This window comes from Hyperoodon ampullatus, assembly GCF_949752795.1.
Source record: "Hyperoodon ampullatus genome assembly, chromosome: 8".
NCBI classification, from domain to species: Eukaryota; Metazoa; Chordata; class Mammalia; order Artiodactyla; family Ziphiidae; genus Hyperoodon; species Hyperoodon ampullatus.
This window is the reverse complement of record NC_136921.1, coordinates 46,929,918-47,218,275: the sequence shown is the minus strand read 5'-3', so window position 1 is coordinate 47,218,275 and position 288,358 is coordinate 46,929,918. Positions and strand designations below refer to the sequence as shown.

Here is a 288,358-nt window from a genome sequence, read left to right as displayed (position 1 = left end):
GTCAGTGACTGCAGTGGCGAATGTCTTAATCCTTGTAGAACCAGATGGTGAGCAACATTCTACATGTCTCCTCTCCCTTGGCACAAAGATTTTTAGAGTTTGCACTGTCTCTTTTGGTCTTGGAGAGCAGGCAGCAACAGATTTCCTTGTTCTCCTTTTATCAGATCACCAGCAGGCTTCTGAGGATCAATAAATGGTTAAAGTTCCTATTGTTATTTTTGAAATTGTACCTTTTCACAGTTTGAGTCCAAGGGCATTTTTCTTTATCAGTCTGTATTTTGGGACATGTGACATCATGAATGATCTCTATGTTAGGAAGAAATTAAGTTGTGTTATCTTCAGCTTCCAACCCTGTATAAGAAAGCAGCTTCTGACAATGAATCAAGATTGATTATTCGATAGTGACGTTCTCTATTACTGAACCTATTTGGAGAAAGAACAGATAGCTATGGGTCAGGGCTGCTATAGAGAAGTATCCTGCAGCTTGTCTGTAGCTTGAGACATTAGGTGAGAAGATTTCTAAGATCCAACTGTGATAATAGTTGAAATTTAAATGGAGTCATCATCTCCTGGAAAATAAGGGAGAGCCAATAATTGTGTACTAAATGGATTAAAGCTACTGGGATTCTTACAGTTAATCATGTAGACCTTCATGATTATGTAGCAGCTACAGTGCTAGATACCTCCAAAGTATCCTAGTGTCGGAGAAGTGTGGACTCACAGGCTTAATCTGCCTGCTGCAAGTGCAATTTCTTTGAAGTCTGAAATTCATTTGAATCTGAACTTCTACTCTACAAACTTGGTTTTAAACTAAAACTAATGTATTTTAATTACAATGAGGCAATACCAGTCCTTCAGGATTATGGACTATTAATCCTGTGACTTCATTTACCCCTTGACTTGATGTTACATTTCCCTAATAATATATGTGTCTCTCTTAGAGTTCTATGGCTGTGAGCTGTGGTGAGTCCTTCAAGGTTTTCAGACAGAATAAGAGCAACGGAAAAGGAGGGAAGGAACTTGATAAACTTTGTATGTATGAAACCTTATGGCTTTGGGTGGGATGGGATAAAGAGATACGAGGATAAAAGTATGGAACTAAGTTAGGAAATGTTAAAATAGTCCAGGTGAGAGATGATAAGGCCTTGAATGTAGGAGCTATCATAATATTGGCAGAGAATGAATTGGAGTGATGTTTAATTTATAGAATTGTTGGCTGATTGAATGTGAGCATTTTAGGAAGAAGGAATAAAGTGGCTCAGTGCAGACTTGGACTGTTTGAGTAGACTGTGGTAGTACTATTCATCAAGACAAAGGAATACAGGATGAAGGACGTGATTGGAGGGAAAGACTAAAAATTCCACTTTGGATTTTTGAATTTGAGGTGTTTAGGAACCGTTACAGAGAGACGATGCCCTCTAGCAAGCTGGATATGCCATTTGGAAATAAGGAGAAATCCTGGGATGGAGATAGAGATTTGAAAGTTATCAACACTGGGTGATTATTAATACCATGAGGTCAGACCCTTGAGAGCATTGATAGTTAAGGGGAATCAGAAAATGAAAAGCCAGCAAAAAAGACAGAAGAACCCAAACATGAAACCGAAGTCTTTATTCCGCAGGGGAGTCTTACCCACCTGGGAGGTAGATTAATAGAGATCTAAACTAGAATCACCTTATAGGGGAGAGGAAAGAAAGGACTGACTTGCCAAATATTTTAAAAGAACTATTTTGTGCTGTTAAAGGTAAAGGCCAAATTGCACCTAACATAAGGCAGGTACTTCTAGAACTGGCCAGTTGAGCTGGCCAGGGCTTCATGTTCATTTTGGGGTTGTGGCTTTCTGTGTTCACACAGCTCCACTCCAGAAACTGAATACAGATTTCACAGATTTGGCAAAATGAACCTCAGTCCTTGGTCAAAACATGAAGTATTATAGGACTCCCTAGGTTACCCCTGACTCCCCAAATACTATCTCTACAACTCATTTCCACAAAGCTATTCTCAAAGGTAATGAAAATTGTACTGTGGAGTTATCTGTTCCTGTTTGTGACTCCACGTTGGGCTTTTCTGATTCCCACGCCATTTTGAATTTGGCCAATCGTTGAAGTAGGGGTACCTAGAAGTAAATATGAGTGGGTGTAACCAGTTTTGCCAAAGTAGATTTTCCTAGGTTATTGAAAACTATTTACTATAGGGTTATATTAATGTTAATGAGAAAAGTATTTCATTATTTTATGATTAACATTATAAACCTGAATCTATATGTCAAATATAGTTATATTAGCACACATATTTTTTATCTTAAATTACACTGTATTTTTATAAAATAATTCTGCTGGAAAAGAAAGAATTGAGAGAGATAGAGCATTGAAGTAGATTTTAAACCGTACTTTTATTCAGATCTTTTTAGACAGACCCTTCAGTATAATTCAAAAACAGCATACCTAGATTTGTTATTCTCTTTATGTCATAAGTTTTTCTTTAAAAACCAGGACTTAAGAAGATACCTTAATAAGATACCTTTAATTTTTCTTCTTCTTTTTAAAAATTTTTCATAGAAAGGAAAATGAAAAGATAAAAAATTCATATAAAGTAATCTTTATAAATTAACTTGGTAAGACACTGGTCTTGGATATAGTACAGAAATGGGTTCTTTTAGCACTTTCTCTAGAGTCATTTTTAGTGCCTTTTTAGTTGTGGGCTCTTGAATTTTCTATTGATTCTTGGTACAAACTGGGTAGCCTTCATCAGGTTACTTAGTCTCTCTCTATGAATTTAGGGGAGTGGATGAGAAATAATGTATTTAACTGTGAAACTACTTTTATGCTTGTATTTCTTGCTCACTGTAGTGGAAGCCCTACAAGAGCAGGGATTGCTGTGTGTTTGCTTATCTCTAGGGACCAGAACCTAAAAGAGTTCCTGGCACAGTAGGCATTCAAGTATTTGATGAACACATGCAGAAATAAGAAATTCAAGATCTAGTTTCCTTAAGATAAAGTGTGCCTCATCCAACATGCATATACTAAAATAATGTCTTGGTAAGAGCTGTTAGAAAGATGCAAATGTTTCAGGTGCAAATGATGAACTGGGGTAGGACACACCTGTACATTGACCCTTAGCCTATATATTACATGAGGACTATTGCTTGGGAGAGTCAGTTTTTATCTCAGGATATTAGCAGAAATCATTCAAACTCTGCACCATGAAGTACACAGCCCTGCAGAATCTTGCCTTGGCTATCTCACTGCTCCATTGCACTCCATGTGAAGGAATGACAGGATTTTTCAGGGCCCACTTTTTCTATGATTATTTAAGATTATACATATGATTTTACCTATGTGAGGACTTCAGTCCTAAAAACACGTTTCTTCTCAGATTGAATTGGAATAGTCTGAGGTTGAATGAAATAGAAATTATGTTTTTACAAAATATGCTGGATGCAAAATGTAGTTGACACTGTCTAGTCAATTGGTATTTCACTTGGTAATTGGGGGAGCAAATTCTAAGAAGTGGTGATAAATGAAGAGAAATATATTTAGCATAACTTAATAGTAACTTGGCTTGCATGTGCTTGTTGTAATAACACATGGATTTATTTTGATATCTTTTACTATTTTTTATTATTTCAAGTTTATTTCTCCATATCATGGTGCAGCCTGTCAAAATGGTTATGTGTTGAGAAATGTCACTTACTAATAAAGTATGAGAAATAAGGACTAAACATGTTTTGATTTATTAGCTGATGCCATATTGATGGGTAAATATCCTTGAAAAGTTGAGGAAGACACTGGTTTCATTTATAATATATAATAATATACCTAATCATATGAGTGTATGACTATAAGCATATGTTTTTATAAAGATGTATTTATAATATATTTAAAAATATACTTTTAAATATATTAGTAGACTTGTATTATTCTTTTTGAGATCGTAGTATCTATATCTACACATTGCAACGAAGGTGATATTAGATTGAACAGGAAATGTTTTTCTGAGAATGAAATTATAGTTCTGTAAAGAGATTGATTTTATAATCACAGCTTTTTCATTTCCAATTTTTCATTGTTCATTTCTTACACCTGGGCAAGCTAATCTTTAGCATCAGCCAAAATTTCACTTGGCTATTTACCCTAATTGATGAATGAGAAAACTTTATGATACCAGCTTAATTTTAGTTGGATGAAATAACTAATTTTCATCTGATTCATTTTTTGGTTCCTTAAAATGATATGTTAATAAATGAGAAAAATCAATCATAAAATAGCAAAGTGCAGTTATTTCTGCTCAGAATTAAATAAAGCAGAATGGAGAAATTCAAAATATTTCTTTAACTGTTCATCGACTATTGCTGTATATACTACTTCAGTGAATCAGAGTAGCCCTCATAAAAGTTGTAAAACATTTATGGAATCCATTTCAAAGATGGTATAAATTTTTTATAACTATTAGGAGAATTTCTAAGTTCTTAAAAATGTCTTAAATGCTCTAATGCTGTCAGCTGATTAATTTTCATACAGGAATCAAAGTGAAAGTGTCAGTAAATTCCCAGTAGTAACTGTGGTGTGCTGATGGTATTCGATTGTTCTTTTCTTTCAATAAAGTCCATATATGGAAACTTAGCTCAATATATCATTATTTTATGAGTGATATTTGTTTTCTAAAAAGCTTTTAAGTCTACAAAATAAATTCTGTAGGATTTCTTTAACTAGCAAATTCCTTTCTGGGAGTATGATTAAAGCTGTTACAACAACTTTTAAACAATATGTATGTCATATAAAGCAAGATATTTGTATTAAGTGTTTATGGACCATAGCAGAGTATTTGCATTTTGCTTTTGAGAAAACTCATTAAAAAAAGTTATTATACATGAATTCATTCTCATTATAGAAGATTCAAGTACTCCCAAGATCTAGCAAAATATGTTTACCTTTGTGCCCTCTCACACCCATGATCCTCAGGGTAAAAATTGTTAATAGTTTACTATGAATCATTCCAACACAAATTCTACCCATTTACAAATATACACCTTGATGTTAAAAAATAAAAAATGGGATCCTAATATATAGTCTTTTAATTTGGGTTGGAGGAGATCAAGATATTTTGGAGTTAAGGAGGTATGATTTGTACATGGCAAGGTCACTATTATTTGGAGCATCTACCCAAGTAGTTGTCACTGTTGCCCAGTGTGAGTCTCCCCAAGCTACTCTAACATTTTCTTGGCATAGCATCACTGAGGAATGGGAAATATGTCCATGAGAGAGTAAAATAATTGTATATAAGTCAGTTCCTTCATCAGCAAGCAGTAGCTTAAAAAAAATAGGTATCCTTTTTTCTTTTAAGAAAAGAAGTTTTTTGGGAGTTCCCTGGTGGTGCAGTGGTTAAGAATCTGCCTGCTAATGCAGGAGACACGGGTACGAGCCCTGGTCCAAGAAGATCTCACATGCCATGGAGCAACTAAGCCAGTGCACCACAACTACTGAGCCTGCACTCTAGAGCCCACGAGCTACAACTACTGAGCACGTGTGCCACAACTACTGAAGCCTGTGCGCCTAGAGCCCGTGCTTTGCAACAAGAGAGGCCACTGCAATGAGAAGCCCGTGCACTGCAACGCAGAGTAGGCCCTGCTCACCACAACTAGAGAAAGCCTGCACACAGCAACGAAGACCCAACGCAGCCAAAAATAAATTAAAACTAACTAAATAAATAAATAATAAATAAATAAATTTATTTTAAAAATTGTATAAATATAACACTGTTAAAACTTCACTCTTAGAAGTAGATAGGTGTTTGCTGTATAGTTAGATTAAAAATGTATATATGAAAATATTTGCTGAGGAAAAGGCTTCTGCAACTTGAAAGAAATCTCCTCACCTGTCTATATAGGTGAAATCTGAAACCTGAAATCAAACCTTCTTTCTTATGTCTTGACAAAAATTCATTGAGCACCTTAACTCTTAGGACTTTAAAAAAAAATACACGTTTGGCCTATTGCAATGCAACATATAAACATGTATTCTTACATCAAACCAAACTACCTTCCAGGATATATCAGGCATCATAGAGTCTAAATACGTATGGGTTTTTTCATACATAGCGCCTCAACATTTATCTTCAAATATGTAAATCTGTGTATATTCAATGTAAATGGAAATAGCATAAAGTAAAATTTTAATATTTTACCTAAAATTTGCAAAACTCAGTGACTGTTTTAATAATAAAAATCCTATCCTATAAACTATCTAGGAAATATTTTCAGACACAGTTATCTTTGAAACTTTTAAAAAACCGACTTTACAATAAAATTTAGACTACTTCAAACAGTGTTTCCTATACTTTTAGACTTAATGTTCTTATTTCCGCCCTTAGTATATATTCTTATTTAATTTCCTGTCGATTTTAAAAGAAATTTGTACTGTAGTTAATTTTAAAAGAGTTACTTCAAGCTTTCCCCAGTGTGTATTTAAATCACTTTCTTTACAGAAACAGCGCTTAACCTTTTTTGAAGTTAAAATTTGAGTGTTTTCAAAATCCAAGCATTATTTTTATTTTATTTATTTACTTTTTTTGTGGTACGCGGGCCTCTCACTGCTATGGCCTCTCCCGTTGAGGAGCACAGGCTCCACATGCGCAGGCTCAGCGGCCATGGCTCACGGGCCCAGCCGCTCCGCGGCAAGTGGGATCTTCCTGGACCGGGGCACAAACCCGTGTCCCCTGCATCGGCAGGCAGACTCTCAACCACTGCGCCACCAGGGAAGCACCTCCAAGCATTATTTTAATGTATCAAATTATTGTTTTCAACACTCCTGCCTTTAAATCTGTACTTTCTCCTTCTGTTTTTATAATTTCTCTTTTGAATTACCTAATCCAACTTAAAAGATTTGAAAATGGCAAATCTAATAGAAAGATGAAATATTTTATTTGTTTTCAAGCTAATATAAAACACATTCTAGGCATGAATATTACATTTAACACTAATATAAATTCTGACTAACGTAATAGAACTTATTCTTCATAAACCTGAGACCAAGTAAGAATTATTAAAAAGTAATATTCTGATAAAAATATGTATGCCACTGAGTTTAATGGATATTAACATCTATGTCCAGAGTGTCATGCTAAAGCTATTTTTCATATTTGTCTTTTTTTTTTAACATCTTTATTGGAGTATAATTGCTTTACAGTGTTGTGTTAGTTTCTGCTATATAACAAAGTGAATCAGCTATATGCATACGTATATCCCCATATCCCCTCCCTCTTACGTCTCCCTCCCACCCTCCCTATTCCACACCTCTAGGTGGTCACAAAGCACCGAGCTGATCTCCCTGTGTGATGCAGCTGCTTCCCACTAGCTATCTATTTTACATTTGGTAGTGTATATATGTCCATGCCACTCTTACTTTGTCCCAACTTACCCTTCCCCCTCCCTGTGTCCTCAAGTCCATTCTCTACATCTGTGTCTTTATCCCTGCCCTGCCCCTAGGTTCATTAGAACCATTTTCTTTTTTTAGATTCCATATATATGTGTTAGCATACAGTATTTGTTTTTCTCTTTCTGACTTACTTCACTCTGTATGACAAACTCTAGATCCCTCCACCACACTGCAAATGACTCAATTTCATTTCTTTTTATGGCTGAATAATATTCCATTGTATATATGTGCCACATCTTCTTTATCCACTCATCTGTCAATGGACACTTAGGTTGCTTCCATATTCTGGCTATAGTAAGTAGTGCTGCAATGAACATAGTGGTATATGTCTCTTTTTGAATTATGGTTTTCTCAGGGTATATGCTCAGTAGTGGGATTGTTGAGCCGTGTGATATTTCTATTTTTAGTTCTTTAAGGAACCTCCATACTGTCCTCCATAGTGGCTGTATCAACTTACATTCCCACCAACAGTGCAAGAGGGTTCCCTTTTCTCCACACCCTCTCCAGCATTTATTGTTTGTAGACTTTTTGATGATGGCCATTCTGACTGGTGGGAGGTGATACCTCATTGTAGTTTTGATTTGCGTTTCTCTAATGATTAGTGATGTTGAGCATCCTTTCATGTGTTTGTTGGCAATCTGTATATTTTCTTTGGAGAAATGTCTATTTAGGTCTTCCACCCATTTTTGGATTGGGTTGTTTGTTTTTTTTGATATTGAGCTACTTGTATATTTTGGAGATTAATCCTTTGTCAGTTGCTTCATTTGCAAATATTTTCTCCGATTCTTTTCATCTCATTTATGATTTCCTTTGCTGTGCAAAAGCTTTTAAGTTTCATTAGGTCCCATTTGTTTATTTTTGTTTTTATTTCCCTTCCTCTGGAGGTGGGTCAAAAAGGATCTTGCTTGACTTATGTCATAGAGTGTTCTGCCTGTGTTTTCCTCTAAGAGTTTTATAGTGTCTGGCTTTACATTGAGGTCTTTAATCCATTTTGAGTTTATTTTTGTGGGTGGTAGCTTTGTAGTATAGTCTGAAGTCAGGGAGCCTGATTCCTCCAGCTCTGTTTTTCTTTCTCAAGATTGTTTTGGCTATTCAGAGTCTTTTGTGTTTCCATACAAATTGTGCAATTTTTTGTTCTAGTTCTGTGAAAAATGCCATTGGTAGTTTGATAGGGATTGAATTGAATCTGCAGATTGCTTTGGGTAGTATAGTCATTTTCACAGTATTGATTCTTCCAATCCAAGAACATAGTATATCTCTTCATCTGTTGGTATCATCTTTAATTTCTTTCATCAGTGTCTTTATAGTTTTCTGCATACATGTCTTTTGTCTCCTTACGTAAGTTTATTCCTAGGTATTTTATTCTTTTTGTTGCAGTGGTAAATGGGAGTGTTTCCTTAACTTCTCTTTCAGATTTTTCATCATTAGTGTATAGGAATGCAACACATTTCTGTGCATTAATTTTGTATCCTGCTACTCTAGCAAATTCATTGATTAGCTCTAGTAGTTATCTGGTAGCATCTTAGGATTCTCTAAAGAATCATGTATCATGTCATCTGCAAATAGTGACAGTTTTACTTCTTCTTTTCTGATTTGGATTCCTTTTATTTCTTTTTCTTCTCTGATTGCTGCGGCTAAAACTTCCAAAGCTATGTTGAATAATAGTGGTGAGAGTGGGCAACCTTGTCCTGTTCCTGATATTAGTGGAAATGGTTTCAGTGTTTCACCATTGAAAATGATGTTGGCTGTGGGTTTGTCATATATGACCTTTATCATGTTGAGATAGGTTCCCTCTATGCCTACTTTCTGGAGAGTGTTTATCATAAATAGGTGTTGAAATTTGTCACAAGCTTTTTCTGCATCTATTGAGATGATCATATTTTTGATCAAGGTTTTTATCCTTCAGTTTGTTAATATGGTGTATCACATTGATTGATTTACATATATTGAAGAATCCTTGCATTCCTGGGATAAACCCCACTTGATCATGGTGTATCATCCTTTTAATGTGCTGTTGGATTCTGTTTGCTAGTATTTTGTTGAGGATTTTTTTTTTTTGCTTTATAACAAATTTAATCAGTTATACATATACATATGTTCCCATATCCCCGGCCTTTTGCGTCTCCCTCCCAACCTCCCTATCCCACCCCTCCAGGCGGTCACAAAGCACCGAGCTGATCTCCCTGTGCTATGCGGCTGCTTCCCACTAGCTATCTACCTTACGTTTGGTAGTGTATATATGTCCATGCCGCTCTTTCACTTTGTCACAGCTTACCCTTCCCCCTCCCCATATCCTCAAGTCCATTCTCTAGTAGGTCTGTGTCTTTATTCCTGTCTTACCCCTATGTTCTTCATGACATTTTTTTTTCTTAAATTCCATATATATGTGTCAGCATACAGTATTTGTCTTTCTCTTTCTGACTTACTTCACTCTGTATGACAGGCTCTAGGTCCATCCACCTCATTACAAATAGCTCAGTTTCGTTTCTTTCTATGGCTGAGTAATATTCCATTGTATATATGTGCCACATCTTCTTTACCCATTCATCCGATGATGGACACTTAGATTGTTTCCATCTCCGGGCTATTGTAAATAGGGCTGCTATGAACATTTTGGCACATGTCTCTTTTTGAATTATGGTTTTCTCAGGGTATATGCCCAGTAGTGGGATTGCTGGGTCATATGGTAGTTCTATTTGTAGTTTTTTAAGGAACCTCCATACCATTCTCCATAGTGGCTGTACCAATTCACATTCCCACCAGCAGTGCAAGAGTGTTCCCTTTTTTCCACACCCTCTCCAGCATTTATTGTTTCTAGATTTTTTGATGATGGCCATTCTGACTGGTGTGAGATGATATCTCATTGTAGTTTTGATTTGCATTTCTCTAATGAGTAAAGATGTTGAGCATCCTTTCATGTGTTTGTTGGCAGTCTGTATATCTTCTGTGGAGAAATGTCTATTTAGGTCTTCTGCCCATTTTTGGATTGGGTTGTTTGTTTTTTTGTTATTGAGCTGCATGAGCTGCGTATAAATTTTGGAGATTAATCCTTTGTCAGTTGCTTCATTTGCAAATATTTTCTCCCATTCTGAGGGTTGTCTTTTGGTCTTGTTTATGGTTTCCTTTGCTGTGCAAAAGCTTTTAAGTTTCATTAGGTCCCATGTGTTTATTTTTGTCTTTATTTCCATTTCTCTAGGAGGTGGGTCAAAAAGGATCTTGCTGTGATTTATGTCATAGAGTGTTCTGCCTATGTTTTCCTCTAAGAGTTTGATAGTGTCTGGCCTTACATTTAGGTCTTTAATCCATTTTGAGCTTATTTTTGTGTATGGTGTTAGGGAGTGATCTAATCTCATACCTTTACATGTCCCTGTCCAGTTTTCCCAGCAACACTTATTGAAGAGACTGTCCTTCCTCCACTGTACATTCCTGCCTCCTTTATCAAAGATAAGGTGACCATATGTCCGTGGCTTTATCTCTGGGCTTGCTATCCTGTTCCATTGATCTATCTTTCTGTTTTTGTGCCAGTACCACACTGTCTTGATTACTGTAGCTTTGTAGTATAGTCTGAAGTCAGGGAGCCTGATTCCTCCAGCTCCATTTTTCGTTCTCAAGATTGCTTTGGCTATTCGGGGTCTTTTGTGTTTCCATACAAATTGTGAAATTTTGTGTTCTAGTTCTGTGAAAAATGCCAGTGGTAGTTTGATAGGGATTGCATTGAATCTGTAGATTGCTTTGGGTAGTAGAGTCATTTTCACAATGTTGATTCTTCCGATCCAAGAACATGGTACATCTCTCCATCTATTTGTATCATCTTTAATTTCTTTCATCAGTGTCTTATAATTTTCTGCATACAGGTCTTTTGTCTCCTTAGGTAGGTTTATTCCTAGATATTTTATTCTTTTTGTTGCAATGGTAAATGGGAGTGTTTCCTTGATTTCACTTTCAGATTTTTCATCATTAGTATATAGGAATGCCAGAGATTTCTGTGCATTAATTTTGTATCCTGCAACTTTACCAAATTCATTGATTAGCTCTAGTAGTTTTCTGGTAGCATCTTTAGGATTCTCTATGTATAGTATCATGTCATCTGCAAACAGTGACAGCTTTACTTCTTCTTTTCCGATTTGGATTCCTTTTATTTCCTTTTCTTCTCTGATTGCTGTGGCTAAAACTTCCAAAACTAGGCTGAATAAGAGTGGTGAGAGTGGGCAACCTTGTCTTGTTCCTGATCTTAGTGGAAATGGTTTCAGTTTTTCACCATTGAGGACGATGTTGGCTGTGGGTTTGTCATATATGGCCTTTATTATGTTGAGGAAAGTTCCCTCTATGCCTACTTTCTGCAGGGTTTTTTTCATAAATGGGTGTTGAATTTTGTCAAAAGCTTTCTCTGCATCTATTGAGATGATCATATGGTTTTTCTCCTTCAATTTGTTAATATGGTGTATCACGTTGATTGATTTGCGTATATTGAAGAATCCTTGCATTCCTGGAATAAACCCCACTTGATCATGGTGTATGATCCTTTTAATGTGCTGTTGGATTCTGTTTGCTAGTATTTTGTTGAGGAGTTTTGCATCTATGTTCATCAGTGATATTGGCCTGTAGTTTTCTTTCTTTGTGACATCCTTGTCTGGTTTTGGTATCAAGGTGATGGTGGCCTCGTAGAATGAGTTTTGGAGTGTTCCTCCCTCTGCTATATTTTGGAAGAGTTTGAGAAGGATAGGTGTTAGCTCTTCTCTAAATGCTTGATAGAATTCACCTGTGAAGCCATCTGGTCCTGGGCTTTTGTTTGTTGGAAGATTTTTTAACACAGTTTCAATTTCAGTGCTTGTGATTGGTCTGTTCATATTTTCTATTTCTTCCTGATTCAGTCTTGGCAGGTTGTGCATTTCTAAGAATTTGTCCATTTCTTCCAGGTTGTCCATTTTATTGGCATAGAGTTGCTTATAGTAATCTCTCATGATCTTTTGTATTTCTGCAGTGTCAGTTGTTACTTCTCCTTTTTCATTTCTAATTCTATTGATTTGAGTCTTCTCCCTTTTTTTCTTGATGAGTCTGCCTAATGGTTTATCAATTTTGTTTATCTTCTCAAAGAACCAGCTTTTAGTTTTATTGATCTTTGCTATTGTTTCCTTCATTTCTTTTTCATTTATTTCTGATCTGATTTTTATGATTTCTTTCCTTCTGCTAACTTTGGGATGTTTTTGTTCTTCTTTCTCTAATTGCTTTAGGTGCAAGGTTAGGTTGTTTATTCGAGATGTTTCCTGTTTCTTAAGGTGGGATTGTATTGCTATAAACTTCCCTCTTAGAAGTGCTTTTGCTGCATCCCATAGGTTTTGGGTCGTCGTGTCTCCATTGTCATTTGTTTCTAGGTATTTTTAAATTTCCTCTTTGATTTCTTCAGTGATTACTTCGTTATTAAGTAGTGTATTGTTTAGCCTCCATGTGCTTGTATTTTTTACAGCTCTTTTCCTGTGATTGATATCTAGTCTCATAGCATTGTGGTCGGAAAAGATACTTGATACAATTTCAATTTTCTTAAATTTACCAAGGCTTGATTTGTGACCCAAGATATGATCTATCCTGGAGACGGTTCCATGAACACTTGAGAAAAATGTGTATTCTGTTGTTTTGGGATGGAATGTCCTATAAATATCAATTAAGTCCATCTTGTTTAATGTATCATTTAAAGCTTGTGTTTCCTTATTTATTTTCATTTTGGATGATCTGTCCATTGGTGAAAGTGGAGTGTTAAAGTCCCCTACTATGATTGTGTTACTGTCGATTTCTCCTTTTATGGCTGTTAGTATTTGCCTTATGTATTGAGGTGCTCCTATGTTGGGTGCATAAATATTTACAATTGTTATATCTTCTTCTTGGATCGATCCCTTGATCATTATGTAGTGTCCTTCTTTGTCTCTTCTAGTAGTCTTTATTTTAAAGTCTATTTTGTCTGATATGAGAATTGCTACTCCAGCTTTCTTTTGGTTTCCATTTGCATGGAATATCTTTTTCCATCCCCTTACTTTCAGTCTGTATGTGTCTCTAGGTCTGAAGTGGGTCTCTTGTAGACAGCATATATATGGGTCTTGTTTTTGTATCCATTCAGCCAATCTGTGTCTTTTGGTGGGAGCATTTAGTCCATTTACATTTAAGGTAGTTATCGATATGTATGTTCCTATTCCCATTTTCTTAATTGTTTTGGGTTCGTTATTGTAGGTCTTTTCCTTCTGTTGTGTTTCTTGCCTAGAGAAGTTCCTTTAACATTTGTTTTAAAGCTGGTTTGGTGGTGCTGAACTCTCTCAGCTTTTGCTTGTCTGTAAACGTTTTAATTTCTCCATCAAATCTGAATGAGATCCTTGCTGGGTAGAGTAATCTTGGTTGCAGGTTTTTCTCCTTCATCACTTTAATTATGTCCTGCCACTCCCTTCTGGCTTGTAGAGTTTCTGCTGAGAGATCAGCTGTTATCCTGATGGGGTTTCCCTTGTGTGTTATTTGTTGTTTTTCCCTTGCTGCTTTTAATATGATTTCTTTGTGTTTAATTTTTGACAGTTTGATTGATATGTGTCTTGGCGTATTTCTCCTTGGATTTATTCAGTATGGGACTCTCTGTGCCTCCTGGACTTGATTAACTATTTCCTTTCCCATATTAGGGAAGTTTTCAACTATAATCTCTTCAAATATTTTCTCAGTCCCTTTCTTTTTCTCTTCTTCTTCTGGAACCCCTATAATTCGAATGTTGGTGCGTTTAATGTTGTCCCAGAGGTCTCTGAGACTGTCCTCTGTTCTTTTCCTTCTTTTTTCTTTATTTTGCTCTGCAGCAGTTATTTCCACTATTTTATCTTCCACCTCACTTATCCGTTCTTCTGCCTCAGTTATTCTGCTATTGATCCCATCTAGAGTATTTTTTATTTCATTCATTGTGTTTTTAATTGATGCTTGATTCATCTTTAGTTCTTCTAGGTCCTTGTTAACTGTTTCTTGCATTTTGTCTATTCTATTTCCAAGATTTTGGATCTTGGAAATAGAATCTTGGATCATCTTTACCATCATTATTCTGAATTCTTTTTCAGGTAGAGTGCCTATTACCTCTTCATTTGTTAGGTCTGGTGGGTTTTTATCTTGCTCCTTCTCCTGCTGTGTGTTTTTCTGTCTTCTCATTTTGCTTATGTTACTGTGTTTGGGGTCTCCTTTTTGCAGGCTGCGGTTTCGTAGTTCCCGTTGTTTTTGGTGTCTGTCCCCAGTGGCTAAGGTTGGTTTAGTGGGTTGTGTAGGCTTCCTGGTGGAGGGGACTAGTGCTTGTGTTCTGGTGGATGAGGCTGGATCTTGTCTTTCCGGTGGGCAGGTCCACATCTGGTGGTGTGTTTTGGGGTGTCTGTGGACTTTTTATGATTTTAGGCCACCTCTCTGCTAATGGGTGGCGTTGTGTTCCTGTCTTGCTAGTTGTTTGGCATAGGGTGTCCAGCACTGTAGCTTGCTGGTCGTTGAGTGAAGCTGGGTGCTGGTGTTGAGGTGGAGATCTCTGGAAGATTTTCGCCCTTTGGCATTATGTGGAGCTGGGAGGTCTCTTGTGGACCAGTGTCCTGATGTTGGCTCTCCCACCTCAGAGGCACAGCACTGACTCCTGGCTCCTCAATTTGGGATGATTTGTTTTCTATTCATGTATTCCACAGATTCAGGGTACATCAAGTTGATTGTGGAGCTTTAATCTGCTGCTTCTGAGGCTGCTGGGAGAGGTTTCCCTTTCTCTTCTTTGTTCTCACAGCTCCCGGGTCTCAGCTTTGTATTTGGCCCCGCCTCTGCGTGTAGGTCGCCGGAGGGCGTCTGTTCTTCGCTCAGACAGGACAGGGTTAAAGGAGCAGCCTCTTCGGGGACTCTGGCTCACTCAGGCCAGGCAGGAGCGAGGGGCACGGAGTGCGGGGCGAACCTGCAGCGGCAGAGGTCGGCGTGACGTTGCACCAGCCCGAGGCGCGCCGTGCGTTCTCCCAGGGAAGCCGCCCCTGGATCCCGGGACCCCGGCAGTGGCGGGCTGCACAGGCTCCCGGAAGGACGGAGTGGACAGTGACCTGCGCTCGCACACAGGCTTCTTGGCGGCGGCAGCAGCAGCCCCAGCGTCCCACGCCCGTCTCTGGGCTCCGCGCTTTCAGCCGCGACTCGCGCCCGTCTGTGGAGCCCCTTTAAGCAGCGCTCTTAATCCCCTCTCCTCGCGCATCTGGAAACCAAGAGGGAAGAAAAAGTCTCTTGCCTCTTCGGCAGCTCCAGAGTTTTCCCGGACTCCCTCCCGGCTAGCTGTGGCACATTAGCCCCCTTCAGGCTGAGTTTTCGCCGCCAGCCCCAGTCCTCTCCCTGCGCTCTGACCGAAGCCCGAGCCTCAGCTTCCAGCGCCGCCCGCCCCGGCGGGCGAGCAGACAAGCCTCTCGGGCTGGTGAGTGCCGCTCGGCACCGCTCCTCTGTGCGGGAATCTCTCCGCTTTGCCCTACCCAGGTATGTGGGGAGTTTCTTGCCTTTTGGGAGGTCTGGGGTCTTCTGCCAGCGTTCAGTAGGTGTTCTGTAGGAGTTGTTCCATGTGTAGTTGTATTTCTGGTGTATCCGTGGGGAGGAAGGTGATCTCCGCGTCTTACTCTTCCGCCATCTTACCCGGAAGTCCATATTTAAGTCTTTATTGTGTCACTGGCAATATCTGTTTGTCACTTGTATAACTTTAGTATTTTTATTCAAATACCTGTCAAATATATTTAAAAGGGAAATATGTAATGGTCCGTATTTTTTTCAGTACACATTAAAATAAATAGAATGAAAAGGGCTATGGAAAATGTTACTCAGGAATCACTTGAAGTCATCTGTTACATCACCTGCCACATTTTGGGAAACACTGATTTGAGGGAAATAATCTGTACATTATAAAATGCCTTTGATTTGCAGAGGCTTGAGGTTATAGAAGTAAGAATTTTCCAGAACACGACCAAAAATTCTTCTGCTTCGTTATTTTGAAATTTTATACACAGTGATTTCTGTAAAGTACCAATTATTTTAGAATATAATTGAGTCTAACACATTTATGTCTTAGAACTCTTTTTTGGGAGGAGTCGGGCGGTTGGCGTTGGCTATTAGGAGGGGTTGTAAAGGGAGTAACAATAAGTAACAGGGCTTCTTTATTTTGTTCTGTTCTCATAACACGGACTTTAGTAATACCTTAGGGGAGAGAGTTGAAGCTGATTCCAGTTTGTTTAATTCTAGGTTTCCACAAGAATGACATTAAGAACAGTTTATAACATGTGGCTGGGTATAATATTCATGGTGGTTTATTATATTCCAAATTTGTAGCTGCTCTTTTACCAGGCACTTTAGCTGTTTTTCAGTCTTTCACAGCACTACGATTCTTCCCTACCTTTGTTATTTCAGCTGTGTCATGCAGGTTTATTTTGGAAATGTGTATTGACTAAAGTTTCTTATGCCACCCTCACTTAGCTCTGTGTAGTGAAGGTCACATTTAATTAGAATGTAGACTTTATGGCTGAGAGTTGCATTAGAACCAGCCAATTTCCATTCCCACTGCTTCTCTGACCTGAATTTGGCCTTCACTACCCCTTTCCTTGTAACTTGAAATTCTGTCTTAACTTTTCTCCAGCCTTTGGTATTTTCTCACTCTAGTTCATTGCAGCTCTGAATTTGTTTCATCCTGGTCAGAAGCCTTCAGAATCTCATCTTTGCAAAGACCTCTTTATCTCTGCTTTCTGTTCCCACCACTGTCTGCCCCAGTCCTCATATGTTCTTGTAATCTACACAAGCCACAGTCATTGAGCCTTTAGGAGATTATACCTGTGCTGTTACTGCCCTCTCTTCTCATTCACTTACTCTTCTTGAATACCAAAGTTATTCATTTGTCTGTTAATAGCTACACTTCTTTCCAGGCTCAGCTTACATTTTACATTTTACCCCTCACCTTAGGCTCCTTGGGTTCTCTTTTAACCCCACACAAACACGACGTACTATCTCTCTTCTCCCTGAATCACCATTGTACTTCTTTTTCTTATTGTTTAAAAAATACCGTGATTGTAATCTCAGTGTAAAGGAAAGGCTTTTTTTTTTTTTTTTTTTTTTTTTGCTGTACGCGGGTCTCGCACTCACTGTTGTGGCTTCTCCCGTTGCGGAGCACAGGCTCCGGATGCACAGGCTCAGCGGCCATGGCTCACGGGCCCAGCCACTCCGCGGCATGTGGGATCCCCCCGGACCAGGGCATGAACCCGTGTCCCCTGCATCGGCAGGCGGACTCTCAACCACTGCGCCACCAGGGAAGCCCAAGGCATGGGTTTTTGAGTCTGCTCAAAACCCTGTGTAACTGCTGTGAGCTGGGACTGTGTTGCGTCATATATAGATGGTCCCTTACTTTCAATGATTATGATTTTTTTGACTTTCCAATGGTGCAAAAGCGATACACATTCAGTAGGAACCATACTTTGAATTTTGATCTTTTCCTGGGCTTGCAATCTGCTGTAGGATACTTTCTGATGCTGGGCAGTGGTGGGGAGCTACAGCTACCAGTCAGCCACGTGATCATGATTGTAAATAACCAATATACTTACAACCATTCTGTACCCATACAACCATCCTGGTTTTCACTTTTAGTGCTGTATTCAATAAATTACATGAGATATTCAACACTTTATTATAAAATAGGCTTTGTGTTAGACGGTTTGCCCAACTACCGGCTAATGTAAATGTTCTGAGCACGTTTAAGATAGGCTAGGCTAAGCTACGATGTTAGGTTAGGTGTATTAAATGCATTTTCGACTCTAGGATATTTTCAATTTAGGATGAGTTTATTAGGGCATAAGCACATCCTAGGTTGAAGAAGATCTGTATGCTTTTACATTCTAGGGAGTCTATTTCTTGCACACAAAGCTGTAGTTGGCAATGAATGTGTTAGAAGGATGAAAAACCACTTATTTATGAAGGAATGTTATTTTAGTATTTATTCAAACAATATCCTGAAGAATCTCAATGTTTTTGCCACCCACAGGGAAATAATTTCCTTTCCAATAAAGTGTACAGTTAAGGAGTTTGTGAGCAGGAATTGAATGAAAATACACCACTGAGGAGATAGCTGAAGATTTTGTGTGTGTACAAAATTGGGGAAAGGGAAGGTTTCTTTCATCATCATTGCTTTCCTTTTTTTTTTTTTTTTTTTTTTAGTCTGTATGTATCTATTAAATGTATTCAGTCTCACTGCATTTTAGAGCCATCTGTGGTCACTTATGACTACTATGCTAATTTCCAATTTTTAAGAGGGAAATTGCAGAGGCATGGAATCTGGAGATTACAGGGCATCCCGATATCTCATTCTTCCACAATTTATTTACTTTCTGTGCAGCAAGTTACCAGCAGGAAAAAAAAGCTCGCATGTTTGCAAATAGAAAGAATATCAAATGATTTATTAATTTGATAATCTGTTAATTGTTATATGTTTAGGCTCCTGAATGTAATAATTTGCTTTTATACTTTCTTATATCTTCACTGAAACATTGTTATTGCAACATACATAACATAGCAAAATTTAGTACCAGGTATATTTGTCTTAAACTTAGACAAAAGTGCTAATGACAACAATAGGAAAGGGGATTTAATTATAAGATATATTAAATCTAAAGTCTGGACCTCATGCTGCTTATGCAGAGAGGTGTCTGTTATTACTCTGAGCACTTTTTAATATTTACTCAGGACTAAATGAGTAAATGACTGAATGTCAGCACTATTAATTAAATTTGTTGAAGAGTCTCTGATGCCCCTGAATCATTTTCCAGGGGACATTCTGAAACTAGACTTGTTAGCAATAATTGCTTAGTAAACATAGAAAATGCTTTGTCTTCAAGAAGAGTAATATTCAAAGGAGCCTCCTTTTAAGTTATACATGAGCATTTTTTCTCCCTCCTTAGAGGCCTGTTTATTTTAACTAGAATGTTAAGACTGAATATAGCAACTTAGGATCCGTTAAGTTTATACCTCAGCTTAATTTAACCAATTCAAAAACTGATTTCCTTTAGAAGCATCTTCTCATTCCTAATCTACTGAAGTCAATGGCCAGTATATTGGTGCTAAATGAAGCTATTGCATACTGAAACTTTGATTAATATATATATATATATTTCCAAAACTCAGTGCGGTAATATCTCTTTGTATATCCTTAATGTAGAATATATGGAATCGTGTCGATATTCCCTACTTTGTGAGAATCTGGGGCATTTGCCAGAAATATATGAGGCCATGACTATAGTTGGAGGACTCCTTAGAGGATGCAGTATAATTCTTGATTATATGTTAGACTGGCAGCTTTGAATACAATGGGGATAGTAAAAGGAAAAAAAATAAAAGATTTAAGTATGGCTGTTGTCACTTGATGCCTTGTTCAATCTCATGTTGTATCTGGCCAAACAGAATTATTTTAAGTTTGACTTTCTTTGTTGTTTCTGTCAGAGATTCATATTTATACGTAGGAGAATTATGCGTGGAAAAAAACCCTATAGTTTTCTGTCCTCAACCAGTATTCCTAACTGACTAACTTTTCTAAATTTTTGAGCGCTCCTTTAGAAAATGATTGTAATATTATTAATCTTTCTTGAATTTTAAGAGGCATATATAAATACCTTGAAATTTTATTTTATGTTTAAATATTTGTTGTTAGCTTTCTTTTTATAACTCTTTATTTGGAAATAATTTCAAACCTAGAATAAATTTGCAAGAATAGTTGAAGGGGTACACTCTACCTACAGTAATTGCTAATATTTCATTTATGTTATCATTCACGCTCTCTCTCTTGAGTGTGTATGTGTGTGTGTGTGTGTGTATAATATATATACATATTATAGACATGTGTGTATATACCTTTTTTCTAAACTATTTGAGGGTGATTTTTTTTTTTTTTTTTTTTTTTTTTTTTTTTTTCTGTACGCGGGCCTCTCACTGTTGTTGCCTCTCCCATTGCGGAGCACAGGCTCCGGACGCACAGGCTCAGTGGCCATGGCTCACGGGCCCAGCCGCTCCGCGGCATGTGGGATCCTCCCAGACCGGGGCACGAACTCGTGTCCCCTGCATTGGCAGGCGGACTCTCAACCACTGCGCCAACAGGGAAGCCCGAGGGTGATGTTTTTAAAACGTTTTTTTCTGGTAAGCTTTCTTATCTCCCTTGTTTTTTTTTTTTTTTGCGGTACGCGGGCCTCTCACTGCTGTGGCCTCTCCCGTTGCGGAGCACAGGCTCTGGACGCGCAGGCCCAGCGGCTCCACGGCATGTGGGATCTTCCCGGACCGGGGCACGAACCCGTGTCCCCTGCATCGGCAGGCGGACTCTCAACCACTGTGCCACCAGGGAAGCCCTCTCCCTTGTTTTTGAATATTCATGTTCATGATTTAAGCAAGACCTTTTGGTCTGATTTAGTTGGTGATAAACAGAATATTCTGGTAAATTTGATTTTCCATTATTAGTCATTTTTATCTTAGTTACAATTTTTTATGCTCAATTTATAAGACCATTATGAAAATTTGTTGAGCAGTGGAGCTAGTATATGCCCTTTCTTCTATCTACGTTTGAGGTATTTAGACTAATAGTTCCAGGGCAGGGGATAAAGAGAAGGGTGGTACACGGAGAGCATGGCATTAACTCTCCATAGGGTAATGTTGACTGTTTGAGATAAAACCACTAGCTAACCTTGTCACTTAGCACATAGTTATTACTTTCATGTTAAAGGTGGATTTTAGTCTGAAAATTACAAATGTTTCTCAGCTGTCACTCTTCATAGATCACTGATTTCCAAGTGTTTTGACTAATATTTTGTTTTGCTACTTATTTCAGTATTATTCTTTTATGCATTGCTCCAGATAACAGACTAATGAGATACCTGTATATGTTCTGTAATCTTAAAATACTGTTTCAGAAGGACTGTGTTATTACTTTCTTTGCAGTTTCTTGCTATACTTGAGAAGGCTTTTAATACATGCTGACTGATTTAAATGATGCTGTGCCCCATACAGCTGCTCTGCTTCGTCTTTTGTTAGCTTACTCCTCAAATCTGCGTTACCAGCAAGGCAGTGTCCTAGGTCACCTGATGAGATGCTTGAAGTTTTCTGTATGTTTGACGTGTTTGATCTATGGCTAATACTTCAGAATATACACAGTCAATATAAACTTTGAGTTTAATAATATTTTATTATTTCATACATCTGATATTGAATACTCAATACTTTGACTATATTATCTTTAGTTTTTACCGAAATCTTACAAATTAGTGAAAGTATCTTTGTTTTAAAGATGAGAAAAATGAAACTTAGAGGGTTAAAATAGTTTGCCTTGGGTTATTTGAGAATCAAGACACTATATGTCTGAAGCAGCCTGGCACATAGTAATCCCTCAATAAATAAAAGTTTTAATACTCGTTGTTGGTTGGTGTTATTACTCTTATCAATGCCAACTTATCAACCAGCGGCATAGCTGAGGTTCTGCCTTATCTGAATCTACAGTGTATGTTGATTATATTTGATATCTTGGAAATATAAATGGAGTGAACATGAGACAGGTTTTTTTTTGTCCACAAGAAATATACTTTATTTATTTATTTGTTTATTTTGAATTGTGCACTTTATTTTATTTTTTTTATACAGCAGGTTCTTATTAGTCATCAATTTTATACACGTCAGTGTATACATGTCATACAGTTTTATTTATTTTCCTTATGCAGCTGTGTTCTCAATTACTGCAATGAAGCCAGGTGTTAATGACCTTCTGGAATAAATTTTTATTATTGGCTTTAACTTGCACAGCAATCCTTTAATGGTCAGGGCTAACACCATGTTTCATGCTGAAGACAGTGTTCCTAGAAGCTCTGCAACAGATGGTGGCCATCGTGTAGACTCAGCACAGTTCTTCTAAGCAGTGCTGCCAACTCAGCATAATTCAGCAGATAAACAGTTTGCCTTTGTAAAGCATTGGTCTGTACTGAAGAGATTTATCTGTAAAAGCATGGGAGAAATAAAAAGAGTCTTACTAAAATGGGTTGAGGGCTCTAGCTGAACTTTGTTCTTTGTGTGGCATTTTGAGTTAGATTTGAAAAGCATATGGCCAAGACTTATTTCACCATAGGTCCAGTTAGCAAATAGCCTGGTGTCAGAGTCCACATAAACCACAGGTTTATGTCTTGCGTTGAGAACATTTTTGTCCGCGGGTGCTGTGTTTCACAAGTGCTCACATGAGGGCAGGATGCCTGGTGTACAGAACATGCAACTGATGACTGCCTTAGGGAATAATGATAGAGAGATGAGATTTCCGTGCTAACAAAGGACTCTTTGTTTCACAGAAATTTTCATCATTTTGGACAGGATTGTTTGAATCCGGTAATGGATGGATGAAGCCTGCTCTGCTTGTGCCTATAAATTGGAAATCATTTCTATGTGACATGTGGAAACTATTTCTTTGGGAGAAAGGAGAAGTGTTTACTTTTCCGATGTGCCTTGTAGATTTCCCTGGGACTGCTCAGTTGACAAAACTTTCATTGATTGGATTGGGACTACAGAGGTGATATACTGTGAAGTTAATGGACCTTAGGCTTCAGGGCCCCTTATTTTCCCAGGATTTTTCCAAGACCTTAGGCCTTATTCATATGATCGTATGTAAAATTTGCAATTAGGATGTTTTAAACATAATTAGGTAAGATTGTGATCTTTTTGCACACCTACTCCTCTCTGTCATATTTCCCCTAGCACAAATTGTGTTAGAGTGGCTATGGTCAATTTTGGAATCTGGCTAATGGGATGCTGAGTTGGAGATACCTTTATTTTGGGCTTAGTGGGATATATTAGTGTGAAACATATGAAATTGCCATTTTTGGAGGTTGAAGATGATGGAACATTGGCAATTTCATATGGTCACATGTGGTTGGAAGTTACTTCATTGTATAATTAAGTTATTTCTACTGTCCTGGTGAAGGACTGTTCTTCCAGAAATCTTCCTGCTGCTCACTGAGCCTGCATACCCAGTGTGATGAGTACATGGACAGAGGTCATTTTGTGATATGCACATGTCCTAGAGCATGTGGTGCAGAAAACATGTGGATAGAGGAGAAACAACAATAAAACTTTGATCGACCCTCATAGAGGAAACTTTGCATTATCTTTCTAGTCTTCCCATAGAAAGCGATATAAGATCCTTGAAATATGAAGAGGCACCCAAAGTGTATAAGCCAAAACAAAACAAAATGCCAAACGTCATTACTAGACCTGAAAGAAGCATGTCTAGTAATTACTTGAAAACGTGTGCAACTTTTCTGGATTTTGTGATTTTTGTGATAACTGTCAAATTATTTGTTTGTGGTATTTTGAAATTTATTTACTTAAAAGGCTCCCCTGCCTTCACTGTATAAGCTTCAAAGTTCACAATACTTGGATCTGCCCCTAAATGGGAAGCATATGGAATGGGGCCCCAGTAGCAAACAGATTTTTTCCAGGAACCTGAAGATCCTTTTCAGAGATTATTTTTATAACTTCTTAAATTGGAGATCAAGCATAGTAACATAACTGATTTTCTTTCAGAGGAAAGAGGTTTGTAACAGGATGAAAATAGATTGGAAGAGTGATACTAGAGTATATAAGGTGATGTTTCTATGGTTAGGATTAAATTTCAAAAACCATAGCAACTCAGTCTACTTCAGTCTGTCTCTATCTTCTCTCAACCTTGTTTATCACCATGTTCCCTTTCAGGAAAATAAAGACAGATAGGTATCATCAGTGAAAGAGATTCTTAATGAAACTTGGTGTGGGTGTGAAAGACCTTCTCAAAGGCTTCTTCTAGGACTTTCCATTCGGTCTCCTGATGATATGTTACCCTGATAGCTTTTTTTGTTTATTTTTTTCTTGGGGGTGGCCTGGGAGGTGCTACTAGAATTAGCAAATACATTATTTGTTAATAAATTCTCCATCAACACGAATTCCTCAGTTTTCACAAGTAAAACAGATGTTTGCTCTTCTGCCCCATTGTTTTATCTTTTCCTCTAATTGTACCAACTTTGGGGAATCTGGGAAGCTCTAACAAAAGAAGTAATGCTCTTCTTATTGCTGCATACAAGTCCCCAAGTGACACAAGTAATTTAGAAAACTAAGGAATCAGAAGTTCTACTACTGTTTATTCCTCAAAGAGCTTTTCTTTAATGAACCCTTGCCAGGGAGATGAAGGGTCTCACGAGAAGCCTTGCTTGATTTATTCATGGTGGATACAAGTATGTAGGATGGATATTTAAACATTTAATACTCCCTTACCCTTCAGAGTATGACATATGTGTGACTTTTTCCCCCCATTGTTTCTTTTATCAGAAACATCTATGTTATACATCAGATATCACCGATCAACTCATCACAAGTCACCTGCAAAGCATCTAGGTTGTGGGGAGACCCTCAGTGCAATGCCTACCCATGACCCCACCTCCTTTTTTTCATACTTCTCTGTCTTGGTGAATATGATAACCAACCTTAAGTTCTATACAGCAGAACGGGAGGCATGGAAGACACCTCATCACTTATTCACCATATTGAGCTCATGTAAGCCTCCTTAGTGTCTCCGTTGGATGACCTGTGTGACTCCCGACTCCTTCTGACCCCCGTCAGAGGAGTTCTTTTTAAGGAAACATAGCTTATATAGCATATTTAAAAGCTTTATTCAATGGACAATCACCAGTGAATAATACATTTTCATTCAACAAGTACTGCTTGAGTGCTAGGGAGAAATGGAGTGAAGTAGTGGGCTGGACATCTTCAGATGTCTCTTCCAGGTCCATTCTGTACCCTTCTCTATTCTGCTCTCTGCCCTGGGAGGCAAGTCAATATAAACCATATTAATAAGCCCCCGTCATTAAGGGGGAGGGGGCCGGGGAGGAGGGGCGGAGGGCTGGGCTGCGGTTACGGCGGCTGAAGGGAGACAATCTGAGCGGGTGGGGGGCGGGGAGAGAGAAGGCCGCGCGGAGCAGCCCTCGGACCGGCGCGGGCGGCGGGCAGGGGAGCTGTGGCCGAGGCACCGAGTGCAAAGAACTGTAGACCAAGGAGCCATGGATAGAAGTGTGGGTGAAACAGAAAATGGAGATGCCTTCCTTGACCTGAAGAAGCAACCGGCCTCCAAATCCCCGCATCGCTATACAAAAGAGGATCTCTTGGATATTAAAGAACGCCCTCATTCCAAACAAAGGCCTTCATGCCTCTCTGAGAAATACGACAGTGATGGTGTCTGGGACCCTGAGAAGTGGCATGCCTCCCTCTACCCAGCTTCAGGACGGAGTTCACCAATGGAAAGTCTGAAGAAAGAGTTAGATACAGATCGACCTTCCCTGGTGCGCAGGATAGTAGATCCTCGAGAGCGTGTGAAAGAAGATGACTTAGATGCTGTTCTCAGCCCACAGAGACGAAGCTTTGGAGGGGGCTGCCACGTGACAGCTGCTGTTAGCTCCCGGCGCTCAGGAAGCCCATTGGAGAAAGACAATGATGGGCTCCGCCTGCTTGGTGGACGAAGGATTGGCAGTGGGAGGATAATCTCTGCTCGGACCTTTGAGAAGGACCACCGTCTTAGCGATAAGGACCTGCGAGACTTGAGAGACAGAGACCGAGAGAGGGACTACAAGGACAAGCGTTTCAGGAGGGAGTTTGTGGATAGTAAGCGTGTCTTTGAGCGTAGAAGAAACGATTCCTGCACAGAAGAAGAACCAGAATGGTTCTCAGCTGGACCCACAAGTCAGTCTGAAACCATTGAGCTGACTGGCTTTGATGATAAGATACTGGAAGAAGACCATAAGGGGAGAGAGAGAACAAGGCGACGGACAGCCTCTGTGAAGGAAGGCATGGTCGAGTGCAATGCAGGAGTGGCCAAAGAGGTGGATGTCATCCTTGAACAGGAACCTGCTGCTGATCAGGAAGTGCCAAGGGATGCCATCTTGCCGGAGCAGTCCCCAGGAGAATTTGACTTTAATGAGTTCTTTAACCTTGATAAGGTGCCATGCTTGGCTTAGATGATAGAAGATGTTTTGGGAGAAGGGTCAGTCTCTGCCAGTCGATTCAGTAGGTGGTTCTCTAACCCGAGCCGATCAGGAAGCCGATCCAGCAGTCTTGGGTCAACACCGCATGAAGAGCTGGAGAGACTTGCAGGTCTGGAACAAGCCATCCTCTCTCCTGGACAGAACTCGGGGAATTATTTTGCTCCTATACCATTAGAAGACCATGCTGAAAATAAAGTGGATATTCTAGAAATGCTACAGAAAGCCAAAGTGGATTTAAAACCTCTCCTTTCCAGCCTTTCTGCAAATAAAGAAAAGCTTAAAGAGAGCTTGGAAGAGGTAGAAGCAGGGCTCAAGGGCTTGAAGGTGGACCAGCAGGTGAAGAATTCAACTCCCTTTATGGCAGAGCATTTAGAGGAGACCCTGAGTACTGTGACCAGCAATCAACAGCTCAGAAAAGATGGAGGTATGACTGCATTCAACAAGCTAGTGAGCACCATGAAGGCAAGTGGGACTTTGCCTTCTCAGCCCAAAGTCAGCCGAATGCTTGAAAGCCATTTGATGTCACCTGCTGAGATTCCAAGCCAGCCTGTCCCTAAGAACATCTTGCAGGAACTTCTGGGTCCACCTGTTCAGAGACCTGCTTCTTCCAATCTTCTGAGTGGCCTTATGGGGAGCTTGGAGCCTACGACATCTTTACTGGGCCAAAGAGCACCCTCTCCTCCCTTGTCACAGGTGTTTCAGACGAGAGCAGCCTCAGCAGACTACCTTCGTCCCAGAATACCATCACCAATTGGTTTCACACCAGGACCACAGCAGCTTCTCGGAGATCCATTCCAAGGCATGCGCAAGCCCATGAGCCCTGTCACAGCCCAGCAGATGAGCCAGCTAGAATTGCAACAGGCGGCTCTGGAGGGACTGACCCTGCCACATGACCTTGCAGTGCAGGCAGCAGACTTCTACCAGCCTGGTTTTGGCAAGCCGCAGGTGGACAGAACCAGAGATGGATTCAGAAACAGGCAACCGTGAGTGACCAAGTCACCAGCACTTGTGCACGGAGGGAATTCCTCTTCCCCTGCCCCAGCCGCCTCCATCACAAGCATGCTTTCTCCTTCCTTCACTCCTACCTCAGTGATTCGTAAGATGTACGAGAGCAAAGAGAAAAGCAAGGAGGAGACAGCATCTGGAAAAGCAGCTCTTGGTGACAGTAAAGAGGACACTCAGAAGCCCAGTGAAGAGAACCTCCTGTCATCCAGCTCTGTGCCCACTGCTGATCGAGACTCTTCTCCCACTACAAATCCCAAACTATCAACCCTACAGCGGTTTTCATGTTCCACCCCACTATCCCAGACCAATTGTTACACCAAAGAACAAGATTATCGACCTAAAGCAACTGGGAGAAAAACACCCACCTTGGCATCCCCAATTCCAGGAACACCTTTTCTCCGCTCTGTCCACCAAGTCCCCCTTGTCCCCCATGTCCCCATCGTTTGGCCTGCTCACCAGCTTCACCCAGGGTTGGTCCAAAGGATGCTGGCCCAGGGAGTACATCCACAGCATCTTCCAAGTTTGCTCCAAGCTGGTGTGCTTCCTCCTGGGATGGACCTGACTCATTTACAGGGACTATCTGGCCCAATCCTGGGTCAACCCTTTTACCCTTTACCTGCCACTAGTCACCCTCTCCTAAACCCTCGTCCTGGGACACCTCTGCATCTGGCAATGATGCAACAGCAGCTACAGCGCTCAGTTCTTCATCCTCCAGGGTCTGGTTCCCAGGCAGCTGCTGTCAGCGTTCAGACGACGCCTCAGAATGTGCCCAGCCGGTCAGGCCTGCCTCATGTGCACTCCCAGCTAGAGCACCACCCCAGCCAGAGGAGCAGCTCCCCCGTGGGCCTTGCCAAATGGTTTGGCTCAGATGTGCTACAGCAGCCCCTGCCCTCCATGCCCGCCAAAGTCATCAGTGTAGATGAACTAGAGTACCGACAGTGAGCAGGGCAGCAGGCTTGTCTAAGCCTGGACCTTTTGGTGGCACCCTAGTCAGGACTCTGCTTCCTCATCTCATGTTGGTTTATGGGCTTTTACTTTGTAGCACTCTGTGCAAAGCTGTTTAAGGGCACCCAGGCACCTGGTGTTGTCTGCATTATGATGGAAGGAACTTATTAACCAATTGAGTGGAGCCTACATGGTCTGGATACAGGATGCAGTGTTGTCAGTCCTGAATACAGGAAACAGTCTTTTTTTGTAAGATATGTGAATGAAGTGTTGGTGTCTTCACCAAAAGGTGGCACCTTAAGGGTTCTGAGGAAATAAATGTATAGACCCTTATGTACAGACCTGTGTATAAACAACTTTTGTACATACATATAGGATAGCTTTTTTGAACTTATACAGCTGTACATAAAAGTAGCTGATATTAGTTAAGCCTGTGTCAACAGTTTGGATTTTTTTTCACTTGTACATTTGAGGCTTTTTCTTTTGGTTGATTAAAGTTGCATATGCTAAAAAAAAAAAAAAAAAAAAAAAAAAAAATAAGCCCCCGGGAAGAGATATGAGGGAGAGAGAAGTGTGAGTTCACGTTGTTTATTCTCTTAGCTCTTTTCCTGCAGGTGGCCTTAACTTGATTGCTGCTCCCCTCCAATTATCACTTTTTCTCTCAAGTCTGCCCTCTCTGTTGGGCTATTTCTGGTTTTCAGTACCTTTCCTCTCTCGTGTCCCTTCAGGGCTGTGTGTAGCAGTAGCCCCCTGTTACTATCCCTGAGGTTCTGCATTATCCCTTTTTGATTTCCTACATCCTTCCCAAACTCTTGTAAATAGTCCTTTATTAAACTCTCCATCGATTATCTTAATTTTAGTGTGGTACTCATTTCCTTCTAGACACTGATACAGATGTTAGTCTAGGAATATGTCTGTGATGCTTTGATGTTATCAGTGATATATGAAGTAGGTGTGGAAAAAAATCATGTAGGGAAAGAACCTTCTACATGGAAAAACTCTTTTCCTGGAATATTGGAAGGACAGCAAGGTGGACTGGGTGGCTAGAATGAAGTAGGCAAATGGGAGAGTAGTAGGAAATTAAGTCAGAGTGGTAGTAGAATGAAGTGGGAAGACCACCGAGTGCCTTTTAGGGCTTATTTTCAATGTGAGATTGAAGTCATTGGAGGTGATGACTGGCTTATAATTTGTCCCTCTGACTACTGTTTGGATAATAGACTGGGGACAAAGGTAGAAGAAGGGAGGCCAGTTAGGAGGCTATTGAGAAAGACAATGATGATTCCAGCAACAAAGATAGAAATGGTGGGATTCTGCGTGTATTTTGGAATATGGGGACAGGATTTGCCAGTGGTTAAAAAATGAGTACAGAATCATGACAAGTTTAGCAGCTAGATGGATGGACCTGTCATTTCTGATATGAAGATGACTGTTGGAGGAAGAGTTTAAGGAGGAAGATTAAGAATTTGATTTTGGATCTGTTAAGTTTGAGATGCATTGAAGTAGATGTATTGAATGGGTGTGGTTCATAGGAATTGTCTAGGGTACCGATACAAGTTTAAGAGTCATCAACATATAGATGATATTTAAATTGAAATTACCTAGGCTTTTGATTCTCAAACTTCTTGTTTACATATTTATAAATATAATTTTCACTGTAGATATAAGGTGGTTGGGTCAGTCAGTCAGTGTCTAAGAACAATGTTATTAGAATTAGACATAATATTTTATTAAAAAAAAAGAACTTGTATATTCTGTAATTAATGTGTATACAACATAAGCACCTAAAAATGAGCATGTCTATTAAAATACTGACCTGTGCTTGTAAACTCAGGTAGACATATAAAGTGTGTATAACACAAGGACTATGTTTGAAAATATTATTTGCCTTTTTGGAAGGCATTTTTATTTAAATGTCAGAAAGTGAGAGTAATCACTGATTTTCCTGCCAAACAAGGGAATTGAATTATAACTCTGAGAAGAAGAACATGGGGAGCATTATTGCACAGCTATCCTTGAAATGTCAGTCCACTTTTAAAATACAATTATTTTAAGCCATTTGTTTACAATATGGCATCTTTATTTGTATACAATTTCAAACACTTAGCCCTTCTGTGCCTTATCTCTAACTTTTTAGGATTTGAAAAAAAGGCAATTTGCAATAATAAAGAAATCCTTACTACTCAAAACACTAGACTAGGAGTGAGAAATGTGGATTTCATGGGTAATTATTTTGTCACCAACTAGCTATGTGAATATATAACCCAACATCTCTAGGCTTCAGATTCTTTGTTTGAAAGTTAAAAGATTAAATTAGATTACTGGTATTTCCACAGTTCTACAGACTACCTCACCCCCTTCCTGGCTCAATCCCCAGACTAGTCACAATGGGCCAAGTATGCCAAAGATGGCTGGGTCCCTCACTCTTTCAACCTGAGCCTTCACGTTTTATTTGCTCTGTGTTAGTGCTACCAAGGAAGACATTTTTGAAATGTAGGATCACCAGTTTAAAAGTCTTAGAAAACCAGTTAATTGCTAATCTTTTCTAGAAAAAAAATTTTTCAATTAATTCTGTGTAAAGTTTTTATCAGCTTTGAGAGCTGCTTTACCACTAAACCACTGCCTATAAAACATACCCAGCTAGTTCCATTACTCTCTTCCCAGGTAACTATTCTTTTTTGCCTCTGAAGTATACTTTAGTCTTAATATTCTTTAATTATAGAGTCTTGGAATCTTACAGTTGAGACAGACCTTAGAAATGATCTCTTTCAACCTCTTTCCTGATACAGAATGACCATCACATCCTTGAGACTAGCTATTCAAAATCTGTTTGCAGAGTACCAGGGGCTCATCAACTGGGATGGTAACCCATTCCATTTTGTAATAGCTCTTATGCTTTCTTATGTGCAGCCAAAACAAATACCTTTGAAACCTTCACTTTTCTGTCATTTACCACAGGGATTTGAAAACACTATCTGTGGTTAGTGGCTCTCAAAATTTACTGTACATGGAATCACTTAGAGGGTTATGATGAATATTACAGGGCTCTCTATCTAAAGATTGTTTCAATAGATCAAGAGATGGAGTCCAGCAATCCACATTTTCAATAAACACATCATTGGATTATAATTGTAGATCATTATTATAATTCATAACAGAATATTGTGAAATGGAAAATTCATTTAAAAAATTGTTTGTATAGTATGATTCCATTTTTGTGTGTAATAGCATCCATTTATATCAAAAAGATCAATTTAAGAGGATGTCCTCCAAATGTTATCAATGGTTGGTTATTTCTGCCTGTTGAGATTATGGACAGCTTATACTTTCACTTATCTTTACATTCTAATATTTCTACAATGATTATATATTGCTTTTATCGTTAAAAATGGTAAATTTTAATTAGTGATTTACACCTCCAGTACTTGTCATAAAGATGATTTTATAGAAGCTGGAAACTGGCAAGGATAAAAGAACCCTAGCTAGTATGGTAGTATTATTGCTGCTGAGTCCTTTCAGGGCACATTAGAGTCAGGATCCTTGGATAAAAAATACTGACTCCTCTGATCTGCTCTAAAGGGAGTGTTACTGAGCAAGGGCTCTGTGTGCCTGCGGAACAAAAAGTCAAATTCTGACCGTGGGTGTTTGCAGCAAAGTAAGGGTTTATTTGCAGGGTGCCAAGCAAGGAGAATGGGCAGCTCATGCTCAAAAGACCCAAACTCCTTGATGTCTTTCAGGAAAGGGTTTTTAAAGACAGTGTTAGGGGAAAGAGTCATAGGATGTGTGATTGGCTCATGGACCTTCTTCTGATTGTTTGGTGGTGAGGTAACAGGGTGATGTCTTGGGAATCTCAACCTTCTGGTTCCAACCAGTCTGAGGTCTATGTGCTTGGGATCAGCATGTAGCCACCATCCTTCACTGGGGCGGGGGTCTTAGTTTCTATAGAACAACTCAGAGATATTCATCAGATTATTATCTGTATCCCTATAGGAGGAACTAAGAGGCTGTGACTCTTGTCCTAATCATTAACTGCTTGAGTCTGCTCTTTGGAACTCAGGGAGAGCCTAGAAGACTAAAGTCTTTTTCCCTATAAACAGGAAATGGGGTATGAAAGGGCTTTTGTACTGGAAAGACCCCACAGGGTCCTGCTTGCTTTCAACCCCCCTTTTCTTTGAATCTCTTCAATCCTGAGGTGAACAGGGGTGGGACAAGAAAGGGAATAAAGTTTTGGATAGAGAGATTAATCATAAACTCAGCAAGGGAACTTAGTTTTAGGGGGACTCGGTTTCAGGAGAATGATGGTCAGCATTGGTAGTTATCTCATTATTCAGCCCAAGGCCATTTTATGAGTCATCCGTTTGTTCTTTCAACAAACATTTATGTTCATAGGATATATGCCACTCACTAAGGCTAAAAGGGAACACAGGTGTACCAAATTCCTACCATAGCAGAGGAAGCAAAGGTGGCATAAAGAATAGAGGAGCTGTCTCTCCTTGGGAAGCTCTGAGTTGGTTTCACTTGAGTTGTTGTATAAAGTGAATCTTGAAAAGTGAGGATCAGTCTTATCTAAGCTGATGAGAAACTAGGGTGGAGATTTTTCCTTGACAAGGAAATATGCAAAGCCCATGGAAATGTAACCTCCTTTGTTATAAATGGGGAACTGTAAGTAATTTGATATGGCTGAAGGGCTGGTTGCCCTTGAGAGAATTGCAAGAGGCATTCTGAACAGGTAAGCAGGAGCCCGATCTTGGAGCATCTCATATGCAGTTTTAAAGAATTTGGGAGTTTAGGCGAGTAACTTGATTAGCTTTATATTGTGGCAGCAGTGTGGTAGATAGATTGGAGGGGTGGCTGGAGAGGGCAAGGCTATTCTGGTACTAAGAAAAAGTGTTAGAGGCAAGAGTTATTAAAGGGTTGGAATTAATAGAACTTCCTGACTGATTGGTTGTGGGGGGATAACTAAGAGGGAGGAGCCTGGCATGACTCCTAGTTTTTTGTAGGTTTCTAGGTGGATTGGATTCGAGCACCATTTTTGCAGGGCAGAAGATAGGAGGATATCAGACATAAAAGTTGTTTTCAGTTAAGAATATGAATCCTTTCCCATGGTATGGAATGAGAAAAAATTACATGGCAAATATAGAAGAAAATAAAATATCAGAATTCTCCATCTGGACATTGTTTTCCATGTGCCCATCTCTATATTTAATTTCAGCATTTCTATGTTTCAGAAGCTTATTGTGGCCTAGAAAGTTTTCATTATGTACAATTTTATACTTTTCATTTATGCGACTCCCTTTGTCTATGTGAATCTAGGGATAACTGCGAGAGAGATAATACCATTTAGAAAAGCCAGAAAGTTATACCAAGAGTGAACCGTTTGGGAAGGGGAGGGATGTCAGAAGGCAAAGATAAGTGTCATGAAATGTTGGATATTCGGTGATGGCAGATAATTTTAGTGTCTTGTCATCTGTTGCACTTAAATGACTAGAATCCATCCATATTTACCAGACAAGAACAGAATATGCATATGATCTCTGTGGGCCATTCTGCTGCTGAAAATTTGATTTAGATAATTTTACATAAAGGGTAAGACTAAAACTAAATGAACTTAGTGATTTTTTTCTGTGTGTTGGCGGTAGCTACTAATGCAGTGTATCTAGTCTATTGATTTGCAGAAGTAATTTTCTTATACCTAGACTAAGAAACAGAGACTGCTGACAGATGCCCTGTATCTCTAAAGCAAATTTATTGTACATTTCTGAAAGTAACATATGCTTTTTTAAAAAATTAATTAATTTATTTTTTATGAATTTATTTTATTTATTTATTTTTGGCTGCATTGGGTCTTTGTTGCTGTGCGCAGGTTTTCGCTAGTTGCGGCAAGCGGGGGCTACTCTTGGTTGCGGTGTGCAGGCTTCTCATTGCGGTGGCTTCTCTTTGTTTCAGAGCATGGGCTCTAGGCGCATGGGCTTCAGTAGTTGTGGCACGCAGGCTCAGTAGTTGTGGTGCACGGACTTAGTTGCTCCACGGCATGTGGGATATTCCTGGACCAGAGCTAGAACCCGTGTCCCCTGCACTCGCCGGTGGATTCTTAACCACTGTGCCACTAGGGAAGTCCCTCTTCTGCTACAATTTGATGAGTATCCTTCCATATTTATATGTGTCTCATTAACTGAAAAAACTGCACAACCTAAAAGTTGAGAATTATGTTTTATTCAGGGGGACTTGCTGAGGACTAAAGCCCGGGAGGCAGCCTCTCAGATAGCTCTGAGGGATTGCTCTGAAGAAGTAAGGGAGGAGGTTGGATATATAGGAGGTCAAACGAACAATTAAAAAACCAGATACTCCAACGTCAAAAGATTACTGCTAATTAAAGAAAACCAGACATGCCAAGTCAGTGAATTTAGTGCTTTTCTCAATATGTATGGGAAGATGCAAGAGTCTGGGCTCACTGAAATCATTTCTTCTATATGCACCTTAACTATCTAGGGCCAGTCTCCTGCTTTTCTCCATCCTGAATCCCCTCAGGGTACGCAGTCTGGGATGGCTGCAGTGGCTGATGGCTTGATGGCCGCAACATCCTTTGTTTACTGATATGGCAGGTGACAATTTTTTGCCCACAGTCTTTATAAATGCCCCCTCACTATTTATTAAAGTGTATTACTCAAATGATATAAGATGATAGAGATAAAACAACCATGGAAGATATCATGTGATTTATCTTGATAGTAGATTCCAGCTGTTTAAGCAGGTGACAATATTTTGGGCAAAAATGCTTATCTGTTACTTAAAAAATTAGTAATTGGTTTAGGTGAAGGCAGGATTAAAGGGATAGTAATTATGTGTGGCACCTCTTAATCTTTTAACTTTTCTAATCACCCCCAGAACCTAATAACCTCAGTTTAGTTTGATAAAAACATTTGATTGAGGAACTTAAAAAAAAAAAAAAGGTAACCCTTTAACCTTCAGGGTCTGCTGAAAGTAGAATTACTTTTATATTCCTTACAGTTGGAGAAGGGGGACTGTATATTAGAAGATGTAGAAGACTTGTAGTTTTTTTTTTTTTCACAAGTGCTAGTGTCCTTTGGCTTGAATTTTAATGACCATATATCACTCTTTGAATTTTATTGGGAGCTTTCCCCTCAAGTCTATGAACAGTGGTTTGAAACCAGAAGATTCTCTGAGATCTCTCCTCAAGACCAGCTGCAGTTCGGATGTGACCACTCATTGTCCTGGAATAAACAGCTTAGACCCATCTAGCCACCCTGTGGACTGTCCTCATACAAAGCTGTTTCTGTCCTGCATGGGCAGGGACTCCAGGCTCAGCTGTGAGGCCTGCTGAATTAATCAAAGGATACTTAGACCACATTCCCTAAAGACTAGCAGATTTCTATGGTGACTCCACCCTAACACCCTGAACTCCTGCTCTTTTACATGACAGCTGGAGATCAGAGAGCAGTCTAACTCTGGAAAGACAGTTTAGGAAGAATGTTCGCGAAGGTTTATTGGTGAGAAATGTGTATTTACATGTCCTTTTGCCTGTCAGAATTTGTAATTAACATTTTCAAGCACCTAGAATTTAATAAGCACTGAATTTGGTGCTGACTTTCGCTGTTTTGTCCAGTCTCAGTAATACCTTACCAGATACTTGTGTTTATTTCCGGTTTACAGAGAAGGAAACGGAGAGCCTGCTAAGATATAGGTGTCTCACAATTTAGGAGGACAAGTGGGTTTTGGCTCTGGCTGCACATTGGATTCACCTGAAAAGCTTTTTTGACATATGGATTCCTGGGTTTAGGGCAGATGAATTAGAATAGAATCTCTGCAGGTGGGTACCGCCCAGCAATGCCATTTTAAAAACAAACAAAACACATTCCCAGGTGATTCTAATTTGCAGCCAGGTTGTGGACCCTTGTCCCAATTTGTCTGACACTCATCCCTTATCAAATCGTGGTCCCTGCACCAGCCACATTTGCATGAGTTGAAAACTTGTTAGAAACACAGACTATCTGGACTTTCTTGGACCCGCTGTATCAAAATCTGAATTTTAAAAAGATCCCTAGGGAGTTATTTGTACTGCCTTTGCAACTTTTATGTAAATCTAAAGCTCTTCTAAAATTAAAAGTGTTTATTAGGAAAAAAAAAGACCATGTTTGGGATACAAAGACAAAACCTTCCCTCCAGAAGCTCAGTCTAGCAAGAAGGAAACTTATTAAAAGGCACTTTGCTGAGTGCTGTAATGGAAGTAATGTAGAAAGTGCTGTCACTTTATGGGAGGAAATGAAAGATGCTGCTTGGAGAAATTAAGAGAAAAATTGCCCAAGGAAGGTGACTTGAAGGTATTTGGGGCACAAAGACTCAAAGGACAATTCCTTTAAGAAAATTTGCTAATATGAAGGGAATTAAAAAAAGAAACATAAAATTGAGCTTCAGTGAAAATATAATGTTGAAAATACATGTATATATTTAAAAAATGGTAACTCCAAACTCCAAACTGAGGATTAATGCCAGACTGGAGAGGTACTCTAATAATTAAATGAAGAGTTTCTTTCTCTTTTTTGAGAAAAGCAAAGTAATTAAGGACAATTAATCATTTGTAGCTCTAGGGCTCTCGAAGGGGGTTGGGGACAGACCCTTTTTTGAAATTCTGTCTTTTGGAGACTCTTGTGACCCTACTCTCTTGAACTTTTTGGTTTCTTAGAGGTGCTGTGCTTAAATTTTTCTCGGGGCCTTTGCAGCTGCTGTTTTCTCTGCTGGGCAATTCTGACCCCTTCTTCTGTTCCTGGCTAAGTCCTCCTCTTCCTTCAGCCCAGATTCTGCCCAGAACCACTTCTTCCAACTTATACTCTGTGTTGGGTACCGTTCTTCTGGGTTCCTATAGCATCTTGTATATATCACATTATTGCTAATTTTCTTTTTGTCTGTTTCTCTCATGAAACAGTAAGTACCTTAAAGGCAGGGGTTATTTCCCAATAGCTTCTGTGTCTCCAGAACTTTGCACAGTGCTTGACTCAATAAATTATTTGAAGTAAATGAAAAGTGAAAATAATAGCCAGTTTTTGCCCTTAGTTTACAGCATCAAGATGATCTTTGGAGATGGCAATAATGGATTGAAATGCCCTCAGCATTGATAGCTGGAGAGAAATTTAGAGACTTCAACCTGTGCGTAACACATGCCTGGCGTATAGCAGATTCCCAGTAAATTTCAGTTGTGGGAAAGAATGAACATTCTCATTTTGTATGTGAAGACTCTGATGTAGATTATGTTACGATGTGTCTCTCTTAGCATATTATAAAGAGAACGTGAACTCAGACATGGATCATTACTCATAAATTAACATTTTTATGGCCTCCAATTTTTAAAATTTTTATTTGAAGTATAGTTGATTTACGATGTTGTGTTAGTTTCTGGTGAACAGCAAAGTGATTCAGTTATACGTGCATATATTCTGATATTCTTTCCCATTACGGTTTATTATAGGATATTGAATATAGTTCCCTGTGCTATACAGTAGGACCTTGTTGTTTATTTTATATATGGTAGAAAAATGTGGATTGCTTCATGAGTTTGCGTGTCATCCTTGTGCGGGGGCCATGCTAATCTTCTCTGTATTGTTCCAGTTTTAGTGTCTGTGCTGCCAAGGTGAGCACTGGCCTCCAGTTAAGTACCTGCATGTGTCAGGTGTTATAGAAATAACGTATATGTATAATATACATATATGGTCATATTTAATTCTCTGAAAAACCTGTGAGACTTATATTAGGTTTGGGGGCATGAATTTGAACTCAGAAGTGTATGATTATAGAACTCATGCTTTTTTCCTAATCAGTGTTCTTTCTGCTCTTCCCTACTGCCTCCCTTGCCTTAAGAAGCAGCTGAAGCTGCTTGCACCTTTCTCTTCCTGGAAGTTGCATGGTTAGGAATCAAGGACTCCCTTTGATTATTAATTTGCTATGTGTTCATATACGGAGTCTTTCTTCCTCTGCCTCCACATTTATAAGATGGACCTATTAAACTATAACAAAAAAATAAATAAATAAACTATAGCAGGGGTCCATTTATTATTCAACGAATATTTGAAAGGCTAATGTGAACCAGACACTGTTCTAGGTGCTAAAGATACAGCAGCAAAAAAAGGATAGACAGGACCCATAGACCCACAGAGCTTCCATTATGGCAATTATGGCAACTGAGGCTGAAAATAAACAAGTAAAACAAAATCAAATAGTGATCAGTGCCGTAAAGCAAATAGAATGGGGTGACAAGGAAGAATGTGGATGGAATAGGGTGAGGACATCCATGGATGGGGTGGTCTGGGAAGTCCCCCTCAGGAAGTGACATTTAAGTTGAGACCTGTGAGCAAAGCAGGAGTCAGTCATGAATACATTTGGAGACACAGAGCTCTAGGCAGAGGGATGCTTGGGGCAGAAATCCTAAAGCCAGAAGAGCTCTGCATGTTGGAGGACCACTAAAGACCAGTGTGGCTGGTGGGAAGAGAGTGGAAGGAGATGAGAGGAGAGGTTGGCAGGTCCAGATTATGGATTTTCAGTCAATGGTAGAGACTGTTTCTCAAATGCCAGCGTGCAGATCCTCCACGGAAATCCATGGTGATCTCACATCTTTGATACCTTTGACATCTTAGGTACTTCTTTCAATATCTTTGCCACTTTTCACCTGTTTGGGAAAATCGTTCCATATGAGTAATGTCCCAGAATAGAAGCCAGAACCTTGCTTCTTCAGCCTCTTGTGTATCAAGGACACATGCATATGACCTAGGCTCTATTGATCAGATGCACACAGGTAAGACTTCCAATCGGAAATTAATGACAAGAAACAGGCACCATGGAATCCATCTGGCAGTGATGGTGGCTGATACATTTCATCTACAGGGGCTGCCATGCAGAGTTTCTAATATGTTCAGTAGCATCTGGTGCACAGATCCTGGTTAGCAAAGTGGACTTTGGTGAGAATGTCTGGTGATGGCGGCAGCGCTGAGCACACAGGGCCAATTCAGTGCTCTTATTTCAGTACTGTTTCTATAGATGCATAGATTCTATAGATGCAGTACTGTTTCTAAGACTGCATAGCTTAGTTCTTTAGCCATCATGCAGTTTTTCTGTGAATCCCTTATATCCTTCCCCTAAATTTCTTTTTACTTAAATTTACTAGAGTGCATTTCTGTTTGCAGGTCAGAGCCCGGTGTCAGTGACCCCAACTTGAAAATAAGGGTCAGAGAGATTTACTACCTATATCTAAGTATTAGATCTATGAGATTAATTTCAACTTTACATTCTTGGGCTAATTAGTGGCCAGATATGACCTAGAGATGTGAACACTGCCTATTTCTAAACCCTATTTCCCATATTTTTATTTGCAAAACTACTATTTATTTATTTATTTATTTATTTATTTGCGGTATGCGGGCCTCTCACTGTTGTGGCCTCTCCCGTTGCGGAGCACAGGCTCCGGACGCGCAGGCTCAGTGGCCATGGCTCACGGGCCCAGCCGCTCCGCGGCATGTGGGATCTTCCTGGACCGGGGCACGAACCTGCGTCCCCTGCATCGGCAGGCGGACTCTCAACCACTGCGCCACCAGGGAAGCCCAAAACTACTATTTATAAACTTATTCCTGGTTTAGAAGCCTACTTTATTCTTTGCAGACTTTCATGGGTAGGCAGACTAATTATTCAATTATTTCTTCTGGAAACCTTTTTATTGACCTCCCTTAACTTAAGTATCAGGATGTAGTACAAAGATGCTACTTTCCCATTATACTTAAGATCTCTCCAGGCTCCCAGATACATCATTGATGAGGGATACATTGCCCTGGACAACTCACTAAGAGCTCTCCCTCCCCCTTGTAGGTAAAGCTAAATAAGTATTTAATTATTAACCACAATCTTAAATGTATATGCATTTTAAGAGAAGTTGTTGGTATCTGTTTAGTAGTCATTATTTCTATAATATATGTAACTAGCCTTTTATGAGGTCTACTGTGCTGCATCTGAGAAAGGGCTTCTAAAATTTAAGTGGCTCTTAATAGCTGTACAAAACTAATGTGAAAATATGTTTATAATTATCACCACCCCCATCTGTCCTGCACTTGTGCCAGGCTGTTCTCGGAGGGTTGTTAAAAATGTAGCTACTTCTCTAAAATGGCTTTCCATTTTCTGCATCTCTGGCTATCTCTCCACTCTGTTGAAGTTCTGAATCTTTACTAACTTATGCCAATTTTATTTCTTAGGATATATTCTTTTTTTTTTTTTAATTTATTTGGCTGTGCCAGGTCTTAGTTGCAGTAGGTGGGATCTTTGTTGCCTCCTGTGGAATCTTCTTTGAGGCATGCAGGATCTTTTTTTAGTTTCAGCATGTGAACTCTTAGTTGTGGCACATGGGATCTAGTTCCCTGACCAGGGATCGAACCCGGGCCCCCTTCATTGGGAGCGTGGAGTCTTAGCCACTGGACCACCAGGGAAGTCCCTTCTTAGAATACATTCTTTTATTTGTAGCTGAATTTGTTTTCTTTTTCATTGATATGTCCATTGGATGCAATGTTCCTCACGATGACTGTACTAGCGGAGAAAATTGCACTTCCAACACCTCTGTAGGTAAAAACGGTGATTGATTCCTGGAAATATTTCACATGTTGTTTACCTTAATGGGAATTGCTCATTGTTGCAAATAGGGAAAGAGGTATCCCATTTTTCTTGTTTAAAGGCCTTATCTCCCATGATACCAGTATACGCATTTAAGAGTACCTTACATTGAAAAGCAATTGAAAAGGAGATTTTTGATTCAGTGTCTTTATGTGAGATTTAATCACTAGGTTATACATATTTAGGTGTTGCCTTTGCCAGTGAATTTTCAGAAACTTCATGCTTAGTCCATGCTTTGTCGGTAAGTTTTTGGTGAATACATTTATGGTCCCTTGAACGTTATTACCTAAGGATATTCTTTGTCTTTATGGGTTTAGAGACAAAATGCTTAGGGTGGAAAATTTTCATTCTGGAATATGTCTTCTGGTTGTCTCTTCCTCCTTTTGTCTTAATACATGATGCACATTTTAAATTATGCATTACAGCTAGAGATGTGTGTTTGTAGGGAGATTTTAAGAAATTGAAAGTGAATCTTCTAAATAAACATAACGAGGTGATGGGTACATGATGGTTTATTATTTTATTATGTTACTTTATATATGTTTGATTTTTTTATAATAAAAAGAAAACTTTGTATATTAGACTAATATAACCCTGTGACCTAGGCAATTCACTAAGCTTCTCTGCGCTTCAGTGTCCTGAACAAAGAGAATACGTAAATAAAGAAATAAATGCTTCATTTATAGGATTAGGATTTTATGATGGAATGAATGCTCTAGTGTTCCAGTGTGGACTGTACTCTGAAATACTATTCACATGTTGAGTATTAATTATAGAAGGATTTTGTGCAAGTGTCATTTAATATTGATTAACCTAAAAAGAACTGGACAGAGATTTGCATAATTATTTTTTGTATTAGAATAATGTAGGGTCATAGAGGCCAGGAGAAGGCATGGGTTGCCTTTAGAAGGTGGCCACTTAAGAAATGGTGGAACACAATTAAGCATAACTTGGGGTGCGAAACTCTTCATTTTCTGTGTCAGTGAAGCAAATGGTGATCCTAGGTAAAAGTAGATGATGACTGTTTCTTAATTGGGAGATTTCTTAATGTTATCTTACTTAAATTAATATCAGTTTTGTGGTTGAGGTTCTTTAAAATTAGAGCAACTATCTCTAGAGAAAGGAGAACAGGCTACCTTCTCAGGGAGTCTCATGAGAATTTATATCTGCTCTAAATGATTGATTTTGAGATGATCCATTATGAACATTTAATTCCAGTTAATAACAGACAATACTTATTCAAAGTTTACTATATGCCTCAAAATGTGCAAAGTTGTTAACATAGATTATTGTATTTTTCTCACAACCGCATAAGAAAGAGTGCTGTTATCTTTTGTTATACAGGTGAGGTAGGTCATTGTGGCTCAGAGAGGTTAAATATCTTTCCCAAGTTCATATAAATGAAAAATGATAGAATTAAGAATAGAACTTGCCATTCTAACTCTAGAACCTATGGTCTTTACTATACCATATTAGTTCTTTATAGCAATTATTTTAGTCTAGGCTTTTTCCTAAACTTTTTTTTCTACCTCTTTCTGTGTGCTCCTCTATTCAGCTATATGAGCAGGTACATCCAATTTTTATTATAATGGTCCAGAAAGTCTATTTTTGAAGTGGAAAGGGTTTAAATGAAAACGTATAAATGCATATAGGTAATCATATTGTATTAATTTCCCTAGGACTACCATAGCAGATGTCACAAACTTGGTGGCTTAAAACAACGGAAATATATTTTCTCACAGTTCTGGAGGCCAAAAAAGTCCAAAATCAATGTGTTGGCAGGGTTGATTCATTCTGGAAGCTCTGAGAGAAAATCAGTTACTGGCGTGCCCCTAGCTTCTGGTAACAGCTGGCAATCCTTAGCATTCCTTGGCTTGTAGCTTTATAACTCCAGTCTCGGCCTCTATCTTCACATGACATTCTGTCTGTCTTTCTGCATCTCAAATTTCCCTCTGTTTTATAAGGACGCTGGTCATTGGCTGTAGAGCCCACCCCATATCCAAAATGATCTCATCTTAGATTTTTAACTGAATTAATTACCATCTGCCGAGACCCTATTAACAAATAAGGTTATATTCACAGGTACCAGAGGTTAGGATTTGGACATACTTTTTTGGAGGCCACTTTTTGACCCACTACTTACTTTGAACATTTGTATTAAGGAAGCAGGTAAAACAGTACAAGTACAATGCAAACTTTAGTTTCAGACCATCTCAGTTCACTGATTACTAAGTTTTAAGTGTATTTTAGTATGAGAATGTTATTTTATGTACAGTGTCTCAATACCAGAGATATTCCCCAAAGATTTTAGACTTAAATTTTGTTTTCTTTCTGCTGCTTCACTAGTAAAAATATGTGCAAACTGTCATTTTTCAGTTATTTCCTGAAACTTTGATATTGAAATTATTGTTAAGAGACTCTAAGTGGTAAAAATATACATTTCAGTGAGGTTTTCTGATTCTTATCCCAAAGCACTTATTAACATGACATGGAATATTAGCACTAGATTTAGTGAAGAGATATTGAATTCAAAAGATTGACCTGACAAAGAAGATGTGATAATACTTGATAATTGACCAACATTTGGGGCATCTAAAAGAGAAAAGCCAAACTGGACATCAAGAAATCTGGATTCCATTCTTAACATATTAGAAGTTCTCTACCTCTGCAGAGTGGAACAGATAAACAAACAAACAAAACCCAAAAAAACTTCTAGAGAACAAAATGAATGTGGAGATAATCTTAGCAAGCAGATTGCTAAGAGCCTTGGAGAGGGTGATTCATGAAGAAACGTGGAAATCAAATTTTGAGCAAACTTCTAGAGATAAAAAAAGGAAGGAACCAAGGATGATAGGTGATGACATGTTTAGAGCAATCAGTGTGTATTTTTGACACAAACTTAGAAATTTTTATTTTTTTTTAATCCATTAAGTGGCATATTAGGGAGGAGATGCTAAGTGAACAATAACCAGGAGTATTGCTGATAAGGTATCAGCAAAAGATGGTTAAAGTAGCATAATTATAAAAAAGATGCATGTCTACTTAAACTATCTTATTTTAATGTAAAGCTTACACAAATGTATTTATTTGTCAAATTTTTCAAGTAAGTTAAGGTCTTTCCTTTTTTTTTTTTCGGTACGCGGGCCTCTCACTGTTGTGGCCTCTCCCGTTGCGGAGCACAGGCTCCGGACGCGCAGGCTCAGCAGCCGTGGCTCACGGGCCCAGCCGCTCCGCGGCATGTGGGATCCTCCCGGTCCGGGGCACGAACCCGTGTCCCCTGCATCGGCAGGCAGACTCTCAACCACTGCGCCACCAGGGAAGCCCAAGGTCTTTCCTTTGAGTGTGAGTCTGCTGACTGGAGTTCTCGAAAGGCTTTCTTATGTAACGAATACCCATGACAGATCATCCCAATGATTACTTCATCGAATGGGAGGGAGAACTTAGGGGCACCTGTATACATGCACGTTCCTTCTAAACTGATAATTTCATCTTGATCTTTTTAAAGCTGTGTTGCCCACATCTAATGTGACAGGGGAGCAAATACCTGACTAAGTTGTGGTTTTATTAGGAAGGAGGAATGAGGAGTAGATGCTTGTTAGGCAGCCAACAGTTTTCATCACAGTAAGCATGTAGCAGAATTGGTGGGCACAGAACTGCTTAAATACACGTAGGGCAAAGTCTAGTAGCTCTAAGTGTCCACTTAGCCACGGGCAGCCGTTGGTGTGGTTTACACTTTCATGGAGAGTTTCAGTTAGTCTGGTGAGCGGTGAACTGGTTAAGTGGAACTCTGTTTTGAGAACCTCTACTCGTCTAATTGAGCTCTAAAAGTACTACAAAGGTTCACACAAGATTCAAGGGGAAAGGATTTGCAGACGAAATTAGATTTGAGCCAATTTCAACGGACAAGATAGTAGAAGGATTCATGATAAGGTAAGTGATTGCTTGTTTTGTGTGGTTGAGAAACTGTCAATTCCTGGCATTTGTTTCACAGGCTAGAGATATGGGGAGAGAAATTTCCAGCATTGATTTCAGGTCCTGGGAGAGCATTTCAGTGAGGACTGGGTCACCTACTTGTGTAACTGTGCTGTTCTTGGGTGGTCTTTTCCTGGGTGGCCATTGTCATCTCACTTGAACATGGTAAGTCAGACACAAATATAGATGTGATGGTCTTGGATAGTTTAAAGTTGTGCTTATTGCATGATATCATTTGTATACATATACACACATAAACACATTTAGTTTAATATCAGTTTATTTAAACAGATATGTCTTTGCAAAATAAGCTTTGATACCTTAAAAAAAAAAAGTACGACTTCATTATTATAAAAACAGTCAGGATCTGATTTTCATGAATAAAATTTTTTTGCCAAAACCCCGAGCAAGGCTGTAAATATCTGCATTCTTAAAAACCTCAGATTATGTACTTTAAGAAGCTCTGCCAAAAATATACTTTTTGCTTACTAAGTATGGTTTTGAAAACTTTTCTTTTTGTTTTCATGGCCTGTTTGGAGTGCTAGTTGTGAAGCAGATGTACCTCCTTCCCTCTATTCAGTTATGCAAGACTATTTTCCTAAATCATTAGCATCCCACCACTCTGCTAAGCAATTTGCAGTACCTGCGAGTTGCCCCTGCTGTGTCACAACAGCACGCTGTAAAATGGTTTTCAAGATCCATTTTTACTTTGCCCATTTTTTCACATCCCTCTAAGAAACTTCACTACACCTCAACTAACTTGTTTGATCCCATGGAGACAGTGAGAGGGAACTTATCTCAGGGGACAAGAAGCAGGGTAGAATAGTGAAGGAACACGGAATTGCTGTGGTTTCAGTGGTATGTGGGACATGAGAAAATACAAATATTGTGTGTAGACCACTCTTTCAAAAAGGTTAGCTGTGAATGGAAAGGGATAGAGTGGAGGTAGGATTTTATTTAAGATGAAATAGATGTGACGGTATTTATAAAGAAGCCAGTAAAAGAGAGTAGACATTAGAAGAGGAGAGGAAATTGATATATTATGATCCTATTCACTCTTCCTGAAACAGTGTTCCCCCTCATCCTTTCACACCCTTGTGAATAGCAATAACCTTAATATTATTTGAATATATTGAATGTGTCACTCTGTCAGATGTTATATGAAAAGAACTATGAGGTTCTTATTCCTGCTCTTTGGAATTTACAAGCTAAAGCCATAGCACATGATGTGATTAAGGATCATTCCTGCTTTGAGGGTGTTCTTTATTAGGGTTTTAATGTGGCCTTTTTTTTTTTTTTCAGAGTCATGATTTAATACACCTATCTGAATCACATGGAGTGGAAATTCTTTTTAACCTTGACACCTAAAATAGAAATAACCCCTGTTTTATAGGCCCTAGTCCTAGTAGTGGTTTATCAGACTTCTATTGTTCAAGATGATAACATTGTTTAAGATGGCTTGATCTGAGATCGAGGTAAATCCATGTGATGATCAGTTGTGTTATAATGGGATGGTAACATTGTTTAAGATGGCTTGATCTGAGATCGAGGTAAATCCATGTGATGATCAGTTGTGTTATAATGGGATGGTTGGCTTGAGCCCAAAAAGAATTTTCAAAGGCAATGCAAAAATCTTCAGGTCAGTGGGACTTCTGAGGAGTTAATTAATGCCTCCAAATGTTTATCAAAGTAGTTATTTAGTGGCTGCTAGACTCAAGTGTACACAAAATTCTAATGAAGACTAATAACAGAGTCTTAAAAAAATAAAAACAAACGAGATGAGGCTTGTAGGTTTTTTGGGACAGCCCTCATAATCCATAGTGAGTATTTGATAAATCATAGTATTAAAGAATGTTTTACATTTGTGGAGTGCTTGTTCTTTATAAAACACTATAATCAGCATTATTGCTTTTGATTCACAACACTGGTGACCCATAGGCAGAGGAGGCATTGCTATTGTATTATCCCAGATTAGGAAATTGAGGCTCATAAATGTTAGTAATAAAAGCTGACATGTTGAGGGCCTGTTATGCACCAGGCATGGAGTTCAGAAATTTACAGGTAGTTTATCTTCACCACTATCCCATGCTATAGCTATTATTACTCGGATTTTGTGGTTGATAATATTGGGAAGTGGTTAAGTAACTTATCCAAGTGTACATGACTGGTAAGTGAGTCATGACTCAAACCAAGGTGAACTGACCCAAGGACAGTTGGAGCCTCTGTGTAATGTTGTACTGCTTCTTTAGGCTCTTTACACATGAGTTTTCTTTATTCTCTGTGGCTCTTATAACTTTGCATTACAGTAAACTATCAGAAACAGTGTATTACATAATACAGTTATCTAAATACCCTCAAAAAAGTCAGTGGACTAAATATATTCATGCTTTTAATTGGCACATGGGTAATTTTAGTGTTCAATCAGTGACCGGTTCTTCTCACAGGGTTTTTGTTTGTTTGTTTTTTATATTGGAGAATTAAAACAGATAGTATCTATTGAAGTGAATCTTGGAACTTGTTATCAATTGGAGTCAGTATATGTTTTTCCTTTGGAAATATTCTAGATGTAATAGATACCAAAGGAAATAAAATTCACTATAGAAGTGATTCATCATGAAATGTTTGAGAAACACATGATCAATTTGTACAGCACTTGACAAACTTGTTCTTTTTTTTAAATTTATTTATTTTTGGCTGCGTTGGGTCTTCGTTGCTGTACGCGGGCTTTCTCTAGTTGTGGCGAACGGGGGCTACTCTTCGTTGCGGTGCGCAGGCTTCTCATTGCAGTGGCTTCTCGTTGTGGAGCACAGGCTTCAGTAGTTGTGGCACACGGGCTTCAGCAGTTGTGGCTCGCGGGCTGTAGAGCGCAGGCTCTGTAGCTGTGGCACACGGTCTTAATTACTCCGCGGCATGTGGGAACTTCCCGGACCAGGGCTCAAACCTGTGTCCCCTGCGTTGGCAGGTGGATTCTTAACCACTGAGCCACCAGGGAAGCCCCAACAAACTTGTTCTTAAGGATACTTATTTTAATGAAACCGTTAAAAGATATATTATGGGATATATCAATATTATATAACTATTTCTCTGATATTATTTTTAAATATATCTAAGAAAAATGCTGAACACATTGTTGTGCAATAATCTGCTTTTAATAGTTAATGGGTCATACCCACCATGACAGGAAGTTATCTGGTCAAATGTGTAACTATTGACTGGGACATTAGCTCATGTGCTGCTTTTACCAACTAACAGCTTCCGCTGGAACATGTAGTCCATTCAGTGATTGCTGGAGTATGCTATGAATCTTGCCTCATGATTTGCATGTAGTATCATGCTGATGTTACTCAGTGGTTAATGTAGGGTAAACATTCATTTGTGTAAACAGCAATTCTTGTTCTGTAGAGGTGGGAGAAGAAGGAGGTTTTAGATAAAAGCTTAGTCTTGAATTGGTTTTCCAGTCATATCTGAAACAACATCATCAGAATACTTGAAAATGAGGAGATATGATTTTTTTTAAAAAAATTTATTTTGGAAATAATTATGGTGTTAGAAGAGTTGCGAAACTAGTAAGAATTTCCATGTCCCCAACACCCAGCTTCCCCTCTGGTAACATCTTGTATGACTGTACATTATTGTATATTAATAAATAATCACAAGCAATAGTTGCTTGAGTATCAACCAGTTTTGCAAATATTGAAATTTAATACCTGTTTCTCAATAATAGATGCAAATTACTGAAACTTTCTGATACACCAAAGAGGCAAATATTAAAGTCTATCTCAAAAAGAAAACTTGTTTACATTTTATCTTAAAAAAATAAATTAATGCAGAATGCATTCAAAGTTTTGTTGTTTTTTTTGAAACTTCCACTTTCCAAAGAAACAGTCTCTACAAATGTATCATTCTAATGTGCCATAATCTGTTTATGCATTTTTCTATTGACAAGCATTTAGGTTTTTTCTATTTTTTGTTTATTTTGAATAATGCTGCTGAGAACATTTGTGTATAATTATTTTCTGTGGACATATGTTTTCAATCCTCTTGGATATATACCTCAGAGTAAAATTACTGGATCATATGGTAACTCTGTGTTTAGTATTTTGAGGACCTGCCAAACTGTTTCCCAAAGTGACCATTCCATTTTATAATCACACCAGCCATGTTTGAGGTTTCTAATTTCACCTTATTGTTGCCAACAAATCTTAATGTCTATCTTGTTTATTTTAGTTACATTAAAGGGCATGGAGTAATATCTCTTTGTGGCTTTAATTTGCACTTCTCTGTTGACTAATGATATTGAACGTCTTTTCAAGTGTTTATTGGTCATCTGTATATCTTCTTTGGCAAAATGTCAATTCAGATCTTTTGCTCAGCTTATAATTGAGCTGTTCTCTTATCAGATGTATGATTTGCAAATATTTTCTGCCATCTTATGGGTTTCTTGATGTTGACCTTTGAAGCACAAAATTTTTAAATTTTGATGAAAACCAATGTATATATTTCTCTTTTGTTGCTTTTGCCTTTGGTGTCATATCTGAGAAACCATTGCATAGATCAAGGTCATGAAAATTTACTCCTAAGTTTTCTTTTAAGAGTTTTATAGTTTTAGCTGTTACATTATGGTCTATAATCCTTTTTTTTAATTTAAAAAACATTTTTTTTAAAGCTATTACATTTTTTATTTATTTATTTATTTATTTATTTATTTATTTATGGTTGCGTTGGGTCCTCGTTGCTGCACACGGGCCCCCTCTAGTTGTGGAGAGCAGGGGCCACTCCTTGCTGTGGTGCGTGGGCCTCTCACTGCGGTGGCCTCTCCCGTTGCAGAGCACAGGCTCCAGGCACATGGGCCTTAGTAGTTGTGGCATGCGGGCTCAGCAGCCATGGCCCGCGGGCTCCAGAGCACATATTCAGTAGTTGCAGCGCACGGGCCTAGCCGCTCCATGGCATGTGGGCTCCTCCCGGACCAGGGATCGAACCCGTGTCCCCTGCATTAGCAGGCGGATTCCTAACCACTGCACCACCAGGAAGCCCCTATAATCCATTTTGAATGGCATTTTGTATATAGTATAATGTAGGGGTCCAGTTTCATTCTTTTGCCATTTGTACTAGCACCATTTGTTGAAAATACTATTCTTTATTATTTGGCTTGACACCGTTGCAGAAAAGCAATTTACTATAAATGAAGGGTTTATTTTTGAACTCTCAATTCTACTCCATTGATCTATATGTCAGAGTTATGTCAGCACCACACTGTTTTAGTTACTATAGCTTTGTAGTAAATTTTAAAATTGGGGAACCTGAGTCATATAACTTTTTTTTTTTCTTTTTCAAGATTGTTTTGGCTATTCTGGGTTCTTTGTACTTCTATATGAATTTTGGCATCAGCTTGTCAATTTAGCAAAAAAAAAAAATGGCAGCTGGAATTTTGAGAGGGATTGCATTAAATCTGTAGATTAATTTAGAGGAATTGCCATTCAAACTTTATTAAATCTTCCAATCCATGAGCATGGAACATCTTTCTATTAGTCAGAGATTCTTTAATTTCTTTCAGTAATGTATTGTAGTTTTTGGTGTACACATCTTGTACTTCTTTTGTTAAATTTATCCTATACTAATCTTTTTGCTATTATTAAAAATAGAATTTTTTCCTTAATTTCATTTTCAAATTGTTCACTGCTAATGTATAGAAATACAATTGATTTTAGTATATGTATCTTTCTGAACTCATTTATTAGTTCTCAAAAGTTTTTGGTTGTTTCTGTTGGATTTTCTATATATAATATTTTGTCTTCTGCAAATAGAGGTAGTTATGGCTCTTCCTTTCTGTATTATTCTGCTCAGGCCACTGTATCAAAATACCATATGGCTTAAACAACAGACATTTATTTTTCACAATTCTAGAGGCTTGGAAGTCCAAGATCAAGGTGCTGCAGCTTTGATGTCTGGAGAGGGCCCTCTTCCTAGCTTGCATATGGCTGCCTTCTTACTGGATATTCACATGGTGGAGAGAGATCTGGTGTCTTCTTATAAAGATGCTAGTCTCTTCGTGGGGCACCACCCTCATGACATTTTCTAAAACCTAATTACCTCCTAAAGGCCACACTTCCTAATACTATCACATTGGGGAGGTTAGGGTTTCAACATACAAATTTTGTGGGGGATGGAGGGACAAAACATTCAGCCTATAACACTTTCCAATCTGGAAGCCTTTTAGTTCTTTTTCTTAACTAATCTTGAAAATCTGATTTTTATAGTATAATATATATAATAATATGTAATTGTAACAGGTTTTAAAAACTACAGTTATATTCATTTGGACATCTGTTTCAGCCCATATTTTCAGTACAATAGTGGATGAACCTGGAGAGCAAATTGTCTTCATTTTGCCAATACAGTTGTCAGCAAAAATTTTGAATGCAACATTATTTCCAGGAATTTGTAGGCATTGTGGAAGTTAAAAAAAAAAAAAAATGAGGTCTGTCCACAAACTTAATTGTATAGAGAAGCCAAGTTCAACATGCTTGAAATACCTCCAAAGGAAATGTAATACCAAATACAAACTCAATGGATATTAGGAAAATTAACTGTTGCTGAGGTAAATAACAAAATTATGGAAATGGCAGAATACAACCTCATTCTTTTAAAGAATGGACGGGATTTGGCAATGAAGGTGAATAAAGCAGAAATTATTCAACATAAAAACTGGCATGAATAAGGTCAGAGTGTAGGGAAGTTTTTTAAAAAGTTCTATTCAACTCTAAAGAAAACAAATCATGCAGAGGATAGAATATAGTTTGAGGAAGACTGAAGTCAGAGTGTAGGGAATTTTTTTTTAAAAGTTCTATTCAACTCTAAAAGAAACAAATCATGCAGAGGATAGAATATAGTTTGAGGAAGACTGAAAAAAAAAAGAAGACTGATAATATATATTTTGTAGTAAGACAGATATAAAGAGGGTAATTTAATAAAAATTAGAAACAAGGGTGAGAACTTCGGGGGGACAGAAGAACAACTCTTGATGAAAGATTGATCATGTCAGAATGAAGTGGAGGGAATGGCAAAAATTACTGATATTGCTAGCTAATAATATGAGAAGAGGTCTTATGAATTGTTCAAAGTTCCAAAGCTGTGAATAGCATAGCTAGGATTTAAAACAAACCTTCTGACCCCAACCCTGCTGCATTTCAGGAGCAACTATGGAGGTTGTGGACTTTATTACACTCCCCAAATCTCCAATAGCATATTATTTGTCCAACCCATGTTTCTCAATAGAGTGTTTTACATTTTTTTACTGAAGTGTACCTCATAATAGAGCAGTGTGATTTCTTTGCAAATTCTAGAGGTTATAGCAGAAGATGCTCATGAAAAGTAGGAAAAAAGAAAAGATTGAGCATTTATACTAAAAATTTACATGAATGTGTTATAACGCATAATATGCAACTGCTGTTTTTGTTAGCATCATGTGACCCTATCATACCAATTTGGATTCTCATGGCTAATCATACAGCAGGAACAAAGTGTAACTGATACATTGTACTCCCTTTCTGTCATTTAATGTTAGAATTCCTGTACATACTTTATGTATTCATTTCTTCACTTACTCAGCAATTATTTTCGTACATGACACTGTATGTCATGTCTACTACATCCCAAGCTCCATGAAGAGAAATTAAGGCTTTGGGAAAAGAAAAAGGCAGCTTGCTTCTACTAGCTAAATTTTTCTTAACTATCCCCAGCCTTTCAGTTGGGGTAACATTGCATCCCTGCTGGCCAGGGATAATCTGACTTTGTACCAGTTGCCCTGGTACCCTGTCTAATTAGCTTTCTTCTCACTTTCAAAAGTGTCCCAATTTGGGTGGTCAATTATATGGTTACCCTACATGTAATACATACAAATGCATATTTCAGTAAAATTTCAGTTTGAATGCATATCTCCAATCTTCAGCATCGCTGTTAAGCTGAAATGGAAAATGTTAAGTATATGAATGACACAATTCTACAGTAATTATAGATTGAACTCCAAGAAAACAATCCACACTAGAGGTGGGGATGTTCAGTAATTCACAGAATAGGACAACACTGATTTAATACTTATGGCATATAGTATATTCTACTTTAAATAAAACCAGTTAAATAAAACCTTTTTATCCCCCTTTCAGTCGATTGCTAAGGTTTTAGCAGAAACGTGAGATGAGTTGCTTTTGTGGGCAAAGACTGGTGATAAGCTGTTAACCTGGCAAAATCCATGAGGTGATAAAAAAGAGTAAGGATACAGCTTTTAATTAACATTCTTTGTTTACAGGGTAGAAAATCCTTTACTAGGCTTTTTACATGAATTGTTTTAGGAAAAGATTTGGTAGAGACAGGGAAAACTGCGATTAGTAATAGGAAATGCTAAATAAAAAAATGAATGCTAACGTTCACCAAGCATTCACTATATGCCAGGCCCAATTTTAAGTGCTTTACTTGTACTAACTCATTTATCCACACAAGCCATTGATGGTATTATTTTAACCCCATAAATGAAGAGAATGAGGCACAGATTAGTTAACTTGCAGGACCGCTCAATTGGCATTTAAACCAGACATTCTGGATCCATAGGCCACACTTTTAAATATTGCCTGACAGTTCTCATATGTTTGTAGGTGCCTATTTACACGTAATAATCATGATACTATCTTACATTTTTAGAACACTTTGTAGTTAATAAGTCCTTGTCTGAATATTCTGTCATATTCTCTCTCTCTCTCACCCCCTGCCAGTCTCACTCACACACACATACACAGACACATGCACACACAGGTGTAGGCACAGATCCTGTGAAGCAGAGCACATTAAGATATCCCGTTTTACAGATGAGATATATTTATGTGGTTTGTCCAAAGTTGTTCAGTTAAGAAGCAGTGGTGTTATGAGATGACCTAGAGGGGTGGGATAGGGAGGGTGGGAGGGAGGCTCAAGAGGGAGGGGATATGGGGACATGTGTATGCTTATGGCTGATTCGCTTTGTTGTGCAACAGAAACTAACATGGTATTGTGCAGCAATTATACTCCAATAAAGTTCCATTAAAAAAAAAAGCAGTGGAACAGAGGTTGGCTCAAGCTTAGTTCTTCATAGTCTACGAACTTGTCATTCTACAATGTAGGGATCACAAGTGCACATGCTGAAATCTTTGTCACATTGGACCCTGGGAAGAATCCTTCTTGGCAACAGAAAAATGGGAAGAGCATGTTCATCAGCCTTTTATCTTTGGATATTTTCCCATACCAAAGTGACTTTATAAACTTTCATGCTGATACAATGAACCGTACAAGAAGAGGCTGATAGTTCACTTCAATTTCCCATCTGTGAAATAGTGGTAATGTTAGTACTTACCTGTATACTTGTTGTCAGAAATAAAATAACTAACACATTTGTAGAGTATACAAAACAGTGTCTGGCACTCTTGCTATCTCATGTTATTAATAAGGACTGAGTTTTAAAAGCTGTGGGCAGGTTGTGAGAAATCATCCTCACTACTGGAAATAACTCCCAATGCTCAGGCGCCTCTGATGTCCGGAAAACAACATAATGTTTTTGTGCTAATTACGAAGAGATACTGTCAATGACCAACATGTATTTGAGGAAAGACCTCTGTGCATTGAATAGTTTGAAGAAGTACAAAATGTATTTTAGGAAGTTCATGTCCTCAGTGAGTTCATACTTTTCCATCAATTAAAAATACATTATTTTCATCAGGGCCTGCGAAGGGTAGGGGGGCTGGCAATGGAGAATTAATGTTTAATGGAGTATAGAGTTTCAGTTTTGCAAGATGAAATGAATTCCGGAGATGGTTCCACAACAGTGTGAATGTACTTACTACTGAACTGTGTACTTAACAATGGTTAAGATGGTAAATTGTATGTTATGTATATTTTACGGGAATTAAAAACTTAAAAACAGAAAAAAATATATTTGTTTAGTCTTAATCTTACTTTCACATTTCATTCAAGCACAAATTTGTGGAAGTTAAAAAAGACACACAGGGGGCCTCCCTGGTGGCGCAGTGGTTGAGAGTCCGCCTGCCGATGCAGGGGATACGGGTTCGTGCCCCGGTCTGGGAGGATCCCATATGCCGCGGAGCGGCTGGGCCCGTGAGCCATGGCTGCTGAGCCTGCGCGTCCGGAGCCTGTGCTCCGCAACGGGAGAGGCCACAACAGTGAGAGGCCCGCATACCACAAAAAAAAAAAAAAAAAAAAAAAAAAAAAAAAAAAAGACACACAGGAATAAGCATCACATGAATCAGGAAGTTATCAAATAACAAAATTATGTCTGTAATAAAGGAGGCTTGAGAGAGAACCCTTCCCACCATCTCCCACCCCAAAAGACTGAATAGAAAACTGATGTAAAAGGCTGATGAGGAGAAATAGGATAGGCAAGTATGTCATCAAAGGAAAAAAATGTACAAATAGAACACAGTTTAAAAATTCAATAGTGAAAAATCCATTCTGTAAACCTGAGAAAATGCCGAACTTGGGTCTTATTAGGTCTTATTGATATTTTTATATTTTACTTACATGGATGAAAAAATATTGTTTCTTTTCCTCCCGTTTTCTTTCTTTTCCTTTCCCTTTACTCCCTCCCTCCATTTCTTCTTTGTCAAACTACCCAGTCAAACTTGATTTTGCAAAAGGTGCTTTATGCTTTGTTTTTTATTTGGTTCTCTCAAGCTAGTCAACTAAGCAATGAGATGTTTGTTGTGACACAAAAAAAGTAAGAACAACTCTCAGTCTTTGAGCAAATGTATTTGTAAAGCATTGACATGGCCATTTTCACAGCAGGGCAAATAAGCAAATTAGGGTATTCCCTAAGGTATTCTTGTCTGTGACTCTTGTATTTTAGTATTGTTATCACTGTACTTGACAATTTATTTGCATGTATTTATTTACCTATGTTAAATTAGAAACTAAGTGAAATATTTCTAAAGTTTTTTAACCCATGTTACTAATCTGTGTGTGTGTGTGTGTGTGTCTTTGTGTGTTTATTTACACCACTCACAAATTCACATCAGCTTGTGCACTGAAGAAGGAATAAATGCTACGTGGCAATTCTTAACATATTGGGATCATAGGCCCTTTTGAGAATATATTCATAATACCTATGAAAACACCTAATATTGCATGCAATTTTAGGTCATCTAGGAACTTTTTGGAACACGTTCATGTAGCCTGTGAAACATATATTTGATGAATCATGGTCTCTTTAGTTTTGTATATTTATACCATTAACTTACATTCATGTATATAAACATGAATCCCTGATACACTGTATGATTTGAATAAAATTTTTCACTTTTAACCATGTTTAGTTCATTGGCAGTATGGTTCTGAAGATGGAGAAAATCCTTTTTCATTTTATCAAAATTCAAAACCTCCTTTGTAACCTTGTATCTTTATAAATTTTATTCATCAGGATCTGCGTATTGGTAAGCAGGTGAAGTCTACCCAGTAAGATCAGCCAAGAAGATGTTATATGTCCTAGATTAGAAATATACATTTCATCAATGTGTATACTGGGATCTATTTGGGGGATCTACCACCACCATAAAGTGGTGGTAGATCACACTTTTGGGTTGTGTTTTAGGTAGGCTAGTGCTTTGAAGTACCGAACAAAAGGACAAACCAACTTTGCACCAAGAAGTATTATATCTGTATATGTTTTCCTTTTGTAAGATGTGGCTTAGGACAAATATTTCTTGATAACATTATGCAAATTGTGGTAAAAGGAAAGAAAAGGAAATAGAAATATCTGAAGGAAAACAGTTATGTTATTAAAGCAAGTGATAAACTGAAAAAAATATTTAGTATTAATAATCTAGATTAAGAAATATTGGGGAAAGTATTGAATAGATTCTTGCTACTATAGTTCTAAAAAGGTTGCTTCTTACAGAAGGAAGATGACAAATAAAATCAGGAGTTAATACATGGAGTTGAAAACTAAACCACTAAGTTTACCTGATTGCCTAATAAATTATTTTCTATTGAATATTAAATTTAGGGTAAATGAATAATAGTTAATATTTTTTGAGGTGATTGGAAAAAGGATAGAAAGGATATGTTTATTTTTAATAATAATCATAAGATCCTAAAAACAAAGTTATAGGAGAAAAGCTATAAAATCACAAACAAATAAAAGGATGTATCTTTTGGACGTCCATTTCTAATCAGAAAACATTGAGTGATTGATACGTTTTAAAAATAAGTGATCAGGGGCTTCCCTGGTGGCGCAGTGGTTGAGAGTCCGCCTGCCGATGCAGGGGACACGGGTTCATGCCCCGGTCTGGGGGGATCCCACATGCCGCGGAGTGGCTGGGCCCGTGAGCCATGGCCGCTGAGCTTGTGCGTCCGGAGCCTGTGCTCCGCAACGGGAGAGGCCACAACGGTGAGAGGCCCGCGTACCGGAAAAAAAAAAAAAAAAAAAAAGTGATAAGTCTAGCATTTTAGCTATATAGTGGATAATGGACTCAACTATATTCTTTTGGCTTTTAGGTCTTTTTATTTTGAGAAGAGAACCACAAATTCTTTTTGATTTTTAAAAAAATGCCAACACAGTTACAGGACAGTTACAAAGATGTATTGGAAGGCTTATCAATGATAATTTTCTTTATGGATAAATTTAACACTTTAAATTGGATTTGGATGCCAAAGAAATACATAAACATTTCAAGTACCTATTACCCTGCTCTCACTTCCTTATATATATATATTAATATATATATATATATATATATATATATATATATATTTTTTTTTTTTTGCGGTACGTGGGCCTCTCACTGTTGTGGCCTCTCCCGTTGCAGAGCACAGGCTCCGGACGCACAGGCTCAGCGGCCATGGCTCACGGGCCCAGCCACTCCGCAGCATGTGGGATCCTCCCGGGCCGGGGCACGAACCTGTGTCCCCCGCATTGGCAGGCGGACTCTCAACCACTGCGCCAACAGGGAAGCCCCCTTATATATTTTTAAACATTAATTTTTTCTTTCAACAGGTACGTGTTGAGTTACAATTATGTGGCAGGCATTGTACCAAATGTTGGAGATAGAGCAGTGAGCAAAACAGATGTAGTCACTGATAATTAGGCTCCAGCGTGAGCCTAATACAAGCTATGGAGGAGAAATAAATGGTGCTGTGATTATGTTTAACAGTCCTTAAAATGAGTGAAAACACTGATATAAGCTATTATCTACTAACTCAAATTATCTACCCATCTAATCCAAATTTTTAGAACGTTTTTCTCCTCTAGCAGGTTAATAAATAAATTTTCTGTTATGGTTTTTTCATGATTCTACAACCTGAAAAATCGAAACCTTTAATTGGGTTGTGATCAAATTTGTCTCATGGAAAATGTTGTCATTTTTTTAAGAATAAATTTATTTATTTATTTATTTTTATTTATTTTGGCTGCATTGGGTTTTTGCTGCTGCGTGTGTGCTTTCTATAGTTTCGGCAAGCAGGAGCTATGCTTCCTTGTGGTGCACGTGCTTCTCATTGCGTTGGCTTCTTGTTGCAGAGCGTGGGCTCTAGGCGTGCGGGCTCCAGTAGTTGTGGCTCTCGGGCTTAGTTGCTCCGTGGCATGTGGGATTTTCCCAGACCAGGCCCCTGCATTGGCAGGCGGAGTCGTAACCACTGTGCCACCAGGGACGTCCCTGTCATGTTGTTTTAAATAAAAGTAGTGGTGAATAAAAATGGCTTAATAATTATGGATATACGAGCCAGGTGAATTAAAAAATGATGCCCATTTATTATTAATTTTAATTTTCCTGAAGAGAGGTGACAGGCCTAAAATAGTTGATTGCTCTTTTTCCTTATAATTTTAGAAGGAAAATACTTTGTTTTTTTATATGACATTAACAGTACTATAGGACTTGTATTTGCAAATGATAGGACCAACAATGGATTAATTTCCAAAATATACAAACAGATCATACAACTCAATATCAAAAAAACAAACACCCCAATCAAAAAATGGGCAGAAGATCTAAACAGACATTTCTCCAAAGAAGACATACAAATGGACAACAGGCACATGAAAAGATGCTCACAATCTCTAATTATCAGAGAAATGCAAATCAAAACTACAAGAGGTGTCACCTCATTCCACTCCAAATGGCCATCATCAAAGAGTCTACAGATAATAAATGCTGGAGAGGGTGTGGAGAAAAAGGAAACCCCCTACACTGTTGGTGGGAATGTATTGGATTGGCCAAAACATTTGTTCGGGTTTTTCCATAAGATGTTTCGGGAAAACCTGAACCAACTTTTTGACCAACCCAATACATTGGTGCAGTCACTATGGACAACAGTATGGAGGTTCCCTAAAAAACTAAAAATAGAGTTACCGTATGATCCTGCAATCCCACTCCTGGGCATATATCCAGAGAAAACTATAATTCGAAAACATACATGCACCCCAGTGTTCACTGCAGCACTATTTACAATAGCCAAGACATGGAAGCAACCCAAATGTCCATCGACAGATGAGTGGATAAAGAAGTGGTATATACCGTGATCACAAAGGTGGTTTTCCCAGGGTGAGGCTCATCCATTGCACTGCGGGTGTGCTGACCCCTGTGATTTCCCCAAATGTGGGAAACTCGACTGCATAGTTTGTGGTAGTGGGGGACTGTGTTCACGCTCTCCCCTGAAAACAAAAGTGGTATATATATGCAGTGGAATATTTCTCAGCCATAAAAAAGAGTGAAAAAATGCCATTTGCAGCAACACAGATGGATCTAGAGATTATCATACTAAGTGAAATAAGCCAAAGACAAATATCATATGATATCACTTTTATGTGGAATCAAAAAAAAAAAGGTACAAATGAACTTATTTACAAAGCAGAAAGAGACTCACAGGCATAGAAAACACACTTTTGGTTACCAAAGGGGAAGGGTGTGGGGAGGGATAAATTAGGAGTTTGGGATTAACATACACACACTACTATATATAAAATAGATAACCAACAAGGACCTACTGTATAGCACAGGGAACTATACTCAATATTTTGTAATAAACTATAAGGGAAAAGAATCTTTAAAAAAAATGTGTGTGTAACTGAATCACTTTGCTGTACACCTGAAACTAGCACAACATTATAAATCAACTATACTTCAATAAGAAGAAAAAAAAGTGAACTCAATTTGAGATGTTGCTTATACATTGGTAAGCTTTAGGAATTGTGCAAGGTGATGTGTCAGAATCCTTATCACAGAAAGGAAAGAATAGGTAAGTAAATAGAGAAGGAAAAATGTTGGGGGTTAGCTAAATGTAGAGGCTTTCAGTGTTTATTTTGTGATTGTTCCATATTTTATGACATAGTTGCTTTAAAAATATCTTGATTATCAAGATTTGTTAACATTTTTGTAACGAGGTGTGAACTCTTCAATGTCGGAGAATTTTGTTTCCCCCTTGGAAATACACTCCGCTGCCTCTTGATCTTCAATTCTCTTTGACTGACATCCTGTAGTTAGTGCCTCACAGGTTTACGCTGATGATTTTACCTAGTTCATTCTCAGATTTTCTGGTTATGATCTTATAAAGTATCCCTCATGACTAAAAAGAATGTATTCTGTCCAAAACAGGCTTCACTTCTACTCTGAACTGCTAATAAATTTCAAACAGAAAGCTCTTCAATCCCAACCCCAAAAGTCTATACTTAGCATAGCTTTTAAAGAATCCTGATTGAGCACTGTAAACAACTCTACGTTTTTTTTTTTTTAACACTGATTTTTCAAGCAGTGAGAATTTCCTCTGCTAGAAACACTCCAAGGTTTTCATCACCTTTTCTGGCACCAAATCTTGGATGTGTCAAATTGTGGAAAGCCCTTTGGCTGTAAGATCTGCTTCCACCTGTGAAGCCTTTATTCTGATTTCTGAACCGGAAGATTGATTTAATTGTTAATGTTGACTAAGTCAGTGGTGAGCCACTTGGTCTTTGGTTGGGTAGGGTGTGCACAGTGTTTTATCTCTGTACACTTGGCAGTGCTCTTGTCTGATGGATGCTGGAGGAAGAGACTGAGTGGAAACTATTTGGCTGCTGTTTTTGGAAAGTAAGGAAGATGTAATCTGCTTATTTTGAGGCGGGGCAATAAGACCCAAACTGCCTTCTAGAAATTTTATTGTGGAAGTTGATATTTAATTTTATTAAATTAAACCGTCCACTGTTTTGTTTTGTTTATAAACATGTGCAGGTGAGTAAGGCATCATCAATTATACCACCTGCAGAAATAAGTCAGTTACATATGCAGAACAATGCTTTTCCTCTTTATATTATAAACCCTAAAAGGTCTTAAAATGTACAAATGCCTGGGCACTATGCATTCCTAACTTAAATAGTATGAAATAAGGCTTAGGTATGTGTTTATATTATAGACAGCTATATCTTCCACCTGTCTTTAAAATCCATTTTTTTTTTTAATTAGACAGAACCCACCTCCTATTAAGCAACAGTTTCTTTTTCTGTACCTACTCTATTCCTTGAACTGGTTGGAAGTAAGTGGTGATAATTCTCCAGATGCTTCAATTGTCACATATTTGATAGAAAAATCCACTGTGCACACCAAAGGAATCAAAGAATGTTCTACTCTCTTGGCCAGTATTACCTAGCAATCTTCTAAATCAAGTTATAAAAACTGAAAGGTAAGTAGCCCAATGAACAGTCTTGGTTTTAATATATCATGAGTTACCACACACTTGAAGGCTGTTGTCATTCCATGCAATCACGGAAAGATCCCCTCTTACATGGAGACATAAACCTGGAAACTTAATTATTTTCCCCAACAAATTAGCAATTTGAGGCTCTTTGCCTTTCTAAACTGTTTGTACTATGTAATATTGAGCAGATGACAATTACAGATATCTTGGCCAGTAGATATTGTGTTAAATATTGTATGCAGCATTCAAAACATGATCTGCTCTGTAAACGTATTTGATAGAAAGTAGGTGTCTTCATTTATGTCAATCACTCCTCCATTTATTCACTTATTATTTTATGCCACAGACACCTTCCTCTCCAGTCATTTTCAAGAAACACATACCTAAGCCTTATTTCATACTATTTAAGTTAGAAATGCATAGCGCCCAGTCATTTGTACATTTTAAGACCTTTTAGGGTTTATAATATAAAGAGGAAAAGCATTGTTCTGCATATGTAACTGACTTATTTCTGCAGGTGGTATAATTGATGATGCCTTACTCACCTGCACATGTTTATAAACAAAACAAAACAGTGGACGGTTTATGATTCTTTTTGACGCTGAACAGATGTGAATTTTATTCCCTTATTAAGTGCCTGAGGGACTTACAAGTACGCCTGTTAATTTGTTGCTTGTTCTTCTAAAGTCTTAAATTTACATTCATCGATGACTCCAGGCCTTTCACAGAAAGAGTAGCTACAGTCCTCCTAGCCATATATCTTAATATGCCAAGATATTAAATGATTGTCTTTCTTTCACTAGCCTCTGAACATTGCAGAGTGTGAATTCTTTCTCTCTATTTCTTTCTCTATTATCTGATTTAGAAGGTTGCTAGGTAATACTGGCCAAGAGAGTAGAACATTCTTTGATTCCTTTGGTGTGCACAGTGGATTTTTCTATCAAATATGTGACAATTGAAGCATCTGGAGAATTATCACCACTTACTTCCAACCAGTTAAAGGAATAGAGTAGGTACAGAAAAAGAAACTGATGCTTAATAGGAGGTGGGTTCTGTCTAATTAAAAAAAAAAATGGATTTTAAAGACAGGTGGAAGATATAGCTGTCTAAGTGACTGGAAAGCCCTTTCCACTCTTCATTTCCCAGGAACAATGGAAATACTAAATTTTGAAAAAAAATTATCTCCTTCCCAATTCTTAATATCTTTTCTATTAACATCATTGCCTATTTTTTTCTTCTGGAAAATATTATTTTTGTCACTTGTACTTGTGAGAATTCAGAGTTGTAACATCTGTTTTCCTTTGGTACTATCAAGGGTTCATTTTTACACCTTTGAACAAATTATAGTATGTCTTCGTGTGTGACATTTTTAGTTTATACAAGATATTTGGTGCACCTGTGGATTTGAAGATGCTTTGCAATAACTGTGGTCACTCAGGGAATTGAATCCATTGAACAGGAACTATTGAAAGCAATGGATATGCATCAAGTAATGGTTGCCGAGAGTTGGGTTTAGCAGTGTTTGCAGGGACCAAATTACGGAGGAGTGTAAAATTTACCCTGCAGATTCCAAGGATGCACTGAAGGATGGTTAATCGGTGGGTGGCAGAATCAAGATTTGCATTTCCAAGCTACTGCTGCCAGGAGGTAGAGTAAGATCTGGGGGAAACGTATAGGTAAGGAGAGTTAGTCCGATTCAAGACAGAGTGTTATTAGTGTCTGGCAGAGGGAATGGAGAAGATGCAATAGATTCTAGAGCTCTTTTGAAAGTTAAATGGACAAGACATAGTGACAGGCTATAGGGAGTTGAGTAAAGGGGAGAAATATGATGTAACTTGAAGAGCTGGCAACATTTTCCTAGCTGAAAAATGTGGGAGCAGAGAAGCTTTGACAATCATGAAGATAAGGGCTTATTTAGACTTATCTAATTTGTGACGCCTTTGGGAGCCGACCAGTGGCAATGACCTTGCTAGTTATACTTCATATGCTTGTGTAATATTGCTTATACTAGATTGTGTTTGCAGTTTTTCAAAAGGTATATTAAAAATCTTCAATTTACATGCAGTGGTTTTAATGTATGCTATGGCTACTTTATCATCTCTCTTATTTAGAACTGGCCTACCTCCCTCTGTGTTGCTCAAAAGAATCATTTGCTATAGTTAAATAAATAAATAAGTCCTTGTTGTTTCCTATCCGATCATCCTGCCGATGGTGCTCAAGTAATCAGAAGCCCTTTCGCAATGCTGTGCTGGCAAATACCAGAGAAATTCCTGTTGGCTTTCTTCGTAGGAGTTTGCAGTCCTGTTACATGGACGGGAAGTGCCCACTGAGAAAACTTTCAGATTCCCAGGATTACCTGGGTAACTTATTGGTACAGAGATGCCTGTGGAGAGAATTCACAGTGGAAAGTGAAGATTTTACATCCCAAGCAGCATGTTCGGAGTACCAGGTTCATGGTACTAGCCCCTCAGCATCTACATCCATGTTCCAATGAAGCCCAACTCATTTGGAGTGGTCTGTCTCCAAGAAGAGAGCTCACATATTTTTATTTGTTGTAGTAAAAAACAGACAATGATTTTACCTTTGTATGTTGTTAGATTTTAGTTTACATATGCAGATAAATAGAACATAAGTTGCTTGAGGGCAGAGAATCTGTCTTGTTCCTCATTATATATCTACCATCTGGACATATCCCTAACACTCAATAAGTATTGGTTAAATGAATGAATTTTAGTTACTGGAGCAATGATTCCAGTTTTTCTCTTATCTCAGCATTTGTCTGTCTCTGTGTGAACTGACGGAAGGGCTAAAGGAGAGGGCACAGGCTGGGGAAGTTGCCTTAGCCATAGGGCAGACAGTTGAGTTCCAGTGGGTGGACAGAACCATTGTGTCCAAGGTTACCTTAGACTACCTCCAGGCACTTCTGAGAAAATAGATTAGTTCCAGGAGTTCAGGATGAAGCAACAGGGAACATGGACTTATGGGTCTGACACAGCCATGGAGAATCAGATGGCATTTAATACATATATATCCTGGGCTTTCACAGGTGTTTTTTTTTTTGAGTTCTAGGTCAGCCCATGTCATCGAGTAGGATTTATTTATCAAGTTTTAGTTCTGGAGGTGTGACAGAAGTACTGTATTATCCTAGAAGCTCAGACAGGTACCAAGTTAGTAACAGTTATATACTGAGGCCCACAGAAGGGATACACAATTAGGAACGTGGCTGTCTATATCCTCTTACCAGAGTGGGTGGCTTCAGGAGAGAGGAGGCTGTGAGTCAGAACAATCAGCATGTCCTTCAGCCAGTAAGATGAGTGACCAACATCAATGAATGAGAAATGGAAAAGCCTGTTTGCTCTCTTCCCTACTGTGCTTTGGCTCTAGAGTGGGTGGGTGGGGACCTGCAGTGAAGCCTGGGAGTAAGGATGTGGTGCTGCTCCATGGCACACTGTAAGCATTCGTCCTTTGCCTCCCATCTCCTCCCCCCGTTGCATCCTTTCATTTCTCCTTTACATCCTTTCTACATCCTATCCTCTCTTCTTCTCCCTTTTGGCCCTCTTTTTCCCTTTTTTTCATCCTCCTTCCTTCTTCCCCCCTGCAGGATATCTTTTTTAAGTACGGTAAAAATTCTGTACCTAATATTTTATAATATAGGAAAATAAAATCTAATATATAAATAAGGATAATCTAGGAAAAAAAATGTATGGACTACCTGGTGTTGGGAGGTCCGTAAAATTGAAAAGAATGTGTTATATTTTTTGCTATATTGATATAGTCTAAGCCTTGAGTTAAAAAAAATGTTTTACACATAGCAAAGAAAATACAGAAGCCGTAGATAAATTGTGTTTGCTTTATTGTTCTTATAAAGAATGAGAAAAATCAGCACAGATTTGTTTGTTTTTGCTTTTGAATTAGCTGTAGGAGAACAGATGTCTACAAGATGTAGAGCATATTTTCTTTTTTGGAGAGTACACTTTTTTCAGTGATTTGAGCTGTATAAATTTGTGTGGCTTTTTTTCCTTTTCATTGGATTACTATAATTCTCTGAGAATGTATTAATTTGATACCTTTTTTTCTATTATTTTTACAATGTTATATATGGCGAAGTTTTGTTCATTTGTGGTTTTAAGACTGATTCCTTAGGTGACTGTTGAGCCCAGACAGAAGAGATGATGTTAGTTTCTTTTGATGCGAGGAAAAGGGCTCACTCAGGTTACTTCAGTAAGGTTATGTTTAGGAATGAAAAAGACAGGTGTCCCAGACATGTATGTGTCTAGCCTTTAAGGGAACCCAGGGAAAATGGACTGAGATTCAGAAATGGGAAGTAACCAGTACAGCTCTGAGCTGATTGCCTCTCTGCCCCCTAGTGACAGAGTTGATTCTCTGCCACTGGAATGATGTAGCTCCCTTCCGTCTGCTTTTCCTGCTGCTACCAGCATCCTCTCTCTTTATATTTCTGTTTCTTCTGACTCAGTTTCTGATCACTCACAGTAGTTATTCTTCATGATTTCTACTGCCTCAGAACATCTGTTAAGCATTTTCTCCCTGCTTCTTATTTTTCTGCCCCCAATATTCTGATTCTCTTCCATGTCAGAGTTCAGAATCTAGAACATGTCCTTGGTTCAGGGAACACACTGTTACTTTGTTTAGGTGGAGCTTTTGCACGAGGTCCCCGCTTAAGCCTTAGATGATGTAGTCTTAGCTCAGGTGCTCACTCTGGTCTCCTCAGAGGCGAAGGGTTATGCCAAGTGCTTCCTGGCAGGTTAATCTCTTAGCAAGAGGATGAGGGCAGGACCCTTATAGATGGGATTTATTGGCACCGCAGGCATTTTGGGAGAAACAGGTGGCCAGTTTGCATATAGTGAGAAATTATTTTGGCACAAGGAGTGCAGTGGTTAGAGAACCCAAAACACTAGCCCAGTGACCTGCTCATCCATGGCCCTCCATGTATTTTGGCTTTGATGAAACAATCAATAGATGAGAAATAGTCGTTCCTCACTTAGTTTTAGAGGCCTTCCTTGACTCACATTGCATATTTTATTTATCACCCACATTTAATTCACAAATTTTTCTTTCCAACTTAATTTTCATTTACTACTTTATGGGTTATTTCAACTGATAGGTGGGGCTTAAAAATATATAAACAGCTTCTAAAGGGAGTTAAACTTATTTGATAATGGAGACATCTGTAAGTAGATAAGGCTCTTTCAGTTTTAAAAAGTGATAAAGATTGCATCTCAGAGTGTTGTCTCTATCTTTGATAAAGTCCCTGAGCAGATACTCAAATAGTACACAGGTAACACTGGCAAAAAGCAGAGTCACTACAGTTAACTCAATTTCGTTTCTTTTTATGGCCGAGTAATATTCCACTGAGTGGCATGTACATATATAAACTACCAAATGTAAAACCGATAGCTAGTGGGAAGCAGCCACATAGCACAGGGGAGATCAGCTCCGTGCTTTGTGACCACCTATAGGGGTGGGATAGGGAGGGTGGGAGGGAGGGAGATACAAGAGGGAAGAAGTATGGGGATATACGTATATGTAAAGCTGATTCACTTTGTTATAAAGCGGAAACTAACACACCATTGTAAAGCAATTATACTCCAATAAAGATGTTTAAAAAAAAAAAGAAAAGCAGAGTCAGAATTTTTAAAATGTGAGAGGAGGCTGTCTTTAAATGCTTTTAAATGTATGTATTGCTTCTGTTTGTGTGTGTGTGTGTGTGTGTGTGTGTGTGTGTGTGTGCGTATGTGTATGGTTTTATTATTGTTAGTTTTTTTATTTGTTTGATTTTTGGCAAGGTGGAACTTGATAACCTATTCATAAGACTTTTCTCTCTTCTATCAGTCTTTTGGCTGTTTCTCCCCCAAATCTTTCCCATATATCTATTGAGCATGTACCAAGCACAAAGAAAGTGATGCAGTTTTGTTTTTTATTTTTTTGCGGTATGCGGGCCTCTCACTGTTGTGGCCTCTCCCGTTGCGGAGCACAGGCTCCGGACGCGCAGGGCCAGCGGCCATGGCTCACGGGCCCAGCCGTTCCGCGGCATGTGGGATCCTCCCCGACCAGGGCACGAACCCGTGTCCCCTGCATCGGCAGGCGGACTCTCAACCACTGAGCCACCAGGGAAGCCCAGTGATGCAGTTTTTATCTAATTTAGATAGACAGTAAGCCTGTGATTGCTGTACTTATAATCCAGCTGGCAAGATGTAAATAGGTTGAAAAGTATGGTTTCCTTGATTAGGCAGCAATTTTCATTGTGTACAAGCACCTGGTATATTCTTTCAGACTTCACACTGTGTCTTGTTTTCTTCTGTAAAAGGTCTTCTTGTCAGGTTCTAATAGACAAAAAATAAATTTCATCATTATTTCATTGATAATAAGCAATTCATAGTTTAGAATAATTTTCTCACAAAAGCATGCTTTAGCTACAATGGGTGAGGGATTTTTTTCCCCAGTATTATCAATAAAAATTTAGAGTTCACCAAAAATGTGTGAAATAAAATGACAATTAGTACACAGGATTTTAGCTTGCAAACTAGATGTGTTATCCTCTAGTTGTGAATAGAAAGTAGAATTACTGTGTTGCGGTGTCTTGGTTCTGATGCTTGTAATTCATCGCTCAATATTGACTGAATTGATTTTCTTTTTGGAAAAATAAGGAAACACAGCCCTACATATGATCGGGGTTATTTTGAAAATAAAATGTTGTTATACCAGTGAAAACATTTTGAAAAGTTAGAAGAACCTAAAAGATTAATCATCATCAGTGGCTCACCTAGTTTAAATAGATTACTATTTAGAAATTAAGAATTAAGTTAGATGCAAGCTCCTAATAAGATGACATCTATTTTTGCTTTTATAATAACAAGTTATAATATGCTTACATGTCTGATTCCTCTACTAGATTCGAAGCTCCATTTCCTCATCTGTATCCCGAGTGCAGAACACTGAGCAGGTATTTAATAAATGTTCATTGGATGAATAAAACTGGGGAGGACATGAGGAAAGAACATCTTTATAACATCATAGTCTGATTATTATAAATTAGAGAACTAGCTTTCAGTCATATTTTGGAGGCAGGTAAATCTTTTAAACAGGTACCTTGCTCATTGTTTCCTCTTTGCCTCAATCTAAATTGGAAGTTTTTTGTTTCTGTAATTTCACCTCTTTTGCTGTTGAGTCATTACCGTAAAACATTAGGAGGATGTGCTCTTGGTAATATCTTTGTCGATATTAAATGAAGTCTTCATTGCCTAAAAGAATGTACTGTACTGATTTGATTTTAAATGCTTTCATGCATAGCAAAGAGATGACTGGTTTGCCCAGTTTTATCTAGTCATGAGTGCTCCAGAGGAGTGACCTGCTATGGCTAATACTATTACTTTCCTCACAATAATAGATTCAGAACATTATAGACTGCTCTTTAATCATTTACTTTTTAAAAATAAAGTGGGTTGTTTTATTAAATTAAATTAATTAATTAACTAATTAATTAATTAATTTTGGCTGCGTAGGGTCTTCGTTGCTGCGTGCGGGCTTTTCCCTGTTTGCTGTGAGTCGGGGCTACTCTTCATTGTGGGGCGTGAGCTTCTCATTGCGGTGGCTTCTCTTGTTGCGGAGCATAGGCTCTAGGCATGCGGGCTTCAGTAGTTGTGGCACGTGGACTCAGTAGTTGTGGCTCATGGGCTCTAGAGCGCAGGCTCAGTAGTTGTGGCACACGGGCTTAGTTGCTCCGCAGCATGTGGGATCTTCCTGGACCAGGGCTCGAACCCGTGTCTCCTTCATTGGCAGGCAGATTCTTAACCACTGCACCACCAGGGAAGCCCTACTTCTTTTAACTACTCACAGTTTGGAAATTAGGCATAGTTGGTATTACATGTTTTTCTGTTTTCTGTGGCTCAGTGTTGAATTCTAATGACATGTCTTTGCGAAAGTTTACATGCATGTGTGGACTCTGATATCACTTGTTAGAAAAGGGAAATTTGGCTGTAAATTTTACCTTTTCAGCACAAGTCATAAATGCTCATGGAATACATCTTTTTTTTAAAACATCTTTATTGGAGTATAATTGCTTTACAATGGTGTGTTAGTTTCTGCTGTATAACAAAGTGAATCAGCTATATGTATACATATATCCCATATCCCCTCCCTCTTGCATCTGCCTCCCACCCTCTCTATCCCACCCCTCTAGGTGGACACAAAGCACCGAGCTGATCTCCTTGTGCTATACAGCTGCTTCCCACTAGCTATCGGTTTTACATTTGGTAGTGTATATATGTCCATGCCACTCTCTCACTTCTTCCCAGCTTACCCTTCCTCCTCCCTGTTTCCTCAAGTCCATCCTCTATGTCTGTGTCTTTATTCCTGTCCTGCCCCTAGGTTGTTCAGAACCGTTTTTTTTTTTTTTTTTAGATTCCATATATACGTGTTAGCATATGGTATTTGTTTTCCTCTTTCTGACTTACTTCACTCTGTATGACAGACTCTAGGTCCATCCACCTCACTACAAATAACTCAATTTCATTTCTTTTTATGGCTGAGTAATATTCCATTGTATATATGTGCCACATCTTCTTTATCCATTCATCTGTCTATGGACGCTTAGGTTTGGAATGCATCTTTTTTGGCTTAGTAATATGATCTGCTCTTTGTATAGTCCTTTACAGTTTTGAAAGTGCTTTCATACATAACTCCTTTGCAAATACCCCAGGAGAGAGGGAGGATAAGTGCTATAGGCATCTTGTTACAACTGCTCTGTAGGTTACTTTGACCTAACTTACCTATAAAATATTTAATTGTCAAATAAAATTAGACTTGACCTAATTATGTTGACATTTCCACACCTCTTACTATTCCCATAAATCTGTGAACCAAGAAAACGCTTGCTGTATCTATGCTAAATTATATCATTGGGTTTTGAGACCTTGTGCCTCAGGAGATTAGGCTCAGATGAGATGATTGCAATCTTCTTTGCTCACAGATAGGAAGCTATCTTCATTTATCACAGAGTAACTGAAGAATAACTGAAAGAGTTTGAGATATTTTTTGTCTTTTGTCAAGTCAAGATAGAAATGTCTCTCTTCTGGTGAGGAAAATGTGTAACAGAGAAGGCTGAAGAGAAAGATGTTTATAGCTTGGGTAAATGTAATGCTTTTTTATCGTAAGTGTTTTATATATTTATTTTATAACACATTCTCTATCCTGAGAGGTCAGGGGAAAGAATGATTCAAATATATATTTGTAATCTATGACTTCTTTCTTTGGTGATTATAGTTTGTTGAATTCTGTTTGAGATGGGACTTAGGTCTAAAAAGAGGGGGTAAAATGGAGAGAAGATTCTAGAAAAGAATCAGGTGCCTTTGGGTAGCAATGCATATTTAGATAGTATATTTAAACCTGTTTAAGAAAAAAGGAAAATGGCCGTAATTTTTTTTTTCTTAACAAAGGAACAATGAAGAAAAATGAACTTCAGTAAGTGAAACTTTTATTTCTTTATAGCTAATATTTGGGGAGAACTTTTTGGTCCCTTATATCTTGTACACCCAGTCTTAAAAATGAAATTGTGAAATTGTAGACCCAGGTATCTTATATATCCTTAGGTCTTTTATAAAATAAAGTTTATTTTTCCAGTTCTATAAGCACTGATAGTTCAAGTCTTTTTTTTTTTATATAGGTCATTCAGATACCACACAGTTGATATCAAATCCTTATCAGACAGTGAAAGTCTATAAAAGGTCCAGGTGTCAAAGCAGATAGTTGCTTTAGGAACTTCTAGACCAGTTAGTAAGGCACAAAAGATTTACTTAGCTAGTGTCTTTCTGAAAAGCTTCAAAGAAATAAGAAAGTACCTTATTAGAGTATAATCAGGTTGGAATAATTCTCTTCAGTTGCCAATCAGGTTTTTATTTTCTTTTACATAAACCATAATATTAATTCTTCAGGAAGGAAGAGATATTATTCATCTTGTGTAATTTTTTAATTAGTAAAGCTCCACATTTCTTATTGCATATCAGATTTATTAAGTTGTTCACATCTATCCCGAATCTGTTTATTTATAATTGTTTAAACCAATCACATTTATACTGTCTTCAACAGAAGTGAAGATGTGATTAATGTCCTACTCCAAACTAAATTTAATGAAAGGCTATACTGTATGATTTTATAAGAAAACACAAACTTTTTTTTTTGTTTTTTTTTTGCAGTACGCAGGCCTCTCACTGCTTGCGGTCTCTCCCATTGCGGAGCACAGGCTCCGGACGCGCAGGCTCAGCGGCCATGGCTCACGGGCCCAGCTGCTCCGAGGCATGCGGGATCCCCCCGGACCAGGGCACGAACCCGTGTCCCCCGCATTGGCAGGTGGACTCTCAACAACTGTGCCACCAGGGAAGCCCACAAACATTTTAAAGTATATGTTTTGCCCTCCTAATTCTGAAAAATTTACTGCAGGCACATCATGTCCCTTTTCAGCTTCCAACAACAACAGATACCTTCAAAACACCAAAAGAGTTGCTGAATAACAATTTTATAGAAATTTTTTATTATTTTTAATATATCAATCATTCTGGCCCATTATTATTTTATACTGTGAGCTCAATTTAGCAAAAGTCACATACAAATTCAACAAAATGTGTATTACACATTAGTAAATAACATATTTGAGAGTGATTATTTGGTTGTACTTGACAGAAAACCAATTAAAACTCAGTTAAGCAAAACAGAATATGTATTGGTTATCATAATTGAAAGTTCTATAGTGATGCTTCAGACATGGCTGAATCCAGGCACTCACTCTCATAGCTTTGTTTTCCACTGAGTTGGATTCATTTTAGGGCAGGAATCCTGAAGACAAAATAGCCACTAGACTTTCAATTCCCTAGTTAGTCAACTCAAGTGAATAGGGATTGTTTCTTTCTAAATAGTTTTTGAAAAGGGTTGATTTGATTTTCTTTCTTTTAACTTAGTCCAACTTTCCATTCCTGAAACGAATAATTATGTCTAGGGTTATGGTGTGTTTATTGGCCAGTCCTGGACCTAGAATCACCCTCAGGCAAACATAACTACCAGGACGGAGGAAAGAAGTGCAGGTCTGCAAGGGAAACCCAGGGTGCTATCATGAGAATGTATTTTGTTTTGCCATTGTTTTTGTTTTGGTGAGAGGTGGTGGTGACAGCAAAGCACAGTGTATGTATATATTAAATTAAATTAAGAGTGAAATGTGCACCATTATATATAAGTCCCATTGAGCAAAAGAGCAGTAGTTTAAATTGGTATACTAATATTTTGTGATAGAGTAACATAAAGAATGATTGCAAAACCTCGATGTTGAAAATGTTTGATTGCTGAAGAAAGGCCTTGGAACATAACCAATCATACCAATCAAGTGATCATAGCGTTTCTGAGACTTTCTCATCTGTAAAATAATAATTATTTGGTTAACAGTAGATACTTTTATACACCTTTTTTTGTGCTGAATTATATTGCTGTAGGAGGTATTGCAGATTTTATCAAATAATGTTTGTATAATTTAAGTTAATTATATCCAATTATGGATGATATTGCACTCAATTTAGAATAGAGACAAGGATTAGTAAAACTCTTCTCCCCACCTTTCCTTAACTGTGGGAAACTGGAACACTGAATTACAGCTCGCTGAAATTTGCCTTTAAATACATTACTCATTTCATGGATATTAACATGAATAAAATTAAACTCCACAGGACTGGAAAAATTAAACTAATGACTTTTTATGTAATCCAAGTTAATGAGTGCTTTCTGGTCTAATTTTTCATTGAGGAATCAACCACAGTTTCTTGATTCCCTTCATTTGAATAGCTTCTATTATGGGACTATTTACAAAAATGCTTAATAAGAGCCTGTATTGAATAGGTGCTCTATTTCCATACACACTGAAATATATTTACACATTTTTACAGTTTTTGGTAGCAATATAAGGTCTTTTAAAAATTAAGTGTGGCATTTAGAGTAGGTGTTTTATAAATTTTTCTTTAATTACCTTAATATGTTTTTTTTTCCAAATTTATCTAATTACTTGATTTATTTTTGGCTGCCTTGGGTCTTCGTTTCTGCGCACGGGCTTTGTCTAGTTGCGGTGAGCAGGGGCTTCTCTTCGTTGTGGTGTGAGGGCTTTTCACTGCGGTGGCTTCTCTTGTTGCGGAGCACAGGCTCTAGGTGCACGGGCTCAGTAGCTGTGGCTCGTGGGCTCTAGAGCACAGGCTCAGTAGTTGTGGTGCACAGGCTTAGTTGCTCCGTGGCATGTGGGATCTTCCCGGACCAGGGATCGAGCCCATGTCCCCGGCATTGGCAGGCGGATTCTTAAGCATTGCGCCACCAGGGAAGTCCCCTGAATATGTTTTTTTTTTTTTTTAATTTTTAAAAATAAATTTATTTATTTATTTTTGGCTGTGTTGGGTCTTCGTTTCTGTGCGAGGGCTTTCTCTAGTTGCGGCGAGAGTGGGCCACTCTTTATCGCGGTGCGCTGGCCTCTCACTATTGTGGCCGCTCTTGTTGCAGAGCACCGGCTCCAGACGCGCAGGCTCAGTAGCTGTGGCTCGTGGGCTCTAGAGCGCAGGCTCAGTAGTTGTGATGCACGGGCCCAGTTGCTCTGTGGCATGTGGGATCCCAGACCAGGGCTCAAACCCATGTCCCCTGCATTGGCAGGCAGATTCTCAACCACTGCACCACCAGGGAAGCCCCCCTGAATATGTTTTTAATGTATTAAAATACTATACTAAAGAATAGTGGTTCATAATTTTCATCTTCTGAGATGAAGAAAGGAAGGAAAGAAGAGTGGAAAGAAAGAAGGCAGGAAGGAGGGGAGATGTAATGAAAGAAGGAGAGAAGGTATCTAAAAAATGGGGAATACTTGGGAAAAATTCTGTTCCTAAATAACTTGGTGCTGAAATTTGTATTTGCAGTGTTTTAGAAGTAGTCTTAGTGTTAGAAGATAAAATATGACTAATTCAAAAAATTGAACCTAATTAAATCTAAAATGTATTAGACAAATAAAATTTTAACAATTAACTAAATAAAAATTTTGACACTTTTGATAATGACTTAGTTGCTTTAAAACCTTTGTGTCAATTCATAGCTAAGTTCTTAATTTAAGGATTAGCAACTTACATGATTTTGTGTTTAAAATATGTAACTGACATTAAGGGAAACTCTAAAATAAAAACCAGTCTTTCCTAATTCAGTGGAGGAGTTGAGGAAATGAATATAGTTATCTGAGAGAAGAGCAATGAAGGCAGGCTGAAGGAATAAAATGTTCAAAGGTCCTGAGACTTAATGTTTGAATCAAAGTCTCAAAAAACCTCATTAAAACATAAAAATAAAAAGCACACCAAAAGGAAAGTAAAAATTATAAATTATTTAATAAATTAAACACAGAAAAGTTGTACTTCACTTGCAGTTAAAGAAGTGCACATTTCAGAAAAAGACAATTTTTTGACAATTAAATTATCAAAAGATGAGAAAAAAGATCATTGCTGGAAAGGGTGATTTGAAATTAACATTATCTCTGCCATTGGTGGGAAGTCTATTTTGGTATATCTTTCTAGAAAGCGTCTTGGTGGTATGTAAGAAAATACTTCAAAGATCAAGTACTGGGCTTCCCTGGTGGCACAGTTGTTGAGGGTCCACCTGCCGATGCAGCGGACGCGGGTTCGTGCCCCGGTCTGGGAAGATCCCACATGCTGCAGAGCGGCTGGGCCCGTGATCCATGGCCACTGAGCCTGCGCGTCCAGAGCCTGTGCTCCGCAATGGGAGAGGCCACAACAATGAGAGGCCCACGTACTGCAAAAAAAAAAAAAAAAAAAAAAGATCAAGTACTTTTTCACCTAGTAATTTAACTTCTAGGAAGCCATAATAAAGGAATAATGAGATGAGCACAAATATTTATGTATGAAGATATGTATTACAGTTCTAGTTATAGTATGAAGGTGTGGAACTTTTGAACAATTCATCATAAGTAAAAATAATTGTCTTGAATTACTAAGTCCTTTTTTTTTAATGTGCTGGGCACTATCTGTGGATTATCTCATTTAATTCTTTCTACATGTATGTAATGTATAGTTAGTGCTTATTTGTTAATTTCCCTACCACTGTGTTTATAATAGACCAGCTTTTCCTTGGTGGAACTCGTCTTTCATCATGTGTAGTAGCCATGTGGCTAAGGAGAACTGACCTTATTGGTATCTTGAATGGCCTAAGCCCTACATTGATTCTATACCCCTAGTGATTGATTGACTCAATAAGAGTAAATCCCAGGACTCTTGATTACTGATTGAAGGAGAAATGCTCTTTCTCCTTTAGCTCTCACTCTTGTTTTTGCTCTGGCTTTCTTGCTCTTTCTTTTTCTTTTCCCTCCTCTTTCCTCCAGACATTGCTGAGATTTCCGTTCTTTTCCCTGGTCAGCTTTATTTTCCTCTTCAAATTCCCATTGCATTAAAAAGTTACTACACCCTGGTATGAATTTCACTCTGCCATACGTCATTCATTAACTCAAGTAAATTTTTAGTCTGTGGCCAGTTGTCACTACTTCGAATCCATCTTAGTGCCTATGCTGTGTTTTACATAAAAAGCTATAAATATTTGAGAGGTCAGAGTTTGTGAAGAGTTAATGTTAAAAAGAACAAAGACTTTACCTTAACCTATTTATACTGAAAAATATAATAACCAAAAGTTTCACAGAAAGTTGCTTGGGTTTTCCATTGATTGCAGCAGAAAGAGTGAATGACTTGATAATTGTTCTCCTACTTCTTCTAATTAGGAAAATTTCCTGCTGGTGACAGCCTCAAAGCACTGCTAAAAGTTTCATGTCAAATGTAGAAGAATGAACTAGATTTAATTTGTTTTCAAATTGGTGAATTTAAAATTGATATTAATTCTGAAATAGTTTGTCATGTCTCATCCTCTGTCACTTTTCTCTTCACCATTCTGAGAGTGGAGAACTTAAAATGCACATGGAACGAAAAAGGAATGATGTCAATTCTTGGTTCAGACTGACATCTCTGAGAATAGGAAAGGCCTGGATCAGGGTTGTCTTGGTCTTACTCTCTTCTTACCTAAATTAAATCCCAAGAACCATTCCCCTTTTACATCTTACAAATATGAATGCCTTGAGTCTATTTCTATTTTGCATTGCCAATTAACAAATATACACAAATTTCTAAGAAACAATTTACTTGTCTCACCTTCTCCCTTTCATGGTCTCTTCAGAGCCACATTTACCACATGGTCGACCTAAAATACATTTTCTTGCACCACTTCCCTGTTTTATCATACTCATGTCACCTTTAGGATAAAATCCAAATTTTAGCATGGCATTCAGGAGGCTTCTTGATATGGCCTTACCTTACTGCAAAAATTTCTTATAAAATAGTTTCATAAGCATTCTATTTTCAAATCATATGTACCTGACCACTTGCCTGTCCTTAAAGGTGGCATGTTCTTTCTTGTTACTATACCTTTGCTTATGATGTTCCCTCTGCCAACCAATTTCTTCATTGGACAACTTCTAAACTGATGGTTCACAGGTTCCATCTTCTTAAGGAAGAAGACAAGTAAAAATACCTTTAAACCTGGCTTCTTTGTTTAGGTTGGTTTTGTTGGGTGTGGAATATTTAAAGATACAAGTGTTGCATTAACAAATAGAGGCATCTAGTCATATTGCAATGTTCATAATGGTTTTCTTAAACTGATACTGTTGGAAAAAATGAAGGTTTTGGTAAAGAAATGGTTGGCTTCATTTAATTTCATGTACCTCTTCAAATTTCATAATATGTAATAAATGGTGGCAAAACAGTATAAAATTGAGTGTGTTATGTTCATACTAAAATTTTAAGAATCATTCACATTGGAAATCAATATTTTATATTTTAAAATAAAAATATGTTCAAAAGAGCAGCTCATAAGCATTTCTAATTTTTTGCAGGAATATTTAAAGTGCTCTTTAAATGACCAAATCTAATCATATCAGACAGTGGAATAATACATCCACTTCAGAGTATATGTCACTTTCCTGCAAGAAGAAAGATAGAAGTAGGCACAAGTTCATGTTTTTTGATATGGGTATTTTTGTACTCTTCTTTATGCTGTCACATTGCATAAAATATTCTAGGTTGAAAAGTATTTTCCACAGTAAGAATGGATTTCAGTCAATCTGAGATAGAAATGAAAGCTGTGGGGATAAGTTGAGTCAACCATTTAAGGAAAATATTTACTTTGCTATACTGTTTGGAATGGGATTTTTTTTTTAACGGTTTTTTTTTAAGCAAAGTTACTTATGTTATCTTGGGTGATTTCTTTCTTATTTCATACCATTAGACCAACATTTGCACAAAATAAATAAGGAAATAACCATTACACTAAAAAAGAACTAATTTTGTCTCCTTTTTCTCCCCATTCCCCAAGCAGACAAAAGAGAAAAAAATGATCTGGTTAATCACTTTGGAAATCATGGCACAGTTTCATGACTACCTTTTAGCTGTGCCATGTTTGAAATTTCCAGTCCAGGATGAACAGATCTATTTCTAAAGCTGGAAGTAGGTGATAATGCAGCCTTTACATTTTGAGGAAAAATAAGATGAATTGTATCATTTATATATACCCTAGGAGTCAATGCTAAGAGAATACCATGGGCTTCCCTGGTGGCGCAGTGGTTGAGAGTCCGCCTGCCGATGCAGGGGATGCGGGTTCGTGCCCTGGTCCGGGAAGATCCCACATGCCGCGGAGCGGCTGGGCCTGTGAGCCATGGCCGCTGAGCCTGTGCGTTCGGAGCCTGTGCTCTGCAACGGGAGAGGCCACAACAGTGAGAGGCCCATGTACCACACACACACAAAAAAAGAGAGAATACCATGCCTATGATTTAATAAATAACAGCATCATTGGGTAGCTAAACATTTTTTTCACTAACATTATAAAATATCTATAAATGGCCTTAAAATATACCCTGCTCATATTTTAATTCAGATTTTACAATCATTGCTTTCTCTGCTAGATGCTTTTGAAGATCTCCCTATAATCCCATTCCCTTAGCATCTCCCAAATAAGCTTTTTTTACTTGAATTATGTGCCTCTGGGGCCTCCTAAACTAAGATCCCTTCTTTCTTTATCTCTAAAGTTATGATAGAAAATGAAAAAGAATATGGTGAACAAATAGATAAGCAGGCTTCTAAAGAAAATTGTGGCTAAGTTAGAAAAAGATAGTTTCAGAATATTCAGATGGGTTAGATACAAACAAAGAGTCAGAAATAAAGATCTGTCTTTAGTCTATAATTTGAGAAAGTCAAAAATACAGGTCTGGGGCTTCCCTGGTGGCACAGTTGTTGAGAGTCCGCCTGCCCATGCAGGGGACACGGGTTCGTGCCCCGGTCTGGGAAGATGCCACATGCCGCGGAGCGGCTGGGCCCGTGAGCCATGGCCACTGAGCCTGTGCGTCTGGAGGCTGTGCTCCACAATGGGAGAGGCCACAACAGTGAGAGGCCCACGTAAAAAAAAATAAAAAAATAAAAAAATAAAGAATACAGGTCTGGCTTTACCAATGGTCTGTATCAGAGTTATGGAGGGAGACACAACAAAAGAGTTAAATGTTTTTGTACTTGTGCTCCTCCTCCCCCTCAAAAAAAAAAAAAAAGCATATTTTTGCTGTTTTGGCAAGAAGAAATACTATACTATGAATTTTTTTTGCTGCTTTTGAATTTATGTTCAGAGGTCCATTTGAAATGATGGAATTAAGGGAAGGCATAATTTGTGCTGTTGCATCTGGAAGGACTTTTTCCTTTTGTGGGTTGGAATAAAAATATAAGAATCTTAACTAGCCGCTGTGTCTGTTCTAGTTATAGCATGGGAATAAATAGAAGGATGAGCTACCTAAATGTTTCTCCATAGCAGTTGAAGTGGAATGAAAGTTAAAATAGATCATTGCTTTCTAAAATTCTGTTCACCTTCTTAATCCAGGACAGAGTATGTGCTTGGTTAGTCTAATTAGCTAATAAGTGAAGGAGACAGCTGGGCCTAGTTGTCGTACATCCTGAGGGAGAAAGGGGGTATATGGTCAACCAACCATCACTGTTCTTTTTTTTTTTTTTTTCGCAGTACGCGGGCCTCTCACCGCTGTGGCCCCTCCCGTTGTGGGGCACAGGCTCCGGACGCACAGGCCCAGCGGCCATGGCTCACGGGCCCAGCCGCTCTGCGGCATGTGGGATCTTCCCGGACTGGGGCACGAACCCGTGTCCCCTGCATTGACAGGCGGACTCTCAACCACTGCGCCACCAGGGAAGCCCCATCACGGTTCTTTAATAGTAACGTATCCATGAGTTAAAATATTTAACTCATTATCTAGTAATCCTACTATTTGCCCTTATCTAACAATCTGTTACTCTACCTTTTCAAAAAAATTACATGCTTTACCATTGTTTTCCGTTACTGGGTAACTTTCTTGAACTTTCACAAGAAACGTAATTGGAATTTTAGAATATGCATTGTAATAACTAAATTAAAATACACATAAATATAATTATTGATTAATTCTACTGAGTCCAATTTTAATTTTATTTTTAGTTATGTGTAATTTCATCTGATATACACAAGAGAGAAAGTAATTGAAGGCAAATTCAGATGGGAACTGTATGATTGAAAGTCAAGTGTCTGCATATTCCTTCAACTATATTTGAACATACCTACCCAGGTAAGAATAAGTGATTGCTTGTTTATATACTTAATACCATTTGGAAAAAAGATTTGAGGATATAAAAAAAGTTTTTACTTTGTACTGATTATTTAAAAAGATAGTTTTATTATATGAAATGGTAAAATACATAAAAGCAAAATAAAATTGAAATCGTGAATGAGGCTATTTTCTAAAAACAACTTCTGTTACCTGTTTGTTTAATAGCATTTGATTTTTGTTTTGTTGTTTTTTTTCCTTTAAACAACATTGGGCTAATATACGTTTTCTTTGTTGAATTTATTATTTTTATAACAAATCTATTTTGTTCTATTTGAGAATATGAATTAATGCTTCATATTTTTCATTGTTATCTGTTAATATAAACATAAATGATTAAAAAATTTTTATATTGGGTTTATTACTCAGAGAATATCCTTATGGATAAATTTATATATTTATATATACATACATATATATAGTGCTCATTTTGCATGCTGAATGTTACTAAAATTAGCATCACTGGCTCAATGGCTATAATATTTTAAAGGCTTTTTATTCTTATTGCTGAATTTACCTCCAGAAGGTGATAATGAGTTATAGACCCATTGACTTATATTTTTTCATTCAAAAATTTTCCCTAACAAAACCAAGTTTCCCTAACAAACCTAGACACTTTGGCAGGTGAACATTTAAATGGACAGCCAATTGGAGTAAAGATACAGAGCTGAGAAAGCCAGGGGATATTCGGGAAATTGGAAGCATATGGTAGATATAACAGTAGTGGCAAATAGGTTCTTGTGATTTGGATTCCTATACTATAGCGTTTATATTTCATCATTATATGATGAGGGACAGTTGCAGGGGAATAAGATGATCCATGTTTTATTCTAAGCAGCTTAATCTGGAAGTGATTTGTGTGACAGACTAATGAAGAGAGAGCAAACCCAAAGGGAGGGAGAATAATTTCTAGGCTTTTCTGTTTTATTTTTATCAATAGCTGTTTAAACACTTGCTATGTGCCAGGCACTATGGTAGGCACTGTAGGAAAAAAGATGAAGAAGACATAATCCTCACTCTTGAGGCTCTTATAGTATAGTGGGTGAGACATACGTGGCAATCAAAGGAATATAATACACCATGACAGTGTAACAATTGAAACATATTCAAGGTAAGATTAATTGGTAACTAGTTACATTGAGATGCAGGTACTGGATTATCAACTGAGGTGATTTTCCCAAGGACATTAAGTCTGATCAAGGTTATACTAGAAGCAATGTTTCTAAACTTTGCAAGAATTCAAACAGGAATCAATGAAACTTTAGGGTGAAAGTAGTGTAAATGAAAAACAAAGCAGTGGGGGCTTCCCTGGTGGCGCAGTGGTTGAGAGTCCGCCTGCCGATGCAGGGGTCACGGGTTTGTGCCCCGGTCTGGGAAGATCCCACATGCCGCGGAGCGGCTGGGCCCGTGAGCCATGGCTGCTGAGCCTGCGCGTCCAGAGCCTGTGCTCCGCAACGGGAGAGGCCACAACAGTGAGAGGCCCGCGTACTGCAAAAAAAAAAAACCAAAACAAAACAAAGCAGTGGTAGAAGTGGTGGGAGGTTGAGGAGAGGGTCTTTTATCTTAGGCAAGAGAGGCATGTTGGTGGCATTAGAGGTATGGGGGGAAAAAAGCAAAAGTAGGATTTTTGTCATGGTAAAATAATAGGTTTAGTTTTGCTTTGCTCTCTCGCTGCTTTTTGCTCATACCTTTGCTGGAGCACTCATAGCATTTTAAAATTTCATTGCAATTCCTTATGTAATTGAGAATCCATTTATTTACTATGAAAAGTGGTATGAGTTTCCTTAAAAGTACTAATATGATGAGTAAAAATAAGTTACATCAAACAAAACATATGAAATAAAGACCTGATTTTATTCATAACCACTGTATATATAATTTAGCTTTAGCCTTTCCAGCAATCACAAAAGTGGATATATGTTCTTGCCCTAAGAGCTTAAATAAATTTATTATAGACGTCTTAGTGTAATGGACAGGAAAATTGTCCTTACCACTTAGAGGTGCCTTAAATTTTGCATTGTTGGAAGGAAAGGGAACTTTGTTAACACATAGTTATAAGTAGGTATGTTTGTGGAAGTTAAGAACTCAACTTCTCCAGAAAGTCTTTCCCAATTTTTGGAACCGGGACCAGATCTTTCTCCCTTATATTATGTACCTTAATACCATTTACATTCCTTGGTCATATCATGCATTGTGGTTTTGTCTATCATTTCCTGAGACTGTGATTCTTGAAGATTGGGTCGTCATTTATCATTACAGATATAATTGAAATCTAAATAAAACTCACCACAATGTTGGTTTCATAGATACTCCACAAATACTTCTTAAATGCAAAATTTAATCCATTTCCATGGCTTGTCTCTTAATCATTGCTGTCCTAGTCTAGACGTTTTTGTGAGCTCCATATTAGTTTTCTATTGCTGTATGATAAATCACTTCAAAACTTAGCCACTTAAAACAGTGCTTATATATTATCTCACAGTTTTCTCTGGGCTACAAATCTGGGTGCAGCTTAGCTGATGCCTCTGGCTGTAGGTCCCTTGTGATGTTGCAGTCAAGCTGTCCACTGCAGCTGCAGTCCTTTCAGAGCTCAACTAGGGCTGAAGGGTCCACTTCCAGACTCAGCCATGGAGGACCTCTCTCTATAGGGCTGCCTCACCCATTATGGAAACCACATTCCTTTATAATCAAATCTAGGCAGTGTCATCCCATTTGTGGTGAGTTGAACGATGGCCTCCAAATAGATATGTTCAAGTCCTAACCTGTGTTTCTTGTGAATGTGACATTATTTGGGAAAAGAGTAAAGACTTACAAAGGAAGATGTAATTAAATTAAGGATCTTGAGTGTGAACATCCTGGATTAACTAGAGGAGCCTTAAATCCAGTAACATGTGTCCTTATGAGGCATACACAAAGGAGAAGTTCCTGTGAGGACAGGGTCAAGGACTGGTGTGATGCGACCACAAGTCAAGCATCACCTGGCTCCACCAGGCCCTGAAAAGGCAGGAATAAAATCTCCCTTAGAGCCTTCAGAGGAAGTGTAGTCTTTCTGACACCTTGATTTCAAACTTCCGGCCTCCAAAAGTATGAGAGAATAAAATTCTGTTGTTTTAAGTCACCCAGTTTGTGGTAGTTTGTTATGGAACCCACAAGAAACTAATATACCACCCCTTCTGCAGTCTTCTATATTTTAGAATGAGTCCTAGGTCCAGCCAACATCTAAGAGGAGGGGGTCACAAAAGGGTATGAATATCAGGAGGCAGAGATCTTTGGAAGCCATCTGAGAGTCTATCTATTCTGTCAGATTTCTGAATGCCTCCATTTGCTTGATCTTTGTTTGACACATCTGTGTAGATGGACCAAACTCTACAGGCCAGACATTAGACTCATTATCTCACATTCTTAAAAATCATGATCTTTCTCTGTATTTCCCACCTCTTTGATTAGAATTACTGCTAATTTTGGATAGTCAAATTGGGAAACTTAGAGTTAATTTGAATTTCTACTTTTTTCTTAATATTCATAGCCCTTAATTGATTAACCAGTCTTTTTCATTCTGTTTCTTAAATTTTTATCATCTATCTCTTTCTTTTCAATCTCTCTCCTACCGCTTGTGGGCTTCTATTATGTCTTTCTAGAATTAGCAGTATAACCCCTAAATCGTCTATCTGTTTCTGAGCTTTTTTTCCTTCAAACCTTTCCCTGCAAAGTGGCTTTTGAAAACTCAAATGGAGTTATGTAATTCCCATTATTATTAACATACTCAAGAAAAAGTTCTAGTTTGTGATCTACCTCTTGACTTCCTAAAATCCAAATTGTATCTTTAATCATTCCTTAATATAGATCTATAAAATTGTATAAAATTCCCAGATATATTATGTTCTTTATTTTTGCTTGCCTTTGTCTGGGATTCTCTTTTTCCAGGAGTCAGATAGGTGTTTGTTTTTATATCCAAAGCACCCAGCAGAATGTCTAATATAATGGCCAACACAGAATAGGTTTTCTTCTGTCATAAACTAAAGTTAAAGATGAAAGAGATGAAGGATGAAGAGAGGAGAAGAGGCCTGAAACATCAGTAAAAGGACTAAACGTACAGACTCATCTAAGATGGAAACACATGAAAGAGAAAGGAAAACTATGAACTACTAATGGAGCAAGACTAGACAGTTTAAGTGTAGGATAAAGGCAAAGATATGTTCAGAAGTAGAAAAAGAAGAAGAAGAAGTAGACGGTCAAGAAAGTATGACAAAAAGAGAAAGTTCTAAGTGGAGTGTAGATTTGAATGAGTCTATGATGTGTTTTTAAGCTTTTAGGAGTGTTAGAAGGTACATCTCTTCACAGACATTACAATATATTAGGCGGGAAGTGTATAGAATGATGCAGTTAGTTGTTCAAGATAATGAGAAGTAGAATAAATAGATAACAAAAATGTGATGCAGTGTTAAGAAAGTAGCAGAAAGGAAATAGAAGTATCATTTCTTTTGCCCCCTTTGGTTGTAATAAGTAAGACTAATGGCACTCTTGTCTGAAGAGAGCCTCTAGGGAAATCCCTCAGTGGAGAGCAAATTCAAATCCTTTTCAGGAAATGTATTCTGCTTGATCAGCATTTAAATACCAAAGGAAATAACCTTTAAGCCATTCGAAGAGATTGAAGAAAGACATTTTGCTTTCCCTGACCTTTGGTTGTACATTAAAAATTTACATTCAGTACATCTGTATGTGTAAACCAAACTTCTAATAATTAATGATATTCAAATTAATCTTTATCTGTATAATGTTAACATTAATTTTCATTTAATGAAGAGATTTAAAGGGAAAAATGTTTTGAATATTTATGCAATATGTAATTATAATGAATGGTTTATTCATAAATTAATTGCTATTTGAATGAAATTGTGAAAACTGGGAAAGTAGTTTTTTATCAAGTATGTTAGTCTGTATGTTGCAAAGTGGTAAACTATGGGCTTTTTAGTGTAAACTAATTATTCATGCTATGAGCGTATTATATATTATATCAAAGCCTTCAATTATTTAGAGGTAACATTCTGGGTTTTTTTGTTTTTGTTTTTTTTCACCTCCAAAGGTTTCCTAAGAGGTAACATTCTTTATAAAATGATTTACTTTGTTTTTAGAGCATGATTTACATTGAGAAAATTTAGTTTAGTGAAAAATAAAAAAATCTTTCAAAAAGATATTTTTTACACATGAAGACAGAAATAAATGAGGGAAAAAGAATAGGATTTACATAATTATGTGCACTGAATGAAGAGAGAAGGAAATTGGTAAATCGTGAGTTTTTTTTGTTTTTTTTTTTTCCGGTACGCTGGCCTCTCACCGCTGTGGCCCCTCCCGCTGCGGAGCACAGGCTCCGGATGCGCAGGCTCAGCAGCCATGGCTCACGGGCCCAGCCGCTCTGTGGCATGTGGGATCTTCCCGGACCGGGGAACGAACCTGCGTCCCCTGCATCGGCAGGTGGACTCCCAACCACTGCGCCACCAGGGAAGCCGTGAGGGTCTTTTTTTTTTTTTTGGTGTTGTTGTTGTTGTTTTGTGGTACGCGGGCCTCTCACTGTTGTGGCCTCTCCCGTTGCGGAGCACAGGCCCCGGACGCGCAAGCTCAGTGGCCATGGCTCACGGGCCTAGCCGCTCCGCGGCATGTGGGATCTTCCCAGACCGGGGCACGAACCCGTGTCCCCTGCATCGGCAGGCGGACTCAACCACTGCGCCACCAGGGAAGCCCCAAATCGTGAGTTTTGAATTGCATAGTTCATCAGCTCAGCGGCCTGACAATCTAAACTGGAAACTTTTTGATCAAGTGACTATCTGTGATGGTCAAAACCTATTTATACACGCAATGTTATGTAGTAATCACATCTACATTTGAAGAGTCTCTATCAATTACAGTTCTTAGTTTGCAAGTAACAGAAACTAGTTCTTAGTACTTTAAGCAAAAAAAAGCATTTTGTTGAAAGTATATGAGGTAGCTCATAGAATTAGAGGGTAATCAGAAAAAAAAAGTTCTCAAGAAAAACAGCAGCCAGAGCATTTCCGGGGATCCAGAAAGCAGCAAGTGGAGAGAGACTGTGAAGAGTACTGCCATGGAGCTAAATCTGGACCAATACTGTGATTTAATGCTGTTTCTCACACATTCACAAAGCCAGTGTGCATGGCTGGGTCTCAATCATTTGCTCTCAGCCAGGAACCATGGCACTTGATTAACAATTCTCCTGAGACTGCCAGCATGTGGAGAAGGTAGGTTCCCCAAAAGAATTTCAACGTTTTGGGACCAGGTTGGGAAGTCTATGTAGGGTAAGTAAAAACAGTAGATGTTTCTAAAACCTTTCTTTGGAACTGTCATTTGAAAGCCATCAAACTCTAGTGGCAAAAAGCTCAAATAATAAAGATTTTACCAGTAAAATTAACATAGATTAAATAATAGCATTGCTCAGGTTTCAAAAATTTATTTTTTCTTTTTTTTATACATATGTTTATTGTCTGTCATGTGCCAAGTGCTGTCCTAAGCAGTGAAAATAAAACTATAAACAATAGAATTAGTCGTGGCTTTGCACAGAGCTTTTGTCTAGTGAGAATTGAAGTATGTGCAACAATTAATATATTGCAGGAAGTCTAGAATGGGAGCTGTATTAGTTTCCTAGGGCTACAGTAACAAAGAGTCACAAACTGGGTGGCCTTAAACAACAAAAATTCTAGAGGCTAGAAGTCTGAAACCTAAGTGTCAGCAGGGTCACGTGTCCTCCAAAGACTCTAGGGGAGGATCCTGCTTCGTTTCTTTCAGCTTCTGGTGGTGATGGTCTTTCTTGGCGGGTGGCAGCCTAACTCCAATCTCTGGCTCCATCTTCACGTGGCCTTCTTCCCTGTGTGTCTCTGGGTGTGTCCTCTCTTCTTCTTCTAAAAATACCAGTCATTGGATTTAGGGCCTATCCTAAATCTGGAATGATTTTACCTCAAGATCCGGAACTAATTACATCTATAAAGACCCTATTTCCAAATAAGGTCACACGCGGAGGTTCTGAGGGAACATGAATTTTGGGGAGATGGTGTTTAACTTACTCTAGGGAGGGTACATGATACCCTTGGTATTCCTAGCAGGGTCCCTGGGCCTGTACGCGGGGTATGTTAGAGAACCCTACCTGAAGGAAATGTCTAGCTGAGGGTGGATGCTCAGCAGAAGGAAAGGGATGTATAATGGACCCTCCCAGCATTTGTGAGGAAGCATAGTTCATTGGAAGAACTGAAAGTATCAATAGTTCAGTTCAGCTGGAGCAAAGAGTAGACGGGGCTGGCAAGAGGTGGAGAGGGGAAAGGATGGTGAAGAGTTTCAATGGGACAGATGATAAGGGAACGTGTAAGGAGTTGGATATTATCCTGAATGTAGTGGGGTGCCACTGAGGGAGTAACCATTATGAAATGCAAAAAGAAAGAAAGTGAAGAGAGTGAAACTGGGACACACAACTGTCTCTACAGTAGATCTCAACACTGTGTATACCTGGCAACCTTTAATATTAAACACTAAAAGTAAATGCATCTAAATGTTAGCAGTGGTTATTCCTCGGTGACTTTAATTTTATTCTTTCTAACATTTTTTAAAATATAGTGGGTCCAGGGCTTCCCTGGTGGCGCAGTGGTTGAGAGTCCGCCTGCCGATGCAGGGGATGCGGGTTCGTGCCCCGGTCTGGGAGGATCCCACATGCCGCGGAGCGGCTGGGCCCGTGAGCCATGGCCGCTGGGCCTGTGCGTCCGGAGCCTGTGCTCCGCAGCGGGAGAGGCCGCAGCAGTGAGAGGCCCGCGTACTGAAAAAAATAAATAAATAAAATATAGTGGGTCCAATGAGCATATACTACTTTTATAGAGAGGGGGAAAAAAGCATTTTTTGGTAAATTTTAGCACATAAAATATACCTGAAATAAGATTTTTCATAGCACAATGTTTTTAAAAATAAGTAATTGATTAAGTCTTTTGACTTAGGAGGAAAAAAGACTTGTGAGTGAATAAAGAATTATACCACCTGAGCCAGGTATTTTATAAAATATCTTGAAATATGTATGGGGATATGGATTGCACATCCTCAGTTGGGTTAAGTAGCCATTGGATAAATCAGGGGAAAAACTTCTACTTTTGGACATAAAATAGGAAATACATTTGGATTGAAAGCATTTTTCACTTGATTTTGAAAACCATGTCAGTGAATGAGCAATTTAAAGAACATAGAAATTGATCCTTTTATGTAAGTTATCATCAGTAATGCCAGGTCGCCTTATGTAAGGTGATTAAACATAACATTCCTGCGAAGATTTTACTAATTTTGTAGGACTGAAGTGGTATTTATGTTTCTGGAATGCAAAATTAGAGCTTTACTCTTAAATCTACTTTACATATCAAGGGTCATGCTGTGAGAACAGAACATATTTGCATGTTCTTCTGTTTTTTTCCACCCAATTTCAGAATATTAAACAACAAGTCCATTAACACTTACTGGATGATGTGACGGGGCAATTAAAACTCTCACGTCATCTTTAAGCTATTTTCTTTTTTTGTGATTATCAAGAGATAACACAGCTTAATTAAAGTCTCATAATAAAATTTATAAAAGGCCGAATGCTGGCTAGTACTTTCAATTAGGAAAATCATTTGATACTTCTGTGGGAGTTTTTTTTTTTTTTTTCAAAATTTTGTTAGTTGCTTAAATAGCATTGTTTACTTTGATTCATTGATAAAATTATTTGCTAATCCTGACCTGGTATGATGAATAAATATTTTGTTGTTTAAGGATAGTTCAGAGTTCAAACATTTTACTTGCTAATGACTATAAAATAAGCAGACCTTCTTTCTTTAAAAATCATTTCAAATAAACTCTAATAATAGATATAGTAGAAATACATTTGTTGGTTAATTATTTTAAAAGAAAATAGATAACAATAATTGTAATAAAAAAGTGCACTTACATTTCAGTGGAGAGTGACTTTTTAAAAGCAAGTTTATATCCCTTATATCATTTAATTAGCCTATCCCAAAAATATTTTAGGTGACTTGTCCTATGTAAAATTTAACTTAATTAGGACTATGAACCTGAAATTCTACTGGAGAATCTACTTGCTTGAGTTTATATGCTTCTCCCCTCTATCTTCCCATTCTTGAGTAGAGTTTTCTAAACTCCTGAGAATTAAAAATCTGCCATGGCAGTCCTACCAACTTTAATAATATGAATTATTATGGTTAACACTTACATGTTGTTTAGTGTCAGGCACCGTTTTAAGCTGTCCTTACAAATGAACATATCTAATCCTCACAGGGATATTTTGAGGTAGGAAACTCAGTTTACAGATGAGAAAGCTTAGGCAGAAAGTAGTAAAGTAAACTTGCCCAAGATCAAATGATAGAGAGGGGATTAGAACCCAGGTAGAATCTTTATTTTATCCATTACACTCTACTGCATGAAGAAAATCTAGATTAACATGAGAGAAAGTATTTTAATCCAAAAATATCAAGCACTTCGTCAGTATTCCCTTGTCTTCTAGTGGGAAGATCTGACATACAGCTGTCTGCTATACACGTTACACGTTTCATCTTCTCCCACATTTTTGTACCTCTCATTCTCCTCATATTTCATTTATTTCAGATCCCTTAACTCTTCTCTTACCTCATATTCTGTTTATAGTTTTATTTACATGTTTCCTAGTATAAAGAGATTCAAAGATAAATCTCTTATTTATTTAACTAGAAAGGATGAAAACGTCATTTTGAGAAAGTAAAACATTAGTTCCTTGTTCTAAGATAACACTGATACAAACAGCAATAGTAAGTTTTCAGGGTAATGAGAATATTAAAAGAGTTTTTGATATACCCTTTGATAATTTAAGCTTATACTTGATATTAAATTTTATTTCGATAAGAAAATTACAAATTTTCTATTCTTTATGATAAACCAAGCACACACAGTAATAGCCCACTGAATAATATCTATCCCTGGATAGAACAGAAAATAAATATATATAATTCATTATAGAACTGTGTTACAAAATAAATCAGAGAACCTTCAATAGACCAAAAAATATGAGAACTTCAAAAAAGGATGCAGTGTCAGATCTGAGAAGGAAGCCACAACTCAAGATATGCCCTGGGGAGGACCCTTACCAAAGGTGGGTGTGGCACTCAGAGTGTGCCATTCTCAGAAATGGTAGGTTCCAGATTCCTGGAGAAGCCTTGAGTTCAGGGATGAGTAACTAGTTGCTTAGTTGTGATACAGCAGAGGAGCTTAGTCAAGTATTCAAACCTGCAGAAGCCCCGTTTATCTTTTGTGGTCTGGACACGGAGGATGTGAGTTCGGAATTGAGGAAAACAGTGAAGTGTTCAGCTATCAGCAACTATGAGGAGAATCAGGGAACCCTGCTACCAACGTTACCCTTTCTTCCCTCACACTCTTTGAAGACAGATTACAGGACTGATAGAACAAGAGTTAATAAAGTAAGCACAGTACAATTAACATATAATAACGAGGGATGGGAGAGATATTTCTTGAATAGAAGAGAGTAAAGCAGAAATCAAGTGAATTAAAAACTGGATCATATTCCTTTAACATTTCAACTAGGCCAAAGCATAGATGAGAAATAGTTCAACCTAAAATTCCACTGTATCTTTGACATGTTAGAAATAGTGTTAAAAATCAGGAATGAAGATGGAGGATAAAGGTCATTACATCACTCCAAAACAGAACAAATTATGTTTTGAGAATGCTGCCTTCTTTGGTTTCTTTTTGAATAATTCTTTTCAAAATTACTGTATGATGTATAATTTTTACGTTATAACATCGTCAAATATTTCAACACTAAAACCATAGAAAACATTTCAGTCCCAAAGATTATCATAATCAGAGTTTCAGTAAGTTATTTTCTGATAAGTGTAGCTTAACAACAGGGAGAAAACTTTTTTGACTGTAGAGTTTGAGACGTTTATTCTCTGTGTAGAGTTTGAGCTGTTTTTTTCTCACTGTTTATTCTCACTTCTCAGGGACAATATAAACAATGTTGAAGAAAATAAACTCTGATAAAAAATAAAGTATTGGAATGCAAAAAAGTAAAGAGTGCACCTTTTCTCCATCCCAACCCTCATTTAGGAAATAAATTGAACCCACTTTAAAAAGTAGCAGAGGGCACTCTATTTTGTCAGTCTTTTATAATGACTGGATATTTATTCTAGAAATAGAGAGCATTGTGCCTGGGTCTATCTGTGTGGTAAGGCATAAAGAATGTTTTTTCTGTCTTCTGAGCTTTGGAAGTTTCCAAATAGTAACAAAAATATTTTCATTGTTTTTATTCCAAGGTTACACTGTAGATTTTTAGCGTTTTAGCACTGGTTTGTTTCTTTCCATTGCCAAACCTAGATATAATGTGATTTAACTTGATTATTCCCAAGCCTAACAGATTTCCAGTCATATTCTTAATATTTCATTGCAAACAAACCCTTTAAGTTAGTGTTGAAAAGGTGTTGAACATTTTTTTCCTCTACCCCTGATACCCGTAAGTATAATGCTGAGGAAACATGGAATCTTTTGGAGTCCTTTGTTTTTTCCAACTTTCAAAATTGCTGGGTCATCAATGTGTTCAGTAGTACAGAATCAAGCTATTTCAGTAACTAGTCAGTATGATTTGGTATGATGCATGAATATAGACAATAGTATGTATTATTTAACATATATATATATTGTGTGTGTGTGTGTGTGTGTGTGTGTGTGCACGGGCCTCTCACTGTTGTGGCTTCTCCCGTTGCAGAGCACAGGCTCCGGACACACAGGCTCAGTGGCCATGGCTCACGGGCCCAGCCACTCCGTGGCATGTGGGATCTTCCCGGACTGGGGCATGAACCCATGTCCCCTGCATCGGCAGGTGGACTCTCAACCACTGCGCCACCGGGGAAGTCCTTATTTAACATATATTTTTAAAAGTCCACTTCTATATAGGCCTTCCCCTCTTCCCTCTCTCCATTCGTAACCATTAGTTTGTTCTCTCTATCTGTGAGTCTGCTTCTTTTTTATTATATTCACTAGTTTGTTGTATTTTTTAGATTCCACATATAAGTGATATCATACAGTATTTGTCTTTCTGTGTCTGACTTAATTCATTTAGCATAATGCCCTCCAGGTCCATCCATGTTGCTGCAAATAGCAAAATTTCATTCTTTTATGGCTGAGTAGTATTCCAATGTATATACATATATACCATATCTTCTTTATCCATTTATTTGTTGATGGACACTTAGATTGCTTCCATATCTTGGCAATTGTGAATAATGCTTCTATGAACTTTGGGGTGCATGTATCTTTTCGAATTAGTGCGTTTTTTTTCGGATATGTACCCAGGAGTGGAATTGCTGGGTGATACGGTAGTTCTATTTTTAGTTTTTTGAGAAATTTTCATACCGTTTTCCACAGTGGCTGCACCAGTTTACATTCTCACTAACAGTGTATGAGGGTTCCCTTTTTTCCACATCCTTGCCAACGTTTGTTATTTGTGTTCTTGTTTGAAGATAGCCATTCTGAAAGATGTGAGGTGATATCTCATTGTGGTTCTGATTTACATTTCCTTGATGATTAGCAATGTTGAGCATCTCACAGTACTTCTTAATAAGTGTTATTAAAGGTGCATATTGCTGATATTTTCAGAAATAATATCAGATGCGTACGAGTGCAGTGTAAGATCTGGCTACTTCTTGTACTTTGGCTCGATTCTCCCTGCCTCAAGCCTATAAGGGTGAGAATGTAGATATGGGCATTTGAGGACATTATTCCAGCTTTCCTAGGCAGGTACTTTAAGTTGCTGGAATTGGTGGTCTCAGTGTGGACCTGTGCTACTTAGTCATGATCTGAGATTATATTCATTCATTCATTCCCTCTTCCATTCTGCAAATATTTAGGGAACAACCACCAGGTACCTGGCACTGTTCTAGGCACTGTGGCTTCAGTAGGAAACAAAATAGACAAAACCCCTGCCCTTCTGGGCTTACATTCCAGTGCAAGAACATTACTGCAGCCTCTTCCGTCTCAATTTCCATGGCCTTGAATTGAGGAAGTTCTTTAAAAATAGAACCTGCCTTTTCAGTTTTTTGCTTATTTTTTTAAAATAAAATAATAATGGAAAATGTAATGAAGTCATTAAATAACTGCAAACTAATGTCTTACAGATAAATCTAACCAATATGTAGAAGTTGTTAGGCTTCAGACAGTGCCAACATTTTATAGTTTGAAATTCCCATTCAGGTACAAAAGAATATATTCATAATAAGAAAGACCCCATAGAGGTGTCCATGAACAATATACAGAAGCATGGACTGTGTGAAGGTTAAATTCCACCTCGCTTCCATCGATAGACAAGGACAACCCCATCCCTTACTTCAGATTGTTGGTTATCTTCCTATGCTCCTCAAAATTTCACACATGTCTATTCCTGTTCATTGTGGATTGGTCTGTCTCTTCATGTTGCTGGAACACTTCTATTAAGGATACAATTTGGGCTCTCTTTGAGAGGTTACTCATAGATCAGTATCTTAAGCATAATCTTTCTGTATCTACAAGTTTTACTGATTACATATTGAACTGTTTCTGTTATTTTTATAGAATTAGCCAGGTGTATTCACATGTTGGCAGCACCCAAGATAGGGCTACGTCACTGCTTATAGTCACTGGTAATGTTTTTGGCTAATAAGTCTGCACCTATGTATTAGAGCATTTTCTATGAATTTTCTGTGACAACTCAGGTCAGAAGATTGCGGACTTGAATTGCTGCTGGGTTTGAGACAGAACATCAATTTATGTGCAGGATGTTTATTTTCATGATTCAGTGATTCTCATCCAATACTCCAATACTAAGAAGCATTTTCCTCCTGAGGTATTTTGTTGATTTTTGGTCTCAGGATAATATGTACTCTCTCCTTAACCACCTAATAGATACAAGCTGTAGTTCAGAGATGCCTGATGCTATGATTTTAAATATTTCATACTTGCAAATTGCTACAACAAAATTTTCAGTCAGCCTTGTAAGCAAATTATGCTCATTTTTTTTTTTTTTTTTTTTTTTTTTTTTTTTTTTGCGTTACGCGGGCCTCTCACCGCTGTGGCCTCTCCCCTTGCGGAGCGCAGGCTCCGGACGCACAGGCCCAGCGGCCATGGCCCACGGGCCCAGCCGCTCCGCGGCATGTGGGATCCTCCCGGACCGGGGCACGAACCCGCGTCCCCTGCATATGCAGGCGGACTCCCAACCACTGCGCCACCAGGGAAGCCCTATGCTCATTTTTTTTTATCTGCTTTTTGGTGCTTCTTAGAGTTCACCTTGATTATCATTTATCTTTCCTCTGCAGTAATTCCATGTTGCTGGATCAGGATTTATGTCCCCAATTTTATAAGAAAATGATGGCAATTTGACAAAGCCCAATTAAATATTATGTTGTTTGTTTCCATCTTTAATAAATACTTTATAACAGTTCCTTGTTTTTATTGATGATAAATCCAATGTACATTTAAATGCAAAAGCATCATGCTTTCACCCTTCACTCTGAGGTCTTTGTATAGGTTTCCAATCATCTTTCAGTTTTCATGAAGGGCTTAATCTTCTTGAACAGCAAATTTGATTAAACAGTTAATCTAAAACTGTACCAAGTCAGGTAAGGTAGCTTTTCTTTGACTGGAAGACCTGTATCTGTTTCCTAGAAGTAGTCCACTCTTCCAGATCTACTGGGGCTTCACACTGCTGCTAAAGCCTTAATTCTGTGGTTACTTTGTCTGTCTTCCACATCCCCTTACTTTCAGACACTAAATCTTGTCTTTCAAACTTTTTAAATATAAGGCATTCACTTGCTTCCAATCTCAGAGACAATCTTGTTTCTCTACCATCATCTTTTGCCTGAGCTACAAGCAACAGCTTTTTAACTCTTCTGGTATTTACTTCAGCAGTATGCATATATTAATATGTAAATTTACATGCAGATTTAATATCTCCCAGCCAACTTCAGTTGCTTTCTATTACAAGGCTTAATGTGCCCAACAGGTTTCTTCCTGGTCTCATCTCTTCAGTTCTGTCTGTGTAACCATTAGACAAATCAGTTTTATGACTTATTAGTATGATTCTAGCCAGTAGGCAGGTATTCTAAATCATAACACTTCAGTAATCTTCAATGCAAAAAAAGTAATTTGTGTATTTTTTAGAGCTTAATTTAGCAAGAACTAAGTGAAGGATTTGACAGATAAGATGCTTCCCTCCCAGAGTGTTCAAAAGAATGCTGAAGCTGGAAAGGCTTAATATGTTATTACCTTGGCAATTCCTCTTAGAACTCAATGCTATAATCATTAAAAGGAGTTTTTGTAATATGTCAGGGGCTTGTAATTTTGTTCTATTCTAAAATAATATTTGTGACCTGAAAATGATTTCAATTTATGTATTTGAATCTGTGTAAATTTTAAATCACACAATGACAGAAATAGTTCTGATCTCTTCAAAAAACAAACTTTATATAATTAGACTAATTTATAATTTCTTAAGTGGAATTAATTTGCATGACTGTTTTATTAGTATAAAATAGGATTCTAACAGAGTGAATAGGTGGTGTTATAACTCCTTTGTAATAAATTATAATTCTTGATTTTATGGTGTAGTATTACATCAGGAGTATATATGTTATCATGTGGGATAAGTCTTAAGATGTTCAAATGCAGTGTTTAAAAATGACTTTAGCAGTATTTAAGAACGTAAAATTCACTTGTTTCATTTTGACAGTCTCAGATTGCTTTGGAAATAACCAAGATTCCTTGCTATAGATTAATATGATCTAGAGAATTTTCTTCATATAGTTCATTGGAGCCTCTGATAGAATGAGGAGTAAATCTAAGGAAATTGTGTATTTTGCAGACAAGAGCAAAGGGCACATTTGGGGGACTTTTTTTTAAAGACTATAGCATGAAGGCTACTATGGTTTCTATATCTCAAGGCCAGCTAACATGATCTCAGATAAAATCTATTTGATCTAAGTAATAAGGCAACTTTATCTCAGAAGACTGCAGGACTCTGTATATCCATCTGTGAAATGTAGTCCAGATACTGAAAAGTTTAATGATAATTCCTGGGAGTTGGCTTTTTGAAGAGTCCCATGATAATTTGGGGAATGTGACATTTATTCTTCTAACCTAGCAAATTTCAGAGAAAAGTATGTTTAGATGAAATGTTAATGTCTGTCTAAATCCTTTGTCAGTATAGAACAAATCAGAGAAAAAAGTTGTTTGCAATTGGAGAAGAAAGAATAGAAAAACCTGGAACATGACCTTAGAAAAGAAAGAATAGTTGAATAGGGGTGAATTAAAGCTGCAGCTGATTCCAGTCTTCTGATTGCCAGTCCATCTCTTCCATCAGGAGACTAAAAAGCACAAGATTGTTAAGACCTTGAAAGGACTTTCCAATTGAGTCCTGAAAATGAGTGTTACAGTAAGAATTAAAGGAAAATGTTACCTAACTCGGCTTTGACTGCTCATTGCTCAAGAATACAATACTGAGAGACAAGTGGTAGGCAAAAGGAAAGATAGCTTTGTTGAGGAAGCCAGTAATCCTGGGATGAAGGTGGACTTATGTCCCAAAGAACCAACTCCCAATTACCCAGTTTTGGCTGAGAGATTACATAGGGAAAAGAAAGGGCTACAAGCTGGAGAGGGGGCAATCTTGTATTTTCAGAGGTGATGTCTTGGTCACATGATTCCAGGTAGCCATCAAGTCTTACTTGCAGCCGGAACATTATCTAAGTCAGAAATCTCTGGCTAGCTAGTCCTGAAAAGCAAGAAATAAGGGACAAAGACAAAGGTGAAGCAGATAGAACTAATCTTCAGTCTTGATAGGCGTCATCAGGTTTTTCCATTAGCAGCAAGTTAAGCTAAGTTAGTGGTGGTCTAGGGTAGAAGTCAGGTATGGTAAGCATAAAGTCACAGCCATATCATAAGTAAGAAATAGAGTTGGAATAATGCTGAGAAGATGAGAGTCTCTAGTTACAGTCTCACTGCCTCAGTTACAAAAATACCTTCATTATTTCAAAATTCCTCGAGGTAACATGGAATGAGTGCAACCACTCTCAGTTAAAAGTGAATTTCTCGGTTTGCAAAGTGATACAACTAAATCGAGATGCCCCAGTGCTCTATTTTAGAACACAAAGCCCTATTCCAGGAATCTTTTGCCCATCCTGTGACTAGTTAATAATTAATAATATTAATTATGAAAAAAGAAGGAAAGATATAAGCATCTAGAATAAAATGAGAAATATACTTTTAAAATTTTATTGAATTTATATTTCCAATGTTTTTTTAATTTTTATTTTTTGTAAGCATTATTTTCACTCTTAAATGAAATTCTTTCTATGTAGCTTTTCTCTTCTCATCCTTACTTACTTCTCTCTCTCTCTTCCTCTTTTTCCCTTTCTTTCTTCTGTTCTTCCTTTGAGAGATCTTTTTGAGGTGATGAAAATGTTCTGCATAAATTTAATTAGATTGTGGTGATGGTTGCACAACTTGGTAAATATTCTAAAAACCACTGAATTGTGTATTTTAAATGAGTGAGCTCTATGGCATGTAAATTATATACATATACATTTCACTTTTTTACAAAGGGAAATGCCAACCAGAGGTTAACTAAGGCAACTGGACTGGAGTAAGTAAAGTACAAGGACACTGGGTCTTTTCTCAGATTGATTACAACAAATCACAAGGCTAGACATTGAGTTTTAGGACTCAATTGGTAAGTCCTTTCAGGTCATAACAATCTTGCTTTTTTTAGTCTTGAGATGGAAGAGATGGACTGACAATCAGAAAATTGGCATCAGTCGCAGCTTTCATTCACCTGTATCAATTTGTGGACTTTGTGTCCTACATCCTGGGAAGGGAGACTGTCAGTGATAATTCAGAAACAGGATTTGCCATTTATGAAGACAAGCCATGGTATAGCAAGCTCTTGAATATATTCAATTGAAAGATGAATAGAAAGCATACAAAACATGCAAGACATTTACTGCATTTAATCATATATAGTTGAATATATATATATATATATATATATATTTAAATTTATTTATTTATTTATTTATTTTTGGCTGCATTGGGTCTTCGTTGCTTTGTGCTGGCTTTCTCTAGTTGTGGCGAGTGAGGGCTACTCTTCGTTGCAGTGCGCAGGCTTCTCATTGTGGTGGCTTCTGTTGTGGCAGAGCCCGGGTTCTAGGCATGTGGGCTTCAGTAGTCGTGGCACATGAGCTCAGTAGTTGTGGCTTGCAGGCTCTAGAGCTCAGGCTCAGTAGTTGTGGCACACAGGCTTAGTTGCTCTGCAGCATGTGGGATCTTCCCAGACCAGGGCTCAAACCCATGTCCCCTGCATTGGCAGGTGGATTCTTACCACTGCGCCACTGGGGAAGTCCTGGGTAAATATATTTGAACACTTGTTTCTAAAGTCTGGTAAGCTTTATTCATTTTCAGGTAAATGCCAGATCACAATGGTGAAGATTGAGTTTTTGAAATAGTATTATAATTTCTGTTTTTGAAAAAGTTTTGCGTGCCCAGAAAATATTTTTTGCCTACATCAGGAAATTTTTCAAAATACTTAACAGTTAAACTCCATTTTAAAACTGGGACAGCGACAATCCAGCAAATTCAAATATGTGTGAAATAATACAAATACAAGGTTGTTTTCTTTTCATTGTTCTGTAAAGCAGAGTCAATTTGGTTGTTTTTGTTGCCTCATCTCACTCATGACAGGAAATTCCTTTTCCCATTATCTCTCTTTTTTTGAAAAATTCTTTCATAGTTACATGTTTTATTAATCACGTCTGAGAAAAGTCATTGATTTTCATTTTGTACAGCATTATCTTGTAAGTACAAAATACAGTGAAACTTCCAAGCTTTTTGCATATCAGAGCTGAAACTGAAAGTATCTCCATAATTGAATTTTCACTTCTTATTTGTAATAAGTTTATCCTTAGGAGGATACTTCATAGTGTTTGATCACAGATGAGTTTGAGCATTGCTATCACTCAATAATGTTAAGCATCTGTCAGGTTCTCTCCTATACTATATATTAATTTTTTCTCTGTTAAGCAAATATTTATTGGCGGCCTGTGGGAATAAGATACACTTAGGTCCTCTTTCCTTGGTATATTCACAAAAGCCTCTGAAACTAAATTTCCAAGTCAGGCCATACTAAGGCCTGGCATAATAAGTTTTCATCGTTAACAGTTTTTTTGTGTTTGTGGTTTTCTTTTTTTTTTTTTTGATTTCAATTTTTTATTATATATTGTTTTTAAAATTCCAGTTTCCAATTGTTCATTGTCCTGTTATCTCTTATCGAACGCTGGGAGCTTTTAAAGCATGGCTCGTTGGATTATAAAGGATTGTTGTTTTGTTACATTTGCTCAAATTAGTGCTATTTGCTACAATTACCCAGTAGTTTCTTTACACTTACTTACTTTCTTTACTTTCTGTGCCAGAAATTGCTTACACACTCTAAATTATGGGAATAGCTCAGGTGATCTTTGTTAGCAGGAAGGAAGACGCATTTTAAGTTTTTTTCCCAGTGGTAACTATATACTATAATTTATTCAAATTAGTTAAAAACAGCAAAAAATATATTACTATAGAATGTCTAGAGAATTAGTTTGTATTTATTCGACTATGCTATCATTTGAAAAACTATTTTCACTTCATTTTAAAACGCTATTCCTTTGTAAAACATGAGTGTATCCAATCTTAATGGAAGTCTGACATCATGGGAAAAATTGTTTAAAATGAGAATTCAGAAGATCCTTATTGATTATCTGGTCTCACCTCCTCAATGACAAAGAGCAGATTTGTTCTTTTAAGGAGGAACTTTTATTTCCCCCATTTAAAACTCTTGAATCAGTCACAGTCATTAATAACTTTGGTAGCCCTACCTATGTAAAAATTATGAAATTTTAAATATGTGAAGTCCAAACTAACAGAGTTTATATTTTAACTTGGAATATTTGTGTGCTTATGTGTGCATGCGTGTGTATGTGTGTTGTGGTGTGTGTGTGTTTTGTGTTTACAGAGGGATGTAGGAGTTAATACAATGATAAAATATCAATATGCCAAAATATATTTTTTCTTTTAGAACATTTTTACTAAAATTTCAGATTAAAAACATGAAGGGTTATCATTCCCAGCCTTTTATAAAATTTTATTTTAATTTTTAAAATTATTTATTTATCTATTTAAATTTTTATTGGAGTATAGTTGATTTATAATATTGTGTTAGTTTCAGGTATACAGCAAAGTGAATTAGTTATACATATACATATATCCATTCTTTTTCAGATTATTTTCCCATGTTGGTTATTACAGATTATTGAGTAGATTTCCCTGTGCTATACAGTAGGTCCTTGTTGGTTATCTATTTTATTTTATTATTATTTTTTTAACATCTTTATTGGATTATAATTGCTTTAAAATGTTGTGTTAGTTTCTGCTGTATAGCAAAGTGAATCAGCTATACAAATACATATATCCCCATATCCCCTCCCTCTTGCATCTCCCTCCCACCCTCCCTATTCCACCCCTCTAGGTGCTCACAAAGCACCGAGCTGATCTCCCTGTGCTATGCGGCTGCTTCCCACTAGCTATCTATTTTACATTTGGTAGTGTATATATGTCCATGTCACTCTCTCACTTTGTCCCAGCTTACCCTTCCCCCTCCTTGTGTCCTCAAGTCCATTCTCTACATCTGCGTCTTTATTCCTGTCCTGCCCCTAGGTTCTTCAGAACGATTTTTAAAATTTAGATTCCATATACATGTGTTAGCATACGGTATTTGTTTTTCTCTTTCTGACTTACTTTCCTCTGTATGACAGACTCTAGGTCCATCTACCTCACTACAAATAACTCAATTTCGTTTCTTTTTATGGCTGAGTAATATTCCATTGTATATATGTGCCACATCTTCTTTATCCATTTATCTGTCAGTGGACACCTAGGTTGCTTCCATGTCCTGGCTATTGTAAATAGTGCTGCAATGAACACTGTGGTACATGTCTCTTTTTGAATTATGGTTTTCTCAGGGTATATGCACAGTAGTGGGATTACTGGGTCATCTGGTAGTTCTATTTTTAGATTTTTAAGGAGCCTCCATACTGTTCTCCATAATGGCTGTACCAATTTACATTCCCACCAACAGTGCAAGAGGGTTCCCTTTTCTCCACACCCTCTCCAGCATTTATTGTTTGTAGATTTGTTGATGATGGTCATTCTGACTGGTGTGAGGTGATACATCATTGTGGTTTTGATTTGCATTTCTTTAACTATTAGTGATGTTGAACATCCTTTCATGTGTTTGTGGGCGATCTGTATATCATCACCAGCCTTGTTGTTGGTACTTCCATCCACTCATTCAGTCTTTCATCAATCAATTAAATTTTTTTTTTGTCTCATATGTAACAGGTTTGGGGTTAAAACCATAAAGAAGGCATAGCTTTTGCATTTGAGAATCTTTTTGGTTTAATAGAGTGAAAGTATGTATAAATAAATAATTTCAAATAGTGTGACAGAGAATATATGGAGACGTATGGAGGGAGTGGCCATCTTTTTGGGAGTGGAGCACTCAAATACATTCTTAATATGGGAAAAAGCTTTACAGGCAGAGGGACAGGTAGAGCTGCAGAATGGAAGTACGAAGGACTTAGCAGGAGAATGGAAAAATCACATCTTCATTTTTAGAAATATAACTCTAGCTGCTTTTTGCTTTCATATGGAAAAACTCCTCAAGTAGAGCTAAGTAGCTGTTCTTTGTTTTTATTCAAAAGTGAAGTGTTGAACCTCCTTCTTCATATTTTCTTTATTTTTAAAATATTTCTCATGTCAAAAAATTCAAAATTAAAAAAATTCATTCACAATGTAGATAAACATTGAATAACCTCTGAACATACTGTTATTTTCTTGACCTTTTCATTGCTCTTTGTTTATTTTTTTATCCGTCATGTATTATACCCTTTAAATATTATATTTATTCCTCTCAAAATTCTCCAAATTCCTTTTAATACTTCAGTCCCGAATTCATCAGGTTTCATTTGAAGTGTTAATTAGTGATAAATTTAACTTGGAATTAGTTCTTATCAATGGCCTTTTGAAACAATAAATTTAGCCATAGTAATTGGTTAATTTCTAAGAATAAATTCAGTTGTCGTGATTGTACAAATACATATGTATGTGTATATATACACATGTACATATATATTACACATACACTACACACACATACTGCACATGCACACACACATATATATAACTTACATATGATTCTCTGTATACATATATATAAATATATACATATACTCATAAATTCATTCCTGGAACTAAATGATAGGCCATTCTTTCAACCTTTTCCTACACTTAAATAGCCTTTGTCGGTTTGATGTTTTATTTGTTGTTTGGAAAACATGAAACTTAAAAGTAGAACTTAGTTTAGATTTGCTTTTCACTTTATATTATGAAGCTCTGATGTATTTTCTAATTTAGTTGAATATGTGCACACCTATTTAAAGTAAATAAGCATTCAAATTAAATAGAGAATTTTAGTAAAATATTAACTGGTTTTGAACTCAAGCAGGAATTTTGATTTAGAAAAAAAAGCCCTGCAGCACATAAAAGAAATTTTCTCAACTGTTACTGAAAATACCTTTTTCTTTCGTAAGCCTTTTCCAGGACACACAGGTTACAGGATGTAATAAGACTCTCTTTCTTACTGTGACTACATGAGAGCAGTGGAGTTTCTCTTGCCTGTGCTAATTAGAGGCACTGACCCTATGAGGCACTATTTATTTCTCTGCTGCTTCAGTTTCCAGACCCCTGGACTCCTCAAACATCTCTTTGACCTCCTTTCTGAGAAGTACTGCCTAGAAGATGAGCTGTTCACAAATCAGGTAGAGATTCAGGTTAACCTTTAGTACTATATGGTCTACTTTTCAAAAGTCAAGCATGGATGGCTTCTTTTCCTTAGCTGTTTCCAGTTTATTCACTGCTCCTGAGGATGAAAAAAGTCAAGTTCTACCAGCTGAAGGTGAGTTTTTGAGAAACTCTATTTGTTTATAATTGTGCCCTGCTTTTCTGTAGCACTACACTCAAAGAGCCCAGTATAGAAATTTTTTATCCCGTTTTAAAGATGAGGAAATGTCTTTATTCCTTCAAAACTGTTGTATGTGTTTGTAGAAACAATTTATTCCCACTTTATAGTCCTAATGAAAGAAGTAAATCTGGAATATGTGATTTACCCTTGGCCATATAGATAATGAAAATGAGAATTAGTACCAGTTTTAACCTATTCCTAAGGTAGTATTCTTTCTGCTGCGCAACGCTGCGTACACCATTATGCCTCTTTCATTAGTTTTAAATAAAACAATAGATTCTTCCAAAAATTCCATGTCTATGACCTGATTGCATTTAAAGAGTACTACATCCTTGTAAAACATACTCTTTTAGAAATTCCTGAGAATTATTTTAAATTTTAAAACTGTGATGAAAAACAAAATTTCTGTACTAATCAGTATTTTTGAGCCCCATATAATTTTAGTAACTAAAAAGTCAGTTAAAGGTATTATTGTGAAAAATTTAACATGTCAAAATGATTTTCATTATGAGTTAACAGAAATATAAATATTCATGAATTAACATTTTAAAATGGATAAAGTTGAGTTGAAAATAGCACTTTTAAAATTTATTTCTTTTTACTTATTTTCAGACTTCCATCATGTTTCTATTTTTAAAAATATATATGTATATATTATGTTTCTATATATGTATATATGTATACGCATATGCACACAATATATATGTATATGTATGTGTGTATATATATGTGTGTGTGTGTGTGTGTGTGTGTGTGTGTGTACTTGAGTTTCAGTCTTGAAAATAAACCTTCTTTAAAGTCAGGTCTATCTTTGCTTCATTTCAGGATACTTTGGTATTTCATTTACTACAGATATTAAAAAATAATCGTGTCTTCTTAAATGTGCAGCTATTGGAGGAATCATTCTCTGGTCTTGTGATAGAAATCTTTCTGTTGAATTAGATGGTCAAATGTAAAGTTGAGTAGCTGAGATTGTTATTTGAATTGATAGCAAAGAGAACTACTAACTAACAACACATGAAATATACCTTTTAAAAATTGCGACTCTTTTAATCCTTTAAAATTTTTACAAGTGTAAATTTTATAATATAAAAAATTATCAAAATTACTAGTATCAGTTGAATTGAATTCACTCTAATAGTTGTAAATTGTTTTTAATTTTTATTATGAAAAATTTCAGGCATGTGCAGAGTTCATGGTAGTGTAATGAACCCTCATGTATCTCTCACCCACCTTCAGCAATTTCCATGCATGGCCATTCTGTTCATCCGTATGTTTTTCCTTACCCCTCTCCTAGTATTATTTTGATGCAAATTCCAACATTCTCTAATTTCATCCATGAGTACTTCTGTGTGAATCTCTAAAAGATAAAACCATTATAAATGTAATTGTTATGCCATTATGACATGAAAATAATAATTCTTTAATAGCATCAATAGCTAGCCATGTTTAAATTCCCAGTTGTCTGATAAACATAATAGTGTTTTCAATTTGCTTGTTTTAAATATAACCTATAATCCTTAACAAGTCCATAATTTACAATTTTTCATGTGTCTTTTCAGTATCATTTAATCAGTAATTTTCTCCTTCATCTTTCTTTCTTTTTCCCCCCATGTAACAAATAAATGTTGAAGAAGCCTGGTCCTTTGTGCTGTAGAGTTTCTCACCATCTGAATTTTAATGATGGCATCCCTGTGGAGTAGTTTAACATGTTCCTCAGTTCTCTGAATTTTCTGTAAAATGTTAATGATACAGATTTTGATCAGAATCAGGTTTGATTTTCTTTTGGCAAATCTGTCTCCTAGTGGTGTAGTGTTCTTTCATCAGGAGTTATATAACTTTTGCTTGCTTTTCTTGTTTGGCATTAAGTAGCCACTGATGCTCAAAGGCTCCACTAATTTATTAGGGATTGAAAATGAATGTTCCAATTCTATCATTACTTTTACAGTTACTAGTAGGATACTTCTAAAGAAAAAACTGCCCTTCATCTACTATTGTGTTAACTAATGAAATAGTTTACATAGGAAAGTCAAGATAAATGATTGGTTCTTTCCCTTTATTTGCTGGCTCTCAAAATAGTGAATTTGTTTTCTAGCATTTTTCAATGTTGAGAGATGAATTATCCTTTCTTATTCCTATTAGCTCATGAATTTAGACATATTTGACATGTTTCAATCAATTTCAGTTATTATTCTAATTGATGATGAATTTTCCATTGGGCCCTTTTCAACCTTATACTTATTAGACTATGTACAATTCCTGTCCCAGACATTGAATCAGCCATTTGTCCAAGGAACTTTGGCTCTTTAGTGGGAAGTACTATTTTTCAAGACCAAAACTTGGGTGCCAGAGTGTTGCTCATTGCTACTGGAGTTGGCTGTTTCTAACCTTTCAATATTCATTTTTTTTTAAAGATAAAAATAGGTCTTGAGTTTACACTGATTGTTCCAGTTTGAAATCAGGACTATAGAGCTTTTACTTAACTATTTCTGTTTCACATATGTATCTTCTTTCACCTGCATTAAGAATCCCAGTTCTCAATACCAATGAAGACAAAAGAATATAACGATATTCATTGTTATCCCACTTTATAGACAAAAGAGACTCAGAGTCACAATTCCAATACTATCTCACTTATATGATTACCGAGTTTAAATTTTGTTTGCACTTCCTTTTGTCCTATGATATATCCCCTTAGAGATATTAGGTCAGATTATTCTATTTTAGAGTCACATGAAATAGCTCTTGTCTGTATAGTTATACTACCAACTGGATACATATTTAGCGTCATACTTTTCATTTTATTTTCTATTTTCAGAAATTGCCCTTTTTAAATTTAATTTTGCTTTATAATTTAGTAAAAATTTACCTGTTTTCAAAGTTCAATCTATTAAACAATGTATACTTAAAGAAGACAGGCCTCAATCTTTGTCCTCCAATTGTTGAAATTTTACTGCATTAAACATATATCATTTCTTTTCTCTCTCCCTCTCTCTTTCTCCCTCTATATGTATATATTATATGCATACATATATATATACATACACATGCATATACATACATTTATACATCCACTATATAGTACATAATAACACACACATAAATATAAAATTTTTTTCTGAACTGTTTGAGATGAAGTAGCAGACATGCTGTCCCATTACCCCTTATTAGTTCAACAACTTTCTCCTAAAAACAAGGACATTCTCCTTTATAACCACAGTATAGCCATCAAAATCACAAAATTAATATTGAATTCCATCATATCACTCACAAACTCTATTCATGTTTTGCTGAGAGTCCCAATAGTATCCTTCAAGATTCAATTTAAGGATTGCATATTACATTTAGCTGTCTCTTTAATCTCTTTAATCTCTCAGCTTGGAAAGTTACCCGTCTTCCCGTTCCTTTCATGACCTTGACATTTTTACAGAATACTGGCTACTTTGCAGAGTATCTCTCAATTTGGGTTTGTCTGATGTTTTCTCATGATTAGATTCAACTTATACTCTTGTGGTTTGAGCACCACAGAAGTGTTGCTGTGTTCTCCGTGCATCAAGAGCCACATGGTGTCTGTATGTCCCAATACCAGTGATCATTTTCTCAACATTTTTAATATGGTATCTGCCTTATTTCTCTTCTGTAAAGTTTGGCAATGAGTAGTTTTATGCAAATGAATAACTAATATTTGGGAGAGATATTTTAAAACCTTCTGAATAACTTGATCTACATCAAATTTCACCTATTAGTTTTAGCGCTGATTACCCTTATCTTAATTAGTTATTGCTGTGATGGTTGCCAAATGATGGCTTTTTAATTCTGTCATTCCTTCTATATTGGCATTCTACTATAAAGTACAATTTTCCTTTTCCGTGACGTATGTATTATTCGGTTGGCCAAAAAGTTCGTTCAGGTTTTTTCCATAAGATGTTATGAAAAACCCAAATGAACTTTTTGGCCAACCCAATAATTATTTATAGCATTATTGACTCATGACTCCTATTTCATTCAATGGTTTATAATCCATTACTATCATTATTTATGTTCTTTAAATTGTCTCAATTGTAACCCTTTAGGCTCTTGTGTCACTTTGACATACCTCCATCATTCTTTGAGCACTTTTTTGCTTTTTAAGCAGAAGAGGTTCGGGTTCATCTTGTACTTTCTCTGCCTCAGCCCTGGTATCAGTCATTTCTCCAAGGCCTGCCAACACTTCCCTTGACAAAGAATACACAGGAAGTGGCTGGCTGGTCCCAGGTCAGCTTGGTCAACATGTCAGTTTAGTCCTGAGTAAGCCCCTGGGCTAGATTGAGTCCTGGCTCTATGAACCGTTCATTTTATTTTATGTTTTGTTTTAACCTCTTGTTTTCCTATGGCATTCAATATCTGATCTCTTCTTCTCTCCCTTCTTGTTAACTCCAGCATCTGACTCAAAGTAACAGCCTTTATTTTGCTGTTTATGTATAAAATACAATTAGCAAGCTCATTCTACTTTTCACATAATTTCCATGGTTACATCCAGTTTTGATACCGTCCTTTATCAGTATTGCACATTATATGTTCTACCCTGTACTCATCATTTCTTCTTGGTTTTACATATGAATATATATATCTTTTAAAATTTGACTTATTTTTTGAGATGAAATTCACAACATGAAAATAACTATTTTAAAGTGTGCAGTTCAGTGGTATTTAGTCCATTCACAGTGTTCTTTAAACACTGTCTCTATCTAGTTACAAAACGTTTTCATTGCCCTAAAAGAAAACCCCATACCTAGTAAGCAGTGAGTCCTCATTCCTACCTCCTCCCAGCACCTGGCCACCAGCAAGTTGCTTTCTGATTTATTCATTCTAGATATTTCAAAGAAATGGGATCATATAATATCTGGCTTTTAGTGTCTGATTTCTCTCACTTTAGTATAATGTTTCTGAAGATTCATCCACATCGTAGCATATACTAACACCTCAGTCCTTTTAATGGCTAAATAATATTCCATTGTGTATATAAACCACATTTTTGTTTAACCATTCATCCATTAATGAACATTTAGGTTGTTTCCACCTTTTGATTATTGTAAATAGTGCTGCTATGAGCATTTGTGACAAGTATATGAGTACTTTTTTCAATTCTTTTGGGTCAATTCCTGGATCATGGGGTAATGCTATGTTTAACTTTTGAGGAACAGCCAAACTGTTCCGTAGTGGTTGCATCATTTTACAGTCTCTCCAGCAGTGTCTCCACACTCACTAACACTTGTTATTATCTGTTTTTTAAAAATTATTATTATAGTGATTCTAGTGAGTGTGAAATGGTATCTCATGGTTTCAATTTGCATTTCCCTAATGATTAATGATGTTGAGCATCTTTTCATGTTCTTGTTGGCCATTGGTATATCTTTGGAGAAACGTCTTTTCAAGTCCTTTGACCATTTTTAATTGGGTCGTTTGCCTTTTTGTTGTTTGAGTTGTAAATGTTCTTTATATAGTGAAGATATATTTAGTGTTCACCACTAGCCTTAGGTAATTGTTTCTCTTGTTAGTTTGGCTGCCTGAAGGTGATAATTCAGGAAGACCTGATAGGAATGCTTCCTTAGTTCTCACATGCTGACAACAGTTGGTCTACACCTTAATATTTCAAAGGTATTTGCTTGATCTAAAATAATTAGTTCCCATTTTCCTTTCTTCAGTTGTCTTCTGCCATTAGCATTGTTGTTAAAACTTTGATTTCAATCTGACTTTTTTCTTCTTTATAAGTGCCTTGGAGTTTTTGCCTACATTCTCAAAGTTTTTTTTTTTTTTCTTTCACTTTAAATTTTACTGGAATTTGATGAGAACATGTCTTGTTGGTCATTTTGGTGACTTTGTCCAAGTATACAATGTAATATTCATATGCACATATTTTTAAATCTTTTTTTCCTTTTTAGTAAAGTTTTTTTTTTTAATTTTTAATTTTAGTATTCATTCTGTCCCATTGTTGTGGTTGTCTCCTTTGAGGACTCATTATATGTTGGGTTATTTTTTTCTGCATTCTATATTTAGAGACTTCCTCTCAAATCCTTTGTATCTCTTTCTTCATTTCTTTTTTTTAAACTTAAAAAATTCTTCCTATTTTTCTCTTTTAGTTCTTTATAGCACTATAAAGACTGTTTTCATTCTTCTGGTTTAGTTTTTCCTTCTGAAATTACTTATTTCATTTATTTCTAAATTTTCTGAGTTTTGTCACCTAATTTTTGAGTTTTCCTAATTTTTTTTTTGCGGTACACGGGCCACTCATTGTTGTCACCTCTCCCGTTGCGGAGCACAGGCTCCAGACACGCAGGCCCAGTAGCCATGGCTCAAGGGCCTAGCTGCTCCACAGCATGTGGGATCTTCCCAGACTGGGGCATGAACCCATGTCCCCTGCATCGGCAGGTGGACTCTCAACCACTGCACCACCAGGGAAGCCCCAAGTTTTCCTAATTTTTATTCTGTTGTTTTTCAGGTCTTCTGTTATTTTCTTAATTTATTTTGGCTTATTTTAAAAAATTAGGCTAGAGATTTAATTTGATTTGTTGGCAAGTCTTTTGGCATGCTTTCATTGCTTATAATGACATTATTCTCTTCTCATTTTCTTTTATACTTTTATTACAATTTTATGAGATTCTAATACAATTTTTTTCATTTAAATATTTTTGGCATGAGATTAGGTTTGCTGAAAGTTTGAACAAAAGTAGTGGCTTACAATGTCTTTTCTAGCTTCATAATGCTAAAATTCTCTCTTCTGTGGATAGCTTCATACTTTCAGATTCTGGCCTTGTCTTCTCCCCTAAGTTTTTCTGGACTTTTTCTGTAGTCACCATTATTTCAGTTTATCTCAGTTGTTTCTCTTCCCAGAAGTTATCTTTATGGGAGGCTTTAATGGGTAGCTTTTGGAAATTCATAGCACCCAGCTTGCTCTGACCATTTTGGACCTTAACTCAAATCTCTTGCCCACCCCAGTGAGTTGGAATGGAAAATTCCCTCTCAATTACTACAGCTCTCACTGAGAACCTGTTGGCTATTTTGGTGTGTTAAATCACCTTTTGATTTCCTTCATTTTCTCCTTCACAGATGCTGATACCATGAGTGTCTCTGGCTGTCCATTGTTTATCCTCACTCAGTTGCATTACGATATTCTCAGAGACAGCTCATTTGTTCATTTTCTATGTCTTGTAACAAATGTTGTGCTGTATAAAACGCTTCACTGCTTGAAGCTATAGTCATTTGTTTCCACACAGTTTTTGTGTGTCAGAAGTCCCATAGACTTCCTTGGCTGGGTCCTCTGCTTAGGGTATCACAAGGCTGAAATTAAGATGTTGGCTGGATTGCGTTCTCATCAGTAGACTCCACCAGAGAAGAATCTGCTTCCAAGGCTCCTTGGGTTTTTGTCAGAATTCATTTTCTTGTAGCTGTACAATTCTTGGCTAAGCCAGTTAAGGAGAGTCAAAGTCTGTTCTTCTTAGAGTATCCAGTTTGGGGGGAAGGCTGTGCTCTCTTCATGAGCAGTTCACAGCATGGTTATTTGCTTCTTCAAGGCCAAAAGGAGAGAGTCTCTTTCTTCAGAAAGAACTTAGTCCCTCTTTTAAGGGCTCACACTTGATTAAGCCAGGTCTACCCAGGATAATTTCTTTTTTGATTAACTTAAAAAAATCAACTGTTTGGGGACCTTAATTGTATCTGCAAAATCCCTCCACCTTTATTACCTAATATAATCCTGACAGTGATACCCATTATACTCACAGGTCCTACCCATATTCAGTGGGAAAGATTTAAAGGGTGTGTATTAGCAGGCAAGAATCTTGGCGACATCTTAAAATTCTGCCCATCACATTTTGTCACATAATTTTGTTGTAGATTTTGTTCCTAGATTTTATCATTTTGCTCTATTGATTGTACTTTTTTTTTTATGAAGGAACTCACAAACTATCCACCATTATCACCTTTTCCAAAAATCCTATGAGTAAATTTTTATGCTAACAAAATTAAATACAAGATAATATAATAACAAAAGACACTATGACATCATAGGTATGATCTTCCTATTTTATCAAAGGGTAGGTACTTAAGGCCTCATCATTTTTTTTTTTTTTTTAATTTTAGGCCTCATCATTTTATTTTGGGATTACCTTCCTCATGAATTTAGATTCTCCTCCCAAGCACCCATCATAAAAATATTTTCAAGCCTTTCCTTTTTTGTAGTAGTTGGTATATTTTACTCTCTTTTTTCTTTGACCAGTGGTTTCCAAAGTGGGACACATGAATTATTATAGGGAATTAATGTAGAAAAAAAAAATTAAATTTTTTAATCAAAATCAATTTTTATCTCATACTTTTTGATTTCTGTCTTTAGATATATTTCATAATATCTTAATATTGAGAAAGTAGTATATACATTTAATTTTTAAATTAAATATATATGCATATATTAATTTGTACATGTGTTGGGGCACATGCTCAAGCGTTTTCTACATATAGTCTTCATAAAGAAAACATTTTAAAACTACTCTTTTGATCATGAAGTACTTCAAGGGGGGCTATATACTTCTATTTCTAGCTGTATATCCTTAGCTCTTGCCATATAGGTAAGAACACAATAAAATTTGGCCAGTCTGCAGTAAAAATAACAAGTCTTACTACTTACCTGGACCACAGCATTATTCATCATAGACTTACCTTCTTTTATCAGATTTACCATACCAGTTCTGCTAGGATGACTCTTCTAAGATATCCTTGTTTTTAATATGTGAAAACCATCCTTGAGTTATATTTTTCATATTATGCATTAATATCTATTAACTGATAGGACAAGTATTATGAGGCAATGTCTCTGAATCTTTTATAGAAATGTAGAAATTATGCTTTCCAGGTTACATTTTGTTCCCCAAGAAAGACGAGCATTAAGAGCTAAATTTACTGATTCTTTTTGAAACTGTTCTAAAGGGCTCTTTAAAATTCAGAGCCCACATGATCTAATTGGCAGTTGCACATATCAAGTTAGAATTGATTATACATTGGTATCATCTGTTTGTTCTATTTAGAGGTGAAATAGCATTTCTTTTTCCACTTTGGCTTCCATATTTGCTTGGCACTCAAAGTGCTTGGAGTTGTAAGTTACACAGCACAAAAGACAAAGGAGAATTTTAAAAAATTAACTCTTCCAAAGAATGTTTAGCAGTTCTGAGATCAAAGGTCATCTACTAGTATCTTTTATCTTATTATCCAAAAGCAGGTATTAATTCCCCAGATGCACACAGCATGGTGCCTGTATATCACCTGTGAAACAGACATACTTTCTGGCTATCAAGAAATGTTTTGTTGTTGTGTTTTTGCCCCCTTGAGTGAAGGATTTAAAATTAAACTTCAATTTATATGGGTATTTTTGATGATTTGTTAAATTTTATAACCATTACATTTAATCCACTTTAAATAAAAATATTTTATTATTTCAAGAAAATAAAATTATTTTAACTAAAAACAAAAGGTTTGCAAATTGATGCCAGAAGCTAAGACTTACGTATTAATTTGTTCTGTCAGTTGATAAATGTTAAAAAAATAACGTAAATTAGGAAACAAAATCTCAACAATTTAAACATTGGCTAATATAGAAGGATTTTTTAGGCAGTCTATAAATTAGATCTTATTAACACAAATGTAGCTGAATCTGCCAGATAATCTAATGAATTGTGTAATCTTTGTAACTTTAACATTGACATGAATATTTTTAAATATTATGATGATTGTACTCCATAGTACTTCACAGACCAAGTCAGGAAGGGATCAAACCGACATGAAAAGTAAGCATCATGCATATTTAAGATGTCACGCTCTCTGGTTTTTGTGGTTAGAGAAAAGAAAAGTGGGACATGAGCTGCATTGCCACCCAACCTCTTCCTTTGTTCTAATTGGAACTAGCCTCAGGCATGAAGAAAGGAACAGGGGCTTTTGCTTTAAGATTATTTTTTTATAAGTGGTCTTCCAGATCAGTAGTAATATTAGCACAGAACTGTAAAATATAATTGCTTAGAAAGTATCCAAAGAGAAACCTTGACTCACATATACCCCCAAATTTGCTCCTCACTCATTTTTTTCCTTGAAGATCCTACAGATTGCTGATAACTCGCCTTCTCTCAAATCTGCTCTACCCCACAAACGATCTGTTATGGCTCCATCCTCAAAATATATGCACAATTTGACCAATTTTTACTTCTGTGTGGCTAACTCAGAACAAACTACCTTTCTTTGTCATTTCTACCAGGCCCCCTACTTGGCCTCCCTGCTTCCATGCTTTTATACCATGTAACCTCCCCTCAATGGTCTATTTCTCATTTACTCTCAGAGTGATACTTCTGAATAAAGAGTCAAGTTGTATCACCTTTTTTGCTAAATCTTTCCGGTGTCTTCCTATTGTACTTAGAACAGAATCTATACTCCTTACCATGTTTACAAAGCCCTACAGCGTCTGGCCCTGCTGACCTCCGCTCCTACCACTTTCCTTCTTACCTGCAGTCTCTGCATACTGGCTTCTTTGCTATTCTTCAAAATGCCAGGCTTGTTTTTCCCTCTTGCTCTTGTCAGAAATCTCCTCGGCTTACTGCTTCACTTCACCCAGGTCTCTACTTAGAAGTCATCTTACCTTCCCTTTCTAAACCTCCAATCTAAAATTGTGCTCCGTCATATCAGTTTCTAACCCTTTACCCTGCCTTAGTTTTTATAGTCCTTTTCACTGCCTAAAATTGTTATATATTTATTTTATTACTGCCTCCTCCCCCTCTTTCCCGCCCTCCCGCCTCCTCCAAGAATGTCACGAGAGAAAGGAGTTTGTCTTCTTCAGTTACATCTTCCTAGCATTCAGATCCATGCCTGGAAGCAGAGATGGTGCTCAATAAATATTTGTGAAAAGGAAGAAGGAAGGAAAGGAGGGAAGGGAGGGGAAGAGGGAAGAAAGAGGGGTGATTTCTTCAAGGCCTATTTCATTATCTTTCTAAAAGGAAATAAAAACTATTTCCTTCTCCTCACAACACATCTGACAAATGATGTGTGAGCTTTTCCACACCAAACAATTCTCCAGTTCTTGGTGGACACCAACTGGATGTCCTCCAATTTAACTAAATTCTGATAACATCTACGTATAATTAGCACAGATCGCACAGGTTAACGTCTCAGCCCCACAAGACTACCCCCACTTCAGAAGCCAATCACAAGTCCCAGATTGTCACCTGTACTTCTGACCAATTGGCTATAAATTGGGAGTTCCCACAAACCCCTCTTTGGGTTCAATAATTTGCACATAGAACCCAGGGAAACAGTCTACTTACTATTACTAATTTATTACAAATAGTATTTTAAAGGAAACAAATGAGTAGTCAGATGAAGAAATACATGTGGTGATGTCCACAGGAGCTTCTGTCTCTGGAGTTTGGGATGCGCTGCCCTCCAGGCACATGGATGCATCTTGTCCACCAACCCAGAAGCTCTCCAAACCCCTTTGTTTAGGGTTTTTATGAGGTTCCATTATGTAGTCATGATTGATTAGATCATTGGTCACTGGCATTGAGCTCAATCTCTAGCCCCTCTCCCTTCCCCAGAGGTGGGAGGTAGGGCTGAAAGTTCCAGCCCTCTAATCTAATCCTCTGGCAAGGAGCACCATCCTCCAAGCCACCACATTAGCATAAACTCAGGTTTGGTAGAAAGGGACTTACTATGAATAACAAAAGACTCCTCTCATCTCTATCACTCAGGAAATATCAAAGGTTTTAGGAGCTCTGTGACTGGAACCAGGACGAAGACCAAATATACATCTCTTATTATATCAAAATATCATACCCTCTAAGCTGGAATGATCTTCTCTCATATTACTTTATGTACTTGTCTCTCTTGTTACTTTTACTCTCTATTATTTATTATTTATATGTATGCACATATTAAATCTTTCCTGGTGGACTGTGATCTCCTTAAAGCTAAGTTCTGCTCTTTTTGATTTGAGTACAGAGTATCACAGGATCTTAATAAGTAATTGTTTAATGAACAGGTGACACTACTCAGCCATACCTAGGTGGGTTTTTGGTCAGGTGCCTTCCAAAAGTGAGAATGAACTGTGATGATATTATTCTTCCTTTCTGCTCAGTTTCTTCCAATGAGTTTTATTTACTTATATTATGTTTAAATAAGCTAATCAGGCACAGGTTATTTGAGTGACTTTGGGTGAATTTCAAGCTAATCTAATGTGGATTGACCCCCCCCCCCCAATTTCATATACTTAGAAATGTTTGGTAGATATCCAAAAATTGTTTGAGTGCACAGCAAAATTCTGAAGAAAGAAAGGGAAGGGTCATGCTGTGATGGAAGATACGGCCTTGGGCTTGCTTAAAACAAGGTAGCTGGCATCCAGCTGAATAAATAAAACTTGAGTGTTGCTCCCACTATGAAAGTGAGGTTAAAAAACAAAAAACAACAAAAAAAAAACAAAAATGAAAAACCTGTACACTTATCAAGGTAAGCAGTTTGGACACTTTTGTCTGTACAGGGTCTTGGATGGGAGAAGAATCATCATCAGGTAATTCAAATTCCAGGCTTAAAAATGCAGTGAGAAAAATTTTAATATATACTACCAGTGTGGTTTAAGAAATCCAGTCTAGAATTAATATAAAATCTTATCCAGGACAAAGCAGAGTTCAAAAGCAACTGTGCAAGTACATTTCATTTCAGGTCCCTTCTTACATTTCATCTTCAAACATTTCATTGGCTAATGTGAGTCACATACCCAAGCCCAAAGCCAGCTACTGTGAGGTTATGTCAACGGGGTGTATATAATGCTGTAACAAGGGAGTGAAGAATTGAGAACAATGATTCATTCAACCACAGTGACAATCCTGTAAGAACTAGGAAGGGACAGGAAGAGGAATCAAAAAGTGTATAGTGAAGTATAGAAATAGCACAAAATAAAGTTGCATGAACAAATCCAAATACATCAATAGATTCAATAAATGGAAATAGATAAAACTGGTTGAAAAACGTTATCAGTCAGAAATAAACATGAGTTCAGCCATACTAAGCTTGCACAATGCTTAAAATCATATATTATTGCTATGTGTTTCTATGTCATTATAAGTCCTGTTGCATAATATAAAAAATGAATCTAGCACAACATCCCCCCATTTATACATACAGTAGATATTCCACAAATGTTCAAAAATCAAACTGTACTTAAAAGTTTTAGGGGGAGATGCTTTTTTTTTTTTTAAGGAAACACTAAATTATTTTCTTAAATTAGGGCTATAATTAAATTATCAGCTTTAAATTATACTCTTCTCTAAAAACCATGTCCCACACCTTTTCATATCCCAAGGGGAACAGATTTCCCATCAACTATTGGTGTTCAATAGATGTTTGGAAATGATGGTGAGCTAATAATCTCAACATTTCAGAGAATAAGTAAATTCAAAAAAAGTAAAATTTGAGGTTGGGAAGGGATAGATTTCATGAAGATTAGAGTCTAAAACTCATGATTTTTACTAATGGAGAAATCCTTGGCCCCTCACTTAAATCACATTTATCATTTTATATGGCATTCTAATCAGCTTGATTCTCCAAGTTCCCGTCAGGTAGCAAATCAGAACCATTAAATTAAAGTTAGAGGGGGGAAAAATCTGTCCTAGAAAATTCCTAAGCAGACAAAGACATACATATAAGAATGTCTTTATAACATTCTTTCTGTATCCCTAAACCAAAAAATATTTATTAAATGGAGTTTGATTAAACAAATTATATTGTATTTATACGGTGGAATGGTAGTTGACCTTTTCCTCCCCATTTTTATTGGGGTATAATTGACATAAAATTGCATATGTTTAATGTGAACAACTTGATTTAATATATGAATATGTTGTGAAGTGATTACCACAGTCAAGCTAGTTAACACATTCATCACCTCACATAGTAACCACTTTCTTAAAATGGTGAGAACAAATAAGATTTATTCTCTTAGCGAATTTCAACTTTGCAGAACAGTATTATTAACTGTAGTTACTATGCTGTACATTCGATTCTCAGAACTTATTCATCTTATAACTGAAAGTTTTTACCCTTGACCAGCATCTCCCCATTTCCCCGACTCCCCAGCTCCTGGCAATCATCATTCTTCTCTCTGTTTCTATGAGTTTTATGTGTTTTTAGATTCCACATTAAGTAAGATCATGCAGTATTATTTTTCTGTGTCAGGCTTATTTCTCCCAGCATAATGTTCTCTAGGTTCATCCATATTGTTACAAATGGCAAGGTTTCCTTCTTTTTTATGGCTGAATAATATTACATTGTATATATATATACCACATTTTCCTTATCCATTCATCTGGACACTTTGGTTGTTTCTGTATCTTGGCCATTGTGAATAATGTTACAATGAACGCAAGAGATACCTTGTTTATCTGATATAAGGGTAGCCAGCACTAATCTCTTTTGGTTACTATTTCTGTGGAATATCTTTTTCTATCCTTTCACTATCATCTTATGTGTGTCCTTAAAGCTAAGTAAGTCTCTTATAGGTAGCATTTTATTAGATTTTTTTTAATCCTTTCAACCATTTTGTATTGTTTGATTGGAGAATTTAATCCACATATATCAAAGTGATTAGTTCCTTTTTTCCTCTCTTTCTGTGTTCCTTTGTGATTTGTTGATAGGGATTAGAAACAAGTCACAAGACTGCTTCAGGGACATGCCTTCTGCCATGTTCCTGGGTGGGTGGAAGTGCCTCTAGATTGAGGCAGAGTGGGGCTGAAGCTGGGTCACAGGGCTGCTTCAAGATCCTAAGCTGTACCAAGATCATTGGGCCTTCCTCCTGGAGCATGGATAGGCTAATTTCCCTGCACAGTGGTTCTCTGCACAGGCAGAACAACTCTGGGAAAGGAGCTGGAAGGAGCTGGACCTGGGTTAAAGGGCTGATTCAAGATCCACAGACAAAAAGCCTACCTCTGGGGATACAGATGGGTGTGTCCCCTGGTGGGGGGGGGGTCCTGGGTAGCCAGGACTGCTTTTGGCCTGTGACTTACAGGAACTGAATGCAAGTTACAGGGACATTTAATGCTCTGCAGTAGAACTGAGGTCAGTGGGCTTGCTTTGGGGCACAGACAAGTGTGTCTCCTACCCCGTCACTGGGTGGCAAAACCACTCCTGGGGTACAGTTGAAAAGAGCAAGAGTAAAAAACACAAACAAATGGAGGCTAAACAATATGTTACTAAATAACCAAGAGATCACTGAAGAAATCAAAGAGGAAATCAAAAAATACCTAGAGACAAATTACAATGAAAACATAATGATCCAAAACCTATGGGATGCAGCAAAAGCAGTTCTAAGAGGAAGTTTATAGCAATACTAGCCTACCTCAAGAAACAAGAAAAATCTCAAGTAAACAATCTAACCTTACATGTAAAGGAACTAGAGAAAGAAGAACAAACAAAAACCAAAGTTAGTAGAAGGAAAGAAATCATAAAGACCAGAGCAGAAATAAATGAAATAGAAACAAAGAAAACAATAGCAAAGGTCAATAAAACTAAAAGTTGGTTCTTTGAGAAGATAAACAAAATTGATAAACCTTTAGTCAGACTCATCAAAAAAAAGATGGAGAGGACTCAAATTAATAAAATTAGAAATGAAAAAGGGGAAGTTACAACAGACACCTCAGAACTACAAAGCATCCTAAGAGACTACAACAAACAACTCTATGCCAATCAAATGGACAACCTGGAAGAAATGGACAAATTCTTAGAAAGGTATAAACTTCTAAGACTAAACTAGGAAGAAACAGAAAATATGAACAGACTGATCACAAGTAATGAAATTGAAACTGTGATTAAAAATCTTGCAACATACAAAAGTCTAGGACCAGATGGCTTCACAGGTGAATTCTATCAAACATTTAGAGAAGAGCTAACACATATCCTTCTCAAACTCTTCCAAAAAATTGCAGAGGAAGGAACACTCCCAAACTCATTCTACAAGGCCATCATCACCCTAATACCAAAACCAGGCAAAGATACTACAAAAAAAAATTACAGACCAATATCACTGATGAATATAGGTATAAAAATCCTCAACAAAATAAGAGCAAACAGAATCCAACAACATATTAAAAGGATCATATACCATCATGAAGTGGGATTTATCCCAGGGATTCAAAGATTCTTCAATATATGCAAATCAACCAATGTGACATCATATGAGCAAACTGAAGCATAAAAACCATATGATCATCTCAATAGATGCAGGAAAAGCTTTAGACAAAATTCAGCACCCATTTATGATAAAAACTCCAGAAAGTGGGCACAGAGGGAACCTACCTCAACCTAATAAAGGCCATAAATGACAAACCCGCAGTAAACATCATTCTCAATGGTGAAAAACTGAAAACATTTCCTCTAAGATCAGGAACAAGACAAGGATGGCCACCCTCATCAGTATTATTCAACATAGTTTTGGAAGTCCTCTCCAGAGCAATCAGAGAAGAAAATGAAATAAAAAGAATACAAATTGGAAAAGAAGAAGTAAAACTGTCACGGTTTGCAGATGACATGATACTATACATAGAAAATCCTAAAGATGCCCCCAGAGAACTACTAGAGTTAATCAATAAATTTGGTAAACTTGCAGGATACAAAATTAATACACAGAAATCTCTTTCATTCCTATACACTAACAATGAAAGATCAGAAGGGGAAATTAAGGAAACAATCCCATTCACCATTGCAACAACAAAAAAAATAAAATATCTAGGTATAAACCTACCTAAGGAGGTAAAAGAACTGCACCCAGAAAACTGTAAGACACTGTTGAAAGAAACCAAAGATGACACAAACAGATAGAGAGATATACCATGTTCTTGGATTAGAAGAATCAATTTTGTGAAAATGACTATACTACCCAAAGCAATCTACAGATGCACTGCAATCCCTATCAAATTACCAATGGAAGTTTTTACAGAACTAGAACAAAAAACCTTGAAATTTGTATGGAGAAAAAAAGACCCCTAGTAGCCAAAGCAATCTTGAGGGGAAAAAAAACAGAGCTGGAGGAATCAGGCTCCCTGACTTCAGGCTATACTACAAAGCCCCAGTAATCAAGACAATATGGTACTGGCACAAAAACAGAAATATAGATCAATGGAACAGGATAGAAAGCCCAGAGATAAACCCACTCACATATGGTCAACTGATTTCTGACAAAGGAGGCAAAGATATACAATGGAGAAAGACAGCCTCTTCAATAAGTGGTGCTGGGAAAACTGGACAGCTACATGTAAAAGAATGAAATTAGAACACTCTCTAACAACATACACAAAAATAAACTCAAAATGGATTAAAGACCTAAATGAAAGAACAGACACTATAAAACTCTTAGAGGAAAACATAGGGAGAACACTCTTTGACATAAATCACAGCAAGATCTTTTTTTACCTACCTCCTAGAGTAATGGAAATAAAAACAAAAATAAACAAATGGGACCTAATGAAACTTCAAAGCTTTTGCACAGCAAAGGAAACTATAAACAAGACAAAAAAACAACCCTCAGAATGGGAGAAAATATTTGCAAATGAATCAATGGACAAAGGATTAATCTCCAAAATATATAAACAGCTCATGCAGCTCAATTTAAAAAAAAACAACCCAATCCAAAAATAGGCAGAAGACCTAAATAGACATCTCTCCAAAGAAGACATACAGATTGCCAACAAACACATGAAAAGCTGCTCAACATCACTAAACATTAGAGAAATGCAAATCAAAACCACAATGAGGTATCACCTCACACTAGTTAGCATGGGCATGATCAGAAAATCTCTACAAACAATAAATGCTGGAGAGGGTGTAGAGAAAAGGGAACCCTCCTGCACTGTTGGTGGGAATGTAAATTGATACGGCCACTATGGAGAACCGTATGGATATTCCTTAAAAAACTAAAAATAGAATTACCATATAACCCAGCAATCCCACTACTGGGCATATACCCAGAGAAAACCATAATTCAAAAAGGCACATGCACCCCAATGTTCATTGCAGCACTATTTACAATAGCCAAGTCACGGAAGCAACCTAAATGCCCATCGACAGAGAATGGATAAAGATGTGGTACATATATACAATGGAATATTACTCAGCCATAAAAGGTAACAAAATTGGGTCATTTGTAGAGATGTGGGTGGACCTAGATACTGTCACACAGAATGAAGTAAATCGAAAGAGAAAAATAAATATCACATATTAACGCATATATGTGGAATCTAGAAAAATGATACAGATGAACCGGTTTGCAAGGCAGAAATAGAGACACAGATGTAGAGAACAAATATATGGATGCCAAGGTGGGGAAAGTGGGGGTGGGGGTTGGTGGTGGTGGGATGAATTGGGAGATTGGGATTGACATGTATACACTAATGTGTATAAAATAGATAACTAATAAGAACCTGCTGTATAAAAAATTAAATTAAATTAAAAAATTTTTTTAAAAGAACAAGAATCAAGGTTTAAGGCCTTTACAGGGTCTGTGCAGGACCGAGACTGGTAGGCCAGCCTCCTGGGACTCAGACAGATGTGGCTCCTGCCAGTTGTCTAGGAGAGCAGGACTGCTCCCAGCCTGAGACTGGATCCCAAAGCTCCCAGAAAAGCACTTTTGTCATTGATGGCTGCCAAATTATTGTTGTTGAAGGGGAATATGAGTGGGTGATCTGTTCCACCATCTCGCTGATATCACTCAGGCAATAATTGACCTTTAGAGATGTGACAAGTGAAAAAAAGCTACAAATACATATCCACAAACATGTGTGCACACACAGACTCTGTGTATGTGTGTGTGTTCTGTAACATTCTACACCAAACTCTTTTCAGTGGTCAGCATGGTCTTCAAGGCATGGCTCTGGGGGGAAGAGACACAGGAAGAAGGGGAGAAGGGGACAGTAGTTAAACTGGGGAGATGGGTCTTTATCTTTCCCTTTTGGCATCTCTGTATTTTTTGAAATTTTGTAACAGATATGCTATGCAATTTTTTTTTTTTTCTGTACGTGGGCCTCTCACTGCTGTGGCCTCTCCCACTGCAGAGCACAGGCTCTGGACGTGCAGGCCCAGTGACCATGGCCCATGGACCCAGCCGCTCCACGGCATGTGGGATCCTCCCAGACCGGGGCACATACCCGCGTCCCCTGCATCGACAGGTGGACTCTCAACCACTGCACCACCAGGGAGGCCCTGCTATGAAAATTTTGTCATAAAAATAAAGAAAAAGTAGTATGTAAAATACTAGAGACAGACTATATTGAGCACTGCTTATTAGTAAGGTGATGCAGGAAAACCCTAATGAAATGAGATTTCCTTGCATCAAGTAGTATTAGATGATAGGAAAAGGAAGTCATTTATATCCTTATTCATTTATGCATAGCCTATATGTATATTTTTTAAAGAGTGCAACCATAACATCTAAGAGAATTCAAAAGTGAGGAAATAACACAGAGGGGATAAACAAAATAAGTGAAACTGAGTTGAACTGGTTTATGAATGTACTTCCTTGAGGTCTAACATATTTGCTAGAATTGGGCCACAGATAGGATTCTAAGATTTATATAAAGCAGAGTAGATAAAGAAACATAATTCACAGTGTTCATTACATAAAAACCTATCTATTTTGGGGAAGCTCTAGTAGTCATTTTGCATTGAGCTGAGGGCAGAGTGGATAACTGCTGAAGCTTCTTTCAAGTCTCTCTCAGTTACCAAACTTAACTGTAGCAAGGTTCCATTTGGAAATTAAGACACTAGCCAGGTTGTTTAAAGACATAAATTGCTTGGGAAGTTACTCATGTGGAATACCTCAATCCTCAAGGATAAATGGGGCATTAGTGTATTTTGTGCAGAGTAACACATATAGGAATGTATTTTGATATTGTAGTATTTCAACTTCGTAATGACTCCTGTCTTCAATTTACCACCTGTGTTGCAGGTTATTGCTACACATTTTGATTAATGGTAGTGTTTACAAGCTATTTTGTATTATTTTTGCAGGAGTAAGAAGGTATTCAAGACATTTAGACATAATTGTTATCAACTTGAAAGCAGAACTGTTAATAATCATGTACTTCATTACTCAATACTATAAGGACTATTTCTGATAGAATAAAAGATTAAATTCTACTTATACCCTCATTGGGAATTTCCATTTCTATTGATGACAAGCTGATCAGTGAATCGTGATCTATTAATCAGTTCTCAGATGTATGTTGGACCTTTACTCTGTGCTCAGCGTGGTGTTAGGAACTGTAGGAGAAGGGATGGGGAGAGGGAGATGTAAGAAGTGGCCTCTACCCTGGGTTGCTTACACAGAGGGCAGATACATTCGAATAGCATTGAAAGCCCTGTTGGGACAGGTGGAGGACGGGGTTGGCACACTACACATCAAAGTGTGGAGATGATTATAGTATAACTGAAATCTACATAGCTCTTTAATGTTTACAAAATACTTGCCCATATGTTTGATCCTTCCAGAATCCATGTATTTAGATTTCTCTTATAGTCTCTTGCATATGTGATAAATGATAGCTATATATCAGATCCTCTACAAGCTCTTTTACAATGTTTTAGGCGTATAGCAGAGTGAAGCAGTTATATATATATATATATATATATATATATATATATATATATATATATATATATATGTATATCTTTTGCAGATGTATTACCTTAATTAAAGTTAACCCAAATGATGATCAGAGAGGCCTGATATTGTCTGGTCCGTCTTGAGCCCAGTGCTGTACAACCCTGTGCTTTCCATCTTCTGTGGTTTGGTTAAATGACACAATAAAGACCTTCCTTTTCTTGCTTAAGCTAAAATTGACTTTTCTTTATTTGGAACTGAAACAGCTCTGATCGATACAGCTTTGTAAGTTTAAAATAATGCAACAGATCTAAAATGGCTTCTTCTGTTTATTGAACAAGCAAACATTTTGAATTAGACCTTACAATGATGGGCTGATGGGTTAAGATCACTGGTTTTCAAAAACTTGAAAAATAGCCTCTTAAAAAACTAGGTGAGGCTTCCCTGGTGGCGCAATGGTTAAGAATCCGCCTGCCAATGCAGGGGACACGGGTTTGAGCCCTGGTCCGGGAAGATCCCCCATGCTGCAGGGCAACTAAGCCCGTGCGCCGCAACTACTGAGCCTGTACTCTAGAGCCCATGAGCCACAACTACTGAGCCCGCCTGCTGCAACTACTCAAGCCCACGCACCTAGAGTCCATGTTCCACAACAAGAGAAGCCACCACAATGAGAAGCCCATGCATCGCAATGAAGAGTAGCCCCTGCTCACCACAACTAAAGAAAGCCCACACGCAGCAATGAAGACCCAACACAGCCAAAAATAAATAAATAAAATAAATTAATTTTTAAAAAACTAGGTTAAAAATATCAAATGTCAGCTAATAATATTCTTTTATTTTTAGAATGTCAGTAAAATTATTCTTCTAATAATAATTACAGAGGTTATATTCTTTGTGAAAAATAAAATAATGAACATATTTGGAATTAAAACTGTTTGGTGGCATTTTAAATTTATATTTAAATGTCAAAATAATTTTCTTCCTTTTGATTTTTTGAATAAAATATAGAGACCTCATAAATAAATACAATTTTCTGTTTATAAAGTAATGTAGCTTCTTTTCGTTGTTATCTTGATCTTTGTTTAGTTACCTCTGGTAAATGGAGTTAAGGCACTTGAGTCCTTAGGTCATACATAAAATCATTAACCTTAATTATTAGCCACATTCTGGGCTTTTATAAAATGAAGAGTGAAGGAATTAATAAAATTGTGATTGTATATGACCACTTTGCTTTCTAAATAAAAAGATACTTAGATGTTATATTTGTAAAAATAATACAAAAAACGCTTTCCAAGAAACTTCTGTTTTCAGAGAAAGTATGTAAAGTACCTGGAAACCTTTTTTTGTTTTACTTTGGAAACTAGGTAAATGCCGAGGTTCTTTGCGGAAAATAGGATAGACTGGACAGCTTGGGTGTGAATCTCCCAAGAGATTCCTCAAGAGGCCCACTGCCCCTATTGTGTTGCAGCTGGCCTGATTTTCCTGTTTATTTTACCTCCTGATTCTTGAAGCATTCTTAATGTTCATCATCTGATCTAAAGCTACATACATCACATTGTAGACATTAAATGGTAACTCTCTAAGGCATTTTAATCAAAGTTAAACACAATGACTGCCATTTCACCATAAGAAAAAAAAATGTTTGTAATAGTTGCAACTCTAGAACATAAGGAGTGAAGCAAATATGAAGGTAAAATGAAGTATTTCTCACTTAGAACAATATTTTATCAGTTTATATTTTTAGAAGTGTAGGTTACAAACTGGGATACCGTTCTTTGAAAGACTCTTTTGTTAAAAAACAATTTTATAAAAGATCTTAAACTAAAAAATATGTGAACTTCTAATTTTAATTGTATCTGAGAATGAAATTCAAAATATTTCAGAGTAATAGTTCTAATCACATGTATACTTTCTCTCAGTAAGTCAGTTGAACACGTTTTCTTCTTCTCCAAAAGATAGCTCTAGAAAGATTTTTTAAAATCCGCTGTGGCATTCCATTTTTTCTTCTAGTGCCACACCAGTTTCTGGCATCCTTACCCCCCTTTCTAGTTCTACTTAGGCCTTACCTCTGGCCCAGACCATTGCAGTACACCCTTAGCTGCCTTCCCTGCCTTGTAAACTCTCCTTATTCAAATTATCCTCTTCTCTGCTCTCAGATTAATACTGGTAAAACATATTTTCCTTGATCAATATCCAATATCAGTATCTGTCAAACTATTTTTTCTACCCTAAATTTAATTGGAAAAGCTGGCTCCTCCGTTAAACCAGCCATGATTGATTTCTGCCGTCATTGAACTTCTAGCTCATAGATACATGGCCGTTTTCCATGACCACATTGTGTCATAGTGATTTGTGTGTATGCCATATTCTTTTCAGTTGTCTGCTCATCAGCACATAACTGAGCTGCTGTGCTGGAAAATGCCCAGCTCAGTGCTTGTTCCATCAAAAGCAGTCAATACATTTTTATTGAAATTCTAAGGTTGTGTATTCTAGATCGGCAGGATATAGACAGGTTCTACAAAAATATTCTGTATCTTTCTACCTAAAACTGACTTTATCTTACAAAAAAATTTTTTATTAAAGAATCTTTTCTAATAAATAGTCAATTTTGAATAAATAGAATTGTAAGAATACGAAGGAATTCCCAAAACAGACTCCAACTGATTGTCACCTGCTGTTATTTTTTTAATGTTAATATTCTCATCGTTTTGTCAAATTTGTAAAAAATAACTTTCTAATCATCAAAGAGGAACAGGTTTCTACTTCATGCAGAGACAGAACGTCGAGTCCTTAATTTATTATTTATGGATCCCACGCCCTGTATGTTTTCTCACTGTGGTTGGTGCCTAATCCTTGAAGTCGATTCCACTCCACCTTATCTCAGTTCAAAGGTTCCCTCCTCAGGTTGCGAACTCTGTCTTGCCATCCATCCAGGTCCCTCGATGAATGAAAATCAAAAACAAAAACAACAATAACTTAAAAAACAAATTAAGAATTGTTAAAAAGACATTAAAAGCAGACAAGGAAGACATAGGATGTGTTTCATAGTGAATAATTGGGAGAGTGATTCAAAGACAATAAATACGAGGGGACTCGAGAGGCTCATTTACAAGTAGCTAAAGCAAGGGCTATGTTTATCCACTCTACTAGAAGACTGCATACCAAATGCTTTAGCAGTCATTAACTTTGATTAAAAAATAAATATAATAATTTTGAGAGACAGAGGATTAGCAGTGCAAGAGGTGTGTTTCAGGCCTCTGCATAATTCTTTTAACTTCCTACCATAGACTCCTCTCCAGGTCTGTCATGATCCCGGATTAGTGCACATTAGTGCCCACTACCATTTTTTAACAGAAGTCTCATTTTTAAGACGTTTAAGTTGGTATGGTTTGGCATGGCCAAGGATATTTTCATTTTATTCATGTCTATTCTTCTATTTTTTCCATTTTAAATTTATTACTAATCCTACAAATTGAAACAAGTTTCTTAACCTCCTGATGGGGAAAGGCAGTAAAACAAAACTTAACATGTCATGTAATTTTAAGATTAACTCAGCATCTGTTGCAAGGAATGGTCATTTAAGATCTTTATGATTGTTTATGACTACAGACTTACATGGAGTAGACATTATTGGCTGCATATCCTCAGCCAGTCTCCCATCCTTTTTTATGGATGAACGCACCTAGAAGCTAACATTTCTGATATTTACTTTCCTGTGCTTGGTTACAAGTGTGTTCTAGTCGTGAGAACCAATTCTCTTTAGAAGCTTCTAGAAAGTTTGTGGGGATTTTTTCCTAGGAGAAAATGAAATACCCTTCTAGCTACATTTGTGTGTTTTTAGGTAAATAGGGGCATTTTGTGACTGTGAAGGAATAACCTAAGACAAAAGCCAACATGCTGAGGATGAGAGAGCAGAAGAATTGAAAGCACTAGGGTCTTTGATGACAGCTGTGTGTTTGTATTTACCAACCTGGGAAACATTGCCTTCAGATTCTTGTTAATGTGAGATGATAAGCCCCTATTATGCAAACCACTTTTAGTCAGTCTGTTACTTGCATTCCCAAAGCATACTAAGTAAGACAAACTGAGTCCAAGTTTGGCAACTCTAAGATGGCAGCATACAAATGTGTGTAGGAGACAGTATTTCTAACTTCCTAGATTCTGAGTTCAGCCTTGTTTCCTGGGTTTTTTTGTTTGGATTCTGCTGTTCTGACTGGGTGTAGGTGACTTGTCTGTCCTTCTCTGCCACAAGTGACTTGTGTGGTCTAAATCTTTTCAGTATTTGTGCTTGTTATTTCCTCTAGGATCCTCTCATCCCACTACATGATAACTAGGCAAGATTTTAAAACATTAAATTTCAATTTATATGCAAAGAAAGTTTTTTTGAACTTGCGTAAGTGAAGCATGAGTTTACTTAATGATGTATTGGTATTTCTTGCTAGATGTCTAACAGCTTTGGGAATAAAAGTTGCTACGGCACTGTCATTGTACATAGTGATAATTTAGAAGGGATCTGCTTTATAATAATAAATCCAAGGTGAGAATCAGCCCTATACAGTAGGAAGTTTAAACATATCCGTAAGAGTCACATCAACTTACCGTAGAATTCTGACTCTGCCACTCTGATTGACACATAGATTTGGGTAAATTATTTTGCTACATTAGTCCAGATGTGGACATGTTGAATTGCTACCACTCTGAGAATATTATTTTGAGAAGTAAATGAGATGCTATATTTAAAGCACTAGTCATTGCCAAGCACACACTAGATGCCAAATATATGGTATATAAAGTCTTCAGAGCTCCCTGAAAATGAGACTGAGGTGAGAATTTTAGTTACTCTGTTAGCCCATTGATTCTGTTTATTCCATACCCATAGACTGTATGACCCTCTACACGTGTCTTGCTGTCTTACCATTGATCATAAGACGTCCTTTGGGAGACAGAATTTAAATCCATTTCTTTCAGTGTAAAACATAACATAAAGTATCAGTAATTGACATTACTATAGGAATACAGAGTTCATGCAGGTTAAAGCAAAAATCAGATACTAGATTGAACACATAATTGGAAACATCAGAGCATGTAGTCTGTGTCAAATCAAGAAATAAGAGGTAAAGTCAGAGAGATATGGTTTGGATTCTGAGATAGTGGAATTTCTCAGATATTTTGATCTCATAGTGGTGAAAGAGAAAATTATGAGCACCCTAGAAGATCTGTGATAAAAAGTTTAGATAGATGTTTGATAGCGTGTGTGAAGTAGCACTGCTAATTATAACTTATCTAGTTTTAAGAAATATCTGTATAACTCTTTGACCTACATTATTACAATCAATCAGGACCTATATTCTTTTCCTCCTTTGCAACCCCAATTTTAGTTCCACTATACCATCAAAAAAAAAACTGTTTCCCCACATCAGTAAAAAATGAATAAATTAAAAACAGAAATATTTTATGTAATAAATATATCTCCTATCTACCTTCCAGACAAAGATATATTCATTCCTATGGTATTTGTAATATAGTGTAAAAGTCTCCTGAACTTGCCATTATAAGACCCAGGGTTAGATATTTAATGTGTCTCTTACCAGCTGTTTGACCTGGGGAATATTTAAAACCTACATGGATCTCCACATATTCATCTATAAATAGTATTACCTGCTTCAGAGAATGGCTGTATTAAACAGGAACATATGTGAAAGCACCTAGTTATACAGAGCCTGACACAAAGTAGACACACAGTAGATGTTTGGTGAATCACACATTATTCTTAAATTTAGTGTTTATCATGTCCCACCTTTGTTTTCCCCAGCCTTGCAGAGAAACAGAATATTTATCCTGTAAAAATATGTTAGCCCTTATAGTAACTCTGCTTTCATTTATCTCGTCATATAGTAAAGTTAACCTCAGGGGTAGGAAATTTGTTTTACTATTTTTTCTTCTTCCTTCGTCCATAAGTTTTCTCTGTATTCCTCTCCATCCCCCCGTTGAATCTCTGTCTGTGAGCCTCAGCTTTGGCCTGCCTCCCCATATGTCTATGTATTTTTCTCGCTAAAGAAATTGTGTGGAATGAATACTAATTGGGTAGTAAATATACTTCTAGTAACAGCATTATGGAACTCAACATATAACAGTATGAGAATACAGATGGCTTGAGCATTGTGAGATATCATCGCTTCCGTGGGTTGGTGTGTGTAGTGCAGGGTATGCAGCACAACGATAAAGCTAGAAAATTAAAATGGATATTTCTGCTATAGGTCTACCAAATGAGAATGGATTTCTGCTAATGCAATGGATTGCAAAACAACTGCCATCACTACTCTAGGATTCAGTCTTGGAATCATGCCTGGAAATAATGCATTGGAAGGGTTATACGAGACTATGACCAAAATGAATTATTGCCACATTATTGGCAAATTCAGTGAGAAATTGGTTTTGCTTGAACTTTAAAGGAAGTATAGCAGTAGTTCAGATGGCCTCTATAGAGTTTCTTTTTTTCATTCATTCAGGTATTTAGAAAGTTGTTCTGTCTTTGATTCGCTTTCCTTCCCTTCTTCTTTCCTAATAGTATACATTTAGATTTCAGCTAATTCAATTTCTCTAAATCTAACCAATGTTGCAATATGTATGGTTTACATATGCAAATTGGTGATTACCTAAAATAATATTAATAATGTATATAATATGAAAAAACACTGAAAATATGTATTACATTATCAATAATACCATTAAAAAAGATATTTTAGTGTTCTTGCACTATATTTCTGGCATCATACCAGGTGATATAGAATTTCCAGAATATGACAAAAATAATTCTGTTTTCAATAGATAGAGTAGAAACTTTCAGATTCAGATTTATTTGTTATCAAATTACTGTTTTTAATCTTAATATTTAAAATATGTAATTGTTTATTGGTTTATGATGAATAATATTCAAGCATTAAGTACATACATATAGTATGTACATAATACAGTTTAATTACACATAGTTATACTATATTTTTTATCAATTTCTAGTTAGTATTTTGAATTAGAAGAATAATTGTGATATGGAATAACTAGATAGAAGAAACTAGTTGACCATGCAAATTTTGTAGTGACTCTCTAATATTAAAAAAGCAGTGTTTGTTTAATCACTATATAAATATATACATTATCTACATATATGCAATTATATATTTTTTCTCAATTGCAAAAATCAGTGCATCTGTGGACTAAGATGTATCACTATCATTTTCTTTAACTCTTCAATTTAGAATGTTTTACTTAATATAAAAGAAATAGAAGGTATGAGAACATGAGATTTCTTTTCTAATGGAAAGATATTTTCTGTTTAGTAAGTATATTTGGACATATTAAACTTTCAGAACGATTTGTTCTTCCATAATCCAAACCCAGCTGAAGAAAGGGTAGAATTCCTCCATGTTTCGGGAGCTCCAACTTCACTGTTCAAAAAGATTTCCAATTCAGTCTGAAGTGCCATCTGTCTCACAGCTGAAGATCATTAAGCTTCAGCAACATTCCCCTCTCTCAGTTCCTGATTTCTCCCAAGCAAGGAAGAGGTTTTACCTTTCCTTGTAGCAAATCACTCAGTTAGTAAATGAGTATATGCACTCATTTAAACTGCGAAATGCAGTGACTCTTTTTAGCTTAAAACAAAAGCAGCACTAGTGTCTTAACTATTGACCTTATATTTTGGTTGATGATTTCTGAATTTAAATTTTTTTAAGAACTAGTTTTCTACTGATTTTTGTCTAACAGTTTATGATCTTAAAAACATTATACATTGCAAAGGAAAGACACATTGTTGTTTTACTTTACCTGGCCAACATTGGCATAGAAATGATCAAAGACTTTCACAACAATTCAGTCACTTTGTTGGACTGCTGAGTGAGCACATTTGTGTAATGTTAAGGGAATGAGTTGGGCTGCATATTGTCACATACGGTTTGCATTATGAGAACAGAATGTTAATAGAAAAAAAAAAAAAAAAAGCACTGGGGAACATGAGCAAACTCCAGATTTGTTCCTCTGTGAAAGAACGTTTTGATTTCACCTCCACCAAGACAGGACTTCTTTGTAATGGTGTATATACTGCATTTTTATCATTAAGTAATGATTATCTGCTTATGATTCTGTTAGATGAGCTAAGTGGATAAATTCCAGCACTTAAAATGTGTTTATACTTTGCCAATATTTCCATAATTTAAAAAAATGCTTATTTTAATTTAGGCTTCTTATTCTCCATATTAATATTATTCTCAATCTTAATACCATAACTGAAAGCACAATGTTTGTAAAGTGTTCTTTGCTCTACACTTTGTAAAGAAGTTCACTGGGAAATGTACATTTTACCTCTCTTCTCAGTTTATTTTTTTATCTTTGATATCCCTTCTAGGGTGTACTAGGAGAAAGAGGAATAAAATTTAAATTGCATCAAGGCATTTCAAATCCACTGAAGCACTTGGTTTCTATGCAAGATAGAAATGTATGTCATAACATACAGTAAATTAAAGTTTTAATCTAAAAGCAAAGATAGATGGACCTCAATTTATGCTTTTAAATATTATGTTTAGAATACAATATTTCTCTAATGAGTAGAGTAAGTTTTAAAAAATAAAGATGTGTAGAATTGGGCTTCCCTTGTGGTGCAGTGGTTGAGAGTCCGCCTGCCGATGCAGGGGACACGGGTTCGTGCCCCGGTCCGGGAAGATCCCACATGCCGCGGAGGAGCTGAGCCCGTGAGCCATGGCCGCTGAGTCTGCGCATCCGGAGCCTGTGCTCCGCAACGGGAGAGGCCACAACAGTGAGAGGCCCGCGTATCAAAAAAAAAAAAAAAAAAGTATAGAATTAAGATGAATGGTTTTGTAATTATTTGAGTATTTTTATAATTTTGGACCATTAAAAGTAAGTATACACACTACAATATTTAATATATTCTAATACTCATATTTAGCTTTCTAAATAAAAGAAGGCTATGGACCAACCATTCTTGTAATTCCCAGACAAACTTGTTCTCTGTCTGATTGTCACTAAATCTGAAGCTTATGCTTTCGTGACTCCTCTTTTTATATGTTAAGAATAACGAAAGGAAAGCAAGCACCAAATCCAGAAGCAAGTGTGTGTTTCTGCAGAGAAATCGCAAAATCAGGAGGCTTTTCACCTCCAGGTCACTGGACTGAAAGCAGAGCTAGCTGACCAGGTTGTGCCTGACAGCAGTTTTATGATACAAAAATGCAAAATAAGGAGATGGACTCACATCACATGGTTCAAGTCTCCTTGTTAGATATTAAAAATGCCAAGGACTAGAAAGAGACTGTTTTCCCCTAACATATTTATAAACTTTTCAAACCCACCTTGCTTAAAAGTATTTTCTCATTTTATCTTCTGCAGTTCTCACCAACCAAGATTTTTATAGTCTAACTCCGAACTCTTCTACGCTTAAGTAGATCATGTGGCTGAAACAAACACACATACACACAAAAACTCATATGCTGATTAGTCTGACTTTATGTTTAGACTGAAGTCCTCATCAGATCATTACAAATGCCCAGAAATTCAACTGCTTTATCTCGTCAATTTGCTCTTTTCTTCGAGATGACTATTTTCCGACCCCTCTTCTTTTTTCCCTTCTTTAATCCTTACATCCCTTCATCTTCCTCACTCAGAGGTAAGAACTGCTTTTTATTTAACTGATAAAATACATGCAATTAGATGAGAAATTCCATATTTTTCTCACCACTAAATCTACTGAACTACCAAGGATTCTTATATGTTCCAATGACTCAGTCTTCCTTTCTGTTATGAGTGAACTACCTCTCCTTTTATCTAAGGACAGTCACTTCATTTGTGGATTCGACCATATTCCTTTATGAATGCCTGTTCAAGGAATTTGTTCCTGCATTTATCCCTTCTCTTTTCTGTATCATCAGTTTTCTCCCGTTAAAGATACTTTCCCATCAGCCTAAATACACATGCAGTAGTACCCAATTAATATCTATTCCTTGAGTTCATCACCCTTAAGTCCTGCCTTATTTCTTGTTTCCCATTATAGAAGAATTCCATGAGTTTCTCCACTTGCTTTCTCTACTCCCTCACTTCTTGTTCTCTCATGAACCAACACCAATCAAGCTGTCTTAGCTCCTTCACCCCTGAAACTAAAATGCAAAAGTCACTGATAGTTTCCATGTTGTGAAACCGAGAGCCATTTCTCAGATTTCCCCTTTGTAGACATGTCAGTATTATTTAATCTTCTCTTAATGAAAATTTCTTCATTTGTATGCCAGAAATGCACAATTTCTTGGTTTTCATTTGACTTCAGGGGCTGTTTCTTAACCATCTCCCAGCTTAATCTTCTTATTCTGCCTAATTTATAAAATCTGGCATGCCTGTGGGCTCAATTATCATTTCTCCATTTATACGCACTTCCTAGCTGACCTCATCATCTATAAACTGGTTACTTCACAAATTATATTTCTACTCCTACCCTGCCTGCCAGTCCCAGGCTCCTATATCTAGCCATTCACTCAACTTCTTAGATGTCTAATAGATATCTCAGAACTAACATATCTGAAACAAGTCTTGAATTCCATTTTCCAACCTTTGTTTCCCCAAGTGTCCCCTTCTCAATAAATGTACTATGAGTTACTCAACTAAAAAGAGAAAAGAAAGTTGTCCTTGAATTCCCTTTCTCTTACTTTCCGTATCCATCCATCAATTAGACTGGTTAGCTCTCTCTTTGAAATATAAATAAAAAAATATTGCAAAGGATCTGAAGACATGACACAGTGGAAAAAGTAACTAGAATTTCAAGAACTTTGTGGCAAAAGTTAAAAGAGAAATCTATAGCTCTAATGATTTCCATCTCTTGGGAGTGAAGATGTTAATGATGCTCAAGAATTAGAAAGAACTAGGATTAAAGTAGAACAAAGAGCACAAGTGTAGGGAGTGGGAAGATGTTCCTGTTCCTCTGAGATAAGATAGAAGATGAAGAGAATAGGCAGAGATTGATGACTGGGTATTTGGATCTCAACCTTAAAGTGGGTAATCACCATTGCCCAATTGACTAATGGAGATAGAAAAAAAAATGAGGGGGTATGAACGGGCTGACATCAATCATCTCAGTAAAGTAGGAGGCAAAGTTATCTCCTAGCATATGACTTGAAGAGGATAGAAAATATCTGAAACAGCTGCTACAAGGTATTAAAGGACAAGAAATAAAAGGAACACTGAGTAGCCAGGAGGGCCCAGTCTAGATGCCTCCTTTGTATGGAAGGTAATTTTTTCCAATCTTAAATGAGCTTTGGTATTTTCCTGTACTGAAGGGCAGGGGCGCTGACATCACCCCATAAATGTACCACAAGACTCCCTGTACCCTGGGTGACTGAATAAAGAAGAATGGCATGATAGTGCCAGCCTTGTACCAAGATTTATATATTGATAGCAGGTGAAAGGGATTGAACTAATCATACTCCTTAGGGCAGTTCAAAGTCACTGTCTTTCCTCTGATTTGTTACCTCTTATGCCCATTTTTTATCCCTTTCCCCCTCTTCAGCATACTCAGTTGTTTCATGTACATATTTTTTTGTTTGTAGTTATTCTTTTAAAATTGGTATTGTTTTGTATATAAGCATTGTTTAATTTGGGGGTTATCTGGTTCACCATCTTGTTTGTTGTAATCAGCATTGTTTCTAAGATCCACTCATTTTGATATGTGCACATTTAATCATCATTTTCAATTGACCATTCTACAGAGTACTTGATGTACCCCTGCCACATTTTGCCTGTCTCTTCTACTGGTGATAGACGATCAGAATGCCTCCAGCCCCTTACCACTTCAAACATTAATGAGATTTCTCACAGAAGTCCTTTGTGGACCTGTGAGAATTTCTTTGGGATGAATACTCAGGAAGAGTTTCTGAGTTATAGGGTATGTGAACATTAAATTTGTTTAAGCACTATAGATTGTTCTTCAAATGAGCCACGCTATTTATAAATTGTCCCCATTAATGCCTGAAGGTTACTATATCCTAGTTTTCTTCAACTCTCCTTGCATGTTAGAATTACCAGGAGTGTTCTTTAAAAATATCCAAGTCAGGAGCCTATATTCTGATTGATATAGACAGAGTGAATTTTTGACATGTAATAGTTTTTAATCTTCCCAGGTAATTCTAATGAGCATGTAGATATGAGAACCATTATTATAACCTCTCAACATCACCAATACTTGGCATTATACAATTTTCTAACTTTGCCAGTCAAATTAATATAAAGTAATATGGTTTAAATTTGGATTTTGGTGATTACTAATAAGTTTGAGCATCCGTTTATATGCTTCTTAGCCTTTTGGGTTGTTCAACAAATTGGTAGTTCTTATTGTTTGTCCATTTTTTGAGGGGGCAGTCACTGACTTTTTAAAATTGATTTTTAGGAAAGCCTTTGTATATTTTAGATATTACTTATTATCAGATTTAGAGAGAGAACATATCTGTTCTCAGAATTGTCATTTGTTGATTACCTCTTTCATGGTTACCTTTTCTTAAATTAAATCTTTAATTATGATGTAATCAAATTTATTTCTATTTTTGCATATTTTTTCAAGAAATTCTTTTCTTGCTCTATGTCAAAATGATATTCTTTTTGTATTTTCTTATATTTTATAGGCTTTTTTTTTCTTACTCATAAAGTTATTAACGCATTTGGATCCCAACTTTATGTAGTGTTAGGGATAAAATGTTTTTCCCCCCTCCGTATGAGCCAAATTTCTGAATACCATTTGTTAAAGAGCATATCCTTGGATTTATGATGTCCTCTTAATCATATATTAAGATTCTACCCTTGGGGCTTCCCTGGTGGCGCAGTGGTTGAGAGTCCGCCTGCCGGTGCAGGGTACACGGGTTCGTGCCCCAGTCTGGGAGGATCCCACATGCCGTGGAGCGGCTGGGCCCGTGAGCCATGGCCGCTGGGCCTGCGCGTCCGGGGCCTGTGCTCCGCAACGGGAGAGGCCACAACAGTGAGAGGCCCGCGTACTGGAAAAAAAAAAAAAAAAAGATTCTACCCTTAATCAGAATTAAGATCCCATCTTTCAGGGATATTTATGAACTCTTTATTCCAATCCACTTCTTGGATTTCCTGCCAATGTTATTACTGTTTTTATTACAATAATTTTACAATATATATATTTTTATATCACTTAGGATTCCTTTTTAAACTTTTTAAAAGGGTAATTTAATTATTTCTAAACATTTATTATATCATATAAATATTAGAATAAGTTTAGAAGGATGCTAAAACATATGGAGGAAATTTTATGTGGACATTTATATGGAAGAATAAATAATTTTAGAATAAGTTTAAAGTAAATTACTCTAAGTTTTATATGCAATGCATTTTCACAAGTTACTAAATCCAGTTGGAAATTTTGATTATATGTTTTGGATATATAAATTATTTGAGAAATAATTGATATTTTTATAACAGTAAGTTATGTTGTTCAGAGAAAGAAATATATCCATTTGTATAAATTATATTTGTTTATATATAAGTTTAAATTGTTTTCTCCATAGAAATCATAAGAATTTTTAATATTAATTTCCAAGATACTTTATAGTTTTATTCCTATAGTGAATAATATTTCATTTTTGATCATGCTAGCTATTATAGGTATAGAGTAATACTATTCATTTTAATAAGTTGATTTTGTATATGGCAATTTTGCTGAACTCTCAGTATTAATTCTAATAGGTATTCTGCAGATTTTAAAAGATGGGTAGTTATGTCATCTGTAATTAATATTAGTTTTTTCTCATCCCTTCCATTCATCACACTCATATCTTTTACTTTCCTGCTATGGCAGGAGCAAGTACCTTTGGTACCATGGTACAAGGTTTATTTTGCTCCCAGGCTTAAAGGTATCTTAATATTCTCCATTAAGTGTGATAGATGGTGAAGATTACCAAGTGAAGAAGATTGTCATCCTTTCTAGTTTGTTAAGGGATACTTTTTTTCTTTTTTATTCTGTAAAAGTTTTTTCAAACTGAAAAAAGTTTTTTGTGCATTTATTGAGTTAATTATATCTTTTCTCAATCAGCCTGTTGATGTGCCTAATTATATTGGCAAATTTTCTTATATTGAACAATCCTTGCATTCTTGGCATAAAGCTTATCACGATTATTATATTTATTTATTTATTTTTAGTTTTTTTTTTGATGAGTGTGGACCATTTTTAAAGTCTTTATTGAACTTGTTACAATATTGCTTCTGTTTTATATTTTGGTTTTTTTGACCACGAGGCATGTATGATCTTAGCTCCCGGACCAGGGATCAAACCTGCACCCCTTGCATTGGAAGGCAAAGTCTTCACCACTGGACTGCCAGGGAAGTCCCACATGATTATTTTAAATACACTATCTCACAGTAGCTGTGAAGAGTTGAATTGTGTCCTATCAAAATTTGTATGTTGAAATCCTAGCCCCCCAGTACCTCAGAATACTAAACAAGTACGTTTTCAGTGGTAATAACTCTGAAGCATTGTTTGTCTTCAATATAGTTATTACTCCCTCACATTATATTATATTATAGTTACTCCATATAACATTCATAGTTCAAAGTTCTTTTCTTTCAGTATACCTTGGAAATATTGCTTACTTGTCTTTTTTGCATCCTTTGTTACTGTTATGAAGTTTATTATTAATTTGGTGCTTGTTGCTATTTAGGCAGTCTATTTCTACCTGCATGTACTGTATATTTTGTCTTGCATTTACTATTCTAAATTTTAGAATAGTATAAATATGTAAATAGTATAATATGCTTAAGTAAATAGTATAATATGCTTAAGTCTGAAACTTTCAATTTGACATTTTTCATAATCAATTTTAATTCTGTGAAAATCCAATTCATAATTTTTTTTAACTGTATCTTTTCTCTCTCTTTTTATTTTTCTTTCTGGTATTCCCAGGATCTAGATTTTGGTACCTTTATTTCTATCCTCTAACTCTCTCAGTATTTCTTTGATATATCTCTTCACTCCTTTCTGTAGTCCTCTAGGAGAGTTTCTACATTTAATCTTTGTGCTCAGTAATTCATCTATATATTTTACCTGTTCTGGAACTTAGTCCATTTTTATGGCTTTTTACAATTTCAGACATTATATTTTCATACTAACATTTTCCATTTGGTTCACTTATTAATGACTTCTTACTCTTTTCTCACTTACAAATATTTCCTCCTTTGTCCTTAGGTAGATACTGTCTTCATTTCCTTCTATTCTTAGAATTTTGTTTCTATGAAAAGTTTAACCTAGATAAAGAATATTTGCCTTATTAGAGTAAATTTTTTCTTCATGTTTTTGGTAATGGAACAATTACAGTGTTTGCTGGACTCCAGTCTGAAAATATACATGGCTTTATCAAATTATTCATTAATTTATATTGTTTCAGCAAATATATTATTTCAATAGATTTCTTCCTGTTTCACAAAGGAAATAGTTCTTTTGTCAGAGAATCATCATGGTTATTATCATTATAAGCTTGTTTATAATGTTTTCTTTGATGAAAAATTAAGTGCATTGTCTTTATTTGCATAATTAATCACAATCCTGTACTATACATGTAATAAGGTAAGATTATAGCTTTGTTAATCGGATTACTAAACAATCTTAGAAATTTTCCTAACAAAATATCTTCAAATTAGTTGTACATTTTCAACAGATTCTGGGAGCTAATATATATGTTTGTATTACAATAAAATGTATATTGTTTTAGAAAACTTAATTTGTTAATTCACTTTGTAATTAAACAGATATTTACTCTGGGTATGAACTAGATGCTGCTAGGGATGCAAAAATAACAAAATTTTTAAAACTAAGATTCATTTACTTTTCTAGGATTCCAAAATGATTTTGCAATTCATTTGATGCTGAAATGAAAGCACCCATGAGTTCAAGAGAATGAGAGGGCTAGCTCCATTTGAGTAGATATATTCAAATGAGAGTTTACAAATTAATTAAATGAAGTAGGTTGATGTTAGTTGCCAGAACTCCTTGTGAATATGATTAAATGGGGTGTCAAATAAAAAATAAATCCAGATTTAGATAAGGAGAGACCTATTTGAAAAGATTACTGCAATAAGGGGAGTGGATGATTGTGGTAGGGAGAATATGCCAAGCATAAGATCAGCAGGCCTCTCAAAGGCTAGGCAGAAAAGGGCTTTCCTCTTAATAAGGAGGAGTAACCAAGGCTGGAAAGAATGGAATGTGGGTGGGAAGGTAGGATGAGTGAGGATGGTACAACTGGGGACAGTAGACCAGAGAATGTTTTACTCCGAGGTCAGCCTCTTCTTAGAAGAGACTATGAAGGAAGGGTTGAGGCTGCTAGGCTGAGAGTGGGTCAGTGGAGCCTGGGGGAAGGAGAGAAGCTTAGCTAAAGTTTGGTCAAATCAAGGTAGCAGGTCTTTTGTCCAGATTGGTCAGTGGCACAAACAGTTCAGCTAATCACTAATGAAGCAAAGAATGGGAATTTCGTGGGTCAAAGTCTGGCCTTGTCCTGGATAAACAGGGGAGTGCCCTGAATCTTATCTAAGTCATGTAGGGAAGGGTGGTTCTTTGTAGCAAGCCATTTCCAGAACACAGAGGGATGGGGGATTTCCTTAACCTTTGTTATTTTCCAGGGTTGTAGGGCTAGGGTAAAGTTCAACGTGGTCAAGATGGTGATGAAGATAAAGAGATTCTGAGGAGAAATGTTTTGGCAGCTATATGGGAAAGGCTGGTAGAAAGCCCACAGGAAGGAGACCAGCAGATTTAAGATTATCATAGTCCCACTAAAGTTAAAAATAGGAAGTTTTGATTGTAGTCGCACAGGCAGAATGCATTAACTGTGGTCAAAGCAGTATTGCGTGTAGGCAAGTATAGTGCCTCTAAGAGTAACAGTAATGACTCTAACAGTAAGGAAAGCATAATTTTCGAGTGGAGATATTTGGAGGCTCTGTTTTGGAGGATTAGATTTCCTTCCCATCAATTCCCTCCTAACTAAGCCACTAACATTGTGGGATGCTCTAGATATCAGGTGAAAAGATATGAGAAGTTTCTTCCAGGGCTGATGTAAGAACTGGTAAAAGGAATAATTTCCCTCTGTCTCTCTGTCTTAAAACAAAACTGTATAAAGTGATTAAAATGGCAAATGTATGCACATTTATAAATTCCTGATTGTTAGAATTTAATGTAAAGATAAAAACTGCTTACCATACAAAATGTCAAAAAAAAGGTCACATTAAAGCAAGGCATTTAAATGAAAAAATCCTTTCAAGTGAAATACCCTAATAAAAGGAAGAAAATTTGAAACTGAAGTAAAAATTTTTATATTATTGCTTTGTCTGTAGAGATCAACTGAATCTTAAAACAATATATATTTTACAAATTCTAGTCTTAAAATCCATTGTGTTGAGTCCTAGACTATAATAGCATTAATTGAGCAGTCAAGCTGTTTTATTCTAGTCTTTCAAAGGAATTCAGACAGTTTTGCCAAAGATAATGTTACCTCAGTAATGGGATCCCACAAGTTCTCACTCACAGTTAGGATATGGATATCAAAGTGTTTGGTGAAATGATGAAAACAGCAGGTCTAAAATGATATAATTCTTTTGTGTACAATCAAAATAAAAAGGAGAGACAGTGTATTGTGTGTTTTAAAAAGGGGAGAATGTTGAGTAGGATTTGTACAAAGAACTTCATAGTCTAACCTTTAAAATGAAGCTAAACCTAGGTTACGTTTAGGTGCACATATAGGAGAGCCATGTGTATTCTTTTGTAAATAATGTTTGTTTCAATAGTTTGTCTTTAAAAATATTTCTCTTAGCATAATTTATTTATTGTTGTGATTATTTCATTTTAGAGAAAGGTAACTGACCTCCCATTAAGAACATAAGATAACCCAGGGAAAGAAATAGTTCATTGATCATTGGTTGAAGTCCTCATGAAAAATCTCAATCTAGTTATTGAAACACACTGCTACAAGTCTGCCAAAGTATAGCTCAGGATTTTATAGACACTTGTGGAAGTATATTGGGATACTCATCATACCCCTGGGATTGCTCAGGTGGTTTGAGATTTCTGCTACATCTCCTTCCCTGGAGCTTTCTCTCTTTTGGTTGAAAGGGCACAACCTTATTCTGGAGGGGGTGAGTGGTGGTGCCACCACCAGGCTGATACTCAGTCCCTGCACACGGAGTTTTGTGGTATCCCAGCTTTGCCATAATTATTACCTGGATACTACTGCACAGTGCTTAGCTCTGGAAATGACTTTTGAATATACTTCATTCAAATCCTCTTACAATAGAAAATGTTATTGTTAGAATAAAGTGGTTCAAATTTCATAGCTTTCAGTGTCAGTAAGAATAGGCTGTATGTGCCCATTTTTCTTTTTGATTCATTGTAGCCTTTATTTTGACCTCGCTCTTGGCATTGGAAGAAATTCAGGCCCTTTTTATTTTGTTGCATAGACCTGGTATTTCTGGACCTTATATGTCAAGATTTTCTCATATATAAGCCATTCTGAAGAGTTGGCCACATTATCAAGTGCTAAAGCTGTCCTTAGTCCTTCCTCCCCTCCTAGTCAAGGGTGTTGCATAATAGTCTAGTTGGGACCCTCAGGGAGGGCCAGTGGGTGGATCCCAGAAGGCGATTAGCAGTGTGGCTAGGAGCCCTCTGCTCTAATCAGCATGTGCCACACGTGCTCTGCCCTACAACCTGAAACCCTTCCTCCCGCCTCACCTTTAGCCTTTGCCCATTTGGGAAGTGACTGTTCACATACACTCTGAAGCTGCCTCTCTGAACGAAACAGCCATTCCATGCTTCCTCCTCTCTCTTTCAGAGATATCTACTTCTTTTATAGGGCTCGTCCCTATCCATGGAGCCCCATACCATTCTCACCTACCTGTCAAAGATGATAAGTTCCTTGAAGGCAGGGAGCCTGTGCTACTTATTTTTACTTTTCCACTCCTATAATGCTTGTCGAATAACGTGGTCTTGAAATGTATCTTTTGGAAGGGTGAAGGATTTTTTTATGAGTGTTAAGAGATACGGGTTAATATTATAAAAAAATGAAAATAACGATAAGCATTTATATCCCAAGTTAAGGAATTTCAGAAAACCCTAATGCGGCTATTTCTTAGTAAATTATAAATGTATAGCCTCTTAAACACGTATCATGTGACTTCTCCTTCTGTGAAATGTCTCAGTTTGTGCACTGGTTAGTTTTCTTGGCTGCACTCAGTAATGATCTACAAAAGCAAAGAGCCCTTTGCAAATTACAGTCCTACAATACAATGAAGAAGAATATTATAAGATGTCTTACAACTGGGAGTTTTAAGCAGAGAACCTTTACAATAGACACTAGTTAGATCCTTAAGAGTGTCAAAAATGAGCTGAGTTCTCCCAGGAGGATTTTGGAAGTTTCCTTTACCATGGCAAGCAATGAAGTTGCAATTGTTAGCAACTGCTTTAGAGTATTTAGCAATGTGGAGGAGTTAATGCAGGATCTAAAATTGTCTGACATCATCTCAGGATTACCTTCCTGGATTATATATTCAAAAAGCACACAAAAGTTTTGAGAGTAAGAAAATGCATCTTATATGCACTCACACGAGAAAGAACTTTTTTTTTTAACTTCACCTAATTTACCATCCTACAGAGAACTAAACCTAATGATTAGTCTTCATTATTTTAACATCATCTCTGATCTCTTAGTGAACAGGATTTTAAGGTGATGTATGACATATTAATGTGAACCGTGTTTTAATCAATACTGAGTTTTTTTTTTCTTTTAACCTTGAAAGAATTCAAGGAAAATTTGATATTAAATGTACTCATAAGGATAAAAATGAAATTCAGAGCCAGCTGCTTTACAGCTTTTAATATTCATACCATATAGAGTTTCTTTAGTCATAACAGTGTGACAGTTTTTTAAAACAAGAGCTTGGGCAGCAGGTTGCAAAGCAGGAAACTGCCATTCATTAAAAAGTCACCCTAAACTTCTTCTAAACTAAATTATAAATATCTGTGGATTTCCTTTGGTGAATAGTTTTCAAACTTGGATATGCTGAATTTATTTTAGAAAAATGATTGTTGGCTTCAAATTTGTTTTAAAATTAGGCCTAAAAAGGTTAAATTTATAGAGTAAATGAATACCAAGTGGCCTCATGGTGTTTTGTCAATGGGATTACTGATTTTTACTTAAAATTTGGGATTAAAAGAATTCATCTAATGGCATCTGCCATTAATGTTTATAATGTATTAAAATTTTTTATTTGGAGATTTAAAACCCCCAATTGGCTTTAAACTTGGCGTGGTAATATTTCAATACATTATGAATAATTTATGAATTATGAGTTTTTTCCTTGATCACGTTTAAATATTCCATTTGTATTTTGAATATAGCCAGACTTACTTACTTGCCTCTGGATTCTTAAGAAAGATAAAAGCAAAAATGTATATAATAGTTTTTTATAAAGAAATTCAAAAAGGGCCTTAGGAAAAAAAAAATCACTTACCTTTCCCCATATATAATTAGATTATCTGTTTCTTCTTGATCAAGCTTTGACCTTTTTCATACTTTAAAGATGCTGCTCCTCTGTCTTCTAGTTTGCAGGGTTTCAGATGTGAAAACTGTTGCCATCCTAATCTTTGTTCCTCCGTACTTGTCTTTTTCTCTGGCTGCTTTTAAGATTTTCTCTTTGTTCTTAAATTTGAGCAATGATTATGATGTGTCATGGTGTTGTTTTCTTTTTGTTTCTCATATTTGGGGTTTAAGCTTGTTGACTCTCTGGGTTTTTATTTTTCGTCATTTGAAAAATTCTCAACCTTTATTTCTTCAAATATTTTTCTAACTCTCTCCTCTCCTTCAGGGACTATTCAACCACTTGAGGTTTTTCCATAATTCAGTGATCCTCTGTCTCTCCCTCCCTCCCTCCCTCCCTCCTTCCTTCCTTCCTTCCTTCCTCCTTTCCTCCTTCCCTTCCTTTCTCCCTCCCTCCCTCTCTTTCTTCCTTCCTGCCTGCCAGCTAGACTCTTTCCTGTGTTGCATTATAATTGCTATGTCTGTGTCTTCAATTTCACTACTCTTCTGCAATGTCTTACCTGCCATTAATCTCATATAGTATATTTTTTATTTTATACATTGTGGTTTTCATTTCCAGAAGTTTTATTTGGGTGTTTTTTTGTATCTGTTTAATCTGTCTCCTAGCTTCTTGAGCATATGGAACATATCTAAATGTCCTTGCCTACCACTACCATCATCCAGGTCATTTGTAGATCAGTCTTGATTAATTTTTCTTCCCATTGTGGATTTCATTTTTCTGCTTCTTTGCATGTGATTATATATATATATATATATATATATATATATATATATATATACACACATATATATGACCATACACCCCCCCCCCACACACACACACACATTTTATTGCATACCGAGTATTGTGAATTTTACCATGTTGGGTGCTAATTAACCTTAAAATCATTTTGAGCATAGTTTGGGATATAGAGAAGTTACTTGGAAATAGTTTGTTTCTTTTGGGTCTTGTTTTAAAAGATTTGTCAGGTGAGGCCAAAGCAGTATTTATTCTAGCCTTAATTTTTCCCTACTGATAAGGTGAGACTCTTCTTAGTAATCTAACTGAAGTTCTGTGAATTCAAAATTTTCCTTCCTTGCTGTTGGTTCTTGTGTGAGCTACAGGCACTGTTCTCTCTAAATTTTGTGGGTGGCTCTTTCCTCAGTCTTGGGTCGTTATCATTACTCAGTTCAATTGTAAGAAGGATTTTTTGCAGGTATCTTTATTGCTTTTGGTAGAGTTCTTTCCTCTCCAGTGCTCTTGACTGCAAAATAAGCATCTTCATTTCACCACATTCTCAGCAATATCTCCAAAACTCAGGGAGATTGCTGGGGTTCAACTGAGTTCCACATCCCTGGACCATAGTCTGGAAACCTTCTCCATGCATTAAACCAGGGAAGTCATAGGGCTTACCTTGTTTTTCATTTCTCATGGATCACTGTCCTTTGTTGCCTGATGTCTAATGTCTTAACAGTCATTGTTTCATACCTCTTGTTTCATTTTTTAGGTGTTTCAGATGGTAAGAGAAATATAGCCTCTGTTACTCTGTCTTGGCCAGAAGCAAAAGTGTCTAAATAAATCTACATAGCTGAATTTAAAATATGGAAAGGTGTCAACATAAATTTCTGAGGAAGGTTTGGATTATTTATTGAATGATACTGGTTCTTTTTTTTTTAATGCCATTGGGAAATCAGTGTATGTTTTCATACCATATAGCACTGTTAATCTTAAAGAGTTTTATATTTTAAAAACAGGATTATAAAAAGTATAGCACATGCAAGTACACACAGAGACACACAATATTCAATAGTCAATCCCGGGGAATGTGAAGTTGAATGAGTGTTGTCATATAACTGATGGCCATGTAAATTGTTACAACCCCTTTATGTTTAGTTAAAAAAAAAAATAGAAAACCTAAATAGTAATACTTTATACTTAGTGATTTTTACTCTGTGATGCTATTTTATGGGAAAAATGAATAAAAGATAATTTTTATGTAAATTATTCCCTTTGTATATATTTAGCTAAAATTTAGAAATAATAGTTGTTTAATGATAGTGTAATGATGCATCCATGTGTATATAGTCACCAAAACAATCTTTACGAAAAGTTTATCCAAATGGAAAGATTTATATTATATTGTAAATGGAAGTAAAATCAGTTTATATAGAACTTATATTTCTTAGCTTATTAATGTGTTAAGTTGATAATGACATATCTTATTATGTCAACTGTAGAGTGTATTAAAACATGTATTTTTGTTGTTGTTTTTAAATTTATTTATTTATTTTATTTATTTTTGGCTGCGTTGGGTCTTCCTTTCTGCGAGCGTGCTTTCCCTAGTTGCGGAGAGCGGGGGCTACTCTTCGTTGTGGTACGTGGGCTTCTGATTGCGTTGGCTTCTCTTGTTGTGGAGCACGGACTCTAGGCACGTGGGCGTCCGTAGTTGTGGCTTGCGGTCTCTAGAGTGCAGACTCAGTAGTTGTGGCGCCTGGGCTTCGTTGCTCCCTGGCATGTGGGAACTTCCCAGACCAGGGCTTGAACCCTTGTCCCCTGCATTGGCAGGCGGATTCTTAACCACTGCACCACCAGGGAAGCCCAAAACATGTATTGTTATACATTAAATAAGTGTAAGTATATTGAATGCCAACTTAGTGTCATGAACTGTACTATATACATGAGCATAGAGAAGGGAAGTAAGATCCGTTTTACAAAGAAGTGTAGAGTGCCATAGGATCAAATAAATAGGCTAAAGAATGGTGTCTGGAAAGTGAAATTATTGTTTTTTAGTTATATTACAAGAATGGCTTATCTGATATTCATTGACATTTATATCTATATGTTTTATAAGCAGGCAACAATCCTTCTGGTGTTTTAGAGTCATAGAGTTGTACTGTTATTTTATATTCTTCTTATTTGGCCTACTGAACTTTATACAATTATTCTAAGGTTTATTACTTTTTGTCTATATGTCCCCAAAGAGTTTATATTATATTGTTCTTAATTTAAAAAGCACAATATTATTTAATTTCATGGATTTTAAAATTATATAGTATTAAATGCCTTTATATTTTATGGTCTGCTATTGTTGAAAATGTCTACCTAAAAGTGATGAGATTTGGGTAGTGAAGAGGCATACTGAATTTGATCTGCTGATTAATCGACATCATGGTATTGGTCTCTTTATTCTTCCAGAGAAGTTGAATCTTACATTTGGATACATTATATTCCTTTTCTGCTAGTTTTTGATCTTCACTTATTCCTTGAGGATATGATCAATTAATAATCACGTCTGTTAGGTTCTAGGTGAAGAGTAACTCTTGGGAGAATACAGAATATATTTTGTCCTTATTGTATTTCTTTGCATCTTGCAGAGTGCCTGGAACTGGAGATCAATAAATAATTTCTGAGTGAATGAATAAATTAATTGTAGAAAATGAAGTCATTTTAATTGTTACATATATATATATAATAGTAATATCTTTCATACCATAGAAAATAAACCATGTTATATTGTTAATATACATGGAATAATTATCTTGGCATTCTAATTCTTAAAATGTATTCTCTACCTATCTTGTATTAATAGCATATATCATGAGAAGATGAGTAAAGTATGGGGTGAATAACAGATTGATATTATTGTGTCATTATCTAAGTTTACTAAGCAGTGCCTAGTAATATTTTATAATTCAATTAACTATTTTAATTTTTCTTGGGAGTAGAAGTGCAAGGACAGAGATAGCAGTAATTTCACTACAATAACAACTTTATGATAAAGATTAATTTCTCTGCTGTGCTTCAATTGCTATGTAGATTTATGGAGAGTGTTACGGACTGAATGTTTGTGTCCCCTGCAAATTCATATGTTGAAGCCCTCTCCCCCAGAGTACAGGTATTTGGAGATAGAACCTTTAGGAGCTAATTAGGTTTAGATGAGGTCACGAAGGTGTGGCCCCAGTGATGGGATTAGTGTCCTCATGAGAACAAGAAGAGAAAAGAGTGCCCTCTCTCTTTCTGTGGCCCATGCCACAGCTATTTGGCTGTGAATGTGCACTATTCTTCAAGACTAGGAATGAATGATCCTGAAGGTGACTTGGAGATCATCAAGGCTCCTTCCTTGGCTTCAGGGGTGGGGAGTGGGAGGTATGCAATTGCCTTGGTTTCAACAGATAGGCAGCAGCTGTCTGGAGCATCATGGGACACAGGGCTGCCAAGCATAGCCTGATTGTGGGGGTTGGCATGACCCCCATTTATATCAGAAGACTTCTGTTTATCCACCACTGCTGTTAATGATAACCCAAAACATTACCACACTTCTTGCCAACAAGCTCAGGGAAAAGTTAACCTTCTTTATTCTTAAATTTGAAGGTAAATATAATTAGTGAAAGATGTATAATAGGAAAAAAGACAAACAAGTTAAGGAACTTTGGAGGAATTTCATTTGATATATTGTTCTTATCTGCTGTGCCACTCATAATATTGAGTATTATGTTTATTCTTGCCCATTGTCCTTCAGAATATTTTGAAATATTGTTTTTAAACATCTAGAAAATTTAAAAAGACTTTGTGATTAAAATAATTTACATAAAAGAGGTTGGTCAACATTCCTTTATTTATGCTTTACTATTTTCTTAATTTTATAGGATATAAAGTGTGATTGAACTGAACATCTATTTGGTTGATCCTCATCATGAACCGTGCTTTTAGCAGGAAGAAAGGTAAGTGTGTCCACTAAAGACCTGGGAGTCACTTCAATATTACTGTTCAAATCAAGCAGAGATGTTAAAAAATCACTTTTTCCAATTATCAAACCATGTGACTCTAGAATGAAGTTAGAGTTGCAAAAAATAAAGTGATCTGACTTAGGAAGTTGGTCCTAACTTCACTTTTCATAGCCATAGTACTAAATTCCCTGAGCTTACATGGGCTATAGTGTTTTAAATTCACTCGTGTGTGTGTGTGTGTGTGTGTGTGTGTGCATGCACTTCACTTTTTATTGAATAATGAATAAGGATTCATGATAGGTGAATTGATAGCAAGAGGCCAAATAAATTTGCTATTAATTTTAAAGTAGGAATTTAAAATAAGTATAAATATATCGTACTGATAATATAAATATTATCAGTACAGAAATTTTTTTAAGGGGCAGGAAAACATGGTATTTGGCAAAATATTTCTTGATACACTCATAGGAAAGATAGAAAAATTTGATCGTTTTATATAGTTCAGTAAAGTTAAAATAATGTATCCTTGCCCTTCTAGAAGGAGTTCTCTAGTGGTGGGCACAGGGCTCTCTCCTGTTTAACATGCTGTCAATGACCTGGGAGAGAATACTTAAACGATGCCACTCAAGTTCTTAGGTGATTGAAAGTAGGAAGAGATAACTGATGTGGTAGGATTACAGGCATATGGGGGGGGGGGGGAATGACTAGTTAGGTCATATTCCACACTGTAAACTTAATACGATATTGTAAATTGCCAAACATGGGTCCAGAACCTCTAACACCTCTATACTTATTTGTATATTGTTATTATTTGGAAGATGCACCTTAATTGATGTGTGGGTAAAACATGGCTGAAGAATAAAGTCATCAGTGTGGTTATCAAAAGTTCCAGTTCATTTTCTAATGGATGAATAATGAACAGTCTTGAACCAGGAAATAGATTGTTCTGTTCTACTCCATGCCCTCAGGCACAGTGTGTTCTTGCTTTTAAGGATGAATTGACACACTGTAACATGCCTTGTTGAGAAAGGCTGAGATGACTTCAGGACTTTCAACCATGCAACAGGAAGCATGGCTGAGAGCCCTTGGTGTGGCCTTGCAATTTTTGAAGACCTATGAATGTTTGAATGCTGTCATTTGGTCATGGAACTAACTTTAATAAAGGACAAATGGGTGTAAATTATAAGGTCATTGATTAAATGTAGGAAAAATATTCCAACAAGGTTGTGCCAAAGTATAATGGAATTATTCAAAGTATTACCTCTATTTTTTACTGAAATGAGAGGTGTTCAAACATTTGAATGTGGTACAGAGGATTAATGTGTTCAGTAGGGATTTAGGTAATGTGAAGAACTTTCAGGCACTTTTCAACCCTGGGAAACTAGGAATTTATTATTTTACTTATTTTTTCAGAATAAGAGGATGGCAAAATGACATTTATTGTGGTCTGTAGCTTGCTTCTGATTTAAAACATATACCAAAAATAAAATCATCCTTCTTTTTATTCCCTTTACTAGTAAAAAATCTAGAAATAATTCTCTGATATATAGAAGTATTTTTAATAAGACAATAAAAACCTTACATCACAACTCATCACTTTAAACACACTATCTTGTTTTTTTAAAGACACTTCAATATCTTCGCTTCTTTTTATTTGCTTAGAATTCCCTTTCCCATGGTTTTAAAATTGAAACTTCACATTTCTAATTTACTCTTTATTTGAAGGGGATTTGGAGTGGTTTTTCACTGAGAAATCCCAAGTATTGGAGAGTAAGATGAGTAACTGGTGATCGTATATTTGTCTCACTTGAAGACAGTGGGAGTACAACCATGAAAATGAGAGTGATCTAGAGAATCAAGAAGCAGAAACTTATTATTTCCTGCTTTGCTGCCTTCTCTTTAAATTTCTTTTGACTTCTCTTATTTTTCAAGTCTAGTGATTACATATCAGAAAATTATTGATCAATATTTCACTCCAGTTCAGTTAGAACCTGATACTGGGAAGTTCTACCTTAAGTTCACCAGTCACTTCACACTCTCTCATTTATTACAGTTGTTAAAAGAAAACTTCTTGGAGCCTGTGCTCCTAGTTTCAACCAGTAGCACTATTTGTTGAATTTTAATTTGACATGTAAAACTGGAATTTTCTCAGAGAATTCATATACTTGACCATCAGAAACTGTAATTATAGCCCTAGAGAATATATAATTCAAGTCATCTTTCCAATAACTAGCATCAACATACACTGTACTGTACTCTAAACAAAACAAGATCATCTTTTATCATTAAAAACTTATCTCATTTCATAGATATCCAATTTACTTGGTTATTACATGCAACCTTACTGAATCAGAAACCCAAGGAAAAGAGATTATCTTAAACTTAAACATAATTGTCTTTTTTTTCTCTTTTTATTAAATTTCCCAACTAGTAATTTGGTATTCTTTGATTGAATTGTCCAGGCACTTCACTGATTTTCTTTGCAAATGCTTTAATGGTTATTAGAGTTGCTCATAGGTTCTGAAAAAAACTGAATGTACTAGAATTGCATCATTTTGGACTATTTTGAAAAGCCCTGTAAAAATTATCTAACCCCAGATTCATAGATTAAATTTTATGAATGTTTTATAGCTTCTTTCTTTCCCTATGTTAGCTTTCTTTTTGAATTTTTAAAATCTTATATTCTATTTATTATGTCAAAAGTTAATCATTTTGTTAAAAAAGCATAAACGTGATTATTCAACTAATTACACTTTATGTTCTTTAACTTATCAGTTGATATAGTTATGAGTAGAAATAATCGTAGTGCAAAGCACTTAAATTTCAATAGTATTTAAATATTTTCCTTTTCATGAACATTTTATTCAAATGCATCCATTCATCCATCAATATTTAGTTTTAAATTAATATGTTCAAAGTAGGTTTTTTCACTATTTTAAGCTCTGGTGATACAAGAATAATGAAGTTTACTGCATCTTTCTAGATGAATTCTTAATCTAAATACATTTGAATACCTAGATTTATTGACCTAGTAGTCAGAGTGGTTTGACAGCTGTCAAATATTTTTGAAATGTTGGCCTTTCCTTTTATGTGAATGTTCACTATTAAGTCAGTGATTATAGTTTAATATCAAGAAAGGGAACACATTCTAGAGTGTCAATGTTCCTGTTTCTTCACCAATTCTATGTATCCAGTATCTTTTGTGGGTCCATATAGTGACCAAAGACCATCATCTGTACCCTTTCTTCAAGGTCAGCCACATCTATATGAGTTAACATATAGTTTTGTCCTGTCAGTTTTTTCTTTTGCCAAAGTATAAATTAGAATGACATTAAGGACTCATTTTGGAAATCCTTCAGGTTTAATAAGTGTATTACCTATACTAGAGGTATGTAATGAACAACCATTAAATCGTCAGCACTTGGTGTGTGGATGTAGATTTTTTGTCATTGTAGTAACTGCAGCTTATCCGCTGGTAATTTAGTATTGTGATTATTTTAGTCTTTCACCAGTAACAGCTAGATATACCTAACCTCTTTCTAGGTTACTGCAATACGAGACTATAACAAAGGCAGTGTCATGAGTTTTCAAATAATAGTGGTTTAGAGGAGAAAGCAGTTATCCCTCTGCTTCAGGATTGGAATGAACCATCGGATTCAAACTTTAGTTACACTTTGCATCCTCCTGAGCTATGCTGTGTGTCTTGGAAAAGGAGACATGAGAAGAATTGAGTTAAGGGGTAAAAAAAAAGGAACTAGGTATCTTTTTAGGTTTTCTGAAGGCAGGTCTTTGGTATTTTTATTATCTTGGCATACAGTATTGTGATAAATTTATTTTAATATACAAGAGCAAGACTATATTCCACATCTAAGTACAAATTATTCTTGAATTAATCATATCACTATCCAGTAGCAATCATAAGGAGAAAACTACAGTTAAAATGAAAAGCCATACAAGAAATAAGAGATACATTATTGTCAATGTCAGTATGTCAATACCGCTTTTTGAAGCCTAGGATGTATTGCTTCTCAAAATATTTCACCCAAGTACGGCTGTCACATATCCACTTCAGTAATCAGAAATAGCCCTAAAATTCATCATGGGCACAGGATTTTATTGATCCCTCATGTTTTGTCTTAGAAATTCTTGTGAATATTGCATTGCACCCCATAAACATATTTAATATATAGTGCATTATCCTTTGAATGGTTTAAAATAATTAAAATTCCAGGAATATATGCCATTTTCTCTATGTCTTCACATTCCCCCAGTTTGAGAACATATTAATTATACCGAACTAGTTTCTGTTAACATCATTTTTAAATGTTCTGAATTGAATGTTGAAAATGCTTTGTTAGTAATCTGATATTTTATTTTAGTGTGTACTTATTTAATACTTTTCATGATAAAATATATGTCTGATTTTATTCTATTTATAATATTGATTCTAAATTTTTAAATTCCCATTAGGAGTAAAATATTCACAAAACTCCACTTAAGACATAACATATTTGAAGATTGAGAAGTTTTACTACAGACAAATGCAGTTTGTAAAAAATCAGCAAATTTGATTTAAAATCAGCAAATTTGATTTGTGTAAACATTAGCATGTTTTGCTTTTTTCCTGCTTATATGTTCCACAAAATATTTTTGGAAGATATGTGGAATATATAAATCAAATTCAAAAATTGAATGAAAATTTTATTTTCTATTTCTATCAATAATATACAATACAAATTACTTTCGATATCTTCTATTTTTTTAACATCTTTACTGGAGTATAATTGCTTTACAATCTTCTTTTAGTTACTTTTATTTCTATTATTCTATTACACTAATTTATATAGTGTAATAATTCAAATTACTACATTTAAGATTATTTATATCCAAAACTCCTGATAGTGGACCCTCAATCAATGTTTCTCTAAATTGAGGCTAAAAAATTATCCTAATATTATATTAATTTTTAAATGAATTTAGTAGATTGATTCATTTCAGCTTTATATAAATGCAGTTGTTAGTTTAATGTTAGAATTTCCCATTACTAAACAGTTAATTCTTGATACTAAGGAATAGTAACAGTCATGAGAAAAGAGCAGATTACTATTTATTGAAAAGAGAATTAAGAAAAATAACCTGTTATTCATGAGAGTATCACATGAAATAAGAAAAATAACACATAATTATTCACATAATTGATATAATTACTCATAGCCCAACTGATATTCTTTTAATATTCTTTAAAAATTCAAAATTGTTTTATTATTAGAAAGCTTTTAAAAGGAAAAGACTTTTATATTAAGGAAAGAATCCTATAATTACTTTGTGGTTACATTGTTCATATATCTGACTAGTTATTATTTCACATTTTAGCAAAACTATCTCCAAATTAGAAGTGCTCCCATCCATATCAGACTCCTTTCAAATGCATGAATATGACACCCTTAGAACCTGTGATTTAATTTAACACTGTGTATTCTTCATTGCAGACAAAACATGGATGCATACGCCAGAGGCTTTATCAAAACATTACATTCCCTATAATGCAAAGGTAATATAGTTCATATGATATTATTGAATCTTATTTTGCTATACTCTTATTGCTAATTTATTATTATTTTTTATTTAACATCTTTATTGGAGTATAATTGCTTTAGAATGTTGTGATAGTTTCTGCTGTATAACAAAGTGAACCACCTATATGTATACATATATCATCATATCCCCTCCCTCTTGCATCTCCCTCCTACCCTCCCTATCCCATCCCTCTAGGTGGTCACAAAGCACTGAGTTGATCTCCCTCTGCATTGCAGCTGCTTCCCACTAGCTATCTATTTTACATTTGGTAGTGTATATATGTCAATCCCACTCTCTCAATTCATCCCATCTTACCCATCCCCTTCCCCATGTCCACAAGTCGATTCTCTATGTCTGCATCTTTATTCCTGTCCTGCCCCTAGGTTCATGAGAAAGTTCTTTTTTTTTTTTCACATTCCATGTATATGTGTTAGCATACAGTGTTTGTTTTTCTCTTTTTGACTTACTTCATTCTGTATGACAGACTCTAAGTCCATCCACCTCACTACAAATAACTCAATTTCATTTCATTTTATGGTGGAGTAATATTCCACTGTATATATGTGCCACATCTTCTTTATCTATTCATCTGTTGACGGACACTTAGGTTGGTTCCAGGTCCTAGCTATTGTAAATACTGCTGCAATAAAAACTGTGGTACATGACCCTTTTTGAATTATGGTTTTCTTAGGTATATGCCCATTAGGGGGATTGCTGGGTCATATGGTAGTTTTATTTTTACTTTCTCAAGGAACCTCCATACTGTTCTCCATGGTGGCTGTATCAATGTACAGTCAAACCAACTGTGCAAGAGGGTTTTCTTATCTCCACACCCTCTCCAGCATTTATCGTTTGTAGCGGTTTTTTTGTTTGTTTTTTTGTTTTTTTGTTTTTTTTTGTGGTACGGGGGCCTCTCACTGTGCGGCCTCTCCCTTTGAGAAGCACAGGCTCCGGACGCGCAGGCTCAGCAGCCATGGTTCACGGGCCCAGCCGCTCTGCAGCATGTGGGATCTTCCGGACTGGGGCACGAACCCGTGTCCCCTGCATCGGCAGGCGGAATCTCAGCCACTGCACCACCAGGGAAGCCCTGTTTGTAGCTTTTTTGATGGAGGCGTGTGAGGTGTGAGGTGGTACCTCGTAGTTTTGATTTGCATTTCTCTAATGATTAGTGACGTTGAGCATTCTTTCATGTGTTTGTTGACAATCTGTATATCTTTGGAGAAATGTCTATTTAGGTCTTTTGCCCATTTTTGGATTGGGTCGTTTGTTTTTTTGATATTGAGCTGCATGAGCTGCTTGTATATTTCAGAGATTAATCCTTTATCAGTTGCTTCGTTTGCAAATATTTTCTCCCATTCTGAGGGCTTTCTTTTTGTCTTGTTTATGGTTTCCTTTGATGTGCAAAAGCTTTTAAGTTTCATTAGGTCTCATTTATTTCTTTTTGTTTTTATTTCTGTTTCTCTGGGAGGTGGGTCAAAAAGGATCTTACTGTGATTTATGTCAAAGAGTGTTCTTCCTATGTTTTCCTCTAAGAGTTTTATAGTGTCTGGCCTTACATTTAGGTCTTTAATCCATTTTGAGTTTATTTTTGTGTATGGTGTTAGGAGGTATGCTAATTTCATTCCCCTACATGTAGCTGTCCAGTTTTCCCAGCAGCACTTATTGAAGAGGCTTTTCTCCATTATATATTCTTGCCCCCTTTATCAAAGATAATGTGACCATATGTGCATGGGTTTATTGCTGGGCTTTCTATCCTGTTCTATTGATCTCTACTTCAATTTTTGTGCCAGTACCATACTGTCTTGATTACTGTAGCTTTGTAGTATAGTCTGAAGTCAGGGAGCCTGATTCCTCCAGCTCCGTCTTTCTTTCTCAAGATTGCTTTGGCTATTCTGGGCCTTTTGTGTTTCCATACAGACTGTGAAATTTTTTGTTGTCATTCTGTGAAAAATGCCATTGGTAGTTTGATAGGGATCGCATTGAATCTGTAGATTGCTTTGGGTAGTATAGTCATTTTAACAATGTTGATTCTTCCAATCCAAGGACATGGTATATCTCTCCATCTGTTTGTATTATCTTTAATTTCTTTCATCAGTGTCTTATAGTTTTCTGAGTAGAGGTCTTTTACCTCCTTAGGTAGGTTTATTCCTAGATATTTTATTATTTTTGTAGCAGTGGTAAATGGGAGTGTTTTCTTAATTTCTCTTTCAGATTTTTCATCATTAGTGTATAGGAATGCAAGGGATTTCTGTGCATTAATTTTGTATCCTGCTACTGTACCAAATTCATTGATTAGCTCTAATAGTTTTCTGGTAGCAGCTTTAGGATTCTCTATGTATAGTATCATGTCATCTGCAAACAGTGACAGTTTTACTTCTTCTTTACAGATTTTTAAATTTCTTTTTCTTCTCTGATTGCTGTGTCTAAAACTTCCAAAACTATGTTGAATAATAGTGGTGAGAGTGGGCAATCTTGTCTTGTTCCTGATCTTAGAGGAAATGGTTTCAGTTTTTCAGTATTGAGAACAATGTTGCCTGTGGGTTTGTCATATATGGCCTTTATTATATTTAGGTAAGTTCCCTCTATGCCTACTTTCCGGAGAGTTTTTATCATAAATAGGTGTTGAATTTTGTCGAAAGCTTTTTCTGAATTTATTGAGATTATCATATGGTTTTTATCCCTCAGTTTGTTAATATGTTGTATCACATGAATTGATTTCTGTATATTGAAGAATCCTTGCATTCCTGGGATAAACCTCACTTGATCATGGTGTATGATCCTTCTAATGTACTGTTAGATTTTGTTGGCTAGTATTTTGTTGAGGACTTCTGCACCTATGTTCATCAGTGATACTGGCCTGTAGTATTTTTTTTTTTTTTTTTTGTAACATCTTTCTCTGGTTTTGGCATCTGGGTGATGGTTACCTCGTAGAATGAGTTTTGGAGTGTTCCTCCCTCTGCTATATTTTGGAAGAATTTGAGAAGGATAGGTGTTAGCTCTTCTCTAAATGTTTGATAGAATTTGCCTGTGCAGCCATCTGGTCCTGGGCGTTTTTTGTTGGAAGATTTTTAATCAGAGTCTCAGTTTCAGTGCTTGTGATTGGTCTGTTTATATTTTCTGTTTGTTCCTGGTTCAGTCTCAGAAGGTTGGGCTTTTCTAAGAATTTGTCCATTTCTTCCAGGTTTTCTATTTTATTGGCATATAGTTGCTTGTAGTAATCTCTCATGATCCTTTATATTTATTCAGTGTCCGTTGTTACTTCTCCTTTCCATTTCTAATTCTGTTGATTTGAATATTCTCCCCTTTTTTCTAGATGAGTCTGTCTAATGGTTTATCAATTTTGTTTATCTTCTCAAAGAACCAGCTTTTAGTTTTATTGATCTTTGCAATTATTTCCTTCATTTCTTTTTTTTATTAGTTTCTGCTTTATAACAAAGTGAATCAGTCATACATATATATCTGTTCCCACATCCCTTCCCTCATGCATCTCCCTCCCTCCCACCCTCCCCATCCCACCCCTCCAGGCGGTCACAAAGCACCGAGCTGATCTCCCTGTGTTCTGTGGCTGCTTCCCACTATCTATCTACCTTACGTTTCGTAGTGTATATATGTCCATGCCTCTCTTTCGCTTTGTCACAGCTTACCCTTCCCCCTCCCCATATCCTCAAGTCCATTCTCAAGTAGGTCTGTGTCTTTATTCCTGTTTTACCCCTAGGTTCTTCCTGACATTTTTTTTTTAATTCCATATATATGTGTTAGCATACGGTATTTGTCTTTCTCTTTCTGACTTACTTCACTCTGTATGACAGACTCTATGTCTATCCACCTCATTACAAATAGCTCAGTTTTGTTTCTTTCTATGGCTGAGTAATATTCCATTGTATATATGTGCCACATCTTCTTTATCCATTCATCCGATGATGGACACTTAGGTTGTTTCCAGCTCTGGGCTATTGTGAATAGAGCTGCAATGAACATTTTGGTACATGTCTCTTTTTGAATTATGGTTTTCTCAGGGTATATGCCTAGTAGTGGGATTGCTGGGTCATATGGTAGTTCTATTTTTAGTTTTTTAAGGAACCTCCATACTGTTCTCCATAGTGGCTGTACCAATTCACATTCCCACCAGCAGTGCAAGAGTGTTCCCTTTTCTCCACACCCTCTCCAGCATTTATTGTTTCTAGATTTTTTGATGATGGCCATTCTGACTGGTGTAAGATGATATCTCATCATAGTTTTGATTTTCATTTCTCTAATGATTAATGATGTTGAGCATTCTTTCATGTGTTTGTTGGCAGTCTGTATATCTTCTTTGGAGAAATGCCTATTTAAGTCTTCTGCCCATTTTTGGATTGGGTTGTTTGTTTTTTTGCTATTGAGCTGCATGAGCTGCTTATAAATGTTGGAGATTAATCCTTTGTCAGTTGCTTCATTTGCAAATATTTTCTCCCATTCTGAGGGTTGTCTTTTGGTCTTGTTTATGGTTTCCTTTGCTGTGCAAAAGCTTTGAAGTTTCATTAGGTCCCATTTGTTTATCTTTGTTTTTAGTTCCATTTCTCTAGGAGGTGGGTCCAAAAGGATCTTGCTGTGATTTATGTCATAGAGTGTTCTGCCTATGTTTTCCTCTAAGAGTTTGATAGTTTCTGGCCTTACATTTATGTCTTTAATCCATTTTGAGCTTATTTTTGTGTATGGTGTTAGGGAATGATCTAGTCTCAAACTTTTACTTGTCCCTGTCCAGTTTTCCAGCACCACTTATTGAAGAGGCTGTCCTTTCTCCACTGTACATTCCTGCCTCCTTTATCAAAGATAAGTTGGCCATATGTGCGTGGGTTTATCTCTGGGCTTTCTATCCTGATCCACTGATCTATCTTTCTGTTTTTATGCCAGTACCATACTGTCTTAATTACTGTAGCTTTGTAGAATAGTCTGAAGTCAGGGATCCTGATTCCTCCAGCTCCATTTTTCGTTCTCAAGATTGCTTTGGCTATTCAGGGTCTTTTGTTTTTCCAAACAAATTTTGAAATTTTTTGTTCTAGTTCTGTGAAAAATGCCAGTGGTAGTTTGATAGGGATTGCATTGAATCTGTAGATTGCTTTGGGTAGTAGAGTCCTTTTCACAATATTGATTCTTCCAATCCAGGAGCATGGTATATCACTCCATCTATTTGTATCATCTTTAATTTCTTTCATCACTGTCTTATAATTTTCTGCATACAGGTCTTTTGTCTCCTTAGGTAGGTTTATTCCTAGATATTTTATTCTTTTTGTTGCAATCGTAAATGGGAGTGTTTTCTTGATTTCATTTTCAGATTTTTCATCATTAGTGTACAGGAATGCCAGAGATTTCTGTACGTTAATTTTGTATCCTGCTACTTTACCAAATTCATTGATTAGCTCTAGTAGCTTTCTTGTAGCATCTTTAGGATTCTCTATGTATAGTATCATGTCATCTGCAAACAGTGACAGCTTTACTTCTTCTTTTCCAATTTGGATTCCTTTTATTTCCTTTTCTTCTCTGATTGCTGTGGCTAAAACTTCCAAAACTATGTTGAATAAGAGTGGTGAGAGTGGGCAGCCTTGCCTTGTTCCTGATCTCAGTGGAAATGGTTTCAGTTTTTCACCATTGAGGACGATGTTGGCTGTGGGTTTGTCATATATGGCCTTTATTATGTTGAGGAAAGTTCCCTCTCTGCCTACTTTCTGCAGGGTTTTTATCATAAATGGGTGTTGAATTTTGTCGAAAGCTTTCTCTGCATCTATTGAGATGATCGTATGGTTTTTCTCCTTCAACTTGATAATATGGTGTATTACATTGATTGATTTGTGTATATTGAAGAATCCTTGCATTCCTGGTATAAACCCCACTTGATCATGGTGTATGATCCTTTTAATGTGCTGTTGGATTCTGTTTGCTAGTATTTTGTTGAGGATTTTTGCATCTATGTTCATCAGTGATATTGGCCTGTAGTTTTCTTTCTTTGTGACATCCTTGCCTGGTTTTGGTATCAAGGTGATGGTGGCCTCGTAGAATGAGTTTGGGAGTGTTCCTTCCTCTGATATTGTTTGGAAGAGATTGAGAAGGATAGGTGTTAGCTCTTCTCTAAATGTTTGATAGAATTCGCCTGTGAAGCCATCTGGTCCTGGGCTTTTGTTTGTTGGAAGATTTTTAATCACAGTTTCAATTTCAGTGCTTGTGATTGGTCTATTCATATTTTCTATTTCTTCCTGAGTCAGTCTTGGTAGGTTGTGCATTTCTAAGAATTTGTCCATTTCTTCCAGGTTGTCCATTTTATTGGCATAGAGTTGCTTATAGTAATCTCTCATGATCTTTTGTATTTCTGCAGTGTCAGTTGTTACTTCTCCTTTTTCATTTCTAATTCTATTGATTTGAGTCTTCTCCCTTCTTTTCTTGATGAGTCTGGCTAATGGTTTGTCAATTTTGTTTATCTTCTCAAAGAACCAGCTTTTAGTTTGGTTGATCTTTGCTATTGTTTCCTTCATTTCTTTTTCATTTATTTCTGATCTGATCTTTATGATTTCTTTCCTTCTGCTAACTTTGGGGGTTTTTTGTTCTTCTTTCTCTAATTGCTTTAGGTGCAGGGTCAGGTTGTTTACTCGAAATGTTTCCTGTTTCTTAAGGTGGGATTGTATTGCTATAAACTTCCCCCTTTTGGGGGACGCTTTTGCTGCGTCCCATAGGTTTTTGGTCGTCGTGTCTCCATTGTCATTTGTTTCTAGGTATTTTTTAATTTCCTCTTTGATTTCTTCAGTGATCACTTCGTTATTGAGTAGTGTATTGTTCAGCCTCCATGTGTTTGTATTTTTTACACATCTTTTCCTGTAATTGATGTCTAGTCTCATAGCATTGTGGTCGGAAATGATACTTGATACAATTTCAATTTTCTTAAATTTACCAAGGCTTGATTTGTGACCCAAGATATGATCTATCCTGGAGAATGTTCCATGAGCACTTGAGAAAAATGTGTATTCTGTTGTTTTTGGATGGAATGTCCTATAAATATCAACTAAGTCCATCTTGTTTAATGTATCATTTAAAGCTTGTGTTACCTTATTTATTTTCATTTTGGATGATCTGTCCATTGGTGAAAGTGGGGTGTTAAAGTCCCCTACTATGATTGTGTTATTGTCAATTTCCCCTTTTATGGTTGTTAGTATTTGCCTTATGTATTGAGGTGCTCCTATGTTGAGTGCATAAATATTTACAATTGTTATATCTTCTTCTTGGATCGATCCCTTTATCGTTATGTAGTGTCCTTCTTTGTCTCTTCTAATAGTCTTTATTTTAAAGTCTATTTTGTCCGATATAAGAATTGCTACTCCAGCTTTCTTTTGATTTCCATTTGCATGGAATATCTTTTTCCATCCTCTTACTTTCAATCTGTATGTGTCTCTAGGTCTGAAGTGGGTCTCTTGTAGACAGCATATATATGGGTCTTGTTTTTGTATCCATTCAGCCACTCTGTGTCTTTTCGTGGGAGCATTTAGTCCATTTACATTTAAGGTAATTATTGATATGTATGTTCCTATTCCCATTTCCTTAATTGCTTTGGGTTCGTTATTGTAGGTATATTCCTTCTGTTGTGTTTCTTGCCTAGAGAAGTTCCTTTAGCATTTGTTGTAAAGCTGGTTTGGTGGTGCTGAACTCTCTCAGCTTTTGCTTGTCTGTAAACGTTTTAATTTCTCCATCAAATCTGAATGAGATCCTTGCTGGGTAGAGTAATCTTGGTTGAAGGTTTCTCTCCTTCATCACTTTAATTATGTCCTGCCACTCCCTTCTGGCTTGTAGAGTTTCTGCTGAGAGATCAGCTGTTAACCTGATGGGGATTCCCTTGTGTGTTATTTGTTGTTTTTCCCTTGCTGCTTTTAATATGATTTCTTTGTGTTTAATTTTTGACAGTTTGATTAATATGTGTCTTGGCGTATTTCTTCTTGGATTTATTCTGTATGGGACTGTCTGTGCCTCCTGGACTTGATTAACTATTTCCTTTCCCATATTATGGACGTTTTCAACTATAATCTCTTCAAATATTTTCTCAGTCCCTTTCTTTTTCTCTTCTTCTTCTGGAACCCCTATAATTCGAATGTTGGTGCGTTTAATGTTGTCCCAGAGGTCTCTGAGACTGTCCTCTGTTCTTTTCATTCTTTTTTCTTTATTTTTCTCTGCATCAGTTATTTCCACTATTTTATCTTCCACCTCACTTATCCGTTCTTCTGCCTCAGTTATTCTGCTATTGATCCCATCTAGAGTATTTTTCATTTCATTTATTGTGTTTTTAATCGATGCTTGATTCATCTTTAGTTCTTCTAGGTCCTTGTTAACTGTTTCTTTCATATTGTCTATTCTATTTCCAAGATTTTGGATCTTGGAAATAGAATCTTGGATCAGCTTTACTATCATTATTCTGAATTCTTTTTCAGGTAGAGTGCCTATTACCTCTTCATTTGTTAGGTCTGGTAGGTTTTTATCTTGCTCCTTCACCTGCTGTGTGTTTTTCTGCTTTCTCATTTTGCTTATGTTCTGTGTTTGGGGTCTCCTTTTTGCAGGCTGCAGATTCGTAGTTCCCGTTGTTTTTGGTGTCTGTCCCCAGTGGCTAAGGTTGTTTCAGTAAGTTGTGTAGGCTTCCTGGTGGGGGGGACCAATGCCTGTGTTGTGGTGGCCGAGGCTCTATCTTGCCTTTCTGGTGGACAGGTCCACGTCCGGTGGTGTGTTTTGGGATGCCTGTGGCCTTATTATGTTTTTGGTAGCCTCTCTGCTAATGGGTGGGGTTGTGTTCCTGCCTTGCTAGTTGCTTGGCATAGGGTGACCAGCACTGTAGCTTGCTGGTCGTTGACTGAAGCTGGGTGCTGGTGTTGAGATGGAGATCCCTGGGAGATTTTCGTTGCTTGATATTATGTGGAGCTGGGAGGTCTCTTGTGGACCCGTGTCCTGAAGTTGGCTCTCCCACTTCAGAGGCACAGCACTGACTCCTGGCTGCAGCACCAAGAGCCTTTCATCCACCCGTCTCAGAATAACAGTGAGAAAAAGTAGAAAGAAAGAATTAGTAGAAGAAAGAAAGAGAGAGGGGAAGAAAGGAAGAAGGGAAGGAAGGAAGGAAGGAAGGAAGAAAGAAAGGAGGGAGGGAGGGAGGAAGGATGGAAAGAAAGAAGGAAAGAAAGGAGGGAGGGAGGGATGAATGAAAGCAAAAGGAAGAGTGAATGGAAGAAGGGAGGGAGGGAGGAAGGAAAGAAAGAAAGAAAGACAGGAGGGAGGGAGGGAGGAAGGAAAGAAAAAGAAAGTGGAAAGAAGAAGGGTGGGAGGGAGGGAGGGAGGGAGGGAGAAAAGAAAGAAGGAAAGCAGGAGCGGAGGGAGGGAGGGAGGAAGGAAAGAAAAAGAAAGTGGAAAGAAGAAGGGTGGGAGGGAGGGAGGGAGGGAGGGAGGAAAGAAAAAGAAAGAAGGAAAGGAGGAGCGGAGGGAGGGAGGGAGGAAGGAAAGAAAAAGAAAGTGGAAAGAAGAAGGGTGGGAGGGAGGGAGGGAGGAAAGAAAAAGAAAGAAGGAAAGGAGGAGCGGAGGGAGGGAGGGAGGAAGGGAAGGTAGGAAAAAAAGAGCAGGTAAAGTAAAATGGAATAAAGTATGAAATATAGTAGCGTTATTAAAATTAAAAAGTAATTATTGAAAAAAAACACGGACCGATAGAACCCAGGGACATATGGTGGAAGCAAATCTATACAGAGAGAATCTTACACAGAAGATTACACATACACATTCACAAAAAGACAGCAGGGGAAAAAATCAAAAATCTTGCTCTCCAAGTCCACCTCCTCAATTTGGGATAATTCGTTGTAAAAAGAGGAAAAGGGCGAGAAGTCTGAAATCTTGCTAAGTCCACCTCCTTAATCTGGGATAATTCGTTGTAAAAAGAGGAAAAAGGGGGGAAAGTCTTAAATCTTGTCCTCAAAGTCCACTTCCTCAATTTGGGATGATTCGCTGTCCATTCATGCACTCCACAGATGCAGGGCACATCAAATGGACCGTGGAGCTTTAATCCGCTGCCTCCGAGGCTGCACAGAGAGATTTCCCTGTCTCTGCTCTCACAACTCCCGGGTCTCAGCCTTGGGCCTGGCCCCGCCTCTGCGTGTAGGTCGCCGGAGGGCGTCCGTTCTTCGCTCAGACAGGACGGGTTTAAAGGAGCCGCTGATTCGGGGGCTCTGGCTCACTCAGGCAGAGGGGAGGGAGGAGCGCGCAGTGTGGGGCGGGCCTGCGGCGGCAGAGGCCGGCGTGACGTTGCAGCAGCCCGTGGCGCTCCGTGCGCTTTCCCGGGAAAGCCGTCCCCGGGTCCCAGGACCCCGGCAGTGGCGGGGTGCACAGGCCCCCCGGAAGGCGGGGCGGACAGTGACCCGCGCTCGCACACAGGCCCCGCGGCGGCGGCCGGTGGCGGCGGCGGCGGCGGCGGCCGGCAGCGGCGGCAGCAGCAGCCGCCCCAGCGTCCCACGCCCGTCTCCGAGGTCCGCGCCTTACCCGCGGCTCGCGCCTGTCTCCAGCGCCTCCCCAAGCAGCCCTCTTAATGCCCTCTCCTCGCGCACCAGGCAACAAAAGGGAAAAAAGTCTCTTGCCTCTCCGGGATCTCCAGACCCTTTCCCCGGACTCCCTCCGGGCTAGCCGTGGTGCACTAACTCCTTCAGGCTCTCTTCCTGCCGCGAGCCCCAGTCCTCTCCCTGCGCTCCGACTGAAAGCCGATACCCGAGCCTCAGCTCCCAGCCCCGCCCGCCCCGGCGGCCGAGCAGACAAGCCTCTCGGGCTGGTGTGTGCCTGAGGGCACCGATCCTCTGTGCCAGAATCTCTCCGCTTTGCCCTCCGCACCCCTGTTGCTGTGCTCTCCTCCGCTACTCCGAAGCTTTCCCCCTCCGCCACCTGCAGTCTCTGCCCGTGAAGGGGCTTGTAGTGTGTAGAAACCTTCCCTCCTTCACGGCTCCCTCCCACTGGTGCAGATCCCGTCCATATCCTATTGTCTCTGTTTATTCTTTTTTTTCTTTTGACCTACCCAGGTATGTGGGGAGTTTCTTGCCTTTTGGGGGGTGTGAGGTCTTTTGTCAGCGTTCAGTAGGTGTTCTGTTGGAGTTGTTCCACGTGTAGATGAATTTCTGATGTATCTGTGGGGAGGAAGGTGATCTCCGCGTCTTACTCTTCCGCCATCTTCCCTTTGTCTCCCCTTCATTTCTTTTTCATTTATTTCTGATCTGATCTTTATGATTCCTTTCCTTCTGCTAACTTTGAGGGTTTTTTGTTCTTCTTTCTCTAATTGCTTTAGGTGTAAGGTTAGGTTGTTTATTTGAGATGTTTCTTGTTTCTTGATGTAGGATTGTATTGCTATAAACTTCCCTCTTAGAACTGGGTTTGCTGCATCCCATAGGTTTGGGGTCACGATGTTTTCATTGTCATTTGTCTCTAGGTATTTTTTCATTTCCTCTTTGATTTCTTCAGTGATCTCTTGCTTGTTTAGTTGAGTATTGTTTATCCTCCATATGTTTGTATTTTTTACAAATTTTTTTCCTGTAATTGATATCTAGTCTCAAAGCATTGTGGTCGGAGATGATACTTGATATGATTTCAATTTTCTTAAATTTACCAAGGCTTGATTTGTGACTCAAGATATGATCTATGATGGAGAATGTTCCGTGAGCACTTGAAAAGAAAGTGTATTCTGTTGTTTTTGGATGGAATGTCCTATAAATATTAATTAAGTCCATCGTGTTTAATGTGTCATTTAAAGCTTTGTTTCCTTATTTATTTTCATTTTGGTTGATCAGCCCATTGATGAAAGCGGGGTGTTAAAAGTCCCCTACTATTAATGTGTTACTGTCGAGTTCCCCTTTTATGGCTATTAGCATTTGCCTTATGTATTGAGGTGCTTCTATGTTGGGTCCATAAATATTGACAATTGTTATATCTTCTTGTATTGATCCCTTGATGATTATGTAGTGTATGTCTTTGTCTCTTGTAATAGTATTGTAAAGTCATTTTGTCTGATATGAGAATTGCTACTCCAGCTTTCTTTTGATTTCCATTTGCATGGAATATCTTTTTCAATCCCCTCACTTTCAGTCTGTATGTTTCCCTAGGTCTGAAGTGGGTCTCTTGTAGACAGCATATATACGGGTGTTGTTTTTGTATCCATTCAGCCAGTCTATGTCTTTTGGTTGGAGCATTTTATCCATTTACATTTAAGGTAATTATTGATATGTATGTTCCTATTACCATTTTCTTAATTGTTTTGGGTTTGTTATTGTAGGTCTTTTCCTTCTCTTGTGTTTCCTGCCTAGAGAAGTTCCTTTAGCATTTGTTGTAAAGCTGGTTTGGTGGTGCTGAATTCTCTTAGCTTTTGCTGTCTGTAAAGGTTTTAATTTCTCCATCGAATCTGAATGAGATCCTTGCTGGGTAGAGTAATCTTGGTTGTAGGTTTTTGCCTTTCCTCACTTTAAATATGCCCTGCCACTCTCTTCTGGCTTACAGAATTACTGCTGAAAGATCAGCTCTTAACTTTATGGGGATTCCCTTGTATGTTATTTGTTTCTTTTCCCTTGCTGCTTTTAATTTTTTTCTTAGTATTTAATTTTTGATAGTTTGATTAGTATGTGTCTTGGCATGTTTCTCCTTGGATTTATCCTGTATGAGACTCTCTGCACTTCCTGGACTTGGTTGATTATTTCCTTTCCCATTTTAGGGAAGTTTTCAACTGTAATCTCTTCAAATATCTTCTCAGTCCCTTGCTTTTTCTGTTCTTCTTCTGAGACCCCTATAATTCAAATGTTGGTGTGTTTAATGTTGTCCCAGAGGTCTCTGAGACTGTCCTCAATTCTTTTCACTCTTTTTTCTTTATTCTGCTCTGCAGTAGTTATTTCCAGTATTTTATCTTCCAGGTCACTTATCCATTCTTGTGCCTCAGTTATTCTGCTATTGATTCCTTCTGGAGAAGTTTTAATTTCATTTATTGTGTTGTTCATCATTGTTTTTTTTTTTTTTTTTTTTGCCCTTTAGTTCTTATAGGTCCTTGTTAAATGTTTCTTGTATTTTCTCCATTCTATTTCCAGGATTTTGGATCACCTTTACTGTCATTACTCTGAATTCTTTTTCAGTTAGACTGCCTATTTCCTCTTCATTTGTTTGGTCTGGTGGGTTTTTCCCTTGCTCCTTCATCTGCTGTGTATTTCTCTGTCTTCTCATTTTGCTTAACTTACTGTGTTTGGGGTCTTTTTGTAGGCTTTAGGTTCATAGTTCCTATTGTTTTTGGTGTCTACCCCCAGTGGGTCAGGTTGGTTCAGTGGCTTGTGTAGGTTTCCTGGTGGAGGGACTGGTGCCTGTATTCTGGTGGGTGGGGCTGGATCTTGTCTTTCCGATGGGCAGAGCCGCATCTGGTGTTGTATTTTGGGGTGTCTGTGAACTTATTATGATTTTAGGCAGCCTCTCTGCTAATGGGTGGGATTGTGTTCCTGTCTTGCTAGTTTTTGGCATGGGGCCTCCAACACTGGAGCTTGCTGGCCGTTGTGTGGAGCTGGGTCTTAGTGTTGACATGGAAATATCTGGGAGAACTCTCACTAATTGATATTACATGGGGCCAGGAGGTCTGTGGTGGTTCAATGTCCTGAACTCGGCTTTCCAACCTAAGAGGCTCAGGCCTGACCCCAGGCCAGAGCACCAAGACCCTGTCAGCCACACAGCTCAGAAGGAAAGGGAGAAAACAAGAAAGAAAAAATAATAATAAATAAAGAAAATTGTTTTAATTATTAAAAGAAAAAATTATTAAATTAAGAAAGTAATAATTATAATTTAAAAAAAAAGAAGAGAGCAACCAAACCAATAAACAAATCCACCAATGATAACAAGCACTAAAACTATACTAAGATTAACATAAAAATCAGAAACAAGTCAGTCGCAGACAACAAACCTAAGTCTACAGTTGCTCCCAAAGTCCACCGCCTCAATTTTGGGATGATTTGTTGTCTGTTCAGGTATTCAACAGATGCAGGGTACATCAAGTTGATTGTGGGGATTTAATCCACTGCTCCTGAGGCTGCTGGGAGAAATTTCCCTTTCTCTTCTTTGTTCGCACAGCTCCTGGGGTTCAGCTTTGGTTTTGGCCCCACCTCTGCATGTAGGTCACCCTCAGCCATCTGTTCCCACCTAGACAGGAAGAGGTTAAATCAGCGGCTGATTAGGGAGCTCTTGCTCACTCTTGCCGGGGGGAGGGAGCGGTATTGTAGTTATAATTGGAATGCAGGACAAGCCTGTGGCAGCAGAGGCCAACGTGATATTGCAACAGCCTGAGGCATGCCTTGTGTTCTCCCTGGGAAGTTGTCTGTGGATCATGGGACCCTGGCAGTGGCGGGCTGCACAGGCTTCCGGGTTGGGGGGATGTGTGCATAGTGACCTGTGCTTGCACACAGGATTCTTGGTGGCTGCAGCAGCAGCGTTAGTGTTTCATGCCCGTCTCTGGTGTCTGAGCTGATAGCCGCGGCTCGTGCCCGTCTCTGGAGCTCATTTAGGCAGTGCTCTGAATCCCCTCTCCTCGCGCACCTGGAAACAATCATCTCTTTCCTCTTAGCCAGGTCCAGACTTTTTCCTGGACTCCTTCCCAGCTAGCTGTGGAGCACTAGCCCCCTTCAGGCTGTGTTCACGCCGCCAACCCCAGTCCTCTCCCTAGGATCTGACCTCCGAAGCCAGAGCCTCAGCTCCCAGCCCCCGCCTGCCCCGACAGGTGAGCAGACAAGCCTCTCGGGCTGGTGAGTGCTGGTCGGCACCCATCCTGTGTGCGGTAATCTCTCCACTTTGCCCTCTGCACCCCTGTTGCTGCCCTCTCCTGCATGATTCTGAAGCTTCCCGCCCCCTGCTGCCAACCCCCGTCTCCGCCAGTGAAGGGGCTTCCTAGTGTGTGGAAAATTTTCCTCCTTCATAGCTCCCTCCCAGAGGTGCGGGTCTCATCCTTATTCTTTTATCTCTGTTTTTTCTTTCTTCTTTTGCCATACCCAGGTACATGGGGAGTCTCTTGCCTTTTGGGAAGTGTGTTCTGTAGGAGCTGTTCCACCTGTAGATGTATTTTTGATGTATTTGTGGGGAGGAAGGTGATCTCCATGTCTTCGTCCTCCACCATCTTGAAGGTCCCCTTATTATTGCTAATTTATGGTTGATCTTAGAAAGATTGCTTATGCTTTGGCATTTCTTAGTAGATGTTCCCTGAAAAATTTTGCATAAATAAAATAATTTTGTATATATAATATGGGAAGTTATTTTTCTTTCTAAGTAAGTATTCTATTTTATAAAAGACTATCCTTTATAATTTCTGTTTAAATCATGAATGTAGTTTCTTCAAATGATTTTGGCTATTGTTAAAATTATTGCAGTATTGTAGCCTATAAGAAATAAAACAACCAACAAATTAGTTTCCTTTAAAATTACTTAATGTTGCATTACACAGACAAATATAAAAACTAGTCTGGTAATGCACTGCAATTTTAATGAATGTAATTATCACCCAAAAAAAGGAGACAAACTAAACTTAAACTATTAAGAAAACGCAGAAAAAGTGCATATTTTTTATGAATCTTTTGTTCAAGTGCTGCATTTTAATAGAGAAATAGAAACAATCCATACTCCATGTCTTCAAAGATTTGATTCATTGATGTTGTTGGAAAACTAGACAAATGAATGAATGCCATTTACAAAAGGGTCTTTAAAGGAAGGTGTTATTTTATAGTTAATGAGCACTAAATGTGAAGTAGATTTCAGAGAAATCTGTTTAAATTTGGAAGAGACAGATGTGAATTAAAGAGCTGGGTTTGGGAATAAGGGAGTGGACCAGACTTAAGCAACTGACCTTTGGAGATGGCATGGGGGAAAATAGGAAATGATAAAATTATTTTTATAAGAGAACAGTGGATTAGTGGGATATACAGAGATTAGTTATGAGGAATTATTTCAGGAAAATTTTTCTAAAAAGTTGTTGAACTGAGAGCCGATAGTGTTCAATAGGAAACCTCTACAGCACTGGTCTGAGTCTGAATCAGCAGGAAGCAGCATTTAAAAGGCCATCTAGAAGAAGTTCTTCCAGAGGGTTACTCAGCAGTGAGCTTTGTAGAGTGCAGCAACTGTATGTCTTCTGGCTGACTGTGCAGCAAAGAAAATGCTCAAAAATGTCTTCTGTGTAAAACTAACCTACTTGAAACTACTACAATGCTCATGAATTTCCCTGTAAAGTTAACATGAGGATTGATTGCCATGAATTAGCATGAAAAGTTTACTTAACGGAATGAGAAAAAAATGTGTTGATATTACCCATCTCTTCCACAGATATTCCTCATGTTAGTTATTGATACACTACATAAGATCTTCATAGAAAAAAATTTAATCTAGAAAATCACTATTATTTTAAAGCCCATGCTCAGTTTTTTTATGTTATCAATCATAGTAGAATTATATCCTTCAAGTGAAACCATCAGAGATTATTCACTTTTATAAATGATTGAAGTGCTTCATTTTGAAAACTGGTTTATAAAGGATTGAAAGATTATACTGTAATTAAAACTGCCTTTAACTCTTTGGATTAATGTGACAATGGAGATCTGCTTGTCTACATGGAAAAGTTGCCTGTGCTAATTCACAGGTCCATAACAACTCTAAGACATCCCCAACAAAGTAGAGGGCACAGAAATATCTTCCAGACTGCGGTCAGTCAAATGTGGAAGAGCACGTTGGTTTTGTTCATTCTCATATGGCCTCCTGAGTGATATCATATGTACCAAGTAGCATTAAAAATATTTGAAGAATGTTATTTTTTTCTGAATTCCCTTCTTTGTGGCACTTTTAAAATTGATTGCTTAGTAGTTATTTTTGAAAAATTTCTCATCTCTTAGTAGGATAAATGCCACTTGAAAACTAAATCCATGTCCACAGAAGTACCTTGGGGAAACAGGAAAAAAACAAAAAAACCAAAAAAAAAAAAAACCCCAGCATCTAGACTTAGATTGCCTTGGTTTATATCCTGACTCCAACACTTACTAGCTGTGTGTCTTTGGGAAAATTACTTAACCTTTCTGTGTCTATGGTTATTCATCTTTAAATAGGGTTAATAGTAATTTCTCATTAGTGTTGTTATAAAGGTGTTCCATGAAGAATTAGAATAGTCTCTGGAATAAAACAACTACTCATAAAGGTTAGCAATCATTAATTTATCTTTTTTATTTTTCACAGGCCTTACCAAAGTGCCTATCTCACAATAGTTGCTCAATATATATGTATTTTATGAATTAGTGCATAATAACTTTTCCAAGGTAATTGCAGAATAGTTACATTTCATTGAGTCCCAATGTATACCAGGCACTGCGCTGGTGTGTTTTTACGTGATTTAGTATTTCTATGAACTAATATAGTGATTATTAATGTTATCACCACTTTACATAAGAGAAAAGTAAGGCTGAAAGATTAAATAATATGACTATTTTCACAAAGCTAGTAAGACAGAGCCAGGCTAAAAAACTGAAGTCTATCTGACTTCAAAGATTTTCTTCTTTTTAGGTATGTAATAACACTTGATTATAAATTAATTCATTAAATGACTGTTATGTATAAGGCACCATTGATTGAATGTTGAAGTTTCAGAGCTGTATGACTAATGGCCTATATATTCTTATGGAGCTTATTGTCATAGGGAAATATTCTTCAAAAATAACTAACATAAAAAGGCAGATCTTGTTTTTTGCCATTCAAGTGGCACTTAATAGAAAGCTATGGAGATTCAAAGAATGGTGAGTCATTCCTGTTTTATGTAAATGGGAATGAGGTAGGGTTTCCAAGGGTCAAAGCAAGAGTGGAATGACCATTTCAAGCTGAGACATCTGAAGGAGGATGAGCTCTGTCAAGAAGGCTTAAGGCACAAACAAAATAGCAAGAGCTGGGCTAGGCGTAAAGTACTAATGATGGTAAAGTTCTTTATCAGTTGAGATTCCATCTAAGAAACACAACTAGTAGGATGTACAGCCCCCTACCCCCTACACACACATTTATTTCAGGGAATGGGTTACACAGTTTGCGGGGGTGGGGGGGGGGTTGGCTGGACAGACAAGTCTGAAATCCATATGGCAGACCATCAGGAAGGGCGGACTGAAAACTCCGGGGCAGGAGCTGACTGCAGGTGGAATTTCTTCTTCTTCAGGAACATAGCAGGCCTGTCTCAGTTCTGTTAAGGCCTTTAAATTGATTGTATCTAGCACAGCCAGATTATTCAGAATAAGCTCCTTTACATAAAGTCAGTGATTATAGATGTTAATCATATCAGCAAAATAACTTCATGGCAACACCTAGCTGAGTATTTGATTGAATAATTGGATAGTATAACCTGGCGAAGTTGTCACATAACACTGACCATCAGAAGTACTAATGACAGACAAGGCTAAAAAGATAAGTTGGGAAGGCTTTGAATGACAGGATAAGCAGTTTGTGCAGTAAACTAATCAAATAGGATGTTAGGAAGATAAATCTATAGTGATCTGAAAGTTGATTTGGATCAAGGGAGGTAGTATGACATTAAACTTCTTAGGAAGTTATTTTAATGGTAAAAGTGTGTGTTTCTATGTTTATATAGTGTAGTTGATAAACATATCATGGAAAATAAAGATGTGCTAAATATTCCAGTGAGAGAATTGATGTAACAGAGGAATAATTTGTATATGGGGAAAAGAAAAATCTATCTTCATCCTGTCTAAAAGGGAGAATGATCATATCACTAAAAGATTCCTATCACTTCATTCACTTTTGACAACCACTGGTTACAAATTAATCTGATAAATTTAACAGAGCTGTTTAAGAATTACAATTCTTCCTGGGCAAATATATAATAACATTTACATTTAAATGTATTAAGTTTTAAAATGATAGTTTTCTGCTTTCATGTTCTAATTCATTTAGTTTCTTTTTTAAGAACATATTTTAGTTCCACATTCTTTCACTTTATATAATATTCTATTTCAAAAATTCACATTTAATATTCATAGAGTTCCTATTTCAAATCATATATAGATATAAAATAGTAGTTGGTTTCAAAAATATTTTTCTATGTAGCGGTCATTAGTTGTTTTGTTTTTGTTTTTTAATGAGCAGTGACAGCCTTAATACTAGTTCACTGGGAATTCTACATATATTCCTATGTACCCTATAGTGATGTTTTTCAAACTGCAGATTATGTTCCCTGAAAAAAATTGGGTTATAAAATCAATCCAGTGGGTCAGGGAAGATATATATTTAAAGATGAAGTAGGACAGAAGAGAAAAAGAAAAGAAATTTTCAGAATGCATATGGTAAACATCAATTTATTCCATAAAATCGTGGTTCATAGTCATAAGAGTTTGAAAGCCACTGCCTTTAAAGAGTAACCTGCCTTTAAGTAGTACTAAAAACTTTACCAGCTTTAACTAATTTAAATTGTAAAATAATAATAGAGGGGAGTCTCTTAAAAAAGCAGTTAATTTTTAATAGAAGAGATGATCCACGTGTAAGTTTAACTACATGTCCCCATTGAATATAACATCTTAATATGATTTCTGAAATATGCATATAAACATGGTAGGAGTGATAGAAAAATATAGTAAGATGTAAACATAATGTTAATATAGATTCATTTGTGCACTCATTCATCCACACATGTACTTATTCATTTGAATTGAGCTCCTAATTTATGCCAGGCCTTGACTGAGACAGTAAGAATTGATTAGTGAACCAGATAGATAAACTCCCACCCTCCTGGGACTTACATATAATAAGCAAAATAATAAGACTTTTTTGAGAGACACCCAACAAGAAAACAATGTGCATATTTTTATTAATACAGTATTAGTGTTATTTATATAGTATATTGTGTATCATATAGTATATTTTATTAGTATATATGATGTAGTATTAACACAGTATTTTATTTATTAATACAGTATTCCAAGCTGTAATAATTGTATATAGAAAAGGAAAGCAGAATGTCAGGGATCGGGAAAGGTGGGAAAGAGGGTGCTGTGTTACATGAAGTGGTCAGGGAAGGTCTGAGACAGGCAGAGGCCTAAGGGAAGTGAGGGAGTGAGGCGTGTGGGTGCATTGGGAGATGAGTATTCCAGATCGGCTGTCATGGGCAAAGTGGGACCATGTTTACCTAGCCAAGGACTAGCCAGGGGCCTGGATGGCTGGAATGCAGTAGATTTCAGGGAAGTAGGAGTAAATACAATCCAAAAGGCACACGTGCAGTAGAGCAGGTGGGGCAGGGGATGTCCTATAGTTCTTGTAGGGCCTTTTAGGTGCTGGGGCTCAGGGCGGGCCACCCCTAAATATGCCACAATGGCATATTGATTAATTTGAATTTAAGTTACTTAAGAAATCGCCAACACAAGGGGGACACTCTAACACTTCTTTCTGTCTCCCTGAAAGCAGTAAATAAATCTCTCGTGTGAAAGGTGCACTCCCTGCATCTGGAGATAGAAGGACACCCTACTGCCAGAGATAGGGGATTTAGATTAGGAGGCTACAGAAACAAACCTCGTTACTTCTTTAGTGTACTACCCCAAGCCCAAATTCTATTTAGATTCTTCACTAGTTGAGCATCCCAAACCCAAGTTTCTTTGTCCTGTCAATTCCTCACAAATTTATTGTTTCTTTGTCTAAAAAGCATAAAAGCTGCCTGCCTTGACCACTTCTTAGGTCCTATTTTTACGAGATCTCATGTGCACGAATTAAAATTTGTTTCTTTTTCTCCTGTTAATCTGTCTTGTGTTAATTTAATTATTGGTCCAGCCACAAGAACTCAAGAGGGGTAGAGGGAAAATTTCCCCCTCTCCAACATAGGCCACTGTAAAATTTGAGAAACCCTCAATTTAGAGAGTTTGGAGAGAAAGAGTGACAAGAAGTGAAACGAGTTTTTAACAGGAATCAGCTGTGAGAGGCAAAGGTGAACACACATCAAAAGTCCAGTGCGAGCGTCCAAGCAAGGAGAGTAACTGTGGCTTTAAGCTGAATAGGAGCTGAAGGAGAAGGTAGTGGGCATCTGAGTATATTTTGAAGATGATGCTGATAGACTCCATGGGTGGATTTTGTATTAGCTATCTATTGATGCTATAACTAGAACATTAAAGCATAAAAATAATTTTTGATCACCCTTAAGGAAGACTGTAGTATTTTTCATTCCTCTCAACTTTTTTTTTTATTTTTATAAATTTATTTATTTATTTTTGGCTGTGTTGGGTCTTTGTTGCTGCGCGTGGGCTTTCTCTAGTTGCGACGAGTGGGAGCTACTCTTCCTTGCAGTGCACGGGCTTCTCATTGCAGTGGCTTCTCTTGTTGCAGAGCACGGGCTCTAGGTGTGTGGGCTTCAGTAGTTGTGGCACGCAGGCTCAGTAGTTGTGACTCACGGGCTCTAGAGCACAGGCTCAGTAGTTGTGGTGTACGGGCTTAGTTGCTCCACGGCATGTGGGATCTTCTTGGACCAGGGCTCGAACCCATGTCCCCTGCATTGGCAGGCAGATTCTCAACCACTGCGCCACCAGGGAAGCCCTCCTCCCAACTTTTGCTGAGACTGCTGAACTTTTCTATAAAGGTGAAATATTGAAAAACTTGTAATGAACTTATTATTCTGTTGGCATGAGATAGTCATTTCCCTGATGAAGAATTGTGATGTAATTAATAAAATAAAAAACATTTATTTATTAAATGTTTTATTCTAAAATGTATAACTATCCCTGAAGAGGCTGATGTATTTATTTTTTTATGAAATATCTAGCTTTGTTAAAGTACATAAGAATGCAATTCTAAAGAGATTACTACATTACTTTGCATCATGTGGCAGTAAAGAAGGTCAGCATTCCTTGATTATCTGCTGACTGTGTTACAAGTTCTAAAAGTGAGTGAATCCAAAACAAATAGGAACGTGGACCTTGACCTTAAAAACTTATGACTTTCCTGGGGAGAGAGAGCAGGCACATGAAACAAAGAATTTTGGAAGAAAACTAAGTAGATGATAAATATGAAGGTCAGAGAGAGGTTTAAAAAGAAAGATTGTCATACTTCAGTGATTTCTAGAGGTATCAGAGTTTCATATATGAAACACGCATTGTTTGCCACTGTGTGTGGTTGATAAGAGAGAAGGCTGGGGGGCTTCCCTGGTGGCGCAGTGATTGAGAGTCTGCTTGCCAATGCAAGGGACACGGGTTCGTGCCCTGGTCCAGGAAGATCCCACGTGCCGCGGAGAGGCTGGGCCCGTGAGCCATGGTCGCTGAGCCTGCGCGTCCGGAGCCTGTGCTCCGCAGCAGGAGAGGCCACAAAAAGTGAGAGGCCCGCGTGCTGCAAAAAAAAAAAAAAAAGAGAGAGAGAGAAGGCTGGGCTGAGCTGTGACCCTCAAGATCTTCCTTACTCAGTGAGTTGTGTGGTTCCTAACAAGGCTTTCTCAATCTTCACAGCCTAATCTTCCTCAACATTGTTTAAAAAAAAAAAAAAAAAAAAAAGCTCTTATTTGGCTTCGTAAAAACAAGAAAGAACAAAAACAAACAAACAAAAAAAGATGCAACCTCAAATATGTGGTTACAACCTGAGTATTCTAACCCTGAGGTAGTTGAAATCCACATATTAAACCACTTAAGTTTGAAACTTCTAGCTAAACCTATGCAATAGTCATTGATGTAGTGAAATTAGAATCTCGACATGTGGTATGCTCAGATGCAGCCCAACAACTCCACTGATGCTATCAGAATTTAAACTCTGATAGCAGTGATTGGAGCATCCACTTCTCAGTCAAATTACCCGGGTTCAAATGTCAGCTCTCCCAACTAATATCTGAATTATATAACTTTTCTGTCCCTTAGTATTCTTCTTTGTAAAATGAGATTAATAACTGTACCTACCTTACTGTATTATTATGAGGTTTAAATGAGTTAATATATTAAAAAAACCCTTAGATCAGTGTCATATATCAAAACTTATTATTATTAATATCTTTATTATAAAAATATGTTCTGTCAACTCTGGAGTTTGACTAGTTGTTATTATCTCTTGAGAATAATTTAGCCTTTGCACTATTATCTGAAAAACAGAGAGCCAAGTTCTTAGAATACATGTCAGATATCATCTCCCTTTTTAAAAAATTTACATCAGAAACAGCCAAGGTATCTATAGTGTCCAGCCTGAGAGTTTCAGTTGAGGAAGGAATGACTTTTCCTGCAAGCATGGCAGGGCACTCAATGCTCTGACATTGTTAAGTTAAGATACAAGAGAAGGCTTTGATTGCTAAAGAAACATATCATTATAATCATACTTTCCTATTACTCCGAGTTTTCAACTGCATTCTGGAGCAAGACGTTAATGTAAAGATCATCTTGGTCTTAAAATCAAATACAGAAATATAATAAGGAAGTCCACATAAACCTTTTAAAACTGTTATGCAGTTTTGTTTTGTTTTGTTTTGTTTTTTGGTACGTGGGCCTCTCACTGTTGCAGCCTCTCCTGTTGCAGAGTACAGGCTCTGAAAGTACAGGCTCAGCGGACATGGCTCACGGGCCCAGCCACTCTGTGGCATGTGGGATCTTCCCAGACCGGGGCACGAACCCACGTCCCCTGCATCGGCAGGCGGACTCTCAACAATTGTGCCACCAGGGAAGCCCTGTTATGCAGTTTTACAAGTAAGAAGTTAATGAAGAGAGAAAGTTACATTATGTGGCCTAATGAATCATGGTAAAGGAAGGCTTTAATATAAGTAAATTATTTTACTAATGCTTCTGAATTACCCTTCAACAAAATGTTAATATTGGCTTATGACTTAGAAGAAAATTTGAATCCGAGAAATAAATATCTATAGCCATGCCAAAAAAAAAAGGAAATCACGAAAGAAAGCATATTCAAATTGAACCCTGTGGAATCATTAAAAGTTGGGCAAAAGATACATCTTTGTAACCAATGAGATGCATTGCTGAAACATCCAAAATAGCTTGGAATTCCAAATTCATGAGATTCTTTAGAGCAGCTTTGTAATAGCAAGAAACATAAGTATTTGCCAGTTTTGCTGGTTGTAGATACCAGGGGGAAAGTAGAAAACATGAAGTCAACTGCATTTCATGTAACTAATTTTATTTGTTCAAAAATAAGTGTTTAGTTAATCTCAAAGTGTAAAAACTACTTCAAAAATCAATTTCATGTAGAACCTTTAAAAAAGTTTTCTTAGATTTTGGAATTGGCTCTCAATAATTCTAATATGTACAACTTATATTCATTCCAAACATCTTAAAATTTGTCAAATGAGCATATAAATTGAACATTAACTGTCATTTCCTTCAATTAAAAGTGATATATACCATCATATTTATTGATAATAATTCGGCATCTGTAACCATTTGGAAATGTCCCTTCATGTGCCACAGCAATGTTGACATATACTTAAAAGGAAATTAGAAAGCTATATTATTTTTCCATTGTCTTCTTTAGAGTGTGAAGTTATAAGTGTTTTTCATGCTAAACAATGTGAAAACAAATAAGGAGAATATAGTAACAACTGGAAGTTTGTTGAATTATGACTTTATTGTTGGTATGTGCTTATAAAATACAAGAATAAATGGAAAAAGAGGAATGACAATAAACACTGAACGTTACCTAACTTCTCAATTCTTGAGATGAGTTTATAAAGTTAATTTAATTTTTAAAAATCATATGCCTATTTTAAATAAGATGCTTAGTCCCCCACCCCTAAGTTTTCCCAGGTAACTGAAATAGTTATTTATTTTCAATTTTTATTTTTTTATTATTTTTATATTTTACTGAGGTATAATTGACATACAACATTATTTTAGTTTCAAGTGTACAACATAAAGATTCGATATTCATAGATATTGTGAAAATGATCACCACAATAAGTCTAGTAGACATTTAATAATTATTAAACATAATATTGAAGGTCATCATCATTGTAAACTATTATTCTGCATGAGAAAGCTCTAAAAAAATGTAATATGGCTGTTAGAAGTTACTGAATAGAAACTAAAAACTCAATGTTAATTATTCCATACATTTCACTATGGACTTCAGTGCCTTGAAAAAACAAAAAAAAGACATTACATGTGTTACAGGTTGAAAAACTTTTAGTGTTGAAAAGGACTTCAGGAATCATTTATTCCAGCTCTATCATTTTCTTGATAAAGTAAACTGAAGCCCAGAGAAGTTAAGTGATTTGCTAAAAGCTTACATAACAAGATAGCAAAATTAAGTCTAGAAACCAAGTCTGCTACTCAACATCCGTTTTTCTTTCCATTGTAATATACTATTCCCAATTTTAAAGAGATAACCTACTTAGCAGGCACATGAATGAACCCAGAGATAAAATAGAATATGTATACATGTCTGCCTTTTGTATATATTATATGTGAAATAGGTTCCTTTATGGGACCTGTCTGTTAATTGATCCCTTGGACATCATTTAAAACCAAACAGGAGTTTGGCAAATATGTAAGCTAAGCAGATCAAAGCCTCTATATATGCCTCCCTAAAAGAGGGGCCACAAAGTCTAAGCTTTTGTAAAGCATTTTATTTCCCTTATTCTGCTTTGCTTAATGATATTTCTATTAATATAATCCCTGGATAAAATTGCCTCTGATGTTATCCATCTGTAAACGCTTCTTCAACTTGAGGTCACCTAGTTATAAATGGGAATCTTCTGAATATTGGATACATTTATTATTTATTTCGTATTTCTACATGGTTATGTTTGGCAATATAGGAAATAACAAGAAAGCTTGTTCATAGCCAAAGAATGTGTAAAAGGAAAAGTCTGATTTGGTCTCAAAAGGGTCAAGCAGTAGCATTTTGAAGCCTGGAATATGAAACTCAGGGATCTGTGCAGAAAGGACAAGTAGGGGATATTGCAGTTTGGGGGAAAATGTGCTTGAAAAAGGTAAAAAAAAATTAATGTTTTCATCAAGATCATTTCAGTAGTGGTTTCAATGAGTAACTAAAATAAGTGTATGCTAAATATATGAAAATTAGCAAAGAGGTGAGCATTGTTTGAGCAAAGGATCCAAGAGAAATGAGAAATGAGGAAGGAAGGGAAAGGGATTATTGTAGGATGTAAAATACAGCAGGAAACACTAAGGTTTTGAAAATTATTTAGACTTAAACATTGAATCATCATTATCAATGAATATATGGCTGTATTTCAAATATTGATTAGAAAGCTGTTAGGTGGAAGAAAGTTGCCTCCAGAGTTTTCTCTTTGTCATCTGATTTGAGTGGTGTGAGATAAGGAAAGTAGTCAGGTCATTTCAGAGACAGAATCTCTTCTGATTACAAACCAAGATGCCTGCTCATTGTGTTCTTACATTTTAAAAGACATTTGGATGAAGTAATCTTTCATCCCTTAAGAAATATGTACATAAATACATGTATTTTAAATCAAATTAAAGTCATTTTTGTCTTTCTTCTAATTTTATGAACTATGGGAAACTTCATCCCCAGAGCAGTTCTGCATACTTTTACATTTAAGAATGGTCTCCTATTGTGTGCCTATTTCTTCAGTTTCCAAGAAAGTGTTTATCATCTTTTCTTTTTCCTTCCTGCCAGAACTAAGCAGTTCCTTTTTCTGAATCTTTAAAAACCGTTTCAAAAAAGTAAGAGTCCAATGTCAGTCTTTATATCAGATAGTATCAAGGCACCTCCTTTCTCTGTAACTTGCATAGTTGTGATAGCAAAGCAGTAAGAAGAAAGGCCATTGGAGAGCTAAAGATCTGATATAATTTATGCAACCATAGTCTGAGAAAAGATATATCTCAAAGTACAGAGAACACAGGATAAAGCATAGAAAAGGCAGTTGTTCATGTTATAGGTTTGCACTGTATTATTTTCTAAGAATAACTTTGTTATTTTGTAAACATATGCTAGTCATTAAAATTTAAGCTCTACAGAAAAGCAAAGAAGTGTAGACACCAAAACGCATTGCTCCAAATCCCACCAGGCAGAAATATCCCAGTATTAACTTTTGGTTAAGAGAAATCTAGGCATCTCTCTCTGAACAAATACAAATCTATATATCTATAGATTTAACAAATTAAATCTATAGATATATAGATTTTAAAAATGACATTCAACAGTATATAAACAACTCTATACCAATAACTTTTTAAACATTTTACATCTATTATCTCATTTAATCTTCACTAATGCCCAATCAGATTGGGACTATTAATATCCCCCATTAAACAGTAGAATTGTAACATTAAACCACAAATAGTTAAATAATTAAGGAGATTAAGGCTAAGAATGAATAGATATGAAGAATTAAGTGTATGAGAAAGAAATATTAACATGCATGCTATTTTACAATAAAAAGCATTGAACTTTACTTGAATTTAACAGAAGAAAAAACAAAATCGAAGTCAATCAAAGGAGTTGCTAAATTTCAGATACATATATCTTTGCCAAAAGGGATATTAGTTCCTAAAAGATTGCTCTAGGGTTAAAGGAAGACGATTATGAAAGTCATTAAATGTTTGGCATCCTTATGTTTTTCCTTAACAGCGCATTTCAGTTTTTGACAGTGTGTACATATGAATGATGAGGTGGATAGCCTACTTCATTTCCTCCCTCTCACATGCTCCACTCCCCAGTTTCTGGTGCTTATTTCACTTTTACTTGCCAAGATTTGCAACATTTACATTTTGTAAATTATAATTTACAAACTATAATTCCCCTAGTTTAATCTTACTTATTAAAATGGATTCAGATCACCTACACTCTATTTACCATTTCTTCTTTATTCCTCAGACCTGTATTTGATTTTGGTTTTCCTCTTCAAGTTTTTTCAAGAGGCTTCATAACTTCAGTATTTTGTGAGGTATTTCATATTTGAGGATGTCTGCCTATCACCTTAGATTTTTCTTTCCCCAGAACATTAGTCCCTGCTGCACAGTCTTCTGTCATTCTTGTTGAGAAAAATGTCTGAATCTACCTCACCTCCCCCCCGGAAGTTGTCTTACTTTTTCTCCATGGATGCTTGAGACTTCATTTTTTTATCATTAAACTTTAATAGCATAGCTTATGGGCCTGACTTAAGTCCCAGCAAACATGCCTTGGAATCAGAAAATGAAGTCCTCAGCTCTATTGGGAAGGCTGCCCAGGAGGAGAAGTGAGAAGAACATGTGGTTTATGTTCTTCAAAATATAACAATAAATTCACTTATTCAAAGAAATGTATATGGTGATTAAGGGCTATTATGTTATTAGTACAGCAGAACCAACAGTTTTCCATCTGGAAGGCAGTACGCTGTAATCAAAAGAACTCTGGGCTTTGGAGTCTCATAGAAATGAGTCGAAAGTGAAATCTACAATTTAAGAGCAAGCCTAGTGTTTAACTCAGTTTTCTCATCTATGAAATGCAAATGATACCTTCCTCATAAAGCTTTGGTGGCAATTAAACAGGATGACATCTGTACAGTGCCTGGCACATCGTTGGTGCTCACTACATATTAGTTTTCCCTTTTTCTCTCTTTCAGGTATACCTAGATTCAACAAAGTTTTGATATAACATTGTTACTATGGAAAATAGCTTCTACAGTTTGGAGTTACTTACAGATTGGAGTTTTTAGAATACAGCACATTCATCAGGAGATTAGCCCTGATTCTTTGCATATTTGAATGACATGACTATTCCAAGATTCAATATTATGAAATAGTAGAACTAAGTTGAATAGACTTGCCCAATCCCCCTCTCTTCCTTCCCTGTCTCTCAGGCAGATTTTTTCTGTGATGGAATTACAAATGGTGAGAAACAAGGCAGTGATGGTTAATTACTTCCGAGGAGATTTAGAGTCAGAGAAGCATAAATCACCTCACCCCAGACTCTGCAGGTTCAGCTAAGAAATGGTACCCTGGGCAGGAAGCAAGCAGTGAAGGGACTTGATCTACCTTTAGTTGATTCCCAGTTATAATCCTAAATAATTAAAGCTTGCACTCTAGCTCCGTCAGGTTTTGCATTTATTTCTGAGGATTACCACACCACTTACTTGGTTACCTGTCTGTTTTTATTGTTCATTAGAATGGTATTACTCCAGGCTTGCTCTCACAAACATTTGCCAAGACAATGGGATAAAACCAAATCAAGTCTTACAAGCAGAGACTCTATTTCCGTTTGCAAATATTCAGACCAAATAATATGCTACAGGAATTTCTGGGGGAAAATGAGTGAGATTGAATATGCTCAAGCTTTGCCAGGAGAAACATGTCAATAAATTTACTTTTTAAAAAAAGTGTGTAGAAAGAGTGAGGAAACTACTAAATAATTTAAGAAATGAACGTAGAATTCTACAGATGAATTCATATGTTTATGTGTGAGTGTGGCAATAGCAGGTTAAAGTAGTAAATCAGGTATTATAATTAATGAATTGTCTGTCCTTTTTGGAAAAGTAAGACAGAGAACAATTTTTATAGCAGAGATGTGATAAAGAGCATACCTTATGAGCATTGTATGAATGATACCTGTGCAAATTTAGCTTAAACTTTTTTTTTCTTTTCTTTTTTTCCTTTTTTGCGGTACGTGGGCCTCTCACTGTTGTGGTCTCTCCTGTTGCGGAGCACAGGCTCTGGACAGGCAGCCTCAGCGGCCATGGCTCACGGGCCCAGCTGCTCCGCGGCATGTGGGAACTTCCCCGACCGGGGCACAAACCCGTGTCCCCTGCATCGGCAGGTGGACTCTCAACCACTGCGCCACCAGGGAAGCCCTAGCTTAAACTTTTTTAGTGGATTAATGAATAAATATTTTTTACCATCTATTTAGTAGATTTCATAAGTAATGTCCTTCCATATGTTTTCCAGTGTAATAAAAATTGCAAAGAATGCAAACTCACATGGCATTATAGTAAATGATCTGAATAACAGAATATTAATTAAGTGGGTGCAATGACCCTTTCAATGGCCACCAGTATAAAATAGAAATCCTAGTAGTTAAAAAAATAGTTAATGGGATTATTACAAATTTAAATGATTTTATTTTCGGTTTTGCCATGAATCACCTCATAGTAGATGATGTGTATAATTGGATCCATAGCAGGTTTGATTTTAGGACATAAATTAACAATCTTTTAAGCCAGTTCCAAGAGCCAAGTTTGTAATTCCAGAATACCTGATTAACAAAAGATGTGAGTGTTTACTTTACAGTTGTTTACAGACTGATTCAGCCCTCTTCTTTTTAGCATGTACTAGGTGCCAGACTCCAGGTATATAAAATGGCTGCCCCACAGTCCCATGGAAGAGACTGTCTCCAAGGATTACACAAGGTTGGATGATTGTCAGGACACACAAGACCCCTTGGGTTTCATGCATGTCCTTACCCATGTAGGGCTCTAATAAAAGCAATGAAAATGTTACAGTAAGAGAAAGAATTCACACAAAAGCATCAGGAGTCCAAGAAGCTTCCAGACACCCTTCTCTAGGGTCCTTGGTTAGTCACACAAGACTCATCTCCAGATTATGAGCCAGCAACATATGCGGAAGGAATTTTGGTTTCAGAAGACCTCGTTCTTATCTGGCCAAGAATTTAGTATCAGACTTCTACACTTCCCAAAAATATGCATATAACTGGCTCGCTATCTTATACAGTGTGGCACCTTGAGTTGTACTGAAGAGTATCCATGGTCAGGGTGAAGAAAGATCTCCTAATGGAGATCAAGAGCCAACATAAATGATCTTAGTGATTGAGGTGAGGTGCCCATTACAGTCAGAGGGAACAGCATGCACAGCCTCCCAGAAACATTCTAGAAAATGGCTAATTTTAGAAAGACTAAGGGTTCCATATGGTTATAGTGTAGAATATATATAGGTAAGCAGATAAATAATTATGAGGATAATCCCCCAGTTGTATTCCTGGGTGACAAGAGTGCAGAGATAGATGCAAACTTGAGATAGGGGATAATGAGGTACCATATCAGAGATGTCTCTTGGTTCTAGACATTGAATTTTAGGTCCTATGGAACATCTAGGTTGGAGATATGCAAGAAAGAATTTAAAGCCCAGAATATTGAGCGTAGTATTTTGTGACTACTCAGTAAACACCAAACAACTAAAAGGCTAATGCTGTGATCTTGCATTTTAAAAGCTCTGATAATTTCTGTCAGAAACCTATCTGTTGTAAATAGGAAAACAAACAAACAAAAAATTGTTTTTAAACCTGTCTCATGCTGTGAACTTACTTTAGAACAAACTATTGTTTTCAAGTTTCAAAACTGTCAAAGGAGAGGATGTTTTTCTCAGTTAACAAAGACACTTGCAGAAGATCAGGTGAAAGCCGGCTTCCTGTGGAGAAGGAGTTTTGCCTTGAGAATTTCATTATGGCTTCTTTCTACCATGTGGAATCAAAGAGACATTCCCTTCTTTCTGTTCCATTTTCCTTTTATCCAAGGATTTTACCTGACTTCTGAAATAATTAATTGAAGTTAAATTCATGTACACAAATATACATAAGGTACACACATGTATATATATATACTCATATAAATAAGGTACATATAAGGACTCCGAATTTACTATGTCTTACAGATCAAAGGACAGATGGTACCAAATTTTAAATCTATCTTTGTAACATTTTTTAAATAAGCAATTTCTTGAAACCTGATTTTCTTTTGGAGTGATGAGCTAGTTCCTTTCAAGTACTAAATAAAGAGCAAGAATCATCAATATTATGTTGCCTATGCACCTCGTCGTCCATCATGAAGAAATGTCTGAAAAGTAATCACAAACATCAAAAAGTCATTTCCTGTGAACTACAAAATTACCTCTGCCACTTAGAGTAGTGGCCTCTACACCTTTGCTAACTGTCATGTCTCTTTGCCAAGTGTTATTACCTTACATTTGTTTATGGTTTTGCATTACAGTGAGGTAGTCAGAACTAATATTATTACATTTTACAAATAGGAGTACAACCTCAGAGTACTTAAATTACTTATCTAAAGTCACACCATGTAAAAAAGTGAAACCTGGTCTTCTGTGCAGATAAAGTTCTTTTAGGTTCTAACCTATTTGAAAGATAATGTTTTTCCTCTCCAAGCTGCCTTCTCTAGTTTCAGAAATGTAACAGTAGAGGAATATATTGTATAACTACTCTTAAATTTTTAAACAGATAAAGATAGTATTTTTATTATCATGTATACACCTTTTATTTTGAATTTTACATTAGAGCAACCTTCTGTATAGAAGTATACAAAAAAGAGAAAGTTGCTTTTGAGAGTTGTGGGCTTTAATCCATGAGAATGCTGCTACTTGTTCCCTTATTGCCCCATTTTTTAAACTGTACACACCCCTTTCTGCACTATCCTAATACAAGTAGACCTTTTAATAAGTAGGGCATGCATATCCTTGACCAGATAAAGAGCTGTCACAATGCTTTGTGGCACAAAGAAACGTTATCATTGAATATGCAGAAGTAATCATATTTGGGTTTATTTAGAATCGATCAGTGTTTCTTAAACTGGTGTGCTTGTAAAAAATGCAGATTTCCTGTTCACTTATTTTGATTTAGTAGGTCCAGAGTGAGCCTAAAAACCTGCGTTCTGACTGCAGTGTACTTGAGAAGCACTGGGAAAGATCAGGGTATTTTCTTTTTGTTGGAAGATACAAGTAGCAAAAAAACCAAATGAAATACACAGATAAAGCCTATTTTAATCAATACGGTCCACCTTGCTCCCTATAAATCTTTAGGGGAAGCTAACAATGAGCAGCAAAATTGAGTGTCTTTAGTTTCAGTTCTCTTTGCTGTTGCATACCAGCTGTGGCAGTGTTAATAAGCATTAAAACCATCCAAAGGTGACGATTTGGGAGAAGAAAAAGAAAATTTCAGGATACGAATAATCCATTGTACTGGTGACACCTGGATAAATAAAACTTTCTGGTATAAAAGTCTTGTAATAAAATTGACTGTGCTAAAATAAGGAGTAAATTTCCAGTGCAATGGAAATACTCCTCTTAAGCTGTTCTTGGATGTGTTTGCATAGTATAGCCATCACTATCAAGATTTTCTGAATGTCCATCAATGGTTAGCAAGACTTGATGGAGTCCAATTTTTTTTTTTTTTTTTTTTTTTTGCGGTACTTGGGCCTCTCACTGTTGTGGTCTCTCCCGTTCCAGAGCACAGGCTCTGGACGCGCAGGCTCAGCGGCTATGGCTCACGGGCCCAGCGGCTCCGCGGCATGTGGGATCCTCCTGGACCGGGGCACGAACCCGTGTCCCCTGCATCGGCAGGCGGAATCTCAACCACTGCGCCACCAGGGAAGCCCCGATGGAGTCCAATTTATATAGTCATTTGTTTTAGCAATCCCTTGCCTTCCTCCTTTTCCCCTTCCACACTCTCAATGGTGACTCTTGTCTTTCCCAACTTCCTTTACCCTGAATTCACATCCTCTAACCTGCTACTTTTGATCAAATTGGGTAAAGGTTAGTGACTGGTCATTGGTATATGCTGACTGATCAACTCATAGTTTAGCTTGGTTCTACTATCCTTGTTGACTGCTTATAACTTGTTAGACACATATTCTGTCTTCATCCTCATGTCAATACTATGAGGTAGGTAATGTAGGTATAACAATTCTCTCTATATAGTTACCTACTTTGGTTACTATTATGGCCCTTATTTTACAAATAAGGCAATTGAAGTTTAGAATAATTAAATACCTTGCCCATGTTACACAGTTATTAATCAGCAGAGTTCTCAAGTTCAGACAGCATGATTTTAGAGCATGAGCTTCTAATCACTATAGCATGCCACCAGGTCTTACAACTTGAAGCCCTTTGTCTTTATGTAAGTAGAGAATGTCTCCTGTTAAAAACTTGCTGAATCCTATTCTGTTCTGTTAGAAGAAGGAGGCCCTATGCCTCATCGCTTGATAAGCTCTTCCTCTTCTGTTGAATAGTTTCTAGCAATTTGTTCCTGAGAAATTGCCAGAACTGAAGACAACAATTATCCTATTGTCACTGTGTTGTTCCAGAATTATCTACCAGTAGGCTGTCTTCTCCTCCTCTCTCAGGCTGCCTTTCCCCACCTTGAACACTCATTATGTCCCTTCCTCCTATGCACCAGGTTTTCCAGAGCCGTATTTTTCTATCCCTCAACTTATATATTTCAATTTTTTAAGAACATAAATTTGTTACTCATTTGCCCTGATTTCATAGACAGCCCATTCATGCTTTATTAGAATTCCAGTACTTAGGAAAGCCCTGGCAGTGTAAGAAGCAATCATGGGAGGCTTTGAGTAGAGAGGGATGCTGGAGGGTGGAATGGATGGTTATCCACTGGGCCAGTATCAGTAAGAAGAGGGAGAGGGAGGGGAGAGACCTGGATCTGATGGCCGTGGTTGGAGGAGTTCCATTAGGCATTGAATTTGTCATGATTGTCCCATGGCTGGCAAGGAAATTCTTAAGGAAAGAGTATCTGTACATTTTAGAGCACTTACTTTCTGATTTGTTGGAATTAGAACTTAGACTCAGTTTAAAAAGGAGACTGTTGCATGTTTGTTATCAGTGCTATAAGACTATGCTAGAGTAAATTATTCACTCTGTCCATAAGGTAATGTCTATAATTTTAATTTATGTAGAAACAGATACCTTACTAAAGGTATCTACATAAATACCTTTACCTTAGTAAAGGTGAAAGTTGTCTGCCTTCAGTCTACAAACTTGTGGAACATTTCCTGATGTTTTCAGTACCCTTAAATGAGGTATTATGTTTGAAGACAGTATATAACACATCAGATTTTAGAAATCATCCTTTTCTCCATAATTTCTAGCCATCTGCAAGAATTTTATTTAATCCCAGAGTATTTCAAAATGCCAGCAGAGCATAACTTCTTGAGGAGCTTTTAAAGGACACTCTAATGGAGTTTTCTTGGAAAGTCTCCTTTTCCTGTAAATATAAGTAGATATGAACACAACTGCCATGGGCTTTGCATATAAACCACCTACTGAATTATTTCCACAAATGACTGAGGGCACAGACCCAGCTAATGCCTTATGAATCCCTGAATCAGTAATGCTGTCATTGTGTTTATTTTGGTAATACTGTATAAGATAAAGCTTTAGTAATTGATGTACATTTAAATTAATTCTCAGAAATCTATACCTACCTACATCCTAACTCTCTGGATTTAACTTTATGTTAACATATACTTATTAAAGTAAGGCCTTGACAAGCGTTTTTAAAATGTTTATTATAACTGACCCAACACATTTTTTTCCTTGATAATTACTACCCTTGATTTAGTACTACGGAATGTCTCAAAAATAATGCTAACAACGATACTTAGGAGAGCTAAGTAGGAGAAATAATTCAGCTGTCACTACCCGGTACTGTAGAAGGGAAGGTCATGACTTCTTACTTAAAACATTAACAATGTGGAGATAAGGAAAGCTTTAAGAAGAATGTATCGTCTGAAAAATAAAACTGGCAAGATATCATGATTCATATATTTTCATTCTGGAAAACTTGACTCTAGAAACTCATTGAGACTTTTAAAAGCTTGGCGGATCTATTGGAAGTGGGAACTATACTCAGGAGAATCATTTTTAAAGTAGGGCTTTATTTGCCTATATGTTATATCTACCCTACTATGCCTCAAAGTGCGTTTCACAGCCAGGAAGTATTTCATGGTTGAGTAAATTAAATATTAATATAATAATTATAAAGAACGTTATTTAGACAGGCAACTGTGTAGGACAGAATGCAAAGATGAAAGTAGTTAATGTTTTATCCCATTTTGATTGAAAGGGATAGGTATTTCTCCAATATACTTGAACACAGTATAAAAGATGATAGGTTGAAATAAGTCAATAATAACTGTGCAGTTGTTTTTTTGTTCATAGTTACTATAAAAGTAAAACAAATATCTAGTGTGCTGTTTAAATTTAATGAACTATCAAACACTCTGCCAGTGAAATCACATATTAATCCAGTTACATATCAAAGTCCCATCATATATATGAAACACTTCTATTTTTATTTTTCCTTGTTAACAGTGAATCATACAGTTAACTGATGGTGTTTCTTTATGCTGCTGCTGAAGAAATTGAAGCCTAGTTTATGATCCACTTCTAGAAAATTTACAGGATTACATGGCTTTTGACTACAAACCTATTTCTACTCTATATTCTTGCTTTCTACTCTATATTCTTGCTTTATTTTTCTTTTGCTTCATTTTTCTAATTATTTTAATTAATTTAATTTATTCTAATTATTTTATCTTCCTCTATTTTATGACTCTTTATAAGACATTTTAAGTACATTTTCAGACATAGTACAATTTTTTTTTTTTTTTTTTGCGGTACGCTGGCCTCTCACTGCTGTGGCCTCTCCCATTGCGGAGCACAGGCTCTGGTTGCGCAGGCTCAGTGGCCATGGCTCACGGGCCCAGCTGCTCTGAGGCATGTGGGATCTTCCCGGACCAGGGCACAAACCCGTGTCCCCTGCATCGGCAGGTGGACTCTTAACCACTGCACAACCAGGGAAGCCCAGTACAATTATTTTTTAAATCATTGAAGTAAAAAAAGTTTTTTTTCTTTGAAGAAGGAACTATGCCTGGTCTCTGGGAACTCAAGATCAATCACCAGCGAAATCCCCTTTGTCCTCCACCTCTCCTCTGAACCGTGCTTCTTCTTGCTCCAAAGAAAACCAGCTCTCTTCTGAGGACTCTAAATCCCCTGTTGCCTTTGCCAACCTTGAACACTTTCCACAAGGGGTGGATGTTTTCTCCACACAACTCTTCCCAGAACACCTGGCCTGGCAAGCAACTTGACTTTCCTTCCCCTTTCCTACTCTCTCTGAGTCTCATGTTATCAAACTGTGCCACTCTTCCTCTCCTAATTGAAGTCATCTATAATCCCCAGGTCACTCCTTTGTTCCCTCAGTATTTTAGCTTCTGCTTTATTGTCATTCTCCCCAAGATAACTCCATACTAGGAAGAATATTATACACAATGCTACTGTATAGTAGCAGATGCTCTTGTGAGGTAGTGATCTCCCTGTCAACAAATATTCTCAAGCAAACAGATATAACATGCCAAATCTTTAGATATGGCCTATAACTGATTTACCCATTGGATGCAGATGTGCTATTCTAGCTAGCAGTAGAATTATCCATGTACAAGTCTGTTTAGACAGAAAATCATAACCAATAGGTTAAATACTTTGGCCGCAAAGCAATACATCTATCTATCTATGTATTGAACTTGAGACATATAAATTAGAGGCATTGAGATCATTTAGATGATATACTTCCTGAATGCTGTACCTTGACCTTCACAAACTGGATCATTTAACAGCCCAAATTTCAGATTTTAACCAATTTATAGTCACTGAACCAGTGTGTTTCTGATTACCTCAGACTAATTTCTTTTGTATAATGACCAACTGCATCACCTCATTAATGAGATCACCACACACCTACATAGTACATTTATACCACTTAATTTAACAGCAGATATAATTTTAGTAACATCAAATTTTTACCTTATTAAATTTAGAAGTTTCTGGGAAAAAGTCATAAGCGCTATACTTAGCACTTAGTAAAGTTTAAATATAATGTTTCCTGTATATTTTTTATCTCTAACATTTGATTAAATAGTACCCTATTTATCCGTTCTTTTCCTTTCATCATTATTTTAAATACATGCCCATCAGTATATTTGCTGGTTACACAAACACACACACACATACACACACACAGACACTTCATAGTCCCACTTAAATATCAGATTCCCATTTATTGAATTCCTGGAGTTATACTGGGACATTAAAATCATGGGTGAGGTACCTCCCTCCTGGCACAGTGTTTAAGACTCTGCACTCCCAATGTAGGGAGCCTGGGTTTGATCCCTGGTCCAAGAACTAGATCCCACATGCATGCCGCAACTAAGAGTTCACATGCCACAACTAACAAGCCACAACAAAGGAGCCCACCTGCCGCATCGACGCAACCAAGTAAATAAATAAATAAATATTTAAAAAAAAACTTTTTAATAAAAAAAATAAAACCACGGTGTGGGGGAACTAACATGACAAACACCCTTGCCTTTTTACTCACATTTATATAATTTCAAAGTAGTAGATAAAAACAGAAGCTAATTGGTTAGTTGTTTTCTATAATATATCTGGATCATGTAGTATGGAACAATTTAATTTCAAAGAGACTCTTTGGCTTTTATTATAAAATAGTTTTAGTTCTCCTACTTGATTAAGTGAGACAAACCTATTAAATACTAAATACTATTAAATACTAAATACTGTATTCTCATTATATTCAGCAATCCTCAGAATGACTCTATATAGAAGTATCACTACCACTTTTTATAAAGACTAACATTTGGAAATGTAAAGTAGATTGACCAAAAACTTAGTAACAGCAGAGCCAAGATTCAAATCTTAATTTGAGTCCAGAGATTCTTCCTAGCACTATATCCTTGGCAGAATCAAGTTTGACTTGGTCATTCAGTAAACAGCCAATCTTTGAGGACAATAAGAATTAATAAAAATAAAGCCCCTTGACTTCAGTGTTTACATGACGATTTATATTTTACAAATAGTATATATGGTAACTTGGTAAATTTGCTATCCTAATAACAGTGGAAATTTCAATGCAAGTACAGAAGAACCAACCACAACCTGAATTTCTTCCTTCTCTCAGGAAGTGTTTTTAGAGCAACAAGCCAAAAGTACTTTCTGTGGCGAGGCTCACAAGACTGTTGAGAATAAGAGAAAGTTACTTGCCCTTCTCGTGACATTTTCCCTACCAACCACCTACTTTGCATTCCTTCCTGCAGGCTGCTGGCAGGATTTCTACAGGCAAAGCTTGACAGATGGGGCTCTAGTGACTGAGGCCCTCCAACTCCAATGAGATGTTATCAAGGACTTACAAAGCCCCTTCCCAGGCTTCCCTGGTGGCGCAGTGGTTGGGAGTCCGCCTGCCGATGCAGGGGACACGGGTTCGTGCCCTGGTCCGGGAGGATCCCACATGCCGCGGAGCGGCTGGGCCTGTGAGCCATGGCCGCTGAGCCTGTGCGTCCGGGGCCTGTGCTCCGCAACGGGAGAGGCCACAACAGTGAGAGGCCCGCGTACCACAAAAAAAAAAAAAAAAAAAAAAAAAAAAAAGGCCCTTCCCCAAGGTGTGTGCAATGCCATCTTCAGATAAAGACTTAATCATGTTTAAATGGCAGAAACTCTCAGAATCTTTAGTAAAATTCCATTACCGGGGAGGGGCGGGGGTTATTGGGGCTTTATAGAGTGAGGCTTCCTGAGTTTGGATAGATCTTTTAACTTGAATATTCAGTAACAGAATGTAAATTTTTGGTGCAAAGAGAGAATGCCATAAGTTTTCTAATTCTTACATGTAGCAGCATGCATAATTTCTATTGTGGCCATATATAATTTTGAAATTTATACTAGATTAGCCCCAAAATGAAATGCAAATAAATATGATTTTAATGCTATTATATCTTTGCTAATACTTCACTTATTTGTGCATTTTAATAACATTTATTGCTTTTAAATGAAAACAAATTAATCTCAGGACTGAGCCAGTATATATATAATATATTAATTCTGATGCACAAGGAATTGAAACATCATGTAATAAAATGCTTAAAGTAAAAATGTGTTAAAAATAAGTAACTAACTTTAAACTTTAGTCATATTATTAATGGAACTGCATATAAAGGTTCTTCTCAAATACCAGTTTTGCAGTGTGAATATAGCAAATTTAAGTATTTGATATATTAATCAAATATATCATGGGAAATAGAAATGTATATAGTTCTTTCTGAGAAAAGTAATATACTGCAATATAATTCTGTATATATAAAGGGAATTTTTAATATAGTTTGGAATTATAGTTACTAATCAGGTTATTCAATTTTTAGAAGTATTCCAATAAAAACATAAAGCTCTATGTTAATACCAGAATTAGAAGTTTCAAAGGGCAACTGAAAAATACTCTCAAAAGCTGCCGAGGAATATGTGACAACTGATTTTTTTTAAGGCCAAGGATAATCAAATAAAATCAGCATATAGTAAGGTTAAAGAAAAACCAATTAAGCATTGAAGTGAAGACTAATTGGTGCTAATTAGTGATAACTGACTTCAACTATTGAAAATAAATAAATAAAATTGTCTTTAAAAAGAAAAAAGCGTAGACTTAAAAAAACAAACTGAATTATCAAATTAAGTTAGAAGTAGATGGGCTTAATGGTAACGAAAGTAGCATGAGTTGTGATAGTAGAAGCAGAATAGCTGCTCACTTTTACAAACAGGGAAGAGGGAATTCGGCTATTAGCTAATGAGATAAAACAGCAGCATCCTTATAGCAGCATCTGATTGCAAGGCAGACTCCTTCCATAAATGGACGCAACCGATTACACAAAATCCGAGTGACCCACTCATTCTCCTGTTCCCCTGTAGAAATTGCCAGGACCCTGCCATTGTTGGATGCTTGATGCGTCTGTGTTTCCCCATCTGTCACTTAATTAGCCAGAGTCAGCAGCTTCCCAGCAGACTTATTTAAGCCCTATTAATATAATTATGTTGTCTATAAAATCAGAAGAAAAAAAAACCCTGACCGTTTTTGAAAATAATCAGTCACAAATGCTGTTGTTCCAGCATTACTGTAGGATATAGAAGCAAATAATCAGCACCTATGTATCATTTAGGAGCATTTATTTTTTCTATTTTATTTTAAAATTTTTATACAATTTTTAAAGGTTACTTTCCATTTACAGTTATTACAAAATATTGGCTATATTCCCCGTGTTGTACAATACATCCTTGAGCTTATCTCACACCCAACAGTTTGTACCTCCCACTCCCCTACCCTATGTTATCCCTCCCCCCCACCACTGGTAACCACTAGTTTCTTCTCTATATCTGTGAGTTTGCTTCTTTTATGTTATATTCGCTTGTTTGTTGTATTTTTTTAGATTCCACATATAAAGAATACCATACAGTATTTATCTTTCCCTGTAGGAGCATTTATCGAATGAAGCAAATATTTTTTGAATGCCTACTATGTATCAGGCCCTTTACCCATACGATTTTTGCTTATAACCATTTATAAATACAGGGATATTTATCTACATTTTACAAAAGAAGATGCTGCTGCTCAGAGATGTTAAGATTCATAAACCTATCAAGTGGCAGAGCCAGAATTCAAACTTTGTGTCCATGTGGTTCTAAAACCCTTTTGTATGTTTCCACCAAGCCACTTCCCTAGAGACTTTGACTCTTCTGTTCATCACTGTATCTAAGTACCTGGAACAGTGCCTGACACATAGTAGGTCCTCAGTAAACAGTTCTTGATTAAAAGAAGGCCTGCTCGGTGCAGAGCTTGCTTTCACTAGTGCCTCTGGGGGCCCCTGATGGGAGTAGAATAGTAAGTTAAGCTTGTCTCAATCTGTTCCAGATCTCAGGTTTTTGTTTGTTTGTTTGTCTTGTTTTTTGTTGTCTTTGCCATTCCTTGTATGTGTTTGAATCTCTAAATCTAGCAGGTAAAACCCCAGGGGGCAGGATCCCACCTTCTTTGCTTATACCATCACAGCACACTAAAGAGCGCTGTGCACGCAGCAGTGCTTCACAGAGTGATCAGGCCATATTAATCATTGACAGAAAGTCTGTTGAAAGAAATGACTAAATCTGCATTCCAGGAGTATCATGAGCCCACACTCAGTTTTCACTCGAAAGAGCTATACACAGCCTATCAAGATCTAAAAAGTAGATTTTTCTTCCTTCCTAAATAAACAAGGATGGCAGTTTGAGTAGTAAAGTCCCTTAATGTGGTCACTCATTTCTGTGATATTTAAATGTGAAGGAGAATTTCTGCTCACAGCTTGGGATGAGGTCTTCTCCAAGACGGCTTAAGATTTCAAAACTGATCACGTACAGACAGAGAACTCCACTATGGCAATTATTGTTGATTTGGAAGCTCTCTTGTTGCAGTTTATTTAGATTATACTTAATAGGGCTGTAGATGGAGTGGAATGAAAAAACCTGTGAGAAAATATAGGCACCCTCTCTGAGCACTGAAGATAAGGGTGTAGCCTACAGCAGCATTAGTAGGTCAGGGATTTGGATCTGTTTTGTTCACTGCTGTATCCCTGGTATCTAGAACAGAAACTGACACATAGACGGTACACAATAAATATTTTTTAAATGAATTAGGATATAGAAATAATAATGATGATGAGGAGGAGGAGTTTAGAGAAATGATGATGATAACATAGTGTTTCAGAGGGGAAGTACTGGAAATGTTATCCCCTGAATTAGGATGGATGCAGAGCTTTTAAAGAACGTTCTCTCCAAAAGGGAGAAGAAGAGATAAATTTAGCTCAGGAGAAATGTGGAGGTTCTTTGAAATATTAGGGCCTTCTCCAGATAAATATATTCTTTTTGGACAGAGTTCAGGAGCACAAGAAGTTTGGGGGCAATTACGTTATTGAAGTTTAAAACAGAAGTAGAATAATAAGCAGTATATTGTATTGCCAAAAGCTTAATTAAATCTCATGAAAATTAAGAATAAGAAATGGGTACTTGTTATAACTGTTATTTAACATTGTTTTGTAAGCAAGGAAAATGAAAGAATTTGTAACAATATTGAGAAAGATATTGATAATTACATTCCAGTAGATTCACATTTTTCAAAAGAAATAAGATTGCTAAGCTTAATAAGATAAGTAAGCTGACTAAATACAAGGTAAATATTTCCCATAGTAGCAATAATTTGTTATAAATAGAATTTTAAAAAACTTGTTTACCCCAGACTGTAAAGCAACTAGGAATATATTTAGCAAGAAAAGTACTTGGCCTTCCTGAAAAACAGTATAAACACTTACTGATAAGGTATCCAAATGTAGGTATTTCATAGACATCCTAAAAATCTCACATCTCATTTTGTATAATTGATTACATTGCAATGAAATTAAATTACAATGAGAATTTAGAAGAATAAGTGTTTAAAAATAATCAATAAAAATTTGAGGAAAGAATATACCTGTGTATGTGTTGGTAAGGATTCTAGCTGCCTCTATAGCCAAAATCTGACTACTAGTGGCTTAAAATAGGTTTTTTTTCCTTGCTTACTTTATAGTCTGTTGGTAGGTTGGCTTTTTTAAAATTCTTGTTGTGACTGTTATTTTATTATTGTATTTTAATTTCTAAGCGTAAATTCAGTGAACATTCACTCTGCCAGTCGCTGATTGCATTTTCTCATTTAATTCTCACAGAAACACTGTGTTATCCCCATTTTATGAATGAGGAAACTGAGGCTCTGAGAGCTTCAATAAAGAAATGGTAGAGGAAATTCAGGATACCTAACCGTAAAGCCAACTAAATATTCTTTTGACTTCCTCAGATTTTTTTTTAATTTTTATTGGAGTATAGTTGATACACAATGTTGTGTTAGTTTCAGGTGTACAGCAAAGTGCATCAGTTATACATATACATACATCCACTCTTTTTTAGATTCTTTTCTCATATAGGCCATTATAGTGTATTGAGTAGAGTTTCCTATGCTATACAACAGGTTCTTATCAGCTATATATTTTATTAGTAGTGTGTATATGTTAGTCCCAGTCTCCCAATTTATCCCCCCCCACCCTTATCCCCTGGTAACCATAAGTTTGTTTTCTACATACATGACTCTACTTCTGTTTTGTAAATAAGTTCATTTGTACCCTTTTTTTATTCCACATATAAGCGATATCATATGATATTTGTCTTTCTGTGTCTGACTTACTTCACTCAGTATGACAATCTCTAGGTCCATCCATGTTGCTGCAAATGGCATTATTTTGTTCTTTCTTATGGCTGAGTAATATTCCATTGTACCACATCTTCTTTATCCATTCCTCTGTTGATGGACATTTAGGTTGCTGCCATGCCCTGCCTATTGTAAATGGCGCTGAAATGAGCATTGGGGTGCATGTATATTTTTTCCTTTTTGGGGGGGGCTGTGTTGGGTCTTCATTGCTGCATGTGGGCTTTCTCTAGTTGCAGCAAGTGTGGGCTACTCTTCGTTGTGGTGCGCGGGCTTCTCATTGCAGTGGCTCCTCTTGATGCAGAGCATGAGCTCTAGGCGCACAGGCTTCAGTAGTTGTGGCATGTGGGCTCAGTAGTTGTGGCTCACGGGCTCTAGAGCACAGGCTCAGTAGTTGTGGCACATGGGCTTAGTTGCTCTGAGGCATGTGGGATCTTCCTGGACCAGGACTCGAACCCATGTCCCCTACATTGACAGGTGGATTCTTAACCACTGCACCACCAGGGAAGTCCTGGGGTTCATGTATCTTTTTGAATTATGGTTTTCTCCGGGTACATGGCCAGGAGTGGGACTGCTGGGTTGTAGGGTAGTTCTATTTTTATATTTTAAGGAACCTCCATACTGTTCTTCATAGCAGCTGTACCAATTTGCATTCCCATCAACAGTGTAGGAGGGTTCCCTTTTCTCCACACCTTCTCCAGCAATTATTGATTGTAGATTTTTTTGATGATGGCCATTCTGACTGGTGTGAGCTGACTTCCTCACATCTTAAGCATTATCTCACAGGAGAAAGAACCTATAACATAAAATTTAATTAACCAAATGGATGTGGCCTAAATGGGTAATATATATCCAGTACACTATATTATCTTTCCTTCTGTTTCTGTTTTATTTAAGATAGCAAAAATAGACTATATGTCTGAAAATTAGGAGAGCTGGAATCCTAGCCCTTGCTCTGCTACTGTAAAACTTTGTGACCTTCAGAAGACACTTCACCTTCTTTGTCTTCAGTTTATATTATCTATAAAATAATGGGAGTTGAATGATAATATCTCCACAGTCCACAATCGAGTGGTTCTCTAAGGAGAAAATGGATTGTAAAGCCTGTCTGGATTCAGAGCCCATGCTTTTGGTTTTCTGTGTAAGTTGGTGTTTGTTTATTTTTGTAAGAATTTTATTTATAACAACACACGTGAATGCTCTGCCCTTCACTCCACCTGTCTCACTCCTCAGATGTGAAAGAAGTTTGACTGTGGAGGGGCCTCTGAGACAGAACAAAACCCTCAGTGCTTCTTACTGTGACCGTGTGATTCAAAACTCGATTTGGGAGACCCTTCCACAGTGGGCAATGAGCACAGTTTCTTATTTATAGCACCTAGGTTTGTTTTGGCTTAAACTTAGTAATCTTGTTTTAATAGCAAGAGCCTGTTAAAATAATACACTCTGTATTCATGTAAAATAAGAAGATAGAGGATACAATTTAATAGGACTTACCTGGTGGTGCAGTGGTTAAGAATCCGCCTACCAATGGAGGGAACACAGGTTCAATCTCTGGTCTGGGAAGATCCCACATGCCATGGAGCAACTAAGCCTGTGTGCCACACCTACTGAGTCCATGTGCCACAACTAGTGAGCCTGCGTGCCACAACTACTGAAGCCTGCTCGCCCTAGAGTCTGCACGCTGCAACTACTGAGCCCATGCACTGCAACTACTGAAGCCCACGCACTCTAGGGCCCACATGCTGCAACTACTGAAGCCCGTGCACCTAGAGCCGTGCTCTGCAACAAGAGAAGCCACCGCAGTGAGAAGCCCGTGCACCACAACGAAGAGTGACCCCCACTCCCCATAACTAAAGAAAACCTGCGTGCAGCAATGAAGACCCAACGCAGCCAAAAATAAAAAATAAAATAAAAAATAACATAATAATAAAAAAGATACAATTTAGTAGAAAGTTACTACAATAAAATAAGAATAACCATCAAATCAAATATAAAATGTAAACTTTTAAATACTGACCCCAATATTTTTTATTCTCTATTAAATCCTGCTCCTCCTTTAAAGGATAACCTTTAGAGTATTTAGTTTAAATTATATCCTTTCTTTTTTGGTGGATATATTTTATTTTATTTTTTAGGATTATGGTTTTGACAATTAAGTAATAGGTTTAAGTTCGATTGATTCTGACCTTTCTTTAGTAATTGATTATTATGATGTGCTTTTTATATTGTTTGGCACTGTGACATGGAGAGTCAGCCAAATAAAGGCTATAAAATTAAATTGGTTTACTCCCGTATGGCTTATCTATTGGGTGCAGTTGAGTAGCTGGAAGGTTTAAGTACTGGGTTTTTGTTTTTATTTTTATACACATATGCAGTCAAGTTAACGCCAAGAAAATTAGCCCCATCCTGGTTGAGTCTTTGCAACCTTGCTTGCAAAGATAGAGACATACTCATTTATTTTTTTTCTACAGTTAAAATATCCATTGGTAGTTATGCTACCAAGAGTTATTTATTAGCATTGATGTTAGAGAAAGCTTTTATGTTGTACAAAATGGAAATTATTTTCCTTTATTATTTTAAAATAATTGTATAGAGAACATATTATCTACATACAATTGGCATATTTTGAATTTGATATAAACGTGTATTCAATATATTTATGTTAGTTCTTTCATATGTTAGTGTCAGATTTCATAGCAGCTAGGCTTAGTAACTCTTTAGTTAATTATTTTAGTTGTTGTTTATCTGGCATTTATTTTTTAAAAACCCACATTTTCATATTTACAGAATGATTCTAAAACATTTGAGAAAGCAAGAAAAGCAGATAGTATAATTAGGTCCATATGATGTCCAACACTGCTCTCTACTGGCAAAGAAGCAAGTCATAAAGCAAACTATTCAGTCTTTCAAATGCTTATTTTAGGCATAATGGAATACAATGAAATAACTGAAAGAAATGACTACAGACATCACTTGAGATTAGTTTAAAAGAAAAGCCTGTGTCATTTTAATTAATTGAAAAATAGTTGTGGGAGTTTTGGAAAATATTAAGCCAGATATGAAATATCTTAATAACATTCTAATTTTAAAAGTCTATAAAGTAAATATTTTTGTATATAATAGTGAGTTTGATGACATTTTTCTGTTTTTAATTTCAACCATCTCCAGCCTCTAAAATATCTGCTATGAGTGCATTTACTAAGTATCCAAATGCACTGACCAAAGAGATGCGTAGGTTGGACTATTTGCACAGAACATATAATTAGCTTTAAAGTATCAAAAATTTGCTCTGTATTTGTCAAAGTCTTTAGTGATGATTTTCCAAAGACATTTTATAGTTTGTAAAATCTGTGAAAAATATATGCTATGTTGTTATACCTTTCAATATATAGACTAAGAATACACAAAACATTTTTAGATCAATGTCATCTTACTTTTCATAGTCTAATATATTGTAAATGTCCTTTTGTGTTTTATATCTTTCCTATCTGTCCATATTATCTAGGATCAAAACATTATTCAGTATTCTAATCTTCAATCCTTTTAATAACTAGTAGCCAAAATTTAAATACACACACACACACACACACACACACACACAATAATGCCCCAAATGGAATCAGTCATATATAGTAATTTAAGAGGTTTTGTTTGTTTTTGTAAGTTTGCCTAATACTATCACTGACTGATTACTTTAACAGTAACAAATTTAAAACATATTACATTTTCAATGATAATTACCTCTTGATTGTGAGAAAGAAGTTGATGCTTATTTTCATTGATACATTTTTCTGTAGTTTCTAAATTTCCTACAGTGAACATACATTACTATTAAAATAGAAATGTTTATTCATAAGTAAACAGAAACATTTTGTTGCAGATTTTCAAAGCACAGACACACAATTGTGCAAGACACACACTTGGACTTATGTAAGGTCTAATGCCTGATCTTTCAAAAAAAGTATGTGCTGAAAAGAATGTTGTCTATTGGAGACTCTGAAGAAATATAATTGATAAAATCTTGAATACTTGAAATAAGAAAAAGAGCGCCCACCACTATCACTGGCCTCAGAAAACATAACTCTTTCTTTTGCTCTTTTGCCTCACTGAAAAATAGCACTTAGAATCTACATGTATAAAGCAAAAATAGTCTGATACATTATACTCTTCTCATCATTGTTATTTTTTTTCTGCCACATGGAGGAGCTAAGACATAAAGTTGCTAAAACACAAAAGCAATGACTTTTACCCAATTGAAAGTGTTCAACACACTGATGTCCCATTTTCTAAGAGATTGTAAAACAAATTTTCAATATTTTTTATTTAGGTAAATTTCATAACAGAAAAGAGAATTTTTGAGATTAACTTCTTTTATTCAGCATAATTCCCTTAAGATCCATCCAAGTTGTGTGTGTAACAATAGTCCACTTACTTTTATTGCTGAGTAGTGTTCCATGGTATGGATGTACCACAGTTTGTTTAACCATCCACCCACTGAAGTATATTTGGGTTGTTTCTGACATTTGACAAGTACAAATAGATCCATTGTGAACATCAGTGCAAAAATATTTACAGGAATATAAGTTTCCATCTATCTGGGATAAATACCAAAAAGTACAGTTGCTGTACCTTAGGATAAGTGCATATTTAGTCTTCAGAGAAACTACCAAACTGTTTTCCGGTTTAGCTGTAACATTTTACATTCCCACCAACAGCAGCATCCTATAATTTTATTTGCTAATCTGATAACCCAGATTACTAATATTAAGGATCTAACTTTCTTGATTCTCCTTGCCCTTTCACTGGACATTTAACTCATTTCTGTTGGCAGCATTCTTCTCTTGCATCTCCCTGTGCAGCATGGCAGCTGCCTGGGGACCCGTGGTTCTGGTGCTCCTCAGTTCTTCCACTGAGACCTCAGTGCCAGGGTCTCCCTAATCCACACGTTTTACCCAGAATTCTCCTTCCCCAAGTTCTACTTTGTATACCCAGCTGTTGAGTCTGCTACTCTAATTGACACATCAAAGGAACTTAGACTCAATATGTCTGAGTATCTTTCATTTCTTCCTTTCATTCAGGTCGCTATTAAAATGTCACCCTTTTAGAGAGGACTTTCCTGATCACTCGATCTTAAATATTACACTCTGCTCAATCTATGTTATTATTTGTGTTATTTTTACTTATGCCATCTAAGATATATTAGAAATATGTTTGTGATCTAGGCATAAACATAGAAATATATAGATACATACATGCATACATACATGCGCACATACACAGGTATGCTCCCTGGGATATAAACTACACTAGAACAGGGGCATTTTCCCCCTGCTATATACCTAGCACTTAGTAAATACCCAGCACTTGACTCATAGTAAATACTCTCTTTTTTTTTTTTTTTTTTTTTTAAGGAATAAATGAGTATGTGCAACTTTAACTTGTTTTCACTTGGGGACTTAATTCAATTTTTATTTAATCAAAGTTATCCATGTCCATTTTAAACAAATATTTCCCCAAGGCTTATAATGAAAAAGCAAAATGTTCCTCAACTCTTTTCCCAAGTGTCACTCACTGAAGTAACCATTTTCAACTCTTGTTATTTTCTTCTTTATTTCTGGATAACCTCCTATACTGCTGTGCCTTGATTTGTCACATATGTAGTGGTTAACACCCTCTGTCACTGCCCCACCCCCTTGATTCCTGGGTTCCATTTCTTCCTCTGCTTTGTTTTACATACTCCCCTCTTTTCCTATGAAGAACTGGGGCATGGGAGTTTAAATTTTTAGTCCCTTTCATATCTCAGTATGTATTTTTTCTCTCCTTGTAATCTGTAAACTTGGCTCTAAATCTTATTTTTTCTTAGAATATGAAGTTATTTTTCTATTTTTCTACACCAGTCATTAGCTAAGGAGTATTGTATTATGGGGCAAAGCAAAAAACTTCCAGGTGTCTCCAGCTCTCTGTACTGGCAAAGTGACCTCATTGCCCAAAGGAAATCCTTTGAAGGTCTTGTGTGTGAGTCATTACCAGCAAAAATGGGGAAGCTGGAGGATGGATCCCAGCACTGATGAAGATCCAAGGAGAGTTGAGCAGGCACCAACAATATCCACTGAATTCTAGTGTCTTCCCCAAACAATCATTAAATAAAGAAGTGACAATCCCTCATAATTATAAAGCACTTTGCGGTTTACAGGGGTTTTTTTTTTGTTTGTTTTGTTTTTCTTATCTCTTACTGCAGTTGATCTTCAGAGCAATTTTGTAAGGAGAGAAGAACAATATTATTATCCTTATTTTTCAAGAATCAAATAAGGCAGAGATTAAGTGACCTTTCAGTATCTTCAGATTCTAAGCCTACAGTTTATTCCAGCATGCTGCATCATATTCAAGGGTCTTATAAATATTATATATAGACATGGAATGCACACAAATATGAACTATTTAATCCAAGTATCATGACTTTTATAACTTAAAAATACAGGAACTATTATAAGGAATAATCTGCTTTTCAGTTTTAAAATTATTTCCATTCAGTTCATCCAACATTACATAGAAAAAAAAAGGGTTAAGCGGCAAGCTTCATACTGGAAATCTTTAAAGCTTAGTTCCCACAATCATTCAAGGCTTCTCCCTGTGTTTCATTACTCAGATGGTTTAATTAAAACCAATGTGAAAGAAACATATTAAAATGTTCCTGGAACACTGCAAGAGGTTGATTCATTTAGAATGTACTTGGAGTTCTTCCAGAATTTTCCCATATGGGCCTATTTACATATAACCACTATGACTCATGACATTACTGCCAAAGTATGAATATTTTCCATAAATATTTCTAGCAACTCTTACAGTCTGTTATCGACACATCAGACGCTTCCTTCTTAGAGTTCAGTAATCACTTAACAATGTAGTCTGCTTTTACCTTCCTGTTCTGCTAACACTAGACCACCACTAATGGGGAATCTCTCAGTGATAATTTCAGAGATATTGAGAAGAGTTGACCGCATGAATTTACTCAGAACTAAATGGCTTCTATGGTGTTCGCTCCCCTCCTGTCACTTGAACCCTTTACTCTTTCTGCATGATCTAAAGCAGTGCTTTTCAAATCTGGTGGCACGTTAAAATCACCTGGGGAGCTTTAAAATGCACAGATGCCCTGGCTCCGCCCCAGCTAATTAAATCAGAGTCCCAGGCACTGGTCTAAGTTTAAAGCTCCCAAGTTATTGTATCATGAAGCCAAAGTTGAATACACTGTCCTGAAACATAAGAAATGTGATGGGTCCATTGGTGTCAGGAATCGATTTGGCTGTCTCACATATCTTAGTAGCAGGTTTTCAGTTCCTTTTTAGCTGAGAATTTCTCCATTAATTTTGGTCTTTTTTTGCAGATCTGGTCAACCAATTTGAGGTCACAGAGGGACAAACCTAGTGCCTAATGATATTACATCTAGACCAAGTTGCAGTTGTTTGGCATAGTTTGAATATATTAGAAAAAGAAACTGTTGTACCTTGTAGAATCTGAAAACTGAAACTTTTTTGCCTTAATGCTTCTGAGCTTCACGTTCTCTCCATGAGCTCATTAGAAACAGGATCAGCAGTTATCTCCTATATTTTCAGCTCACCTTTTCTATCTACCTTCTACTATTCTCCTCAGTTGTTACTATTTTCTAAGTCTGTTCCTTAGATTTTAGTACAAGAAATCACTTGTGATGGTTTTAGAAATATAATTCCCTAGCCCTACCCTTATTAGGGTTATGCATTGTTATGTTTTAACCTGCTCCCTAGGTAATTCTCATACAGGTAATCCACAGAGCCCATTTTGAAAAACAAAACTCTCATTTCTTTAGTTGTTACTGTTATTTTTTTCAAGAATGAAAGAGAGGGAGATTGGGATTGACATATATATATGTCAGTATATATAATACTGCTGTATATAAAATAGATAACTAATAAGAACCTGCTGTATAGCACAGGGAACTCTACTCACTACTCTGTAATGGCCTATATGGGAAAAGAATCTAAAAAAAAAAAGTGAATATATGTATGTGTATAAGTGATTCAATTTGCTGTACACCTAAAACTAACACAACTATAGTTGTGTTACTAGCTGATTGTACATCAACTATACTCCAATAAAATTTTTTTAAAAAGAATGAAAGAAGAAATTAAATGTGATTTTAAAAGATACCCTGACATTACTATTTTGCTCCCTTTCATTCTGTGAGTTAACACCATGAAAAAGGTTCTACTTAGGGGCTTCCCCGGTGGCGCAGTGGTTGAGAGTCCGCCTGCCGATGCAGGGGACACGTGTTCGTGCCCCGGTCCGGGAGGATCCCGCATGCCACGGAGCGGCTGGGCCCGTGAGCCATGGCCGCTGAGCCTGCGTGTCCAGAGCCTGTGCTCCGTAACGGGAGAGGCCACGACAGTGAGAGGCCCGCGTACCGCAAAAAAAAAAAAAGGTTTTACTTAATTATTTGATGTAAAGTATACACACATACATACTCATGCATATGTCTATTTATATGAGAAGTGATGAATTCTTATCCCACCCTAGTGTTATGATGATTGATAGTATGTGACAAGAAAAAAAGTCTTTGGAAAATTATATATACCTAATGAATTTAATGATTATTTGCTATTTATATAGAAATAATCTGTAGAATAAAATATCCACATGTCAATTCTAATTGATCTTGAACATTTCATGATATTGGACTTCTGTTTAAGAGGTATTATATCTGTCAAGGATAGAGATTTTATTACAATGTCATAATTATTATGAAACATTTTCTTTTTGTGGGGGATAGGTCAGGTTTTAACTAAAAACCTCCAGGGATATTTTAGCACTTAGTAAAATTGTAGAGCTTTTAAAAAAATTTTTTTTAATGTACTTTAGCTTATGGCTTTGATGAATGTTGTATACTGGGTATTAAAAAAGTGTGTATTTTAAAATTTTACATGCTGTACGAGTGTGCTAATTGGAAAACAAAGAAAATGTTGATTTGACATTATAAACTGTATTAAACCACATTAATATCTCAAAATATACTATTGACAACACAAAAATTATATACTTTAAATTTTCAGATAATTTTTAATTGTTAATGCATTTTAAATTTGAGTTCAACTTTATTTCTCTGGGCCCAATGAAATGTCTTTAATTTTCTTTCTAGTACAAATCTTCAAGTAAAGTATTTAGGAAAAGTATGTTTTAAAAAAACCTTGAATAATAGGACTTGTATATGAGTAAGTAATGTATTTATATTTTCATATAAAATAATATAAATTAGTAACTTCTGTTTAGGATTTGGACTTGAATTACTGTCACATCATTCTATTATTCCATGATATACTTCAACATGACTTACTGATATATGATATAGTAAAGCCTGTCTCACAAGTGACCATTTTCAGTTTCTTGGCAGCACAGAAGTGGAGCAGCCCAAAGGAACAGAAGTTGTGAGAGATGCTGTAAGGAAACTAAAGGTAGGGCAAGCCCTCCAGATAAGTGTCTAGTGTATTGAATTTATCTTCAGTCATCAGTAGACTGGTGGAAATTCAAAGCATGAATAGTTCTGTGGCAAATATGGCTTCACCCTGGTAAAAATGGTCTGTTGAATGAATATCACTAGATCAAGGAAACATATTTAATAATAACTATGTACACACAATTATTTTTCTGGGTGTGGAACACTCTTTGTATTTTTCTAAGGTATAATTTTTCATACTCAACAAAAAAAATGTAACGGCAATATTTTATGTGTTGACATTCAGTAGATTGCCTTTACTTTTCAATGTGGACTTGTGCCCTAACTCAAAGACTAATAATGACAGAACAACTGTCTCTAAAAGTTAGAATATCATATCCACCAGTTGAAAGTGTAGAATTAGACTTAATTACAAAGCAGCATTTTGCTGTGACACTGTATGTTAAAGACGTCCTAATGAACAAACCCACGAGGATCTGGCCATATCTATGAGCAGACCTCGGGAACTGGTGAGAGTAAGAGCAGAAAAGGACACTAAGCAACTCCACATACTAAGAATCAGCAAGTTTCCTGAAAAAATCTTATGTAAGCTGCCATGCATCCTTCGTATGTTTTTCTAATTGCATCCCATCCCAAAAGACACCGTTCCCTCTGAGATACTAAGATTTGAAAAACTCCTTCAACAGAATTCTCATGTTTATCTCATTAAGAAAATTTAAGGGCTGCCCTGGTGGTGCAGTGGTTGAGAGTACGCCTGCCGATGCAGGGGACACGGGTTCGTGCCCCGGTCTGGGAGGATCCCACATGCCGCGGAGTGGCTGGGCCCGTGAGCCATGGCCGCTGAGCCTGCGCGTCCGGAGCCTGTGCTCTGCAGCGGGAGAGGCCACAACAGCGAGAGGCCCTCGTACCGCAAAAAAAAAAAAAAAAAAAAAAAGAAAGAAAAGAAAATTTAACATAGCACTATTTTGTTAACACACTTTATTGTCAAATTTTTTTTTGAAACAACCCTTCTCTGACTTTATTTAGAGTTCATCCAATTATTCCATAGGAGAGGTAGGCCTCTGTGCCAGGCAAAATCATAGACATTAAAAAGTATTACTTCGCTTTGAGAATGTCATATCAGGTGGAATCTACTAAACGTTTAAATTGAGAAAAAAATTGAAGTGAGTTGGCTTGCTTTCTAGGTAAAGAAATAAAAGGTAATATTTTAATCCATTTATTTTACCTGACTTTTCTTAATTTTTTTGTATTTTAAAATATTTTATGTATTTTATATTTTACTTATTTTTAAAGAAATATACTAAAAGGTCCTAAGATGATCTCACTCCCATTTGGAGAAAAAGGGGACCAACCAACCATTTCTTTTAACTACTCATTAGGCAGTAATTTATACTTGTGCTTGTTTGGCAAATACTTTTAAGCACTAATAGAGAATTTTAAAACTCTTACAATTTATGGACAACATTTAGAATAAGATTCTATTTAAATGTTCAAAATGTTGCACACTCTGGGTATGAATCCAACTTCACTACAATCAGGATGTTTTATAAAAGAATAATGATATTTACACTTAATGTTTCTTTATACCTAGGAGGTTCTTTATTCAGTGAACCCAAATCCAAACCCAAAAAGATTCAATTACATAATGACTAGGTAACAAAGAGATATTTGAGATGAAATGCTTTCTAAAAAATGGCTAGTTTTTAATGTATTTTTGTGAAACTTTATTTTCAGTTCTTACGTAGTTTCCTATTTGGAAATGTACTCTGTTAATAAAGGAATGTGGTTTACAATAAGATAAAAATCATGCAGTATAGTTTAAAAGTTTATACTCAGTTGATAATAGCTTTTGTCTTTCAAGTATCTTCCAGAATACTTAATCTAATAAGCAATCTTTATTGATTGTAAAAATTTTGTAGATCAGGAAAGTATATCTAAGGGTAATGATTCATGAACTAATGAAAATAAATAAAACAATGTTTTTTATTTACTTCTAATTTTTTTGGTTTGTTTCTTTGTATCAAAGGGCAGATGCTACAACTCAAGAGTATACAAGAATATTTATATTTATTTTAAAAACTTAGACCCTGGCTCCTGTTTAATTCTGTTGTCATGTAGAGATGACCAGAAGATGGTGCTATGGCTCTACTAAAAAAAAAAAAAAAAAGAAAAAAAAAAGAAATTTGCTTATTAACCCTGTTTTGTGTACAAACCCCCCATTTTAATTTCCTGCTTACTTTTCTTAAACATATGTATTCTGATTACTTTTTTATCCACTATATTTCAGTATTATATTTTATTTGCCACATAAGGTAACATTTCATTTCTATTTAATAATTTTTCAAAAGTTTGCAATATTAATATATTGGCTTCTGACATTAAAGAAGAATTCAAAATTTATGACTAATACAAGATAGAAAACTTAAAAGATTTTCAATAGTGTATTTTTTTATGCTTCTGTGTTTAATGATGCCTAATTATTTTTCAAGAAAAATTTTAAAACTTTGTTTTATTTTATTGGGCACTATTTTTCTGTCATTTTGTGGAGAATTTATAGTTCATAAAATTTTCTTAAACATTATAATTTTTGTAAGTGTTTACTTTCAGAAATTCTATATCAAAACAGCATATTTTCTATTTCTCAATCATGTTCAACAATTTCTATCTCTTAATCATGTTTTAGTCTACAATTTAAGAAAATTCCAAATTTTTCAAAAAGTGATAATTAAAAAACCCTTTTGACTTCTATATATTTAATATCATTGTTATTGTAAGGAATTTTATTTTTAATAGGGATTTATTTAGTTTTAGTACAATCAGTACAAATGTCAGATGGCTCAATATATTTCATAAACAATCTGCTTGTGATATTTACATGTGTATGAATATTGGTATGTAGATCCAAAACTTCTTGATTTCTCTGGGAGATAACCAGGCAGCAGCATTCCTGGACCCCAATTTTAGAGGACAGACCCCTCACTCCAGCAGAGCTAACAAAGTTACATGAAGCTACCTCAAGCTATGTGGCCTTGGAAATTACTGAAAAGTTCTGTTAAATCTAGGCCCAGCAGTTTCTCCACTTGACCTCACTCTCTCTGGGTAGCATAACACTCTGTTTTTGTCTTCATAACCAGTTATTTAATTAATGAAATACTTAAAGATTATTTTAATTGTAAACATACAAACATAGCTGGTATCCCTGTAAGAGTTATCAGGAAAATTTTTAATTAAATCAACAATTTATAAGAACCACAAAAAGAATTTGAATTAATTCATTAACTTTTATTGCCTAATGTATATTCCATTAATAATATAGTTAGATTTCACTTTTTAAGTCCTTTGAGAAATGCATAGAATTTGTGTGATGATGATATTGAAACTCAGTAGTGCTCCCTTTAAAATTTCTTTAGCTGTTCTACTTACAAGTGTCATATATTTAACTAAGTACTTTATTTATTTCAAGTAATACTTTATCCTTCCCCATCATTTTGTGGTGATAAAGGCCTGTTTTTGTTTATTCATTTGTTGTATCCAGATATCCTCCAGAATTCTTAGGCTTTACCCCCTTTGAATATTCTTATTGGATTATTATATTCAAGTTTTACTGGTAGATCACTCTATCTAGATGACCAAGAAATAAACTTACTGAAGCAAAAATGGGAAAAAAATTGCAGAAAGACTTTTCAAGCATTAACATTCAAGTAGTAAATAGGGAGAGAAAAGAATACAATGTGAGCATGAATGTGTCTTCAAAATGTAAATTAGATGTATTGTGGAACACAGTTGAGAGGTCTACAAGTAGGAAAAGAGACCTAGAGAAATCATGCAAACTGTAGATAGAATACAGTCATCTTAAACTAAAAAAAAAAAAAAATACCAAGCAGTAATGAGAATATTAAACTTTGTTTAAAATATTATAGATTGAACAAATATAACCTTAGGCTTAAATGTTTTGCAACATTTGTGCAACAGTCAAAGCCAATAACCAGTATCAACCTTGATAAACATGAAAATAGAACTGGAAGTTTTTTTTTTTTTTTTCTAATTCAGAAAATGTGCTGGACAAAAGAAAAGAGTTATTAGTAGATAGCTAAATTAGGTTCTAGGCCTGATTGCTACAGATTCATTTTATGACCAAGGTAACTGACTTCTCTGAGACTTACTTTTCTCATCTTTGAAATGGGAGGATGGGATTGGATGATCTCTGAATCTTCTTGGAGCACAATTATTTCATCTTGATATGAAGCAGAAGAAAAGGTTTCACAAGCCATAGATCCGATATTTTATGTTTATTTTTCTTTTTCTTTGTCTCGTTCTCTTGTTTCCCCTCTCTCCCTCTCTCCCTCCTTGCTCCCCTCTTTGTTTATTCTACTTGTAGCCACTACTTCCTCCCCTTGTTCATTTTTTCCTTTTTTTTTCTGGCAGAAAAGACATAACAGATAAGTTTAATATTAGTGGTTGTTTTGTGACGGACTTTTTGGGAACTAAAAGAGGTCACAGGAATGGCTGTGTCCAGATGTGGAAAAGGCTTCAAGAGCCATTGCTCATTGTCTGTTTCTGGAAAAGAGCAGCACCCAGGAAGCCAGCTTAGACTGCTTCTGTGGCCAGCGATGGGACTGGCTTTGTTCAGACGTGTTCACATAGATGGAAAGCAGCTGATTTATTTTGTCAGCCTCCATATGTGAAAACCCCCAAATTGCTTTGATTATACCAATACAGGAAGAAGATTATAAAGGGAAGAGAAACAAATTAATCCACTTTCTTTGGGAGAGAGCTGGGATAATTTTTAAAGGTCTGCACTGAAGCAAAACAAGTTTCTTAAAGACAAAAAAGAAAATTCTCTGGCATGAATTAGTCACATTTATGTGCAGAATGTAAGACTGCTGAATACCGAGAAAAAAGCTGCCTGTATTTATAGAACAGGACAGATAGCAAACTAAAAAATTATACCACCCAAAATGAAATAAAGCAAATGGAACCCTTCCCCTGTAACCCCCTCCCTGGATATCAAGGCAGACATTTCAAGGCATTCTTATATGCATGAATTATATTGTTCTCCATGGCAGTGCAAAATCATGAAAAGAGAAAGAGGCCTTTAAACACTCTCTGCTCTGGGACTGAACTATACCATGTGTATTCACATTAGAAAGAAATACACAATACATATATATATGACACACAAAAGAGGACTGAAACTCCATCTTGCCTTACAGATACTCTGTTTTGAATCAAGTTAGGGTGATCCATATGCTAACAAAATGTTATACTAGGAAATAACTTCTTGAACCCCTACAAGAGGTAGTAAATACAATTTTTTTCAATAGTTCTCTTCTATTTCTTGAAAAGAAAGGTGGTGGGGGCTAGGGAGGAGAGAAGGAAAGTAGGGAGAGAATAGCATTGCCAGATAAAGCCAGGACATTTAAATACTTCTAGACTGAGTCTAGTTCTGAGTGTTTTATCTGGGATAATTACTTCAATCCTTAGCTTCAGTTTGATTTCTAAATATTTGGGGGCCGTGTGGAGTTTATAAAAATACTTTATAATGGGCAATAATTTATTTAATGAAATTTCAACACTGAATATGAGCTCCAAATATATGTGTTCATTTTCTATAGAAACAGAGTTACAGTTTTGTGAATAAATTTTCATTTGTAGTTTGCAAGACATATCAAGAAATCTGAAGGCCAGAAAATTCCTAAAGTTGAGTTGCAAATATCAATTTATGGAGTAAAAATTCTAGAACCCAAAACAAAGGTAAGGCTCATTTTTAAACATCGGAAGCACTCTACTCTTGAATTAATTGCAATTACACTCCTATTTTAATGAGTATTTTAAAATGTTTTACTAGTTGAAACTGTTGAGTTCTCAGTTAACTACAATTTAAAACTCTATAGGATTTATAGGGGAAAGAACAACATTTGGAATTGCTTTCTGAGTGGTTTGTTCTGCAGCCTATGTTTGGGATATCAAAATTTATATTAAAAGTGTATTCAACGGTATTGGGTCTTGTATTTAGGAATTTTTCTTCATACGCTTGAATGAGATGCATGTAAGTGTGGTTCACTGAGTATGAAAGAAGACAAAAGCTGTATGTTGTTTACTAAAATGTCCTGGACCGACCGTTATTGCCTGTAGACATAATCAGTGTGTATTAGTTTACTAAGGCTGCCATAATAAAATACCACAGTCCTGGGCTTCCCTGGTGGCGCAGCGGTTGAGAGTCCGCCTGCCGAGGCAGGGGACACGGGTTCGTGCCCCCGTCCGGGAAGATCCCACATGCCGCAGAGCGGCTGGGCCCGTGAGCCATGGCCGCTGAGCCTGCGCGTCCGGAGCCTGTGCTCCGCAACGGGAGAGGCCACAACAGTGAGAGGCCCACGTACCGCAAAAAAAAATTAAAATAAAAAAATAAAATAAAATAAAATACCACAGTCCTGGTGGCTCAAACAATAGAAATTTATTTCTCACAGTTCTGGAGGCTGGAAATCTGAGATTAAGCTGATAGCAGCAGGCTTGGTTTCCTCCGAGTCTTCTCTCCTTGGCTTGCAAATGGCTGCCTTCTTGCTGCCTCTTCACATGGTTGTCTGTCCTGTCCCTTTGTATGTCTTATTTCCTCTTCTAAGGACACCAGTCAGATTGGATGAGGGTTGACTCTAATGACCTTATTTTAACTTAATCACCTCTTTCAAGCCTTATCTCCAAATACAGTCACATTCTAAGGTACGGGGAGTTAAGGCTTCAACATATAAATTTGGGGGGGGACATAATTCAGCCCATAACACAGTGTAAACTTAAGGTTCTTGTATTTAAGAGCTTTCCCCCCTACAGATCCAATGGAAAAAAATTGGAAAATATAATCTATTCTAGATTCGCATTTATTAATATGTACTTATTGTGGATGTAATTGTTTTCACCTAAATTGCATCAAAAATAACTGAGACATTTGCAAAAATAAGTCCCATATACTATGTTAGCCTACAGAATCAGAATTGCCATGGAAATTTTGCATTTATAATATGTTTGAGGACAACTGGACAATGGCATGGATGCACCCACAGTTATTGTTCAATTCCAAAATAAAGAACAATTGCATTCTTTCAAAGCTCTCAAGCCATGAATCTAAGACCTCCTTCAACTGTTCTAATTTCCTCCTTTATCCACACTCAATATTAAATAAAAACAAGGAATTGGAGACCACTTTTGCTATGGTTATCCCAAAGTAACTATTGCTGAGGTGGCTGAAAGCAGACAAAAGAAGTGATGAAAGGGTAGTGGGAGGTCTGGTCTATTCAAGCTCATGTGTATATATATGGTTTGCTGGGAAACAAGGCAGTTGAAATTATGGCTGAGATTAACTCATTAGGCAAATGGTAGTTACAAAAGAACAATAGGCTAAGGAAGCAGTAAGTTATGAAGTGACAATGTAGTCAAAAATGTAGCAACCAAAGTGTAGTCTTACATGCAATTAAAAAGAAAAACAATCCTAGTACTGTATTTCCTTTTTTAAACTAAGTGGATATATAGTGGCAAATGTCCAGGTAGCACAAGTCATTTGTAGGCCATGATCCTGTTTATTTCTTCTAAACCATATAGATCCCTTTTGGAATGTATGTGTGTGTAATTAATTCAGTTTTTTACATGAATTTTAGGACTTGTCAAAGCACACCTTGAAATATGTAAGGCTGATAATACACTTTATGTATCATCTACATGTGTTCTTGTCCATTTTGATTCAAGTCTACCCATAATATATCCTAAGCTATAAAAATTTCACCAATACCATAATCTATAAATTATAATCTACTAAACCATTCTCCTATTATTGAACATTTAGAATGCTTCAAATTTTTCATTAATTAATACAAAATTTAAGTATTTAGAAAATCTAAATATGATTAAATGCAGTATATAAAGAGAGCGTCATTAGTGTTTAGAATCAACAGCTTAATAATGGCATATCTTTACAAATCACAAAATATAGAGACTTAAGGATACTGCAAGATGACTAACACTGACTTAGTATGTGGTGTGTGTGTGTGTGTGTGTGTGTGTGTGTGTGTGTGTATTTAAAAAGACACAGAGAAGCAGATCATTGGAAATGCATATATAGCAAATGTTACTGGTTTGTGATTCTGGAGCCCACATAATAATACTCCCATAATAATGAGTTTCCTGTTTTCAACCTGTCAACCGTATCATTATGTTCCCTTAACTTTTACTGTCAAATCTCTATGCCTTTCCCAACCTAACCCCACTTACAAAACATCAGTGAGTTGGGATTCAACTCAGTGTGATTAGCCAACTGCCTTTTGTTCATGGTATTTCTTATCCAAACCAATAACACCAATACTTTTCTTCCCTGTCCCAAAGTCTCAATTTCCTATATCTAATAGCTAATTTTAAAGAGACCCAATTTAATTTTTTTCCCAAAAAAGTAAGTTTTCCAAACTTTTAACCAGAAAGAAGCATCTCTGTTTTCATCCTTGTCAGACTTGAAGAGTGATCTTGGAGTTTTAAAATCTTTGAAATGTCTTATAAATTCTATTATGTTACATTTGGATAGACAGCAACTGACCCTTTACTCATATATCACATGTGAATATAGGGTGTCTGACTCTTTACCGATTATAGAATATACCTTTTTTTTTTACCTGTTGTTTCAATTAACTTTTTATTTTTATTTTTTACATCTTTATTGGAGTATAATTGCTTTACAATGGTGTGTTAATTTCTGTTTTATAACAAAGTCAATCAGTTATACATATACATATGTTCCCATATCTCTTTCCTCTTGAGTCTCCCGCCCTCCCACCCTCCCTATCCCACCCCTCTAGGTGGTCACAAAGCACCTAGCTGATCTCCGTGTGCTATGCGGCTGCTTCCCACTAGCTATCTATTTTATGTTTGGTAGTGTATATGTGTCCATGCCACTCTCTCGCTTTGTCACAGCTTCCCCTTCCCCCTCCTCATGTCCTCAAGTCCATTCTCTAGTAGATCTGTCTTTATTCCTGTCTTACCCCTAGGTTCTTCATGACATTTTTTTTTCTTAAATTCCATATATATGTGTTAGCATACAGTATTTGTCTTTCTCTTTCTGACTTACTTCACTCTGTATGACAGACTCTAGGTCCATCCACCTCATTACAAATAGCTCAATTTCCTTCCTTTTTATGGCTGAATAATATTCCATTGTATATATGTGCCACATCTTCTTTATCCATTCATCCGATGATGGACACTTAGGTTGTTTCCATCTCTGGGCTATTGTAAATAGACCTGCAATGAACATTTTGGTACATGACTCTTTTTGAATTATGGTTTTCTCAGGGTATATGCCCAGTAGTGGGATTGCTGGGTCATATGGTAGTTCTATTTGTAGTTTTTTAAGGAACCTCCATGCTGTTCTCCATAGTGGCTGTACCAATTCACATTCCCACCAGCAGTGCAAGAGTGTTCCCTTTTTTCCACACCCTCTCCAGCATTTATTGTTTCTAGATTTTTTGATGATGGCCATTCTGACTGGTGTGAGACGATATCTCATTGTAGTTTTGATTTGCATTTCTCTAATGATTAATAATGTTGAGCATTCTTTCATGTGTTTGTTGGCAGTCTGTATATCTTCTTTGGAGAAATGTCTATTTAGGAGTTCTGCCCATTTTTGGATTGGGTTGTTTGTTTTTTTTGTTATTGTACTGTATGAGCTGCTTATAAATTTAGGAGATTAATCCTTTGAATCCATAAAAACATATAGGTAATCTAAAAAAGGGATTACCAGCTCTTCTGGGCATTAGTGACCCTAGGAGCCTCCTGAGAATGCTGCTTGCTGGAGACCACCCAGGCCTTTCAGATTCAGAATGTACAGAACAAGACTTAATATCTATAATATAAAAAACAAGAAAACAAAGAAAACCTCCCCAGGTTACTCTGATACAGCCTGTTCACAGATATGCATTTAGAAACCACTATTTGAGGAGATGTGAGTGAATCAGAAAAAAATCTATCATATATTTTATTTTGGGTATAAGCTGTAATTTAGGAAAAAATAATTAAATATGATGGTCCTAAGATAAATTTATTTATAGTAAAACATACATATGTTTGCTATACATTTATATAGTAAATATATTTATATATTTAAAAATTTATTCTTAACCAAACGGACTTGATAGAAAATAGACCATTTTTCTATACCATTTGGATGGATGAAAATGGAAGTGAAAAGCAATCTCAGTTGACTCCAATATCCTTCTTCCTGTGTTTTTTCCCCTTTTGCTTTTCACACTTGTCCTCCAAATGGAGATTTTGCATTGCTGGAAAAAGGTGGTATAGGTGAATTGGGGATTTACTTATGTTTTGTTCCAACTCGAATAATATATCATCAGTGTTAAAGGATAATTGTGTTCTCACTGTGCTTAATTGTATTCCTGAGCCTCTTTATCCTGTCTCACCAGAAATCAGTACTATATCATAAAGATGTATCACAACAACAAAAATTCACAAAAGTAATAAAATTATAAGTTTCAGCACCCTGGTCTTCTTTTGTAGAAAGATATCTCTTGCCAGTCTAAACAGAACTTAAGATGATTCCCAACTGTCATAACCAAAGGCTTTCTGTGATCACATTGGTTGGTGAGTGAATGAGGGACTGCATAGGTTTCACCACCAGCTGTGTAAATGATGTGTTTTTATGTTAAATACTTGTAATTTCTCCTATAAATGGAAAAAAATGAATTCTTTTTCTATATTGTATAGCAATGATATGTCCTTTTTATGTTTAACATGATTATACAGTTAGTAAACTGGTGTAGACCTGCTGTCAGTATTTGGGAGCTACAGTACAGCTGAAGGCCATCGTTTGACTGTATTAATAATAAAACAAAGATATGCCAGTGAGAAAAAGACTGGTCAATCAGGCAAAGTGTAGGAGAAGGATAGTCTCAGACAAACGTGGTCAGTGTCCATCTCAGCACTAACCACAAGAGAGGAAAGATGACTTCATCAGAAGTCTTAGTAAGTTGTTTACAATCATACAGTATACAGCCTCATTTTAATTTTCATGCTTGCAAACAACTTTTGATGACTTACCATTTGTTTTGTATGCAGTCAAGAATGCAGGCTGTAGACAAATTCTCTTAGCATTCATTTGTTTAACTTGTTATATGTACTCATTTTCGGTCTGAAGGGCAGTAATGTGAATCAGAGTGATAGAGAAAATCTCAGCAAGCTGGCGCGTCAAACCCTGAACTTGGAAGGATGTAGTGACAGATGCTATAGTTGCAGTATATGATGTGTATGTATGTATGTATATATATATATATATATATATATATATATATATATATATATGCAGTATTTATCTTTCTACTGATTAACAAGGTTGATTCAGCAATTTAGAAGCTGGATGTGTAGATCTTCATTCATTGCTCCAATGGAAGACATTACAGAAGTTGTAAGGATGATTTCCTTAGACAGAAGAGTTTCAAGAGTGTATGAGTTACCATGAAGACATGTAGTATGTAGTATGTTTCATATGAAATTGTGTACAAATGAAGTTATGTTTTAAACTGTAATGTTAGTAGCAGTAAGATAAAATGAAAAGTATTCTGGTTAAAAAGTGTTCTGCTAATTCTGTAACCTTGTGGAAGCATGTTAATCTCTCTAGACCTCAATATCCTCCTAACTAAAATTGCACAATTTAAAGTAATGGTCGGGCTTCCCTGGTGGCGCAGTGGTTGAGAGTCCGCCTGCCGATGCAGGGGACACGGGTTCGTGCCCCAATCCGGGAAGATCCCACATGCCGCGGAGCGTCTGGGCCCGTGAGCCATGGCCACTGAGCCTGTGCGTCCGGAGCCTGTGCTCCCCAACGGGAGAGGCCACAACAGTGAGGGGCCCGCGTAAAAGCAAAAAAAAATAAAAAATAAAAAATAAAGTAATGGTCTCTGAATCCCCTGTAGCTCAGGAAGCCCATAAACCTCTGATCCTCTTTTCCCTTGTGTTTTTCTAAGTGCTATTGAAATGACTATCTTAGTTTAATCCTGAGTCAGGAGGTTTATCTTATTACGTATTTGTTTAAATTTGAGGTGTATGTAATTATAAAATCAAGGTATGACAGATGATGTTTCATAAGTTGTATGTTATTAGCACAGCTGGTATATCAGAAAATGAAAAAAATCTCTTCAACTACGTTTATTTTCATCTGTGTTCACAGGAAGTTCAACACAATTGCCAGCTTCACAGAATATCATTTTGTGCAGATGATAAAACTGACAAGAGGATATTCACTTTCATATGCAAAGATTCTGAGTCAAATAAACATTTGTGCTATGTATTTGACAGTGAAAAGTGTGTAAGTATGCCAGATGTTTTAGGGTGGTTTGTTCTGCTCTACAAGCCAGGAATTATCTTGTTTCTGACATTAGTAAAGTATTTGGAAATGAATACGGTCTGCAAATACTTAACTACACTAATAGATTCATCCTGTCATGAGAATATGCTTCAGGATTTCATCCTTAACTAAATTCTCATGTTCATGGGCACAAGTTTTCATGCAAATTTCTTTTCTTAGAATGTCATGCTTATGTTATACATTTGTCTTATAATCACTTGATTTATTTGAAATTTTAAACTCCAATACAATTTAGTAATATGCATATAATGCAAAAGAGTAATTGTGACCAATGTATGATTTTTTTTTTTCTGGAATGTGATGGATCTGATGAAAATAAATATTTTAAACTCCAGGAAATGAAATGTGTATGGCTTCTCAAAAAAGTCTCCAATACTTTGAAAATCTGGTTCTTGATTTTCATTATTCAGAAAACTTAATATAATGAAAGGTGGTAGAATTGCATGGGCGTGTGTGTGTGCCTGTGTATGAGCTTGTGAATGTAATCTAAAGTTCTTAGCAAGTAAGAACAATTAGAGAATTCCAAAGTTAAGTTCACTAGCAGTTCTTTAATCATCTGGAATCTTAAGGAAAACCCCATGTCTTGACTACAAGCATAAGCTAATGCTAATCATAACCTAGTCTGAGGTCCTGTTATAAAACATAAGATGTGAATTCCAAGCACACATTGTAGCCTTTGATAGCTTTAATTGAGGAAGAACATCTAACCTCAACAACATGATTGCCTTAGACAGAAAGAAACTTAATTTATTTATTTGCTCATTTTTCATACTGTCAAAAATAGCAGGGACTAATATTATCACTATGATATAATTTATTTCTCTGGTTTCAGTACATGAGCTTCTTAAAAACAAATACTTTTATTTGTCCATGTAACTCCTGCATCAGGTGAACAATAGATGCTCAATGAATTTTTTCCTTAAAGAAAAGACTATGTGGACGAATTTACAAAAGGTAGAGCAAGTTATTATCTGTACCTTTTAAACTGTAGTTCTTTAAACAGGCAAACTAATGTGCTAAGCTACTCGGCATCATAATATGTTTTGAGAATTTGATGAATATTATGAAACATCTCATCAGAAAAATATGCTTATCCATATAAGACAATGTTATGTGAACAATATGGCATTTTATATGAAATTAAAAAGTTGTTTTTGTAATGTATCCTATCAAATGAATGCATTATATTTAATGTCCCAAATGCTTCTTAACCATGATTGCTTGCAGATGTTTTCTCTGTGATTGAGAAGATTAAGGTTGATACTTATTGAACATCTTCTATGTGTAAGATATTATAACGTTTTACCACTTATGACAAACAGTAAATTCAGTTGCCCTTCTTTCTTGTCTTACACATAGGAATAAACTTCCTTGAGGTCCTTTGAAATATTCATAACCCAAGTCCATTATAAATACTAGTCTTCTTATAACCTTATGTCACATGTTTTATCTTTCTTTGATCTCCAAATTTATTACATGATTATTTAAAATATAAGCTTGCTAGAATTCCCATGTACTTTTATTGTTTTCAAAGTATAAACTCTTACTCCCTGATCATAATTGTTTGTAACTGATTTCCAGAATTTCAGTTCCTTGACCCATTATTCCTCTCTGGATATACCATATTAGCTTTCTTTTTTCTTGAAGGTTGAAAATATTTTCTTGAAGCCTACATCAGTGGCTCACAACCATTAGTGTGCATAATGGAGGACCCTTTACAATACAGCTCATTGGTTCCCACTACAAAAAATAAGTTCATGTTGATTCGTGCTGGAGCTCAGGAAATCTACATTTAACAAGTCCACCAATGATTCTGCTGCAGGTAGATGGAAGTCTGAGCTTTGAAAAGCAAGGATCCAAGATATCTCTCCAACTATAAGTTGGCGTCACTTTCATTAGCTTAAAGAGGACATGTTTCGTCAGTTTCATTATATCATTTTCACCCCAAAGTTTTATTTGCTCTAATTATAACAATGTCTATATTCATAAAATTGATTTTATATGTATGCAGAATTTTGAAATGCCATCCTCTCTAATTCTCATTTCCTAGTTATTGAAAATTAAAACAGGAAAATAAATTATGGCCCAATTAACACAACTCTTCCTCTTATTTTAAGAAACCAAAGCTTGAGAAGTTGAGTGACTTTCCCAAAGTTACAAAGCTAGGAGATAACAGAATCAGGATTGAAATTTAATATCTTGAATTGCCATTGTAACATTTGTCCAGTCATGCTATCTTACTCCCAAACTGTGACCTGTTCCAGGGGCCTTGTCTTATATATTCATTATATTTTATCCTTTCAGTATTTCCATGAAATTGTTGAGAGTTTGAAAGATAGATGAAGCCCCTCTTAGCATGCCATGAGACTGGAGTTCACTACTTTGTTAACATGTTATGTTAATGAATCTCCCTCCATGGTGACAATTAGGGTAATGTGGGGAGCTAGAGTACCCAGCCCTGCTAAGCAGTAATGAAGAGAGGCCAAGTAAGGAAGCTAAGCTTCTATCCCCACCAGGCAGTAATGAGGCAGTGCTCTCCCATTCCCATTCCCCGACTGGAACTGTGTCAGAGAGAGCCACCCAAACACAAAGTTTAAATAGTGTCCGGCCTCTCATAACATAATATCTAAAATATCCAGGATTCAATTGAAAATCACTCATCATATCAAGAATTGGAAAATAAACTAAATGAAAAAAGATGACGAATAGATCTCAACACTGAGATGAGAGAGATATTACTTATCAGACAAAATTTTTAAAACAGCCAACATAAAAGTAATAAAATAAACCATTACAATCACACTTGAAACAAAAAGTAGAAACTATTATCAAAGAAATAGAAAATCAAAGCAAAGAAATTGAAGATATAAAGAAAACCCAACTGAGAATATTAGAACTGAAAAATATGATAGCCAAATAAAAAACGCAATATATGGGCTCAGAAGGGAGAGGACAGAAGAAAGAATCAGCAACCTAGAAGATCAAAAGATAGAAAATGCCCAATCTGAACAACACAGAGATAATAAGCTATCTTACTCCCAAACTGTGACACATATGTATGCACACACACGTGCACACAGGCATACACACAAAACAATACAAAAGCAAAAAACAAAACAGAACTTCAGGGACCTGTGGGACTATAACAAAATATCTAACATTCATGTGTCATCAGAGTCCTGGAAAGAGAGAGAAAAAAAGGTAGCCTTGAAAAAAACACATGAAGAAATAATAGTTGCAAACTTCCCAAATTTGGCAAAAGACATAAACCTATAGATTCAAGAAATTGAATGAATTCCAAACAGGATAAACCCAACAAATTCCACACCAAGTCACATCATACATAATCAAACTTCTGAAAACTAAAGACAGAAAAACCTTGAAAGCAGCAAGAGACAAACTAGTCCTTACCTATAGCAGAAACATCAAATCAAACGACAGTGTATTCCTTATTAGAAACCATGAAGGTGAGAAGGAAGTAGCGCAGTATATTTTGAGTGCAAAAAAAAAAAAAAAAAAAAAAGTGCTGTCAAACCAGAATTTTATATCCAGAAAAAAACATATACTTCAGAAATTAAAGAGAAATCAAAAAATTATCAAATGAAGGGAAACTAAGATTATTTTTCACTCCCAGATCTACCCTAAGTGAATGGCTAAAGGAAGTTCTCTAAACAATAAAAGAAGGCAGCTTGGAACATGAGGAAGGAAAAAAGAACAGGATAAGCAAGCATATGGGTAAATCTTTAGTTTTCTAAATTATGATTGACAGTAGAAGCAAAAAATACTTTCTGATATGATTCTAAATGAATATATAGAAAATATGTAAGGCAATTATATTATAAACAGGGAAAGTTGAAGGGATGTAAAGGGAAGTAAGGTTTCTATACTTCTCTTGAACTGGAAAAATGACAACACTAGTAGACTGTGATAAGTTGTATAAATATAATGTGAATTCCAGAGCAACCACTAAAAAAAGTTATTAAATGGGATACATTTTTAAATACTATGGGTAAATCAAAATTTTATTATAAAAATGTTTAAAAAACCCATAGAAAATCAGTGAAAAGAAAACAGAAAGAGAAAAAATAGAAATAACAGAAAAGAAAAAATTAAATGGAAATTTAACCTCTAACATATCAAAAATTACATTAAATGTAAATGGTCTAAGTATACTAATTAAAAGAGATTGCTAGAGTAGATTTTAAAAAACCCAGATATATGTTGTCTTCAAGAAACTTGCTGCAAGTATAATGATACAGGTGATATAAGAAGGTTAAAAATAAAATAATGAAAAAAGATGTATCATGCAAAAATTGTTCCAAGAAAGCACAAGTAAGGGTATTAATATCAGATAAAGTACACTTTAAAGAAAATTATCAGAGACAAAGAAGGACGTTATTTAATGATAAAAGGGTCATACCACCAAGAAGAATAGCAATCCTAAATTTACATGATCATATCACAGAGCTGCAAAATAAATGAAACAAAAACTGATAGAACTGAAAAGAAATATAGGGTAAATAGACAAATATACAATTATAGTTGGAGTCTTCACCACCACTTTTCTTAAAATTAATAGAACAACTAGACAGGTAATCATCAAGAATATAGAACTCAACGACATCATCAACCAATGGAATCTAATTAACAACAAAAGAGAACTTCATTCAATAACAACAGAATGCATATTGTTTTCCAGTGCCAAAGGAACATGTACCAAAATAGACCATATCCTGGGCTACAAAACAAATCTCAAAAGTTTAAAAGAGTTGAAATTATAAAGCATGGGTTCTCTGACAACAAAGAAATCGACCTAAAAATTAATAACAGAAAGATAACAGGAAAGTCTTCAAAAACTTGGAAGTTTTGTTTTTCCATATATCAAAAAGGACATCACATTTGTAAACATTCCATATATTAAAGAGGAATCTTTAAGAAGAAAAACTTTAAATGTGTGAACTATATAGAAATGAAATAGAACATATCAGCATTTATGTGATTCAGCTAAAACAGTTTTGAGAGAGAAATTTTAACAACTAAGTTAAAATATTTGAAAGCAGAAAGTTTCAAATTAATAATCTAAGCTCCCAGCTCAAGCACTTATCAAATTAAAGTAGGCAAAAGGAAGAAAATAAGAAAGGTAAGAGAAGAAAATTAATGAATTTGAAAACAAAAACAATAGAGAAAATCAATGAAACAAAGAGCTTTTTTTAAAAAGATCATAAAAGTAACAAAATTTCAGTTAAGATTGGCAAAGTAAAAGAAAAAAAAAAGACACAAGTTACCAATATCTGGCAAGAAACAGGGATTTCACTGAAGACCCTCCAGGTATCAAAATATAATAAGAGGGTGTTATAATCAACTACCGCATACCACCCAATATTAGATAATTTGAATAGCCCTGTAACTATAAAGGAAATTGAATTTATAATTTCACACTTATTAAAAGAGAAATCTCCAGTCCTAGATAGTTTCAGTGGAAGAATCCATAAAATGTTTAAAGAGGAGTTAACATTGTTTGACACAAGCTATTCCAGAAAATAGAAGAGGTGAGAGAATTCCCCAAATTCATTTTATGAAATTTATTTTCCAGACACCAAAACCGAGTAAAGATAGTGCATAAAAAGGAAACTCCATCCAATATCCCTCAGGAATATAGATGCAAAAATTTCTAACACAATATTAAATATAATTCAGCAATATATAAAAGAATTATACACCAAAACCAAGTAGAGTTTGTTCCTGGGATGTAAGTTTTATTCAACATAAAAAAATCCAACAATATAATTAACCATATTAACAGGCTAAAGAAGCAAAGTATATGATCCTATCAATGTTTTAAAAAATATTTGAAAATAATCAATCCCTATTCATGGTTAAAAAAATCTCAGAAAAATAGGAAAAGAAGGAAACCTCTTTAACTTAGTAGGATTGGGGATTTTTTTTTTTTTTTTTTTTTTTTGCTATCTGACTCATATATATAACCAAAATGTTTTTGTTCTAAACAGCCAGTGAAAAACCATTAGAGTATGTCATTTCTGTCATAGATTTGTGGATATGATTTTAGATGAATTTTAATAGCTTACATTACATGTTTATGGCAATAAATAATTATGTTCTAATATAGAACATTGTGTTTTTTGCAAAGTTAATATGATTAATATTTAATATTATTATTGGTAAAATGAATATAACTGATATAACTGAATTTAATGTATAATGAGGAATTTTAGACTTACAGGTTGCTCCCATAATCAAATTTTAGTATTATTATACCCTTAGAGCATATGTAAACATATACATATATGTAAATATATGCAAAACCCATAACCTCCAGAATGATAAACAACTTATAGTTGTTACCTCCATGAAGACTAGAGGGTACCAAGATTAAAATGAAAGAGCTAAAGGAAACTTTAAATTTATCTGTAATGGTCAAAGACTTTAACATGGGTTATACATATATCCAGGGAATTAAAGGAAAAGAAGGTAGTAGTAATAAGTAAACATGAAAATTTCACCCATTGAAGACTCAAAATTTAAGTCAAAATATTTTGAGATAAATGAAACTGGAGTGATTTATTACTAGCAGAACTGTGCTTCAAGGTATGCTAAAGGAAGTTCTTTACCCCAAAGGGAAATGACACAAAAAGGAAATTCAAATGTGCAAAAAAGGATAAAGAAAAAAAGCACTGGAAAAATTGTGACTAAATGTCCATTCATTAAAACAGAACTGGTTAAAGCAAAAATTGTAGCCTTGTATCATGATGTTAACAAATGACAATAATAGCACAAAGGATGTATACTATTGGACTTAATAGACTTACACTATTTCAAGGTTGTTATTATTTATATGAAATGATACCATATTAACTCTAAGTGGACTCTTGTAACTTAAGGATGCATATTGTATTCACTAGAGCAATCCACTAAAAGTAATTCAAATGCGTATAGCTAAAAGCCTATAGAGAAAATAAAATGGAAAATAATTTTTTTAATGAAATTTAAAGAAGGCAGGAAAAGAACAGCAACATAAAAGCAGGTGGACCAAATAGAAAATAAAGAACAATAAATGTAAAAATATACCAATCAAAGGCTGAGATTATCAGGCAGAAATTTTAAAACGTCCAACTGTTTGGTCTCTAGAAAACACACACTTTAAATATAAAGACAAATATAGGTAAAAAACAAAAAGATTGAATAAACATATGCCATGCAAGCAATAAGTGTGAGAAAGTTGGTGTGGCTATACTCATATCAAAAAGGTGACTCCAAGACAAGGAATATTACCAGACATTGAGATAAAGCCCACGATGATTAAAGGACCACTGTGTTTCATTTAATAATACTGATTTTTAAGAAATGAAGGAGAAAATCTAACAATTACAGGAAGAAAAAGACAAATTGACACCCATAGTCATAGATGTTAAAGCCACTCTCAGCAATTAACACAGGAAATAGAAAAAAATAAACTTACAAAAAATGAAAAAATAATATCCACCACTTGTCTAATTGACATGTTAGATTATCCGAAGCAACAACAGAGTATAGGTTCTGTTTTTTTTAATTTTTTAAATTTAATTTTATTTATTTTTTTATACAGCAGGTTCTTATTGGTCATCAATTTTATACACATCAGTGTATACATGTCAATCCCAATCACCCAATTCAGCACACCACCATCCCCACCCCCCAGTGGCTTTCCACCTTGGTGTCCGTAATTTTGTTCTCTACATCTGTGTCTCAAATTCTGCCCTGTAAACCAGTTCATCTGTACCATTTTTCTAGGTTCCACATACTTGCGTTAATATACGATATTTGTTTTTCTCTTTCTGACTTACTTCACTCTGTATGACAGTCTCTAGAACCATCCACATCTCTACAAATATCTCAATTTCATTCCTTTTTATGGCTGAGTAATATTCCATTGTATATATGTAGCACAATGTTTTTATCCATTTGTCTGTTGATGAGCATTTAGGTTGCTTCCATGACCTGGCTATTGTAAATAGTTCTGCAATGAACATTGGGGTGCATGTGTCTTTTTGAATTATGGTTTTCTCTGGGTATATGCCCAGTAGTGGGATTGCTGAATCATATGGTAATTCTATTTTTAGCTTTTGAAGAAACCTCCATACTGTTCTCCATAGTGGCTGTATCAATTTACATTCCCACCAACAGTGCAACAGGATTCCCTTTTCTCCACACCCTCTCCAGCATTTGTTGTTTGTATATTTTCTGATGATGCCCATTCTAACTGGTGTGAGGTGATACCTCATTGTAGTTTTGCTTTGCATTTCTCTAATAATTAGTGATGTTGAGCAGCTTTTCATGTGCTTCTTGGCCATCTGTATGTCTTCTTTGGAGAAATGTCTATTTAGGTCTTCTGCCCATTTTTGGATTGGATTGTTCGTTTATCTTAATATTGAGCTGCATGAGCTGTTTATATATTTTGGAGATTAATCCTTTGTCTGTTGATTCACTTGCAAATATTTTCTCCCATTCTGAGGGTTGTCTTTTCGTCTTGTTTATGATTTCCTTTGCTGTGCAAAAGCTTTGAAGTTTCATTAGGTCCCATTTGTTTATTTTTGTTTTTATTTCCATTACTCTTGGAGGTGGATCAAAAAAGATCTTGCTGTGATTTATGTCAAAGAGTGTTCCTCTTACGTTTTCCTTTAAGAGTTTTATAGTGTCTAGTTTTACATTAAGGTCTCTAATCCAGTTTGAGTTTATTTTTGTGTATGGTGTTAGGGAGTGTTCTAATTTTATTCTTTTACATGTAACTGTCCAGTTTTCCCAGCACCACTTATTGAAGAGACTGTCTTTTCTCCATTGTATATCCTTGCCCCCTTTGTCATAGATTAGTTGACCATAGGTGCATGGGTTTATCTCTGGGCTTTCTATCTTGTTCCATTGATTTATGTTTCTGTTTTTGTGCTAGTACCATATTGTCTTGAATACTGTGGCTTTGTAGTATAGTCTGAAGTCGGGAGTCTGATTCCTCCAGCTCCGTTTTTTATCCTCAAGACTGTTTTGGCTATTCGAGGTCTTCTGTGTCTCCATACAAATTTTAAGATTATTTATTCTAGTTCCGTAAAAAATGCCATTGGTAATTTGATAGGGATTGCATTGAATCTGTAGATTGCTTTGGGTAGTATAATCATTTTCACAATATTGATTCTTCCAATCCAAGAACATGGTATATCTCTCCATCTTTGGTATCATCTTTGATTTCTTTCATCAGTGTCTTATAGTTTTCTGCATACAGGCCTTTTCTCTCCCTAGGTAGGTTTATTCCTAGGTATTTTATTGCAATGGTAAATGGGAGTATTTCCTTAATTTCTCCTTCAGAATTTTCATCATTAGTGTATACGAATGCAAGAGATTTCTGTGCATTAATTTTGTACCCTGCAACTTTACCAAATTCATTGATTAGCTCTAGTAGTTTTCTGGTGGCATTTTTAGGATTCTCTATGTATAGTATCATGTCATCTGCAAACAGTGACAGCTTTACTTCTTTTCCAATTTGTATTCCTTTTATTTCTTTTTCTTCTCTGATTGCCATGGCTAGGACTTCTAAAACTATGTTGAATAATAGTGGTGAGAGTGGACCTCCTTGTCTTGTTCCTGATCTTAGAGGAAATGCTTTCAGTTTTTCACCATTCAGAATGATGTTTGCTGTGGGTTAGTCATATATGGCCTTTATTATGTTGAGGTAGGTTCCCTCTATGCCCACTTTCTGGAGAGTTTTTGTCATAAATGGGTGGTTAATTTTGTCAAAAGCTTTTTCTGCATCTATTGAGATGATCATATTGTTTTTATTCTTCAATTTTTTAATATGGTGTATCACATTGATCGATTTGTGTATATTGAGAAATCCTTGCATCCCTGGGATAAATCCCACTTCATAATTTTGTATGATCCCTTTAATGTGTTTTTGGATTCTGTTTGCTAGTATTTTGTTGAGGATGTTTGCATCTATATTCATCAGTGCTATTTGTCTGTAATTTTTTTTTTTTGGAGTACCTTTGTCTGCTTTTGGTATCAGGGTGATGATGGCCTCATAGAATGAGTTTGGGAGTGTTCCTTCCTCTGCAATTTTTTGGAAGAGTTTGAGAAGGATTGGTGTTAGCTCTTCTCTAAATGTTTGAAAGAATTCACCTGTGAAGCCATCTGGTCCTGGACTTTTGTTTGTTGGAAGATTTTTAATTGCAGTTTCAATTTCATTACTTGTGATTCGTCTGTTCATATTTTCTATTTCTTCCTGGTTCAGTCTTGGAAGGTTATACCTTTCTAAGAATTTGTCCATTTCTTCTAGGTTGTCCAATTTATTGGCATAGAGTTGCTTGTAGTAGTCTCTTAGGATGCTTTGTATTTCCCTGGAGTCTGTTGTAACTTCTCCGTTTTCATTTCTAATTTTATTGATTTGAGTCCTCTCCCTCTTTTTCTTGATGAGTCTGGCTAATGGTTTATCAATTTTGTTTATCTTCTCAAAGAACCAGCTTTTAGTTTTATTGATGTTTGCTATTGTTTTCTTTGTTTCTATTTCATTTATTTCTGCTCCGATCTTTATGATTTATTTCCTTCTGCAAACTTTGGCTTTTGTTTGTTCTTCTTTCCTTTAGGTGTAGGGTTAGATTGTTTATTTGAGATTTTTCTTGTTTCTTGAGGTAGGCTTGTATAGCTATAAACTTCCCTCTTAGAACTGCTTTTGCTGCATCCCATAGGTTTTGGATCATCGTGTTTTCATTGTCATTTGTCTCTAGGTATTTTTTGATTTCCTCTTTGATTTCTTCAGTGATCTCTTGGTTATTTAGTAACGTATTGTTTAGCCTCCATGTGTTTGTGTTTTTTACATTTTTTCCCTGTAATTCATTTCTAATCTCATAGCATTGTTGTAAGAACAGATGTTTGATATGATTTCAATTTTATTAACTTTACTGAGGCTTGATTTGTGACCCAAGATGTGATCTCGCCTGGAGAATGTTCTGTGTGCACTTGAGAAGAAAGTGTAATCTGCTGTTTTTGGATGGAATGTCCTATAAATATCAATTAAATCTGGTCTATTGTGTCATTTAAAGCCTCTGTTTCCTTATTGATTTTCATTTTGGATGATCTGTCCATTGGTGTAAGTGAGATGTTAAACTCCCCCACTATTATTGTGTTACTGTTGATTTCCTCTATTATAGCTGTTAGCAGTTGCCTTATGTATTGAGGTGCTCCTATGTTGGGTGCATATATATTTATAATTGTTATATCTTCTTCTTGGATTGATCCCTTGATCATTATGTAGTGTCCTTCCTTGTCTCTTGTAACATTCTTTATTTTAAATTCTATTTTATCTGATATGAGTATTGCTACTCCAGCTTTCTTTGATCTCCATTTGCATGCAATATCTTTTTCTGTCCCCTCACTTTCAGTCTGTATGTGTCCCTAGGTCTGTAGTGGGTCTCTTGTAGACAGCATATATATGGGTCTTGTTTTTGTATCCATTCTGCAAGCCTGTGTCTTTTGTTTGGAGCATTTAATCCATTCACATTTAAGGTCATTATCGTTTAAGGTCATAATTCCTGACAATTTACTTAATTGTTTTGGGTTTGTTTTTGTAGGTCCTTTTCTTCTCTTGTGTTTCCCAATTAGAGAAGTTCCTTTAGTATTTGTTTTAGAGCTGGTTTGGTGGTGCTGAATTCTCTTAGCTTTTGCTTGTCTGTAAAGCTTTTGATTTCTCCTTTGAATGAATGAGATCTTTGCCAGTTAGAGTAATCTTGGTTGTAGGTTCTTCCCTTTCATCACTTAAATATATAATACCACTCCTTTCTGGCTTGTAGAGTTTCTGCTGAGATATCAGCTTTTAACCTTATGGGAGTTCCCTTGTATGTTACTTGTCATTTTTCCATTGCTGCTTTCAATAATTTTTATTTTTCTTTAATTTTGCCAGTTTGATTACTGTGTGTCTCAGCATGTTTCTCCTTGGGTTTGTCCTGTATGGGACTCGCTGTGCTTCCTGGACCTGGGTGGCTGTTTCCTTTCCAATGTTAGGGAAGTTTTCGAGTAGAATCTCTTTAAATATTTTCTCTGGTCCTTTCTCTCTCTCTTCTCCTTCTGGGACCCCTATAATGCGAAAATTGTTGCATTTAATGTTGTGCCAGAGGTCTCTTAAGCTGTCTTCATTTCTTTTCCTTTTTTTTCTTTATTCTGTTCCACAGCAGTGAATTCCACCATTCTGTCTTCCAGGTCACTTATCCATTCTTCTGCCTCAGTTATTCTGCTATTTATTCCTTCTAGTGTAGTTTTCATTTCAGTTAGCCTATTGTTCATCTCTCTTTGTTGTTCTTTAATTCTTCTAGGTCTTTGTTAAACATTTCTTGCATCTTCTCGATCTTTGCCTCTATTGTTTTTCTGAGGTTCTGGATCATCTTCACTATCATTATTCTGAATCTTTTTCTCAAAGGTTGCCTATCTCCACTTCATTTAGTTGTTTTTCTGGGGTTTTATCTTTTTCCTTCATCTCTTACATAGACCTCTGCCTTTTCATCTTGTCTATCTTTCTGTTAATGTGGTTTTTGTTCCACAGGCTGCAGGATTATAGTTCTTTTTGCTTCTCCAGAGTATACTTTCTTTTTGAGTGTAGTGGAATGTTTACAAAGATACATCATATCTTGGACCATATTTTAAGACTCAGTAAATTCCAAAATTGAAAACTTTACAGAGTATATTCTCTGACTATGAATTGTCAAAATGTTTTAAATCAAAAGACACTTTACATAATAATAGCTCAAAGAAAGTTCACAAGAGGAATTAGATTATTTTTATCTGAATAGCAACAAAATATCAAAATTTGTAAAAGACAGTTAAAGCAGTACTTAGGGGGATATTTATAGCTTTAAATGCTTCTATGAGAAAAGATAAAAAGATTAAAACTAATCATCATGCTCTTGATCTTGAGGAGTTAGAATAAGAACAAATTTAAAACAAAGTAAGAGGTAAAAATAATAATAAATTATACAATCGATGATGTTGAAAACACAATAAAGAAAATTAATAAACCAGAAGTTGGTTCTTCATTAAGGAGTCTCTAAAAAGACAGATCAAGGACAAAAATAAAGGAAAACACAAATTACCAATACCAGAGACAAAAGAGTGGATATAAGTACAGATGCTATAGTCTTTAAAAGGATACAGAGAGAAATATTATATAACTATTATGCCAGTAAATTTGGCAAGTAAGATGAAATTGATGAATATTTGAAAAACTTGATTTAATGAAACTGAGGAAATAACAAATCTGAACATATGTATAATTAAATATTTTTTAAAATCTCTTGACAAGTAAAATAACAGACCCAGATAATTTCACTGTTAAGTTCTATGAAAAAAAATTATCACATAGATGCAGAAAAAGCACAAAATTCAATCCAATTGATGATAAAATTCACAATATCCTAGGAGTAGAAGGGATGTTTCTTATTCCAATAAGGACGGTAAAAATCCTGCAGGTGACATCAAAATTAATGGTGAATTATTGAATGCTTTCCTTTAAGATTGGGAACAGGGCAAGGGTGCTTATTCTCACCACCTCTGTTTAGCCTGGTATTAGATGTCTTAGATGGTGAATAGTTAGTAAAAGAATCAAGAGGCATAAAGATTGGGAAAAAAAGTAAAACTATCTTTTTCACAGATGTAATATGAATTTTTGCAAAGTAAGTCATGTGAAATCTATAAATTACTATGATTATGAAGCAAATTTAATCACAAGAGAAAAGGTTAATATACAAAAATTTATTGTTTCTGTCTACTAGGAAAAAATAAAAATCTGTTTACTAATGCATCAACAAACATGAAATAATTAGGATTTTTTGAAGAAGATCTGCTGAAATCAACAAACTATTGCAGAAATTAAAAAGACCTAAAATAATGGGAGAGAGATACCATATTTATAGGTTGGAAGGCTCAATTTAGTTAAGTGGTCAATTCCACCAAATTGATCTGTATATTCAATACAATCCTTATCAAAATCACAATGGGATTTTTGGTAGAGATAGAAAATTTGTTTTAATATGGTAATATAAAACAGTGCAGAATAGAGAAATTAATCTTGAAAGAAAAGACCAACGTTGGAAGACACATTTTACCTGCTTTCACAGGGTACTTCAAAGAAATCATTATCAAGATCAGGTGATATTGATGTAATGGTAGATAAATAAGAAATGAACTAGATTGTAGAGACCAGAAATATCCACACATACGTGGTCAATTGATTTTTCCACAAATGTGACAAGACAATTTAATGGAGAAAAGAAGTCTTTGATAATTGGTATTGGAACAGCTAGCTAAATATATGAAAAAATAATACTTAAAAATTAGTTCTTACTTATGCTACATAAAAATAACTTGAGATGGATAATAAATACAAAAGTAGAAGCTTTTATAGCCTGCTGCAAAACTTTCATTAAACATAGGAGAATCTCTCTATGAACTTTGAGTAGGCAATGATTTCTTAGAAATGACCCCCAAAGCACTAAATATAGTGGGAGAAAAAAATGATACGTGGGACTTAATCAAAAGTAAACATTTTCTACTAATCTATAAACAGTATTATAAAGTGAAATGGCAAGTCACATACATATATCTGAAAAAGGGTTTGTGTCCAGAATATATAAAGAACTAAATATCAATAATAAAAAGACAAAAAAAACTAATAAAAAATGGGCAAGAGACTGTCTTCTACAGGGAGTTCATAATGAGCGGATTACAAAGGCCAATGATTACATGAAACTGGGCTAATATATTATTCAACAGGGAAATTCAGGTTACAAATACATTGCAATAGCATTACTCATCCAGTAAAATGACTAAATTAAAAAGATGTCAATATCTGATGTTGGTGAGAATGTGGAGCAGCTAGAACACTTTTACTGCTGGTGGGTATGTACAATGGTACTTTGGAAAGCAGTTTGGCAGTTTCTTATAATGTTAAACATAGACCCATCCTATGATTTATCAATTCCTTTCTAGGTATTTACCCAGAGATATGAAAACATATGTCCACAAAAAGATTTTACAAGAATGTTCATAACAGCTTTATTTATAAGTCAGGACTGAAAACACCAGAAATGTCCCTTGATAGAAAAGTGAAAAATCATTTGTGGTATATTCACTGGATGGAAAGTAATCAGCAATAAAACGAATGATACATGTAACATCTGAGAAAGTATAAAAGAAGACCGATACAAAAGAATATATACAGTATGGCCCATTTTTATAGATACAAGGACAGGTAAAACTGATCTATGGTGAGAAATTTGAGCAACGGTTACCCGTAAGAAATTTGATTTGACTAGAGGTAGGCATAGGAGAACTTTCAAGGATGATAGAAATATTCTATATCTGTAATGATATGGTGGTTATATAGGTATCAAAACACACCTGATTGTACAATTATGGTCTGTGCATTTCATTATATATAAATTTTATCCCCTACCCCCCAAAAGTGTGAGGCTTGTAGAGTCAGATATTTTGAATTTGAATCCAGGTTCTCCTCTAACTAATTATCAGATTTTAGGCAAGTTATACAACCTCACAGAATTGCAGTTGCATAAGTACTGTGGGAATAATAATAACCCCCATCTCACAGAGTCATGAGAAGCAAGGGAGGTAATATATGGAGAATATTTACCAGGGAGCTAAATGCTATCTTAATTAAAAAGACATGTCTTACCATAAAAAGAGACTATGGATTTTAAAAAATTATTATTGTAAACAAATAATTAATAATGAAGTCAAATGTTATTAGTGATGAATCAACCATATTACCATTTACACAATTTTCCATCCTGTACACCTTGAGTATTTGAAGAAAACACATTGTCTTATTAAGAAGACACATTGAACTCATTTTAACTTTTTAGTATTATTTAGTATTCCTTAATATAGCTTATTTTCTTTTCCATCTTTGTTGTAAGACAGATAGTCCTCATATATAATTTTAGTCATATATTTTGCATTTTTTGTTTTATTGGGTTAAACACTATAAATATTTATTATGGCCAAATGCCTTTTTAAACAAATAGTAAACTACAAAAATAACAGTGTCTTAAGTAATCTAACCTTTATTAATAAAGCATATTTTCAATTTAGGTTGCACCTAGGAATCAAAAAATTTTAGGATTTGCAATAGATTAGTGAAAGCAGGGCATTTTCAAGATTTAATGTTGCTACCAGTTGTTATGTTATCTGGAGGTGTTATATTAAATATGAAATATTTCTGATGCATTAAATCAATTAATGCCTTTACCAAACTTCTTTATAATGTTAATAAAGTAAATAAATCTTTATTTACTGTTTACACTGTTCCCAGTAAGACACTGTGATACCAGTTGAGATATCAATGGAGAAGGAATGAGCTGGTGGACTTAGGATATTTGTGGCAGTTTCTAGTTAATAGACCAGAGACTGATAATTGTTTATGAGGCAAATTCAGGTGACAGATATATTTTGTTCAGTCGGCACTGTGTTTTACAAAAATATTGTTTACTGTCACTTAAAATTGGGAGCTTTCCATATGAATATTCAGATTTCTGACCTCATCTCACATATTTAAAATCGACAACTCTTGGTCGGAATTGTTCATTTCCACAAGCCAAAAATTAACTGGAACTGAGTAGCAAGTAGTTGCTTCCTTTAGAGAGGGCATCCATCAGGTTTTCCACAGACACCACCCAGCCAACCTCATTCAAGTTAGTGCCAGGCTTAATAAACCCTCCTCACTAAGAAAAGGAAATAAGTAGCAGAGCAACAAGAAAAACTGCAGTTGGCACTATGCTTTTATTTAATAGGCACTAAATGTTTGAGGAAGGGAGGAAAACAAACTAGGGAAAAAAATGCTATGATAAAAGAGATGAGAAGTTGGATAGGACTCTTGCTTCCAACTTCAACAGCTATTCATTTAATTGCCAAAACATTTCTTTTTTACATTGTGCATGGGTAGGCTTTGAATTATTGTGTTAGCATAGGCTACTTTGCTCATTTACTACACGTCTACCCCTAGACATCGCCCTTTTGAAATACCTCATGTTACCTTTTTTCTTGATTCAAAGAATAGTCTGACATACTATTATTAAAATGCAAATCTTTGTTTGGTTTTTACAAAGGCTGAAGAGATAACTTTAACAATTGGCCAAGCATTTGACCTGGCGTACAGGAAATTTCTAGAATCTGGAGGAAAAGATGTTGAAACAAGAAAACAGATTGCAGTGTTACAGAAAAGAGTGAGTAAACTAAGCTTGTTATTTCACTTTTATGTGATGTAAGTACAGGGAAACTTGCATATCATCAAACAAATTTAGAAGGCCTGCCATTAAATTCCCCCCACACTGATTGGAACTGCTTTCACTGTGTTCCTATAATTTTTCATTCCTGATCCCCTGCACAGTTTTTAACCATTTTATATTGAATTCCCACAAGAACTTTGTGTTCTCATGTGACTTTGCTTCACTTCCTGATGCTTCTCATGGGGATCAGAGCAGCAGAAGCAGCAGATGCTGGGTAAGTGGTTTCCCATGCAGATCAGATTCCTCTATAATTAAATTACCCCCTTTCTCCACTCTCTTCAAAATCATCATAAGCAAGTTTCACTGTCTTGCAGTTATACTCCAAGATTATGGGTACAGATTGCACAATGCTACAAGAAAACACAGAGATGAGGTATTAGAAACATGAAATTTGCACACACATAAAAACATATTTTCGGGCTTCCCTGGTGGTGCAGTGGTTGAGAGTCCGCCTGCCGATGCAGGGGACACGGGTTCGTGCCCCGGTCCGGGAGGATCCCACATGCTGAGGAGCGGCTGGGCCCGTGAGCCATGGCCACTGAGCCTGAGCGTCCAGAGCCTGTGCTCCGCAATGGGAGAGGCCACGGCAGTGAGAGGCCCGCGTACCGCAAAAAAAAAAAACAAACATATTTTCAATTTAATAATATGTCTTTCCAGTGACCTAGAATTCTATGATATATCCCAAGCTTTATCAAAATAAATTTCTCCCCTGTGCACAAAAAAAACATCAAAATTTTAAATAATATGAAATCCTATTCATTAATATAACCAATTTAACAGCCAATATTTTCCAAGAACAAATGTCTGAAGATTATTCAATAACCATTTGCTTTTTAGATTCAAGACTTAGAAACAGAAAATATGGAACTTAAAAACAAAGTACAAGATTTGGAAAACCAGTTGAGAATAACCCAAGTATCAACATCTCCAGTAAGTATATAGAATACGTGCATCTTTTCCTTAGAAATAAGATTTCTTGGTGATAAAACATGTCTGGATCATCAGCTCTTCAGTATTCCAAATAATACTCTGGGATCAGTCATTTTAAACTAAATGTAGATAGAGATACAAGGTGCTAAATAAGATTAATTTAAATGTTAAAATTACCTAGGTAGCTCAGATCAGAGTTGTTTTTCCATGTTGCTCTTTTCTCTTTTCTAGAATAATTCAGCACTCAATTTGATCTTTTCCTCTTTGTGACATAATCTTCTTTCATTCCAATTGATTACTATTTACTGAAGTTGATTTAATGACTGAAGCCAATCTGCCCTTGGAGTACTGAACTTCATTATAGAAGCTGGACTGTTAACACGATCGAATTGGTTTCTTATATTACATAGCAAGGGCTCCTACTGGGAGTGACAGAGTTATATTTCACACACTAAAATCTGTGGTAATCTCTTCAGACAACACTCAGTATTTTTATAGTTAAATTATTTACTTTTGGTTTATCACAGATTTGAAATCATTTTCTCATCTTAAGGTATGATGCTGTTATTTTGTGATTTTGGCTAAGGGAATTTTTTGAGGGGAGATAGAATTTAAAACAGTTGATATTTTTTTCTAGGCAAAATATACTTAGGAATTTTATTCTCTTTTAGAATCATCTATACTGATATTGTCCATTAAAATGTATATTTTATTTTACATTTAGAAATTTTAATATATAACTTTTGGCATGATCCTGTGAACTGAAACACAATTATAGCATTTACAAACTTCTGAAAAGAATTTTTTTGCAAATTTTCATTTGCAAGTGGATTTTGGTTCAATCTCTAGGCTAACTCAATGAAAACCCCTTAGTATATATATGTATATAAATATATTTATTGCTATCTACTATTAGAATATTTCACCAGTTCATTACCATGAAGAATGTTTCTGTAAGAAGTTACATTTTGGGTTTTAAATTTGGTGTGCCCTGGAAATGGCTCAAATAACTATTTTTTCTTCTAAACTCACACTTCTCCATCTTCCACACTGAAACAGTTGGTATTTCCATTGCTTGGCATATAGTTTGTGACAGTGGGGTTGAGACAGCCAAGGTGAGAGAGGTTGGGAGTGAGGTTCCAATGTTGCACAGTGTACCTCTGTAATGCACAGTGAGGTGCTGGAGCATCCTCTTCAAGTTCTGGCTTTATTATAATATCACTCCCTGTTTTTTCTCTTTACTACGATCATTATTTGCTTCTCATCAAGATGATGATATTTTCTTGCCTTCCCCATCGCAAGGAACAGAACATCAGCTCAAACTGTTCAACCTTCAGTCCCAAATGGAGCAACAATTTTTAGGTCTTGTTGAATGTCTCGTAAACCATCCTGTGAAACAGATTAGGAGTATAAAGATAAATGAAGGAAAAGTTACTTTTTCAATGAGTCTTAATAAGGTAGTTTTTGCTGGAATTCATTGCACATGAAAAGTAGCTTTACTTCAGTCTTTATGTTTTCAAAGGAGTAAAAATAAGATCCATCAGCATTTTGGATGCAAAACCAAAGCTTATTTATTATGTATCTTCTTTCTGTAGAAAGAGAGCTAGAGGTATCATGTTAAGGGGCATGGTAGATTTGGGAAGAGCAGAGAGGTTTGGGACATGTTGGTAGGACAGCACATCTGTCTTTTATCTCCTGAAAGCAGACACTGACCTAGACTAGCACTGGGACAACTGAGAAGGTGGGTCAGGGTTGGGGTTATGTGTGTGCACTGGTGATCTCACATGGTTACCAAGTCAGCTTCAGAAATGGCAAAGGGCAGGAAGAATGAAGAAATGACACTCTCTTCAGTTTCCTGGACCCTCTGGCCTAGGTAGCCATTAACAAGCTGTGAGCTTGAAAGTTGGCATGTAAATGAGCACAGACTATACGTGAGTATATTCATTTATTCAGCAATTATCATTGGTAGAGTCAGTTATATAAAAAACAATAAAATTATTCAAATAGCCAGTTATTAGAATTAACTCTCCTAAAGTTGTCATTTAATAATTATCATAGGCATTGTGTTCGTCTCAGCACTATGTCTCAATAGAACACTTAAAAGACTATAACTAAAAGGTTGAATTAAAAAAAGAGAAATAATTTTCTCTAAATCATTCTTTTGCACTTAATACACATGTGTAGAAAATTTATTGCCTTACTGATCATTATGCAACTAGCTCAAATTATAACTTTGCAATTTACTTATATTCTTTTGTCATAGTAATATATTTGTCTATATTTTCTCTTTATTTTAACTTTTAAAAAATTACTTGTCTCATAACTTTTCAGCTCCTAAAGTCTCATTATGTGATTTTTGAAGTTGCTGATGCATCTTCAAGATTAAAAAATAGAATTTGATTCTTAAAAGAAAGTGAACTCAACATTTTTAAATTGCTAACGATACGTGATTAATTCAAATGGTTTTGAAGATGCTGTTATAGGTATTTATTGACTTGTTTTTAAATTTTTTTTGAAGAGAGTATGCACAAATATTTTTTTGCCTTTCACTTTCAACTTTAGTTATGTAGCTGAGAAATAAATTAATATAACACTAAGTCCATCTATATTTCAACCTGTTAAAATGATCTCCCTTTTTTTCTGATATTAAAAATAAACTAAAATAAATTAAATTAAATTACCTACAATTATTTAGTAAGTATGAAATATTGCCATGCTCTTAAATATCCACTCTGCTGAAGGTTTGTTAATGACTCAAACTATTGATATTGAACTTGAAAAATAATGAAAATTCCAAGTAATTAAGATATAAATTTATAATACATGTACCTCTTGTTTAATAGCTTGCAATGGGTCTTCAGTAAAGCAAATTTCTGTAAAGTTAGAAATGTTTTGCATACGTTCTTTCTTATGAAATGTGAGCATTAATTTTACAGGACACACAACTAGGACACCAAGTACCTCAAAGAGTCTAGCAAAATTCATGCACAATAAATGACTATTGGACTTATAACTCTGGAAATGAGATTCTGTAGGTTTTGTTTGTTTGTTTGTTTGCTTGTTTTTCTCTCAGAGGACTGAAGGCTAGAATGCTCCAAAATTGCTAAGGTTTTCAGCAGTTTGTTTAAAGGATTAAGCAGCAATTAATATATTAATTGAAGGAGCATGGAAGTAAATTATGAATGCCATTATGTACACTAAAATTACAATATAGGTGGGTTTGTTAATAGGATTAATTTGTCTTTAGATTCTCGATAGGTTTTCAGTGTGTAATGGTGAGAGGAACCCCCAAGACAGATGACTCTTCACAAATGACCAGCCCAAAACAGGCCTTAATTCTCTTGAGAGCCAAATTTTCCTAAGTTGCACAGAGGTAACTCTTTTGCCAACTCCAATTCAGAAGTGTTTCTCTATAAATAATTTACTACTACAATGTGGTTCATAAAAATAAGTACTTAATACAGTAATTTTCTGAAATATCAGAATTTGCTAGTCAGACAATATAGTCCACATCAAGCAATTGCTAGTCAAAGTAAAATAGAAGATTTATCTCTAATCTTAGCTTAAAATAGTCTCTTTGAGAAGAGGGAGCAAAGAGAACAAAAGTAGGAATGGAATTTTGGGGGTTTTGTGGCATTAAAAGTAATGTAGAAAATGAAAATTTTGTAAATTACTGGTATGGATGTTATTCTTCCTGTCAGTGTGTGATGAAGTAGCAGATAAAGTCAGTTATGGGAAGAATCAGAAGAATAAGAAATATTTTGGGTAAAATTTGATTAGATAACTAAAAGGTCACACCAGCTCTCTACCCTGGTAAGCAGTCCAAAGTTAAAGTTGAATTTCTGTAACATAGAACAATAGTTCAAAGGATCAGGTCTTCTAATAAGAAATTTCAGTCTTATAGATATTGATCTTATTATTCTGTATTAAATCATAGGTTAAAAGTGTGAGGCCCTGTTGAGTAGAATCTTCCAGATGGAGAACCTTTGTACTCTAAGGAGTCACTGTGTAGGTGAGAACATAGATGCATTTCTCTAGTCTCCTCAGAGGCACCCAAAGGAAAGGTTGCTATTTCTTAGGTGCTAACCTGCCAACCACTTATGTCTTATATACATCAATGTGAATTGGTCATTGATTTATTTTGAAGATGCAAACTAATTTTAGGTTCAAGCTTTTAAAGAAAATCTTCAAGAATCCTAAAAAGTTCTTTCAAAATTTACAATTGTGTAAATTTTAGTTTTGTTTTTATTTTTCCTAGTCCCGCTAAGTCATCACTGGTATTTTGTAATAGTAGCTTGGTGACATATTTTACATACTAAGATGCATATCACTTTGATTTTTATTTTCTCACATTTGCCAGTTGAATACATTTGATATAGTTGTGATCTGTTATGGCAGCTTGTAACACATTTGTTAAACATCTTATATGACCAGATTATATTCTAGGCCCTTGGGTTTTAGCAGTATATGAATTGCAGCTGCTATGAAACTTACATAGTATGAGGAAAGACAGGGAGATGGGTAATAAACCCATAGCTAAATGAATAAATAAATTTAGAAATTTGGATCTTATATAAGATCTAAATGAGTAAATATGAATAAAATAAAATAGAGCAGAATCGAAGAGAATGGGAGCTGTTTTTTAGAGACAGTGATCTGGGAAGCACATTCTGAGAATGTAGCATTTAAACTGAGACCTGAATAAAAAAAGTTAGTTAATACAAAGGGCTGAAAACAGTAACAAGAACTTTGTGCCTGGAGCATCGTGAAAAAGAGGCAAAAAAATTGAAGAGAGTCAGAGGCTAGATTTTATAGGGCCCTGTAAGCCATGTTTGTTTGTTTGTTTTCTTTAATTGCAGTGAGAAGTTACTCAAAGGTTTTTAACAGGAGATTTGAGGATCAGCTGGCTGCTGTATGCACCATGGGCTGTAAAGAGGCCAAACTGAGGTCCCTAAAACTGTCTAGGGGCCTTCCCTGGTGGCGCAGTGGTTGACAGTCTGCCTGCCGATGCAGGGGACGCGGGTTCGTGCCCTGGTCCGGGAAGATCCCACATGCCATGGAGCGGCTGGGCCCATGAGCCATGGCCGCTGAGCCTGCATGTCCAGAGCCTGTGCTCCACAACAGGAGAGGCCACAACAGTGAGAGGCCCGCATACCACAAAAAAAAAAAAAAAAAAAAAAAAACTGTCTAGGAAGCTCTCTCAGTAGTCTAGGAGAAGGAAAAGAGTAAATTAGCCTAGAATTCTATCAGTTAGGATGATGTATATAATAGCTTGATATATTTTGGAAGTAGAACTTGCAGGATTTACTGATGGATTGGCTGTGGACTGTAGAATAAAAGAGGGTCAAGATTGCCTCTTAGGGTTTTATCCCGAGCATCTGGGCAGTGGTGCCATTTTCCAAAATAGATGTGACTTGGGGGAGGTGAATGATAACCAATCAGTAGTTCATTTTTGCTCATGTTACTTCTGCCTACTGGGTGGCTGATGAAGACATTTATTAAAAGTTTGAATATTCAAATCTGGAATTCAAAGAAGAAGTCTGGCCTCATGATACAGTACTTGAGTTTAAAAGTTTACTCTTTTTCTATCATCATTTGGACTGTTGTTTATTGTTTTAGTTAATACACCCAGTATAAAATTTAGTGTGAGATTACAGAGTAGTTTAGTTCTAGCTAAGGAAAACACAATACTTTTTGTTTTTTTGCTCAGGATTAAAATTAAAAGACATTCCTAACTACAAAAATGTATATTGTTAGTATATATCCCAAACCCTTTTTTCACTTGAAACCAATTCCTCATAATGAATGAAGGCATACTCCTATTTTTCATTTTTTCATGTGTAAACTGATGTGCTGTTTTTAAACTTGTTCTTAACAAACAATGCTTACAGGTCTCCTAAATATCACTTGAATGATTCAATCTTGGGTTCCTTTTCTGGCAAATGAAATATCCTTGATAGTACCCATATTACATATGTCTGTATCATACTGAAATTGTGGAAATCTTTTCCTTGGTTTTAGAAAGTGGGTCTTCATTTTATACAGTCATTTAGATATGCTGAGTAATTTCTGTTACTTGACTGTGTTGTTTGCTTTTTGCTGTGTTCTAGCGGTTTGGCAATAGATTAGAAGTTAGGTTTTCCACCGTTTGGTACTAATTAACTAGGAACAATCTGATTTCCATTTATTACGTTCACATGGCAGTGCTGCCTGTATTTATATCAGAAAAAAAGGGTTTATTCTGCCCTCCTAGCCTCATGAACGCCTCTGGAAGATTGTTCCATTATAAGATGTGGGCATAGCAAGTTAAATCAAATTGTTGTTCTTGATTCTTGTGTCTGGATGCTTACATTTTACTTTTCTGGCTATAGAAGGTTTTAACCAAATCAGACCTTTGCCAGGAAGTGAAATGGATAAAATTGTAGTCCTAAGAAATGCTGGACTTTCTATTGCTGAGTAAAATAAATGTCTCCCTTTCAATTAAACCAAGTGTTACTGGATAAAATTTTACCTTTACATAATCAACTGTGTGGCCACTGATTAGGCTTGATAGGACAAATTATAACCTAAAATGTGTATTTCATTGTGGGTAAATAAAACTGCCTATTTATCTTCCTCTGGGGTTTTCTCAACTGCTATTGAAGTCAAGATGGACAAGAGCAGATTGTGAGAACTCTCAATTGTGCAACAAGCCAAATGTGAATCTTTAAACAAAGGCATAAATTTTAAACATGAACATTGATTCAAGAACGTTTGTTGCCCACAAAAAATGATGACCGGTTCACAACTTTCACAATTGTTACTTACACAAATGATGGTTCTAAAGAAGTAAACCCTGTCTAATGGGAAAAAATATATACCTGTATTTCATTCCACTTCTGACCGTGAGGACCTAATCAAGTCATTTGACCTCTTCTTGTTCCAGTTTTCCTCTTTGGGATATGTGGACGATGATAACCATTTAACTTGCAAGATTCTTGTAAGAATGTATACGATAATAGGTCTTAAAACTAAGAGACCAATGGAACGAAACTGTGTATCTAGAAGTCTGACAAAATAACCTACGTGGAGCTATAAATTCTAAATTCTAGAAGTTATTTATCTTTTTTAACACCTTTATTGGAGTATAATTGCTTTACCATGGTGTGTTAGTTTCTGCTTTATAACAAAGTGAATCAGCTATATATATATACATATATCCCTGTATCTCCTCCCTCTTGAGTCTCCCTCCCACCCTCTAGGTGGTCACAAAGCACCGAGCTGATCTCCCTGTGCTATGCGGCTGCTTCCCACTAGCTATCTATTTTACATTTGGTAGTGTATATACGTCCATGCCACTCTCTCACTTCGTCCCGCTTACCCTTCCCCCTCCCCATGTAATGGACTAGAAGTTATTTTTGAAGCTTATTTAAAAAGTGATGCTGAAAATGTGCCATAATAGTGAACTTCAAAAGAATGAAGCAGCATGACAATACAGAAGGATTTGCTAGAACATTTTACATTACCTTTATATTTCCCCATCTTTAGTGTTTTTTTTTAATAATCAAAGTATCTTTTTTTTTTTCTTTTTTCTTTTTTTGCGGTACGCGGGCCTCTCACTGTTGTGGCCTCTCCCGTTGCGGAGCACAGGCTCCGGACGCGCAGGCTCAGCGGCCATGGCTCACGGGCCCAGCCGCTCCACGGCATGTGGGATCTTCCCGGACCGGGGCACGAACCCGTGTCCCCTGCATCGGCAGACGGACTCTCAACCACTGCGCTACCAGGGAAGCCCCCGAAGTATCTACGTTTAGTGCAGTATTTTTGTTATTGTTTAGATGTATTCAACATTAACTGATAGGATTCAAACGCTTTTATGACATTTCAACATTGTCATATTTAGGCAAAGCTCGGAATTGAAATATTCACCATGGCCTAATGCACCAAGCCTCTACTTACTGAAAGAAAGAGCTATAAAACTACAACAACTATGAATCTCAAATATGGGCACTCATTATTAATATGTCTTAATAACCTAATAACTTCTGCATAATTAACATGCAGTTGTTGAACACAGAATTCCTCATTCCCCTTAGTATAATAATTCAGAGGCTGTGCACCTTCCTGAAGACCAAAGCACTTAGAATGATGAGCATAGAAGGATTAAACAGTAGCACCATAAACTTCTGTAGGAAACTCCCCAAATTTTGGTCTCTAGCCATCTATCAAAATACTGACAGAAGGCCCAACACAAAAATATCAAACCATTTTCATCTGAACTATGTATTTCATTTCTTAAAAAAATAAATATCCTCAACCACTTAAAAATGGAAGATTAAAAAATGACTAGTTCCTGAACACTTAAATTTAGAAACACTACTCAAAATATTTATCCAGTGCCCTAAATGCCACTGTATGCCATTTAGGGGCTGTAGTCACATATTCTTATTTAATAAGTGTAATAGTTTGGTGCAGAATCAGATGCTATTGAAATATGTCTATATACTTAGATTTCATTCTTATAAGGAATCAGATGTAATATCTAATTCCCTGACTTGAATTATTTCTAAGTTAGGAATGACAAACACAAATGTCAGCAGAGCCCAGGCTGTGGCCTAAATAAATGTGTGAAATGGGCGTGTGGTGGAGTGAGGAGTTGGAAAGCAGACACCAACTTAGAAGGCACAGCTACTTGCTCAATACCAGTCAGTTATTTTTATGCAAGTTTGTGGGTCCACTTTCTTGATTTTCTAACTTCTAAACAAACTCTCTGGATCTTAATGTACAACCTCTTAATATTAACCTGTAAGCAACTGAATCAAGACCTATTTTAAAGACCTATGTGACCCAAACAAAAAATCTTAGTTGACCAAGTCTAGATTACTGATGACCCGAAGGAAAATTGTAATAATTAGTGTTAGAGTTTTAAACTTTAGATACCAAAATTATTGATAGATGGCCCTGCTTTACCCTTTTGAAAGTGAAAATACTTCTTAATTGGGGTATTGAAATATTCGATTATTTTCATATTATACACATTCTTCTTTTATATAAGTATACTTTCTCAGAGGAAGTAGAATACAAATATTAACACCATGATAAAACACTAGAGCACTTTTAAGTTAGGTTATGTTGGCCTTTGTGGCACCTGGTAAAGATGTTTTGATGAATACAAGTCATAAAACAATATAGAGTGCTCCCATTTATAAGCCAAATGATACCAAGGACAACTTTCACTTAATACCTTTTTATTTTTTACTCTGTTACAGACATCCTTATCAATTTATAGTTTAAGTTAAAAAAAGTTGCTGTAGTATACGTTAAACAATAAATATTCATTGACATTATATATCAGTATTCTAATATGTTATACAGATTATTTTAGAAAAACAAAGTTTTGTCCACCAGGAGCTTACAGTTGTTACCTATAATTAAGTAAAAGGTGGTCACCAACTACAAAAGTTTACAGTGAATTATATAGACCATGAAATAGATCTTATAATTATATACATACATGCATACATGTATACATATCTATAGATAGATAGATCACTATAGAGATCAGTAGGGAAACCAATCATTATGTAACTGTATATGCATATTAATAGAGTGATAAATTACATAATTCAGACCATCAGAGATTTTCTTCCACACTGAATTCTTTCCTCAACTTAAATCTGTCACTTTACGCTTCCTTCTTTCCCTCTCTGCTTCCTGAAATGTGTGAAGAGGTGACTCCTAGTTTAAAGATTCTTTCAAAGTTGTTTCTCCTTACTATAATTTTTGTTACAACCTTTCACCATGAGGTTTATCAAAAGCCAGATTTGTGTTGGCTGCCTCTAAGTCCTATTAGTGTTGAAAAATCTCTGCAGTGTGACTTGTAGCTGAGAAGTCTGGCTCCAGGTCAAATCCTCTAGACCCTATAAAGGCTTTCCATGGTAAGCCTCATGGGAGAAAGCTGCCCTCCTCACCCCAGATTCAGTGCACTGCTTGGAGGAATTGTAGTCAGGGACTCAGCCCCCTTCACCACCCAGGCTGGCCACACTATTATACATTAACTGCATTCCCAGCCCAGGTGCCTCCATTCAGAGGCCTCCTTATTGGAGGCCCTTGACCAAGGCCTCTCTTAAGTGCCTCATCTTTTGGGGACCTTGAAAATACTTTTCTCCACTAGGATTCAGTTTTCAGTATTTTCTACTCCTAGTTCTTTTCCCTTTTCTTCCCTCTGCACTCCCATCTCCCCCTCCCCAAAACAAAACAAAGCAAAACCAGCAGAAACCTTTTGTCCAGGGCTCCCTCCCGGAGAGAGATACTGTCCTGCTTCTGTAATGATACTTCTGACCTTTGCCCAGTGCCAGTCACTGGGGAAAAATGGGACATTGATGGAACCCGAACCTTCTTTCTGGCCTCTTGCTTACACTATCATTGTAAGTGAATAAAGGCTCAATTATTACATACTTTCATTTTGGTTGTTGTTTTAACTGACCACTCTGACATCTGGCCACTCAGCTCATTACTTGACAGTAGCTTTCCATGATGTAATGGAAATAGCTTCCAAAAGTCATCCAAAGACTGATGTGCAGACCCAGTACAGTGTACTAGTTGCTTATTATTATTTATCTCTCTGATTTACTTGAGATGCTTGACAACACCCTCTGCCCATCCCCCCAAAATTTTACCATTTGGAACTTACTACCTATAGAAAGGACATGATGATTGGAGTCAGATTGTTTTGAATTTTGGCTTTGCTTCTTACATACATAGGAGTAGCTCATAAAGAGTTTATGGGCCTTGATTCCCCTATCTTTACTATAATATGGACGTAATATTACTAATACTAATACTTCAAACAAATTTTTGAGGATTAAATCCAAAATGTATGTTGTAGCCTTTTTTGAAAATTCTACAAAGTCTTAACTTATACCAGACTTTACTCCTACTGACATTTTTTTCTTGTTGCTATCCTTCCTTTTTCCCATCTCAGTACACAGAGACTCTCTCAGAAATAAATCTTTAGACATTTGTCATTTTTCTCTCCACTTTTTTCCTCTCAAGTCATACTGAATGTAATATTTTATTTAACTATCTAAAAATGTAATATTTCAGTGAAAAATCATCAAATTAAACAATCCAGAATCTGAAGACTCTTGCAATAGGAAAAAAATCTACTCAAACTATTTGTTTTAATTTTAGTAAAGTTATTTTGAAAGTACTTATCATTTTCACAAAATATCCTAATACATTTTCATATATACTTTTTTCTTTTCCCTCCATGTCTTCTTTCTTCTCCTTAGTATATTTTTCTGTCATTCCTTTACAGCTGCTGCACAAAATGTCTGATCATGAGCAACACGGGTTTCAGAGATGCTCACCTTCTTTCTGGCATAGAACTGATGATTCATCTCCCTGTCTAAATATTTCTTCCATTACTGTCACTCCTGTCAACTCGCCTGATTCCAGACAATCACTGGGACTGTTAATACCACCACCTTCTAAATGTGGCCTTCCCAAGCCAATCAGTGAGAGCAGCATCCCAAGACCTCATGTAATTTGCTAAATAGAAAATGCTTTTTATTATCCCACTTATTTTTTAATTCTGCCAATATATAACATTTATATAGTAATGAAAAAAATCAGGTATGTCTTGAATCTATGTGATGTGATCTGGGACCCTTGTGTGCCATTTTTGCATCCTTTGGTCATCTGATATCAGAGAGTTTCTAGTAGAGAGTGGTGGTCCAAATCCACAAAAAGATGAAATAGGACAGGTACTTTCAAAGATCCATCAGATATAGCAACTGGGAAATTAGGCCATTGTTGAGACTGGCAAAGGCTGTTTCAGTAGAGTTCAGCGTAAAGAGCAAAGTGTGGAATGATCTGAGGTGAGGATTGGATGAAGTAAAAGGGCAAGAAATGTAATACCTCCTTCAAGGACCTCAGCTTTGAAGGGAAGGGAAAGAGAAATGAGAGACGAGAGGAGTAAAGAGGCACTGGGTAAAGACCTTTTTCGTTGGTTTGTTTTAACAACAGTCAAGATCTGAGTATCTTTATATCTTGACAAAGAGGAGAGAGATGGAAGCCAGGGGAAATTGAGAGAGAGGCTGATTAGGAGAACAAGATTCCTGAGTAGGAGGAAAGAGCTGAGGGATAAAGTTGGCTCCAAGTCTTTGGATAGTATTTGTAACTGATAGACTATCCATTAAAGTTAAAGTAAGTTGCTAAAGAAAGGGAGATGACAGCAATTTTCCTGCATGAAAAAATGTACGAACAGGTTTATTAGCTGAATAGCAAATCTGTCACTCTTTACACACAATCAGCCTTTTTATCTTCACTACCTGCATCATCTGTGAATCAGTAAATAAATGTATTTTGAGAACACAAATTATAATATGAACCACTCTAAGCAATTCTAAACAATGTTCATGTTCTTATAAGAAAAATAAATTTTTCTCACTATTTCTCTCCAAGATGGGAATTCTCTTTCTTTTATATCAATAGATGATATATATATATAAAATAATTTTTTTCCCTATATGACAATCAAAGTGATGATTGTCTCATTCTTACATGACATCCTAGCCCAGACTGGCCCAGATGACTTAATCATTTTGTGATTATAATTTATTTCACAAGGTAGCTATTTATTGAAGAAAACGATGAAGTCTTATTCTAAGAAAAAAAGTCACTGCAATGAATATAATAGTTGGCTCCATTACAGTTATAAGTACAAATTAAAATAGACTCCTTAAAATGTTTTTAAAATCATTATCAATTGCTTTTGAATGGTTATATTTAAGATTCATCACTTATGTTCTGTTATTTCTGTCTAAATCTTGTAATCTTGTGCAAAATACATTACTGAAATCAAGGTTTTATATAAATAGTTTCTAACATGTTTTCAATTCTCTGATATAAGTGGCAATTATTTCTAGATATACAAAAAATCCAACATATCTTTTATATCTGTCTAGAATAGTATTGTCACTATTTTTGCCATCATCTTTGAGAACATTTTTGCAGAAATTTTCTTGCCAATGAGCATTTAACATAAGTGGTTGAGTCATATGAAATTGCCAATATGTAACTATTTTTGATCTACAGAATGGCAAGTTCATATGACTCAACTGCATTTTTTGTTGTGCTTATATATGTTTTATATGTGTATGAAATATTTAGCATTATAATGTGTCTACATGGAATACTAATTCATGTTATCTTCATTGCAGGCAGGCAATGTGACACCTAAATCTCCCTCCACTGACATCTTTGATATGATTCCTTTTTCTCCAATTTCACACCAGTCTTCAATACCTACTCGCAATGGCACGCAGCCACCTCCAGTCCCTAGTAGATCTACCGAGATTAGTAAGCTTTCTAAACAAATCAATATTTTTGCTATATTTGTGTACATTTTAAATGTTTAATTAGCACTTTATGGGAAATTATATATCTTAACAAGCTCACTAAAAATTTTAATCACTGAAGAATTATGTTTATATATATGTGCCAAATTCAGTTATTTATATTTTACTTAATAATTGAGAGTGTACTACTAAAGACATCACTATTTGCATTTGAAACTTTTATGAAAAATGATATTTTGGTACAGGGTTGGTTATATTTTAATACAAAACAATTATGTTTATTGTGTTGGGGTTATATTTTTAATGTTTTTTTTAATGATTAAGAACAGTCCTGTGGTAATTATTTTAATCATTTTGACTCATCATTTAGAGCTGTTTAATTTTTTTATCATAGAGTATATGGATAGTCTTAGTTAAAGAAATATATAAATCTATGAATTCCATGATTTATTTATTTATTAACCCTATGTAAGTGTTCTTTCTTTGATATATACAAAGCTATAAATGCATTGCTTTTCTGATTTACTTTCCGTATATCTGGAAGGAACATAAAAGTCTCTCTGACGAAGTAGAAAGCATCTAACAGATGTTCATCGTCAATGTCTTGACAATATTTTGCTCTGTGCCCTGTCACAGAAAGTGAAAGAATAGTTTCCAATGGCCATGATCAGTCATCAGGTCTAAAGGGGCACTGAAGAAAAGAGAATTTTACGTATTTTGCTTTATTGAATCCTCTCTGGTTCACATTTGAGATGTTTTCAATGTAACTCTGAAGTTTTAGCTTAAGGCTGTAAAGTATTTCAGAGCCTATAGTTTATTTGTTTCCCTTGCAGAGCTCAACAAAGTGCATTGCACATTTTAGGTATTCAGTAAATTTCAGAGGACTAATTTGTAAATACAAAGTAATAACATTAGAACTTTAAAAATCAGTGTACAAAAATATTTCAATACTTTTGTTGAAATATAGTACATTTAAATTCTTCTGAATATATTTTGTGCCAATGCAAAATATTTTTTTCAAGGAAATAATCCATAGTATACACGTCATGGTGTGTTTTTAGAAAATGTTGCCAATATCCTGATATCATAATGGGGTATTTTTTGTCCTTAAGAGTGTCCCAGATCTCTTCCTTTACCACTGTTTTTTACTTCCTTGGACTACATCAGTGTTTTGCTCCTTCATGTATTTAATTCAATGGGCATTTGTTTAGTACATACACTAGACTTGGGTTACATGCTAGAATTTGACATATAAATTAGAAGTGTATCCACAATGTCAGGTTTTAATCCGAGTAGAATATAAATTGAGAAGAGTGAATAGATTTTAAGATACTTAGAAGGAATAATCCATCAGGATGGTAACTGAGAGTTCAAACTCCATTATGATTCAGGATTTTGGACCAAATGTTGTTAACGGGAAAACTAGAGGTACAGAGGGGGAAACTGATGAGTCCCTTTTAAATGTTAGTGAGTTTGAAATGCCTTTGGAAAATCTAGGCAGAGATGGTCAAATGGTTTTTAGGGATTTATTAATGAGAAACTGAAGTAACATCTTGCTATATTTTTTAATGTCTATCTATCCCAAATGCCAGAGTTTAGTAAATACAGCAGTATATCAATAGAAAGATTAGATAGATAGATAGATAGATAGATAGATAGATAGAAAGAAATGGAGTTCTGATTACCACTGTATTATATCTATCTATCATTTATCTATCAATCATCTTCTTGTCTATCTATACTAACAATTTAAAGACAGATTGTTCAACTCAGTTTTAATTGTAAAATTGTCTAAAACTGTAATCCAGTGGGGTTTTAGTAATAGGACTTTTTCTTTAAATGAAATCTTAATTGTATTCATTCATTTATCTTCTTTATATTTTAAATACATAAAAGCAGAAACCTACAAGATTGTTCCTTAGTTTCTGTCCTTACTGCCTGAGAACCCTAGTAGTTCTCCAGAGCATATTTTTGATCTTTGAATATGTATCAGACCTTAAATAATTTGTTTAATGTCATGTTTCTTAATTGATTATAAATTGCATGAGGGAAGGCACTTGACTCTAAAGTCCTTTCCTCAACTGCTTTAATCCACTGCCTAGCAAAATAATATGTGTTCAATAAATATTTAGTGGATAAACAAAAGAATGAGTGAAGTATCACCTATTTTTTATTTTTTTGCTCTTGTATTAAATAATTTTCATGTCATTAATTACATAGCAAATCTTTTTAAATTGAAAATTGGACTTATATGATTTTTTGTTATGAATTTTAGATCCATCTGAGCTGAACAAAGTATGCCAAAGAGCTCTATTATATTTATTAACTTGCCTGGTATTGATATGTCTACTTAATATGTAAAGTAGTACTTTCTTGACTTGTGGGGGAGTTATGGACTCTTGAGAATATGAGAAAAATTAAACCTCTTCACAGAAAAACACAACATGCCCACTCATACAAAATTTTGCATTGCATTTCAGGAAGGATCCCTTAAGCCCATCTGAAATATCTGATGATTTTGAGTCCCAACTTTAGAAAACCTGTGTAATGAGAATCTCTGTTTCTCCTGACAACTCTATTTCCTCTTTATTAATTCATTTCTTTTGACAAGCATCTACCACATGTAAAGCATTGCTTGATGTGTTCGTGGTACGGTGGTAACCAGGATACACCTCCAAAGAACAGTTCCTCTTTTCTCTAAGTTCTGGTTTATTGCCTACAATAAACATCAGACTGAGGAAAATATATAGTAACAACAATGATAATACCCATCAGTTAAATGTATGGTGACAGTAAATTCCCATTTGTTTAGGAGTACCCTGTCTTATACCTTTCATCCTGGTGAAACTTGGTAGCACTACTTTCACTCTTAAAAGTATCTTTATTTGGAAGATAAATTATATGTCCTTCTTATTTATACAATACTTACCAGAACCAGGAGCTTCTAAACATTTTACATTTATTAACTTAATACATGAATCTGAAAAAAAAATTGTAACTAGAGAAGCAAGAATCTTTCATGATGGGAGTCACAGAATGATTTAGAAGATATAATAGAACTCAAATAGCATAAATATTATTTCTTACAAAGCATTTAATTTAGAGAATATAGTTTCCTGAAAAATGAAAGTCTTGATACATTATAAATTCCCTTGCCCATATATTATTTAATTTTTTGTTAGTTAAGGCTGCATTTGAATTGATTCAGAGGAAAGTAATTTCTTAAATTAAAAAAAATTTTTTAAATCATAAATTCAGTCATAGCCCTATCAATTACAAACATCAATTTTAACTTTGATACTTCTTTAATGATTAAAAAAACAATGCAGACTTTAAAGTATATGCACAGAGAGCTTTTGATACTCAATTACTGCTATTTTTTTAAAAGAAATTTGTTTTGGGGGATAGGAGGCATTTTTAAGGAACCTGTCTCATTGTGGTTATCTAGGAAGGTGATATGATTTTATACTACGTGAGATGATGTGCCTTAAATTTTTTTCTGGCTAAAAGGTGAAATTAAAGTACATGAACTGTGAGTTAAACTACTTCCTAATCTACTAGGTCCTACGTATTGCTTCGCTATTGCGTTGCAGAGTCATCAATAAATGGAATAGAGAAGTTTCAGTGAGTAATACGTTAATTTTAGAGCATTTAAATTGCTTTAGTAAAGTGTAGGTATTGTAATATATTAATTATCAAATATTTGGTGAATTTGATATTAAGTCTTACTTAAAGACACAGAAACCTCTCTGAATAATAATTCTTTGTAACCAAATAGTTTTTAAATCGTCATAAAAGCGGATCTTTGCTTCCTTGTTGGTGTTTAACTAGTCTAAGCTCAGGAAAGCCCAGCATAAAGTATACGTGTGGATAGGGGCTTATTTGGTCATGCAGGTGCTTCTTTAAATAATCCTGCCTTTGAAACCTAACTCACCTCAACTCACTCCTTCTCATTTCATATACTAAATTATTTTCTTCCTTTTAGAACGGGACCTGTTTGGAGCAGAACCTTTTGACCCATTTAACTGTGGAGCAGGGGATTTCCCTCCAGATATTCAATCAAAATTAGATGAGATGCAGGTGACTATTTTAACAGATTGGCCCGTAAATGTTTTTTTTTTTTTCTTTTTTCTATGGGACTAAGAGAATGTTATTACTAAAACTACCCTTCCCTTGAACTGTTATCAATTTACTTAAAATAATCACTTTAAAATAACAATAACATACATTTAGTCCTAAAAATACTCAGACAGATGCTAAGGATAAGGTTTCGTTGTGTTTTGTTCTTAATGGTGCGATTTACAGTGGCAAAAACATGGTTCTTTTTTTATACAAAATAACATAAATTCTTCATGAGTTAATTATTCAAAATCCAAAAATTTAGAGGTCATTGCACTAGATTTATAAGATTTGATCTCAGTCTTAATAATTATGAATTTCAGAATCGTGAATGGGTGAAGGAAAATCTTTGTAAGAATGAAATCAGTCTCTTAAAAAGAAACATTGTAAAGGGGGTCAACTGTATGGTGATGGTCAGAAACTAAACTTTTGGGAGCTTCCCTGGTGGCGCAGTGGTTGAGAGTCCGCCTGCCGATGCAGGGGACACGGATTCGTGCCCTGGTCCGGGAGGATCCCACATGCTGCGTAGAGGCTTGGGCCTTGAGCCATGGCCGCTGAGCCTGCGCGTCCGGAGCCTGTGCTCCACAACGGGAGAGGCCACAACAGTGAGAGGCCCGCGTACCGCAAAAAAAAAAAATCAAACTTTTGATGGTGAACACACTGTCCTGTGTACAGAAGTCGAAATATGATGTTGCACACATGAAATTTATATAATGTTATAAACCAATGTTACCTCAATTAATAAATAAAGCTGAGAGCTAAAATGAAGAATTCCAAAGGAGGAGGGGTATAAAATAATAGGAAGCATTGTAACTATAGTTAATAACTTCTGGGCTCTTATTGAAACAGCAGACACTAAATGACAGCTTCCTTAGGAATGTAGTCCAATTGGGTTTTCATTTCTTTCTCTCCCTTTTATTTTTCAATTCTGAATTGTTCTGGAAGTTTGAAGATATTGGTTTTAAAAGCTTTGTACAGTGGGCCATGATTAGTAATTAGTCTTATAAACACTATAATAAAGCCTTCTCTTTATATTTCCCTTTACATTTTGATGGAGTTATTATATCCTATTTTTCATCAAAAAGACAATATATACACAGTAGAATTCAGGCAGAGACCAATTATATGAAGCTGATTGAGATGTGGTGAAGAGACGGAGTGGTTTTTATTTATTAGGCCTGGGTTAATACATTCACTCTTTATGCTTCATTTCCTGGAAAAAAAAAGTTGAGGGGTGGATTATGATCTTCTAACACTGACAAAACACTGCTTCCTGGAAAGATGATAAATATCCTTTCACTGATTTTGGACTGAAGGTGTGAAGCAGTCTTCTTTTCTAGGTATTATGTGAACTTCCTTATTATTCTAGATATAATAATGCCTCTGAATTTTAAAAGTTGGATTGTTTAACATACCTTGAGGTTTTTAAAGAATATGTCAGAACAAAAATTTCTCAAGTTGGGTGATTTATAATTCCCTTTTGCATGAAAAATTATTTTAAATCCTTAATATTGACTTAAACTATAAACTATTTCTATAACATTTCTTAAATGTTTACAAAAAAAGTTATATACATTTTATCTTTATAGTTCTTATACAACTATTAATTCAAAACTTATAAATTAAATAAAAGCAAAATTACAACACCTAATAAAATTCAGATTAAGAACTTTAATATAACAGCATGGATTATTTTATTTGGCTGAAACTAAAACCACCAACATCATACTTGTGTTGATATCAGCATGTATCTTGTTTGATGACACAATTTCCCCACATCTTTTCGATAGTTAAAATACTACAAGATTTTCATTCAAATAGTGCATGATTATTTAGTGAGAATGCTTTATTTATTTCATATAAAATAAATTTATTTTCCTTTTCATTAGTTTTACCAATTATGTTTGTACTACCTTGGGACTAATGCTTTTGTAAGAACAAAAACAAACATGGGCACTGATGTAGTAGTATTTGTTCTCAAAGGTTATACAAAACACAAAGAGTTTCTATTAATGTTTTTTAGATTTTCACACAACAAATGTTTTCTATAGATGTTTGAAGATAAGCCTGTAGCTCCACATTTTTGTAGAAACCCAGTTTGAGAAACACTATATTGAAATGATTTAATGATATGGTAGTCAAATAATGTTACACTGTGGCATTTTTGCTTTTGTTTTTGTTTTTGTCATTTCTAATATATTCTTAATGTCTTTTTTATTCTTTTCTGCTTTCATGGTGGGTAGCGCCAGAGATGGTTGGTATATTATTTTCATAATAATTTTAAACAACTTATAACTTCTTAAAGCTAAACCTTAATATTTGCATGCTTTATTTAATAAATATTCAAACAGCAGTTTCACATGTATATGTCTGATTATTAGTTTTGTTTAAAGAGGTTTTATAACCCATATTTGAAGTTATTTTTTCAGTGACTCAATCACTATTGCATTGTCCACCTCCTTGCTTGTCTGCTTCTTTTAGTACACGATGTGTTTGCAAGGTCACTTTAATTAAAGTAAAATAATATTTTAACTAAAATTTATAACGACTTTTGTTATTAATCGTGTTATCCTAATTAATTGAATGCACACATTTAGCTATTTTTATCTTTGCATATAATGTAAAAACTTAATACAGTATAATGTGTTGTATAAACTATATTGAGTTAATAAGCCTAGTGAGATTTTGGATTTTCCTCTTTTATTTACAGAGGAAATCATAGAAATATCTCATGAATGTAAGAATTTAAACAGAAATGTTAAGCCATATTTTTTATAAATTGTTAGAAAATTAGATATTTATTTGAAATCAATTATATCCTTATATGATTTGACATAATTTAAACTTCTTAGTACATGTCACTGACAGGCACATCAGTTTAATAGTATTGATAGCCCAGAAGTGTACCTTGTATGTTATAATAATTTAATACATTAAAAAAAGGAGAGTGACAAGTCAATGAAAGAGTTTTGCATTAAGTGATGTTAAGTCAACTGGTTAATAATTTAGGAGAAGATCAATGTATAGCTGAAAACTACAACAAATACTCAGATAAATTTTAGAAGCCTTGGGCAATTTAAAATTTTGGAAATACAATTAAATATATATCAGACTTTTGAATTGGAAAAACATTTTTATAAGAAAAAGGAAAATATGTACATATAGTTACCTATAGAAGGTCTTCTATAGTTCTTTTAAATTTTCTCTTTAAAAAGTATAACTATATCATGTACACATGATTAAAGTAAGTAGACAAATGATTAGGAAACTAAATAATCAACAGATAAATCAAAAAGCATAGCTCACAAAATAAGACCACAGATGGCTATATACTTATAGACATGTTAAGTCTAATCAAAGAAAACATACAAATTAAGAACTATAAAAGCTATTTTAATCCAGCAAATTAAACATTATATTTTTTTACTAATATAGAGTGCAAATGAAACTGTGATGAAACAAGCACTCTAAATCATTGCTGGGCCAGGGTCAGTTCACAGCATCCCTTTGGGGAGTAATTTGTTACTAATACTTGTATTTCTGTTTGATGTCAAAAACTTTAATGCAATCTATTCTGAGGAGAAAATAACTATGAATTTGGAAAATCTCTATGCATAAAAACATACAGTCAACCTTATTTATAATTATAAAATACAGGAAATAAATTATATTAAAATTAATAGAACATTATAAAATCATCAAATTAGTTTTACAGGGACTCAAAATAATCAAGTTTGCTCTGCTAAGATAAAAAAGAGTGTAGAAATTTATATATAATATATCTAATACATTAAATAAGTTATATATAATATATAGTTATTTATATTAGCATTAATCTTTTTTAAATTTATAGGTAGAAAAAAGGGAGACTCAAAGGACATACTTCAACATGTTAATTGTTGCATATGAGCTTTTTTCTTCCTTGATATGCTTTTCTCCATGTTTCAAAGTAAGAAAATGCAATTGGGGAAAATATTTTATATAAAAATATATTTTTAATAATATATCAATAATAAGATAATTATTTTGTGTGATATGAGTTTATGATAGTTTCCATCACTACATAAGTTAAATAAGACTTATTTTCATTCAGGCGTTTAAAATTCAAGAGGATATGGAAACCTTAGAAGGATTTAGAATGCATTAAGTCATGACTTACTAAATGAGGCCTAGAAGGAAGGGTCAGAAAATGTGTGGGAAATTTTAAGGGGAAAGAAAACCAAGGAGCCATATAACAATGTGTCTGTCAAAAGGGATAATTAAGTTAATCTAAGAGGACTCCTAAAGAATCCTTATAAAAACATGGAGATATTCTCGTAAGTTATATACAAACATTTTTTGTTGAAACAATGACCCCTATTTTACTTTGATTACTATTCTGCCTTTCATATACTGATAGCACATTGATAAATAGTATTTTCAGGGTAACTGAAGTGATAGTGGTTTAATTTCAGAATGAACTGATTAAAAAACAATAGTATCAAATCTTTCCAAAGATAATATATATCCACATTACTTACCTATCTATCTGTCTATCTATCTATTTATCTATCTATCTGATATTCCAGAAGATGACATAGTACATAGATCCTCAGATATCCAAATAAAATATTTTAAAAAGCAGTTTATTTACAATATTTTCAGTTTAAAGTATTGACTTTTCTAAGTATTTGGCGGCTGTTTAAAAAAATATGCATACATGTGGCAAAATATTTCTCTTGTGACCAGAATAGGCTTTTAAAACAATGGTAAGTACTCTGACTTTTACTTAACTAAATAAAATTTGTATTCCAAGTACCGAGAAGTACTTTTGAAAAACGCTTAAAGTGATAGCATTGCCGTGTGGTCTTTGTACTTAGACATAATGAAGAGTGTTCTCTAAACATTAACAGCGAAAAAGGTGTGGCTTGTATTTTGTAATGATTTTCTTCCTCTATATGATAATGTTTACATTGGATTTATAGTAAGTACATTAGATACCGGTTCTAAATGAAAGTAACTTGAGGAAATGCAAATAGATATGCAATTGGCTAACACACGAGTAGATACCATCTAATTAAACAAAACACAGAGCAGAACAGAGGACAAAAGTCTTCTCTTTGAGAGAGATTTTCTTTTCCTCAGGAATAAACTTTTGTCTACATTTCATTTTATGAGCAAGGATGGGGATGGGGAAGGTGGTAAGACCAGAGATAGCCCATAGTTCAACTACCTTATACAGAAGAGAGCTGGGGAGCAGAGAAGGACAAACACCTTTACCACTAACTTTTAACTCAAAAATCTTCAAAAAATTTTTTTTTCATGGCAATTGGGTACTTGGTCTCAATAAATCAAAAGAAATTTAACTTCTAGAAGCATCTAAAACATGCTAGAGGTGAGTGGAATTCAAAACAATAATTTGCAGCTACAAGCAGCTAAAAGGCTAGTAGAGGAAGCTTTCTCCATGGCAAAGTGGTCTGCAGTCCTGTTTTACATACACATAGGATACAGCATTGCATTTAGGGAATACAATGCAATTTATTTTACTAGGCTCTGGATAGTGGTAACCAAGAAGAAAAGGTGAAAACTATCAGGCTGTCATCACCTTGAGGTCTAGCTATCTTACTTATATGAATATTAACCTTTAAAGCCAAGGGATTTAAGCTACAGTAGAATGACATAAAGTAGACTTCACTGAAAAGAAACATTTAAGTCTTAAAATTAGTTAATTCCACATATTTCTGTTTTCTTCTATCATCTCTTATGCGTGCTAACCTCATGTATATTTAAAACATTTTAAATGCTAACGGGTATATAAGCATTTGATAAAAATTTGACAAGCCAACATTTGACATATAATTATTTCTTAGTTGATCAAAACATGAAGATTTCAACTTCTGCTCATACTCTCTTTCATTTACGTTTTTTTTGTTTTTGTTTTTGTTTTTGTTTTTTTGCTATGAAAATTTCCTATTTTAATGATTTTACTTTATTTTGCAGGAGGGGTTCAAAATGGGACTAACTCTTGAAGGCACAGTATTTTGTCTCGACCCATTAGACAGCAGGTGCTGATGTCCAGAACAAGAGGTCTTGAATCTGTTAAATTTGTTTTGTATACATATCTATTATTCATTATTACTTATGACAGGTATTATACATGTACCAATATATTTTTGAATCTCATAACTTTCTGAAAATTATTTCAGTAAAATTTCCTCATACTTTCACTGTTGAACTGTAGCATTTTGTTTTAAAAACAACTCACTGTAAAGTAAATCATACTTTTATGTTCCTTTCTGTTTGTTTTTATGTTCCTTTCTGTTTGTTCTGTTCTGTTTGTTGTAGAAGAATTTATAATTGAAAGACAAATTATTCAAATATCTGCCTGTGTCTGAGCTCTAAATAATTAGCTTCTTCAAATTTAAGTTCATTCTCTAGGATGCTAGTTTATTACTGATTTCCCAAAAGCCATACCTTAAAGATAGCTTTCAGAGTCCTAAAGAGATACACCAATGCCAAACTAAATATGTTCTATATTCAAACCAATAGACATGCTACCATTCATTAGACAGATGTCATTTCATGTATGAAATGTTGTCCATATTATTGGGAAAATGTAAACTTTGAATATAATACCACCAGATCATTTTTAGCAGGTAAAGTAACAAAAATATAAATTCCAATAATAATTAAACTAAATGTATTTAGAGTACTTGTTAGTAAAAGCAAGGTAATAATGTTAGTTATTATTATCAGCTACACTCTAAATACTTTAGTTATTTCATAAATAAAGATTGTGGAAAAAATGAAAATTTGCTATTTACAAAACACTTAAAATTTAATTTCTAATGAGATAAGTTACATTACTAAACATCATCTGATCTGAAGTTTCTGAAAAAAATATTTGGAATATATGCTGTCTATAGTTGCAGTATCTATTACCCATATATACTTTACCAAATATATTTTTTCTGAACTGAATAAGACTATCCTTCTTATATTTTCTCCTTTGATAAAGATATTTTCTCACCAAAGATTATTTTGTGATGACCCATTAGTTTTGATACTGTTAAAAATCTATGGCACCTGTTCTTTATGAATTATCAATATCATTTAGCAAATTTAATTTGTATCTGTTTTGTTAAAGTCAGAATCTCATTTTTCACAAAAATGAAATTGCTGCTCAGTTTAGTCTTTAACATGAACAATAACATTTTCTTGCAGCTGATTCTTGATGTGCTGATGAACTCTTTTAAAAATGTTTGTTTCTTACACCTTTGCCCATTATGTAACAGACTGTAATTTGTACTGAGTGCAGCAAAATATGTGGTCAAATTTATAATTTGGTTCATCACATTATAAGAAAAAAAATTAAATTAATGAAAATATGAGCTTAGATTGAGGGTAGATCTCAAAAATATTTCTTTTCCTTTAGTCATGGGAATTTTCTTCACGTGCTAAAGGTACATTTTCACTAGGAACAGAAATCAAATAGGCTTATGCAATATTATATTTGTATGTATCCCCATAATGTTCTGTGGTGTATATAAGCCTTCTTGTTTGCTTTTTGTTATCTGCTAAGTTGTACCTTAATTAGAGGGTAGTATATGTTTCATAAAGAAGAGTCTTTATAATTTTGTTTGTCATATAGTATTTTGGAATTTGCATAATGAGGATGTTTAGAAGCCATATCAATGGCTTTTTTTAACAGATAGAATTTGTATTTTTATTGTACTTTAAAAAGCTTTGTGTAATAGGTATATATTTAGTGGCGATTTATTATCAATGGTAACACAATAGAGTACTTTGCACATTTAAAATATGTTACTGTACCAATTTTTAATGGTAATCAGTTCTGCTACTGGCATGATTAAATAGTATATAATTGGTCATTAATTATGAACATTTATTTCCCCAGTGCATTTTTATGAAGATACAGTTGCAAATTGTATTTCTATGTAAACTCAATGATATGTTTGATTTTGCTGAGAATAAATGATTTTAAATAAATTAAATTGTATAATTTATATTTGTATATATAACTCATTAAATAACCTCTAATTAATTTAGACACATTCTGAAGCTAATTTCATGCCAGATTTTCCTGGTCATAGATTGGTGCCAAAAGAAAGACAGAAAGAGAAAGAAGAAAGCAGAAAAAGACTTTAACTTCATTTCTTACAGCCCACACAAATTTTAGCTTTATGATCCAACATAATTCAGTTGTGAAAACAGTGGATTTCATCCTGCTGGTGAGAGAGGTCATAGTTTGGTTCCTTTCACCAGAAGCATCTGGTGTAATAACTGTATTACATAAATATCTCTTTTCAGAATGGAGAGCCTTTTTAAGCTAGTAATACAAAGGGTATCTTGGCTGGTAGTCTTAAAAAGGTGGACTTGATAATAGAATTTGAGTGGTGGCTAATTAGAATATCATGAAGTTTTGAATCTATTCAAAACACAATGTTAAGTATTTTAATGGTACACAGGACTCATATGCACAGCTTTGCACACCAATGAGCAATTCATCCATCTGTTCACTAAAATTCATTTATTACTCTATGTGAATATCATGTTATTAGGTGAGTAAGAAAACTTCTCGTAAGTTTGCTAACAGACATTGTTAAATTGAAGGTGACAAGATCCCTGTCCTCAGTTAGTTTATTGTCGTAAAGGAAAAGTAAGGCAAATTTTTGAATTAATAAATGAAAACCTATATGTATTAAAGTACTGTGTGAACCAAAAATTTCCTTTAGAATATTAATATTTACCTATGTTTAAATTTGGGTACCTAGCACTGGCTAGTGTCTATAATGTTAGATATCCAGTGTGAAGCTTATGAAGACAGACCAATGACAATAATTTTCTTCACCTCTTCTTGTTTCTTGTATTTTGGATTTGATATTTTTTTTAATTTTAGTCACATTATGGGAATTCATTTTCAGATAGAACTTCTGATAGATTTTTGTGTTGATGCATTTCTAAATACTGACTTTTGTTTTTACTCCTTTTGATGTTACTTAACATAACCATGAAAAAAAACTGGCTGTTAATATTTTTCTGTTCCAGTGTTTCCATCTATAGTTCCAAATTCAATATTTATTCATGATTCGGGGTTTCAGCCTCTGTTAAATTTTTTGAAGAATCTTGGACTCAATTTTGACAACCCAAACTACACTCTTTACGGGCAGTTAACACGCTGTTGATATGGGAATGGCTAGTACTGCCCTCAGACCCCTGTGTCTCATGCAGGAAGTGCCTAATTTAAGTGTCCTCACCTTCCTAGATAACCTCAGATGACTGTCTCAAGAACTTCCCCTTCCAACACCCATTTCATAAATTCAACCCAAACCTTGATTCTTATACACTCATTCCATGTCTTGACCTTATGTTATTAAGATCCAAATGTAACCCACTTATAGAATTCTCTCCCTCAAAATGTATTTCTCTGGAATTCATCTAAAGTGGGATTCCCTTACTCTAGCGAGGAGACCACCTCTCAAAATAATGTATGGTCTTCTATTTCCTTACTTTCAAGTGAATTTTTATGAAATTGGGTATTATTTAAATAGCAGAAGACATTTCCTTTCTCTGAATTCATTTCTTTCCACTCTAGTTCATTGATCCTAAGACACACTAATTCCAAAGTCATAGTTAATAATATACAAAGGATGGCATACTTAAGAAGTTGAGTTTGAAAGCTCACTTTGAATTTTTCTTATAAAAATTTATCTCTACATGATAAATTGAAATAGCTGAATTTCTTATTTCTGTATCACTAACATTGGGTTTTCTGTGAGCTAATAGTACCACTACAACTGTGTAACTAAAACTTTGCTTATATAATTACCTTAAATTTACCTTTAGCCACATTTTTGGTGTTTATTCAGATGCACATTCAAAATTCATTGAGCCAGACATTTCCAGTTTGCAAGCAGCTCTATAGGCACTTTGGAACTTGCATCAGACTTTTAAATGTTGCTGTTTTCGTTAAACGGAGTCTGGCTAGAAGCTGTAGGAAATATCTTCTTAAAAGAATTCCCCAGTACACACAGGACCTAATTAAGTTCTCTGTTAAAGGACATTCTGAAATCTCATAGCATTTTCTCTGTAAATTTTAGTTTATCAACTTGTCATTATTAATATATGTTGCAAAAATCAATAAAATACTGTCTTGGAAACATCATTTAAATATATTTTTAATAAAGTATTTTTTTAACTTTTCTATTTGTTTAATAAAGTTTTTTTAAAAAACTTTTCTGTTTATCCTCCAAAAATCTTAATGAAGTATTGCTTTGACAGTTTTGTATCTTCTTTGGTGTCACGCACAACACTTTGCCCATAAAGCGTTCAGTAAAAGGTTAAATGATTCTTTAGCATGTTTCTTGCTAATGATGAGAACTAAAACTTCTTATGCTGTCTGTGAAAGAAAAGAACAGCATGCCTTCCAAGTAAATCTTTGTCCTTTCTGATAAAATATTTACCAGTATTTTAACTTTTATCTTATGTAGCAATGATCTGCTAAATAAAGACCTTGACATTCTCTATGAGCATCTATTAATCACCATAGATTCATAGACTAAGGAAATCTGGCTCACTCAAGGGAGGAAAAACAATTGACTATTGTTTGTATTAATTATGTTAATATTGATTTTTATTAATTGATTATTATAGCTTCAATGAGACTGTGAGGACTCAAAGATGAATGTTTTATAATTAAGGGAAATTGTCTGGACTCAGAGGGTGAAGAACTATATTTGTTGAGCATGTGAGTTAAAGAATGATAGGTTAAAAACTCAAACTGCATCTTTCCTTGAATCCCATGTTGTGGTCACACAGTTTTCATTGGCCTTATATGTTTTTACGTTCATTTATTTGTCCTTAGATTTTTTATTGTCCTCTTAGTTCAAATGACATTTCATAGGAACATGTTGGGGCGCTTCCCAGTTACCTACTCCCTCCCCTCTGTCTGGCCAGGCTGCTATGTTCTATTCTGTTCCTAAGGTCACTTGTTCCAGTTGAAATAGCCGTCTGGATGGACTGGAAATAATCCAGATACCGGTTCTTTCTTACAAAGAAAGCAAAGAAAGATGTTTGTTTCTTGGCTACATTTTGATAGAAAACAATAAAAGAATTTAATGGCTAAGTCTATTAATACTTGAAAAAATTAATGTAGCTCTGGGACTAATTTAAAAGTGTTACTATTTTCCAGTGCTTTGTGTCATTTTGTTCTTTTATATACTTTTAAAATTTAATATGAATATCATTTAATAATTGGTATTAAATAGAAAGTGTTTTTTAACAGAAAAGAAAACAGAAAAGTCTTTTTAAAAAACTTTATTAAACAAATAGAAAAGTTAAAAAAATACTGTATTAAAAATATATTTAAATGATGTTTCCAAGACAGTATTTTATTGATTTTTGCAAAATATATTAACACTTCCTACCATACATGTAGGAAGTGTATGAACGCAGAGAGATTTTGGCAAGGATTCAGCTTAAACTAATTTCTCTCACACACACATACACAAACGTACGCACTTCAATTTAGCTATTTAGTTTTCCATTTATTTTACTCTTGGTATCTGCATTAATTGAAAAAAAGAAAACACCCAAACTTGTACTCGACAGTACAAGGAATAGGAGGAGACAGATAGTGGGAGACAGATACTGGGGAGATAGTCATAAATGTTCAGAGATATCAACTAACCACATGTGGCAAAGTGACTATGCACAGATACCTGACCTGTTCATTTTTCAGAAAACTTGGTCCATTTGCAGGCTAGGGAGTAATAAGTATGATGCAATTATGTAAAAAGCTGTTTCTACAGTAATTCCTGTTTCATTCCCCCTAGTTCTCTGGTAATGCCTCCATTTTTCATCATTTCTACATAAAAGGATTTAAAAAGGAAAATGCCGGGCTTCCCTGGTGGCGCAGTGGTTGAGAGTCCGCCTGCCGATGCAGGGGACACGGGTTCGTGCCCCTGTCCTGGAAGATTCCACATGCCGCGGAGCGGCTAGGTCCGTGAGCCATGGCCGCTGAGCCTGCGCGTCCGGAGCGCTCCGCAACGGGAGAGGCCACAACAGTGAGAGGCCCGCGTACCACAAAAAAATAAAAAAATTAAAACGTGAAATAAAATAAAAAGGAAAATGCCTGAAGATAAGCTGGACACTTCTTTCATGACTTCCTGCTATCCATGGCTATTAGAAAAACATATATCACTTCCTTAGAATCACTTGATTTTGAAAATTTCTCAACCATACGTTATGTGCATTTTTAAGTAATTTTAAAAAATTACTCCTGTAAACTGCATTTACTTTAAAACAACTCAGTCTGATCTATAGGGAAATACTGAACTAGGATTTAAAACTTCATACTGTGATATGACACGGTTATAACTCTAGACTGATCTTTGACTTTAGGAAATTCGTGTAATGGGGTTCATAACATTCCTGGACTTTAGCTATTCTTGGCGTAAAAGGAAGGAAGTTCTCCAAATAAACCAAAGTTTACAAAAGTTGTCATAGAAAGCAATATTTCATCTTTTATTTACATACCAGTTATAAATGAATATTGAATCAATGAATCCTAGGTAAATGATGCATCTGGCTGTCCAAAATCCCTTAAAAAAGGACAGCAGAAACCACAAAACTGTCCCAGCCTTTGTATCTGTTTATCATCTCAAAATCTGTGTATAGAGTTCTGTCCCTTCATAATAAAGTTGAATGCAAGGCAAAAGCATGATTCTAAGATTCTCTCCTTTCTCAGCCTTTCTTAATCCTAGGTACACAACCTCAGAGCATATTTACAGGGCAGAAATGGGGCCTATGCTTCTCTTCAAAAGTTATTGGCTTGCTACATTTTCAGGATAACTTCAAGATAAATGTTGCATGTCTCAAAGGAATTCAGAAGCTCGCATCTTTCCAAGTAAACATTAAACTTTAAAAAATGCCAGCAAAAATTGCTGAAATATGTAAGATAATCCTATATTGAAATATCAAAGCACAAGTATTCTTAAATATGTTTACATGGAGTCAAATATTTAGATTCACAGAGATCTGTACTGCTTTTCTCCACAAGTTTTATAATGAAGCTTCATATGTGAGAATGTGAATACTAGAATATTATCTTGAAATGTATTCAAATAAAACTTGCCTTTGACATATGTTGTATTACACTCCTTTGGGTCACGTTTTTGGTAAAGTTTTTCTTATTACTGTACCTGTAAAGAAAAGAAACACAGAGAACATAAAAATCCCCAGCATGCCTGTTAGATCTTCCAAAGGCACCAACTGTGTTTCTCATCATTCTGTATCCCTTCCTTAAGGCTTAATCACAGATCTGAAACTAGAGAAAACAGCTGTCCTTGAAAACCACAGGAGCTTGAGCATTTATTTTTGCCATGCAAATTGAGCAAATCTGTACAAACCTTTCGAAGTGATCTTGCCAAAAAACTCTAAAGCAGTACCTCTTTCTTAGCAAACAGTTCAATTTTTTTAAAAACAAGAAACAATTAAAAGTGTCTATATGATCAAATAAGATTAATTAGAAAGTTTGTACACATAATGTCAATAAGACCATGGAAAGCATATGAGTCATATGACCTAGTTGAGTTTGTTTAGAACACACACACTTACAAAAAGTTGGGATTCCATCAAAACCAGATTGTTTCCTGTACTGTTCCCCAACTAAAAATTAGAAGGTCAAAGGAAAATTGTATTAAAATGTCCCAAAAAGCAATGCATGAAAATTGTCTAACAACTAACAAAACAAAATTAATGGAAAAGTAAACGGAAGACCATGTTTTATCATTTTGAATTTTATATGTTAAAGGCTGTTCAACAGTGTTTTTATACCATATAATATGTAATATTAACTTGCATGTAATACCACTTATATTTTCCTTTAACAATTATCAGGAAAATTGCTATAGCAAATTCATTTTTCAGATGTATAATAAAACAGTGTAGCTAGGATTTAAAGAGCACAGACAGCTATTTTGGAATGTGCTTGCTCTCAAGAAAGGCCAAGCGAGATTAAAATAAATGCATTAATTGATTATTGTTCTTCATGAGAATGAGCAATTTCAAGTAGAGAGAAACTTCAGCTCTGTTTCAAAAGGTCAACAGTCACGGTATTTAAGAGGAAAACTGAAGTCATATTTTTAAAACTTAAGACAGATGCTTTATGTTAAAAGGCTTCTCTGATGAAGTCCTTTTGTGCTGACTGGAGTCTGTTCTCCTAGGTGGGTAAAGACTGAAAGAAAAAACAAGTTATTGCTCTTCACTGATTCTTTTATGTGACTTAACTGCACATATTTTGAAGAGACAATTGAAATTTCTGCACCCTGGCTGCATCTCCACTCTGACTATGCTCCCTTTCCAGAAAGAGAAGTCTCTATCTCTCTCTCTCTCAAAAAAAAAAAAAAAATCTGGAAAAATGTTAGAGATATATTTCTTTTTTCTTTCGTTTCCTAAAGGCTAAAGCATCAAAAGAAAACCATCTAAATAATGAATATATACTGGCAAGAATAATGTATATTTATGACTGCCAAAATTTCAAGATTACTGATACAGATTGTGGTATGTCTATGTGGCCAGAAAGATCATTGTGAGATGAACAATCTTTTCCATCCAGCAGTCATCACAGAATATTTCTTGGTGTATGTGAAACCACAAATACATCAGTGGGAACTTACTCATATGGAAATACTGTAGTCAAACCACTAATCATGGCAGCCAGATTTCCCAGAATAAAGCAGTTGCTCTAGAAATTATGCCAACTGCTTGGGTTAAAAATATGGTTTCAAAAATGGCAGATCAGCATAATATGGAAAAGTTATTAGCAAACTACAGAATGTGGCTTTAAAGTAGACTGTTGAACAGCAATTTCATGCTGCCTTTTTTTCTTAGATATAGCCTCAAAAGAGAGTTGCAAACAATATCAGTTATACATTTTAGTCAAGCTTATTGCATCTAAATATCTCTATTCTGCCTAAATAAATAGTAATCACAAATTATGAGAGACTTTTGTATAGATTATAGATCACTATATAGAAAAATTTTATTCTAATTTTAAAGTACATACTTATTCAGATGTTCTCATAAAATTATGCTTGACTTTATTGACACGTCATCATAATTATAAATTAGTATGAATTAGAGCCAAGGCAATTATGAATGTAGAAAAATGTGATTTCTTTTTTTTATAGCAATATTCCAGACAGATTCAGTTTGAGAGGCAGAGAGGTCCACTATGTTTAAGCTTTTGTAAGAACTTCAAAATTTGAAAAACAAATAAAGTACAATAAATATGTATATATTCATTAAATGTGTTTGCTTTCATATCAAGATTTTGTGAAAATAAATTCACAAAATGAGTTTCTATTTCTTAATTTTAATGTATGTTTTTAATGCTACATATTGTTAATTTGTTCTACATAATATTTTAAGTTAGCTTACCCATATAAGTGATGCTTTTTTCTGATCCCATATTAATTTAGCTCTACATATGGTACTATTGACAAAAAACTTTATTCAATATCTTCCATTGAGTTACTTCAGCAGAACAGAAGCCATCTATTAGTGCTGTGATAAAAGGATCATTTACTATCAACTGTTCTAGCTTAGGTTTTTTCCCAGAGTACATGAAGTGTTATGGATAATTTGGCAGAAACTTCTGATTACTATGTCATAATTCTTTATTCCTATATTTGTGAAAGCGCAACATGGACTAGTGGGTTTCTATATGAATAGCCTAGAATCCACAAGTTGTAGATACCTTATTAAAATAAAGAGTTCAAATATCAAATCATGTTGTTCAAAATGCATTAAAGACTTAGGTGTAAGACCTGAAACCATAAAACTTCTACAAAAAAACATACATAGTAAGCTCTTTGACATTGGTTTTAGTAGGTTTTTGTTTTGTTTTGTGTTTTTGTTTTCTTTTCTTTTTTTTTTTTTGTCATTTTTGGGGGCGGGGGAGGGGAAATCTGTCTCCTCAGGCAAGGGAAACAAAAGCAAAAATAAACCAATGGGACCACATCAAACTAAAGCTTTTGCACAGCAGAGGAAAACTATCAACAAAATGAAAAGACCACCTACTGAATGTGAGAAGATATTTGCATACAATATATCTGATAAGGGGTTAATATCCAAAGAACTCAACATCAAAAAGAGAAACAACCTGATTAGAAAATGGGCAGAGTATCTGAAGAAACATTTTTCCAAAGAAGACAGATGACTTCCAGGCACATGAAAAGATGCTCAACATCACTAATCATCAGAGAAATGTAAATCAAAACCACAATGAGATATCACCTCACACCTGTCAGAATGGCTATTATCAAAAAGACAATAAATAGCACGTGTTGGTGAGGACTTGGAGAAAAGGGAACTTCGTGCACTGTTGGTGGGAATATAAATTGGTGCAGCCACTATGGAAAACAATATGGAGCTTCCTCAAAAAGTTAAAAATAGAACTACCATATCACCCAGCAATTCCACTCCTGGGTATTTATCTGAAGAAAACAAAAACACTAATTTGAAAAGATATATGCAGGGCTTCCCTGGTGGCGCAGTGGTTGAGAGTCCGTCTGCCGATGCAGGGGACACGGGTTCGTGTCCCGATCTGGGAAGATCCCACATGCCGCGGAGCGGCTGGGCCCGTGAGCCATGGCCGCTAAGCCTGCGCGTCCGGAGCCTGTGCTCCGCAAAGGGGGAGGCCACAGCAGTGAGAGGCCCACGTACTGCAAAAAAAAAAGAAAAAAAAGAAAAGATATATGCATTCCTATATTCATTGTAGCATTATTTACAGTAGCCAAGATATGGAAGCACCCTAAATTCCCATCAATAGACGAATGGATAAAGGAGATGTGGAATATATAGATATAGATATAGATAGATAGATAGATAGATAGACAGATAGATAGATATACAATGGAATATTAGCTATTAAAAGAATGAAATCTTGCCATTTGTGACAACATGGGTGGTCCTGGAAGGTATTAGGCTAAGTGAAATAAGTCAGACTGAGAAAAACAAAGACAGTAAGACTTCACTTTTGTGGGAAATCTAAAAAAGAAAGCAAATGAACAAACATAACAAAACAGGAACAGAGTTATAGATACAGAGAAGAAACAGGTGGTTGCCAGATGGGAGAGGTTGGGGAGAGGAAAGAAATAGGTGAGGGAGATTAAGAGGTACAACCTTCCAGTTGCAAAATAAATGAGTCACAGCTATGAAATGTACAGTGTGGGGAATATATTCAATAGCTATGTAATATCTTTGTATGGTAACTAGACTTGTGATCATTTTGAAATGTACAAAAATATGGAATCACTATGCTTTGTAACAAGAACTAACATAGTATACGTCAATTATACTTAAAAAACAAATAAACTCATAGAAAAATAGATCAGATTTGCGGTTACCAGTGGGGGGGATGGGGAACTGGATGAAGGCAGTCTACAGGTACAAACTTCCAATTATGAGATAAATATGTACTAAGGATGTAATATACAACAGGATAAGTATAATTAACACTGCTTGATGTTAAATAGGAAAATTAAGAGAGTAAATCCTAAGAGTATTCATCACGCGGAAAAATATTTTTTTCTATTTAATTTTGTATCTATATGAGATGACAGATGTTCACTAAACTCATTGTGTTAGTCATTTCATGGTGTATGTAAGTCAAATCATGATGTTGTACACCTTAAACTTATACAGTGCTGTATGTCAAATATATCTCAATAAAACTGGAAGAAAAAAATATTAAATCATGTAATATACTTTGGATTGTGTTGGGTGTTTTGTTTTGTTTTGTTGCTTATTGATTTCATGTGTTAATGTATGTTCCTCTAATTGTTAGTTGCAACTTTGGTTCTAACTTCTTTTTATAGTGGAAATTACATTCAAGCATAGAGATAACTTATTCAGGATGTGTTGTCTCCCCAAATTACTAATGTTAAAGTATTCTGAAGTGGACTTTGAAGCACCTTACTTGGATTAATGACTCTCAGAAAAAAAAAAGTATAAAATGTGAGGGCTTTGGCAGTTCTTGATGATATCTGCCTCTTCCTAACTATAACTTCTATATTAAATAATAATATTTGGCTAAAATCCAAAATACTGACAGTGCTGATTGCAGGCAAGGATGTAGTCCAATAGAAACTCTCATTCATTGCTGGTGAGAATGGAAAATGGTACAGCAACTTGGAAGACAGTTTGGCAGCTTCTTATAAAGCTAAATACGGTCCTACCATCGATTCAGCAAATATTCGCATGGGTATTTATCCAACTGACTTGAAAACTTATGGGTTTACATAAAAACCTGCATGCGAATATTTATAACAACTTTATTCATAATTGCCAAAAACTGGAAGCAACCAAGATATCCTTCAATAGGTGAATGTATAAACAAACTGGTACACTTGTGCAATGTACATCCATATAATACTACTAAAGGAAAAAAGAAATGAACTATCAAACCACGAAAAGACATGCATGAACCTTAAATGCATATTTCTAACTGAAAGAAGTCACTCTGAAAAGGCTATGCACTTTATGATTGAAAGCATATATTATTATGGAAAAGGCAAAACTATAGCCACGGTAAAAAGATGTGTTTGCTAAGGGCTTGGGGAATGGGACATGATTTAATAGACGAAGCACAGAAAACAATTTAAGGCAGTGGAACTATTTTGTCTGATACTATAATGATAAATAAACGACACTGTGCAGCACAAGACTGAACCTTAATGTATGAAAAATTTTTTAAATCACTTAGGATATTGGGAGATCCCAGGATGAAATGCAGAATGTAGCAAAACAATCTAACAGTATTACAAGTGTTTGAAACAAGTTCACTGAAAGGGGAGGGAGTAAATGTGCTGGCCTAAGTAAACTTGCAGATGAGTGGGGTCTGCAAGACTAAAGGAAAGGGAACTGTCCACAAGCAATATGCTCTAGATATTAAAGTTGTTTCACATGGGGGTATGGATTAATAATTCTGATACCACTACACATGTATATTGGGATTAAACAATTAAGTGAACCTATGGCCAATGCTGATAACAAGTTTTCTCACTTTTGGAGTAGAAGATTACAGATAAGCAAGGGAATAAGGCTACGATGATCTATGTGGAAATGGATTCGATTTGGATATATCAGCAAAAACCCATTTTTAGCTTAATATAGATTCAAATAGTTACATATAGAAATATTTATAGATATGTGAGCATACACCAGTTAGTATATACACATCTTGTTCCCTGCTTTGTCAGCTTAGAGGGTCTAGAAGCTGTGACACCCTAGTAACAATGAGCACATATGTTACCTAGATCTTGGTTTCTAGTAAAAGAAACCAGGGCTCCTCCTTGAAATTTTGGGTGATTCTAGAATTGGGGGAAAAAATATACAAGATGAGCCTGGAGCATCTTGTAGTGCCTGAAAGTAAGGCGTTGGTTAAAAAGAAAAGAAAAGAGAAAAGAAAGAAAAGAAAAGAAAACCACAATGATGAGTATATCAGAGGGACACAGGAGTCAACTGAAAGAGCTTCCAATGGCCAAAAACAGAAAAATTTGAGCAAGAAAATAAAGTAGAATTATGGATTGTGATCCAAAGTTAAAAATAAATATCCATGAGTTTATATTGATGTAAATGAGTGATTGAATAAATTAATAAATTGTGGAGAAAAGATAAATATGCCATACAGAAGAATTCCAAATTATTTGTATACATACTTTGCCCTCAAGGGTGTGAAGCATAACTCCCCACTCCTTAAATGTGGGCTGTTTAGAAAGAAGCACAGAACAGTAAGGAAGGGTGAAAAAGAGTACAGCATCAAAAGCTGGGAAAAGTTAAATTTGCAGGGGAGAAACCTGATAGACACTACCTCTGACAGGTGATCAGGGTGCACATCAAAAGTAATCAGCCATGTTGATAATATGTGCCCTTGAAATGATGTGATGAAAATGACACTTTACCCTTGAGGACTTCCTCTCATAAAACCACAACCCCATCTAATCATGAGAAAAAAGCATCAGACAAATCAGAATAGAGGGCTATTCTACAAAACAGCTAACCAGTACTACTTAAAGCTGTCAAGGTCATCAAAAACTAGGGCAACGTGAGAAATTGTCACAGCCGAGAGGAAGCTAAGGAGACTTGACTACTCAATATAACGTGGTATCCTGGATAGGATCCTGGCACGGAAAAATGACATTTGGTTAAAACTAAGGAAATCTGAATAATTTGTGGACTTTAGTGAATAATACGAATAAATCATTATTAGTCATTAATGGTGACAAATACACTATACAAAACAAGATAATAATAGGGGTATATGTGTGCAGTACATGGGAATTACCTGTACTATCTTTGTGATTTTTCTGTAAATCTAAAACTATTCTGAATTAAAGTTTATTTTAAAGAATTTTAATAGCTTCTTGAGATATATAGCAACCTATATGTTTGCTGGCTAAAGTTTTTTTTTATTAGTATAACACTCAAAATATTAAAAAAGCAAAATATAGATATTTAGAAGATATTAACTATTGAATGCCTGTTTTTCTCTAGACCTAAGCACTAGAGGAAAGGTCCATTCGATCTGAAAAGTGCAAGAGAAATGTGCATCAGAAATACAGAAGTGGTGATAAAACAGAATTGAGTGAGCATTAATTTTACATGAACTCAATAGAAGTATTAGATTTTTTAAGTTGTAGAAATGTTACAAAATGATATTTTCAATGCTGTTCCAAAGATGCTATTTATTTCAAGTGTTAGTGTCTGCCAAGGGTAAATAAAGACACCTTGGGGATAAAAAAATAGTGTGGTACTTAATATACTTAAGGTTAAGCAGAAGGAAAGGCATATACATATACATATACATATACATATACATATACATATATACATACATATATACATACATATATACATATACTGTTGTGCGGTCATAGATTAAAAATGCAAAAATAAAATCAATGAAAGTAAATGAACATAATATTCATTCACAGCAGATGCCACATAAATACTTTGAGTAGAGCAATTTTTTTTATGTGTGGAGAGAAATATGAAAGTATAAACATAGCACATTATATTCACAGCAATCATGGAATGGGTGTTGAATCAAGTCAAAGTGACTTCTACTTGTTGATTCTATTGAGTCAGTCAGTCCAGGCCCGGATATAGTGTGTAAACAAGTGACCCCCAAGTATCAGAAGAGAACAAGAGCTTATTTTTCACTCACACTACATGTCCACTGCAAATGCTGCTTCTGTTTATCCCAAGGCAGATCCACTCCAGACTAAAGAAGCTGTCCCTAACTGGAGCATTACCAATTGTGCGGTAAAAAGGAAAAAGGCGTGATGAGCTACTCACTGACTCAACACTTGTGCTTGGCAGAGTCACACAGTGCTGTTGCACAGGCGTGAACACACATCATTTCATTGGCCAAAGCAAGTACAGGCCTACCCCTGAGTTCATCAGGAAAGGGGTATAGAATGGGAAACTATAAAGAAGGAAACCAAATTTTGCAAGCATTAATATAGTCCTTGATACCTACTAAATGCCTCCAATACTTATTAACTTTGTGACCTTAGAAAAAACACCTAGTATCTTAAGCTTCAGTCTCCTTACTAAAATATGAACAGTGTTTAGTCACAGAGTTAAGGATAAAATGAAGCTGAATACATAAAGCCTCTAAATTAGCTAGGAACTAAATAAATGATAGCTATTATTATAAAAATGCCAAATGAACACAGAGGTACTGTTACAGCCATGAGATACTTATGCTTCAAAGAAGTCTTAGGCAATAAAAATAAAGCAATAAGGAAATTAATATAAAAGGGCTTAGTCTTGTATTTCTTTTAATGTTTTTTATATCATCAAGTGACTTAATAACAAATATTGTTTCACTATATATTTCCAGAATAATTTCATTTTGTCTGCTCCATAAAATGTTCTGCAATTTTGAGCTGCCTATTTGCTCCATATGATATCTTTAATGAAAGTGAGATTCAATCTTTCCAGGGTTGGATGTCCAGAACTAAATAAATCATAACAAGAGCTACATAATTGAAAACAGTAATGTTGGTCTTTTGAAGGGCTTACCCCTGCAATATAGGCCATTGGCATGGCTTTTGAAATGGGTCTGTGTCTGCCAGAAAACTTTGTGCTGAGCATGGCTACAGAACCGAGAGTCCCACAAAGTATAACCCAGGTTGCCTTACTGGAAGCCAAAAAACGATGTGCTTTTTCTATGGTTTGAAATTTATCCCAGGGAGAATTCAAACCAAAACCAAACTTGGTTAAAATTCTTAAAAAATGTGAGTACTCAGGCAACTCAAATATGCTGAACTGTAAATGGCTGCTGACAAAGTGTCAGTCCAATTTTGCTTCATTGAACATGGTAGACATTGAGTAGAAAGTGATTATATTTTGTTTAGATTATATTTTGCCCTTATCTTTGTTCCTCTTGAAAATTTGGATATCTGGTTTCCATGAGTCTACACTCTTTTAATACTCCCTTTTTGACAAGTACAAATTCTTTCTCACTAATAAATATCCTCTCACATTCTTATAGTTTTATCCACTTTTACTTGGATACTGTTAAAGCTTTCCATTTAATGTGATATTTTATGTGATATCATCTGCTTTTCCATCTAGCTTTTAAGTGCTTACTAACAGCAACTGCAAAATATACTTTTTTATGACCTTCAGAGTCTAGCACATTGTTGTTACAAATGGAATGTATTAATAAACATGTGTTTTGCTTGTGAACCTTTTTATCTGCCTACTCATCATTTTTCTTGATTTTATTGCTGTCCTATACACAAAATGATTGTTTTCTTAAAAGACAATTATGGTTGAGGGTTGACTCACAGAAATATTTTATCAATTTTAACTGAGTAAACAAAAACTATTTAGAAATATTTTCGAGTCAGTCTATGCTAATAAATGCACCTTGCTAATAAAGGCACAATTTAAATTTGCATTTGTCCTACATAATTTTCTAAAAATATGTGTTTAAGGTATTCCAGGAATTGAAACCACCAAGCTGCTCTGCGTGCATAAAGGCAAAAGAGAGTACAGATACTTTCAGTAAAAATGTGGGAAGTTGGGTAAAAAAGGAAACTTGAGCATTATTAAAGGATGGATTACCCAGAATGGAAGATCTGGAGTAGACAATCCCAAACTGAGCTTTAAATCAGAGAAAGGAGGATGAATACAGGAGAGGCTGCTGAATTGGGCAGTTGGAGCTGTAACTTAGTAATGATCTCATGAGCTTTCACAACCAGGAGAAAAGATAAGCAGTGCAGCAGCTTTTTACATATGAATGAGCCTGAAGGTAAAATACCTCCCTTCTCCAGAGTCCTGGGAAGAAAACATGGTAAAAAGAGGCCTACAGCAATTCCAAGAATAAAAGAATCACCTAGGGAAAGACCACTTGGGAAGGTGTGGCACTGGGAGGTGAGAGTCAGTTTAACAACATGTTTTAAATATATGCTAAAGTCATTCAGATGTAATAAAGTCATAGGATGAGTTTCCTAGCAAAAAGAATCTGAGATGGATATTTGCGTACAGATGGTTCACAGGGGATCTTTTTTGGTAATGACACCTATGCAGGAATGAGGGAGCAGGACTGGGCAGAATGAGATATTGAACTGTGATACAACAATGGCTTCAGGAGTACCGGACTTCCGGGTAAGAAGGCGGAGGAGTAAGACGGGGAGATCACCTTCCTCCCCACGGATACACCAGAAATACAGCTACACGTGGAGCAACTCCTGCAGAGCACCTGCTGAACGCTGGCAGAGGACCCCAGACCTCCCAGGAGGCAGGAAACTCCCCACATACCTGGGTAGGGCAAGGCGGAGAGATTCCCGCACAGAGGAGCGGTGCCGAGCGGCACTCACCAGCCCGAGAGGCTTGTCTGCTCGCCCGCCGGGGCGGGCGGCGCTGGAGGCTGAGGCTCGGGCTTCGGTCAGAGCGCAGGGAGAGGACTGGGGCTGGCGGCGAGAGCACAGCCTGAAGGGGGCTGGTGTGCCACAGCTGGCCGGGAGGGAGTCCGGGAAAACTCTGGAGCTGCCGAAGAGGCAGGAGACTTTTTCTTCCCTCTTGGTTTCCTGGTGCGCGAGGAGAGGGGATTAAGAGCGCTGCTTAGGGGAGCTCCACAGACGGGCGCGAGTCGCGGCTGAAAGCGCGGAGCCCAGTGACGGGCGTGGGACGCTGGGGCTGCTGCTGCCGCCGCCAAGAAGCCTGTGTGCGAGCGCAGGTCACTGTCCACACCGCCCTTCCGGGAGCCTGTGCAGCCCGCCACTGCCGGGGTCCCGGGATCTAGGGGCGGCTTCCCTGAGAGAACGCACGGCGCGCCTCGGGCTGGTGCAACGTCACGCAGACCTCTGCCGCTGCAGGCTCGCCCCGCACTCCGTGGCCCTCCCTCCCGCCCGGCCTGAGTGAGCCAGAGTCCCCGAAGAGGCTGCTCCTTTAACCCTGTCCTGTCTGAGCGAAGAACAGATGCCCTCCGGCGACCTACACGCAGAGGCGGGGCCAAATCCAAAGCTGAGACCCAGGAGCTGTGAGAACAAAGAAGAGAAAGGGAAACCTCTCCCAGCAGCCTCAGAAGCAGTGGATTAAAGCTCCACAATCAACTTGATGTACCCTGCATCTGTGGAATACATGAATAGACAACAAATCATCCCAACTTGAGTAGCCAGGAGCCAGTGCTGTGCCTCTGAGGTGGGAGAGCCAACTTCAGGACACTGGTCCACAAGAGACCTCCCAGCACCACATAATATCGAACGGCGAAAATCTTCCAGAGATCTCCATCTCAACACCAGCACCCAGCTTCACTCAACGACCAGCAAGCTACAGTGCTGGACACCCTATGCCAAACAACTAGCAAGACAGGAACACAATGCCACCCATTAGCAGAGAGGCTGCCTAAAATCATAAAAAGTCCACAGACACCCCTAAACACACCACCAGACGTGGACCTGCCCACCAGAAAGACAAGATCCAGCCTCATCCACCAGAACACATGCACTAGTCCCCTCCACCAGGAAGCCTACAAAACCCACTAAACAAACCTTAGCCACTGAGGACAGACACCAAAAACAACGGGAACTACGAACCTGCAGCCTGCAAAAAGGAGACCCCAAACACAGTAACATAAGCAAAATGAGAAGGCAGAAAAACACACAGCAGGAGAAGGAGCAAGATAAAAACCCACCAGACCTAACAAATGAAGAGGTAATAGGCACTCTACCTGAAAAAGAATTCAGAATAATGATGGTAAAGATGATCCAAGATTCTATTTCCAAGATCCAAAATCTTGGAGATAGAATAGACAAAATGCAAGAAACAGTTATCAAGGACCTAGAAGAACTAAAGATGAATCAAGCATCGATTAAAAACACAATAAATGAAATAAAAAATACTCTAGATGGGATCAATAGCAGAATAACTGAGGCAGAAGAACGGATAAGTGAGGTGGAATATAAAATAGTGGAAATAACTGCTGTAGAGCAAAATAAAGAAAAAAGAATGAAAAGAACAGAGAAAAGTCTCAGAGACCTCTGGGACAACATTAAACGCACCAACATTCGAATTATAGGGGTTCCAGAAGAAGAAGAGAAAAAGAAAGGGACTGAGAAAATATTTGAAGAGATTATAGTTGAAAACGTCCCTAATATGGGAAAGGAAATAGTTAATCAAGTCCAGGAGGCACAGAGAGTCCCATACAGAATAAATCCAAGGAGAAATACGCCAAGACACATATCAATCAAACTGTCAAAAATTAAACACAAAGAAATCATATTAAAAGCAGCAAGGCAAAAACAACAAATAACACACAGGGAATCCCCATCAGGATAACAGCTGATCTCTCAGCAGAAACTCTACAAGCCAGAAGGGAGTGGCAGGACATAATTAAAGTGATGAAGGAGAGAAACCTGCAACCAAGATTACTTTACCCAGCAAGGATCTCATTCAGATTTGATGGAGAAATTAAAACATTTACAGACAAGCAAAAGCTGAGAGAGTTCAGCACCAACAAACCAGCTTTACAACAAATGCTAAAGGAACTTCTCTAGGCAAGAAACACAACAGAAGGAAAAGACCTACAATAACGAACCCAAAACAATTAAGAAAATGGGAATAGGAACATACATATCGATAATTACCTTAAATGTAAATGGACTAAATGCTCCCACCAAAAGACACAGAGTGGCTGAATGGATACAAAAACAAGACCCATATATATGCTGTCTACAAGAGACCCACTTCAGACCTAGAGACACATACAGACTGAAAGTAAGGGGATGGAAAAAGATATTCCATGCAAATGGAAACCAAAAGAAAGCTGGAGTAGCAATTCTTATATCAGACAAAATAGACTTTAAAATAAAGACTACTAGAAGAGACAAAGAAGGACACTACATAATGATCAAGGGATCGATCCACGAAGAAGATATAACAATTGTAAATATTTATGCACCCAACATAGGAGCACCTCAATACATAAGGCAAATACTAACAGCCATAAAAGGAGAAATCGACAGTAACACAATCATAGTAGGGGACTTTGACACCCCTCTTTCACCAATGGACAGTTCATCCAAAATGAAAATAAATAAGGAAACACAAGCTTTAAATGATACATTAAACAAGATGGACTTAATTGATATTTATAGGACATTCCATCCAAAAACAACAGAATACACATTTTTCTCAAGTGCTCATGGAACATTCTCCAGGATAGATCATATCTTGGGTCACAAATCAAGCCTTGGTAAATTTAAGAAAATTGAAATTGTATGAAGTATCTTTTCTGACCACAATGCTATGAGACTAGATATCAATTACAGGAAAAGAGCTGTAAAAAATACAAACACATGGAGGCCAAACAATACACTACTTAATAACGAAGTGATCACTGAAGAAATCAAAGAGGAAATTAAAAAATACCTAGAAACAAATGACAATGGAGACACGATGACCCAAAACCTATGGGATGCAGCAAAAGCAGTTCTAAGAGGGAAGTTTATAGCAATACAATCCCACCTTAAGAAACAGGAAACATCTCGAATAAACAACCTAACCTTGCACCTAAAGCAATTAGAGAAAGAAGAACAAAAACATCCCAAAGTTAGCAGAAGGAAAGAAATCATAAAAATCAGATCTGAAATCAATGAAAAAGAAATGAAGGAAATGATAGCAAAGATCAATAAAACTAAAAGCTGGTTCTTTGAGAAGATAAACAAAATTGATAAACCATTAGCCAGACTCATCAAGAAAAAAAGGGAGAAGACTCAAATCAATAGAATTAGAAATGAAAAAGGAGAAGTAACAACGGACACTGCAGAAATACAAAAGATCATGAGAGATTACTACAAGCAACTCTATGCCAATAAAATGGACAACCTGGAAGAAATGGACAAATTCTTAGAAATGCACAACCTGCCAAGACTGAATCAGGAAGAAATAGAAAATATGAACACACCAATCACAAGCACTGAATTTGAAACTGTGATTAAAAATCTTCCAACAAACAAAAGCACAGGACCAGATGGTTTCACAGGTGAATTCTATCAATCTTTTAGAGAAGAGCTAACACCTATCCTTCTCCAACTCTTCCAAAATATAGCAGAGGGAGGAACACTCCCAAACTCATTCTACAAGGCCATCATCACCTTGATACCAAAACCAGACAAGGATGTCACAAAGACAGAAAACTACAGGCCAATATCACTGATGAACATAGATGCAAAAATCCTCAACAAAATACTAGCAAACAGAATCCAACAGCACATTAAAAGGATGATACACCATGATCAAGTGGGGTTTATTCCAGGAATGCAAGGATTCTTCAATATACGCAATTCAATAAACGTGATACACCATATTAACAAATTGAAGGAGAAAAACCATATGATCATCTCAATAGATGCCGAGAAAGCCTTCGACAAAATTCAACACCCATTTATGATAAAAACCCTGCAGAAAGTAGGCATAGAGGGAACTTTCCTCAACATAATAAAGGCCATATATGACAAACCCACAGCCAGCATCGTCCTCAATGGTGAAAAACTGAAACCATTTCCACTAAGATCAGGAACAAGACAAGGTTGCCCACTCTCACCACTCTTATTCAACATAGTTTTGGAAGTTTTAGCCACAGCAATCAGAGAAGAAAAGGAAATAAAAGGAATCCAAATCGGAAAAGAAGAAGTAAAGCTGTCACTGTTTGCAGATGACATACTATACATAGAGAATCCTAAAGATGCTACCAGAAAACTACTAGAGCTAATCAATGAATTTGGTAAAGTTGCAGAATACAAAATTAATGCACAGAAATCTCTGACATTCCTATATACTAATGATGAAAAATCGGAATGTGAAATCAAGGAAACACTCCCATTTACCATTGCAACAAAAAGAATAAAATATCTAGGAATAAACATACCTAAGGAGACAAAAGACCTGTAGGCAGAAAATTATAAGACACTGATGAAAGAAATTAAAGATGATACAAATAGATGGAGAGATGTACCATGTTCTTGGATTGGAAGAATCAGCATTGTGAAAATGACTCTACTACCCAAAGCAATCTACAGATTCAATGCAATCCCTATCAAACTACCACTGGCATTTTTCACAGAAGTAGAACAAAAATTTTCACAATTTGTATGGAAACACAAAAGACCCCGAATAGCCAAAGCAATCTTGAAAACGAAAAATGGAGCTGGAGGATTCAGGCTCCCTGACTTCAGACTATACTACAAAGCTACAGTAATCAAGACAGTATGGTACTGGCACAAAAACAGAAAGATAGATCAATGGAACAGGATAGAAAGCCCAGAGATAAACCCACAGACATATGGTCACCTTATCTTTGATAAAGGAGGCAGGAATGTACAGTGGAGAAAGGACAGTCTCTTCAATAAGTGGTGCTGGGAAAACTGGACAGGGACATGTAAAAGTATGAGATTAGATCACTCCCTAACACCATACACAAAAATAAGCTCAAAATGGATTAAAGACCTAAATGTAAGGCCAGACACTATCAAACTCTTAGAGGAAAACATAGGCAGAACACTCTATGACACAAATCACAGCAAAATCCTTTTTGACCCACCTCCTAGAGAAATGGAAATAAAGACAAAAATAAAGAATTGGGACCTAATGAAACTTAAAAGCTTTTGCACAGCAAAGGAAACCATAAACAAGACCAAAAGACAACCCTCAGAATGGGAGAAAATATTTGCAAATGAAGCAACTGACAAAGGATTAATCTCCAAAATTTATAAGCAGCTCATGCAGCTCAATAACAAAAAAACAAACAACCCAATCCAAAAATGGGCAGAAGACCTAAATAGACATTTCTCCACAGAAGATATACAGACTGCCAACAAACACATGAAAGGATGCTCATCATCTTTACTCATTAGAGAAATGCAAATCAAAACTACAATGAGATATCATCTCACACCAGTCAGAATGGCCATCATCAAAAAATCTAGAAACAATAAATGCTGGAGAGGGTGTGGAAAAAAGGGAACACTCTTGCACTGCTGGTGGGAATGTGAATTGTTACAGCCATTATGGAGAACGGTATGGAGGTTCCTTAAAAAACTACAAATAGAACTACCATATGACCCAGCAATCCCACTACTGGGCATATACCCTGAGAAAACCATCATTCAAAAAGAGACATGTACCAAAATGTTCATAGCAGCCCTATTTACAATAGCCCAGAGATGGAAACAACCTAAGTGTCCATCATCGGATGAATGGGTAAAGAAGATGTGGCACATATATACAATGGAATAATACTCAGCCATAAAAAGAAATGAAATTGAGCTATTTGTAATGAGGTGGATGGACCTAGAGCCTGTCATACAGAGTGAAGTAAGTCAGAAAGAGAAAGACAAATACTGTATGCTGACACATATATATGGAATTTAAGGAAAAAAAATATCATGAAGAACATAGGGGTAAGACAGGAATAAAGACAGAGACCTACTAGAGAATGGACTTGAGGATATGGGGAGGGGGAAGGGTAAGCTGTGACAAAGTGAAAGAGCGTCATGGACATATATACACTACCAAACGTAAGGTAGATAGCTAGTGGGAAGCAGCCGCATAGCACAGGGAGATCAGCTCAGTGTTTTGTGACCGCCTGGAGGGGTGGGATAGGGAGGGTGGGAGGGAGACACAAAAGGGAGGGGATATAGGAACATATGTATATGTATAACTGATTGAATTTTTTATAAAGCAAAAAAAAAAAAAAACAACAATGGCTTCAGTTATCCAACAGGGAGCTCTGGCGCTGGAATGACCCTTCAGAGATACTCCGAACTGAGGAAAGTGGGCTGTGCCTACTCATGGATTAGTAATTTTATGTAGTTTGCTTTGGAGTGAGGCAGTTAATTCAGGTGAGGCATCTACCTTCGGCAAAAGTAATTACTGGGGAAGAACTCAACTAGGAGCCGTTAGAAGGCGATGATTCTGGCAACCAGAAGCATGAGTGCCTTGGAACATCCTAATGGATGTATGTGGGTATCTAAGTTTTTCCCATTTGGGAACAGTCCCTCCATGGTTTTTGTCGGTCTTTGTTTCATGAGGAAATATACTTGAGTAAGGTTAGTGGGAAAACCTAGATCTCCCTCCAGTGCAGGTGGTATTTAGGAAGCAAATGATACTCATCACTATCTTCTACTACTATCCATTCTAAATTCCGTCATAGCTGGCACCCTTCTCTGTGTAAATGCTTTCTCTGGTGGGGAAAACAAGACACTTGTTCATGAGACTGAGCCTCTGGGTAGCATAATTTTTTAGTTTATAACTTCTATATTTGTATATTTTTGTTATGTTTGGTCATTGATTAAAGGTATGTATTACACTGTGGAGGATGACTCTCTATGCTAACAAAAAATCATCTCCAAATTGGTACCTTAGGTGCATTGTCAAAAGGCCATCATGCTATCAGGAGTGCAGTTTTTGGATTATACAATATACGATTGGACCCGTGGATCCCTTGGATACATGCCCACTGCTGTCCCTTCTATTCTATAAAATACGTCATTTGGTCTGATGTGATGCTATTCAGGAATTCTTTGTCAATAGAACAAACTCTTTAAGCCCTGAAGTTTTATAGGCAAGGAAGGTAAAACCATACCCAGAATAATTATCTACAATATTATAGTATAAATGGATAGCTGTGCCTTCCTTTGTAAAAGTGTTCCAATACAGTCAAGTTGCCATCAGATGCTACTTCTCCTCCTCAGAAAATGGTACCTATCTGGGGAATTTGGGACGTTTTCCATTGCTGGAAGATTAACATTTGGCAATGACAATGGCTAGATCAGCCTTAGTGAATGAGAGCCTAGGGTGCTGGACTACGCATTGCTTCCATCTCTGTCACCATGCTGCTCTGTTCTAGCACTTATTTTTCTGAAGACAGAAGCTGCTGATGTCTACAGAAACTAGCCAAGTCATTCTGATGACTTAGATGTTTATTGCCATTTCCATGGTGGTTGTTAACCCACAGTACAAAAATCTTCACATTTCATGCTCAAGCCTATAATGCCATCCACATGCCATAAACCCAGATATGCTTGTTCTTGATCTTCCAATCTTTCTCTAGGTCTCAGACCAACAAACCAATTCACTCATCACTGCCTATGAGACTGTATGTATCATTACAAGAGGACAAACCCCTTCATAAAGT

General features: G+C 36.0%; 2 protein-coding genes across 2 annotated transcripts; both read left to right on the top strand.

The window, feature by feature from the left end:
• Positions 1–25,489: 25,489 nt before the first annotated feature.
• LOC307057136 (eukaryotic translation initiation factor 4E transporter-like) lies at positions 25,490–28,435 on the top strand (the record flags this gene model as incomplete). Its single annotated transcript, XM_079710194.1, is given in 3 exon segments — positions 25,490–26,458; positions 26,462–27,472; positions 27,476–28,435. Coding segments are annotated over 3 exon segments (2,919 nt in total). The 5' UTR covers positions 25,490–25,510.
• Positions 28,436–68,667: 40,232 nt separating this feature from the next.
• Positions 68,668–262,692, top strand: GULP1 (GULP PTB domain containing engulfment adaptor 1; the record flags this gene model as incomplete). The annotated part of the gene is made up of 13 exons (XM_079710188.1): positions 68,668–68,720; positions 80,345–80,471; positions 149,563–149,637; positions 155,133–155,194; positions 208,446–208,517; positions 214,175–214,273; positions 220,725–220,862; positions 238,073–238,189; positions 239,090–239,182; positions 250,479–250,703; positions 252,385–252,523; positions 256,508–256,602; positions 262,621–262,692. Exons 3-13 carry the CDS (start codon positions 149,610–149,612, stop codon positions 262,690–262,692), a joined length of 1,140 nt encoding a protein of 379 aa, XP_079566314.1. The 5' UTR covers positions 68,668–68,720; positions 80,345–80,471; positions 149,563–149,609.
• Positions 262,693–288,358: the final 25,666 nt, after the last annotated feature.